This window comes from Myotis daubentonii, chromosome 9, assembly GCF_963259705.1.
Source record: "Myotis daubentonii chromosome 9, mMyoDau2.1, whole genome shotgun sequence".
Classification (NCBI taxonomy): Eukaryota; Metazoa; Chordata; class Mammalia; order Chiroptera; family Vespertilionidae; genus Myotis; species Myotis daubentonii.
This window is the reverse complement of record NC_081848.1, coordinates 83,616,968-83,886,855: the sequence shown is the minus strand read 5'-3', so window position 1 is coordinate 83,886,855 and position 269,888 is coordinate 83,616,968. Positions and strand designations below refer to the sequence as shown.

Genomic DNA, 269,888 nt, shown 5'->3' with positions numbered 1-269,888 from the left:
AGTGGAGTTTTGTTTTGTTTTTTTTTGCCGGGCTGAGCCTGGATCCGCTCCTCTTAGTCCCCCAAGCTTGCACACAGATGGAAGGGAAAAGTCTAGAATCGCCACCCTTGGTGGGGGACTGAGCCCAATGACCATCCCCGCTTACCCCAGTCCCGCAAAATTAGAAATAGATCCTGCAGCCTGTGCTCCTCCCTCACCTGCACAGCGCCCCACTCCCCCACCCCCTTTTCTTGACCTTGCTTTCGTGGGTAGGAAAGTAATCCCTTTTTGACCTTCCCACCCTGGGGCTCTCTTGGCCCGCTCTGCCCCTCTGTCAGCTCAGCTCAGTCCAAATCAGGGGAACCCTAGTTCCTCTTTCTCCGCAGAATTGGCGTTGGATTCTGTGGCAGAGAAGAAGGGGGCCCTTCTCCCAAGCGTTTGAAGGGCCTGGAGCCAAACCATTGGTGCTTTCAGGTATGGAGACCTCCTGCACACACCCACACACCTGTTCACCACCACCACCCCCCACACACACAACACACCTCCACACGGGAGAAACACACGCGAGTGTCACACAGCACAGCAGCGCCCCTCCCCCCCGCCATTGAAGGGGATCGGCAGGGAGGCGCAATCCTGGGCCCCGCAGCAGCCTGCTTCCCGCTCCACTGAGAATGCAGTTCACAGACAGCCAGGCTTCCCAGAGCCGAGGTGTCCTACTCCCGCCCTGAGAATCCACTTAACCGGTTTTATACTGCACGGCCCACACCCAGCTCACCTCCATCTTCCCACGGCCCAGCAGGCAGCCAGCACCCACAGGGACAAACCTTTGTCTCAAGTCTCCCCCAACACACACACACGCACACACACACACACGCACACACACACACACGCACACGCCCCTCCACCCACAGCTCTTCCGGCTGAGGAACAGACGAGGAAATCCCCCAAGCACCCCTCTGTGAAGATTGCTCCCGCAGAGACAGGTTTCCTTGGATGGAATGTTCTAATTAAACATGGAAGGAAAACCGGCATTTGTAGGTTCTAGCCCACAATTCCTCAGCGGCCATAAATCTCAGCCCCCGCCCCCTGGTTCAGGGCCATTACATTTCCTAAACCCACAGGCAGCCAGGAATCCAGGAGCGGTCCACGAACCCCTTTCTGGCAAACCTCAGAAAGCCAAGCCCACAGCCTGGGCCTCGGGGCTCAGGCTGGTTGCCGGGCTCTCCCCCAGCTGCCGCTCATTGTCCTGGCAAAGAGCAAAGAGTGCCACTTACCTCCCTGCCGCCCGTCCCCTCCCCCCACCATCTCCCCACCAATGGGCACCACACAGAAAGGTCCCCTGTTCAGGCACCTGCCCACCCATCAAACCGAGAGAGTCCAGAGAGGGGGGAGCTGAATTCACCGCTGCTGCTCAACAGATCTCTGTAAGCATCACGGAGTTTCTCAGAGGTGGCGAGGGAGTGGGCTTCTGAGAGGTGACCCAGGGCACCCCGCAGGTGGCAGAGGGGAAGGAACTGAGCCAGGGAGCTGAAGCCCCCCCCCCCCCAGCTGACTGCCCAGGGAGGGGCAAGAGCGCCAGGAGTAGAACCCTCGGTCCTGACCCCCAGCCTTTGCCAACAGCGCGGTTGAGATGTTGAGACTCAGGAGGAGACCCGTGGCTGCTCCCATCGGAGAGCTTACAGCCTGTTCCTTACAAACGTAAACCCCCCACCTCGTTCACCCCCAGCAGCCACCAGACAACCGTGGTTCCGGAACGTCAGAGCTGGAGTGTCCATCAGACATACCAGACACACCCCATGAGACTGTGCTGTGGAAACGGAGGCCCTGGGGCACAGCCTGCCTGTCTCACGGACACTCGAAAAGTTTGAAGACACCCTCTCTCGGGGCCTCGGTCACTTTGTCTAGAGCAGCGGTTCTCAACCTTCCTAATGCCGCGACCCTTTCATACAGTTCCTCATGATGTGGTGACCCCCCCAACTATAAAATTATTTTCGTTGCGACTTCATAACTGTAATTTTGCTACTGTAAACAATATGTAATTATATATGTGTTTTCCGATGGTCTTAGGCGACCCCTGTGAAAGGGTCGTTCGACCCCCAAAGGGGCCGCGACCCACAGGTTGAGAACCACTGGTCTAGAGGTGGCAGTCATTGGAAAGAGGAAAGAATGCAGGTTTGTGCAGTTCCGGCATTCACAGCTGACTTGACCCCTCTGGGCCTCTGTTTTCTCATCCATACAATGGGAATAATATCAGCACCATTTCCTTCCACTGTGATCAAGATGAAGCGAGGTGACAGTTAAAGCACTTGGAATGCGACACAGAGCACAGAACGTATTGCCGGATGTTGAATGCCATCGTTGTTGCTTCACCTTAAGCGAGACGCCACATGCTCCGCGTTTCCCTGTTTTGCCTGCCCAGGAAGTTCTTCCGGATGTCTAACCTCTGAGCCGTCCTGCTGCATGGGAAGGCGACTCTCTCCTGCTGGAGCATCAACGGGCGCCGTGAGCGCCTGCCCTCTGAGCACTCGTGGAGGACTGGGCACAGGCAGGAAACGAACCTGGAGCCGGAGTGAGCAGGTCCCCCAAGAAGGGAGATCAGAGGGTGTGACTCACCCCTGCCCTGCCCGCAGGCCCAGTCCCTGGCAGGCGAGGGCCAGGGCCTTTGGTGCTCGGCCTCCCCTCTCCTGTCCCCCTCTCACTCTGGGATGCTCTGGCCTCATGTCCTAGGTCCCCTGACGCGTTGGGCCGTGCTGGCAGCCACTGCGCCCTGTGGCCCCTCAGGCCTGTTTCCAATCTGGCGCTGCCATCAGGGCCCAGGTGCCCTGGGCCGGCTTCAGGAGAGACGTTCTGTCCCCCAGGAGCAGCTGCCAGGCCCGCACGCTCCTCCCGGGGCCCTTGAGGCCACCTGCTCTGTTGCTAGGCCACGGCTGGGAGGCAGGGCTCCTGGCTCCCGTCTGGCCTCTCCCTGTCATGGTCTCCATGCTGCTGTCCGCACGGCTCCGTCCCACGGCTCCCTGGCCCACCCCCGCGGCCGTGGCTGAATTATTCACACAAGTGCTGAGGCAGCTGTTTGTGCAGCTCACGGGACAGAGCAAACACACCTCTCTCCTTGCCACCATCCGTGTGGCAAGAGCCGCAGGCTGGGCATTTGCCTGACCCGGGAGGGACGGGCTCAGAGACCAGCCGAGGCCGCGGATGTGCCAGGCCGGGAGCGAGGACCTGCTCTGCCACCTTTCCCACCCCCAGTCTTCCCTTTCCTCCCCTGCAGAGGGCAAGAGTCTGGAGAAGGTAAAAGCATCTAATTCACCGACGTGGCCTCCCCAGAGAGGACGTGACCGCAATCTCCTAGCAGCCGCTGCCACCATCTCTGTGTCCACCTCGTCACAATGGCGACCGGATCAATGCTTGCTCGCCAATGACATCTCCTCTCCAGATCCAGTGGCCGCTGAACCTCGAGGCCCACCCAGCGTCCGCACAGGCCACACTTCCGCCGCCCTGCTGTGGAGGCCGATGCGAAAGCCGCAGGTCCGGCCCGCAGCATCCGGCAAGGAATCCTGGACTTGAACGCTGGTCCTGCTCTGCCACGAGCTGGCCGTTTGGCCTTGACTGGGTCCTTGACGTCTCTGGACCTCTGTTTTCTCATCCAAAATAGGGCTAAAGCCCGGCCGGCAGGGCTCAGTGATTGAACGTTGACCTATGAAGCAGGAGGTCACGGTTCAATTTCTGGTCAGGGCACAGGCCCGGGTTGCAGGCTCGATTCCCAGTGTGGGGCGTGCAGGAGGCAGCCGGTCCATGATTCTCTCTCATCATTGATGTTTCTTTCTCTCTCTCTCCTTCTCCCATCCCTTCTGAAATTATATATATATATATATATATAAAATAAAATAGGGCTAAATAATTGCACCACATAAGCCTGTGAGAATACACTGGGGAGAAGGCTAGGCAAAGGCTGAGGGTCTTTTCTGACTCCTTGTGGGGGGGGGGAACCCCAGGCTCCGAGCTGACCTTCCATAGCCCTGGGTCCCCATTCCTCGTCCTCAGGTCGGGTTGCAGGGCCAGAAGCATTCTCTTCCCAAAACACCTTCCCCAACCCCAGTCACCCCAGCTTTCTCCCTGTAACAACTCCCCAGCCAGATTCCGGCTCCGAGGCTCTCTGCATGGCCACCCTGATACCCCCATGTGCTTTGGCTCAGCCCCTCACACCCTTTGCACCCCAAAAGATAAAAATCCGGTCCCCCTTCTCCTGGCCAGCCCCTGCCTCAGTCAGAACCTTGGCCTCGGGCCTCTGTTGAGACACCCCCTGGGTGCACTGTGGAAGCGCCTGGGCTTGTCAATTACGAGCTGGGTGACCTGGGACAAATGGCTCAGTCCCTCAGACGACCAGTCTGCACCATAAGAATGTCGGTGTTTAATGTTTTGTCTTTTAAAAAAATATTTGTATTGATTTCAGACAGGAAGGGAGAGGGAGAGAGAGATGGAAACATCAATGATGAGAGAGAATCATTGATCGGCTGCCTCCTGCACATCCCCCACTGAGGATCAAGCCTGCAACCCAGGCATGTGCCCTTGACTGGAATCGAACCTGGGACCCTTTAGTCCGCAGGCGATGCTCTCTATCCACTGAGCCAAACCAGCGAGGGTTCGGTGTTTAATCTTGATTTGGCCTTGGACCCCTTTTGGAATCTAATGAACCCCGTGGACCTCTCCTCCCTAGAGAAATGTATATCCAAATATAGACACAGCACTCTGGCCATAATTGGGCGGGGAGTCTTACAGGCTCCCGATAAAATCCCCTGTCCTAGTCTAGCCCAGTTCTCTGCCCTCCTCACCCTTCACACCTTGATGCTTCCACCCTGGGGCAGGGGGTTGGGGGGAGGGGGACTTGTGGTTTATCCCCACATTCCTCCCTCCGGCCTCCAGGGCCCTTCCCCCAGCACACCCAGTGGTTGGACCAGCTTGCTGGCAGCTCAGACCAGCTCAGTCCCCCTCGGAGCCCATTGAACCAGCGTCACCTGCCTTTCAAGGTATTTAAAGGTTCTTTGACCAAATGCTTTTTGATCCTCGGCTGATGGGAACCAAGCCGAGCCCTTCCACCAGCAGCCCCTCTCCCTGCTGGATTAGCGACGAGGAGCTCTTTTGATATCGCAGAAACCTTCTGTGCATTGTTCAAAGCCCTGGCTCCTGCGGCCACATTTCCCGGACCCCACACGGCCAGCTCCAGCGGCCACTGCCCGCCTCCAGCCGTGGCCTAGTTAGTGGGGCCTCCTAGCGCTAGAAGGCTCCGCCTGCAGCGGCGGGACCCCAGGCCTGAGCCCGCTGGTGGAGGCTGCTGCAGTCAGGCCCAGTCCCGCCAGGGCGCCCCCACCTGGTCCGGGCAGGATGGGGTCTGAGTAAGTGTCCCCTGACTCTGGCGGGACACCCCTCTTCTTCCTGCCCAACTGGCCCACGATCCATTCACGATCCAGCGCCCAGCAAATGAGACCCTTCGCCTGAGGCTGAGAGGACACAGAGGCTTAGAGCAGACCCGGGTGCAGGCCTCGGTGGCTGAAGCACCCCTAAACTCACGACCTTCACCCATTCTGCCAGCCCCATCACGGCCGGTGCTACTCCCCAAGGGCTGGCAGAAGGCCTGGGGGGGCAGCTGCACAGTCCAGGGGGGTTGGGGGTCAGGGATGGGGGATCAGGCATTGGGCTCAGGGCCACCACAGCCCCATGACGGGTCCCCGTGCCTCCTTCCTTCTTGCCAACTTGGACCTACCCACCCAGAGCGCAGTCCCCAGTGGGGTCGGGCCCGGGCGGGAATGGGGGTGCACAGAGGGGGCGTCTGGGAGACCGTGCCCACGGGAGCTGGTGAATTCAGTGTGGAAAGAGGATCGGTCCACCTCCACGCCCGCCACACAGAAGCAGGTACTGGTGCCTCCGGCTGTGGGTATGACCCACCCCGAAAGGAGCCCCAACGCTGGGACCGAGGCCCCATCCCTGCGCCCCGGCTGGGGTTGAAGACCGCAGGGGGGTCCCCTTTCTCAGCAGGTGGAGGGCTATCGGCACTGAGAGAGCTGTGCCTGCCAGTTCCACGCGCTCTGCGCTCGGAGGACCACGGGAGGGGCCCTGGCACTCGGGGGCAGGGGGAGTTTAGGTCACCAGCCCCCCCTCGCTCAGGGATCTGGGGCTGTTGGACTCTTGGCCCAGCCAGACCCGGCGCCGGCATCCAACCCGCCCCTGTAATAACCGTAATGGCAGCAGCCACCCTTTATGGAGCTCTGAGGGCTGGCCAGGCCCAAGTGCCAAGCGCACAACACGCATTATCTCGCTAATAGTGGCAGCCGCCGCGGAAGAAGTTCAGCCGTGCTCCCCGGGGAAGGCGAGGCGAGGCGAGGAGGCTGTGGATCCGAGGTCACACAGCCAGAGGGGGTGAGCGAGAGGGGCAGCTGGGCATCCCACCAGCGCTGGCCGGCCTCGAGCTCAAGCGCTCAACCACTGGGCGTTGCTGCCTTTTACTGGGAACTTTCCTGAAGGTGAGCGGGCTCCAGGGCTGGCTCTTCAGCCCTGTTTACCGGGCTTCTGGATGCGGAGGCGGGGCAGCACTGGGAAAGAGGGAGGAGAGAGGGGACCACCCCCCTTTCCTCCTGCACCCCCTCTCTTCCTGCTCCCGCCCCTCGCCAGCTGTGGGCACTCCCCAAGGCTCTGTCCTTCGCCGCTACCTCCTTCCTCACCCCACACTCTCTCCTGCATGAGCTCATCCACTCCCACGGCCTCGCTTTTGCTTCAGCCCGACTCCTGGCTCTGTCCCTGGGGCCCTGACCTCCCGCCCAGGCCGGCATCTGCCTTCGTAATGCAGCATCTCCACGCGGGTGGGGTGAACTCATTCCATTCCCCGGGAGGCAGCCACCCGCCTGGGACCTCACCAGGCCTGTGAAGGGCCCATTACTCTCCCAAGCCCAGATCAGTTCCCCAAGCCAACCACTGCTCTCCCCCCACACCCAACCGCCTTCCAGATCCTTCAGGCCCGTCCCCGGTGGGGCCTCTCACAGCCTCATCACAACCTTGTCAGCTGCCTCCCTGAGTCGGACACCCACAGCCTTCTCACCTCTGCCTCGGCAACTGTCCTGGCCAGGCGGCTGCTTGCTCCATTCCAGTCCAGCGCCCTCTCTCACTGTGACTTCCTGGTGATCCGACCATGCTGCTCCCAGCAACACGCCCCCAGGCCTTCGGTGGCTCCCCACGGCTCCCGTGGAGCCAGATGTAAGAAACGTTGCCTGACACCGAGTCCTCCCTGGTATGAGGACCCCGCCCCTCCTCGTCATCTTGCCCAGTGCCCTACCTTCAGCTCAAAACGGCTCCTGAGTTTCTGCCATGTGTTCCCACCCTTCAAAGCCCATCTCAAAAGCCACCGCCTCCAGGGAGCCCTCCCTGATTCTCCTGGGTGAGTCTGAGCTCTCCTGCTCTGCGGCCCTGCGGCACTTCTTCAGCACAGCGCTGCTGGGATTGTCCACTTCAGGAGTATTTGTAGGCCTCTCCAATCCTGCTCCCTGCCCGCTCCCTCACCCATGCAATGGGTCAGAAGCTCTTTAACATCAAGAATCGTCCATTACTACCCATCTCAGTCTTCATTCATTTTCTAATTGACCATTCAGCAGACACAGAGTCCTTACTCTGGGCTCCTCCTCACAGTGGGACAGGTGCGCTATGGGGGGGGGGGGGGCGGGGGGATGCTCAGGGCACATTCAGGGGGTGAGTCTGTCCTGGGTAAGCCTTTCTCCCGGTTCCTGAATGCCTCGCCCTGGCCTAGGCCCTGTGGGGGGATGCCAGCTTGGGTAAGACCAAGCCCCGCCCTCCGGGGTTGTGGCCACACAGAATAGTATGTGCACCGGTGCGGTCTGAACAAAATGCCTGAAACCATGGAAGACAGCAAGGACTCTGGCCTTGGAGGAATCCAGAAGCTTCCCCACCGCCCAGTCCTCACAGCAGCGGGGGCTGCTTTCCTTCTTGCGGAAATGAGTGAGTTGGATGGAGAGGAAAGGGCACATGACAGAGGCGGAGGAGAGAAGGGGTGCCGTGGAGGCAGGGCAGTGACGGGGCCTCAGCACAGCATTGGCACGAGGCGGCCTGCTCCCCCCCCCAGCGCGGGGTCTGGTGGGTGGACGAGCGCACGGATGTGCAGGCCGCTTGGCTCTCAGGAAGAAGGGATATACATGCAGCCCGGCCCGCGGGGCTCAGGGGCTGAGCATCGACCTAGGCACCAGGAGGTCACAGTTCGATTCCCGGTCAGGGCACAGGCCTGGGCTGCGGGCTCGATCCCCAGTGGGGGACATGCAGGAGGCAGCAGATCAAAGATTCTCTCTCATCATTGATGTTTCTCTCTCTCTCTCTCTCTCTCTCTCTCTCTCCTTTCCTCTTAGAAATCAATAAAAAATATATTTAAAAAGGACATATATGCAATTATTAGTCTCCCATCGGACCAGTAAGCCCTTCTTTCCAGAGCCTGTCTCCCCCTGGGAAAACCGGCCGTACCCCATGACCTCGATCCTCTCTTGGGCCTCAGTTTCCCCGTCTGCAATATGAGGGTGTGGGATGAGCTGGTCCGGGCGTCTCTGGCTCTTCAGGGGAGATGCTCCGTGGGGCCCTCTGCCCTCTCCTGCCCCCTCGCCCCGGGCTGCGCTCAGGAGTCCCCGTGATGTCACACGGCCACGCCCTGTCCTGTTTGTCCTCTGGTCAAACAAGGCCATGCAGAAGGTGAGGCGTGTGTGGACTTTTCAGCCGGCAGTTTCCCCGTAAATTCTTGGGCACAGACTTCCGGCCTGTATTCTGTGTGGGCCCCTCCCTTGCACCCCAGGTCCAAGGCCTGGGCTCCCCCCGGAAGTCCTACCCTCCTCTGAGTCACAGTGGGCTTCTCCCTTTGTGGTCAGAAGTGTTGGGGCACAAGATACCCCCTGAAAGGGGATGGAGGCTGTAGGGGCCAAGAGGGAAGCTTCTCCCACAAGCCCCCTCCCCCTCTGACATGTGCCCCCCGCCCATTCCCTGCGCCTGGCTAGCGTGCCAGCCCTGCCCTGTCAATCAGACACATCCTGGCTGTGCCCGGCCTCTTTCCCTGCCCTCACCTTGAGCTGGTGCAGAGGCCTGGCCGTGCCCCTGCTCCTGTTCTCTCTCCCATCCTCAGCCTCCTCTGCCCCATGCACTGCCCCAGCCAGGTCCTCGCTTCTCCCGGCTTCCTCCCTGTGCCCCTGCGCCCGGTGGCTCCCCTTCCCTCCACGGTCCTGAGGGCATCAAAGCAGGTGTGACCACGTGGCTTTTCAGCTCAGAGCCCGTCCATGGGCCCCACTGCTTTTGGGGAGAAGCCCACTTCCTGTCTGACAAGCCGCCCCCTTCCTGACCTGACCAGAGAGGCAAAGGGCTCTTAGGGGGAGAAAGGACAGCGTGGGGGGCACATTTCAGAGGGAGGGGCGAGTGCCAAAGTGGGGAGATGGGCCGGAGCCCGGAGTGGGTGCCCAGGGGGTGTCAGACACACCTACTATGTGCCAGGCAGTCTGCTCATGCTGCACGTACAGCAGGGACCACACGAAGACCCCCCCCCGCCACCCTGCACTGTGGGAGCCGGCAGGGAGCAGGGGACAGCCATCAGCAACAGCAGTGAGTGTCCAGTGTGCTGGCAGGTGGTGAGGGTGGTGGAGGATGGAGGGGAGGGAGAAGAAGTGTTTTCTGGAACGCTGGGGACGGGCAGCATGAAGGCAGGCTGGTCCGGGTTGGCCTCACTGGGAAGGTGACATCTGAGCAAAAATGAGAGGGAGGGGTTTGGCCCTGCAGCTGCCTGGGTTCCGGTGCACCAGGGACAGTGGAGTGTGGAGGAGCAGCAAGGGGGCTTGTGGGGCTGGAGCAGAGGAAGGGAGGGAGGGAGGGAGGGTGGGCGGGAGGGAGGGAGGGAGGGAGGGGTAGCAGAGGAAGCCAGGGGAGGCAGGGGAGGCGAGGAGTCGCTGGGAGAAGTCTGGGAGCTGGGAGGCCTCTGGCGGGCTCTGTGAAGAGGAGGACATGAGCTGAGCTGCCGGATGGTGAAAGGATCACGCTGGCTGTCGAGGGAGCAGGAGCAGTTTGGGGGCTGCTGCAATAACCCAGGCAGGAGAGGGGGCGGCTCAGCCCGGGAGATACAGTGGGGGGGGGGGGGGGGAGTGGCTGGATCAGGGATCTGTTCTGAAGGGTTTCTAATGGACTGGAAGTGGGCTGTGAGGAAAAGGGAGGCGGCGCCATCGCCTCCAGGCTTTTGGCCGGAGCGATGGAGGGAGGCTGGCCACGGACCGAGTGGGACGTTCGAGTCAGAGCAGCATTTCTCTATCTTTTTTTCATTATCTCCCGCCCCCAAGGACACATTCTAGAATTTTTCCTCCAATCACTCCCCCAAGAACTTTAATGCCGCCGTGATAATGTGTGCATGCTGGTGCACTCCGGCCCTTCGGAGAGTCACAAACCGTTGCAATATCTAAGAATTGCTGCTTCCTCTCCAAGATCCCATCTTCACCCCCTTGGGGGAGAGGGCCCTCTGTTTGGGGGGGATGGGGGGGAGGGCAGGCGCAGGTTCGCGCAGCACAGATCCGAGCAGCCGTTCCAGGAGGCGGAGGCGCTGTGCAGGGCCCGCTGCCCGCCAGCTCCAGGCTGAGTGGGCCTGGGAGTCAGCGGCAAACATGCTGCTGAAAGCAGTGAGACCCGGAGAGGGGCCAGGGCAGCGTCTGGGGACAGACCAGGCACGGGACGGGCCACCCGGTGGCGAGAGGCACGAGGACAGCAGAGGAGACCCCGGGACTCGCCGAGAGGCGGGGAGAGCCAGGTGGCACAGCTTCGGGGAGGGCTGCGTGCGGACTGGCCGCGCTTCAGGCAGGACACGCACTGTGAGGCCGGGAGCTGGCCGCGGGGTTAGCTCTGCGGAGGCCACTGGAGAGGTTGCCTGGAGCATTATTATTATTATTATTATATATTTTTTTTTGGTTAATCCTCCCCCAAGGATATGTTTCCATGGATTCTTAGAGAGAGTGGAAGGGAGATGGAGAGACAGAGAGAGACACATCGACGTGAGAGAGACACATTGTTTGGTTGCCTCCCGCATGGCCTGACCAGGGCCTGGGAAGAGCCTGCAACCTAGGTACATGCCCTTGATCAGAATTGAACCCAGGACCCTTTAGTCCGAGGACTGATGCTCTATCCACTGAGCAACACCAGCTAGGGCTTGGCTGGGGCACTTCTGACGGAGGGTGGGGGTGGAAGCCAGATGGGAGTGGGTTTGGGAGAAACAGGAGGAGAGGAAGGATGGCAAGGGGAGACAACTTCCAGGAGTTTCCCCGCAGGGAGGGGGGGCGGAGCTGCGGGAACTCGGGGCCAGGCAGGTGTGCCTTAGGTGGGTGGGAGCCGGGGGTCTGTTCCCCGATGGGGGTGATCTGGTGGAGGGGCGCCAGGGATGATGCAAGGAGAGCGCGTGGGGGCCTTGCCTGCCGGCCTCGTCCTGGAGAGAGAGGAGGCGGGCTCTGTACCCAGGGGCTGGGCGTATGGGCGCCGTGACTGGCGGGATTGGGGGGGACGAGCAAGTGGGTGCAGGTGCCGGTGGGGGCAGGTGTGCCCACTAATGTGGAGGGACTCAATGGTGTTCTTTTTAAAAAAAAAATTTTGTTGATTTTTAGAGAGAGAGGAAAGGAGAGAGACACACAGAGAGAAACATCGATGAGAGAGAAACATCATCGACCGGCTGCCTCCTGCATGCCCCACACTGGGGATCGAGCCCGCAACCCGGGCCTGTGCCCTGACTGGGAATCGAACCCTGACCTCCTGGCTCCTGGGTCGATGCTCAGGCTGGCCCGGCAAACAGTGGGAAGCTAACCAGGCCAACAGCTGAGAATGAGGTGGGGAGGCCGGGGCAGGGAAAGGGTGATGAGGGGAGGGAACTTTGCTCCTGGCCCCTTCCCGCCAGGATGAGGAGCAGAGGGCTGGCGCCCCACCCCCTCTGAGGCTCAGTTCCCACCATGTGCTCTGGGGGCCCTGGCAAGGCTCTCAGGTGGGCATCAGCCGGCCGGGACTCACGCACCGGGGCAGCCCAGGACAGGCCCTAGCTCAGCCCACGGCCAGGCCCCTGGTCACCCCCTTAGGAGAGGACAGAAGGGCTGGAGTTGGCACCTCCTCCAGGCCCCACCCTGCGGACTTCCAGCACAGCCTGCCCTTCCTGTTTCCACTCCGGGCCCTGCAGGCCATTTCCTCCAGGGGTCAGTCAGGGCAGGGCCTCTCTCTCTCTCTCTCCCTCTCTCTCTCTCTGCAGGGCCCAGCGCTTTCTGGACTTGTGAGCTTCTAGATCTGGGCCTTTGGGACGCCCTAGAAAAGTGCCCACTGGCCAGCCCCTCCCCGGAGGCTGTGCGGCAGGGGCGTGTGCTGAGGCCGTGTCCTGTGTGTGTGTGTGTGTGTGTGTGTGTGTAGGGAGGGAATAGGAGGGTTTATGGGGGCAAGTGTGGCCTTGCCCTCGTCCAGGGGGCTGGCAACACACCACGGGGACTGCGGGATGGGAGCTGGCGCCTCGGGAGGGGCTCGGGGCCTGGCGGGACCCGCTTGGCCTGCCCGCTGGGGACCTGACTCCCGGAACCCACTCACCCCGCCACCCTGCAGCCCGAGGTGGCAAACAGCCTCCCTCACCAGGGCCTGCGGAGGCGCTAATGGCCGGAGCGGGCGCCCGGTCTGTGATGAGATCCGCAATGTTCCTGGCGGGTCCCAGAGGCTGGCGGGAGGGGCGGAGGCGGCCGCTGAGTGCCCGTCGGGTGAGAGTGGGGTGGGGGTGGGGGCCAGCGAAGTGCTCAGCAAGCTCGCCCCCTTAATGGCCCCGCCAGCATCCACCACCAGCCGGGCAGCCGCTGCTCACTCCTGTGTCCCGCGAGCAGGCGGCCTAAAGAGTGCAGGCCCCAGAGGGGGCCCCGTCAGTGCCCGCAGGCAGGGCCGTGGCACGGGGTCCTGGAGCCGCTCCTGGAGCGAGGGGACCTCAGTCGTCACTCAGCCATGCCCTCCCTGCGCTGCGGGAAGAAACGGGACAGAAAGGACAGGGACCTGCCTAGGGATGCATAGCGAGTCTTTCTAGGCTCGGGGCTGCCTCCTGTGCCACGGCCAGACGCCGCCCCGTCCCTTCCGGGACTATGGGGTTAAAGGTCAGCCTTCCTTCGCCCACTAGTGACGTGAAGGCAGAGGGAGGACAACTGCTCCCTTCACTGAGGGCGGACGGGGGTCAGGCGGCGGTCCGGGTGCCGGGAATACAGTGCTGAGTGAGGCCACGCCCACCGCCTGACCCCGCGGGCTCACGTTCTTGCATTAAATCCTGTAACACCCTATGCGGTCAGTATCGCCATCCCCACCTGACAGATGGAGAAACTGAGGCTCAGAGGGCCTAAGGAGCGAAGCGAGGTCCCCCGGGCAGTGCACGGAGAGGGGCTCAGCCCAGGTGTGGCAGGCTCCATCCAAGCCCGGCCCCTCAGCCACGCCTGTGCCAGGGCAGCCGGGACTGGCACCGAGGGCGTGCCGGGGCCACTCACGGGCTCTGGGCGTTGCCACAGTTTTCCCCTCCGGGCTCCGTTCTCTCACCGCAGCCTGGCTGGTGGGACAGGCGCCCAGCCCGCCCGGGGCAGGCCTCGGAGCACATGGAGGCACGGAGGCCGTGGCCAGGCTCGGACCCTGGCCCTGCAGCAGCCTGGCCTGAGGGTGGTCCCAGGGCTGGGACTGCACTCCGAAGGCCAAGTCCCAGTCCCAACCTGCCTCCTGTGACTCGCTGCGCCGCCTTGGGGAGCCCAGGCCTCTCTCTGGGCCTCCGTTTTCACCTTCATTGGGAGAGATCGTTTCTGATGTCCCCCCGACTCTGCCAATCTGATTCCATCAGCTTGTGGGGCCCAGCCCTTTCTGGGAAGTACACACTCAGCGTGTCTGCTAGTCTTGGACTCCATGCCGCCCACCCTCACCCCACCCTCTCCTGCCCCCCACCCCACCCCACCCTCTCCTGCCCCCACCCCCACCCCACCCTCCCTCTCCTCCCCCACCCCCACCCCCACCCTCCCTCTCCTCCCCCACCCCCACCCCACCCTCCCTCTCCTCCCCCACCCCCACCCCACCCTCTCCCTATAACACAGGAAGGGAAGTGACCTGTCTCAAGCTGGTCCTAGGGCTCCCCTTCACCCCTCTGCTCCCCTTGTCCCCACACCTCCAGGCTCTGAGGCCCCAGCCCCCTCTGTGGGATGCCTTCCCCACCCTCCTCCGTCAGTCCAAGGGCGGGGAAGACGGCGCAGGCAGCCGGGGACCCCGACAGGCAGGGCTGGTGGCAGCGGGAACGCCACGGAGACCACGCTCAGCAGAAATCATTTCTCATCGCGGGCCCGCCTGCCAGGCTGTGGGAGGACCGTTTCTTTTTTTTCCTTTTTTATCTCCATCCAAAGTGGCTGGGAGGGAGGGGGCCAGGAAGAGAGACTCCATGACGGGAGATGGGTCCTAGGCCTGGGCTCAGACTGCTGGGCACTGGCAGCCAGGGCCCCCCCACCCCACCCCTCGGGCCCATGCCCCAATCCGGGCTGCACTCCTGGCGCGCAGGGGCGGGCCTGGGCGGCTCCTCTCCTCCAGGTCTCTCATGATATTAACCACAGGGGTCTGAGGGCCCACCCATTTCACAGATGAGGCAACTGAGGCTCCGAGTGGAGAAGTGACCGGCAGATCAGGGGGGACAAGTGGCCAGTCTTCTGGGAGTTCCCGGCCTTTTCAGGCAGGGATGGGGTTTGGGAAACTGACCCTAAGGGAGGGAATGATTCCTTCTTTTATGAGAGGCGGGAAGGAGCCAGGCAGTCGGGAGGAGCAGAGACCAGCCCAACTACAGAGAGTTCCCAGAATCCCCTGTGCTTCCTCTACCCTCCAGGCCTCTCTTTCCAGACCTGTCCACCTGGCATACCGCTACTGACACTTACGGTCATAGTTTGGATGCTGCCTCCTCTGGGAAGCCCTCCCTGGTTTTCCGAGTCAGGCAGGCCTGTGCTCCTGCTGCTCCCGGCTTCCCCCACAGAGGACTCATCACCTGCTGCGTAGCTGTGTTTCTTGAGGGTAAGGCTGTGCCGAACTAGCCTCTGTTATCGGTATCCCACTGCCCAGCGTGGAGCGGGGCACACCGTTTGCCCCAGGAGCTGTCTGTTGAATGACTGAATGATTGAATGGTCATCTATCGAGACCAACTCTGTCCCGGGCCTGTGCAGGGGGTCCAGTGGCTAATAAGACCCAGCCCCAGCCCCATGGAGCACCCCCGTGCACAGCGGCCCCCCACACTGTCCAGAGGGAGGCTAGACAAGGTGTGCCCGGAGCTCAGGGAAGGAAGAAGTAGAAAGGATCCTAAGAAGCTCAGGCAAGAGGTGTGAGGGCCCGTAGTGACAAATAGTTTGGGTCAGGGGTGGGGGGGGGGTTAGGGGGGGCGGGAGGCTGGCTTAGTGACCAGGAATAGGTTGCTTTGTCCCAAGTCTGGGCCCGCGGCCAGGATCGGATTGGTGAAAGGGCGCCTGGACAAGACGTGGGGTCACATTATCGCCATTTCCAGGTGAGACCAGAGAGGGCAAGCATCGCGCTCCAGGTAACACAGTGGGAAGGGCCCCCGCCAGGGCTCTGCGCCGTCCGCAGCCCGGCGGCCTCCTGGCTCCCGGCAAACAGGCTGCCAGGCCCAGGCCCCGGAGGGAGGTGACGGTAGAAGCCTGTGGGCCAGCGCGTAGGAGGCAGCGCGAGCTCGGGGCTGAGTGATCTGCGTCTGGTGCTCACTTAGCGGAGCGCGGGCCTCTGGGACATCCGCGCCGTGGCCGACCCTGTGACGGCGGATGGTCCTCGCCTGGATGGAGCTGCTCTTCCTGGGCCCACGCCTGCGCCTGCGCTGCGAGGAGGTGGGTTCTCAGGCGCCAGACCAGCCTGGCGCCCGCTGGCTGCGCCCGGGGAGTAAGAAGCATCTTTTTTGGTCCAGGAGGGGCCGCTCAGCACAGACAGCCGCCCGCTCACAGATGGGGAGACGGAGGGGGCTGGTCATGGGGACCGACCGCTGAGCGCCCTCGGAGCCTGGCTTACCCAGGAGCCCCCTCGGCTGCTGTGTACCTGGGCCCCTGAGGCCCGCCCTCCCCCAAGGGGCAGAGGCGGGGGTCCTGCTCATCCAGCCCCCCCCCCCCGGGACTATGGCAATGAGGCCGCACGTGGACCACATGGGGGTCACCTCACTTCTGAGCCCGCATGTGAGGCCTTGGGGCTGGCCTCTGCCCCGTCTCCCTGTGCGATCTCAGGCCCTGCTGGGTCTCAGTCAAGACCCCACTCTCCTATGCCCCGGCCCTTCCCTTCCCCTGCTCCACCTTGCCTGTGCTCTGAGCGGAGGGCCTGCGTTTTGCTCCCCGGGATATCCCGGCGCCCGCCGTGCCTGTCACATAGCGCCTCTCAATCAATCGCCGTGGCCTTGAAACTCCCAGCAGGCGCCCCACCTCCCCTCTGCAGGCCCCCCACTGGTTCACCCCCGCTCAGCCCCCAGGTTCTGCTCTGTGCACGTGTCGATATGCAAATCGGAAGCCTGTTTCTAGTCCACCTTCTCCTTTCCACAGTGGGTGCGTGGGAGCCAGCGTCTCTTCTTTTAGATCCTCCGGCGCGGCCAGGACGCGTGCCAGGCCTCAGTGGCACCGCCAGTGCTCCGTGGAGGTGTTTACAGCCTGCCCCTGACTCACCCACCACAGCCTGCAGCAGGCTCTGCTCAGGCTGGGCCCGGGAGCAGGAAGCCAGGGCGCCCCTGGTGTGAAAAGCCCCCTGGGATCCTGGAATAAGTTGCGGGGAGGCCTCCCAGAATGGCCCAGGCCCAGGCGAGCGGGCACAGGGATTTGAGGGGCCAGGATTGAGCTTTGTTCGGCTGACCCTTCGGTTTGGTTTGTTAGTCCTCACCCGAGGATATTCTCCCATTGAACTTTACAGAGTGGACGGGAGGGGAGAGACAGAGAGAGAGAAACAGCGATATGAGAGAGACACATCGATTGGTTGCCTCCCGCACGCACCCCGACCTGGCGCCGGGGATTGAGCCTGCAACCCAGGTACATGCCCTGGACCAGCATCGGCCCCGGGACCCTTCGGTCCACGGGTTGACGCTCTATCCACTGAGCCACACTGGTCACGGCCTGGCTGGCACTTGCTCAGGGCCTCCCTCTGGGCGCCTGGGAGCTGGGGCTCGGAGGCGAATCAGCCCAGACCTTGACCTTCAGGGCCCCTGGTGTGAAGGAGGCGGGGTGTCATGGGCTCTAATGGGGGATCTGGGGGGACGTGGAGACGCAGGTGAGGTGGCCGCCCACCCAGTGGCTCTCCTGGCAAAGGGAACAGCACGTGTAGAGACGCAGAGGCCGCACTCGAACCCCAGCGCAGGGCCCTGCCCTCCTGCGTGTGACCTGGCCGCGCCCTCCTCTCTCGGGGGGTTTCACCTGTAAAAGTGGGGGGAGGGTGTTGCGTGGGTAGGCGCTCAGGGGTTGTCCTAAAAGTTGTCTCTGGGCCTCCCTCGCTGACAGAGACTCTGTAGGAGCGGGAGGGGAGGAGTCGCCCCAGGACAGGGGCCTGGGTGGCGGGAGGTCCTGGTGGCTGCAGGCAGGACAAACAGGCTGTCTGTTTAGGCAAGGAGGGGAGCGGGAGCGGACCCTGCCAGCCAATCCACGGCCTCTCCAGCCCAGTGTTTGCTGATGGAACAAGGCAGTCAGGTGTGTCAACAGAGGGGAGTGAGGTGGCCCTGAGCTGCACACACACGGGCCGTCCCTGGAGAGTCATGGAGACACCACGCAGGGCGCGGCTGGCGGGCGCCCTGGAGCCTGCTGCCCTGTCCGCCTGCTAATGGAGGTGCTCAGCGTGCATCCCGGCTGGGGCTCCAGTCCCCTCCCCGGCCTGGCTCAGCCTGAGGAGGGGCCCGCAGGGCGTGGCACCCTCCCTGGGAGGAGACAGCCGCTGACGTTCCGGCCCCTCCCCTGGGGAAGTCCCGCCATATGGATGCCAGGCTTGACTCCGCCACTAGCTGGGTGGGTGACCCCGTCAGTCCCGTGCTCGTCTCGACTTCAGTTTTACTCTCTGAAAGTGAGAGGCGGGGAGAGAAGCAGTTCCCCAAGGGGACCCCCCCCCCCCCCCCGCCCCTTCCCTTCAGCCAGAGCAGCTCAGCTCTAAGCAGTTTGCCTGGTGATTCCTTCGTGTGCCAAGCAGACGCCGGGCACCCACTCCACACCGGGTGGGTGTGAAGTCAGACGAGGCAGCCAGGTTTCCCAGCCCAGCCCTCCCTCTTTTATTTTTAAAATTAAATATATTTTTATTGATTTCAGAGAGGAAGGGAGCAGGAGAGAGAAACATAGAAACGCCAGTGATGAGAGAGAATCATCGATCGGCTGCCTCCTGCAGGCCCACACTGGGGATCGAGCCATGACCTCCTGGTTCCTAGGTCGATGCTCAACCACTGAGCCACACTGGCCAGGCAGAGAGCTCCCTGTTTAGAAGGGGAGCCCCCAGTCCCAGAGCCTGCACCGGGGCTGTCGCTGGACCGGTCTGGGCCCAGAGCTGGTCTGCCTTGGGCCCGCCGGTCATGTGTGGGTTCTTCACAACGCGAGTCCGGGTGATTTGGGGAGTTGGTTCATTAAAGCTGGGGACAGGGAAACAAAGGGGGGCTTGAGGTAGAAGAAACAGCAGGAGCAAGTCAGAGGAAAGGGGGCCTCGGAGTCAGGGTCAGGGGTTGGCCCCGCACGGGCTGCTGCTGCCCGCTGCTCCCCTGGTTGCCAGTCTCACGTGTCCCCTAAAAAACGCTCAGAGATGCCAGGCGCGGGTGCCCCAGCGAGAGCGCCCAGCAACCCCTTTGTCTGGAGGCTTCTTGTCTGGTCTCGGCCAGTGGGAGCCCTCAGGGAGGTCTCCGGGGAAGGTCTTACCGGAATATTCATTAGCTTTTCAGGCGTGTCCTTCAATATGTTGACTCATCCACGTGTGTGTACCGACGGGTCAGGGTTCTTTTCTGGCTGGCTTCATCCTTAAAGAGCATCGCGGAGACCCGGACCACGGCTGGTCTGCCCTGGGCGGCCCGGATATGGAGACCATGGCTCCCACGTGTCTTTGTTTAGGGAAGACAGAGCCTTATGACTCATTAGCGGCCTGTAAATTGCTTACATTGTTTGGCCTCGTCGAATTGTTTTGTCTCAGTTTCCCTGACTCCACGGGCGGCCCTGTGGCTCTGAGAGCCGGCTCCAGGTGGCTCAGCCCCGCATCTGTGCACTGGGTGGTAGGAGCACCACCCACCTGGCAGGCCTCCTGGCACACGGCCTTCAAAGGGGCCCGGTAGGTGCGCTGTGCGTCTCCGTTGCTGTTGTTCTTACCGGGATCCCGGGCGCTCCTCCCCGTTTTAGGAAGGGGCAGCCGTGGAGAAGAAACCCCCGCATCCAGGCAGGGGTAGGAGAGAGGGGCCGAGGACCCCCACATTGGCGGGCAGCCTGGGGTTGGGTGGAGCTACGAGGTGCAGGGAGGAAGTGCCTCTGACCCCCAGCCCTCTCGTTCACACCCCATCCACACCCCAAAGAAGCCAGCATTCAATCGTCCTCGGATGGACCCCAACACACACAGGCACCCCAAGCCTCCCGCTGGACAAGCACCTTCCTGCACTAACTAGGCCAGGTCGGCGGGGGGAGCAGGCAGTGAGCAGCCAGCCGTGGAGATGTCGAGGCTCAAGCGTCAGGAAAACGAGTCATTCAGTGTCCATCAGGGGCCAGGCAGAGCCCCCGGGCTCCTGAGTCCCCAGCCTGGACGCCTGCCACATCTGTGGGGGGCAGCGTGAGGCTCACAGCACCCTAACCCAGGCTCGCACCACCCCGCCCTTCCAGGGGGCCCAACCCCCATGGGTGCACCCGCTGGGGAGACCGACTCCCCAGGAGAAGCAGATGGTGCCGGGCCTGCCTGGGACTGGCTGTCCCGGAGCCCAGCTGTTGCACAGATGTTGGGGGGGAGGGTAGGATGGGTGAAAGGCAGGAACCCTCGCAGCTCGGGTCTGAGTCACCGGCAGCCCGAGTGGTAATGAGCTGATTACAGTCATTACAGGCGGATGACAGGAGCACACGGCTCACCCCAGCAACCGCCAGCAACGGGCGGATCCCACGCAACTGCCCCCGCTGCCCTCCCACCGACCGCAACTCCCAGGCAGCCTCGATGGCCTTTATACACCTCATTAGGGCCTCCTGGGTGTGCCTGCCGGCCTGCTGCCCAGACATCACCCTGTCCCTGGGCGTGGCAGCGGGCACTGGAGCCTGACTTGGAGCCTTGATAAGTGGGCACAGTGATGCCCACCCAGGGAAGCTGGTATGAAGACCCCTGTCCACCTGGAACTGGAGTAAGGACGGGGTGTGGCAGGGACCCCGCTACCAGGGCCTGTCCTTGCCCGTGTGGTCACCTACCAGGGGTCTGAAAAGAGAGGGGGCACCAAATCGGGCCCAGGACCACCTGGGCCTGTGCCGGGCAGCTCCGTTCCTGCTGGGCTCCATGTCTTCCCATCTGCTTCCCCTCCAAGCGCAGGCGCACAGAGCCCACGTGTCCCTCGGCTCAGGGCGGGGTCCCAGGTGGCAGTGACATAGCAGGTAGCTGAGACTTAGTGCTTCCATGTCTGACGGCATTGCTCTAAGTGCTGGGCGTGTCTTTTTAAAATATATATTTTATTGATTTCAGAGAGGAAGGGAGAGGGAGAGGGAGAGATAGAAACATCCATGATGAGAGAGGATCATGGATCCGCTGCCTCCTGCACACCCCCTACTGGGGACGGAGCCCGCAACCCGGGCCTGTGCCCTGACCAGGGTATTGAACCGTGACCCGCTGGTTCGTAGGTTGACGCCCAACCACGGAGCCACACCAGCTGGGCTGGACATGTCCTCCTTCACTTGGTTTCACGGCAGCCCGATGAGGTGGGCCGCCGCCATTCGATAGATGAGGGGACGGAAGCCCAGAGGGGCCCAGTCACTGGCCCGGGGTCACACAGCTGGTAAGCAGCGCAGCTGGGCCTCCGTCTCAGCACCCTTGTTCCAGAAGGCTCGCTCCAGCGGCCCGTCTGCCTGGCCCGCCCCTGCCCAGGGCCTCGCTGCCCTGGCTGGCGCCCGCCGCCCCTCTCCTCTGGAATCACCTCTGGGAAGACACTTCTCAGCATACTTGTCGCCTCGTCAGAAAACTCTGTAGTGCCCTGCTACTCCCTGGACAGGCCTCTGTCCAGCATTCGGACCCCATCCCTCCTGACCCGCCTTCCCGCCCCTCTATTCCTCGTGCTCCCACCCCCCACCCCAAGACTCAGCTCGGACCTCACACTTCCTGACCCCTTGCTGTGTGCTCCCACCTCCTAGCTCTTGCCTGGGCTGTGCCATCTGCCTGGAATGCTCGCTCCTGTAGGTTCTGCCCGCTCCATCGCCACCTGGCTGAGAGCTGAGCCAGGACACTCCCGCACCTCTGCCGGGAAGAGGTGGGGGTGCGGGGAGGCAGGGAAGCGACCAGGGACTTTGGGGGCAGGAATGTGACTTCAGGGCACTGCATCTCAGTGTCTGCAAAATGGGACTATTCGCTGAGCACCTCACGAGGTTTAGAGATGGTGCCTGGCACACAGTAGGTCAGCCGCACCTTTCGTGATAGGTGTAGGGAGACCCCTTCCCCACTCGTAAAGCCCAGCAAGGACCCTCTGGCGTTGGCAACATGGGGACAGCTGTCACCTGAGGCCTTTGTCCCTAGGGAGCCGCCTCTCCGAGGGCCTGAGGGCCCGTCTGCTCTGGTCGCCACTGAGGACAGGGCCAGGGCTGGGAGGGGTCTGTACGCCCTGCAGCCCCATGACGGTGACCGTCCTGGGAGGCCCTCCCCCTGCCCGGAGCCCAGCACCAGCTCCCCGCCCCGCTCCACTCGCTCCGGGAGGGAGTGGGTGGCACCCTCCCTCCTCCACATCTCTGCCGCCTGCCTCCGAGGGACTCCAGGGAGACCGTCTCCTGGCAGCGGAGCTCTGCTGCCCGCCCCGCCCGCATGGGCCTCTGGGGCGCTGCCGTGCCCGGGGCCTCAGGGCTGACTGGACCCTGGGAGTGGGCAGGGGCCTGGCCAGGGGTCAGGTGCCAGCATGGCACACGCCCAGGGAGTGTGGGAGGTGAGACGGTGGTCCCGGCTCCTCCGATCCTGCTCCTTCGTGCGGAAAGCACCTGGCACAGGTGCCCAGCAGGCACGCGGCGGGGAGCCTGCTCTGGGACCCGCACACGCGGTGCGAGAGGGCCGGACCCGGGGAGGAGGCATGTCACACCGGGTGGGAGGGCGCAGCACGCTCAATGCGTCCTCACATGAGGGCCGTGGGGACCTCAGCCAGGACCCTCTGCATCGTCACCCGCCCGCACTGCCCGTCGGTTGCTGCTCAAGCCAGAACCAGCAGGACGCGGGCAGGTGGCGACGGCAGACCTGCCTCGAGGCCTCCACACCGGTGGGGGGGCCAGGGTCGGGCAGGTGTCCACGCCGCTCTCTGTCCCACCCGTTTCCTGCCAGGGCCCAGGCCTGGCCCACCAGCACCTGAGGGTCCCACCTCACCGCCCAGACCCCTGAGCCCAGCTTCTGAGGTTCCCTAGTCGCCGTTCTCACCCCTGGGCACCCAGAGCCCAAGCACACCTGAAGTTCAAGCTCAGCCGGGGTCGGGGGCCGGGGGCGGCGCGGGGCCTAATGAAAAAACGGATATTTAAAAAATGTACAAAAAAGGAATTTTTAGAAAAGTACATCTACATTTTGAATGGGCGATGCACGCACATGATTCAAAACTCAAAACACTGCGTGACCGGCTCTGCTCTCCGCCCTGGCCAGCCAGCGCCCTCCCGGGAGAGGCGTGGGGCCGCGGGCCCTGCATGTCCTTCCAGTCCGCCGCCTTCACGCACGCTCTCATTTAAAACGCACACACATCCTCTCCACGCGGCTTCCTGCCCTTCGGACTACATGGTGCCTCTTGTTCTATGTCAGTCGAAAACGGCGCCTGGTTCTCGCTTCCGGCTGCGCCTTCGCTGTGTGGAGGGGCCGCCCCTTCCTCAGCGGCCCTGCTGCAGCGCACGGAGCTGGTTGCGGGTCTTGGTGATGACACGGAACGTGGCGATCAGCTCGCGGGCCCGCAGCGTGTTGTGTCGCTCCGCGCGCCCTGTCCATCTGATATCTGATATTGGAACGGCGGCGGCGTCAGTGTGGCTAGAAAGACTCAAACAGCCGCTACGTTGGTGACTGTCTGCTGAGCAGAAAGGCACCCGCCGGGCGCGTGTTCCACGTGACGTGATGCTCGTTTCCCGGCACGAACTCCTGGAAGCAGAGCGCAGTGGCCCCTGGACACGGGAGAAAGCCAGAGCCCGGGGGTGGGCACTTTTTTTTAAAAAAAAAATAATATATTTTTATTGATGTCGGAGAGGAAGGGAGAGGGGAGAGACAGCAGCAGCAATGAGAGAGAACCACCAATCGGCTGCCTCCCGCACGCCCCACACTGGGGATCAAGCCCGCAACCAGGCACGTGCCAGGACTGGGAATCGAACCGTGACCTCCTGGTTCATCGGTCGACGCTCAGCCACTGAGCCACCCAGCCGGGCGGTTGGGCACATGCTGAGTTCCCACAGCCTTGAAGAGGCAGAGGGGAGACCTGAACCCAGAGAGTCTGCCTGGTGCCCACGCTCCTTCTCTCTTTGTAAATTATGTCCGTACTGATTGGCGTTTAGAGAGAGAGGAAGGGCTCAAGGGAGCATCGACTTGCTGTTCCACTTACTGACGCGTTCACGGGCTGGTCCTTGCATGCGCCCTGACCGGGGATCGAACCCGCAACCTTGGCGTATTGGGCCCTCACACCGCTTCATTCCAGGCCGCCTTGCAGTGAAGAGCTGCAGAAGACCCCCAGGCCTGGGCCCACCCCCCTCCCCTCCCCAACGCCATCCGAGCTCTGCCCCCCCACCCCCCGGAATATTGCTTCCCAGGAGAAGGTGACAGATGAAGGCTGGGTCCCGAATAGGCTTTCCTGGGGGTGGGGCCTCCCTGAGGAGGACGCCCAGAGCCCCCATTCGCCCCCCAGGGCCGAAGCCCAGTGGGAGGTGGGCTCTGCTGGCCCCACGCGCCTGGAATTGGCATCCCTGAGGACAGAGCCGACACCAGCGCCCTTGGCACTCATGGGTGTTTGTTTCCTGGCAGCGATTTCCACGGGCTGCTCCCCCAGGCCTCTCCCTTTCCAGAACCCTCCCCTCCCCACCTCCCCCTCCTCCAGCAACCACAGCCCCCTGGCCTGTCCACAGCTAGTGCTGGGTCGCTCAGGCCTGACCCTCTGCCCTCGGAGCCCCAGCCCCCCAGGTCTCTCTGTCACAGCCGACACCCCGCTGAGGAATGTGTCCGGATCCCCCCTTGGCGCCCACCTCCCTGTGTGGCCCAGGGTCTGTCCACCTGCCTCCCAGGGCCTTGCTGAGCCCCGGCCCCCAGCACACTGAGGTCCTCCAACATCTGCCAGCTCGTCCAGGGCTGGTCTCCACCCGCTGCCAGGAGGCTGTTCCGTCCACCTGGCGACGGGAGGCCTCTGCTACGAAGGCCTTTTCCCTGCTCCCCTCCCCCAGGGCCCCCAAGGGCCCAACAACAGCTCTGAACTCTGATCCCAGCCTGTCGGGCACAGGCGGGGCGAGCTCTGTCAACAGCAGCAGAAACTGGTTCCCCGAATGTCAATAGGATTAAGGGCTTGGGGCCCAGTGGCCAGAAGCCAGCGAGAGGACGAGTGCGTTTGCAAACGAAGACAGAGCGCCCAGAAGCGCCTGCCTGAAGCCTCTGAGGGGGCCGTGGACGGCGTCCCGGGGACTCGAGCGACAGGGTGTCACTCAGGCAAGGACGGGCCCTGTCAAGCACCCACGGGGCGTCAAGTTCTATGCTGGTTGCCGGGGGCAAAGAGAGAGGAGACCGACTCAGCCGTGGGGTTTCCAGACGCATGGAGGAGGGGGCGGGGCAGGAAGATCCCTGACCCGTGTCCTGCGGTCACTGACGCGTCTGAGGCCCGATTGGCTGGGTGAGGGTCTCGAGGTCACTCAGCAAGGCAGGCGACGGTCTGGTCCTGAGCCCGGGCTTCCTGGCCCAGTGCTCACCGCACAGCACCCGCACTGCACAGCTGGATGGGACACACACACACACGCACACGCACACACACGCACGCACACGCATGCACACGCACACAGCCTCTCCGGCCTGGTGCCTGGTGCCGAGGACATCTGTCCAGCCTGCTAGGCTAAGTGACTCCAGGGAAGGTGGCCAGGATGGCGGGGGCTGAGGAAGATGGGAGCGCTGCTTCATGAGACACAGGTGATGACGGAGACGCGGGCGTGAGTCCCGGCTCCCTCACGCTGGGGCTGCGGTGCTGTCAGGGCCTTTCCTCCCTGCCCTCCGTTCCCTGCCCTCCGTTCCCTGCCCTGGGGCAGCAGCACGGCGCCGGCAGGGCTGTAGGAGGCTTCACGCAGAGCCCCCGGCTCGCAGCAGGATCCAGGTCTCCGTGTGGGATGGTCATAAAGTCTGAGGGATGGAGTCGGGCCTGGGAAGCATCCGGGCGAAGCCAGAAAAACTGACAAGAGGACTGGTTGGCGTCCATTACTCTCCCAATGCCGGGCCCCTGGGACGTCTCGGCCAGAGCTGAGGCCCCTCCCCCACGCACCCCAGGGCCCCCCGTGGGGGAGTGCCTGCAGAGTGGGGAGCCCCAGACTACCCAGCTCCGGACAAGGCCCCGGACGTGGGCTGTGCCCAGGCTGCCCAGGCTGCTGGCTGGCACCCAGGCAGGCAGGCCAGCGGGCACGGGGAGTGTAAATTCCACATTTGCATCCTGGATGCTCCCGGTCCCCCGGGCTGCTGACCTTTCCAGCGGCTGCCTCGGTCCTTCCCCTCCAGCCGCTGCGCTCGGCCGGCCGGCGCTGGCCATCGGATGCTGGGGCCTCGAGAACCACAGGAGGGCGGGGCCAGGCACCAGGGGCCACGGCAGGCGGCCGGGAGGGGGTCCTGGCGGAGACCAGTTGCCCTCCCCTCTTCACTCAGGCAGGGGAGCCCCGTCCCCTGACTCAGCATCAGTTCCCCCGTCAGGATCTCCTCGCCTCCCTCTGCCAGTCACTGCATGACACCCGGCAGCCTGGGCCCCAGCTTAACAGTGACAGCGGCAATCAGCACCCCGGCTGCCTCCGACGCCTCCCTGGGGAGCGCCCGTCTGCGCTGAGTGGCAGCAATGCTGAGCCCGCTGTCAGCGTTTCTGGGCTCAGCAGCCAGGCCTGCCCCTCTGAGGAGCGGAACCGGCCCAGTCCATCTGTATCGCCCCCCCCCCCCCCAGCCCAGGGGTGGCTTGGCCAGCAGGTTCCCCAAGATGCATCGAAATTAAAATCCACCTCCAGGCCTTTAGGAGAGCAGGCTCTGCCAGCGGCTCTGGGACACGAGATGGGGACACCGAGTCCTGCCCTTGGGGACTCACAATCACAGAGCCCCTTTATTCTCTTAAACCTTTTTTATTGATTGACTAGAGGCCCGGCGTGCGATTCAAATCATGCGAGGAGGCGCTCCGCCTTCCGCCATGCGAGGAGGCGCCCCACAGGCGGCCGGGACCCGCGCCTGACTCGCAGCGTCCCCCGGCCCCCCTGCCTGTGTCCGCTCCGGGGCCACGCCGGCTCGGGCAGGCCTCACCTGTCCGGTCGTGACCCATTATGGCGTCCCGGCCTAATTTGCATATTACCTCTTTATCTATGAGAGAGAGAGGAACACTGATTTGTTGTTCCCCTTATTTAGGCATTGATTGATTGATTCTTGTATGTGCCCTGACTGGGAATCAAACCCCCGGCCCTGGCGTATCGGGACGATGCTCTAACCAGCTTGTTGTCCACCCCATTGACGTCCCTTGGGCCAGGTGCTGGGCTGCGTTGATGAGTCTTTTGGGGTGAACTTGTCCGCTCTGGGGATATGCTAGTCTCACCCCCAGCACCCCAGAATATGACTTCATTTGGGAACAGGGCCGTTGCAGATGGAATCAGTGGTTCCGGACAGGGCCCATCGGTAAGGTGATGTCACACGGAAGTAGGTGGCCCTTCCTCCCGTACCACAGGTGTCCTGTGAGAAGGGAGAGGACAGCACGGGAAGACGCAGACAGGAGCAGAGAGCCCCGCGACGGCAGAGGGAGGGAGGGAGGGAGGGAGAGAGGGAGAGAGGGAGGGAGGGAGGGAGGGAGGAGCGGCTCTGAGTCCAGGAACACCCGGATGGCCGCCACCTCCCAAAGCTCAGAAGGAGCAAGTGGGGGGTCCCCCCCCAGGTTTCCGAGGGAGCAGGGCCCTGCAGACACCCTGATGTTAGACTTCCGGCCTCCAGAGCTGTGAGACCGTACACCTCTGTGGGGGTCCCCCAGTTTGGGGTGCTTTCTGTCAGCAGTTCTAGGAGACGATGCAGTGAGAGAGGGGCCAGGCTTCGGGCGCTGCAGACAGTGTAGCGGGGGGGGGGGGGTGGGGTGGGGAGGACCCGTGAAGCCAGTTAACACAGATGTGCACACTCACCAGGTCACCAGGCCTGGCCCGCGTTACAAGGCGTTTCTGCAGCTGGTTCGATCCCCATCCCCCTGCCCCCCACTGTGAAGTGGGTGCTCGTATGATAACCACCAGGAAACGGAGGGACAGAAATGGGGAGTAACTTGCCCAAGGCCACACAGCTGGGACGTGGGCGGGGCAGGATTTGAACTCCGGCCGTGGCTCTGGATCCCACTCCCCCACGACCCTTTGAAGAAGCAAAAGGAAAATAAAGAAGACGCGTAGGGGGTGAGGGGCCATTTAGAAAGGGAGCTAAGGGTGCTTTAAACACAGTGGGACCATGTTGCCCTCCTCCTGCTCAGACCTTCAGCCCCCGCCACCCCTGTTTATAAAGCCTGGGTCCCCGCCCACCCTCCCGGCTGCGGGAAGCCGGCCGTGTGCGCGCTGAGAGCACGGACTCGGGGCTTGAACCAGTTCTGCCGTTGCTGCCCTGTGGCTTCTGCGCCTCAGTCCCTTCACCTGTGAGATGGGGCTGGGAAGGGCCCCGTGGCTGCTGGAGGCTTTCATGCAACAGAGTAAGACGCGCCCGCTCACGGCCTCCGTGCCTCTCACCCCCGCGCCTCCCGCGGAATTCGCTGAAGTCGCTGGCGGGTCCTGCGGCCTCTGCTCACGCTGCCCCCTGGCCTGGGACGCCTCTCCCTCCCTTCTCTGCTTCCCAGACCCTGGCCCTCCTTCAAGGCCCAGTTAGAATCATCTCCTGCTCTGCCCTCCGCCCCCCACCTGGCGTTAGCGGTCCCCCCAGGACCTCGCACGGGCATCTCCTGGAGCCGGGAGACCCATCAGCAAGAGAAGTGCTGCTCCTTAGCTCGCTCTATACGGGGCAGGGGTCTCGCCTCAGTTTACCCACCTGACAGTGCTGTGGCACCGGCATCCTTGCTCTGCCCCGTCTCACTGTCTTCCCTCACTTGTCCATCCGCCTACCAGCTGGACCCCATCCCCCCTCCCTCACTGGCTGCCCAGCACACAGGCCCCCCCCGCCCCCCCCCGCCCCATCTGCCAAGCAGAGCCTCAGCAGGGGGTGGAGATGGTCTGCCCTCTGCCCAGCTGACAGGCAGATTAGCTGCCTGTCTCCCCCAGAGGAGAGTGGGTGACAAGGGTAATTGGCTGCCGGCCTGCGAGCCACCCGGGAGCGGGCGCTGCCCTGAGGGCCGGGGCGTAGGGAAGGCCTTCTCCCCCTCCCACCATGGCTGACGTCTTCCCTCCTCCTGAAGGATTCTGGTTGCTGGAGCCTCAGGGTTCCCCAACTCCCGAGACCTCTAGAGGGGTCTTGTCACCCGAGAACTCATCCCACGCTGCGGGCGGGAAGAATGCTGCCTGTGGCTTTGGGAGCTGGGGTTCAGCCCCCCGCTGCGTTGTGTGGGATCTTGAGCAAGTCCATCTCCCTGACCCCCAAGCCCGATCTACAAACGGAGGGGCGCACTCTGCGCTCCGTCCTGGTGGGACTGGGCAAACGGGGCTGGCTGCCCCCCAATACCACCGCCCCTGCCAGCCACACTCCAGGTCCATATGGGGACGCCCTGTCCCTCATCCTCACTGGACCAGGGCCAGTCTGAGCTAATCACGTCCCCACGCCCCCAGTCCCCACCTGCGTCCGTGGCTGGCCAAGGAGGCTGCACAGACGCTGACTGTGTGAGGTTTCAGGAGAGTGTTCCAGAAAGGGGGGCCGCAGGGGCGGAGGCCTGGCTGGCTCAGTGGAGAGTGCGGGGCAGCGGAGAGAGAGGGGAGGGAGTCGCTGGAGGTGGGGGGGGGCTGTGTGGAGGTGTGGGGTGCGGAGGGGCGGGCGATGGCCACCTGGCTCAGAATGCTCAGGCCAGAAGGGACAGGCGTGGGGCTGGGTGTGGGGCGTCCCTCATGTCCCTCTTGGCTTAACCGCCTGAGTCTGAGCCCATAGCTTTCAAAAGCTGTGCAATGCCCGGCCGGCGGGTTCCGTGGTTGAGCCTCGACCTATGAACCAGGACATCACGGTTCGATTCCCGGTCAGGGCACCTACCCCAGATTGCGGGCTCCATACCCAGTGTGGGGCCTACAGGAGGCAGTCGGTCAATGATTCTCTCTCATCATTGATATTTCTCTCTCTCGCTCTTCCTCTCTGAAATCAATAAAAATATATATTCAAAGTTGGGCGGGGAAAGCTGTGCAAAGCCTGCACCAAGCACCTGGCACTCCCCTGAGGGGTGACCCCAGGCAGGCCTGCAGTGTCCCCCAGTCCCTCAGACCGGGGCCGAGACTCCATTCTCTTGCTCTTCCTCACGTACTAACTCCTGGTTCCAGTGGTTCTTGTGAATGAATCCATAATGACGCTCACGGCCATTGACCTTGCAATGTTTTTTTTTTGTTTTGTTTTTATATATACCTTTTTTATTGATTTTTTACAGGGAAGAAGGGAAAGGGACAGAGAGTTAGAAACATCGATGAGAGAGAAACATCGATCAGCTGCCTCCTGCACACCCCCTACTGGGGATGTGCCCGCAACCAAGGTACATGCCCTTGACCGGAATCGAACCTGGGACCCTTCAGTCCCCAGGCCGTTGCTCTATCCACTGAGCCAAACCAGCCAGGGCCGCCTTGCGATGTCCAAACAATGCGTCTCGCTCCTCGGTCTGTGTGTGTAAGTCCAGGTGGAGCGTGCGCGAGCGTGCGCCGTGCTCTGCGCGACCCGCGCGTGGGCTGTGGACGCGACAATGGCCGATAGTGTTCTTCTGTCAAAAATGTTGCATAACGTTTCATTAAATGTTCAAAAAACTAATGGAGATTCAGATTTGATTTCAAATGGTGTACTAATTAGCACTTGTCCCCTGCCTCTTCATTTCAAGAAATGGTTATGAACATTTTTGATAAATACCTTCTTGAAAATTATTTTTAAAAAACTTGAATTACGATCGTCTATGCTTCTGATGAAAGCTGTATTTCTGCAGTCCTTTCAGATTACTCCTGTTCCTAGAACACAAATGAGGGACTTTGGGGGAAATGAAAGCATGGACGTTTTTACGGAATAAAACGATAATAATCTGAGGTTTGCATGTCTTTATTTTATCACTTGTCCAAACACAGCCGGTCCGTCAACAGAGCACCCAAACACGTCAGCTCTCACGCACCTAAAAGCCACCGTTTTACACGTACTTTTCAGTTTTGTCACCATGGAGGGGTATTTGTCAAGGTAAGAGAAGGGAGCATATTTTATTTAACAGCTTGTTTGCTTGATTTTGAAATATTTAGGCATATGGTCTGTGGGTCTCCATTTGTGCTCCTGCGACTATTCGAGGCAGATCTGTTTTAATAGCAGCTTTATTGGTATGGGATGCACACGCCATACGTCCACCCTTTTAAAGTAGAAAACTCAGCGATACACTTGCTTCTCCTCCCTAACTCCAGAACACTTGCGTCGCCCCAGAGAAACCCTGCTCTCACCTCCCACCTCCCACCTCCCACCTCCCCAGCCCCAGCTCCTGGGGGTCACCAATCTACTTCCCGTCTCTGCGAATTTGCTCACTCTGGCTACTTCATATAAATGGAATCACACAACACGTAGCCTTTCGTGCAGCACAATGTCTTCAAGGTCCCTCCACGTAGCCTGTGGGATGCTACGGCCCTTTTTAAGGCCGAATAATAACATTCCGTGGTCGCGATGGGCCGCATCCGGCTTACCCCCTCCGCTGATGGGCGTTTGGATTATCTGTGCTTTGCAGCTCTTATAAATAGTGCTGCGGCGCACATTCACATGCCGGCTTTTGTGCACGTGTGTGGTCGGTCGTCTTGGGTGTCTGCCTAGGAGTGGACTTGCTGGGCCACGGGGTGACCCCTCGTCCGACCTTTGGAGGAGCTGCCAGGCTGTTTCCCAACGCGCGTCCCCACCAGCCGCGCACAGAGGGCTCTGGTGACTTCACGCCCTTGTCGGCACTTGTGACTGTCTGTCTCTTGTTCTAGCCGCCCCGGTGGGTGTGAGGGGTTTCTCGTGGGGGTTTTGATTTGCTTCTCCCCCCCCCCACCCCCGTGATGAACAATGATGTCGAGCATCTTTCATGGGCCTCTCGGCCATTTGCATATCTTCTTTGGAGAAAGCTCCATGCAGATCCTCTGCCCAGTTTGCAATTGGTCGATGCAGGTTGGTTGTGATTCGTACAGGGATGCCCCACAGTCATCGGGGCCCCGGGACAGGAGCCTCCAGTGGCTGCGGCTCCAGGCGTGCCCTCGGCAGCGCTGCCTCACCTTTCAGTCTCCGTGGAGTCAGTTCTGACTGCCTCTCATGCTTCTCTCCTCGTGGCAAGGCCTCTTGGTGATTTTTCTCTGGCCGCAGAGGGATAACCTGCAGGTCTGGCTGCTGTGGACCGGAGTCAGCTGTCGCCGTGGCTAGGAACACGGGCTCTGCGGCCAGCCCGCCAGGTTCATGGCCGGCCTCCCCTGGCCTCAGCCGTGCAGACCGGAGCGGCTAATGGCTCGGCCTCCTCCTCAGGGAGATGCGGCTACAGAGGCCTTTCCTGTCGCTGCCGGAGGGACTTGCTGGGAGCCCACGCACCAGCCCCATTGCACACGCGCGTGGTCAGTGCTCCTGGATTCCCCCTGGGCCAGCCCTGCTAATGACAGGGCTGCCTTTCCGCCAGGAGGTCCCACTGATGGGTGGTGTGAACTGGAGGGCGCCCTTGGGGTGTTTGCCTGAAGATCACCTTCCTGTGATGCCCAGGACCCGGTTGGGGTGTCAGGGCAACAGGGGCCGGGGCCAGGCCCAGGCAGCCCTGCTCTGTGAGCCCTAGCGTCGGAGGTGAAGGCTGTGGGTTCCCCCACCCCCTCCCGCCCCAACTGTCCATCCACTCCTCCCCTCTGTGCCACCCACGCCTCCTCCCCCCGCCTGAGTGACTTGTGACTGCTCAGGGGACGTGAGAGGCAGCAGGAAAGTGATATAACACCCCTAATTACCCTTGTTGTTTCCAGATCCCAGCACCTAAATTTAGCCGGTGGAGCCTGGGCACGGGGGACCTGGCTCCTCCCACCCAGGGGCCCCACACCCTCGGCAGAGGCAGAAAAATGAGTCCCGAGACGGGGTGATGGGCACGGCGCCTGCTCCTCCCTGCCCGGGGGCCAGCCCGGGACTTCCCGAGAGGCCTGTGGGGGCCACGGGGCACCCCGGGACCCTGCCCACTGCAGCTGGCATCCGGGCCTGTGATCAGGGCAGAGCAGAATGCCACCTGCCACTCCCGCCCGTCAGTGACGGGAAGCCCGCGGGGAGGGTGGGAGGAAGTGGCCCGTGTTAGGGACACGGCCTCTGGAATCCGGCAGCCCTGGGTTCCAGCGTCCGCTCGGCCACCTGCCAGCTGTGTGACTTGGGGCGAGTGAGCAGGCCTCTCTGGGCGAGTGGGCAGGCCTCTTCCTCCTCTGGAAACTGGGGACAGCCGGGGACAGCACCTCCCACGTGAGGTCGCCCATGAAGTTTCAATGGGCCGATACGTGCGGAGCGTGGAGCATCCAGCCAGCGTCCACGGGGCTCAGCCACGGTTTGTGTCAAAGCTGCCAGGACCCTGGACCCACACTCTTCCTTCACCAGTGAGTCTTTAAACACAAGTTTAAATTGAGTTCGGAGAGGAAGGGAGAGGGAGAGAGAGGAAACATCCATGATGAGAGAGAATCATGGATCGGCTGCCTCCTGCCAGCCCCACACTGGGGAGGGAGCCCACAACCCGGGCCTGTGCCCTGATGGGATCGAGCGGTGACCTCCTGGTTCCTAGGTCAACGCTCAACCGCTGAGCCACGCCGGCCGGGCCATCGGTGACTCTTCCTGCCTCTGCGCAGTGAGGACACGAGGCAGAGAGAGGGTAATGGTCAGCCAAGGTCACCCACTAGCCAACTGCAAGGCCGAGAGTCAGGCCGGGGTCTGCAGACACCAGAGCTCTCATGGCATTTGTCCAGGACTCCCATAGAGAGCTGAGCACTAGAGGGTCTTCGTTAAACGGCAACTGTTATTATTATTATTATTATTATTATTATTATTATTTCATCACGGCAGAGAGAAGACCACACAACCCTGTGTATTGGGAAAGGGCTGAAAGGACCACCCAGGACTGCCGAGGGGATTAGCTAAAGTTTCTCTCTGTCTTTACTCCTCAGGCGGCGACGGCTCGCGGAGCACATGGGTCTCAGGCCGGGAGAGGAGGCCCTGAGCCCGGCATCCAGAGCAGGTGGTCTGGGGAGGGGCCTGGCGCGGGAACGCGCTCTCTCAGGACACTGCACGTTGTCCCCAACAAAGCCCCCGTGTGAGCGTCCTGCTGGGACCGCAGGAACAAAGGTGCTGGCCTGGGCCAGGGAGCGAGCATGATGCCTGGGAGGTCCCTGGAGCAGTGACACCTGGGAGGTCCCTGGAGAGGTGACACCTGGGAGGTCCCTGGAGCAGTGACACCTGGGGGGTCCCTGGAGCGGTGACGCCTGGGAGGTCCCTGGAGAGGTGATGCCTGGGAGGTCATTGGAGAGGTGACGCCTGGGAGGTCCCTTGAGCAGTGACACCTGGGAGGTCCCTGGAGCGGTGACGCCTGGGAGGTCCCTGGAGAGGTGACACCTGGGAGGTCCCTGGAGCGGTGACGCCTGGGAGGTCCCTGGAGAGGTGACACCTGGGAGGTCCCTGGAGCAGTGACACCTGGGGGGTCCCTGGAGCGGTGACGCCTGGGAGGTCCCTGGAGAGGTGATGCCTGGGAGGTCATTGGAGAGGTGACGCCTGGGAGGTCCCTTGAGCAGTGACACCTGGGAGGTCCCTGGAGCGGTGACACCTGGGGGGTCCCTGGAGAGGTGACGCCTGGGAGGTCCCTGGAGAGGTGACACCTGGGAGGTCCCTGGAGCGGTGACACCTGGGGGGTCCCTGGAGAGGTGACGCCTGGGAGGTCCCTGGAGAGGTGATGCCTGGGAGGTCATTGGAGCGGTGACGCCTGGGAGGTCCCTGGAGCAGTGACGCCTGGGAGGTCCCTGGAGAGGTGACGCCTGGGAGGTCCCTGGAGCAGTGATGCCTGGGAGGTCCCTGGAGAGGTGACGCCTGGGAGGTCCCTGGAGAGGTGACGCCTGGGAGGTCCCTGGAGAGGTGACGCCTGGGAGGTCATTGGAGAGGTGACGCCTGGGAGGTCCCTGGAGCGGTGACCTGGGAGGTCACTGGAGCGTCTCTGCTGTCACCACTGAGGAGGGGTAACGCCCGCGGGTTATCTTTTCTCGTTTTGCTTGTGGGCTTTTTTCAGCGGCAGGTCCGTTGGCTGTCAGGGCTCTGAGGCTCCCGTAGGACACGTGTGCTGTTTAGGATGACGCTCGGCCGAGGAAACTAGAAAAAAACAAAGAAGCAGCGTGTCAACAAGCACAGAAGCTCCTTCTCCTTCCTCGCAAGCAGCCCCGGGAGGGAGCTAGTCCAGGACTGAGGCGGCAGCTCCATCAGCACCGGGGCCCGCCACTTCCTGCCTTCCTGTCGCGTGGTCTCCCTGGACAGGTGGCATCTGCCCGTGATGCCAGGTGAGCGCCCGGCTCAGCGATCACAGGCACGTCCCAGCGGCAGAGGGAGGGGCACACAGGGTGTGCGTAACCCTCCTCCCACTGCCGGTGGCAGGCTCCTCACGGGCCTCGCTCACTGTCACCGAGGCCAGGCAGTGCCGTCTTCATTCCACGTGGGTTGTGACCAGCTGAAAACCAGGGGTTCTGCCCTGACCGGTTTGGCTCAGCGGATAGAGCATCGGCTTTTGGACTGAAAGGGTCCCGGGTACCGTTCTGGTCAAGGACACGTACCTCTGTCGCAGGCTCGATCCCTGGTCCTGGTCTGGACTCGTGCGGGAGGCAACCAATTGATGTGTCTCTTTCACATCGAAGTTTCTCTCTCTCTCTCCCTCTCTCCCCACCTCCCTTCCACTCTCTCTGAAAATCCATGGAAAAATATCCTCGGGTGAGGATTAACAAAAAATAAAATGAGGGCTTTTATAGCAAACAAGACAGGGAGAACAGAGACTGGGGACCAGTTAGCAGCCCGCCCCCCCCCCCCCATCCCACTGGGAAGGATGGCCGTGCACTTGCTGGCACAGTGCCCTGGGCGGCCGGGACTGCCCTTCACTTGCTCTTGTGTGTTGCTCTTAACTCCCCTTCACAAAACCAGGGCTACCCTGAGAGCCAGGCGTCCAAACCGTCTAGGGGGCCACCCAGCACAGCGCCCTTACCCTGGCATTCCAGGCCTTGGGCTTCTCGCCTGTCCTGACCCCGTGCCCCTTTGCCCAGCCACTCTGAGCCACCCGTCTGCTCCATTTCTTGCTTCCCCAGGTTGTCCCCTCTGCCTGTATGCCCCTCCCAGACCTCCTGGGCCAGGGGGACGCTGTGCGACCTGCAAGACCCACCATGGAAATGCTGCCGTCAGAGCGGCCTCCCGGGCCCTCCGGGGACAAGCAGCGTCCCTCTCTCCTGCCCCCCCTCGGTTTCCGGAGCTGCCGTCATCCCTCTATTTATAGCCCTTTCAAGTCAGGTGCCCCTGGACCGGCGGGGAGGGAGGGAGGGCAGGGCCGGGCTGGGCAGGCAGGTTCCGTACCTGCCTGGGGAAGGGCTGGGATTTTCCAGGAGGATGCCTCTGGCCCACAACCCCCCTCACTCAGTCTCCTGGGGGGACGGAGCCCCCACTCTCGCAGCAGCCTCCCCACTGGCTTCTCCTTGGCTTTGCCACGTGTCCTGGAGCCCGGCTGAGCTCACCTCCTCCCCGAACCCAGAGCCCGGCCCCGGGCCTGCCCCCACCTCCACCGCTGCAGAGTAACGGGTGGGGGAGGCAGTCTGTGCTGGGACAGGACCAAGGAGACAGGGCCTGCTGGGGGGGAAGGGCCTGCTGGGGGGGGGGGCTGCGGGGGGCGGGAACCTGCGGCCCCTCTGCTTCTGAGCCAGCGTGGCCTGGGGTCCTGCCCCACCCAGAGCCCTCAGCTCGCCCTCACCTCAACACCCACTGTCTGGTACAGATGCCAACACCAGTGCCAACCCCCCCCCCCCCCCCCCCGTCGGCTGAGCGCCTCCCAGGCCTGGTGGACCAAGCCCTGACCTTTGAGCAATGGCAGGGCCACTGAGGAAGGCCCCGCCCCCAGGACCCTCTTGTCACCAGGAGGCCCACAGGCCCAGGGACCAGGACCCTCCTGACTGTGGTGGCTGGTGTGACAGGCTGAGTCTGGGCATCCCCTGAACCAGGACTGGGCTCTGGCTTTTGGAATTAGACCGACCTGGCTGTGTGACCTCGAGCCAGTTACTCACCCTCTCTGATCTTTGTGGCTGACTCTAACCTGGCACATGGGGCTCACAGGGGACGTGAGGAGGGGACCTGTGGAGAGAGGGCAGGAGGCTGCTTCATGGGGGGGGGGGCGGTTGGAGGGGGAGGGAGGACCAGTGTGACATCCAACCTTGCCCCAGAGGCTGCCCCCAGCCCCACCTCCCTCGGACATCAACCAGGGGGACCACATGGCTGAGGATGAAGGTGCTGGTGCCAACAAGAAGAAACGGTCTGGAGCGCCCCTTAGTGGTCACCGGGGGAATGTCGGCCCTGGCGGTGGACCAGCGCATGGGGAGCTCTGGGCTTGGAGGAGGGTCCAGTACTGACCCACCGCCGCCAGCTGCAGGTAAGCACCTCCGCTCAGGACACCCCGGTCTCCTCAGCCTCCAGAGGGGACGGTAACAGCACCCCTGCACGGAGCGCAGCGAGGCCTCCCCCCGCCTCTCACGGCCGGGTCTGCCGAGGTCCGGAGAGGCAGGGCCGCAGCCGCTGGCGCGAGGAGCCAGGGTGGACTCCCTGTCCAGTGCTCTTCCCACTCCCGGGCGCTGTCGATGTGACTTGGACGCCCCAGGCCCGTGTCCCCCCCGCCCCCCCCCCCACCCCGCCGCGGTGCTGGGCTGTCAGATGCTGTAGCGCATTCGCACACCTGCCCCAGGAACACGCTTCCGACGGCATCCAATTCACCTTCCCGCCGGCGGCTGTGGGAGGCCAGCCCCTTGGCAGCGCTCGCCGCGGGGTCGCTCTGCTCCCGTCTCCCTCCAAAAGGCAGGAGCCGCACTGAGCCCCGAGGTGGCTGTGGGTCCCTCCAGCTGGGCCTCGCAACGCTGGCCCTGGGCTTGTGGCCCCGGATCCGCCGCCAGGGAGAGGCCGGCGGCTCAGCCAGCCCCCGGGTCGGGTGGGACCTGCTTCTGCCCCAGGCAGGGACCTGAGTGCGTGTGTGTGCGTGTGTGTGTGCGTGTCTGTGTGTGTGTGATGGGGACAGAGAAAGACGGGGGGGGGGGAAGGGGGATGCGAAAGGGGAGCCCCAGGCCCCAGGACCCGGTTATCTGATCCCTGAGAGCGGAGGAAGGGGCCTTCCTGAAAGGCATGCTGGGTAAGGGCCGCTCCAGACTCCTCTTCCTGGCTATGGAGCTGCGGGAGGGGAACGGCTCAGCCGGGGCTGTGGCTGCGGCGGGGTGGGGGTGGGGGTGGGACCCCAAACTCCTCTTACATCCTAGGAAGGTTCCTCACTCGTAAACCCATATGTGCTGAGCACCCCAGCGTGTAAGAGACACCCACAGACACACAGCCAGGCCACACAACCCTGAAGACACTCACACTCACACACGCACACACACACACACGCACACTCACATACACGCACACACACACTCACATACACGCACGCACATGCACACGCACACTCACACACACGCACATGCACAGGCGACAGGAGAGGAGCAGGGTCCACAGGACACACCAGGCCGGGGGAGCGGGCTGAGAGCTGGGGACGTGCTCGGGGAGTTGGGAAACCCTGGGGGTTCCGTGCACATGGAGCTACGCCCCTCCCAGCCAGGTCACCTTGCCCAGGCCCCACCCGTGTCCGTGTCCGAGTGTGCGGGCAGCGAGGACTCAGGCCTGAGGCTGGCGGCCAGAGCCTCAGGGGAGCGGATGGCTCCGGAGGTCAGGGTGGAGCAGCCTCCCACCGCCCACCCCAGCAGAAGGGGCCTTTACCTCTCCCTGGGAACGCTTCCCAAACCTCTGCCTAGTCTCACCTTTCACTGTTCCCTCAGCTCACTGCTGCCCTCCCCTCCCCTCCACTCCACTCCCCTCCCCTCCCCTCCCCTCCCCTCCCCTCCCCTCCCCGGCCCTGCCTGCCCTGCCCTGCCTGCCCTGGGGGCCCTCAGCCTGAGCCTGGTCCCCCTGCGCCCCTGCCCTTGCCTTCACCCCAGTCCTTGACAACTACCAGCTCAGCACCCGGCCCAGCGCAAGGCCTCCTTTTCAGAGACGCTGCCCTGCCACCCCTCCCTATGGCAGACTTGTTCTCTGTGTCCTGTGCCCGGGCGCCTGCCCAGGCCGGTGCCACCGCTCGGAAGCCTTCCTGCCTTCACGGTCTGTACACCCTTTCTCCCTGCCTATGGGGAGGCTGCCATTTTTTCTGTTTTGTTCCAAGGGCAACAGGAGGCCTGCGAGGGTTTTCATGGGGCTGTGCGAGCCTCGGGTTTGAGACGTAGAAAGGTCACGGGGCAGCTGTGAGGCAGAGGGAGGCTGGGGGAGTGGGGGTGGGGGGGAGGAGGGGGCACAGGCCTGGGAGCCCCAGGCGGGGGAAGTGGACAGATGGGGAGGTAGTCAGGGTGTAAGCTCTCCCCAACCCTGACTGTGCACAGGATCCGCCAGGGCAGTGGCTGAGATCTTTAGTGTGATCTTTGTGATGGGGTGGGGGCCACAACATCAGTAACAAAGAAACAGAATTTCCGGAGGAGGAGGCTCAGAAATCAGGATTTTAGAAAGATTCCCGGGTGATTCTAATGTGCAGCCCAGGTTGAGAACCGCTGCCGCAGGGAGATGTTTAAAAAGGTTTCTTTGCGGTTAATCCGCACCTGAGGATCTTTTCCCATTGATTGTTCGCGAGAGTGGAAGGGAGGGAGGGAGGCAGAGAGACCTCATGTGAGAGAGGAGCATCAGTTGCCTCCCACACCAGCCTGGACTGGGTTCAAACCCAGCCTCTGGGTATGTGTGCCGGCCAGGAACTGAGCTGACCTGGGATTGAACCGGTGACTTTTCCATGCACCAGACAACGCTCACACCAACTGAGCCACACCAGCCAGGGCCCCGGGAGATTTAAACATAGATCCCTAGCGCCCTCGTGGGTTTGGCTCAGTGGATAGAGCGTCGGCCTATGGACTGAAGGGTCCTGGGTTCGATTCCAGTCAAGGGCACGTGTCTGGGTTGCGGGCTTGATCCCCAGGAGGGGGCGTGCAGGAGGCAGCCGATCCATGATTCTCTCATCATGGATGTTTCTGTCTCTCCCTCCCTTTCCCTTCCTCTCGGAAATCAATAAAAAATAATATAAAAAAAAATAGATCTCTATGCTCTCCCCAGACAAACCTAAGTGGGATTCAGGGGCCAGGGCCCGAATCTGTATTTTTTAAATTGTGGTAAAAACCACCCACCCACATATCACATGCAGTTTGCCGCCGTGGCCTCGCCAAGTGGGTGCTGCTGCTGTACCACCTCCCGACTCTTCACCTGCCTCTCGCACAACTGACTCTTCAGTGGGAGAGGCCCAGCCCTCCCAGGACCCCTGAGAAGGCCACGGTCTCACCCACACGTGGCAGACGGGGAAACGAGTGAATGACGTGTGTGAGGCCCCATAACTAACGGGTGCCGGACTGGGGCTTGAGTCTGTCTGTAGGGTTTGAGTTCTCACCTGGATACCACCGTTCTTCTTCTTCTTCTTCTTTTTTTTAAAAAAATGTATTTTTATTGATTTCAGAGGGGAAGGGAGAGGGAGAGAGAAACATCAACGATGACAGAGAATCATTGATCAGCTGTCTCCTGCATGCTCCCTACTGGGGACCGAGCCCACAACCTGGGCATGTACCCCCACCTGGAATCGAACCCAGGAGCCTTCAGTCTGCCGGCTGATGCGCTACCCACTGAGCCAAACCAGCTGGGGCTGGGTATCTGATGTCTTTTCACGGACGAGGATGCTGCAATTCAGTTTGTGACCTGGCCAAGGTCCTATGGCTGCTAAGAGCTGGCCCTGGGCCTGCGCTCAGGCCGTGTGCGCCCAGACCCTGAATCCCATGGTGGCGGGCCTGCTTTCTTGGCCCCATGTTGCAGATGTGGGAGCTGAGGCTCAGAGGCTGAGCAAGTCAACCTGAGCAGATGAGTCTCAGAGCACTGGTCAGTCAGCTCCACTCCCAGCCGCCTGTGCTCCCACCAGCAGCGGCAGCCCCCTCTGCCTGGGCTGTCCTCTCGGTCATCACCAGCCCTGATGGACCGGGTCCCTGGAGCCGCCACTGCAGCCCGGGACACGCAGGGAGCTCAGCAGGTGGGGAGAAACAGAAGGTGACACCTCCGGGCCCCACGGCGCACTGGGCAGGGGAGCACTGGGCAGGGGAGCAGGCGGCACCTGGACACGGGGTGGCAGGCACAGCTACTGTTGTCCGACTGGGAGGCCGTGGGAATGGAAACGCCCCCCCCCAACAGGTGGAGCGGAGGGGGGCAGGTGGGTGCAGGCTCCCAGGCCCCCTGGCTGGCCAGGCAGGAGGGGAGGGCCTTTCGGGGACTCCCCACACCAGAGGGGCAACAAGCACGAGTTCAAATAGCCTGACCCATGACCCGCGCTGCAGCTGCGGGCAGACGCCTCCGCACAGCGTGCTCCACCCGGAGGCCTCCTCGCGGGCTGACCAGGTTCCCGGAGTCGGTTCACCGCTGGGAGGAGCGGGGCTACGATGCGCAGGAAAAGCCGGACGCGGCTCCGACGCCCGGGACGGGGCTCTGCGGGGAGAAGGGGCGCGGAGGGCGGACCCTGCCCATGGCTCACTCACTGATGCCAGGGGAGCGCAGAGGAGCCCGGGAGCAGCCATTTGGCGGAGCGCGGAGACCTCTAGTGGCCACACGGGGGACTGCACCCTCCCTAGTGTCCCTCACACCTGGAGGGGGGCTGCCCGAGGGCCCTGGGACGCAGCTCCCTGGCTCAGCAAACATTTCTCCAGCCCCGGCTCAGTGCCAGGCGTGGCCAGGTGCTGTGGAAGCAGGGAGGAGTGACGCCCACACCAGCCAGGCTGGGCCATCCCACTCCTACCCCCACATACGTCCCCAAAGGAAAAAACAACTTGGGGGTCAGTCAGGGGACCTAGGGCAAGACACCCCATTCCTGGTCTCGCTCTCTGCATCCGCCTTGTGGAAGCAATGCCTCACGGAGCCCCTGGAGTGTCAGCATTTTTAAATAACTGTGGTTATTGAAGGTACAAAAGGGCGGGTTCTGGAGGCAGGGCCATGCGCCCTAGCTGCCCTCCAGGTGCATTGGAAACCGCTAGACCAGTGGTTCTCAGCCTTGGCTGCACATTAGAATCACCTGGGAATCTTTCTAAAATCCTGATTTCCGGGCCTCATCCTCTGGGAATTATTTCTTTGTTATGGGGTGGGGGCCACAACATTGGTAACAAAGAAACAGAATTTCCGGAGGAGGAGGCCCAGAAATCAGGATTTTAGAAAGATTCCCAGGTGATTCTAATGTGCAGCCAAGGCTGAGAACCACTGCTCTAGACCAGGGGTGGGCAAACTTTTTGACACGAGGGCCACAATGGGTTCTTAAACTGGACCGGAGGGCCGGAACAAAAGCATGGATGGAGTGTTTGTGTGAACTAATACATGTTCACACTGCTGCTGGTGAAGGAGCGGAGGGGAGAGCAAGAGAACCCTCCGCTCTTTCGGCTCCGCGGGCCGATAGAACAGCCGAACGGGCCGGATCCGGCCCGCGGGCCGTAGTTTGCCCACGGCTGCTCTAGACACTTGTTTAAAGGAAGTGCGTGCGATGATCCAGCTGCTGGGAGAAGCCCTGTGCATGAGGTCCTCCCAATCCGAGGAACCGGTGCTGCCGGCCGCTGGGTGGGGAGCTGGTGCTCGAGGGGGCCCAGGGGAGCAGGTGGGGCCGGACTGTGCACGAGGCGATGAGTCTGCCCCGTGGGGCGGCAGCGAGGCCCCAGGTGCACTGGCTCCCCTCTCGGGCCCCCGAGCCCCTCTGGGCCAGGCCTCCCGTTTGCTTTGTGTTATTCGTTTGCGGCTGCTTTTTTAAGACCCTGTTTCTGGCCGCTGCAGCGGGTTCACTGAACTCACCTGGCCCGGGCGCAGCCTGGGCACGAGGACCTGAAGCCTCCCGGGTGATTCTAATGCGCACCGGGAGCTGGGGAGGACCCTGCAGGCCGTGGCACCGAGATTAAACTTCATTCTGCTGGGCATTAAGCCCCAGAGGCGCCCTCCCGCCCGCTGTGCCCAGTTCTCAGTTGCCTTTTGTTACAGATGTATTGGATCGAATTCCTCCCTTTAAAGCAGCGGTTCTCAACCTGTGGGTTGCAACCCCTTTGGCGGTCGAACGACCCTTTCACAGGGGTCGCCTAAGACCATCCTGCATATCAGATATTTACATGACGATTCATCACAGTAGCAACATGACAGTGATGAAGTAGCCACGGAAATAATTTTATGGTTGGGTCACAACATGAGGAACTGTATTTAAAGGGCCAGAAGGTTGAGAACCACTAGCCTCTATATTTTTGTCCCGAGTCTACATGTTGTCCTATGGGTAGAGTCGTGCATGGCTCATTATATACAGTGAAAGATTGGAGACAACCAAGACATGCATTTCATAGGGGACTGGGGAAACGAACTTCGGGAGGAATATGATACAGCTGTAAAAAATAGCAAGAAAGCACTCTACTCTGCTAGGGAAAGAGCATGGAGATATCTATATCTATAAAAGGCCAATATACAAGTGTCCCCTTGGGAGTTCAACCAGGAGGCCAGGAGTTTGATCACTTGCTATGACATGTGCTGACCACCAGGGGGCAGCGTGGAATGAAGGAAGGCCCCGATAGGCCCTGATCGCCAGCCAGGCCTCGGGACCCTACCCATGCACGAATTTCATGCACCAGGCCTCTAGTTTTTAAGGAAAAGACCAAGGCTCAGAACAGTGTATTTATACGGTTACTTCTGCAGAAGCCAGGAAGGGAGGACATAGGTGTTGTGTCTGCTCGTACTTTATCACAAAGGGCTGGGAGGCAGGCGATGAAAGACTTCCCAGCCAGTCCAGAGCAGATGATGAGCGGCCCAGCAGCCACTGCCCAAGGGAACCGGAAAGCGAAAGCTGTGGCTTCCTGTGGAGACGGGGAAACGGGGTGCCCAGGACAGGGGTGGGGGAGGCGCGCAGAGTGGAGGCTCGGTGACCGCGGTGGGTGGGCTCCGGGGGTCGGGGCAGCTGCCGTCCATCTCTGTCTGTCCGGTGCTTCCGCTCAGGGGTGAAGCCTTGGCCTGTCTCGGGGGGCATCACCCCCCCCCCCGTACTGGCCCAGGGGTGTAGACGACCTAAGTAAGCAGCAGGGGGGCCCTCCCCTTCTCAAAGGCCCCTCGAGCGTTCTGTTGGCGGCAAAGACCCCGGGGCCTCCTCAGCCACCCTGGCTTGGCACCGTGCCCAGCACATAGTAGGCCTTCCGTAAGCATTTATTTCATTAATGGCCCCCCTGCCGGCCGGATTATTTCCATCCTCGGGGTGGTAAGCCTCTTACCCACACAGATCTGTGCTGGTGGCTTAAGCCGGGAAGCTGCTGGTACACCGGGGCCGGAATACTTTAATCAGATAATGAGATTACTTCTTCCTTTGCATCTGGCGGAGACGGGGCATTACGGGGGAAATGAACGCCTGAAACATCCGTCCTGTTGGGCAGACGTTGATCAAGTGCCTGCCGTTGCCGGGCCCCAGGCTCAGGCTCTGCGAGGCAGCGTGCCCCGGGCTTCCTCTCCCAGGCAGCTCGCACTCTGCACCTGCTCTCCCCTCAGGGGTGAGCTTGGCGGCTGAGGGTTATGGCGCTCACACAGGTCAGGCTGCGCTGAGCACGGCAGGAGGCGCCTCTCCTGGCCCTCCGGGCAGCCGGGACAGGAGGCGCTTTCATTATCCGATGCCTGCAGGTGCAAGTGACACAACTTAGAGTCGCTGAAGCTCGAGGAGATGGTATGGGCGTGTGCGACTGAAGGTGGGTGGGCGTCAGGTACGGGGAGATCAAGGCTCTGGCCGAGCCTCTGCCTTCTTCTGCATCCCCTTTGTCCCCCGCTGGCTTCCCTCGTGGCTGCGAGATGGCCCTCGGGAGCAGCCCGGCCAGTCCGTCTCCAGTCCGTGTCCAGCAGGAGAGAGAGCGTGGGCCAGTGGTAGCACTGAGTGTATGAGGGTGATGGCCAGGCCTTCATCTGAGCACAGTGGCCACAGAACAGGTTATTCTGGAACCTGCTGGGCTTGAAACTCAACTCGACCACTGACATGCTGGGTGGCCTCGGACAGGTCGCCTAACCTCTCTGGGCCTCAGGTACCCCATCTGTGAAATGAGAGCGGCAATAACAGTGCAGATCAAACAAGTTAATTGGTGTGAAGTGCCTAGCGCGGAGCCCGGCACATAGCAAACACGAAATAAGCGTGGGCTCGCCCTGGCCGGTGTGGCTCAATGGATAGAGCGTCGGCCTGCGGACCGAAGGGTCCCGGGTTCAATTCCGGTCAAGGGCACAGGCCCAGGTTGTGGGTTTGGTCCCCGGCAGGGGGCGTGCCGGAGGCCGCTGGTATGAAGTACTCCGCGTGCATTTCATTCTCTCAACAAAGCGCGAGCCTTATCACTGTTCTGTGGGGGTCAAGAGAGGTCAAGAGACTCGTCCGAGGTTACACAACGGGTGAGTCACCGAGCCGAGGCATGAAAACAATTCCTTCTGGTTCCAAGCCGTCTTTTATCTCTGGGCCCCCCCCCCCATCGGTGCAGAGGGGCGCCAGCCGTCAGCATGACTGTCGGTGGAGGAATGAGCGGCCGGGCTGCTGGAAGGGGCTGGCCTGGGGCCAGACTCCTCGCCCAGGGCCCTCCTCACCTCGCGGGGCCTGCGGGTGGGCTGGGGACTGTGGGTGAGCGGGGCCCTCCCCAGGATGGTCTGGGGAGATGGGGTGCAACGGGAGGGGCCCTGGGCTGGGGAGCTGCGTCCGGCATTCAAGTCCTGGCTCTGCCACGTCTGAGCGTGTCCCAGAGCCGGCTGCTCTGCAAAGTCTCCAACAGCCCAACACTCCCAGCTCCAAGCAGGTGTCTGGGCCGGAGAGCCGGGAGCCTGGGCGGCACGGCCGGCCTCCCGAGCCCAGAGCCCCTCTGTCCTTCCTACCTGCCAAGGGCCCCATCACTGTCCGAGGAAAGGGGCCTGGGCCTCCCACCACAGGGCCCTGCGGCACCCCGAGTGGCAGGGAGGACGTTGAGGGCGGGGAGGGAGGCTGCGCACGGCCCGGAAGAAGGGTTGGCATGCGAGGCCAGGACGGTGAACTGAAGAAAACAGCGAATTGCAAGGCCACCAGGACACTATGACCTCGTTTGGGTTAAGATTATGACATGCACGAAAGGTTCTGGGAGGACAGGCAGCCTGCTGTTCGCTGTGACCTCCCGGACGCAGGGACGGCCTGGCTCCCGCGTCTTATTTTTGCTTATGGGGCTCCACCTTTCCCCAAGGTCTTTTTAAATGAGAGGAGCTCCCGGCACAGCCCCTGCTCTGCCCTCCCCTCCCGCCCCAGCCTCCTCCCCAGCTCCTGCCCCACCTGGCACCTGCCACCAACACAACTGGATGTGGTGTCTCCTCCCTTCCACCCCTCCCTCTCTTCCCCCTTCTTCTCTTCCTTCCCTCCCTCCTTCCCTCTTCCTCCCTCCTTCCCTCCCTCCCTCCCTCTTCCTCCCTCCTTCCCTCCCTCCCTCCTCCTCCCTCCTTCCCCCTCTCCCTCCCTCAGCCCTCCCTTCTCCCTCCCTCCCTCTCTTCTATCTTCTTCCCTCCCTCCCTCCTCCTCCCTCCTTCCCTCCCCCCTCCCTCCCTCCCTCCCTCCTCCTCCCTCCTCCTCCCTCTCTCCCTCACCCCTCCCTTCTTCTCTCAGCTCCTCCCCCTTCCTCCCTCTTTCCCCCTTCTCTCCCTTCCTCTGTCCCTCCCCCTCCCCCTCCCTCCCTCTCTCCACTGTCCCTCCCTCCTTCTCCCCTCCCTCCCATAATGCCTCTGTGTAGAGGGATGGCCACTGAATTACAGCAACTCTCCAGCTCTCTCTTGGCGCTCACTCCCTCCTGCTCCTGGCAGCGCAGTGACTTACCTGGTGGCCAAGTTGGGGAGGCTCTTGGGCCAGCCCCGCCCGGGCCCTTCTCTTCGGAAGCCCCTACTGTCTGCCCCGGCCTGTCAGTCAGGAGCCTCCCCCAGCCCGACTTGGGCCAGGAACTGGGACTGGGCGATCTCAGTGGGTGAATATCAAGTTCAAGGGAGGGCTAGTAGGCAACCCACAGGGCCACTGCTCTGAAGTCGCAGCCACAGGGAAATATTTTGATTCTGTCTGCCTGTCTGGCTGGCAGGATGTTGTGTGTCTCTCTTAGTAGGCTCCAAGCTCGGATGGGGAAGAGGCGTGTTCTTTTTATTTATTTCAGAGAGGAAGGAAGTGGGGGAGAGAGAGAAACATCTATGATGAGAGAGAATCGCTGATCGGCTGCCTCCCGCACGCCCCCCATCGGGGACTGAGTCCACAACCCGGGCCTGTGCCCTGACCGGGAATCGAACCGTGACCTCCTGGTTCCTAGGTCGACGCTCAGCCACTGAGCCACGCCGGCCGGGACAGAGGCGTGTTCTTTACTGGACCCTCTAAACCCAACGTCTCCCCCGCCGCCCCCCCCACCCCCCCCACCCCCAGCCACTGCTCCCTGCTCAGCTCCAGCGGGAGGACAGTGTCTTCTCACACAGCAGCACCGGCTGGAGGTGGAACCTCAGGACCGAGTTCCCACCGAAGAGGAGAAACACGGGAAGCTCCCGTCCCGCCAGCAGCCGGGTGCGGGTGGCAGGGGGGCCTGGGCGTCCAGACAGGAGCCGCAGGGGCAAAGTCCCGCAGCTGGATGCGAACGGGAGGGGAGGCGGGGCTGAGGCCGAGGCGAGGCTGGACCTGCAGGCTCAGGGCCCCGCGGGCCTGGCTGAGGGCCCGACGTGAGCCATGGCGGTGCGGGCCCACGCAGGGTCTCAGGCCCCGCTGGGGGCATCGCTCAGGGCCACTCTGCGGGGACAGATCGGGGAGGACGTGGCTGGGAGGCGGCGGCCAGGGGCAGGGGCAGAGCCGCTCCAACGCACAAGTGACGCCCGCAGCCTGCACGCTGGAGCGCGACCGTCCTTCCAGAAGCGGATCACCCCTGGGTGGCCCGAGCTCAGGCACGGTTTCTCCGCTCTGCCCAGGCGGCCCCTGAGCCCGGGCCACAGCCACCCCCTTCGCCACGCTGAGAGGAGATTCATCAAGAATCCCACAGACTAAAAGAAAATCAATGTAGCATCCCGGCCATAATATGAAGGAGGACCAAACGGAAAGTCATTTGTAATAAAAGAATAAAGACCGAACAAGGCCCGGCCGGCGTGGCTCAGGGGTGGAGCATGGACCTATGGACCCAGAGGTCACAGTTCGATTCCCGGGTCGGGACACAGGCCCGGGTTGTGGGCTCGATGCTCAGTGGGGGGCCTGCAGGAGGCAGCCGAGCCATGATTCTCTCTCATCATTGATGTTTCTCTCTCCCACTTCCTTCCTTTCTGAAATCAATACAAATATATTTTTTTAAAAAATAAAAGACTGAACACTACAAGCTGACGACAGCAGGAGACGGGTGGCTGGCCTGATCCTGGCTCCTAGAGGTGGGACCACCGCGAACAGGACGGCCGGGGGGGGGGGGGCGCGGATGGCTGGGGGGGCAGCCGGTGACTCAGCCCCGGAGAGCGTGTTGCTGCTGCTGACGCGAAATGGGCAACACGTCTTGGCCAAATTCCAAGCCCAACAAACTTGGTGAACATCACAGTCACGTTCCTGGAAAAGCGTGTGTGTGTTAAAAGCATGAAAAATTACTGTGTGGCCCTGGCTGGTTTGGCTCAGTGGGTAGAGCAATGGCCTGCAGACTGGAAGGTCCCAGGTTCGATTCCGGTCAAGGGCACATGCCTGGGTTGTGGGCTCGATCCCCAGTGGGGGGCATGCAGGAGGCAGCTAATGGATGTCTCTATCTCTCTCTCCCTCTCCCTTCTTCTCTGAAATCAATAAAAATAAAAAAATTACCGTGTGTTTATATGTAAATAGGTTACACACACACACACACACACATACACACACACACACACCATTGTGACAGGGAAAATGCCCTTGCAGGTTCCCCCGACTCTGTGTAAGGGGCCTCACTGAGCATCATTGTCCCGGAGCCTCTGGCATAAGGACAGCAATTGAGACCGAAATGTCGTTCCTGTGGTGGAGAGGAGGCTGGGAGGCTGTGGACCTGGGGGGCCGGTCCCAGCCCCAGGCAATGGCGTCAGGCCGGCCGGAGGCGACAGCTGGGATGGACGAGAGATGCTGGGCGTGGTGGGGTCCACGGTTCAGCTGCAAATTGTTCTGAGGCGGGGCTCTACCCTCTCCTCTGTCCCCAACCCCCCCCCCCCAGAATCCTGGGGATCCATCAAAATGATGGCTCATGGCCCCTCACGGCCACCACCTCGACTCATGTGACCTCACCAGCTTGAGGAGGAGGGGCCACGCTTGCCCTCATTTTTTAATGAGGAAACCGGAGCCCAGAGGGACAGTGAACCTTGCCCAGGGTCAGTCAGCTAGTCCGTCAGTGACAGCACTGGGCTTCGAACCTGGCAGCCCGGCTCACCCCGCGGCACAGGCCCCGGCTCACCCCGCGGCACAGGCCCCGGCTCACCCCGTGGCACAGGCCCCGGTTCACCCCGCGGCACAGGCCCCGGCTCACCCCGCCAGCAGCAGGCGGGGACCTGGGCGAGGAGCAAACTGGACGAAGGGGTCCCAGGAGGCTACATGCACCCACTGGCCATTCCCAGAGACAACCCGGTCCAAAGAGGGGATGCAGCCATTTCAACTGGACCTTCCAGAGAGGGGGTGGCAGGCAGGAGGAAGTCTCGAGGCACCCCCCCTCCCTCGTTTAGGGAACCCGAAAAGGCCACATCGGCTTCCACCCAGGACCCATCTGCAAGATGGTTTCTCAAATCTTACATTTCAACAGTTTGACCTGTTCCCGCCCATTTGTTAATAGCTGTGTGTGTGTGTGTGAGTGTGTGTGTGTGTGTGTGTGTGTCTGTGTGTATGTGAGTGTGTGTGTGTCTGTGTGTGTGTATGTGAGTGTCTGTGTGTATGTCTGTGTGTATGTGAGTGTGTGTCTGTGTGTGTGTCTGTGTGTATGTGAGTGTGTGTATGTGAGTGTGTGTGTGTCTGTGTGTATGTGAGTGTGTGTCTGTGTGTGTGTATGTGAGTGTGTGTGTGTCTGTGAGTATGTGAGTGTGTGTGTGTGTGTGTGTATGTGAGTGTGAGTGTGTGTGTGTGTATGTGTGTTTAATGTATTCATTGGCTGAGAAGATAACACAAAAGACTGCCATGGATTCGGTGAGTGTGAATGTTACTGATCACAAGGCATCCACACACACTGGGAAGCATCACCCATGAGGAGACCCGTGGGCACCATGCTTGGGGAGCCTACAGACAAGGCTGGGTCAAGGGCAGAGGTGGGAGCGAGGACAAGCACGGGGGCAGGTGCGGCCTCAGCGACACAACCCTCAGGCCCCAAATCGCCCCCCTGGGGAGGCCCAGGGGCCCACAGCAGCCGGATCCATGTCACCCCCTCCCTGTCGCTATAGCTTCAGAAGAAAGGTGTTGACTGGGTCCTCACGCCACACTAATTCTAATGTGTGTGTGGGGGGGGCGGCGCGGGGATCCCCATACCAACAAGCAGCCTCCCACACCGGCAGGGGGTCTGGGACACTATCTATCTGGAAGCAGAACCAGATCGCTCAGGCTGAGGGCTCAGTCCCCTAAGACCGCCCCCCGCTTCAGATGCCAGTCCCACGTCCAGGTTGTCCCCTGTGCTTCTGACCGCCTGGCTGTCCATTAGAGGTCCCCACCACCCCTCCTTGGGTTCAATCCATCTGCTAGAATCGCCCACAGAACCGGGGCGACCCATTTACTCACCCGATTACGGGTTTATTACAACGGATGTTAGAGAGGAGATGAGGCAGCGGCCACATGGAGACAGCCAGCAAGGTGCCCTGTGTCGAGCCGGCACAGCCAGGGGTGAGCCTGAGGGGGCGGTGAAGGATGGAGAAGACAGACAAGAGAAGAGAGCTGGGGCTGGGTGGGACGCTGCCCTCTGATGGAGAGCCAGCTCCCCAGCCTGCAAGCCGAGTCTTTATTTTATAGCAGATCCCACGAGGCAAAGCAAGGGCGTGGTCACAACATTCTCTCGGGTTTCGAATCCACTCAATCACATGCACCTTATCGAGCTTTGTTTACTCGCTGCCCCTCCCGCAGCCCACAGCACTCGGCCACCTGGGACCACAGGTTCGGACCATGAGGTCAAGCTCACAGCCACAGCTCCTTACCCCAGGCTGGAACCCGTCCAAACACTGTAGCCGCTCTCCACGGTGCCCAGCAAAGGAGCTCTGTCCGCGTGGGGCCTGGGACCTGGCCCTGCTCCGGGGAAGCCCTCCGCTCCCCAACGGGGGGGGCTGTCCCAACCCCGAGCTCCCAGACTTTTACGGAGGCCTCGTGACGCAGTAGACGGTAGATTAAACTGTTGGCCGTTGGTGACGGATTCAACCTCCAGTCCCTCTCCCTGGAAATCGGGGCGGGGGGCGGGGGGACTGAAAGTTCCAACCCTCTACCCACAGTCAGTTCCCCGGGCAACAGCGCCTACCTGTGGGTGCTTTCCAAAAGCCGCCTCATTACCATAAACCCCGCTGTGGCGCAAAGGGACTCGCTATGAGCAACGAGACGCACATTTCGCCTTCTGGGATCTGACGCATCTCAGGAACTGAGGACCAAAGCCGAGGACTGTAACACAGAAGCTCCCATCACTCTGATGGCAAAGGGATGCCAAGGCTTTGGGGGTTTGTAAGCCAGGAGCCCCGGACGAAGACCAGATAGCTGAGAAATAGTTCAGTCATCTGAATGACCAAAGATGCATTTCTTATGAGTCACCACACTGCACACTCATTATGGAGCGACTCCATGTGGGAGAGCTTCGACCAGCTGCCCCCTCCCCCAACCCCGGGGCAGTTACCTGACCGTCTGTGCAGCCCATAGAGAGGTGCCTGCAGACCGGGGGCCGGCCCAGAGCAGTCGGCTCTGTCCAATCGAGCCAGCGCCGTGGGTGGGGTTGGAATCGAGTTGGGGACGTAGCCTCGGAAGGTGGCTGGAAACTTGGCTAAAACGGAAAAGAATGACCACGCCAAATGTTGGCAAGGGTGTGGAGCCACCGGACCTCTCGTACCTGGTTAGTGGGAGTGTAAATTGGTAAAATACTTTGTAAAACGGGAAGAACCGACCACACCTCACATACATGGACCCTGAGACCCCGCAACTCTATCCCTAGGAATATACTCAACAGCAATGGGCACGGGCACACACTCACCAAGAAATCCATCGAAATGGCCATCTATAGAATGGATAAATATGAGGTCGAGCCTTAGGAAATGGTCTTTTTTTGGGGGGGGGGAGATAAAAAGGTTGAAATTAGCACTTTCATGTGATGAATCCTAGCAGATTGTGGTATATCCATGCGATGGAATACTACGCGGCCATGAAAAAGGAACGCGCTACTGCTCCGTGCCATGATAGGGACGAATCGCACACACGTAGCAGTGAGTGAACAAAGCCAATCACAAACACAAGCATCATCGAGGGCTCCACTTATTGGAAGTTCTAGAACAGGTAGCATTCTCCATGATGCTCCACGTCAGAATGGTGGTTTCCGCCGGGGAGCCCTGCTTGGGAGGGGGCACCAAAATGCTTCTGGGATGCTGGAATGTGCTAAATGTTCATCTGGATGGTGGCTACCCAGTGGATGAGTCAATGAATCCAGCTGGACACACTGAGGATCAGGAGGCAACCTTTGCCGCAACCAAAAAATTAAAACCTACTGGAAAGTGGCCGGTAAACACATGAAAAGATACTCCAGAGTGCTCATCTTCAGGGAATCCAAATCAAGACCGCGATGAGACACAACTTCGCACTCGTTAGGGCGAGTATTACAAACAATAAACAAACAGCACAAACTAGCCCGTCAGTCGGGAGCGGCCCGATCAGCGCCAGGTAGGCCCCCGGCCTGAGAGAGCCCTGAAGGAGTCACTGCGGGGCCCAGCCTGCTTCTTTGCTTAGTCTGACTCCCCCGTTCTCGCCTTCCTCTGCCGGTAAAAGTCCTCCACTCTGGGCAGCTCTTCTGAGCTCCTTTCTGTCTGCTACGTTGGGTGCTGTGTGATACGAAGAAAGTTTTTGCTTAAACCCTTTAACATGTTAATATGCCTCCGTTTATCTTTTAACAACATGGGTTAAATACCCCAAATAATTGAAAGCAGGGACTTGACAGCCCCGCCGGCGTGGCTCAGGGGTTGAGCATCAACCTATGAACCGGGAGGTCACAGTTCCATTCCCGGTCAGGGCACATGCCTGGGTTTGTGGGCTCAATCCCCAGTAGGGGGCGTGCAGAAGGCAGCCAATCCATGATTCTCTCTCATCACTGATGTTTCTATCTCTCTCTCCCGCTCCCTTCCTCTCTGAAATCAATAAAAATATATGTAAAATTAAAATTAAAAAAAAGAAAAAAGGGACTTGGTAAGTATTTGTACTCTCATATTCATAGCATTATTATTATTATTACTAGAGGCCTGGTGCACAAAAATTTGTGCACTTGGGGAGGAGTCCCTCAGCCCGGCCTATGCCCTCTTGCAGCGTGGGACTCCTTGGAGGATGTCCACCCCCAGTGAGGACCCTCACCCCATAGAGGTTTGGCCAGGCTGGGTGAGGGGCTGATGGCTGTTTTCAGGCTGGCCAAGCACCCTGGCAGTGTAAGCTCCCTGCCTCTTCTTTTTTTCTTTCTTTTTTTTATTCTGGGATTTATTTACCTTCTATAATTAAAACTTTGTTGCCTTTAGCGGAGGCCTGCGGAAAGCTTGGCTTCCTCCATCGCCAGGGGCAACCCACTCCTGCTCGCTCCAGCTCCGTGGCCACGGTTGGCTGAAAGCAGGTATCTGGGGTTTGTTTAGTTTCTATAATTGAAACTTTGTTGCTTTCAGTGGAGCTCAGAGCCGGGCTGCGGCAGGCGGAGAAGCTTGGCTTCCTCCATCACTGGAGCAAGCAAGCCTCCTGCTCGCTCCAGCTCCGTGGCTGCCGGCGGCTATCTTGGTTGGGTTAATTTGCATATAGTCGCTCTGATTGGCTGGTGGGTGTGGCTTAAGGCATAACGAAAGTACGGTCAATTTGCATGTTTGTCTTTTATTAGTATAGGATTATTGTCATCATTATCATCATTATTACCAAAGGTATAAACAACCCAAATGCCCACTGAAAGGTGAAATGTGGTGCATACGTAGAATGGAAAATTACTCAGCCTTAAAAATTGATGAAATTCTGACACACGCCGCACCAAGAGGAATCTTGCAGACAGCGTGCTAAGTGAGACGAGCTGGACGCAGAAGGACCAATAGTGTGCGATTCCACTGTGGTGAGGCAGAAAGCGTCCTCTCTCCTTGTAGGCTCTTCTGGATGGTCCATTCCTTAAACCTGCATGAGACATGTTAACAAGAGTAAATCCCCCCCCCCGTTACATACGTACGCATGGGAACCCTACATACGTGAGAGGTTCTGAGGTGTTTGTGGCATTCTGAGCCGAGGATGTGGTAAGCCGCCTTGTGGCTTCAGACGGGAGGAAGGTCTTTCACAGGCGATAAGAGCAGATGTTCAGTCACTGCCCTGCCCTGCAGACAGCTCACAAGGAGGTCACAGTTTGATTCCTGGTCAGGGCACATGCCCGGGTTGTGGGCTTGATCCCCAGTGGGAGGCGTGCAGGAGGCAGACAATCAGTGATTCTCATCATTGATGTTTCTCTCTTTCCTTCTCCCTCTGAAATCAATAAAAATATAAAAGCAAACAAACAAAAGTAGCCCAGGATAAGGCGCAGGGAAACACGTTGGCTGAGCACCTCCTATGTGCCAAGCGCCATGCCTAGAATCCCTGCCACTTCCCACCGGGGCAATATTTTCTGACCAGGAAACTGGGGCCTCAGAGAGGGTCTCACAGTCAGAAAAGCGGGGCGATTAGACTCGAGAACCGGCTCCACGTGACTCCGAATCCTCCCGGGACCTTTGGGGTCGTGACCGGCCCGGGAAGAGGCAGGCTGGTGGCAACGCAGTCCCTTCTCCCCGGTAAGAGGAGGCCCTGGCCGAGAGGGCAAAGTCCGCTCCTCCCAGCCATCAGAGCAGAAGTCCTGGCTCCCGCAGGCCCTGCCATCTATTTGCTGAGGAGGCTTCTGGCCGGAGGGACTGCCGGTGTCTGCACAGAAGATAGCTCTCCTGCCACCTTCGCCTGGTCCCCGCGCACAGCCAGGGTCACCCGGATCCTTCCAGAAAGTGAAGCTTTGGGAAGAGGGAGAGTGTCTGCAGGGCCAGGCGGGCGATCTCACACGGAAGAGAAGCTGATGGCTCACAACAAGGCTGAGGGATGGGGCAGCGGAAGCCGGGGGAACCCTGGTTTGGGAATCAGAACCGTGAGTTTCGGTGTGAACTCTGCCGCCACCCTGCTGTGCACCCGGGCAGGGCCCTTGCCCTCTCTGTGCCTCTGTTGCCTTCCCTGTGCGAGGAGGGGGGTGGGGGTGGGGCTGGAGTTCGGGATTGCTGCAGGGTGACCCACCGATGGCACAAGTATTCACTGAGCCCCTGCTGCAGACGCCAGCCACACTGTGGGGACCCAGAAGACAGACCCGCCTCTTGCCCTCCGGGGGCCGCGTCCAGTGGGGAAGAGCGGCACTGACACTGTGTGCGGGCGAGCAGAGGAGCGGGGGTACAGGTCCGGCCTGGCTCCAGGACTGGGCTCACGAAGCAACCTGCTTTCTGCCTGGCCTTGACCCTGACTGAGGGGGCTCCCCCCAGCCCTGCAGATGCCATCGCCTGTGGTCGGTCAGGACATGGGGGGCACGGGGATGCCGATAGGGACTCCGGCCTCTGCTTCCCTGCCGGCCTGGGGTAGACAGACACTGTTGTTGTCTGAATCTAAACTCAGAATTGATCAGAGAGGGCGGAGAGGGGCCGGGGCAGAGGGCCGGTGGCAGGGCGGTTTGCAAAAGGGAGTCTGGGAGGATCCAGGGCTTCCCAGGAGGCAAAGGCAGCAAAGAAGCGGGTCTCACCATGGATCTCAGCTGCAGGCTGGCATCCCCTGATGCCAGAGTCTAACCCCAGAGATGCCGCTGTGGCTGGCCTGGGGCGCAGCCTGGGCAGCTGATTCTAGTGAACTCAGCTGAGAAGCAGGGACCTGGCAGAGGCTGGGCCTGCTCAAGGCCAAGGAGGGTGATTGCTGGAGGCCAAGTAGGTCAGAGGGTGGCCCGCCCTGCCCAGGGGACAAACAGGCTGCGTTCCTAACAGCAGGAGGACCCGAGGCCAGAAAGGCCGCTTGGTGGTGAGGCATGAACACCTCCAGAAGGCCCTCCCACCCTCACCCCCACCTCCAGGATCGCCAGTTAAAATACAGGGGGCCCAGTTGTTTTGAATTTTAAAATGACTTAAATTCTAATGTAATTGGGCGTCCTGCTGCTGCTTTTTCATCTGCTAAATCTGGCAGCTCTGCTGTCCCAGAGCTGGGGGGGCAGCCAGAGCCCCAGTTCAGGTCCCAGCTCTGATTCTAACGCATCCCGGCACCTTAGGCAACTCACTACCCCTCCCTGAGTCTCGGTCACCTCAGGACGCACTACCCCTCCTGCCTTGGCCAGGCTGGCCGTCTCCAGGGCCGCGCATGACTCACAGGTCCCTGGAAAGGCATCGAGCGGCTGCGAAGGGAAGAGGGCCTCTCCCTCTCAGAGATCAGCATTTCCCTCCCGTGGGGCGATGCAGAGGAAGAGCTTTCAAGAGTCTCCTTGTCCTGGAGACGCTGGTGAATGAGACCAAAGCCGAGGGCAGGACCCGGGCCTGCTGAGCTCTAGGGTGTGTGCTGCTCACTCCTGTCTTCCTCGCCTCCTTCCCCGTCTCCCTCCTCTCCAACATCCTCGCTGCATCCAGACAACACCTCCCTCCCTACCCAGCAGAAAGAGCTTGTGTGACATTGAGCATGTGGGCCTACAATGGGCCAGGCAGGAGGGCTAAGTACTGAGGACACAATGGGGACCCAGTCCCCGCCCACATGGAGCTTCTAGTCTGGGAATGGGGTGCGGGTATAAGCAAACTCAAGCACTTGAGTGAATATGTTACGGCAAACCTTGGTAAGTATCCCAGGGGAAAAGACCCGAATGCGTGGGGAGCACACCAGTGATGGGGAACCTGACCTCCGTCCTTGAGGAAGTATCCTGGGAATTGATATGTAAACGTGGGTGGGGGGATCCAGCAGAGGAAGAGCACATACAAGGGAGACCTCTGAGGACAGTGTGTCTGGTGTGGCTGGAGGGTGGAAGGCAGAGCAGAGAGTGGCCTGAGATGGGGGTGGACATGTTGGACATGCTGGATGGTAGAGACTGTGAGAAGAATTTGAATCTTAAGCCCATCCAGTGTCCCAGCAATTCCGCTCCTAAGCATCTATCCAGGGAGTTCAGGAACAGACAAAACGAATCAATGGCATAGAAGTCCAAGTGCTGATGACTCCTGGGGGTGAGTGTTGACTCTGAAGGACACTGAGAACCGGAAATGTTCTGTGTCGTCATCTGGGTGTGGTCACAGGGATATACACATGTAGACATTCATCAAGCTGTATGTTTCTCTGTGTACATTACAAAAACATTTGGGTCTCTATCTTATTAAGAGCAATAAGAAACCCCTTAAGCAGCAAGGTTTTAAGCCATGACATGACATAATCTGTTGGGTGAAAAATAGCTGAGAAGTGAAGCAGTTGCCCTGAAGAGAAGAAAGGGTGCCCTGGACTTGGGTGGTACAGTTGAAAATGGTAAGAAGTGGGTGGTTTCAAAGATATTTTGGAGGAAGAATCAACAGGACATTATTTAGGATATATGTCGGGTAAATGGGTGGATGGATGGATGGAAGGGTTGATGGATAGATGGATGGATGGATGGATGGATGGATGGATGGATGGAAGAGTTGATGGATAGATAGGTGAATGGATGGATTGATAGATGGACAGATGAATGGATGGATGAATGGGATGGATGGATAGATGGACAGATGAATGGATGGATGGATGGATGGACGTGTGGATGGATGGATGGATGGATGGATGGATGGACGTGTGGATGAATGGGTGGATGGAGGAATGGTGGATGGATGGATGGGTGAGTGGATGGATGAATGGTGGATGGATGAATGGTGGATGGGAAGGTAGGTGGGTAATGGACAGACTGGGTGGAAGGTAGGTGGGTAATGGACAGACTGGGTGTGAGTGGCTGAATGAGTGGGTGAGTGAACGGGTGGGTGAAGAGGCAAGTGGGAGACTGAGTGGGTGGGTGAATGGATAGATAAGCACCCTTAGAGGGACAGACTCTCTGCTCTCGGTACTGGTGTCGGAAAGTGCAGATGAATTGCACCAGACCAGTGGTTCTCAACCTTGGCTGCACATTAGAATCACCTGGGAATCTTTTTTAAATCCTGATTTCTGGACCTCATCCTCCGGAAATTCTGTTTCTTTGTTACCAATGTTGTGGCCCCACCCCATAACAAAGAATTTCTGGAGGATGAGGCCCAGAAATCAGGATTTTAAAAAGATTCCCAGGTGATTCTAATGTGCAGCCAAGGTTGAGAACCACTGCCCTAGACAGTCACCACATGAGCTTCCCCTGAGACAGGTGCTTACACTTCCGCAGCTCCCCAGTGCCTGGAGGAGAAAAACTGGTTCCTACAATGCCCATCGGGGAGCAGACACTTACAAAGAGGCTCATTTAACGAGATGCAAGGATCCCCCCATCCTCTGGGCATCGCAGTGAAAGTCCTGGCGAGACCAGGTGAACGGAGGATGAGCCAGGAATGGGTACGCCTCTCAGAGCCTCCCCTTGGGAGCCACCCATCCTCATCCCATCCATGCCCGCCACCACCACCCAAACACCATCACTACCTGTGGAGAGCGGCCACAGCGTTTGGACAGGTTCAAGCCTCAGACTAATGAGAGGACATGTTCCTCTCATAGCAAAGCCACGTACGTGCAAGTCCCAGCACAATTCCAGCCAAAGGCTGTGGTTGTATGTGAGCTTGACCTGATGGTCAGAACCTGTGGTCCCAGGTGGCTGAGTGATGTGGGCTGTGGGAGGGGCAGCAAGTGCTGCCAAAACAAAGCTTGATAGAGTTCAGGGGCATGTAATTGAGCAGATTCGAAACCCGAGAGAACGTTGTAAACATCTTGACCACGCCCTTTCTTTGCCTCGTGGAATCTGCTATAAAATAAAGACTCGGCTTGCAGGCTGTGGCACTGTCTCTCCATCAGAGAGGGCAGTGTCCCACCTGGTCCTAACTGTATTCTCGTGTCTGTCTTCTTTAATCCTTCACTTCCCCCCCCTCAAGTTCACCCCTGGCTGCGCTGAGCACAACTACCACCACTCCCAGCGTCTCCACCGTGATCACCCACCACCATCCAGCTCTGCCGAGACCCAGGGAATGGTGCTCCATCAGGTGAAAGGGGTGAGCTTGTAGGCGGCCCTCTGGGGGAGGGAACAGCTTGCCTCTAGCACAGGCCTCAGCACCTCCCAGGGGCTGCTGCACAGCCATGCGGTCCGGCCCCCACTTCCAGGCTGTTGGTCCCTGTGACCCGCCCCTGCATCTCCTGGCAGGAGGAGCAAGGAGGCAGGGAGAGCAGCCGTTTCAGAGGGAAGAAGGGCTGCAATCCTGCCAGGGGTGCCCCTGGGGTCCAGAGCTGGCTCCAGGTGCCCCAGCCGGAGTCATATGCATTGCCTAGACCTCAGAAACTGCCTGGGTTCTGCCCGTGGGCGTCTGACAGCTCAGCCTCCAGAGCTTTCCTCCCGCCTCCCCACGCAGGCTGCAGGCTGCGTTTGTGCTGTTTGGGTAAGCAGCGTTCGCCGTGGTTGCCGGAGGCACACTTATTTACCTGGTGGGGAACTGAGGGGCTCCAGGACGCGGGGTGGGGGCCCACACCTGACAACCTCGGGGATGGGGACCCAGCCCACGGGTCTGGGCGGGGAGCTCACGGTGGCTGCAGGGAAAGTCACATTCGCCCAGGGGATTATAGCTGTGATTTCATCCAGTTATCGTATACCCTGCCACCAAGCTAAAATACAGCCATTGGATCTCCCGCGGCCATGAGCAGACACCTTATACTTTAAAGCCCTGCAGCTTCCAATCCCCCCCCCCACATCCCCCCACATCCCCCCCAGTCCTAAGTCAGTGGGCCATGCTGGCTCTCCCTCCCTCGAGCTGTCACTCAATCCCAGGACCGTGGGGCAATGCAGTCCTGGAGGGAGGGGTGGGAGTGCCCAGCTCAGGAATTCTGCAGTTGTCTTTTGGCAGCAGGCGTCACCCTGATGCAATCGCTGGCCGAACCCCGCCCCCCCCCATTCCGCAGCTGCCGGGAGCCCGGCGTCTGGGGCTGGGCACAGCTGTGCCAGCTGTCGGAGCCAGATTCCGCTGCGCAGCTCGGCCAGCCGTGACTCACATTCCAGGACCAGGGAAATGCTCAAAAGTTACGCGCTGCGTTGGGGGTGCCCGGAATCATCTTGGTTCGCTTTGCCAGATGTTCAGCTTGCAGAGCATGGGGCAGAGGAGGAAGGGGACGGGGAGGTGGCGAGGGGAGCAGATCTGCCTCCAGCCGACACTGTCTGTCACACACCCTCGGTCGCTCTAATAACAACACTCAGCAGTTAATCAGCGCCTGTGTGGCAGCGGACGCCGTCACACTCATTAATTAGTTAATCCACACCGCCCCCCTGGGAGGAGGGGCTATGTTATTAGCCCCACTGGGACCCAGAGGGAAACTGAGGCCAGGGTGGGCGTTTGGCACTGGGCTGAGGGATCATAGCCTGGCAGCGGGAACAGGACCAGCCCATGCTCGCCACCCGTTCTGCTGCCCTCACTCGTGTCCTCCGCCTCCGGTCTGCTCACAGTGCTGGTGGCCGTCCCCAAAGACACATGGCCGGACCCGTCAGAAGCACCCCGAGGGAAGGGCAGCATGGCCCCGGAGCACAGCGGGTGCCACGTGCTCTCAACCAGACCCCCGCGGTGTCTCCCAAAGTGTCTCAGAGCGCCTGCTGCCTGCTTCCCGGTCAGGCAACGCCAGCGGGTTTGATGGGTTTGGAACTGACGGGAGAAGCATGTCCACCAGGAGGCACCCCCGGATTCCACTGAATGGGGAACAGACGGCCACCTGGCCCGCGGGGACCCTCAGATCACAGGAGGGGTGGGACCAGGGTCCCCACGGAGCAGCTCCTACATGATCGCGCCCAGAGGAACTTTAGATGGACACCTGTTACGATGCTTTACGCCGGGATGCCCGACGGCTCAGGCCCTGAAGGATGAAGACTGAGGTCAGTCCTCAGGGCGAAGAATCCCGGCCAAGGGAGACGCAGGCGGGAGGCACGGGGAGCACGGACGACGGGGTTAGAGGAAGGAAGTCAGCAACACCTTTCACAAGTTCGTGACCAGTTGCGAAAGCAAAGAGGGCAGCCTCCACGTGTATTTCCTTGCTGGTCGCTGACGCTGCTAAAGAGGGAACAATGAGCCCCTCCCCCTTTGTGTTTTCTTTTAAAAATATTTTTTTATTGATTTTTAGAGAGAGAGGAAAGGAGAGGGAGGGAGGGAGAGAAACATCGATGTGAGAGTGTAACCTCAATCGCTGCCTCCTGCTCACCCCCTACCAGGAATCATGCCTGCAACCTGGGCAGATATCCAGCCTGGGACTCGAACTTGGCGCGTGGGACAACGCCGAGCCAACCGAGCCACGCCGGCCAGCGCTCCCCTTTCCCTTTTAAATAGGAATTATCACAGTTTAAAAGCACTTCTCATATTTCCCCTTTTTCTTTCCCCCAGTGCTTAGAATAGCACTGCTTCTCAAACTTTACTGAGCGTACCAATCGCCCGGGGTTCTGTTCATCTGCTGAGATTCTTAGGCCTGAGATTCTGCATTTTTTTGTTTGTTTCTCTCTTTTTTAATGATAACGCTCAGGGCCGTGCTCAGACATTTTTACTGGATTTATTGGCGTGACATCGGTTAATAAAATGATGTGTGTTTCAGGTGTGCAATTGTATCATGCATCATCCGTATGTTGTATTGTGTGTTCACCACCCCAAGTCAACGCCCTTCCGTCACCACGTATCGTCCCTCCACCCCCATCAACCGCCCTCGTTCGGTTCTGTGTTTTCAACAAGGTCCCAGAGGGTGCCACGGCCACCCTTGGAGCAGTGAGAGTTCAAAGGCCACCTCGTTGCTGGTTTAACTTACCCTTTCATTCGGTTGTGAAAGGCCCAGATGGGATCACCATAGAACCGGAGGAGACATGAACGTCCCCTCGAAGGTCTCGGCCCTGGATCTCGAACATGACATCAAGGTCAACGGGGACCCCTGGAACGCGTTTGGTGAGGACAGCATTGATTGAATAGAAGGAGGTGTGTGTGTGTGTGTGTGTGTGTGTGTGTGTGTGTGTGTGATGTGGGTGTTCTGTGAATTTGTGTGTACGGGGCAGCTAAGGGGAGGAATGGAGTAGACCATTTTTGGACTGGCTGTTCAACTCGCGATTCCCCCTTCCCTGAGAACTCCCCTCCCTCCTGCAGGAGGAGGTCGCCATGTACTACATGGCACCTCCTCCCCTGGCCCTAGCTGATTGACCACAGCCCAAGCTGGGCCATTAAGATTCTTTTTAAAAAATCTTTTATTGATTGATTGATTTTAGAGAGAGGGAGGAAACAAGAGAGAGATCAATTTGTTGTGTATGCATTCATTGGTTGCTTCCTGTATGTGCCCTTGAACCTGCAACCTTGGTGTTTCTGGCTGATGCTCTAACCAACTGAGCTACCCGGCCAGGGCCAAGGTTCTCTCTTCTGGGGACCTAGACCTTTGGACCAAGGGACATTGGGTTTGACAGTCTCGATTCTGATTAATTGCAATGATCTAGAAAGAAGGTCCCTAAACTGCTAACGGTACAGTCGGTCCTTAAAGCCTCGAGGAACCCCTGCCCTTCCCCAGGGGGGAGGGCTCAGCTCTGCCTTGAATCCCCTGAGGGGTTCCACCCAGTGTTTGTCTGGGCCCTCACCCCGTATTCTTTTTGTATGTAAGCGGCAGTTTGGCATTGGAATCACCACAGGTGACAGAACAGCTTCCAGAAGTAGCTCCCACGGCTTCCCCACCCGGCCTGGACCGGTGTGCAGGGAGCTCTCGGGCTGGGACCCCGGCCCAGTCCCTCTTGCACTCAGCCGCTCATGCGCCACGGTGGGTGGCTCCCGTTTGCACGGAGCTGGGTGCCCACAGGGCCCGTTTGCACGAGCTGGGTGCCCACAGGGCCCGTTTGCATGGAGCTGGGTGCCCACAGGGCCCAGAGAGCATTCCGTGGCACTTCCCCTGCAGACCCAGGCGACTCCCCTTTCTGCCTCTGACGAATTTCTCCTCCACCAGCTGGGTGGTCAGTGGGCTGATGAAGCGCCCTTCCTACCAGCACAAGCTCCCTCAGCGCCTCCCACAGGCGCCTGCCTTGTGATGGTCTTGCCCGTGGACTGAGCTCCTTGAGGGCAGGCTCAGGTCCTGCGGGTCGGTGTGCCCACCCCCTCCCCCACGCCCCCCCAGGGGGGAGCACATCCCACGTGGGGACCCCACGCAGCACTCCCTGCTCTGAGCGGCGCTCAGGGAAGGTGTAAGTGACTTGCAGCCGGAATGAATGGGCACGTGTGGAGAGGAACAGGACGGGCCATTTTCTGCATTTACCAGGAATCCCAAATTGACCCAGCGCCCCTTGCACCCTGCCGGGTCCCAGGGGGCGGGGTGGGTGGGGGAAGGACACAGTGGCCTGCTCCATCCCCTCCAGGAGCTCTCAGTCACCCGGGGAGGTGGAACCGGTCCCGTCCCCCCCACCCCGCCCCCGTGAACCAGCCCTCCAGCGATCCTACTTGCTTTTTTGCTTCTCCCACGCTAAGCCCGGTCACGCGGGGTCTGAAGGAGGGGGACCAAGGCGGCTCCCTTCCCCGCAGGCAGCGCAGCCCGTCCTGCCCCTCCCGGCCGCCCACGGAGCCCGGCCGGGGCGGGAGCCAGGCGCCCACCGCCCCCACGCGCAGGGCGGCGCAGGGGGAAGGCTGCACCGGCTCCGGCCGCGGCGCCGCTCCCCTCCCTGGCACAAGGGGGCGCTGCCACCCCGCGGTCGTCGCCATGGTCACCGCTGGCGGCGGAGTGGGTTTACGTAAAGGACGCGGTGTCCCCCGAGGGGCGGGCGGAGGCGGCCTCCGCGCCGGCGCCGGCGCCCTGCGGAAGCGGCGTTAGTGAATCGGGGCCTCGGGGAGCCCAGGATGGAGGTGGCGGCGGCGGCGGGCCGAGCTCTGCGGAGGGCGGGAGGTAAGGGGGGCCCCCCGGGCGCGGGCGCGGTGCGAGCGGCGTGGCCGGAGGCGCAGTGCCCGGGGCGCGCGGTGGCCGGCCCGACGGGTCCGCGGGCGGAGGCGCGGCTGCCACGCGCGCCCATGGCAGGTGTGGGCTCTGCGGAGCCCCTGGCGCCGGCGTGGGGATGGTGACACCCGTGGCACGGGCGTGGGCAGTGTGGGTCTGGCACAGGCAGCGTGGTTTTTCGGGCACAGCTGTCAGGAGACTCGCCGCCACCCTGTGCGATGGTGGCCGCCCCGGTGCGGGGCGGGCGCAGCGGGTGGTGGGCACAGCACTTGGACTGGTTTCCAGGCGCCGGTGGTGCCCCTGCCAGGGGATGAGGAAGTGCTGCATTGCTGGGGAGTGGATTGTTCTGGCCTTGGCACGGTCTGGAGAGATGGCACCTGGGGCTTGAAGCAGGGTGTCCCCAGCATGACAGGAGCTCTTGGCGACCGTGAGAAAGGGCCTGGCACAGCGCGGTGCTGGGGGCTGCCTGGCCCTGGGCGGGGAGAGTCCGCGGCCCTCAGCCCCAGGTGGATGGGAAGGGCACGTGCCTCTGCCACCAGCCCCCTTCATGCCTGCTGGGGACACTGGACTGGGGAAGGCAGACGCCTGGGCGAAGGCTGGTGTCCCTTCTAATGGACATAAAGGAGAGACAGCGGGACATGCGTCTACCACGAGGTCTCTGATACCAGGCCTGTCCAGGTCCCGGCATTACCCTGGGCTCATGAATCTGGATTCAGCTTCAGAGAAGAAGGGAGGTGGGGGTCTCAGCAGCGATCACCATCCATGGACAGTGGGAAACATACAGGGCCGAGAGGTGACCTGTGTCCATGGGCGGGGAGGGGCGTGGCACCCATCTGTCTGTAGTCGCTGGCCCAGCCTTCTCGGTTGATGGTTCATCCAGGGTGTCTGGGAGTTGCCTGTCTTCTTTGATGCTCAGAAGCCTTTGGGGCCAGAGCATCTCTGGGGCCACGTGTGAAAGATGCGTCTGTAGCCCTGGGAGTGTGCCGGCACCGTGCCTGTCCCCCCAGGCCTCCGGGAAGCTTCCGGGGAGGGTCTCACCTGGTTGTACTTCACAGAGGGGCAACTTGCAGCCTCCCCCCCCCCCGGAAGTCTTGGGGTGTGGAGGAAATCTTTAGGTCTCTGTGGGTCCCCGGGGGGAGTGGAATCGGGTAGAAGAAATGTAGTGTGCTTGGGCTGAGTCTGGGGGAGGCCTTGAGGAACCCAGGAAGGTGGTGTTGAGGGTATGGGGCACTAGGGTGGCAGGTGGCAGCTCACTGGTGAAGGTGGGTGCTTGGAGGTGCTGCTGAGGTTCCTTAAAGCTGGGGCACCGCCCAGTGAGTGCACTTGGAGCCAGAAAACTGGACTTCTCGTCTGGGCGGCGCGACCTTGAGCAGGCGACTTCACCTCCCAGGGTTGTGTCACAGGGTGGTCCTAGGGGCCGGAGGGGACGACGCACGTGAAAGCCCTTTGCAGCCTCGAATGCTGCACAGGGAGGGGTTCTCGCCAGGTAAAGAGCCCGGGTGGGAAATGGAGGCGTAGGATGTGACTGGGGAGGAAGCAGCCGGGAGGGCGAGAACTTGTCTTAGGGAATTAGAGGCCGGGAGGGTGCAGGCTCTGGTGGGGGAAAGGGGCGTCTGTGGACGGTGTGAGTCAGCAGCCGAGTCCCGAGCGTGGCGGCAGCCAGCGTGGGGTCCTGTGGGAGTGGCGGGAGCCAGAGGAGGTGCTCGCTCAGCCGCAGGCGTGCCGCCCCGGGTCCACGCAGGGCTGGAGGTGTCTGTGGCTGACAGATCTGGGGTACCTGTGTGGGAGGGGGGCTTGGAAACGAGCGTTTCCTCCGGAGAATTCCCTTGGGCTCTGGGTTCTGAGGGTGGGGGTGGGGAGCAGCCGAGTCAGCAGGTTTGAGACTGTGGCCTGAGGAACGCGAAGTGGGTCAGAGCCACCAGGTGGGCTCGGGCCGTGTGGGCCCGTGAGGGAGGCTGAGACCGGATGGCAGGGGGACTGGAGAGCCTGAGGGATGCCCTCCGACACGTGGGCCAGGAGAAGGGGCGAGGGGCACCCTCAGAGGGGTCCTCGAGGGCCGACAGGTGGGGCACGAGCTCCCGGCGTGGGCCCACTCCCATCGGAAGGGCCGTCCCGGGTCCGGAAGCTGAGGGGGGCGCCTCCTGCCAGCAGGGGCCTGGCCTGCCACTGGCGGCAGAGCCTGACCTCAGGCCTGCACAGCCAGCAGGCTCTGCCCTGGGCGCCTGTTCATCCTACCCCTGCTGAGCATCCCACGTGGTGTCTGCCTCGGCCAGCAGCCGTTTCCACAGCCTGCTCCCCGCGGCCGAGTGCCCGCTCAGTGGCCAGGCCGCAGTGCCCAGCCGTGGGGTAGAGGGAACACGGCCCCGCCAGGCTGGCTTTTCCACGCCGTGGGCCTCGCCCTGCCCAGTGGCTGCCGCCTGGGCCCCGCCTGGCCTTGCAAGGCTTCCTTGGCCATTGGTCCGGGTTTGGGCCGCGGGGCTGGGAGTTCTGCCCCGCACACACCCCGCAGCGCCTTTCTCTGCCTCCCCGGGAGCTGCCCGCACCTCCATCCCTGCCTGCACGGCTCTCCTGAGTGCAAGCCCCTTCCGAGGAAGCTTCAGCCCGCCCTGCAGGGAATGTCCGGGTCCACGCCCCTCAGCTCCCCTCCACACCGCCGCCTGTTTGTTTTGAGTTGTGCTCAGCCCGATGGTCTGGGGCTCCAGGACCCTCTGCAGCCACCCCTTGCCATCTGCCCGGGGTGCCGGGACCCCGCACCACAGAGCTGGGTGGCGGCTGCGGCCGCTCAGAGAGGGGGAGTTGGCCCTCTGTGCCCAAGAGCGGAGCAGAGCCTGTGTCCGAGTCCTGGGGCCTCGGCCGAGTGACTGCTCCCTGTCGTGTCCATGGGTGCCGGGTGGGGGTAGCACCACGGGGTGGACGTCGAGGGCCAGCAGCTCTCAAGCTGAGACTTTTTCCAGCTCTGGTCCTCTGTCCTGTTCCCAGTCCATGTTTCTCCAGAAGTTGCTTATCTCAGCTCCTGGCAGTCTTTCCTTCCTCGGCTCATAAGTCACGGTGCCCGGCTGCTCCGCCATAGCGGGCCGGGGAATCGGGCATCTCTGGACAGAGGCCTCGGGCCGGGAAATCGGGCATCTCCGGACAGAGGCCTGGGACCGGAGCTGAGAGCACCAGCCCGCCCGCCACGGCTGGAGGCTCGCCTGTCAGCGGAAGCCACTCCCCATCCTGCCCTCCTGCTGGGGCCAGAGGGGGACCTCAGGGCTTAATCACCTGTTGGCCGGGCGCCCCACCTGAGTTCCATTTCTTCCTGGAATAGCTCTGCGTTACACTCTCGTGGCCGGCAAGTCGCGCCGGGGGAGTGTCGGTGAGCGTGTGGTCAGCGGAAGAGGAATCTCGGAACCGCCAGCCCAGGACCTGGAGGATGTGGTTCCCTCCCCGGGGGCCGGGGCGATCTTTCTTGATTTTCTTCTTTCCTCTGAGATCCTGGCCTTGGCGGGCTGGACAGGGGCGGGCGTGTGCAGGCCGGAGGACCCAGGAAACTGATCCCGGGGACTTCTGGCCGCTGGGGTAGAGGGTGTGGGGGGCTGGCGTGGAGGGGGCTGTGTGGCCACAGGTGAGGGTGTTTGGCTTGAATGTCCAAGCCCCTGCCAGGTCGTGGCTGAGACGAGTAGGGGGGGCTGTCCCCCGCCAAAGGGCTGCCTGGGGATTGCAGGTGTGTGAAGCCACGTGTGCCCGTAAGTGTGTCTGTGGGAAGCGAGGGCTGAGGGGGCGTGGAGCGCTTGGCGGTGTGGGGACCGGTGGGCTTCTGTGTCTGGCCGGCCTGGTGTCGGTGGGTGTGCGGAGGGGGCGTGGCTGGGCCCGCAGAAGCAGGAGAGAACAGTGGGAGCGGAGGGCGGATTTCACGTCTCCCGTGTGATTCTTACAAGAGGGGCCTCTCTGGTTCCTCAGTAGCCTCAGAAGGAAGCCAGGCTGGAGGCGTGGCTCTCAAACACGGACACGTGTGCCTGCCCCACGCGCCTCCTCACGCCCCCCTGGAACTCAGCGGGCGACAGGCCCCCCTGGGCGACAGGCGGTAGCATTGGAGCCCACGGGCATTATGACGTGGGGTTCTGGCATCAAACAGACCCAGGTCTGAGTCCCGGGGCCTTTCTGCACCTCAGTTTCCTCACCTGTGAAATGGGGCAGTCAAACCTCCCACCAGGGTGGTGGCAGGAATGCCACGGCCTAACTAACGGCAGTGCCTGGCGAGTGCCGAGGTCCTGGGAAAGCAAGCGCACGCGGGACATGCCCTGCCCTCGCAGCCGGCGTCGGGTCCACAGGAAAGCAGCGACCTGGTGACCCGCGTCGTTACAGGGAGGATGCAGGCGGCCAGCCCCTTCTCGGTGTGAACTCCCCGCGCCTGCCCTCGGCACGGACGGAATCCTGCACATCCGTCAACAGAACCAGACGCAGAATAACGTCTTTGTCCCTGGGGAATGGTCCCACCCAGACACTGCTTTTTTAAAAAGGTGTTTTTATTGATTTTTTAGAGAGAGAGGAAGGGAGAGGAATAGAGAGATGGAAACATCCATGAGAGAGAAATACCGATTGGATGCCTCCTGCACGCCCCCCCTCCCCCTGGGGATTGAACTCACAACCGGGTATGTGCCCTGACTGGGAATCCAACCGGTGACCTCTTGGTTCATTGAGTCAACACTCAACCACTGAGCCACACCAGCCAGGAGGATACCTACTTTGTGAGCACCTGCTGAGGGTTGGTACCCGCGGGGCCGTGGCGACAAACTGGACATTCCCGAGCCGACCAGTGTGGCTCCTGCCCTCGAGGACCTCGCAGTCTGTGGAGACGATGGGAGGAGGACGCGAGGTCTGCGCTGCAGTTTCCAGAAGCAGAGCCACCGGAGGGGAGGTCCGAGGAGACGGAGTGACTGGGATGAGGGAGATCCGGGAGATGCGGGTGGTGATGCCTTCAGCCTGGGCTGTGCAGGTGACTGTGGAGGAGGCAGAACAATGGGGGTTGGGGGGAGAGGATGTCTGGGGAAGCCAGGCTCAACCGTTTGTGGTCTGGATTGAGCACTGGGTGCCGGAAATGGAAGCAATGAAAGCTAAGATTGCACAAGTGGGCTGGAGCTGGGTCCCCGAGAGCCATGACTGCAGGGCCATGGGGTGTGTGGAGAACATGGGCAGTCACTGAAGTGTCCTGGGGGCGAGGTGCCAGGAGGGGGGACCGGAGGGGGGGCCAGCTGGCGGCTAGGGCAGGTGCGGGTGCTGGGGCTTGACGCTGGGCAGTAGCCGCCCGGGGGAGGGAAGGGGAGAGACCAACTTGGATGGTTATGGGGGTGAGGGGGGAGCCATGAGATCTGTGGTTGGGTCGGTAAGAGGCGGGCGAGCAGCCGGCCCAGGAGGGAGGGCCGGAGCAGGGGCAGCAGCGCCTCGGAGCCCCACCCGGGATGCGCTGCCCACACTTGACTTTCAGCGGCTTGGCCTCCTCGCGTTCCAGGCCGGGAGGGGGAGGGGAGTGGGAGTGGGGGCTCTCCCACATCCCCAGGAGGCCGTTCGCGCTGCCCGCAAGGCCGTCCTCATCCCCGAGGACCTGCCCAGCGGTCCCCGAGTCCTCACACTCCTTCCAGGCGCTTGATCCTTTCCTCCCCAAATTACCCCTTGAAATGCCGCCTGCCTGAGTTCAGCCCAGGAGGCTGCTATTCTGGGAGGTTTGATCAGAACCCTCTCAGCACCTGGGCGTTCTCCGAGCTGTAGGGGGGCGTAGAGGGCAAGCTGGGGGGTGGGAGAGCTGGGGGCTGGGCGAGCTAGGGGGGTAGTGGGCAAGCTGGGGGTGGGCAAGCTGGGGATGGGAGAACTGTGGGGGTGGGCGAGCTGGGGGGTGGGTGAGCTGGGGGTGTGGGCGAGCTGGGGGTGTGGGTGAGCTGGGGGTAGTGGGCGAACTGGGGGTGTGGGCAAGCTGGGGGGGTAGTGGGCGAGCTGGGGGGGGTGGGCGAGCTGGGCGGTGGGCGGGAGAGCAGGGCCTGCCTCTACCGGGAGATGAGGGAGGGAGGGTGGGCCTGGGCTGTGTAAGGCGAGGCGTTCAACCTGAAGAGGCCCCTTGTCGCTGCCTCTTCTGGAGCCATTAATTAATTTATGATTGATGTTCCCGGACTTACTTGAGCTTAATCTATTATTGATGTCCCTTCATTATGTACCATCCACCCTGCACCTCCCAGCACACGGCTGCTCCCGCGGGGAGGCCGGCGAGGCGTGAGCTCTGCGGGCTGCCCCTCTGCCCGCCAACCGACCCCCCGGGACAGAGGCCTGCGCCTGGGCTTCTGCCAAACCCTTTCAGGTGTGGGGGGTCTGGGAAGGCCCCAACGTGCCTGTCTCCAGGAGGCTTCGCTCAGCCACACAACAGCGCAGGAGTAACAGCCGTTTCCGGGGAGAATGTGGAGGCACTAAACCAGCCCCGTCCAGAGGGGCTCATTCCACCTGCCCCAGGCCCGCTCCAGCCCCCGCCTGCAGGAGGCTCAGAGAGGCGAGCTCCCTGCCCCGGGACAGGCGGGTAGGTGGGGAGCCGGGGTGTGAACTCTCTTCTCCGCTCCTCCAGGCCCCACACAGCCCGCCTGTCCCATGATGCCCCTCTTCCCGCCGGACTGACTTCAGGACTGTCCTCTCCGACATGGTGGGGGTCACCGCACCCGCATCCCCGGGGGGGGGGCGGGGTGTGTTGTAACATGTCGGTGGCTCATTCCCCTCACTCATGCGCACCCTCACGGAAGACGAACAGTCACGGCAAAGCAGCGCTCACTGGGCAGCGAGGCCAGGCGCCGTGCACGCGTTCGCCCACCGAGTCCGCGTCGCCCACCGAGTCCGCGTCGCCCACCGAGTCCGCGTTCGCCCACCGAGTCCGCGTTCGCCCACCGAGTCCGCGTTCGCCCACCGAGTCCGCGTTCGCCCACCGAGTCCGCGTTCGCCCACCGAGTCCGCGTCGCCCACCGAGTCCGCGTTCGCCCACCGAGTCCGCGTCGCCACCCCGAGAGGCGGGACACACGCGCCCATTTTACGGACGAGGTTGAGAAACGAGCTCTAGGCGCTCGGCTGGGGGCGGCGGGGCCAGGCTTCGGAGCCCAGCAGCCGCGGGTGTGGGGTGCGGATCTGATTCTCCCTGCATCCCTTTCCCGCTCCGTCTCCTTGGGCCTGTGTAGTTCCCCAGCGTTCACCATTCTGGCCTGAAGAGCTGGTGTGCGCAGGGCCCCCTCCTTTGCTGCGGGGACCGGGTGTGCCCACTCACACAGGACGGCGATTTTAGGGAGACAACGAGGCAGGTGAGGGTGCTGGGCCCTGGCTCCGCTGGGCGACTTCAGATGAGTCGCTCAGCCTCTCTGCGCCTCGTCGGCCCTGTTTGTGTAACAGCAGCAATGATGCTTGCTCTCCCTCCTGCACGGACTGTCCCCGGGCTCCAGGGGACGGGCTGGGAGATGCTGGTAATAGAGGACTAGAGCTGCTTGTGTAGGAGACTCCAGAGCTGGCGCACAGGGTGAGATGCTCAGGCACCTGGACCCAGGCCCACTGAACCGCCCGGACAGGCCAGCGGGCCCGTGGCTTGCCAGGTGGCAAGGACGCACTCGAGGACCCTGTTGCACCCAGAGCTGGGCAGGAGGTCCCTCGAGTGAGTGCCCGGCCCCAGCCGTGTACCCTGTGGGCTGGCCAGCGCCTGGAGGCAGTCCCTCCTGCTCCGGGTCCTGGGGGGCGGGGGTAGTGCAAGGGCCGCCTGGGGTTGTGGGCCCCTCACCCCTCTCTCCCCCACTCGCCTGGGCAGCCTGACTAGGTGGGTCCAGGCTGGGTTTGGTGAGGAAGGACAGCTCACCACGCAGCCGCAGGGCATCCCCTCATCCCTCCGAACGCGGGAGCCTGGTGAAGGGTGAGCCGCGGCTGCTGTTCCGGAAAGCGGGGTGGGGGGGAGACTGGAGGCCGCTCCGTGGCTGGGTTCCCAGGGCGTCGGCTGGGGAGCCTCTGCTTTCTCATCAGCTTCACTCCAAGTGCGTTTCTGCGCGGAGCTGGGCCTGGGGGGCAGGATGCTTGCTGCTGGGGACCCCAGCCCCCAGCCCCCAGCCCCAGGCCCCAGGCCCCGGAGAAGAGGGTAGAGGTCGCCCTGCTGGTGGGGGCGAGGCCCGCCTGGCTTGGCTGCTGGAAATCTGTGGCCGGGCTGCTGTTTGGTGAGGTTTTGTTTCGCTTCCCAAGTTTCCGCCTTCTGCAGGCGGGATGACATCAGGCCCGCGGCACGCCCTGCAGCCGCTCCCACGGCCGCCCTGGCCCACGCTGCCTGGACAGCGGTCCCGCTGCAGATTCCGGCCGCCCTGGGCCCCTCAGCGGAGGGACTCCCCTGGCCTTTCCAGTCTCAGGGGCCAGTCACGCCCAGGGGCCACCTGCAGGCAGCACCTGCCCGCCCCCCCCACTCAGGGCTGTGCCTCCAGGACCAGGCCACTCGGGTCCCTTGGGTCACCCTCTTCTGATTCACTCTCCCGCTCTCTAAACCCAGCCTGGCAGGGCCTGCAGGCGTGGCCTGTAGCGGAGAGACGGAGCTTCGCGGAGCCCACGGCTACTTGGCAGGTCACTTCACCCCCCTGCGCCTCAGCCTCCTCATCTGTGAAGTGGGGGTGTAATGGGGTGTGGCATACTGGCCCTCGAGGGAGACGCCACCCCGGAAGCCCTGCCGGGTGCCGGGAGCGCGCAGGCTCTCGATACATGCTCCCTGCTGTTGTTAGTCCCGGGGTTGCTTCTGTGACTCTTCTCTGTAACCCCGGCCTGGCCGGTGCTCAGCTAAGAGCCCTCCCTTTCCGAACAAGGCCGCGTCTCCCCTGCAGCCAGGCAGGCCCTGCACCACGCCCACCGGCCAGGCCCGGGCCCCCCTCCCCTCCCCTCCAGCTTCTGGCCTCTCCTCAAGCTGGCAGTGCCCTCTGGCATCTTCCCCCTTCCTTCCTGCCCAGCCCTCCCTGAGGCCGGCCCCTGCCCCCAGCTCCTTTTGGTTTCCTTCCTTTGGCACTTCTTCCACTGGCTGCCTTCTCTTTGTCCGCCTTTTCCTCCCCTGAGGCCTTTGGGGGAAGCCGGGGTCTTTCCTCGGAGCCTCTCTGACCCTCCTGTGCCCGTGGGAAGATGGCCGGTGGGTCCGGTTGTGCATGGCCAGAGGGGTCAGGACGTGTGCTCACAGCCAGGAACCCCGGCATCCTTGGCGAATCCAGACCTCCCCCACGCCCCCCGCCCGTCCTCTCTGGTCCTCACCGGTCAGAGCAGCCGCTCCAGTGGCTGCAGAAGGCAGCCGGCCAGCGCTGCCAAGGGGGCCTGGCTGGCGGCCACGGGAACCCAGCCTGTGGGGCACAAAGCCCCAGCTGAGGCCTGAGGTCCCAGGTTCAAGGACATGCCGGAGGAGAGGCCAGAGGCGGCCCCAGCCCCAGGGCCAGGAACACAGCCACATCTGGAGGCGCCTTCCTCTGGAAGTCGAGGAGTTTTCTCCAGAGGTGGTTTGGGTGGCGGACCTTTGAAAGGACCCTTCCTTGGGCGGGGGCCCGACTGTGGAGAGAGGACGGCCTTGCCACGCACAGCCCCGGCCTCCTTCCCGGGGAGCTGGCCCGGCCCCGCTGGCCCTCAGCTCCGCGCCCGGGCTGGGAACAGTACAAGTTCCCACCTGGCCCTCAGGGAGTCCCCGGTGATGGCTGACAGGTGACAGACAGTGTACAAGGTAACAACAGCAACACCAGCAGGCTCTCCCTGGCATTCCTCTCTGCCAGGCTCGCCCTCAGCGCTCTGTGCGTAGTAACTCATCTAACGCAAGGAGTAGTGACAGCTCCTGCTCCGTGGGCACGCGCCGGGCTCCGGGCTCTGTGCCCAGGCGGTGCCCACCCACCCGCCGAGGGAGGCATGCGGGTTCTATAGCAGGAGACCGGCCAGGACCTCAGCTTCCCTGGAGAATGGAAGGAACCTGCTAGAAGGTTTCTTTATACTTGCGGCTGGCAGGCTGGGACGCTGGCCCCCACTGTCTGGCCCCTGCTCTCGGGCGGCTTCCTTCTCGGTCCCCCACCTGGTGTCGGGTCTGGAGACCCTGCAAATCACAGGAGAACAGGTTCCTCCGAAAGGAAGGGCCCTGCCACCGAGAGGCCTGTCACTCCCCACGCACAGGCCCGCCTGTGGCTTGTGGCCACCTCCTCAGACCCGCACCTGTCTGGCCGTGGCAGGTGGCTTTCGGGCACACACAGCTGGCTCCTCTCACCCCACATGCCCCCGCCAGACATGCCGGGCTGCAGGTTGTACCCCTGCTGCCAGCCTGCAGGTTGTCCCCTGCTGCCAGCCTGCGTGGCACAGCCTAATAGATGGCTCACGGCGGCCCGAGTGGGCCGCCTTTTCCGTCGCTTGGCCCTTAGAGAGCTGGCCCTCCCTCCCCAGGTGAACCCATTGAGCCGGCTTCCGCAGCGGTAACTAAGCCGGCACACAGCCCGCCATCTGCTCAGCACTTTGTAGAAGTTGGAGCCCGTGGGGTAATGCACTCCCATCATAAAGCAGCTGGAGCGGTGCGCCCTGGGATGTATAAATTATAGGCGCCTCTGAAGTCGTAATTGCACGTGGCAGCGGCTGGGCGGTTGGAAGGGGCGGCCCGGCCGGCTATTCCCCGCTTCCTTCCAGGAGGCACGCAGACCAGAGTCTGGCGGCGAGGAAAGAATGTCCTCAGACCAAACCCAGCTCCGGTTGCTCTGCCCGGCTCCCACTTCCCACTTCCTGCTCCCGGCTGCGTCCGCAGAGCCTGCGGGCTCCGGAGGCGCGACCCCCGGGCCCTGTGCCCTGTCTGTGCCCGGACGGGACGAGTGGGCCTGGGCCTGGGCCGGGGGTAGGGGGGGTGGGGGGGGTCACGGGCGTTTCCGGGGGAGCATCAGGGAGGTTGGCGGCCCCTGACTCCTGGGTCTCCTCGGTGAAGTGGCGCGTTGGAGCCCACCTGTAGGAGTGCTTTCGGGGAGCGTTGTGACTGGGGGTGCGGGGAGGGGTGGGGGGTGAGGTGCTCAGGCTCTGGGCTGGACCCACTGGCTTCCTGTGGTTTCAGTGCCCACCTGTGTCATCAGAGGAGTGGTTGAGCTGCTCTGGGAGCACCGGGGGTGGGGGATGGGGGGAAGAGGGGGGGAGGGCAGGGATGATGCGTGTCAAGGACGCAGCCTGGTGCTTCTTTAATGGGGACACAGGTCACCTGGGGACTTAACCAATGCCGATCCCGCTCAGGCAGGAGGCCCAGGTCAGCTCCTGGTGACGGGCTCACAGGCCACGCCTGGAGTGGCCGGGGCAGTCTTGAGGCATAGGAAGAGCTCACTCAGTTCTGGCTGATGACCCATCAAAGTGCCCCTCGCCCCGCCTGCCCACACCTGTCCGTGGTGCCCACGTGAGTGGAGTTCCACGCTCCCACTGTGGGCCATGAGCCAGCACAGCAGCGACACCTGAGAACGGGTTAGAGATGCAGAACCTCAGGGAGCCCCAGCCCGAATCAGAACCTCAGGGAGCCCCAGCCCGAATCAGAACCTCAGGGAGCGGAGCCCAGGAGCCTGCAGCTGGACCGCTGTGCTCACTCGGGTGGAAGCCCTGGGCCCGTCCTGAGCCTGGTCTCTCTGAGTGTGGGCGGTGTCCCCAGCATCAGGATCTCCTGGGATTGGCTGAGATGGGACTCGCTCAGAATACAGGTTCCTGGGCCCTACTCTGGACCCAGCCAGAATTTCTGGGCGGGGCCTAGGAATCTGCATTTATCCCTGTACTTCTGGGAGTCCGTCACTGCTTGAGAGCTGCGGGCAGGACCCATTCCATACACCCCCCCCCCGCCCCCCGCCTCAACTTCTGCATAAAACTTTGCCTCTGGGGGGGCAGATGGGCACGGGCCTCAGGAGCCCCAGGCTCCAGCACGGTGCTGCCTGGGGTCCCCCCAGCTGCTGGAATGTTCTCAGCGAGAAGAGGGCCCCCAGCAGGGAACTGTCGCGTAAGCTCACGCACATGGACAGCTCCAGTCATGAGGGAAGAGGGGGCTGGAAAAATGTTCAATGGAGAGAAGTGTTTACCTTCTCGAGCTCAGTGAAATGGAGCGGTAGGTGTGGGGTGACCCCGTGCTTGGACAGAGGAAAAGAAAGGCCGGACAGATGTGAACAGTTCTTCGTTTCCGGAGGGATCCTGGGCGTTTTCTATTTTCTTTCCCTTTCTCGCTCTCTCTCCCATCCCCCCCCCCCCGCCCCCGTGTCTATTTTCTAAGGAGAAATAAGAAGGAAAAAGCAGGCATAGCTGAGCGTGTCAGGTCACAGGGGCCCGTGGCAGGCCCAGCCTCCCAGACAGGCTCCTCTCGCTCCATCTGCCTGCTGGGGTGACCTTCCCCATGGTCTCCCCCCTACCCCCCCCCGGCTCTGCCTGCTGCTCCCCAGTCCCTCACACTGTTCCCCCCACTTGTCTCTCTGCATTGAGTTTTCCCTGGTGATAGCACGGGTACCTCCCCCCTTTAACAACAGAGGAAAGAGGGGGGGCGGGCAGCCGAAGGATGGGGAGCCCCCAAGCTCGCTAGCCTCTGGGGCGGAGTTCAGTTTCCATCAGGGCGTCCCCTAGGCACCTGAACCTACGTTCCAGAGTCTTCTAGCCTCAGAGGATGTGCTTGGAGGTGGTGGTTGAATGAATGAGGCTTTGAAAGCAGCCCCGGGCAGGGCAGGGCGGGCGGGGTGGGGCAGGGCCCATGGCTGTGTGACCTTGGGCATGTCAGCGTCCCTCTCTGGGCTTAGGGTCTTCATCTCTGAAATTCGGGGAGTCAGGGAGGCTTGAGCTCTGGGTCCCCCTGGGCCCTTCTAGCTTTAATGTCTGGGGCGTCACATACCTTCCCCCTCGGCCCCCGTTGCGGGAGGCCTAAGCTACTTGTGCTGTCCAGGAAGAGCCCGCCTGTCGGTCCCAGCTGCCTGGCGAGAGTGTATTCAGAGACAGCTGCTCAGGGCAGGGCCCTCCGAGCAAGGTGAAGGCGGAGCAGGAGCACCGGAGGCGCCAGGTGCAGGGAATGAAACTAAGCTGCCGGCAGTGGGGGGCTGGGGGCACCCGTCCCTCGGTCTGATCCTGGCCTCCCGTGACCTCTTGGCGCTGCCGGCGGTTGGGTGTCTGCTTTTCATCTTCTGCCCAGAGCTGCCTCTGTCGCAGGCCCCCCGCCTGGCTTTGTGGCTGAGACCCCATTTCCCTCAGCCTCAGCCGCCCTGAGCTGCAGCCCTTCGAGCTGCCGTTTTCCAAGGGGTGGCTCAGTGCGGGGAGGAGGGGGCGTCCGTTCAAGCCATTTGCTTTAAAGCCTTTTCCAGAAACCCATGGGATTTGTGTGGTCACGTCTTTTCAGTCCTCTTTCTTTTTTTTTTTTTTTTCAGTCCTCTTTCTAAGTAATGGATGGGCTTCTGGGTCTCTTCCCCAAACACCTTCCTTGCCTGAACCATAGAGAGGGAGTTTCAAACCTGAACCTGGAGGGGCTCTGGGTACCTGCCCGGGAACACCAAGCACGTGTCTACCTGTGGTGCCGGGGAAATAGCCAGACTGTGCACTCATGAGAGTGTATTTTCCTGGCCCGGGGGGCTCCACAGAAGCCAGCTTTCCTGCAACCCAGAGGCAGGAGCTGGGAGGGAATGATGGTGCTCAGCACAGAGCCCGAAAGGGCAGAGGTGAGGGGGCGGCCTCTGTGCTGGCCGGGATCAGGCCCATGCACAGGTGCGTCTGCCTCCGGGGTCCCGACAGGCCCATGCACAGGTGCGTCTGCCTCCGGGGTCCCGACAGGCCCATGCACAGGTGCGTCTGCCTCCGGGGTCCCGACAGGCCCATGCACAGGTGCGTCTGCCTCCGGGGTCCCGACAGGCCCATGCACAGGTGCGTCTGCCTCCGGGGTCCCGACAGGCCCATGCACAGGTGCGTCTGCCTCCGGGGTCCCGACAGGCCCATGCACAGGTGCGTCTGCCTCCGGGGTCCTGACAGGCCCATGCACAGGTGTGTCTGCTTTCAGGGTCCCGACAGGCCCATGCACAGGTGTGTCTGCTTTCAGGGCCCCGACAGGCCCATGCACAGGTGCGTCTGCCTCCAGGGTTCTGAGGGGCTTTTGTGTGGGGGTGGGAGGAGGAGGAAGAAAAGAACAAGTGAGCAGTGCTTTCTCCCCTCCTTCTGCCGGGTAGTCAACTCCTGCTCAGCCGTCAGCGCCCTAACGGCAGCCTTCTCCGCTGCCTGGGCCGAGCAGCTGTCGGGGCCGTGGGATCTGGCGTCACCGCTCTGCGCTCTGGCCCGAGGATGGGTCTCCCGGTCATTCTGTGCTGTGAGCGCTCCGGGATGGGCCGTGTCATCTTCACCGACATCCCCAGGAGGTCCTCCTTCCGATCCTGTGAGTGCGCCTGAAGCCTGGGCTGGAACTCCCAGTCCCGGGCCTGCTCTCCCCCTGGCCTTGGCGCCCACCCGGGGCAGTGGGTGAGGCGCGCCAGACACCCGCCCTCCCCTCCCTCTCCTCACCTGCACCTAGAAGGAGGTCCTACCTGGGCCCGAGTCAGGCTGGAAGGGATGGAGTCACGGGTGGTGGCACTCAGCAGGCCAGCGGTCCTCTGCCACCAGCGGGATCCCGCAGGCCCCCTCCCCACCCCGCAGGCAGCCCAGCCGCTGCAGTGAGGTGGCCGCTAACCGCTAACCGGTCTGGCGGGTTTGTGGGGACCTGGCTGGGTTTCTGGAGGGACAGGATATCCTGTTGGGAGCAGCCTTTGTGCCTGTCCTTTCTGTGCCCCTTGCAGGCTTTCAGGCCGGGCCCCTCCGGCCTGTGCCCCTCCTCCTCACAGGGAGGGCCTTCACCCAGCGCTTCCTGGGGTCCAGGGCAGCATGTAGTGGGGGTGCCTGGGCCGGAGACGGAGGGTGACGGAGGCCCAGGGGGCACGGAGGCCCTGGGGTGACGGTCACTGGGCAAGAGCCGGAAGCCGTGGTGAACATGCTCCCACCTCCCCCACTGACAGGGGTCAGGCCCAGAGGCCCAAAGCGGCCACAGAAGCAGGCGCAGGCCCTGCCGCAGCCTCTCTTCGGGCTCCTCCCACTCCCACTGCCAGGCCCCCTCGCAGGGAGCAGGAAATGGGGTGGGGGGGGCGGGTGTTCCTCTCACCCTCTGCTGGGAGGGCCCGGTGCCCCACTCCGTAGGTGTCAGCGGAACTGTCACCCAGCAGCGGTGCCGGGATTCCCCGCTGACTCACCGGCCTGGCTGCTTAGCGAGGCAGGGGTGGCTGTGAAGGTGTCTGGGTGGCGACAGGGCTCCCAGGGAGGGAGGCCCAGAGGCTGGGAGGGGGCTGGGGGGGCCAGGCTGGCTGGGCCCACAGAGCTTTTAGCCTCCCGACCCCTGCTGCCTCCCTCGCCCCCCCCCCCCCCCCCGCCAGACCTTCACTCGCCATCCAGCACAGCAACCGCTTCTCAACACGGGGCCTGAGCACCAAGGGCTGCTCCCTGTCCCCCCCCCCACAACCCCCGGGTGAAGTGCTTTCCCTCCAGAGAACAGAGAAGCCATTGATCCCCGGGTCCACAGACAGGGCCACGCTGTGGGGGGCCGCGAGCAGGAAGTGGGGCCCAGGACCCTGGGGAAAGGGGCAACTGTGGGCTCTGCCCTGGAGGATTCACACCCGCCTGTGCAGTTTGGGCGCCGGAGCCGGCAGCAGGGCGGAGGTGTGCATGCGGAGGGGGGCTGGGGGCGGACGGGCAGGCAGCAGGGTGGATGCAGCTGCAGGCAGGCCTGCGGAGGCGGAGCAGAGCTGTGTGGGCGCCCTGAGTTGGGGAGCGGTGGGGTGTACGGTTCTGGGTGGTCGCCCGAGCCCCTGCTTTCCTGTTGCCAGTGGGAGGGAGAGTCACCCTGACCCCTCCAGGCGGGAATAGCCAGGGCCGCAGCCCCCCGGGTGACACCGGGCCCTGGCATGGCTAGGTCTCTGCAGGCTGACGTCTCGGCCCCTCCCCACCCTCCTGGCCTGGCGAGACGCAGCGGTTTCTGGTGGCAGGGGCCCCGGGACAGCTCCTGGGTCTCTGATGAGGAGGCTGCCTGGCCCCCTGCAAGCATGTCGGCCCCACTGGCCACACTGGTCCCTCCAGGAGCAGGCGCAGGGCAGGGCAGCGCAGCTGGGGCAGGAATGCGGCCCGGGGCCCCGCCTCTGAGTGACGGCACTGGGGGCCCAGCCGAGAGGGCAGGCCCTCGCCCTCCGGCTCTCAGCGGGCCCACTGCAGCCGTCAGGACCGCTGAGGCTGACCGCTGGTCCTGAGTGGCAGCTCGAACAGGCGGCATGGGGGCGGGAGTCGCCCTCCTGGCAGGGCCCCCACGCCGCAGTCCTCCAGGCAGGACTGTCCCTAAGGGACAGAGGACAGCCCCGCGGGAGCTGCTGCGGCTGGGCCAGGTGTCTGCATCCTTGGCTTTCGCCTTCCGTCCTAAAGTGAGCGTGTGTGACTCCGTGGCCAGAAGGTCCCTTCCCACCCGGCCGTTCTCCTGGGGTTTACGAACCCCCCGGCTCTAGAGGACGGGGCGCGGAGGGGTGGGGCAGGCGGGGCAGCACCTTCTCCTGATGGGCCCCGGTGGCCAGCGCCTGTGCAGGGAGGGGCAGGGCCGCGTTCCCCCCTGCAGCCTGCTTCCTCCCCCCTCCTCCCTGGGCGATGAGGGGGCGGCCATGGCTGGAGTTCCTGGTACAGGGCCTCTGGCAGGTGGCGGGTGACCTTTATCATCCTTATGTGTCATCGTCATCATTGTGGAGTCGGCTCCTCAGAGCCTGTGGGGGGCCTCCTGGAAGAGGCGATGAGGCTCCTGGCCTAGGCTGGCATCCTGGCCCCAGGTCTGCTTGGGAAGCGGGGCACAGGGGTCTGGGTGGGCAGGAGGGCCCCGCCCCCCCCCCCCCGCCCCGCCCGGCTTGGCTGAGCCGCTGGCTCCCATCTGCAGAGGGGCGGCCCGCCCTCCGCGCGTTGGCTGGGAGACCTCAGAGCTGAGGAGCGCGTGTTCTGCAAACATCTTGTTCGCGCGACGCCCTTTCTCCCCGCAGTTCCGGTGGCACTTCCCTGTGCCCGCCCTCCTGTTCACTGTGGATCTGCCTTTGGAGATGGGGAGGCCGTGGGCCAGCCCCGGCGCCGCCTGGGCCTGGTGAGGCTGGGTGCTCAGGCCGTGGGCAGCGTGCAAAGGAGAGAAGACCTCAGCCCCACCTGCCTCGCCAGGGCAGCTCCGTCCTGCCCGGCTCCCACGCGCGTCTCTGTGGCCGGACGGGCCAGCCTCATGATCTCAGAAGAACAAGGGAGCCGGTCCCAGGGCCTGGGTGACATTTCTTGAGCAGCTGCGAGGCACCGGGCACTGTGCAGGCTTCCAACGACACGGGCAGGGGTGCCGCCCTGCCCTCGGGGGGCTCCCAGGCTAGCGGGGAGCCAGGGCTCCTGGGGCAGGAACGGAGGGTTGGCAGCTTTTGGAGGCTGAGGGGTTCCCCGGAGGGCAAGCGTTCGAAAGATTTTCTGTGCAGAGACCGCCCATGCAAAGGCACTGAGGCATGAAGAGCACTGGCCCTGCAGAGCACTCGACTGTGGCGTGAGGGGGAGCAGCTAGAGGCCACGCTGCCTCATCAGCTGGTCCCACCCCAGGGTGGGGTCTTCGAGGAAGAGACACCGCTCCGCTGGCTGCATGAGGGGCGAGGTCAGCCTGAAGCAGAAGCCCTGTATGGGGCCCATGGGGCGCAGGCCTTGCTCAGCTGGAGGGAATTCTAGGACTGGCTCCTGGCTGCCTTGGGTTTGGGGGCAGCTGGAGTAGCTCTTGCTGGTGGAGCAGCCTCTGCTGGTGCAGCTGCAGCTACAGCTCAGAAGTCTCCCCTGGGGGCCGGGGCCAGGGGAGCACAGAGCGGCTGAGTGAGCAGGCCCCGGCAGGGTGTGGTGCCGACTTCCACAGGGCTGCCCTGTGCTGTGGCCTGCCCCGGCGCCACCCCACATCTGTGTGACACTGGACAGAGCACCCATGTATGGAGACCGTCATCAGTGCCCAGCTCTGCGCCGTGTTCCCACACGGGCCTGTCCCACTTAACCTCTGCCAGGGCCGTCCGCGTGGGCATCCCTGGCACCAGGGTCCCTAGACTTGTTCAGAGTCGCCAGCCAGGATGTGGCCAAGCAGAGGCGCCGGGCCCAGGTTGGCCTGACCCTCCCAGCAGCCTCCGGCAGGGGCACATACCCTGTCCCCAGAGAAGCTCAGTGCAGGGGTGGGGGCGGCCCCCAAGCCTGGAAGCCTGGCGCCCTGAGGACTTAGGCCCCGCCTGTTCCCCCATGGCTGCCCCCCCTCCGCTCACTCTCAGGCTCCTCCCCGAGGGAGGAGGGAGTGGGGAAGGCCAAGTCATCCCCCCTGCCCCCGGGGGGGCCGTGACAGCTGCCGGAAAGGCCACCCAGCACCGAGTGCTGTCCTGCAGGGCAGCGGCCCAGCAGAGCGAGGCCCGTGTTTGCTTTTCTCAGCTCTGCGTTTGCTCTGCCGCCCGCCCGCCCGAGCCTGGCTCCTTGTTTGCTCAGGGACTTGCCCTCCAGGGAGATGGGTGGGGCTGGGCCAGGGTGGCAGGCAGGTGGTCCCCTGCTTTGGGGCTTCCAGCTTGTACGAAGGAGGGCCGGGCTGCCCGTAAGTGCCACGCCCCGTGGTCCCCCGAGCTGCCCCAGCAGTGCCGGGCTTCGCCCACGCAGGCCGTGTGACTGCAGCGCCGGGCCCGGCGTGCCTGGCATGCCAGAGCGGCAGTGGCAGCGGCAGCTGGATGGCCGGCAGGAGCCTGGAGTCCCCAGAGCCTGTGTTGAGCCCCGGCCCCGGGGCGTGGGGTGAGGGGCGGCATCAATGGGACGTTTGTGTGCAGGGGCAAGGCGCACATGGCCCCAGCCCCGGCTCCTCTGCTGCTTTCCTTCCTGGATCCGTCCGTGGCCCGCCCCTCCCAGCCAGGAGGGCTTGCCTGTCCAGCAGTCCTGCCTGCCCCTCCCGCCACCCCCTTTCAGATGAATCAGCCCCGGGCACTTGACCGTTTCTTCTCCGGCCCCTGGCCGCTCGGCCTGCCCTCCTGGGAGTGGCCTCCAGCATCCTCTCCCAGGTCCACGGAGCTCCCCGCTGCGGGGCCAGGCGCTAGCCAGGGAAGTGCTGCCAGCTCCCGGAGGACCAGGGCCTGGCCCTCAGGGCGGATGGGAGCTGATTAGGTGAACAGAGGCGGGCGGGGGGGGGGGGGGCCTGGTGTCCAGGGGAGAGGGAACCCGTGCCCCCCCACAGCTGGACGGGACGCTCAGGAAGAGGCCTGCGTTGGCTGGGCAGGGACCACAGCCCCCCTGCAGCGCCCCCCTGTGGTCAGTTAGCATCTCTGTGTGGCTCTGGGCTGGGAGGGCGAGGAGCCACAGCATTGCCGCCGTGTCCACCCTGATCTGCACCCTGGTCTTCAGCAAGCTCACTGCGCTGGCGTGGTCTCTCCTCCACTTGGTGGTTGTCAGACAAGCTGCGGGGACAAGCGGGCTGTCGCCAAGAGGCGGTGCCGTGCCCTCCAGGGGCACAGAGCTCTGTAAACAGAGGGCAGCCTGGAGCCTGTCATCGCTCAGGCCTGGGGCCGCTGCAGGAGCCTGCCTGGTCAGTCCCATGCTGGCCCTCGGGAGCCGGGAGCCGGCGGGGGCTGGCGAGGCAGCCTCTGGCTCCAGGTGGGGCCCAGGGCCCGCCACCACCTCCGGGGGAGCAGGACGGAGACGGAAGGAGGGAGAGCTGGTCTCCTGAGGACGGTCTCTGGTTCGAGCCCCTGTGGCCGCCGGGCCCCGGAGCCTCGGTCCTGCCGCCGGTCAGGGGTGGATGCGGAGCCGGGGCGGACCCGCGCCTGCAGGCCTGGGCAGCAGGGAGCCAGCCCGTGCTCGGCCTCCGGTCCCCGGCAGCGAGGGCACCCAGCGGTCACTCCGCACAGGGACGCCGTGGGGCCGGTGGCCTCAGCGTCCCCCTTTGCGGGGACGACGCTCCTGTTCGTGCCGCGCTTTAACCAGCGTCTCTGAGGTGTTACTAAACCCTTCACGGGAATGGGGCCCCGAGAGGCCGTGTCCCGTCCACACCTAGGAGTGGCCACGCCCGGTACAGACCTGGGTTCCCCGACACCGAGCCCCCCGCGCGCCCCGTCTGCCCCGCAGTAAACCGAGGCGCTGATGGATGAGCACGTTGATTCATCATCGTCGCCCGCGGCTCCCTCCCCTGTGCTCTCCGAGGAGCTCTGGTCCTTCCCAGACGTGATCTCATGTGTCCTCCGGCCCTGAGAGGAGGCCTGTGCCGAGGGCGATGGGAGGGCTGCCAGGGAGCGGGCCGTGGTCGAGAGCCCAGCCCCTCGCTGGCCAGCCCTTCCCAGCCCCCGGCCCCTGGTAGGAAGATGCTGGGGGTGGCAGGCCTCTGGGTGCCACCTGCTCCTGGCCCCTGGTTGTGCAGGTGGGAGCGGGAGGAGGAGGGAAGCTGGCGGATCTGGGCGAGGCCCCGGGGGCAGGAGGGTGGAAGCCCAGGCTCCCTCCTCAAGGGAAGTGATCTCACTGCTGAGGCTTTATCTCGTGCTTTCCTCCTGAGGAGCCTCCCGCACGTCTTGTTTGTTCTCCCCGCGTGCCTAGGAAGTTGGCAGAGAGCACATCAGGGTCATGGGAGGAAGGACCTGGGAGACAGGCCCTGACCAAGTAAGTGCCCCGCCCAGCAGCCCAGGAGGCAGCCGCTGGGCCCGTCTCCATCGTCCGGAGAGGAGCTGAGGCGCAGAGACTCCCACGGTCGTGGGCACGTCCGTGACGGGTTGGGTTTTGAACGTGGTTCAAGTCGGTGCCCTTAAGACACCGGCCATTTCCTGCCCGTCGCCTCCCGGGCGGCCGCGCGGTGTCGTCCGTGTCTCTGGGCCTCCGTGGGATGGTGACCCGAGGCAGAGGCTGGGGACCTCGCACGCTGGGCGTCCAGGGGGATAGAGAGTGAACCCCAGGGGACTGGACACCACTGGCCACACCCGTATCTTAGAGTGAAGACACTGAGGCTCTGATGGGAAGTCGCTTCCCCAGGCCCCTTCTTTTCTTCTTACTGACAGCCTGGCTGAACCTCGCTGAGGCCCCCTCAGGGCCCGGGCTGTGGGCTGTGGGCCCCACAGGGTGTCCTGGCACAGGGAGAGGCTGGAGGCTCCACAGGGCGCCCTGGTGCAGGGAGAGGCTGGAGGCCAGGCTGTGGGCCCCACAGGGCATCCTGGCACAGGGAGAGGCTGTGGGCCCCACAGGGCGCCCTGGTGCAGGGAGAGGCTGGAGGCCGGGCTGTGGGCCCCACGGGGTGCCCTGGCACAGGGAGAGGCTGTGGGCCCCACGGGGCGCCCTGGCGCAGGGAGAGGCTGGAGGCCGGGCTGTGGGCCCCACGGGGTGCCCTGGTGCAGGGAGAGGCTGTGGGCCCCACGGGGCGCCCTGGCGCAGGGAGAGGCTGGAGGCCGGGCTGTGGGCCCCACAGGGTGCCCTGGTGCAGGGAGAGGCTGGAGGCCCCACGGGGCGCCCTGGCGCAGGGAGAGGCTGGAGGCCGGGCTGTGGGCCCCACAGGGTGCCCTGGTGCAGGGAGAGGCTGGAGGCCCCACGGGGCGCCCTGGCGCAGGGAGAGGCTGGAGGCCGGGCTGTGGGCCCCACAGGGCGCCCTGGCGCAGGGAGAGGCTGGAGGCCGGGCTATACCTGGGAGCAGGGTCCCCTGTGCTCTCCCGGGGAGGGGCTCCCTCCCTGCAGCAGCGCACTTTCAGGAGGTGGACACAGGTTACCCTCCTACCGATGCGGGGAAGCCAGGGTGCGGGCCGGGGGGCGGGGGGGGGGGGAAGCTGTGGGTGAAACGGAGCCCCTCAGGCAGCAGGACCTCCCGGATAACTGGTCAGGGTCCGGGCTCCGTGGCTCACTGTCACCCCAGGCAAAGCACCCCACACCCCCTCCTGCCGCACTTTCCCCTCAGTGAGGTGGAGACACCCTCCTTCTCCCTGCCTCACCCACAGCATGGGTGGCAGTGCTGCAAGAGAGCAGTGCAGATGGGCACGAATGGGGCGTGGATGGGGCCCGGATGGGGCGTGGATAGGGTGTGGATGGGGTGTGGATGGGGCCCAGATGGGGTGTGGATGGGGCCCAGATGGGGTGTGGATGGGGCCCAGATGGGGTGTGGATGGGGCCCAGATGGGGTGTGGATGGGGCGTGGGTGGGGCGTGGATAGGGTGTGGATGAGGCCCAGATGGGGTGTGGATAGGGTGTGGATGGGGCCCAGATGGGGTGTGGATAGGGTGTGGGTGGGGTGTGGGTGGCGCGTGGATGGGGTGTGGGTGGGGCACAGATGGGGTGTGGATGGGGCGTGGGTGGGGCATGGATAGGGTGTGGATGGGGCGTGGGTGGGGTGTGGGTGGGGCGTGGGTGGGGTGTGGGTGGGGCGTGGATGGGGTGTGGATGGGGCCCGGATGGGGTGTGGGTGGGGCCCGGATGGGGTGTGGGTGGGGCGCGGGTGGGGAAAGGGCCCAGGACAGGAGTCAGGACGCCGGCGCCCAGGCTGTGCTCAGACATGGCTCCCCCTCAGACAGCAGGGACCCCGTGGGCACCTGACCTTCTGCTGGTCCTGAGACACAGCAGGGAAGAAGGCAGGTGGTGCGCGGGCAGCGTTGGCGAGGAGGCGGCTGGCCGCAGGGGTGATGTCAGTGCAGAGCACTCGGTGGCATGACCGGAAACGGGGAGGAGCTCCCCTCGGTCCCAGCTCCATCCCCTCCCGCGTGGGTTGCGTCGGCTCCGCGATCGCGGGGCTCGGGCCCCTGGGTGTGTTCAAGTTCGCAGTCAGAGCGGAGGAGTTCAGTGTTCAGGGGACTGCCTCCACCCCAAGCCCATTAGGGGGACCCCTCGGCTGTGGGAGCAGAGCCCAAGGGCCACCCCTGAACGGCGGCTGCCGGACGGACACCTGAGGGCAGGACTGGGCTGAACTGGAACTCGGGGAGCACGTTCTCACGGCGCCCCCCCCCCCCCGCCCCAGGATGGGGTGAGCCAGGGCCTGTCCCTTCTGCCCCGCCTGCAGGGGGCGCTCCAGGAGCCTGGGGGCACCAGGGCAGATGCCAGCGCGGCCCCTCGGCCTGTCCAGCCGCAGGGCCCTGGGTGCGGCGTCCTTGCCAGCGCCCTCTCCCTTGCTGCCTGCCCACCTGTCACCATCGCCTGCCGGCCTCCGTCTGGGCCCCCACTTCTCTCCTCCCTGGTGCCCGCCTTGGCCCGCGGTTTCCAGTTGTCCTCAGGGCGAAGCTCAGGCCCCGGACGCTCAGGCCCCACCAGCCTGTCCGCCTCGGCCCCTCTCTGCCCGCCGGCGGGTCTGCTCCTCGCTCCGTCCTCCGTCCTCCGTCCTCCGGGGCCTCCCCCGCCCTCCCGCTGAGGTGGCTCTTTACTCGCTTACCCTTCAGGTCTCAGCGCCTGCTCCCCTCCCCGCCCCACTCAGGCTCTGATGGGCCCCCCTGCCGAGCACACATCACAGAATTGTTCATTGTTGTCTGTGAAGATGAGCCCGAAGCCTCCATTCTCGGCCTCTGGGCTCCGTGAGGGCTGCCTCGTCTCTGTCCTTTATTGCCGAGACCCCGGTGCGCAGCGGGCGCTGTGCTTCTGTGTTGATGGCTGGAGAGCGGCTGCGGGCGCCAACGATGGTTAACTAGACCTCACCTGTGCTCACACCACCGGGTGCCCCCCCCTCATGTCCCCCCCCCCCCCCGCAGCTGTGTCCAGCGTTTCTCCTCTCAGACCCTGGCCCTGCCCTAAGTCAGAAGCCTGCACCCCAGCCTTGGCCGCAGGTGAGGGCTGGCGTCGCCACCCTGCAGGGCCAGGGTCACCTCCCAGGCCAGCCCAGCCCGAGCCGGGGGGCCTGGGGGCCTGGGCCTGTCCGGGTCCCCGGAGGAGGGGGCTCACTCGGCAGCCCGCACCCTGGCCGGCCCCTGTCTAAGTAGGGTATGTCCCAGGGAGGCTGTCGGTGATGGCGCGTTTGGAAACCAGGTCGCCTCTGGCGGGGACCATGGGCCTGAGAAGGCGGGAGGGAGGGAGGAGGAGCAGTGGCTTGGAGCTTCCCCTCCCTGGGGTAGAGCTGCAGGAGCTGGAGGAGGCAGCCCTGGGCCAAGGGTCCTCTGCAGGCGCCCGGCTGTGGCTGCCAGGGGCCCTGCGTCCCAGCACGTGCCCGCGCTGGTGGACGTGCCCGCGAGGAGATTCGGGGTCGGACCCACGTCTGCCTCGGTGCTGGGCCTCCCTGGCCAAGGCCGCGCGGCGTGTGTGTGTGTGTGTGTGTGTGTGTGTGTGTGTGTGTGTGTCGGGGGGGGGGGGGGTCTGGCAGGCGCGGGGGTGCTCGGTCAGGCAGGCTTGGTCTGACACCGGCAGGGAGGGGCACCCAGGGGGCCCCAGAGCCCACAATTCTAGGTCACCTCCTGCAGCTTCCAGACGCAGGCGTGGTATTTATAGCAGCCAGCGGCCAGCGAGGGGGGAGCAGCCAGCAGGAGCCGCGGCGTAGGCAGCCCCTCACCCCCCCCCCACTCTCCCGGCGCCCTCACCCCACTCCTGCGGAGACGGCAGGTGCCGTCACGCGGCCTCGCCAGGCCCCGGAGGAGACCAGGTGCCACCTTCTGCCTGGCAGGCGCCTCTGCCTTCGCCAGTCTGGCCAGGACCTTGTCTGTCTCCTCAGCCCCTGTGGGCATCCCATTAGCACTCGGCGCCCGGGCTGTGCCCTCTCTCGCGGCGCTGTCTGCTCTTGCTGAGAGGTTCATGCCCTGGAGCCGCAGGGGTGAGTGCAAGGCCTGCAGGCGCTTAATGGGGCCGCGGGGCACACTTAATGGGGCCGCGGGCACCTGCCCCAGGCTGGCTGGGAGGAGGTCCTGCCAAGAACCTGTTACCTCCCTGGAGTGCCACTCGGGCTGGAGGGCAGCGTCCCAGCCCGTGGTCCCCGGGACCGTGCGGGGCCTGTGGCCTCGGCTCCACCTTCTCCCACTCCCGGGAGCAGGCCGGGAAGCAGTGGCGGCATGACAGAGCCGGGCCCGAGCCCTGGGGGCGACCTCTGGGAAGGAAGGTGACGTCAGGCAAACGCGAGTCCAAGGTCGGCCTTTACCGACCAGACGCCGAGTGGGCCGAGGCATGAACAGGCAGAGGACGGCGTTCGCCAGGGGCCTGGTGGGCTTCCCCCATCGCGGAGGCCTGGGCCCCCCTCCTGGGCGCCCCGTTTTCAAGCCTCTGTTCCCAGGTCCTCCAGGCCCCCCCTCCCCCTTCTGAGCGGGAAGGAAGCAGGAGAGGCCAAGGCTTTCTCTGTGGGAGCCTCCATGCAGCAGAGCGTCTGAGGCAGGTGCACAGGAGGGCGCCCCGGAGTGGGCTGGAGGCTGAGGCCGTGCGGGAGGGGCCCCAGGTTCCCGGGGGGAGGGGCCCCTGAAGTGGGCGGGGCCCCTGGACGCGGGAGAGCTGCTGGGTGCCTGGCTGGTGAGCAGGCAGGAGGCCAGAGTGGGCTCGCCTGCTGCAGGGACCAGAGGGCAGGGGCGAGTGGAGCGCTTTGTCGCTAACGGTCAGAGCTTCCAACCTTATTTAAGGAGCATTTAGGAGCCATAACGAGCTCTCGAGGAGGGGGTTTATTCCATGACAAATGGAAAGCGTGTGTCCGCGTAACCGGCGCTACCAGCCCCCTCCGCGCGGGCACTTTGCAACTCGGAGCTCAGCGTCCTCAGGGCGGCCCCGCCGGGGGCGCCGTCCTCACATCCCGCTCAGAGACGGGGACGCGGTGGCCGGTCCGGCCTCGGAAGTGGCCTCTCCGCTGTCCTGTGACGGTCGCGTCCCGTCTGCCGAACAGGCACAGGCCTCTGAGCCCGCCTCCTCGGAGCCTGTGGTCGCTTGGCCCAGCTGGTCCTGTTCAGGGGCGGGAGGCACGGGGCGGTCCGAGGGACAGAGGCAGCCGCTGGCCGCCCGTCCCCCAGCTCCTGACTCTGTTCCCGTGACCCCTTTGCCTTGTGACTCGGGCCCGGAGACACCCTGAGCTAAAGCAGCAGGTGCAGCTCTCAGCGCCGGGCCAGAACGGACCTGGGAGGCCAGCCTGCCCAGCGCCTCTCAAACACGGTGACGTATGGAGACTGTGTAGTTAAACGCGATGTCACAGGGACCGCCAGTGAGCGCCACAGGTGACAGCGGCTCTGACCGACACCTGCCCGCCTCAGCTATGGCCGTCACCCCTCCCCTGGGGGGCCCCAGGGTTCCCAGGAACCCGCTTTGAGAAGCACAGCGAGGATGGCCACCAAGGGCGGGGCCGGGCCCGCACGCCCACCTCCACCCATGTCCGTGGGGACAGAGGATGATGGCCCTTCCCGTCACATACGGAACGGCAGACCTCCTCCCCGGGGAAGGAGCTCGTGTTACCAAGTCACTCGATCCCTCCCGGCTTCTGCGACGCCCAGGGGATGGTCAGGGTGAAACCCAATCGCCGGGGTGGCGGGCCTGTGCCCTAGATGGCCGTGCTGCCCGGCCAGGCGGCCCTCCGTGGAGCCGCGGCACATGCAGCCGGACCCCGAGGCCCAGCCAGCATCCCGGGAGGCGCAACAGGACAGGACCCTGATGGCACAGGGTACGCTGGGCGTGGGGGCGGGGCTTCCCCGAGGGGAGGCGCCAGGCCAGCTGTGCCCACGTAGCATCCTCATTAACGGCCTCGTTAGGGGCCCTAATGAAGTGGAAGGTGCCAGTTCCTCCAGGAGGTGTTGCCAGCACCGGACAGGGAGTCTCCTCTGGGGAAGCTGCGGGAACTGCAGGTGCACTGCCTGCTGGCGGGGGGGGTGGAAGGGGGGGCGTAGGAGGGGGGAGGGTGAGGCCTCTGCCCCTCGGAGCATGCAGCGGTTGGGCCGGGAAGGGGCCCGCATGGACACCCTGAAACTCAGAGACGCAGACAGATGCGGGGGGTGCTGGCAGGCGCACCGGCGTGGCCTCGGGCCCGAGCTCCGCGGTCTGGGCTGACCTGTGGCGGGTGATTCCCGTCTCACTGGTCGAGTGGTTTAAAGACGCAGGCAGGGCGGGCTCAGCCGGCCAGGGGGGCTCCTAGGAGATGACGCCATCCCTGCCCGAGAAGGTAGGTCAGGGCGTTGTGCAGGTCGGCCAGGGTGAGGGCAGGGTGAGGGCAGGCGTGGGTCAGCCTGGTCACTAGAGACAGACAGCGGGGCCTTTCTGTCGGGGAGCGCTGACCAGATCACAGAGGTCAGTGCCGCTGCCACACCTCTGGGCAGGGGCTCGGTGCGACGAGGAAAGGGCCTGCGCCCCCTCACCCAGGAGAGACGGTTAGTCAATAACAGTGATGCCGCTAATACTCTTCTAGGAGCTGAGTGTTCGCTGCGCATTGTTTCGTTTACTTCTCATGACCCCCTATGAAGTGGGTGCCGTCATTATCCCATTTTGCAGATGAGGAAACTGAGGCTCCGCGAAGGGAAGGTCACAGGCAACTAGAAGTCAGGGACCAAGGCGCGAACCCAGGGCCGCCCCACTCCAGGGCCGAGGAAAGGCAGCAGTGAGTGCCTTGGGCGGGCACCGCTTCCAGGCCTGAGAATGCAAGAGAGGAAGGGTTCCCGGGGAGATGGGGGTCGGCGTGTCAGGGCACGAGGGGGGGCAGGAGAGGACCACGGGCGGCACAGGGAGGACTCAGTCCGAAGAGACGCAAACGCGGGATGGGTGCCTGCCTGCGCCTGCCCATGCCAGGCAGGACGGAATGGTCCGGGGCTTGAGATTCAGGCGGCCGGGCATGCCCTCTGCGCTGCGCCAGGCACCTCTGCCCTCCAAAAACAGCGTGAGTGTGGGACAAGGCCCCTTCCTAGTTCAGGAAAATAGCCTCCAAGGGGAATTCAGAAACCAAGCCCGGCCTGGCGGGACCAGGGAACCCTTTCTGCTATCGGAAACGGGTCCATGCCAGCCCCACTGAGCGAGCCCGGCAGAACCCCCTGGACCAGGGGTGGGCAAACTTTTTGACTCGAGGGCCACAATGGGTTCTTAAACTGGACCGGAGGGCTGGAACAAAAGCATGGATGGAGTGTGTGTGTGAACCAATATAAATTCAAAGTAAACATCATTACATAAAAAGGTATGGTCTTTTTTTTTCAATAGTTTTATTCATTTCAAACGGGCCGTAGTTTGCCCACGGCTGCCCTGGACGGAGGCTCTGGGGCACGGGAGGGCCCAGCCTGGCTGCCAGGGCAGGTCCTGCCGCCCGCCCTCGGCCCTTCCTCCTCATTCCCGGCAGCCAGCCGCCCTCCTGGAACAAGCGGCAGGAAACAAAAGGCCCCGATTGATTCCTGGGGAGTTGGCCGGTGGCAGTGGCAGGGCCAGTGGCAGGTGGCGGGTTCTCCTCGTGGACGAGTGGAAAATACTTCGCGTGAGACTCGAAGCTGGAGCCTCTGAGAAGTGGTCGGTGGATGAGGGGCACAGGGGTCCCGCGGCCTGGCTCTGCTGCTCACTGGCTGAGTGCCCTTGGGCGGGTCACGTCGCTTCTCTGGGCCTTGGTTTTCCCATCAGTAAAAAGAATAGCACTTACCACGCAGGGTTGTTAGACTAAAGAAGGTGATATTCATGAGCTGCTTGCTACAGTGCCTGGTATGTAGTGACGCTATATAGGAATTAAAAAAAAAAAAAATAAGCAGGTGACAGATTAATTGCTGGAGCTGTTTCTGTGCTTCGCCCAGGGTGGCCGCAGGCATGGCCCCATGAGTTGGGGCTGCTCCCTTTCGTCCTCTCCTCGGGACTTGGTGCCCGGCCCCCGGCTTGCTCTTTTGTGGAGAGACCTGGCTTCGGAGCCTGACTTGGCCCTCACTCACTCGGTTATCTGACCTCTTGGAGCCTCAGTCTTCCCATCTGTGATATGGGCACAGCCACACCCCCGACAGGGTTGTCGTGAGGGACGCAGGAGGGGCCTCCCCGGGCTTCCAGGCCATCCTGGTGGGGGTTGTGGGGAAGCTGCTTGTGAATCCCAGACCCTGGGGGCAGCGGGGAGCGCATGGCAGTGGCGTCCCCTCCTGCCCGGGCCACACCAGGCCCACTGCTGCAGTCCCCGGCCAGGGTACGTGAGGACCCATCTGTAGCTGAAATCCGGCCCCGGCCGCGGGCAGGCTCGGCTCTGCCTTCTGCTGCGGCACAGCTGATGCGAGAAAAGCGACAGCTTTCGGCCCCTAACTTGGGCTGCACCCACCCGGGCACAGGCTGGTGGCACATGTGGCCCCGGCCCACGCCCGCTCTCTCTCTGCCGCCTCCCTCGCAGCCCTCTCCCTTCCTGTGACTTTTCGAGCCCAGCCTCTGAGTGGGGTGCGGGCCCGAGAGGGGAAGGGCGATCGGGGAGGAGGGACGGGTGGGCCTGGTCCGCACGTGTGGGCATGCAGCCGGCCTCACGGCAGAGTCTTTTCAAGTGAAGTCCCGGCTCTGCCTCGCCTTGGCCACGGGATCTCTGGGCAAACGTTGTGCCCGTCTGAGCCTCAGTTCCTTCCTCTGTGACGCCGGCGTAATAGCCCTCGGAGGGTTTCACTCCGTGCTCTCTCCCGGCTCCACGGCCCGTCACCCTGAGACACACCGTGGAAGTGCCCTGGGCTCAGTTCCCTCGGTGGCAGAATGGCACGACACCCACACTCGCCCTGAGGCCCTGCCTCCTCACCCCACGGGGCATGCTTGCAGCCGGGGCCAGGGCTCAGAGGCCGCATGCAGTGGCTAAGACACAGGCTCCGTCCGGCCAGGCTGTGTGACCGGGGCGGCCCCTGCACCCCGTCTGTGAAATAGGGTGCGAGCAGTGCCACCCACGAGTGGTTACAGGGACGGCGTGAGTTATGTCTGGGAAGGACTTAGCCACGGCCCAGGGCATGGTGGGTAACTGACCAATGCACGCATAGGTGGCACAAGGACAGGGTCCCCAACTTACAGGTGAGCTGAGCTGCCCCCACCCCCGTCACCCGGGGACCCCCGGCGTGAGATCCCCTTCCTCGGAGAGAGGTCACCAGCCCTGCGGCTAAGAAACGGAAGACAGGGGTCCGCCCCCAGCGAGACCGGCGCCCGGGACGCTGCTGAAGAGAGAGGAGCCATCTGCCCACCGTGGGGGCAAGCGGGCCGCCACTTGCCCAGCAAGCTGCCCGGGGCCCAGCTCACTGCGGTCAATCCCCCCTCCGTCAGATGCCCCCCCAGACTAGATGTGCTCCAGCACCCGGCACAGAAACACTCGGAATGAGACAGGCCGAGGGGGCGCGGCAGGCAGCAGGGCCTGCCCCTGTCACCGTTTGGGGAGCACCTTCGGCTTTCAAAGCACTTTCCGTGGAATCACATTCATCCCGGGGGTGGAGTCCTGGGCCCTCCCCTCAGGGCAGCAAGGCTCAGAACCCCCCCTACCCCCGCCCCTCCGCCTGTCCCAAGCTGAAAGAGCCCTGCAGACCCCCCAGTTTCCCTTTTCCCTTTGGCTGCCAGGAAGCCCGGAGTCTGATGAGAGTTTTAGGTGCGGTTATGGGGCCTTTCTGTCCGGCCCATCTGTAATGGGTTATAGTGGATCTCCCCAATCTTCTACCTTAATTGCTTAGTTTCTGTCCTGAGATGTATTGAATTTTAGATTTACACTCTGCCTTCTCATGGTTTGAGGTCTCACAAGGCGCACACAGCGTTTGCTGTGGACACAAACACTAACATTTGTTAACTGACGGTAGGACAAGCCTCCCGTCAGTCCCAGCGCCTCCTCCCTCAGAAGAGGAAACTGAGGCCAGGACAGGCGGCAACTCTCTGGCCTGGGGAGGCTGCTCTTGGTCAGGGACGGGCAGATCTAGGGCGTGGCTAGAGCCGGCTGGGTCACCGGCCTCAGCGGGCAGGGGCTGGGCAGGGGCTGGGCCCCCCACCCCCCGAAGGTGGACTGGGGCCTGCAGGCTGGGCCGCAGAGCAGTGGGGGGGGGGGGGGATGGGGGCGGCCTGCCTGGAGCGGGAGCCGCGCAGGTGGCTGAGACCGCCCAACGCGCTGCCTTCTTGCAGATTGATCGCCAGCCAGCGAGGGAGCGCGTGGATGCTGCCGGCCCGGCCCCGAGAGCCATGCGTCTTCGAGAGCGTGAGAGAGCGGATCCCAGCGCAGGCTCCCTGGGGTGACCCTGTTCATGGTGTGTCTCTCGGGAGTGGAGTGGGTGTGCGGGGGAGGAAGGCGGGGCCGGCGCGGGGCCTCGGGGACTCTCAGCAGGGAGAGCCGGGCCGCTGGGCCTCTCTGGCCTCGGTTTCCTCACATTCGAGGGGGTGGCTGGCGTTCCTGCGTTCGGGGTGGCATCCCGGTGCCGCCTGCTCAGCCCCCTGCTCCTCGGGAGCCTCTGGGCCTGGGTCCCCGCGCCCTCCAATAGCAGCCACATGACGAGCCGGCGTTGCTGAGCGCTGCCCGCGTGGCAGGTGCCGCCTGACGTGTGTGAGGCGTTGAACCCTCACGCCCCTGAGGCAGAGGCTGTCTTGGCCCCGTTTGGTAACAAGGCCCGAGGCACGGAGGCTACGGAATGTGTCGGCGGTCACGCGGCCGGTGCGTGGAGGGCCCGGACTCAGACGCGGTCTGTGTTTATGTCTTTATTTATTTACTAGAGGCCCAACGCACGCAGCCCTGGCTTCGTCCAGAAGGTCGTCTGGAAGGTCGTGTGGCTGTCCAGTCTAATTAGCATATTATGCTTTTATTATGATAGATTATTTTAATATATTTTTATTGATTTCAGAGAGGAGGGGGATGGGAGGGAAGGATAGAAACATCAATGATAAGAGAGAATCATTGATCAGCTGCCTCCTGCACGCCTCCTATTGGGGATGGAGCCCACAACCCGGGCACGTGCCCCGACCGGGAATCGAACCAGGACCCTTCCGTCCACAGGCCAACGCCCTATCGACGGAGCCACACGGGCGAGGGCCACAGTCTGTGTTTAGAGCGTGTGGTGTGAGAGTGACGCTGGCACCGCGTCGCTGCTGGGAGGATGGGAGGGCCCAGACCGGGAGGCTGGCGGCTGGTGTCAGACATCCCTGTGGCCTGCACCTGGCGGTCATCCCTTCAGACTCCACCTCCCGCCCCGCCCCGGGCCCAGGTGCGAAATGTCCTGGGCTGGCCTGGGAGCTGGAGAGGGCTCTGTTGGGGTCTCTCGCAGCACATCAGCCTGTCCCTGTGGGCACCAGGGACTGCGGGTGAGCCAGGGGACCTGCCATCTCCCCCGTCCCAGAACCTTGCACGGGGCCCCCTGGAGGGAGGACACAGCCATGTCCTCCGCCCTCCCCGGGACCCTCGGTTCCTGGGAACCGTTGCCAAGGGGCTTTTCTCCCTGAAACCTGTTCCCCGGGCCAAGCCCAAGGGGCCCCTGGGATGAGGGGACGAGGCCCAGTGTGGGGTGCTTGAGCCAGCAGCCCCCAAGTCCCTGGTGAGGGGTGTTACCCAGGCAGGACTTACATCTGCTCAGCCCAGGCCTCCCTCAGACAGAGCCAGTCACGGGCAGGGCAGCATCCGGTCACCGGTCGCCCTGCCAGGAAGTCTCGGGGTTCTGTTAAGTGACGTCACCACAAATAGAGGCTTGGGGTCTGCCAGGGCCAGTGCAAGCCCTCCAGGGGCGTCACTGCAGCCAGTTCTCCCTACAGCCTTCTGAGGGGGGGGGTCGCTCCACTCTGCAGAGGAAGACCGAAGCCCTCGGGGGGCTAGGGCAGCCAGAGGCGGCAGTGGTCCCCCTGAGCAGGCTGGGGAGGCATTGAGTGGCGTGTTTCCCAAGAGCCAAGGGTGTGAGCTAAAGGGGACCCTTATGCCAGGAAGGGAGTGCCTCAGGGTGTGTCAGGGCGAGGAGGGGGTGCGGGGCAGTGGAGGGAAGCGGTGCTGGCTGGGAGGGTGGATGTGTTCACACTCCAGGGGCCCGAGAGCAGGTGTGAGGATGAAGGACGTGCAAGGCCCTGGCCCCAGGGACTCCCGGCCGAGCTGGGCCAGGGATGGGCAGCAGGAATGGGCGAGTTTCCTGTAAGACAGTGAGTCCAGGGCTGCACTGGAGTGAGGGGCCCTGGGACCCCCTAGCGGGCATCCTGTTCAGCCGGGGGCTGTCAGGGAGGGTTTCAAAGTGGAGCTGACCCTTGGCGCGTCGCGTTGGGTTTTCCCTGGCAGGGGAACTGGGGTCAACAAAGCACAGAGCCCTCCAAAGAGGTGAGTGTAGGGAGCAGCAAGCTGGGGGGCAGCCGGAAAGGGGGGGGCGGCCGTGTGAGAGGGGCTGGAGCACCGCCCCAGCCAGGAACCCACTGGCCGAGGGCAGGACCTGTGCTGGGGTCTGTCCTACTGGTTGAGGGGTATTTTCCAGCCCCAGGACTCAGAGACGACAAGGCACCTGCCCGGCGTAGCACAGCCTGCCAGCGGGTGACGGGGCCCTTAGCCAGTGCCTGGGGCTTGCACTCGCCCCTGCAGGCCACGGGGCGGGCGGTTTGTAAAGTAGGGGGAGCTCATGTGCATTTTAAGAAGACTGCATTTGCAGGAAAAGGAACTCCCAGAGTGGCTCACACTTAACCCCGGGGCCTGAGTCCCCATCAGAGATTGGCCTTTGCGGATGGGGCCACTCCAGGCCTCGCACTCATACTTGCCTGGGCTGGGGGCTCAGCCAGGGGCACGGAGCGGGCGCCATGCCTGCCCTGGCAGTGCCACTGGCCTGGGGCTAGGAGAGGGAGGCTGAGTGCCTGCCGCCCATGGAGGTTGTTGGAGGGCAGCGACCCTGTGCCCCGGGCGGGCGAGGAGAGCCAGATGATGCAAGGCGGCCCCAGACCAGGAAGCGGCCTCTGTCCCCCCCTCCCCCCCCCCAGACATTTCCTCCAGATGAAATCACATCCCCATGGGGAACAGACCCGCATTGTGAAGCACAGGGGTATCCAGAGAAAGGACGCCTTTCAGGGCCTTAAAAATAGCAGCCCCGAGACGCACGGATCTGCAGGGGCTGGCCTCGTCCCCGCCTCCCCCGGCAGCGGCACAGGCCGGCACCCGCACCCAGACCACGGCCTGTGGGTGACCAGCTGGAGAGCCGCTGGCCCGGGCAGGGGAGGGGCAGCTGCCCAGCAGGGTTTCGCGCTCTCTCTCCCTCGGCCTCCCTCTCCCCTCCCCCTCCCCTGCCGAGACCCTGGGGCCTGCGCGGCATTTGCCAGCTTGGCCAGGGCCTCGGTGGACCGGCTCCCGTGTGGTCCTCACCAGAGCTTTTAGCAGGTGGCATAGCGACAGCTGAGGAAGCTGAGTCACAACTAGTAAGTGACACACGAGTGGGCGGTGGAGCCTGGGTTCAAGGCCCGGAGGCCTGTGCACGGGATTCTGCAGGCGTGGCCGTGCCCAGGTGCGGGCCAGAGGGGCCGGGCGTGGCCCCGGGTCTGTCACGGGGCACCCACGGGGCCCACGTGGTTCGGTGGGCCCTTCACAGACCTTCGGCCACCTGTGCAGGGCCAGGAGCCAGGCCGGCTCTGCTTCTCCCACCTGAGCCAGGGAGGCCGTGGCCGTGTGCACGCGTGGGGCTGCGTGTGAGTTCCAGGGGGATGCGAGGATGGCACGTGTGAGTTGAAGGAGTGTTCGTGGAGGGAGGGGGGCAGGCCATTGGGAAGGGTCCCCGGGGCACACCCGGGACAGGAAGTCTGGGCTGCTAGCAGGGGCCAGCCTCACCTTCAGCTGCTGGTGCTGCCGGGGCGGGGGCGGGGAGGGGTCCTCCCTCCACCCGAGGGCTGGTGCTCCCCTCCCTCCACCAGGGCCCTCCTGATGAGAGCAGGGGGCGGAGCTACAGCGCCTGCTGGGAGGCACCGGCTCAGCTCCCGGCTCCCGCTGGCCCCAGCCCTCCCAGTCATTCCTTTGGAGTGAGGGGGGCCCTGAGCCCCACCCCACACCCCCCCCGGAAACCAGGAGGGGCAGTGGAGAACTGGTGGCAGGACCCCAGCTGTGGGCAGCTGTGTCCGGCCCTGGCCTTGCTGCCACCCCCGGTCCCCTCCTTTCTAACCAAAGCCGGTGCTGCCGGCCACGTGTCACAGACACACCACCGGAGCCCTAGTCCCCGGCCCCCCCAGCCCCCCCACCTCGTGGCTCTGTGCTCCCCATCCTTCTCCCTGCTTCCCAGAATCCGTGCTCCGGCTCCTCCTTGTGAGAGTGGGATGATGTCACTTCCTGAGGGTGGGGGGAGGAGTAGGCACGACCCCAGCCGCGAGCCCGCCAGCCGGCCCGCCCGCCCGCTCGCCTGCAGCCGCTACATGAAGGGCTGCGCCGGGAGGGAGATGGGGACCTGCTGGGCCGGGCATGCAGCGGTCCCACTCCCCCTGGCCCCCCCCAGGGCTGTGTCCGTCCGCTGCGGGAGGCTTGCCCGCTTCCTTCCTGAGTGATGCTGGTCTCCGAGGACACACGTTTTCCCAGGAGCCGCCATGGGGAGAGGATCCGGTGCCATGTAAGCCTCTGCCGGCCGGGGCAGCTGTCCGCCCGCCAGCGGGGCACCGGCCCTCTGCAGCGGGGGTGGCCCTGCACAGTTGGACGCAGGCCCCCCCTGTAGTCCCTCTTCAGAGCCCCTGGACCAGCCCCCGTGGGAGCCTCCCAGCTGCTCCCCCACCCTGGCCCCCCTGCCCTAGGGATGGGGCCTGGATTGCTGGGTGCGCCTCCTGAGCTCCCCTCGGCTAATTTGAACCCCAACTTCAGAGTGAGGACCAGGCAGTAAAGGCTGCTTGGCTCAGGGTGGGCACGGGAGGGTGGGTCACCCTGCAGGGCTCACCCGCTGCCCCTCCCGCCGGGTGCCTCAGGCGTGCTCTTGACCCTGAATCTCAACCATGTCCTTCCCTACCAAGAGGGGTAGCTGAGGTTGGCAATTCTTCCCGGTGGGTACAAAACCAAGGCATGGAGCATGCTCCCAGGGCTCCGGCAAAGCAAGAAATTGAAGACCTAATTCAACATACGTTTACTGAGCACCTACTATGTGCTGGGCCCTCCCACCTCCATGCTTGCCACCTGCCCCGAGGCCTTCGGCCTTCTACCTGCCCTGCCCATCTCATGCTGGGGGACAGGCTCCTGCTTGGCCTGGGAAGCCCCCACCCCACCCCGGAACGGTGGGCACGGGGCCAGGTCAGGGCGGGGAGCTCCCTGATCTCCTGCAGGGGAGGCAGGGGGTGAGCCCAGGCCTTGCATGGGGCTGAGCAGTTACTGTTGGGGTCACCCCAGGGCAGAGCTGATCCCAAGGGGCAAGTGCCAGTCTCAGGGGCTGGAGGGCCCTCAGGAGTAGAGCAAAGCCCCTCTGGCTGCGGAGGGCCTTTCTGCTGGCTCTGGGGGTGGACGGGGCAGAGGGGGGTCCTGCCCAGAGGGGGGTCAGCACCTCTGGGGCCTGGAAGCCTCTGGACTCGGGGGGGAGTGGAAAAGAGGCCTGTGTCGCTGGGCACAGCTGGCCAGAGTGTGGTTTCCCTGGGTGCCGGGTGGCCCTGGGCGCCGGGTGGACCTGGATTCTGGGTGGACCTGGGTGCTGGGTGGCCCTGGGTGCCGGGTGGACCTGGATGCCGGGTGGCCCTGGGTGCCAGGTGGCCCTGGGTGCCACGGGGGCCGGGCAGCCACAGGGCCCTCTGCTCTCTTTCAGGAGGTGAGCGCCAGGCCTGCTGAGCCCCCGCAGAGCCGCCAGCCATGCCCGGGATCGTGGTGTTCCGGCGGCGCTGGTCTGTGGGCAGCGACGACCTCGTGCTGCCGGCCATCTTCCTCTTCCTCCTGCACACCACCTGGTGAGGCTCGGGCCTCGCCGTGCGGGGGGCGGGGGGCATAGAAAGAGGAGAAGGAGGCTTCCCGGCTCTCGGTGCTGACCTGCCAGGCTCCCAGCTCCCAACAGGAGGTGCTTGAGACATACACCCCTTGGGTGACAACCACGTGGGGCGTGGGGACCCCAACGGGCCACCTCCAGCGCTGAGCTCGGCACCGGGCAGGCGGCCGCCGTCTCCGGGGGCTGGCAGCCGGGCTGTCTCCCCTCTGTCCTCAGAGGCGCTCGGTGCCCGGTGGACAGGGGCCCTGCCACGCCGAGGCCAGGCTGGGCGGGGCCAGGGAGGCGTGCAGGCTGCCGGCCCCTCACACGCGTGTCCCCAGGTTTGTGATCCTCTCCGTGGTGCTCTTCGGCCTGGTCTACAACCCGCACGAGGCCTGCTCCCTGAACCTGGTGGACCACGGCCGCGGCTACCTGGGCATCCTGCTGAGCTGCATGATCGCCGAGATGGCCATCATCTGGCTGAGCATGCGCGGGGGCATCCTCTACACGGAGCCCCGCGAGTCCATGCAGTACGTGCTCTACGTGCGCCTGGGTAAGGGCCGCCCGCTCGGTGGGGGGCTGCTCCGGGCACCCCCGCCCGTGCGCCGTGTGCAGCCAGCGTCGGCTGGCACATGCAGGGGGCCCAGCAGACTTGCGGGGCTGACGCTACAGACCAGACCCCGGCCTGAGGGCCAAGTCCAGCCCGCTGCCTGTGCCGGCGAATAAAGTTTTATCGGAGCCCAGCCACGCTCATTCATTGATGTACCTCTCGTCTCCGGCTGCTTTTGGGTGACAGCAGCGGAGCGGAGGAGCTGCCATAGAGAGTGTGACCGCAACGTGTGGACTGTTTGCTCTCTGGCCTTACAGAGAGTTCCCCCGGCCTTCGTCTAGGCCAGTGGTCGGCAAACTGCGGCTCGCGAGCCACATGCGGCTCTTTGGCCCCTTGAGTGTGGCTCTTCCACAGAATACCGACTTCTGCGCATGGGCCACGAAGTTTCAATCTCACTGTATGTGCGCGCCCACACGTGGTATTTTGTGGAAGAGCCACACTCAAGGGGCCAAAGAGCCGCATGCGGCTCGCGAGCCGCAGTTTGCTGACCACTGGTCTAGGCTGTCTCTTCGGCGGCTTTGTGATCCTCCCCAAACACCCCGTCCTGGGAAGAGCCCTCGGGGGCCTGGACCAGCCAGTTCCCAAGAGCCCCCCCCCCCAGGCTCCCCCTTTGTCCCTGGTGAACGTTCTGTGAACTGCGGAGCCCTCCCCTCAGGTTCACGCCGGGAGGAGCTAGTGTTAGTCTCCTTTACAGACGAGGGGTCTGGGCCGGGGTGCACCCACTCCCGCAGGGGCCCCCCGCGTGTACACGGGTCAGAGCTGCGGTTGGACCCCAGGCTGTCTGGCCCCAGAGCCTGGGTGTAGCTGCCACACTGTGCTGCCTGTGGAGCTGGGGCTCCCAGTGCTCCCCGATCCACCCCCCACCCCCCTGCAGTCCCGTCTCAGTCAGGGCTCAACGCTCTGGCCCGAGCAGGGAGCCTCGAGTGGCGGCTGCCGGGCCTCCCCCTCCTGCCGCAGGCGCCAGCGGCCTCTTCCTGGGGAGATAGCAGCTTCCCTGCAGTGAACACTCATCTGGTTCTCACACAGCGAAGGAGTAGACCTGGTCACCCATTTCACAGATGAGGAAACAGAGGCTCAGAGAGACTAGGCGACGTGCCTGAGATTCGTCTGATTCCAGAGTCCATGGGAGTCATTCTAAAATCCCGAAAGGGCAGGGAGACGCCTCTTCGCCATCACCTTTCCAGTCCCCTTCTCAGGAGGGTCGAGGCCTGAGGCCGCCTTACCGCAGGGCGAGCGGAGGGGACAGCCTCGCTGCCTGGGTCCTCGTCCCCGTGAGGCGGCCGTGGGGCCTCCTGCCCCCGCTGCAGCGCTGGCCGAGGCCTGTGGGGGGAGGGCCGGGCGAGGTTCCTTCAGCCGGGGCCCTGCTGTCTTCCAGCCATCCTGGTGATCGAGTTCATCTACGCCATCGTGGGCATCGTCTGGCTCACCCAGTACTACACCTCCTGCAACGACCTCACGGCCAAGAACGTCACCCTCGGTACGTCGCCCGCCCCCCCCCCCCGCCGCCCCCCGCAGCAGAGGGACAGGTCTGAGAGGGAGCGGGAGCCCCCCGGGGCGGGGCCCTGTGAGGGGCGGGGCCTTCATCCTGTGACTGCCGCCGACCTGGGGGGCCCTGGTCTGGGGGCGGCAGCGATGGGCCCCTCAGCCGCCGCAGAGCCGCCTGCTCTGAGCCAAGGATGGGCCTCGGGGTCATGGCCCGGCGAGGGGACGGCCACCCCCTGAGCCGGGGCCTCGGAGCCTGGCTGCAGTGGGTGCCCAGCAGCGGGGGGGCAGGGGGGCTCCCGCGCCCTCTCTTTAGCGCTGGTGAGTCAGGGTGTCCCAGCGCCCCCGCCTCCCGCTTCTCCTGCCGCCCCGCAGGGATGGTCGTCTGCAACTGGGTGGTCATCCTCAGCGTCTGCATCACCGTCCTCTGCGTCTTCGACCCCACGGGCCGCACCTTCGTCAAGCTGAGAGCCACCAAGCGGAGGCAGCGCAACCTGCGGACCTACAACCTCCGGTGAGTGGCCCGGGCGGCGGGCAGGGCTGTCCCCACGGGGCCTCCCGAACGGCACCGCCGCCTCGGGCGGGGCCCGGGGCCGCCGGCTGTGAGCCCTGGGCTTGGCCCCCGTTTCCTGGTCCATAAAGTGGGACTCACGGTGGTCCCTGCCTCACGCAGCTGTCATGAGGCATGAACGAGATCACATGTACGAAGTGGTCACAGCGCTCACTCTGGCGCGTGCTCGGTCAGTGGTCGCGCTGTTATCGTTGTCCGCGTCTGCGGTGCCGCTGCCAGTGATAGCGGGAGGCGTGTGGAGGCCCAGCCAGTCGTACCGCTGAACTAACAGCAGCTCCAGGGGGGTGGCTGATACCATCACCCCCATAACACAGAGGAGGGAACTGGGCCCCGAGAGGGTAGGGGACTGGCCTGAGGTGACTCCGCGGGTAGTGATGGGGCTGGGACCAAGCCCAGGCAACCTGGTTTTGGAACCCTGGCTCTTTCCCGCGAGGCTGGGCTGCCTCTAGGATTGAGGGGCCGGAGGAGGCCCATCAAGGAAGGCTTCCTGGAGGGGGTGCGTTTTACACGGTGTTTCTGTGCCGTGGGAGAGAGAAGGGGGGCGGGCACCCAGGGCCACAGTCACTCTTATTTATTGAAAGGAAAAGAGAGGGGCTTCCAGGGTGGGTGCTGTTCATTGAGCTTCTGCCGAGAGGTAGGCCCTGCCTTCTCCACCGTCCGTCCTTCCACCAACCCTGGGGCAGCCGAGTCCCACTCTGCAGATGGGAGTAGAAGTCCCAGAGGCAGGTCCCTTGCCCAGGTCACGTGGGTGGGCACAGACTGGCGCTGCCCCTCCAGCCCCGGGCGGCGGGGTCGGAGCCCTCAGCCAGGGCGGCGGGTTGCCCCGGCACCGTGCTCGGCAGGAATCTTCCGCCCGACCCTCCTGCCTCCACGTTCCGCTCCCTCGGGCCTCCACGTCAGCTCGGCCCTGCAGCCAGAGGCACACCCAGGCCCGGGCGGCCACTTCCCAGCCCCAGATGCCAGGCCTTGGACAGGCCCCAGTGCAGCTGGCGACCAGCACCCGTCCCGTCCCGTCCCTTCCCGTCCCGTCTGTGTGCTCACTCTGAGCACACGCCCCCGCCTGACCTGGTTTCTGGGCTCCTGGGGCCCCAGATAAAAATCTCCTCTCTGAGGCTCGGTGTAATTGCCTGTGGGGCCCGGGAGGGCCGCGGTCTTTGCAGATGGGGGTTGGCAGTGGCTGGCGTTTTAGCCGGAAAGTCTCCCTGCGACCTCTGGGCCTGTGCGGCGAGTAGGAGGCCACGGAGCTCCTGGGCCCGGTCCTGCGGCGGTTTCTCCAGCCCTCGGTGGGGCTGGGCGGCAGGCCCTGGCGTGGCTGGTGTGCCCACCTCTCAGGCTGTCCCCTCGCCGCCCTCTGCTCTGAAACCGGCAGCTTTTCTAACAGGGACGGGGTCAAGCCCGCCGACCCTCCATCCTCGGTGCATGCAAGCTCAGGGGTGCACAGGAGCCCTGCTGTGCTCCCCGCAGGCTGAATTCAGCTTCCGGGGGTCAGGAAGCTGTTGGAGCCCCCGGCCTTTCTCCGTCCAGTGCCATCATGAGGGCCGGGAGGCGGGTGACTCCCCGAGTCTGGCCTCTGATCTTTGCTGAAGGAGTACAGGTCCTCCCTTCACGTTAGTGAGTCCCAGGGCAGAGGAGTGCTGGTCTGCGGACTTATTCTGTCCGGATTCCGTGTCTGTCTCACCCAGGTTGGTCTGCATTAGGCCACACTTGCCCCCGGCCCTGTCTGCCCCCTGGTGGACACAGACAGCACTGCAGCGCAGTGATGGCCAGCACTTGCTTCAGGCCAGAGACCCACCTAACAGGAGAGTCTCTTGGAAGCTTTGAAAACCCCGTTAGGCTAGAAAGAGTTAAAAACACACGCTGTCCTGGCAGCCAGCTTGGCAGCATGCTTTCCCTTTACCGAGCGCCTGGCAGGCGGGGCGCTGGTCTCGGGTGTAAGCCTGCCCCAGTCCCGTCGGGCTGGCAGGTCCCGGAGCCAGCAGCTCCCTGCACCCTTCCCCACCCCTGGAGGGCCCGAGGCTTCCCCTGGCCTGTGGGACCAGGGTTGGGAGCAGGGAGCGGAGCCAAGAGGCCGGGAAGGAGGGCCCCGGTCACTCCTGACCTCGGCTACGTGCCTTCATGCGTTCGGGGCCCACGCCTTCCCCGCTGGGCCACCTCCCAGCGGGCTCTGACGGGGCCAGCGGGAGGGCACACGTCACAAAAGCAGCCAGTCCCTTCTTGCTGGAGATTCACGTTTTTAATATCAGATCTGTTATCTTTATGCTCAAGACAGACTGACTTCCGGGCACCCAGCACTAGAAGGGCCCCCGTGGGTAACTGGCCGTCGCTCTGCCTTCGGATGCGGGCTCCTGGATGTCTGCCTCCCCATCCGAGCCGCCAGACCTGGGGGCTTGGGGGGGCGGGGGCGGGGGGCGGTGTGGCCCAGGCCAGCCGTGCCGGGAGGGCTGGCCCGCTCTCCTCTGCTGTAACACATTCAAGGGGCCGGGAAGTTCAGAGCCTCATTCAGCCCCTAGACTTCCCCCAAGTACAGAGAATGTATCCGGAACCCTTTTTGAAATTAAATTCAATTTTAAAAAATACATTTTTATTGATTTCAGAGAAGAAGGGAGAAGGAGAGATAGAAACATCAGTGATGAGAGTCATCAGATCAGCTGCCTCCCGCATGCCCCCGAGTGGGGATTGAGTCCACATCCCGGGCATGTGCCCTGACGGGGAACTGAACCGTGACCTCCTGGTTCATAGGTCGACCTTCAGCCACTGAGCCACGCCGGCCGGGCTGGAATCCTTTGGAGGGGAAGCAGCTCTGGGGGACAAGTTGGGGCTCCCAGCTCCGAAGCCCCCCAGGCAGGCGGCGTTCAGTCTGCCTGGACTGTGGGTACACCGCACCGCCTTAGGCCAGCGGGAGTCCCCCCAGGGGACAGCCAGGCCACTGGCCACCCAGCTTTGGCTGTCAGGGAGCCCTTTGGGGGGGGTCCTGGGCTCAGGCCGCCCTGTGTTCCCAATGTCTGGGCCCCGGGTCCGCCGGGCCAGCCCCGTGGCCTCACACACACTCTCCACCTTCGCAGGCACCGGTTAGAGGAGGGCCAGGCCACGAGCTGGTCGCGGCGGCTCAAAGTGTTCCTCTGCTGCACCCGGACGAAGGACTCGCAGTCAGTAAGTACCGGGAGGTGGCGGCCCGGGCGCCGCCTGCGCTGGCAGAGCGGGTGGGCAGGGCTGGCGGAAGGAGCTGGGTTTTGAGCCCGACTCCCGGGGCCATTCTGCTCCTGGGAGCCCCTCCGCGTGTGAACAGCTGGCCCCTTGCCCTGTCGAGGGAACAGAAAGACGCGAAGGTCTTTCACTGCCCCCCCCCCCCCCGGGAGCTGAGTCTAGTGCAGGAGAAGGCAGCCTCCAACAGCAGGCGACCGGAAGACAGGAAAGCAGCGCGAGCAGCTGCAGGCCCCTCGGAAGGCCCTCCCGCCGGAGCCGTGAGTGCTCGGCGCAGTCCAGGCGCGCAGTCAGCCTTCGCCCCTGCCAGCGGTGCTCGGAGGGGCGACCCGAGGGCAGCCCTGGTGCCGGGCCAGCGGGGGGCGGTCCTGAGGCCAAGCTCCTGGCTCTGGTGGGGCCCTTGGCGATCATCTCTTTCCACCCCCCGATTTGCAGATCGGACAGCTGAGAGGTGGGTGGCTTGCTCAGCTCCCACAGCCAGTTAGAGGCAGAGCCAGGGTCAGGAGGCACCTCCTCCCCGAGCAAAAGCAGGTGCGCCCCAAAAGCCTTGACAGGCTCCTTCCCGCCTGCAGGTCCTCAGGAGCTGCAACGTGAGGGATGAGGTGGAAGGAACCCCCCCTCCCCCCCCGAGGTTCTCTGATGGATGGGGAACACCCCCACGGGCCTAGGGGGTCGGAGGGTCACAGCCCAGCACCTGGTGCACAGCAAGCCATGCAGAGGGCAGGGAGCAGCCCCCTGGCAGATGGGGTGCAGCCTGCCAGGGCCCATGAGAGGCCCGTGTGGAGTCAGGGCTGGTGCTGGAGGCTGTGGAGAAGGCGGAACATGGCAGGGGCCCGGGGTCAGGTCCAGGGCAGGGTTTGCTGCATTGTTTTAAAGCTTGAATTGGCCGGGCTGGTGTGTGGCTCAGTGGTTGAGCATCAACCTGTGAGCCAGGAGGTCACGGTTCGATTCCCGGTCAGGGCACCTGCCCGGCTTGTGGGCTCCATCCCCAGTGGGGGTTGTGCAGGAGGCAGCCGATCCATGATGCTCTCTTGTCATTAAGGTTTCTATCTCTCCCTTCCTTTCCCTTCCTCTCTGAAATCAATGAACATATATTTTTTTGAAAAATAACAATTGCCCTAGCCAGTTTGGTTCAGTGGCTAGAGCGTCGGCCTGCGGACTGAAGGATCCCAGGTTCAATTCCGGCCAAGGGCATATGCCCAGGTTGTGGGCTCGATCCCCAGTAGGGGGTGTGCAGGAGGCAGCCAATCAATGATTCTCTCTCATCATTGATGCTTCTATCTCTCTCTTCCTCTCCTTTCCTCTCTAAAATCAGTAAAGATATATATTTTTTTAAAAAAAGAAAAATAACAATTAAAAAGAATAAGAACTTGAGCTGGATGCCAGCATGGAGAGCCAGGGGTGTGTAGGCAACGTCTGTGAGTCTGGGTCTGCAGGGCTGCTCGCTGGCGCCGAGTCGTAGCTGGAGCCCCGTTCCGCCCGTTCGGCGTTGGAGTTTGCAGTCCTTGTTTTTTCTTCTCTCGCGAGTGCCAGACACTCCAGGGTGAAACCCCACAAGAGAGAACCGGTTGCCACCCGTTGGCTCCCACCACAGCCTCTCGCAGGTCAGGGACGAGGTTCCGGACCCCAGCTCCGTGTGAGGCAGGAGGAGCCACCGGGCCGTCCCGCCCCAGGTCCCGGGACAGGAGCTTGGTGTTGGCCTCTCTGCTGGAGAGAACGGCCGGAGGAGGAGGCAGCGTGCAGGGCCCTGCAGGCCTTGGCGCCTGGCGTGTGGGGAGGGAGCGGAGATGCTCCAGCCGGCACCTGTGCGGGCGAGGCGTGAGGGCCCTCGGAGCCGGGCCAGGAGGGCCGGGCGTGGAGATGCAGAGGCCCCGGGGCTCCCATCAGAGGGCCGCAGGGGTCGGGGGTCGGGCCCAGCTGGCGCCACGGGGTGCCAGGGCGAACTGCGCAGGGCCCCCCCCCCCCCCCCCCCCGCAGACACCCAGCCCCGGGATTCACTCCCGTCTCGTGTCCTCTCTCCTGCTGCCCCGCCCCCGCCCCGCCCGCCCGGACCTGGTAGGACGCCTACTCGGAAATCGCCTACCTCTTCGCCGAGTTTTTCCGGGACCTGGACATCGTGCCCTCTGACATCATCGCCGGCCTGGTCCTGCTTCGGCAGCGACAGCGGGCCAAACGCAACGCCGTGCTGGACGAGGTGAGCGCCCCACCCTCCTCCAGGCGGCCTCCCGCGCCCCCCGCCGCCCCTGCTGCTGCCCCCCCTCCTCGGGGCCCCGGAGGTCACCCTCTGGGACTCGCACCCCCTTCCCCGACCCCTGCCTGCAGCCACCACTCACCACTCTGCTTGAGCCAACTCCCTCCGCTGGGCCATGTGGGCTGCCTCCCAGGCCGAGCTGCCAAGGGGACTTCCGACCTTGGGAGCTAATGACCGACACAGCCTGGCTTCACCTCTCCATTCCTCCCCTCCCCCCCACCCCCACCCCCCCGCAACACACCAGCCCCAGGGAGCGTCTCCCAGCATCTCCTACACTGCCGCCCCCCCCCCCCCCCCGGCCTGGGCTAGGCACTGGCCCCAGCGAGGGTCTCCCAGCATCTCCTGCACCGCCCCCCCCCACCCCTCCAGCCTGGGCTAGGCACCGGCCCCAGCGAGGGTCTCCCAGCATCTCCTGCACCGCCCCCCCACCCCTCCTGGGCTAGGCACGTTCCCAGGAAGAGGTGGGATGATGCTTAGATTGGAAGGGGAGCAGCTGGAGACAGGACAGGACCTGGGCTTTTGGAAGCCGGGCGGGGCCACGGGAGAGCGAGGAACCACGCACTCCTCGGGCTCTCGGGCCCTTGGGAAGCAGGCAGCGTGCGGAGCGGGGTGCCGGGCCCCCTTTCTCAGCGCTGGGCCCCGCAGCCGCCTTCACATGCCCGTCTTTCAGGCCAATAATGACATCCTGGCCTTCCTGTCGGGGATGCCAGTGACCAGAAACACCAAGTACCTCGACCTCAAGAACTCGGTGAGTCAGAACCTCCCCACCCCACGCTGTCCGGGTCCCCCTCTCCCTCTGCTGGAGGGACCCGAGCAGGCCACCTGCTCCAGCCTGCCCCTGAGCCCCCCGAGGACCCCTCCTCTCGGCCTCGCCCCCGTCCCCGTCCCCCGGAACCTCCCCCACGCTGGTTCTGCTGCGTCCACTTGCCCACACGCCAGATGCCCGGCCCTTCATGAGGGAGCGGCTACTAGTGTCGCTGTCATTGCTGTCATCATAAAAGGCAGCTGGCCTGGCCGGCGTGGCCCAGGGGCTGAGCGTCGACCTGTAAACCAGGAGGTCGCGGTTCGATTCCCGGTCAGGCACTTGCCCGGGTTGCGGGCTCGATCCCCAGTGTGGGGTGTGCAGGAGGCAGCCAATCCATGATTCTCTCTCATCATGGATGTTTCTCTCTCTCCCTTCCTCCCTGAAAGCAATAAAAATATATTTAAAAAATAAGTAAAATAAAAAGCAGCTGCCGTGGCCTTGGGTTTCCAGCTTCCAGTGGCAGAACCTCTGGTGGAAAGCCAGTCAGTGTGTGTGGCATAGGGAATGGGGCCGCCCCCAGTGCCATGACCTTAAGCGAGTCCCTGACCCCTGCGCCTGCTCCCACATGCATGGACGGCCTGGGCACCCCTTCTGCCCGGAGCTCTGGTGGCAGGGAAGTGAGCCATCTGAGACCGGCTCTCAGCACACAGTGGTGCCAGTTCGGACGCTGCCAGCAAGGATTCATCCTGGCATCTGAGCCCCTGGAAGAGCTCGGGTCTCCGTCTGCCCCACCCCCAAAGCAGGCCTGTACCCCCTGTGAGAGTGCTCAGCCCCAAGGGGCAGGGGCAGGGGCAGGCACGAGCCCTAGAGCTGGGGTCCCGCCTGCCCCCGGCAGAGGCCGCCGCCCGCCCCGCAGCCTGGGGCTCTGAGGCTGGAGGGTAATCAGCTGGCCCAGGCTCCTTCCCCCTCTGGGCCCTGACTCAGGGGCACCTTTCCCACCGCTCAGGGTGACTCATCCCCACTCACGCCGACAAGGCGACTGACTCCCTCTCCACGCAGGAGTCTCCCAGCCCCGGGCAGCCAGGACACTGGGGGCAGCTTTGCTCTGCGGGGACCCTGGTGCCTTCTGCCTCCTCCACCCTTGGGGTTGACAGCAACAGCCCTGGCCTTAGACATGGGTTTCCAACTGGCGCCTTTCTCTAGAGAGACCCCAGTCTGCCCAGAGAGGTGCCAGTCTGCCCAGAGAGGTGCCAGTCTGCCCAGAGAGATCCCAATCTCCCCACCTGCCCCTTTTAAGCCAGTGACTCAGTGCATCAAGTTAGGGAGTCGGCCACTTGTCTGATCACCTAGTCTCCAGGGCTGGCCCTGCTGCTCAAGGCCCGGACACCCCCAGCAGAGGGCCCGGGGCCTCTCGGGGCTAAGTTTCCCTTCCCAGGGCCAGGCACCAAGGGGGCTGATGGTCACTCCCTCTCCCCCTCCCCCTCTCTTCCCTCCAAGTGCTTCTCTGTCCCCAAAACATTCATTCTGAGGCTGGAGCAGCAGGACAGGTCCCGGGAGGATGCGTGCCCTGGTTGCGTGGAGATAATTAGGGAAATGCAATTATCATCTGGAGGAGCGGTCCCTCCTCCAAGGCGGGGGAGGGGGCGGGGGGGAGCGGCTGCCGGCCGCGGGCCCAGGCTGCCGCGTGAAGGTCGGGAGGTGACCGCTGCCCCCTCTCTTGCAGCAAGAGATGCTGCGCTACAAGGAGGTCTGCTACTACATGCTGTTCGCGCTGGCCGCCTACGGCTGGCCCATGTACCTGATGCGGAAGCCGGCCTGCGGCCTCTGCCAGCTGGCCAGGTCCTGCTCGTGAGTGCCCCGCCCCCGCGGCCGCGCCTGAGGGCCGGGCTGTGAAGCTGGGCCCCGGCCTGCCCCCCGAGGCTGCGCTGCTTCTCCTCCGGGCCCTCGCTGGGCCTCACCCCCCAGCTCAGCATGAGCCCTGGGCGGTGGGGGGGACACGTGGCTGTGGGACCCGACGGTTCCGGGTGTGAATCCGGGCTGTGGCCTGGCACGGGGTGTGGGGACTCTCGGGTGCGCTGAGGGGGTCACCCGTGGCTTCCGAGACTGGGCTGCACCCCGTTTTCTCGGCAAGGCCTCCCCGCCTTGGGAAGAGTGAAGACAAACGTTCTTACCGACATCAGCAGCGTTCGCTTCTTCATGAGACCGCAGCTGTCATCGCAGGCAGACAGCGGGCAGGCGCCGCCACGCGCTCATCTGCTGGGCGCTGGCGCCCTCTGGTGGCCAGAGGAGCCGCTGCACCCCGCTGGGTGCCTAGCTCCGCTGCTCACACCCTTCGTTTGGGGGGAGCCGGTGGGGCGTCCCGGCCCTGTTTGGGTGCCGGAGACAGAGCGAAGCCTAGTGGCCTGTGGGGGGTCAGACCACGCGCACGGGAAGCAGAGCCCGTTGGAGCAGATGAGCGGGAAGGCGGGGTGCTAGGGGAGGGGGCCGGGGTGGACGGCACCCTAAATAACATCGCAGCCGCGGCCCGAAGGAAGCGAGGTGTCCGGCCACACGGGGCCCAGGAGAGTGTCAGGCGGAGGGTGGGTGTGGGGACACTGAGGCAGGAACACGGCTGAGGGAGGCCAGGAGGCAGGTGGCCCGCGGGGAGAGGGAGGCAGCCGCCCAGAGAGCCAGGCCAGATCGGCAGTGCCCGGCCGCCGGAAGGGCCCGGCCCTACCCTGGGCAAGAAGGGCAGCGCTGGCCGGTTTGGGGTGAAGTGACCCTCGGCTGGTCCGAGTTGTATCGGAAAGGGTCGCTCTGGCTGCCGAGTTGAGAAGGAAGGTGGGGGCTGAGGGAGATGAGGGAGACCCGGCAGGCCAGGGGGACACCCCGAGGCAGAGGTCAGGGTGGCGGGGAGCAGGTGCAGGGGTGGAGGCGAGGGAGAGCAGGCAGAGTCCAGGTGGATCTGCAGGGGGAGTGAGCTGCTGTGCTGACCCCTGGACATGGGCTGTGAGGTGGGGAGGGGACCCCCGTGCCCCGAGCATGGGGCTGAGGGAGGAGCAGCAGGGCTGGGGGACAGCGGGGAGCCCTCGGGGCCTGGGACCTGGAGAGGCTGAGACCCCGTGAGCGGGGGATGGGAGCACCTGGGCGTTCGTGGGCACAGGTGGCACCGAAGCCCGAGACTGGGCGAGGCCCTGCCGGGGCTGGCGTGGCCAGAGGAGGGGAGGCCAGCCTGACCCTGGGCCTCGGTGAGGGGACGGCGAGGAGGCTGCGGCGAGGGCGATGGTCCCGGAGAGAGGGCACCCAGGGGCGGAGGAACTGCGGGTCACAGGTCACCTGCTGCCAGGGGCCAAGAGGGCAGCCTGGGACCCGGCCCCGTGGAACTTTGCAAGGAGCCTGGGAGGGTGGGGCTGTGAGAGCGGGTTCCAGGGGGGGTGACGGGGGAAACTGCTTGTCGGGGTCCCTGCCCTGAGCCCCTGGTACACCCCCAGGTGCTGCCTGTGCCCCTCTCGGCCCCGGTTCGCGCCTGGCGTCACCATCGAGGAAGACAACTGCTGCGGCTGCAACGCCATCGCCATCCGGCGCCACTTCCTGGACGAGAACCTGACGGCGGTGGACATCGTCTACACCTCCTGCCACGACGCGGTGAGCGGCCGGCGGGCTGGGCCAGGCCGGCGTCCGCTGCGGCGGCCGAGGGCCCGAGTGCCCACGCTGTCCCGGGCAGCAGGCCTCCCCTAGCTGGGCAGCACAGAGGTGGGCCTTCGCCCCACACCCCCGCTGGGGCTAGGAAGTGGACCCCCACCCCACACCCAGGGTTGGGGCTCCCCAGCCTCGGCCTTTGGGAGAAGGAATCCGGGAGGAAGCCGCGAGGCCCTGGGGAGGGCAGCCACCTCCCTGGACGCAGCCGGCAGGGGGCAGCACCTGGGCGGCCTGAGTGGGGAGCTGGGAGGCAGCTGGGCTGTGACCTGGGCCAGGAGGGATCTACCAGGACGGCTGGGGGCTGGGGGGCCGGTGGCTGGAGGAGATAGACTCCCTGGCAGGGAAGGCGTGTGCTGAGGGCCCCCGCTGCATCTGGCCCCGGCCCCGGGCTGCTCAGGCTCACGGCCGCCCTCCTCCCAGGTGTACGAAACCCCCTTCTACGTAGCGGTGGACCATGACAAGAAGAAGGTGGTAATCAGTATTCGGGGAACCCTGTCCCCCAAGGTAGGCTGCCCGCGGCCCCCTGCCCACCACGGGGACCCCTCACAGCCCCTGAGGGATGCCGCTTCCCTCTTCCTGTCCTCAGCCCGCCTCGCCTGTCCCCTCTCCCCAGGACGCCCTGACGGACCTGACGGGTGACGCCGAGCGCCTGCCCGTGGAGGGGCACCACGGCGCCTGGCTGGGACACAAGGTGCGCCTCGCGGGCCCCGGCCCCGCTTCCTCCCCTGCCAGCACGGGGACCTGTCCTGTGGGGGGTGGGGTCCTCCCTGCTGGCTGGGCTCACTGGTAGAGACTGGTCAGAGAGGTGTGGGCTGCTGAGAGGTCCACGGGGGCTCACTGGCCAGGACCCCATAGTCCTGCCTGGCCTGGATCCTGACCCAGAAGAGCCCGGGGAGGCAGCTGGGAAGAGATCCCACTGGTTTCTATAGACACACAACCCTCTGAGCCTCGGTTTTCTCATCTGTGAAATGGGAACGATGTCATAAAGTGCCCACCAGCCCAACAGCCAGGTTGTTATGAGGCCAAAAGGGGCAAGTGGGCAGGACAGGGCCGTGAGCTGCTGGTCACTGTGGTTTGGCTGGTCGCTGAGGGGCCCCCCTCCCCCAGCACCGACCTCTGTCCCCCCTCACCCAGGGCATGGTCCTCTCGGCCGAGTACATCAAGAAGAAGCTGGAGCAGGAGATGGTCCTGTCCCAGGCCTTCGGGAGAGACCTGGTGAGGCGCTTTCCGTGCAGCGCGCCCAGTGGCTGAGCGCCGGGTTGGGGCAGGGGACCCGGTGCTTCTAACGGGGTGCAGTCACCTCACCCAGAGGCCGTTCCCAGTGCAGATGCGACGTCTGGGGGAGGAGTCTCTCCCGGAGAGTCAGGAAGGGGTGACTTCTGAGCCAGGTTCCGAAGGAGGAGTGCGGGTTTGTTAGGACAGTCTCCCCAGACCTTGCTCTGTGGAGCTTGGCTCTCCCTGCCCCGGCGGCCGACGCACAGGCACCATCAGGCCCCGGGCAGGCGCCTCTGCCGGTGGTCCGAGCCCGACAGCGGGCCGGCTCTCAGTCTTCTCTCGGTCCCAGGGCCGCGGAACCAAGCACTACGGCCTGATCGTGGTGGGCCACTCCCTGGGCGCGGGCACCGCCGCCATCCTCTCCTTCCTCCTGCGCCCCCAGTACCCCACCCTCAAGTGCTTCGCCTACTCCCCGCCCGGGGGCCTGCTGAGGTGAGCTGCGGGCCGGGGATCTCGGGCTGGGGCTGGTGGGCCGTCGCTTCTGGTCCGTGGGGGCCTGGGAATGGCCTGGTAAGGGAGGGGGGCCTCTGTCAAGTGCCAGGGGCACCCGGATCTGCCTCGGGCAAAGCCCTGCTGGCAGGAAGGGCGGGGCAGGAGCAGACAGTGCGGCCTGGCCCCCGTGCACTCCCCAGGGGGCACTGAGACTAGAAACTGCCCCCCCCCTGAGCCCCCGCCCTCCTGACAGTCCTGCCCCTCCTGAAGGCCCCGCCCCACCTGAGCCCTCTGCTTCCCTGCAGTGAGGACGCCATGGAGTACTCCAAGGAATTTGTGACGGCCGTGGTTCTGGGCAAAGACCTTGTCCCCAGGCGAGTCGCTGCTTCCTCTCGCTCTCAGCCCCGCTGTTCCTCCCGCCTCCGGGCCTCCCTGGGCTCAGGGCTCCCTCACTCAGATGCCCGTCTCCCCAAGGGACAAGGGGCGCCAGAGCCCCTCCCGTGCCCTCGGGTGTCCCAGCCTGGAGGACCCGCCCTGCCTGGCCTCCCCTTCCCCGGCTCGGCCCTCTGCCCACCCTGGGACCCTGGCAGCCTGGCCTTCCTGTTCCAGGGCTGGCATGTGCCTGTCCCGCTGCCCTCGCTGCCCCCGCTGCCCCTCCCCCTGTGCCTCTCCCGGCCTCTGGCCCGTCCAGGCTGACGCCCCCTCGTTCTTCTCCCAGGATCGGCCTGTCGCAGCTGGAGGGTTTCCGCAGACAGCTCCTGGACGTCCTGCAGCGGAGCACCAAGCCCAAAGTGAGCCCTCCCGCCCCGCCCCTACCCCCCTGGTCTGCCGCGTGTGTGCCGCCTGTGCCCCCGCCCACAGCCCAGCGGCCCAGCCACGCGTGGCCAGGCTGGGGTGTGGTTGGTGCCAGGGCACCTCAGGTCATCAGAGCTCACCCCCCACCTGCCCTGGTACACGTGGGGAAACTGAGGCCACAAGCAGGCAAGGGTCCCGGCTCCTGCCCCACTCGGGGCTTTGTGTGGGACGGAAAGGCCTCTGCCAAAGCCGCCCGTGGCCCCCCGACTCCGGCAGGCAGGCGCTCCCCTGGGGTCGGTGCGGCTCGCTCCGATTTTCCACCGCGGCCCGAGCGAGGTGACCCGCCCCTCCTCACCCCTCCTCGGGTCTCAGAGGACCCTGTGGCCAGGCAGGGGCGGGAGTGCTGGGGCTGCGCCTAGAGGTGGGCAGGGGCGGCCTGGACCGGCGGGTCCTCTGTGCCCCCAGCCCTCATCCCATTTGCCGTCTCAGCCCAGGTTGGACTCTTCCCAGCCTCGGTGCCCCTGGCCCTCTGGCAGGCAAGACCGGGGCCAGGTGCTAGGTGCCAGGGTGGGCGGGGCAGTGAGGTCCCAGTGACCGTGTCTGCCTGGAGGAGCTTGTGGGGCTGGAGTGGGCTGTCCCTGTCAGACCCCGTCCTGGGCACTTGTCGGACCCGGAGTCGGGGCTGGGCACCAGCCCGAGGCAGCCAGGCCCCGCAGGTGCAAGTCCCTCCCCCTCGCCGGCCCGTTCCCCGCCCGCTAGATCAGGGGTGGCTGGTCTTCCAGGGCCTTCCCCACCCAGAACCTCAGCAATGGCTTACGTCTGCCCCTGAGGTCTTGGCGACCGTCACGGCTGCCGTCCAGCTCAGACACTGCCTCTGCAGGTGGGCACTGCCCTCCCCTCTGCCTGTGGCCACCCCAGCTCCCACCTGTCACCTGTGAGCCCTCCATCTGAGTTCCTCCGTCCCCGCCCACCCAACCATCCTGCCCAGCTGGCCCGTCTCCCCCTCCCCCTGCAGTGGCGAATCATCGTGGGAGCCACTAAGTGCATCCCCAAGTCAGAGCTGCCCGAGGAGGCGGAGGTGACCGCCATGGCCAACACGCGGCTCTGGACCCACCCCAGCGACCTGACCATCGCCCTGTCGGCCAGCACGCCCCTCTACCCGCCCGGTCGCATCATCCACGTGGTGCACAACCACCCCGCAGAGCAGTGCTGGTAGGTGGCGCCCAGACCCTCGGCGGGAGGTGGCGCCCAGACCCTCGGAGGGAGGTGGCACCCAGACCCTCCTAACCAGGCTGGGAGTTGGGGGCGGGGGGCGCTGAGGGCAAGACAAGAGCCAGGATCAAGGACGCAACCCTGCTGGCCAGGCGGACCTGAGGCCGCCAGGTCCACGCGCCCCTGCTAAGCCAGGGCAGAGAGCAGAGCCAGGGCAGGGGTCAAGGCCAGGCTGCCGCCCCCCTCAGCGTCTCCCTGGCCCCGTGCCCCTCAGCTGCTGCGAGCAGGAGGAGCCCACGTACTTCGCCATCTGGGGCGACAACAAGGCCTTCAACGAGGTGATCATCTCCCCGGCCATGCTGCACGAGCACCTCCCCTACGTGGTCATGGAGGGGCTCAACAAGGTGAGGCCGGGCGCCGGGCGGGCCCTCAGCCGCAGCGCCGCGAGCTGGGTCTGCGCCCCGACTGCAGGCGAGGGTGCGGGTGCTCAGAGGGGTAGCTGCACCCCCGGGAGGGCTGGGGGGGCCGAGAGCCGGCTCGTGTCCTGGTCTCTGCACCCTGCTCTGTCGCGTGGCCGTGTCGCCCGTGGTGAGCAGCTGCAGAGACGCCCAGGGCCTGTCCCTAAGGCAGCTGAGCTCCGAGGCCCTGGAGGCACCCAGCACTGACCGGTGCCAGCCAAGCAGGGGCAGTCCCAGCGCCACCGGCCACAGAGGCTGACCACAGGCTGACCTGAGGCGAGGCACGGTCGCAGGGCCAGGCCAGGCCTTCCTGGAGGGGGAGGACCGGGGGGGCAGGGAGTGGGGCCCGCTGGCCTCACACAGCCCTGAGAGGCCTGGCCTGCTGCCCACCCCACGTGTGACGGCCACCCGCCCACCACCACCAGCTTCCCGTCCTGCCGCAGGTGCTGGAGAACTACAACAAGGGGAAGACGGCCCTGCTCTCTGCAGCCAAGGTCATGGTGAGCCCCACCGAGGTGGACCTCACTCCCGAGCTCATCTTCCAGCAGCAGCCGCTGCCCACCGGGCCGCCCGTGCCCGCCGGCCTCGCCCTGGAGCTGCCCCCCGCAGACCACCGGAACAGCAGCGCCAGGTGATCCTCGCCCAGCCCTGGCCCGGGGGTGTGTGCAGAGCCCAGAGTGTGCTCTCAGGGCACGTGAGTTCCAGGGCACGTGTGTTCCAGGGCACATGTGCTCACAGGGCACGCGAGTTCCAGGGCATGTGAGTTCCAGGGCACATGTGTTCCAGGGCACGTGTGCTCTCAGGTCATGTGTGCTTCCAGGGCACATGTGTTCCAGGCATGTGTGTTCCAGGGCACGTGTGCTCTCAGGGCACGTGTGTTCTGGGTCACGCGTGCTCTCAGGGCACGTGTGCTTTCAGGGCACATGTGCTTCAAGGGCACATGTGCTTCAAGGGCACATGTGCTTACACATGTGTCCCGTGTACAAACCGAGCCTGCACGCTCACACAGCTCTGCACACACATGCCAGAAGGGGCGAATTTGTCCCCTCTGCTCAGTCTCTGCCTTGCTGCCACTGCCCCCAGCCTGCCATCTTGAAGCCCACACGGCTAGTGGGCATCTAAGATACATGGCCCCCTGGTCACAAACACATAGGTTCACTCAGACCCGTTTAGACCCAAACAGATGGACACCCAGGCGCTCACGTACACTCACCGTGTGTGGTTAAGTACATGCACTGAAGCTGACACGGGCAGCTCTAAGCGCACAGCTCCACGCAGACAGTCCCGTGTAGGACACACCAAGACAGAGGCCGAGACGCACACACGAGGACACGCTTGGACAGGCAGCCCTGCACGGGGATGACAGACTACGCCTGCACCCAGACCCAGTCACACAGACACGCATGGCGGGTGACACGTGGGCAGCTAGTGCATACACTGCACATACAAGCAGAGCATGCACACAGGCTCCCAGACACCCCCCGCAGCTACACACACTCTTTGGGGGGTCCGCCTGCCTCTCCGGGACCCTTTCTGCCCAGGGCGGCCCCGATGTGGCCAAGAGGCTGATGAGAAGGGTGATCCACTGATCCCCGGCCCCACGGGGTCCCTGGCACCTCTCCCCGCCTTCCGCGAATTTCCTGAGGCAGCGCATGCCCAGAGGAGGGGGCATGTGCATTCTCACAGCTAGAACTGCTGCACCCCCCTTCCCCACCTTCCCCCCCTTCCCCACCTTCCCCCCCTTCCCCCCTTCCCCCCCTTCCCCACCTTCGTTCACTCCCTGCAGCGCATTGGCCCAGAGGCTCCAGGGCCCTGCCCAGCAGAGGGTGAGGCAGGAGGGGGGAGGGATAGAGCTCTGGGAGGGGCACAGGGGGTCCCCCATGGTGCAGTGACAGAGCAGAGGTTCCAGGGACTCCAGCCAGCAGGGCGCCCGCCCTGGCTCAACCCAGTATCGGCCGTTTTTCTGTCTTGGGTTCTCGTGAGTTTTCTGTTGCTCTTTTTAAAGGGTCCCTGCCCCTAACGGTTCAACGGCGGCTAAATGAACTTGCCCCTCTGCCCCTCCCCAGGCTCCCTCCGGCCAGGGAGCTGAGGGTCAGCCTCTGCACCCCTCCTGAGTCTCGCCCCTCCCTGCCCTGCTCTCTGCAGAAGCAAGTCCCAGTCGGAGATGAGCCTGGAGGGCTTCTCGGAGGGGCGGCTGCTGTCCCCCGTGGCTGCGGCCGCGGCCGCCCGCCAGGACCCCGTGGAGCTGCTGCTGCTGTCCACGCAGGAGCGGCTGGCCGCCGAGCTGCAGGCGCGGCGGGCGCCGCTGGCCACCATGGAGAGCCTGTCGGACACGGAGTCCCTGTACAGCTTCGACTCGCGCCGCTCCTCCGGCTTCCGCAGCATCCGCGGCTCGCCCAGCCTGCACGCCGTGCTGGAGCGCGACGAGGGCCACCTCTTCTACATCGACCCCGCCATCCCCGAGGAGAACCCGTCGCTGAGCTCCCGCACCGAGCTGCTGGCCGCCGACTCCCTGTCCAAGCACTCCCAGGACACCCAGCCCCTGGAGGCCGCCCCGGGCAGCGGGGGCGCCACCCCCGAGCGGCCCCCCAGCGTGGGGGCCCACGAGCGGGGGGAGGAGGAGGGGGGCGGCGGGGGGGCGCCCCGCGGAGAGCTGGCGCTGCACAACGGGCGCCTGGGGGACTCGCCCAGCCCGCAGGTGCTGGAGTTCGCGGAGTTCATCGACAGCCTCTTCAACCTGGACAGCAAGAGCAGCTCCTTCCAGGACCTGTACTGCATGGTGGTGCCCGAGAGCCCCACCAGCGACTACGCCGAGGGCCCCAAGTCCCCCAGCCAGCAGGAGATCCTGCTCCGAGCCCAGTTCGAGCCCAACCTGGTGCCCAAGCCCCCGCGGCGCTTTGCGGGCTCGGCCGACCCCTCCTCGGGCATCTCGCTGTCGCCCTCCTTCCCGCTCAGCTCCTCGGGGGAGCTCATGGACCTGACGCCCACGAGCCTCAGCAGCCAGGACTGCCTGGACAAGATCCGGACTCCCAGCCCGCCCGGCGCGGCCAGCGCGCAGGAGGACCTGGCCATCTCGGCGCGCTAGCCCCGGAGCAACTGCGCCGGCGCCTGTGCCAGGGCCGGCGGCCCTCGGGCTCCAGGCGGCTCCCCCAGGGCTCCAGGCGGCTGCCCCAGGTCCTGGCAGCTTTGAGGAGAGGCCCCAGGGGCCAGTGCAGCCTCAGGCCTGGGCACAGCTGCTGAGCTGGGGGTCCGTGTCCCTACCTCAGCCTAGGACCCCCAGAGCCAAGGCAGCTGGCAGCTGGGCTCTCCAGACAGGCGAGGGGTGAGGAGTGGGGAAGAGCCCGGGGCCCTGCCACCTGCCCCCCAGGCTTCCTGGCACCCCTACTCCAGGACAGGCAGTGGCATCCTGACTCCCTTCACTGCCCTCTGGCTGCCCTTCCCCACATATTCTCATCTGTGGTCCAGGCTGGCATCCGTCCTGGCCACCCCCCAGATCTGGTGCCTGCTGGCCAGCCCCTGGGTGACCCCCGCGGGGGCCTGCAGTGCTGTGTATGTTTACAGAAGCTGCTGGGCGGGGCTCAGGGTGTGTCCTGGGCTTGTAAGCCCCCCCCTCCTCAGTCATGTGTTCAGTGGTCCCTCTGGGCAGGGCAGGGGCCTGGAGGAGGTGGGGTCAGGACCGCCCCTCCTCTACTCATGTCCCTCACGCTGACCCCTCTGTCGATGGGTCCTGGGCACCCAGGCCCGCCCGCCTGCTCCTTACCTCCCAGCTCGTCTCCACCCCGGGGGTCCTGGTCATTCGAAGGACGGAGGGCACAGCTGGGACCACCCGGGCTGCTGAGCTAGTGCCCTGGGGGGAAGGGGCACCCCCAACCCCTCTTCCTTTGAGGGCCCCATGCAGCCCCTCCACATCACTGCCCCCCAGGCCTCAGCAGCCAGGCCCTCGGATCTGAAACCAAACACTTCCACTCCCCTCGTCCCTCCTCACTGGCCCGTTGACGGAAAGTGGGACCAAGAGTGGGGCCCGGTGGCACCCGGCTCGCTGCTGGGTCAGGGGCTCTGGGGCTGGCCTGGCGTGGCCTGGGGCCTCCACAGCCCCCCACCCCCCTTGAGCGCATCCTCCCCTCGGGTTGAGGACGCAGGGGATTTGGAGACCAGGCCTTCTCCCAGCGGCTGAGTGGGGGGCTGCGCATGCTCGCGTGGGGCACGTGGGTGCATGTGCATGGGCGCGTGCCGTTCCTGAGGGAGGGGCCTCGGGGGTGCCCACCCGCCTGCCTGCCGCCCCTCCCCCACCTGCCAAGAAGGCAGCCAGTGACCGTGATGTGGCCGGGACACAGGGTGAGCTCAGTTTTGGACGTCACCTGTTCTCCTGGTCTCACCTGCCGCTCAGACCCCTGATTTGGAAAACATACGTGCCAAGGCAACGAGCATCGCTGTGCCTTCGTCTCCCCGGAGGCATAACCCTCCCGTGCACCCGACCCCGGCCCCACCGTGGCCTCCCGTCCGCTTGGCTCCCCATCCCATGATCACTGGTACCTTGGGCCTGTGCCATGACCCTGACCCCGCTCACAGCCGGGACTGGCCCCGACCCTGGCCGCCCTGACCGAGGGGCACAGAGACCTGGAGGGAGCTGGGCCTCCCTCACTCTGTGACTCCCACTCCTCGCCAGGCTCCCAGCCCCTGCCCCAGCCCCTGCCCTGCTGAAGGCCCGCTGCTGGCATAGCCTGGGCCCAGCGCAGAAGCAAGACGAATCAGTGGCCCTTCGAGTGCAAAAGCAGACCAATCAGAAATCAGAGGAACATTCCCACGAGCACCCTGGCCAATGGCAGGGAGCCTTTCGGTCTGGCCTTTCCGTTCCTCCTCCGCCGAGGTGGGCCTGAGACCTCTAAGGGGCGTGGCGCCCACCCGTGCCCAGGACTGAGCCATCAGGGACAGGCTCCCCACCCCAAGGCTGCAGCCACACAGGGTTACAGGCTTGGGGCCGGGGCAGACTTGGACTCAGCCCTGGACGTTCCGGGGCCAGCCCACCCCTACCCTGCCTGCCCCCCCCCCCACGGGTGGCCTGCCGCGTGTCTCTGCCCTCCTCCCACATCACACTGGGGGGTCTGAGCCACCCCCCTCAGCCCAGCTCGGCTCAGCTTGACCCCCACTCTGTCCCCCAGACCCGCAGCACAAGCTCTCCCGGCCCTGACCTCCCTCCGGGGGCGTTGTTGGCTGCTGACCTCCATATGCAATCGATAGCGAGCAGCCGCCCCTCCCCCCCCCCCCCCCCCCCCGCACACGCACTCTACGTGCCATTCTCCCGTGACTTTTTTGTACTTAATGTATGAAAGATCCAAACTAATATTGCTGTACAAAGGAAAGACGAATTAATATAGCCTATTCTATAAATATATCTGTATATACAGGGCTCTGTACATTGTATAGACTGTGTATAAACTGGATGTAGAAGCACGCTGGCTGCCTGCGTGACCTCTCTGCCTAGCAGGTGGGGGGGGGGGGGTTGGGGCTGAGGCCAGCGGCAGGGGGCGGGGAGGGGGGACATGTGGCCCTCGCTGCTGCCCAAGCCCTGACCCAGGACCGCACTGAGCGGCCGGCCGAGAGACCAGAGGGCTTGGAGCCCTGTTTGAAGGCGGGCCCTGGCCTGTGAGATGGTGCCGGCGGCCTGTCTGACCCCCTGGGAAGAGGGGTCTGGGGCCAGGCTGGTGCCACCCCCTCCCCCCAGGGCTGAGAGCTAGGGGAAGGGACGGGGACTCCACTTCCCCCACCCCCATCCAGGTAACGCAGGGGCCCCTGGAAGTCCTTTCTGATGGCTCCCCCGGGCGCGTGCAAAGTCCCTGGCTGGGTCCAGGGCACCGGCCATCCTGGCTGCGGGACAGGGGGACCTGGGGAGCAGCTGCAGGACCCGGAGGGGAGGCGCCTTGGCCTCCTGCCAGCCCCAGGTCCCGTCCTGCCCGCTCCACACACCAGGTGGCGCTGCTCCTCCAGGCGGTCCCACCTCCGGGGGCAGTTGGGCCCGGCACTGACCCAGTCAAGCTTTGACCCAACCTTGACCTCCTTTTCCGTACACTGTGCACCCTCCTACCCTGACCCTTGAGCCCAGAGTGACCCTACCTGGTGGTGGGGGCGGGGGCGGGGGTGGGCAGAGGGTAGAACAGTGCCCGTGTCACTCAAGCCCCCGAGCACAAGAGGAAACGAAGGCTAGAGAAGGGCAGAGACCCGCTCAAGGTCACTCAGGTGGTAAGGTCAGACCTGGACCCAGGACCCAGACCTCCCAGCCTAGGACGCTGGCCTCCACCCTCACCTAGTGGTTTTCAGAGGTTCTTCCCACCCCGTGGTCTCACTTGGTTTGTAAATGAGCCTCTTCCATTAGTGGGGCAGAAGCAACTGGGGGCCAGAGAGGTTCTGTGACTTGCCCTGGGTCACACAGCAGACTGTGGCATAGGGAGGGGTCTCCAGAGGGGCCATTCTGGGAGGGTCTGGAGGAGGCACGCTGCCTCCCAGTGCCCACTCCGGACACTCAAATGGTCTCACCTGGGAGGAAGGTGCACGAGAGCTTAAGGGCCCCAGACCCAGGTGTGCCCTCTCACCCTAGTTGAGGGAGGCCGTGCCCCTGGCCTCACTGGCTGTCTGTGTTCCAGCTCACCCCCTTTGGGCTTCCTCTGTCCAATGGTAGGAGGCCAGGGCTGCAGGGCCCACGGAGGCCAGGAGGCCTGTGGGAGGGAGGCCTGGCCAGTGGACTGAGCCCCACCCTCTCCTGGGCTGGCCTCCAGCTGGTTAGTCATTAACCCTTAAGTCCCCGCCTCCCTTTCCCAGGGCTGCCTTCCGTCGGCTGCCTCCTCCTGGCCCTACTGCCGGGGGCAGGCCAGCACTGGGTGCTGCAGCCGGACCTGGAATCGTCGAAAGTACCATTTATCGATCACCTCCCCGGTCCTTGGCCTGCACTGTGAGGCGGGAGTAAGGGGCTGGTTTACAGATGATCCTTACAACTCCTAAGGACCGGAAGGCAGGCCTTGGAGGATGGCGGAGCCTCGACTAAGTTCTGGGTCCCTCACTGTGGCTGGGTGGGGAGAGGGTGCAGGTGGGGACTCCTCTCCATGGATGGGCCCCTCATCCAGGCAAGGATGCAAGGCTCTCTCGGGTGCCCTCACGGGCCCCAGCCACTGGCCTGCCCCCCTTCCATGCCCCCCGCTCTGCCCCAGCTGGGTGAGTTGGGAGATGGTAGCTTTAACTCTTGACCGAGCCCTCAAATCTGAGTCATTCCAGCCACCCCTTTTCCCAAGCCCAGAGCTGAAATCCCTGGACAGTTGCTCAGTGGCCTCATGGAGTCGGGGGAGATGGCGGGGCCTGAACCCCTAGCCAGGCCAGCAGCCACGGGATTAACGGGAGGCTCCATCCTGCCCCATCCCACCTCAGGGCTACCCGAGACAGTAACCCAGCCTCAGCAGGTGGGTGCTGGGAACAAAACACAGGCGTCTCCCCGTACCCCGCCCCGATGACCAAGACAGCGGCCCGGCTCAGCTCAGGGGACGGCCCTTCGACGGACACGCGGGGCCACGCGGGATGGGACCGCAGGGCCTGGGGGTGGGGGCGGCTGATGAAGAGGCTGGTTTTCCGGTTGGTCCGGCAACTCCTAAAACAAGTTCATTTTTTAAAATCGCAGGGCGTAGCTGGGTGTCTACTTCGCCCGCAGGCCAGCCTGCCGGGTGGGGGAGAGCCTGGGGGAGAGGCAGAGCAGCGGAGAGTAACCATTGTCTTCAGGGAGGCTGCAGAGGGAGAGAGACCTCTGGGGGGGTGTATCAGCGGGCAAAGAATAGGCGCCTCAGTGTGGCCCTCCCCCCTCAGCCTGCCCTGCGGGGGGAGCACACACACAGCTGGGGCCGCCAGCAAACCCCCTTCTATATATGTAAGCGCAACAGCCTGCGCCCCCGGGACAAAACCTCATTGTGAGGCACCCGCCGCCTGGGCGCCCCTCCCCCAGCCCCAGAACTGTCATGGCATTGACCCTCCTCGGTGGCCACCAGGGGCCTGCTGACTGGGCCACATCTGGGGCTCAGGCACCGGCCGCCCCTCCCCCCTGGCTGGTCACTGAGGCAGGGGTGGGGGGTGGGGGTGGACGGTCAGCCTCGGTGGGAGCAGCTTCCAGGCTCTCACCCCAGCCCCTCCGGGCGGCCCAGCTCGTCCCCACTCTCCTGCTCTGGGGGCCACCGGCTGGCAGAGCCGAGAGCTCCAGGCTGGCTTGGCTGGCACCCTGACCTGCGCCAGGTCCTCCCAGCCTCGGGCCGCAGTTTCCGTCTCGCTGTGAGGCAGGGCGGTGAGGGGGGATGGTTTTCAGCTCGGACTTGCAGAGCCCAAGAGGCTGCGAGCTGAGCGGAGCCCTTCCACGGCGACATGATTCGCTGGCTCTGAGATTCAGGAGTCCCTGCTTCCGAGGCCCCGGGGGTCGAGGATTTCGAAGTTTGAAAATGCCGTTGTCCAGCCGGGCAGGCACGGTTGGTTCAGTGGCTGAGCGTCGACCTGTGAACCAGGAGGTCACGGTTCGATTCCCGGTCAGGGCACGGGCCCGGGTTGCAGGCTCGGTCCCGGGGGCGTGCAGGAGGCAGCCGATCCATGATTCTCTCTCATCGCTGATATGTCTGTCTCACTCTCCCTCCCCCTTCCTCTCTGAAATCAATAAAAATATATATTTTAAAAGAAAATGTCGTTGTTCATTCATTCAACACATATCTGTTGAGCACCTACTGTGTGCCAGGTATGTGCTTGGTGCCGAAGCTACAGCAACGATTAAGCCAGAACAATCCCTCCCCCTCACAGGGCTTCCGACCTAGAGCAAGAACAAACACTCGATAAAACTCTCACAGCGAGAAGGAAAGGCCTCGCCAGGGGCAACTGCTGGAGGCAGGGTGTCAGACGGGTGATGTGGGGGCTGAGACCTGACTGCTGAGAAAGAGCCAGCCATGTGGGGACAAGCATGATGGGGAGCTGGAACAGCATGTGCCCAGCCCCCGCGGCAGGTGTGAGTGTTGGCGAGGAGGCCTTGGCGGCCGTGACTTAGTGAGCACCGGAGAGAAAAGTAGGCGCCGAGGTCAGGGGTGCAGGCGGGGGCAGACCCGACGAGGCCTTGGGAAGCAGGGCGAGAGGGTTCGCTATTGCTCTGAGTGCAGAGGGAAACCACGGGTTTTGGCAAAGGAGTGACATGACCTGATTTACGTTTTTAAAAAGGTGATCTGGAGGGATTGTGGGGATCCGTGAGGAGGGGGGCTGTGCAGTAGGCAGGAGAGATGAGGCACCCAAAGGTGGAGGGAGGGGATGAGAGAGGCGGGTTTACCTAGGACTCCCCGGGAGGTAAACCCTCCGGCCGCACCCTACCACACGGGGCAGCAGTGACAGAGGGCAGCTCCCAGGGTCGCCAGGGTCCGGCTCTCAACGCTGGCGTTGACCTCATCACCCGGAAGCGCTTAGAGCAGTGGTCGGCAAACTCATTAGTCAACAGAGCCAAATATCAACAGGACAACGATTGAAATTTCTTTTGAGAGCCAAATTTTTTAAACTTAAACTATATAGGTAGGTACATTGTTATGAACTTAATTAGGGTGCTCCTAAGCTGGCCTTTGCTAAAAACATCCTCCATCTGATGGAGGTACGTTCGCCGAGGTCGACCCCTTCCAACTCTCCCATCCACACTCGTCTTGTACACTTGTTTCGTCTATCTCCTTTCCGAAAACCGACTTCTGCGCACGGGCCACGAGGTTTCAATCGCACTGTACGTGCGTGCCCTCAGTGGTATTTTGGGGAAGAGCCACACTCCAGGGGCCAAAGAGCCGCATGTGGCTCGCGAGCCGGGGTTTGCCGACCACTGGCTTAGACCGGTGCCACCCAATACTGCAGCCACTCAGGACTACTTAGACCTGAACCTGTTACAATGAAACAGAATAGAAAGGTCAGTTCCTCAGCCACCCAAGTAGCCACATCTCACGTGCCCAGTGGCCACATGTGGCTAGTGGCTACCACACCGGCCAGCACAGGGGACACTTCCATCATCACAGGGAATGGCACTCACGGCGCCCCCTCGCATGGGGCTTGCTGTCACTGCGCCTCGGTTTCTCATCTCTAAGGCGCACAGCACAGGGTCTGCTGGGCCGCGTACCCAGCTGAGGTCATTACTGCCGATCTGGGGTGAGGAGAGGAAATGGGGGGTGTTTCCGAGGTTTGGTTCTGAAAACCTGGTTCAGAATCCTGCGATCCCCGCCCCCCACCCCCCCACCCCCGCCCTCCGTCCGAGGGGAGGGCGAGGACTGCGGGGCAGGGAGCGGCCGCTGACACAGCCCCAGCCACGGCGACCCGAGCCCAGCCCGCGAGCCCTCCCGTTCCCCCGCGAGGCCAGGTCGCCCCGCCACCCCCTCCGGGGAAGGACCCCTCGGCCGCCGCCTGGGGAGCCGCGCGCGTCCCGTCCCGTCCCGTCCCGTCCCGGGAGCTGCGGCGCGGGCCGGCCGGCAGGGGGCGCAGAGCGCGGCGGGCGGGGCGCACGGGGCGCGCGGGGCGGGCGGGGGCCGGGCCAGGGCCGCGCGGGACGGGGGACGAGCGGGCAGCGGCCGGCGGGACCGCAGCGGCAGCGGGAGCCGAGCCGGGATGCCGCGCCCCCGGGCCGGGCTGTAGCGCGCGCGGGCGGCGGCCATGGAGGTGGTGGACGAGACGGAGGCGCTGCAGCGCTTCTTCGAAGGTGAGGGACCGGCACGGCGGGGCGCCCCACCTCGCGCTGGGAACCCCCTCGGACCTCCCCGGGACCGGGACCCCGGCTGTGCCTTCACCTCTGGGAACCCCGGACGCCTCATCCAGGCTGGGCCCCCTGCAGGTCACTGGCCACCTCCACTGAGCTGGGCTCCCGGCTCCCGGCCCCCCCCTCCCCAACACACAACTTCTTTGGAGTTTGGAGTTGTGTCCCCTTCCATGCTCGGTCCTCCTGCGTGCCTGCAGCACCCCCTAACCCCCCCAAATTCGGATACCTCCAACCCAGAGTCTGGGGACCCCCTACTGTGCTTCTCTGGAGCCTCCCCCAGGCCGGGACCCCCAGAACACTTGCTGGAATCTTCCATGTCTCAGGCTGGCACCCCAACCCCTAGCGTTCCCCCCAGAGGCCAGGACCACGGCCCAGAGATGCGCCCACTGGTGCGCCTTTCGGGTTGCCCCCCCCCCCACACACACACATCACCCCCGTGCCCAGACCCCAGGGACCTTCCCACCTCCTCCCTTGAGTCTGGGACCCCCTTCAAGACGGCCACCCCCTTCTGCAAGGATGCTCCCTCCCCCAGGGCTGCAGGTCCCCTCCAAGCAGCTCCCCCTCCGCTGTTTGGGGCGGGGACCCCTTCCCCAGCATCCGCAGTGGGCTGGGCCCCCCCCCAATGCCTTCCTTGGGCTGGGACCCCCTGAGTTGGTGTCCCTAATGCCAGCCCCTTCCACGCGGAGACCCTCCCAAAGCTGTGACCTGCATCCTGCCAGCCCCCCCCGCCCCCCAGGCTCCTCAGGACTCTGTTGCACCCCCCTCCTCCCTTGTCCCTGGAGCTTTGCCGCTCTGACCCCACCCCTCACCTTGACCCTGTCAGGACCCTACCAGGGCTGGGGTCTGCACACACCTTACAGTATTTCTCCTACCCCCGCCCCCACACAATGGCCCTGGAGGTCCATGGATCTGCCCCTCCCCCAGGGCTCTGCCCCTCCGGGGTGCTGGGTTCTAGAGGGATGGGGCCGATGGGTGGGGCGGCCGAGGTGCAGGCTGGCATGTCCCAGCCCACCCTGCGGCTCAGACCCTCACAGAGCATCTGGCCAGACCCTCTCTCCGGTCCCTAAGCCTACACCCTGCCCCTCCACGCATTCAGAACCCAGAACTCAGCGATCCAGAAACTTCCATGGGTGTGAACCTGCCCCCGGGAGGCAGGGGTGACCCAGGGGGCACTGTGCTGGGGCCACTAGGCCACTGGGCCACAGGGCCTGGAATCAGGACCCCAGTTTCAAGCCCAGTGCCCAGATCCCAGGCCCCACGAGGGAGAAAAGACGGCCCTTCTCTGCCTCCGTTGCTCCCTCTGGTGACTTGGGGGCGGCAGCCTCTGCCCCCTCCTGCTTGCTGAGCAGGCCAGGCAAGGGCACCCCAGGCCTCAGGCCTCCCCTGCGGGGATGCTGGGCTCTCCGACACCCCTGGCCCCCACGCCATCAGTTTCCCTGGAGAAATGGAGGCTCTGGGCCCTTGAGAGTCCTGGGCGGCCAGCCCCCCATCAGCCCCAGGGGTTCTCATTCTCCCCAGACACTGTTCACCCTTTAGGAGCCTTCGGGGGGCTCTATGGGGGTGGGGGTGCCTGGGGGCAGGGAGAGGAGACTAGTCCTGGCTTGGAGGGTACGCTTTTGGGGGTGCCCTGAGCCTGCTAGTGCCCGTGGGCCAAGCCCCCTTGCTGCCTGCAGATACCCCCACGCCCCGGGGCCCTGGCGGAGGGATGGGCCGGCTGGCCTGGCTCCCCGGCTCCTGAGCCAAACCTTCCCTCCTGGCTTTGGGTGGGGGGTGGGGGTGGGGGCTGACGCCACGGCTCAGCCATGCGGCTGCCTGGCGGGAGGCTGCGCTGCTCCCTCCAGAGAGATAAGAGGAGACTCAAGAATGTCTGTGGGGAGCAGGGTGGTGTGGGCTGCCCGTGGGGAGGGCCCAGGGAGCCGGGCTGGAGTGTTCCCAGAGGCCGAGGCGGGGAAGGTGGGGTGGGCGCTGAGGGCAGGGGCCTCCGGGGCCACGCGGGAGGGGACGGCCCTGCAGGGGCTCAGGTGGGCAGTGGTGTGTGGACGCAGCGTGGGTGTTAGGGAACTCCGGGGAGCGGCGGGGCCTGGGCATGCTCACGGGTGTACGGATGGAAGTGGGGGGGGGGGGGGAAGCTGTGCTTCTGCGCCTGTGCCGTGTTCTGAGTGTGTGGGAACAATGTGTGCCCGCACTCGGGACTGGGACACCTGAGTTCTCCCCGGTCCCCGCGCGGCCGTGGCCTCTCCCCTGGACAGTGGGTACAGGGGCAGGGTCTGTGCCTTCTGCTCTGGGGAGCATCGGGACCCCGCGTCGGGCATGGCCCACTGTCTAGGCACATCAGGCGTACGTCCTGGTCCTGCCCGTGTGGGTGGGCCAAGCTGTGCCCACCCGGGGGTGGTGGGCTGAGGGCTAAGGCGCTTTGGCCTCAGGTGGAAGGCTGGGGCAGGGCGGCCCCTCGAGGCTGGTACAGCTGGGCCCCCGTGACCACCCTGCTAATCCCCTGAGGGAGGCTGCAGTCGCCCACAGGCCGGCAGCGAGAGGACCCTCGGGGTGGGATGCACTGGCTCCCAGCAGGTAACAGGGCTGACCGGCCGGAGCCTTGAACTCCCAGAACCTGGTTAGGGACCGGGGCAAGGCAGCGCCGGAGACCCCAATAGGACCTTAGAGGTTCTGGTGAAGGCTCGGCCACCCAGCGCTGTGTGACCTTGTGCGGAACTCTCGCCCTCTCTGGGCCCCTTTCCCCACCTGCAGGACAGGAGGGGGTGGCACGGAGCTGATGGTACCTTCAGCTCTGATGGGCCTTGTCTCAGCCCAGGAAGGAGCGTGGGAGGGGGAGGGGCTGGCCATGACTTTAGGGGCGCGTGGGCTTGAGCCCCCCGAGAGCAGGCTGGTGTGGAGGAAGCCTTAGAGCCTCACAGGCTGGGGCCTCCACGCAGCCCCTGGAGGTGGGAGCTCAGTGCTTTCCCGCTTTGCAGACCCGCTGGGGCGCCTGGCCTGTGACTCCTCCTCCCAGGCCTCAGGTCCCCTCCTGGCGCGGGCAGGTGTGTCGGACCAGCGATGGGACTTCCCATGGGATTCTTTTTAGCCTCAAACAAAGACAGACTCTTTTTCTTTTTTTTTTTGCCTTTGTCCTCTTGATGAGATATCTAGACTGGAGACAGGGCCCCCCACCCTGCCCCCTCCGCAGTCCCCCAGAGCACCAGGATCCTGGTTGGAGAGCCACCCTTCACCCAGCCCTGGGGTGGGGGCTGGCACTGTCCCCCCTTTTCCAGGGGCCAACAGAAGGGGGGTGGCCAGTGTTAGGCAGAGCTGACACCGGCCCCTGCTCTCTCCCCTGCCGCCAGGGCCGTGGGTGGCCCTTCTACGGGGACCGGCACCTCTGCCTCCAGAGGGCAGGAGGCGGCCTCGGGGAGACCACCTGTGACCGCAGGAGAGGACCCCGCAGGACGGGAGGCTGGGGCTGAGCTGGGTGGGGGGTGATGGGTGGTACTGCAGTCCCAGGAGCAGGTGGAGAGGGAGGCAGCCAAACCCCTGACTCTTAAGGAGATGAGATGAGCTGCCTCCTAGGCCCATCCAGGGCCGGGGGCGGGGGGGGGGGGGGGGGAGACTCCTGTCCCAGCCCCACCTCCCTGGGTGCTGAGTGCAGCTGGAGGGGAAAGGGGGGGGCCTGACTCATCCCCTGTCCCCCACACCCAGCGCCACGGGGGGGGGGGGGGTGCGGGGGGGCAGGAAGTGTTCTCAGGGAAGCAACAATGGCTGTGTGAACAAAGGCGGGGTGGGGGCACCCCAGGAAGCAGCCCTCCAGGAGGGCCTAGGGGAGAGGAGCCGCCGTGCCCCCCTGCTGGCCCCGGCCCTCTCCGGAGTCTGGGGCCTGGCGGAGGGTCCCTGGTCTTAGACGGGGCCACGCAGGCTGTTTGGGAGAAAGACCGGCCGCTCTGGGCAGAATGGCCTCCTCCTGGGCACCTGGCCCCCACTCCCTGGCTCCCAAGGGCTTACAGGACTTGGGGGGCCCTGACAGCAGAGGCTGCTGGGTAACAGCCCAACGGGGCCCCTGATTGGCTGCTGCCCTTGGACTTTGCCCTCCCGATAAGGAGGAGCAGAAATCATTAACTGAATCATTAACGGGACGGCCCCGCCCCACCAGCCGCCTGCCCTTTCTTTCCACCTTCCTCCTCCTCACTCCCTCCTCTGGGCCTCAGTGCCCCCCCCCCAAGCCTGGTGTGTACAGGGGGGGCCTCCTCTCCCACCCCAAAGTCTCCAGCCCCTGCTGCCAGTGCGTGGGGGTAGCCCCTGGGTTGGGGCGGGGGTCGGATGAGGTAATGGTCTGAGCTCTCACTGGGCGTGCTGTGGGGTCTGCTCACCGTGGGCATATCTCTGCACCTCTTTGTGCCTCCATTTTCTCCTCTGTGAAATGGGAGTGCAGCTGTGGTCCCAGCGCCTGCCTCTCAGGGCTCTGATTGGGTAAACGGGGCCTGTGCAGGGCCTAGGACAGTGCCTGGCAGAGGAACGCTCCACAATGTCGGGCTGGATTGCGCGTGCGGTCCCACAGGCAGGCTCCCTTGGAGGATGTCTTGGTCCACAGGGTGGGCTGGGGCCTTTGGCGGGCGCTGTGTGCCTTGGGAAAGCCCCTTGCCCTCTCTGGGCTGCTTTTTCTAACGAGGAGGAGACGGTTCGGCCTTGTTGCCCGTGCTCCCGGATGGGTCTGGCCCTGCCTGGTCCTGGTGCCTGCTCCTGGCTCTTGGCTCCTGGCACCTCCAGCGAGGCCCACCGGACCCTTCACCTCAGAGATTTGGAACTTGGGGGTGGGCAGGCGGGCCAGGGGGAGGGGCTTGACAAGGGGCTGCGGATGGAGACTGCCCTTTGTCTTTACCTGCCCCACAGGCCCGAGGTTGTCACATGTTGTTTCCCGGGAACCCTGGAGCTCAGTGGAGGTGCTGGTGGGTCCCCTCATTTCCGAGAGGGTGGCTGAGGCAGAGAGAAAGGTGACGTGTCCGGCTCACGCGGGGTGGCCACCGCGGAGCTGGGACAGGCTCCTGGGTCTCCTGACCTGCAGCCACTCACAGTGGGTGCCAGCCTGGAGCAAGGCAGGGCGTGCCCGTGCCGAGGGTCCTGGTCAGCGCTGATGGCTGTGCTGGTGGCTTCTGCCTGCCCCTCACCCTCTGGGCCCCTCGCTCAGAAGGTCAAGGTTGTATGATATAAACAGTGAGACCCCAGGAGTGCCAAGGCCTGGAATAGGGAGGGAAGGAAGGGCAAAACCCGGGCCCGGGTCCCCACTGGCCTGGACTATGGGCCGGGGGCTCCAGGGAACCCTGTCCCCCTCCTCCAGGCCGCATCAGTGGGAAAGTTCCTCCATCCGACCGAGGTCCCCCTAGCCCCCACAATGCATCACCACAGCCTCCATCTCCCTGTGGAGTTTGAGGCCCGCCCTCCCTCCGGGGCCTTCGCTCCCTCCTCTCTTCATCTCTCAGGCCCCTGTCTCTTCTCCCTCTGCGGTCTCCCTCGTGGGGCCTGGGGCCTGGGGTGGGAGGAGGGCGATCCCCATCCCCTGCCCTGCCCTGCCAGCCTGCAGGGGCTGCCTTTGTCAGGGCACTTGGGGGTCTTGACACCGAGTTTGCTCATTTAGATCTGGCTCCAGCTGGACCCGATGGGGAGGTGTGTTGGCCTGGGCCTGCCTTTGGGTCCATGTGCACACGTGTGCACGCGTGTACACGCCTGTGCCGAGTGCTGAGATGTGAACATACACAAGCATGCTCGTGCCCCAGGGCCTTTGCACTGGCTCCCACACCTGGAATGCTCCTCCCAGATATCCCTGTGGCTCACCTCCTTTACATCTTTGCTCAGCGAGGCCTGCCCTGACCTTCCTACTTAGAACTACAGTTTCTCCCCGCTCTCTGGGCCCCAGCCCCTCTCCCGGCCTTGTTTTCTCGTAGCCTCTGTCACCTTCCAAAACGCTATGGACTTTGCTGACCTGTCATGTGGCTCTGCCTCCGGAATGTCAGCTCCACGTGGGCAGGTCTTGTTCATCTTGTTTACTGCTGTCCCTGGCACATGGCAGACGCTCAGTAAATAGTTGTTGGAATGAATGAGCACGTATGGAGCATGCTGGGGTGTGGACATGTGTGTGTCAGTGTGGGAGGGGTGTGCCACCGTGTATATGTGTGTGTTCATATGTACAAAGTCATGTGCGTGCCGGAGGATAACTGGCTGGGAGTACGCCCTTGTGCGCACACATGCGTGTGGGATACGGATAGAGACCTGCCCCTACCCCATGCTGCAGGGTCTCTATCCCACCTTTGTGGCCTGTCCGTCATGGTCCCTGTGGGAGAGGGCTGGGGGCCTCAGGCAGGAACTAACGCAGCCCTGGGGACTCCAAGGGCCCCTTGGGGCATCATGGGGCGCTAAGGGCTGGGGATCCCCAGAGCAGAGCAGGGGCCCCTGGGACTAAGGTGGGTTCCCTCAGAACAGGTGGCAGCGGTGGGCTCAGTTCCGTTGGACCTGGCTTGGGGGCATGTGGGGCTGTGAGTTCAGCCTGGCGTCCGTGTGGCGGCTGGGGGAGGGCACAGCTGAATCCCAGGGGTAGCCAGAGACTGCAGGTTCCCCGGAGGAGGCTGGCCTCTGCAGAATGCGGGAATCTTCTGCGTTTTTAACAAGAAGTGGAGAGGGAACAGAGACAACTGTGGCTTCGATTTAAGGACCTGCTGGCAGTGGCTCAGGAGCTATATCCTTGTCCTTCAGCCCCACGTTAACGGGATCTGCTGCAGGGATGCAAAGCCTGGCTTACAAGATCAAGGGTCTGACCTGAAGGCATGTTAAGTGAGAAAACTGGCCACAGGGGACAGCCAGCAGTTATCACAGTAATCGTAGATCGTATTAATAGAGATAGCAAACCCAAACCAAGGGAGGTGGGAGACCACTGTGCCCTGTATCGGTGTGAACTGGTTGGGGACAGGTTGATGAGCTCAGTCAATCCTGGGAGATGAGCCATAGCCCTGGGGGCCTCTGTAACTGGGGTGATTGGGGAGGGGTTGTGGGGGCAGGCAGGCTGACCCGTGGCGGGATGGCTAGCACCACGGCCTGGCGGTGGGACTGTCGTGCATACCAGCATGGCGCTGGCCAGGCCTCAGAGGGGCTCGGGAGAAGGGGCAGGGTCCCTCCGTGGCTCCTTGGAGCCAATTTGCAGCAAAGGGGAGCGGCATGGGGGACAGTGGGACAGCGGGGCAGGAAAGGAGATGGGGTCCCGAGAGAGATGGAGACAGCACTGCGCGCTGAGTGAGGAACGGCCTCCTGGGGTAGGCGCCCCCACCCTCTCCCTGAAGGCGCTGGGCCCTGCTGCTCTGATAGACAAGGAAGCCGGCCCAGGACAGGCGCTTGCTGAGGCCGCACAGCGGGGCGGGGGTGGGGGGCGCGGGGGGGTGCTACGTTGGCAGACGGGCCTCTCTGACCCCAGGGGCCCCGTAGGGCATCATGGGGTGCCCAGGTGGGCAGTCTCCTGTCCACTACCACCCTGACCTCCTGCCGCTGCTTGGGGCCAGGGTGCCCCTCAGACCCCAGCCCCGGGGCGGACACTCAGCACAGTGGGGGGACAGGCTTGGGCCCCGTGCCCTGTGGGCCAGGGGTTCAGGTGAGCTCGGCCTGGCCAGCGTCCTTAGGCCCTGGCCTGCCCTGCCCACAGCCACGTGGCTGACGGGATTTCCGCCATGTTTGGGGCATGAATTGACAAGTGCCCCATTGACGGGCAGGGGGGAGGGTGTGGGCAGGGCACAAGCCACCCACTGTGCCGGGTCCCCACCCTCCCTGTCCCCCAGGACAATGGCCGAGACTCAGCCAGTGGCCACAGCTGGTGGGGAGGGGGTGGGCATGAGCACGAGGAGGGGAGAAGGGAGGGGTCCAGGGCGGAGGACCACCTGGGCTCCAGCCGCCCTCATCCCGCACCTGGCTCATGGCCCTTCAAGTCCCCTTCTGCCCAGCTGAGTGGCCTTAAAGGAGGGAGGGGCGTGGAGGGAGGGGGCTCCTTCCCGCAGCCCGGGCCCAGCCTCCTGGGAAGGGGCAGTGTCTGGATCCTGTTAAAAGCAGGTAATAAAGGACCGAATTAATGAGAAGCATCTGGGGTGCACAGCTCGGCAGGGCAGAGACAGTACCTGGAGGGGCCCTGTCTAGCCCTGGCTTCTGACCACAGTGCGGCCTGCCGGGCGGAGGGCCCCAGACCCAGACAGGCCTGGCTCCGGGGTCCTGCTGGCCGCTGTGCTCGCCCGTCCCGGGCACGTTGATTGAGTGCTGCTGAAGGCTTAGCTACGTGGATCCAGACAGGACAGGCACCCTTCCTGGGTCTCCGTGTCCCCATCTGTAAAATGGAGCACAAGAAAACCACCTGAGAATGAAGGATGCGTCGTGTAAAGTGTGTGGTGGCGTTGGGCACGGTGGCCACGCCATGGGTGAGAGCTTTGGGAGCGGGCAGACCCGCCACCCGCCTGTGATGTCTGTGCCAGGCAGGAGAGCAAAGGGCCTGGTGAGCAAGGAGAGAGGGGGCACGGCTCAGGAGGATGGGAGAGGCAGAGCGGGCCTCCCGGAGGGACTGAGGTTTAAGCCCAGCCTGGAGAGCGCTAGGAGGGGGCTCCCTGGGGCTCGCGTAAGGGGCCTGATGTGCGGGGCAGGGGCGGGCGGGGATGTTTGTCCGGGTCAGAATGGGCAGGAACATGGAGGGCAGGACCATGGAGAGTTGCAGGGAGGAAGCTGGGCAGGAGTGGAGGCTGTGGGCAGGCAGGGGCCGAGCTAGCCAGGCCTTGGGCCGCGAGCATGGGCCGTGGCTGAGGTTGGAGAAGCGGGAGGCGGGGTGCTGCTGTGAGCTGGTGGTACCATGTTCTGGCCGTGGGACTGGGGCGGCCTCGGCCTCCCGGGGAGGTCCTGCAGATGAGCAGGACGCGCGGCTTCCTGCTGACAGGTATCTGCTGCTGGCTCAGCAATATTCCAGGGCTATTTTGGGAGCCGTGGGGGAGGGGACCCCCAAGAGTGCCCAGGGGCCCTGCCTTCCTCCTGGGTTCCTGGGGGCTCCGCCCCAGCCTCAGGAATCCCAACCCACCCCCCTCACCCCCCCCCACCCCTGTCCTCCTGGAATGTTTGGTTAGAAATTCACAATGTGGTTCGTGGGGAGGCTGGGGGCATCGCCTGGTAGCTGGACCCCTTAGGCCGGGCAGGCTGTGGGGGAGCAAACCAGGCAGGCCTCAGGGCTCCCAGCAAAGGAGACGATGTGGGGTCATTGTTCCAGAGGAGGCCCACCAGCCCCCAAACCTCAATCTTGTCTCCGACCCACGGGCCCACCCCCACCCCCACCCCCACCCCATCCTGCCCCAGGGGCTCCCTCCTCCCTCCTCCGTCCACCCGGCCCCTGGCACGGGAGGGTCTCTCCTCCCCACAACCACATCTGGTTCTCGTTAGGGTCCCAGGATGCCTCTGCCTGCGGCCCCCCTCTCCTGGGGGAGGTGGGCAGGAGGATTAGGGGTGATTAGGAACACTCCTGGCCAGGGGAGAAGGAGGAGGGAAAGAGGGGCCTGGCCTGTTATAAATAGCAACACCGTGACTCCATCACCCCATCATTCACTGTCGATTCCAAGTTCAGTCTCAAACCTGCAGCTTCAGCGGCCGGGACGGAGGGGGGGGGCGGGGGGGGGCGGGGGGGGTGCCCTGCTGTGCCCGCTCCCTCTCCATCTCCTGTGCTTGGTCCTCCCTCAGGAGCCCCCTCCCCCGCCCATCAGGTGGGGGTCCCAGGATGGCGGGGAGGTCTCCGTAAGCACCAACCACACCTTCCCCTCTAGTCAGGCCCCTGCACCTGGGCTTGCCTCCTCCTTGCTGGGTTGCCTTGGGCCGGGGCCTTGCCCTCTCTGGACGAAGGGGATGAAGCTAAGAACATCAAGTCTGCAGACTTGATTGGGAGGTAAACCCATAAAGCACGGAGAGCGGGGTGGGCCTGGCAGGCGGGCCGGTGAGCCATGGTGCCACCATCTATCACGTCACCATGGTCGGGAAGATGGTCGCGCGGCCATGAGCAGCCGTCGGGTGCTTGTATGTAATAAGCTCCTGTGATTGTTCATGTACTTGGCTCCAAACCGCCTGGCACACAGTAGGCGCTCAGTCAATGGGCCTTTGGTTAGTAGGGAAGGATGGGCGGAGAAGGGGTTCTGGAACCTCGGCGTGCAGACTGGTCATTTCCGGCTTGAGACGCTCCCCTTGCCCGGGCCACATGGGGCCCTGGACGGCCATTGGCTGAGCTCGGTGGGTGTCCCTGGTTCCTGGCTGGGTGAGCCAGGGGTGGGGGCAGCAGGAGGGCCTGTCCCAGGCAGCGCGTGACTCCCAGGAGGGCTTAGCCCTCATTAATCACCTAAGCGGAGCTCAGCATTCCTGAAATGCCGGCCAGGGCCGGGGAGGAGCCGGGCGGGGGGCTCCCGGGGACCCCCGGGCTCTGGGAACGGGCAGTGAGGTCAGCCACTCCGTCTGCGGAGCACCCGCTCTGTGCCAGGCGCCCTGCAGCCCTCAACTTGTTTCACCCTCAAAACGAGCCTGGAAAGTGTTCGCTGTTCCTGTCCGCACTTCACTCAGGAGGCTGAGGCCCAGAGAGGGTGCGTGGCCTGCCCAGGGCCGCCCAGCGGGGAGTAGGTGAGCCCGGCTTTGTTCCCGGGCCTGTCTGAGCTCCCCGGGCTCACCAGGGGGAACATGAGGTGCAGACCCCAGACGCAGCTCCCGGGGCCCGTGGGAGGTGCCGTCTGCCTCAGTGGGCTGCCCGCGCAGGCCAGCAGCGTGGGTGGGGCCGTCCTCCATTATCGGGGCTGACGCATCTCCCACGTCAGCCCCCTTATCACCCCTCCCTCGGCTCCCCCCGCAAGGTGACCCTGGGAGGGGAAGGCCAGCGCCGCCCTCTCCTCCCGCCATGGGCCGCCTTTTCTGTGCGTCCCTCCCGGCGGGAGGGGAGGGCCTGGCCCAACTGGGAAGGCCCTGGCGAGGGCGGGTGGAGAGCAGGCTCCATCCGCCATCATGTTGCCGCTACGAAGCCAGGGCGGGCCCTCACCTCTCTGGGCCTCTCGCTGTGCGAAACCGGCTACGCACCCCAGCCTGTCACGGGGTGACGGGCATGTGCAGTGGGAGTAAGCTGGGCACGCCGTTTCTGTCCCCGCTCCCTCTCCCGCTGGGCCGTGGGGTGCAGGAGGCTCCCCCGGCCCATGGCGCACGCCCCCCAGATGGTGGTCCACCTACTAGGCCTCCTGTCCCTCCCGGGCGCCCACAGGTGGGGCCGGCTGCTGGACACGGCAGGACAGGGCCCCAGGGCGGCCGGCGGCCACTGGGCTTCTCGTTCCTCAGCCCCGCGGGCAGGGGAGGGCAGGAAGCCGCTGTCCGTCGGGATCTGCGCTCTGGCCCCTCCCCTCCTGGCGGCCCTGTGGGCTGGGGTGGTCAGTGCCTCCCGGGAGGGGTGTCAGGCGGGGGACGATGAGGGACTCTGCCCCACAGGGGTGTGTGGGGAGCCGGCACGGCCATGGCATACTCAGGCCAGCTCAGCCTGGTTCAGTGACCCTGAGTGGGGGCGATGAAAGGCTTAGAAAAGACAGGCAAGAGAATGAAAGCTGGGTCTCGTGGGACGCTGCCCCTCTGATGGCCAGCGCCCACAAGCCGTGTCTTTATTTCATAGCAGATGCCACGAGGCAAAGTCAGGGCGTGGTCAAGATGTTTACAACATTCTCGTGGGTTTCCATCCTACTCAACTACATGCACCTGAACTCTACCAAGCCCACATCACTCAGCCACGTGGGGCCACGTGTTCGGACCACAGGTTCAAGCTCACAGCTGCAGCTGTTGGCTATGATTGTGCTGGGAAGGCCCTGCCCTCCAGCTGGGACTTGCACGTGGCCATGAGAGGACTCTGCCCTCTCCTCAGTCCGAGGCTTGAACCTGTCCAAACACTGTAGCTGTGCCCCACGGGGGTGTACATGGGTGGGGAGGAGACCCCGCCTGGGTGAGTTGGAGGGCTGGGCCCGGGGGCCCACGAGTCTTGGGGAGCTGCACCCACCGCTCCCGGCTCACGTCTGCCCCTCCCCGCAGGCCACGACCTCAGCGGGGCCCTGGAGCCCTCCAACATCGACACCAGCATCCTGGAGGAGTACATCAGCAAGGAGGACGCCTCGGACCTGTGAGTGCCCGGCCCGCCTCCCGCCCTGCCCTCCGGCCTCGCCTCTACCTAGGAGGTGACAGGCCCTGCCTGGGACAGGCCGACCCCGCAGTCTGCCTTGCGGGTGGGGCTCTGGGGTCCTGGCTGGCGCTGAGCTTCCCCCCTTCTCCGCAGCTGCTTCCCCGACATCTCTGCTCCAGCCAGTACCGCCTCCTACGCCCACGGGCAGCCGGCCATCCCGGGCTCCAGCGGGGTCCTCCACCTGAGCCCACCTGGGGGTGGACCCTCCCCGGGGCGCCATGGCCCCCTCCCTCCCCCGAGCTACAGCGCCCCGCTCAACTGCAACAACAACAATGGCATGGGCGCCGCTCCCAAGCCCTTCCTGGGGGGCTCTGGGCCCCCCATCAAGGCAGAGCCCAAGGCTCCCTATGCCCCAGGGTGAGTGAGGGCAGGGAGCGAGCGTGTGGGGGGTTAGAAGCAGGGCCCCGGGGCAGGCAGGGCGTCGGGCCAGTGACCGTGGGCCTGGGAGGAGCTGGCCAAGGCCTGGCCGTGGTGGTCGGGCTGCCCAGTGGGCAGGTAAGGTGGGTAGGACGAGGGCCAGGCTGAGGAGGGACTCGGGCCTCCTGCTGGGCCATGGGCGGCACGCAGGGCTCTGAGCAGAGGAGGGGCGAGGGCTGACGGAGAGCTGTGTGCAGAGTGGACAGGCGGGGGTGAGACCGGTGTTTACATTCACGGGACCACCTACACACATGTGCACACCTACACGTGTGTACGTACGCAGACACGCAAACTCCCCTCACTGCGCGGCCCCGTCCACTCAGCTGTGCGTTTCGCCATTTCCTGTGGCTGCAGGGAGCTGGCTGATGTGCAGATGTGGGACCCCATGCTCCACCCCAGCCGTCTCCTAGACCCTCCCGCCCATGTCAGAGGGACCCCAGCGACAGCCTGATTAGGGGTCAGCCTGGGTCTGGCTGTGACGGAGGCTCCCGGCGGCCACCAGCCCAGCCAGCCAGGCTCCAGGGCAGCCCCGGACACATGTCTGTGGGGAAGTCAGGGCGGGTGGGCTCTGCGGAGGGCCTGGGAGAAGGCTCTGGGTTCCCTAGCCGGGGACAGGGGCCCTGTCTTGGGGGGAATAACTGAGCACTCTGTGCCCGGCCCCACCCCTGGGTCAGCCCCAGGGTCTTCCCTGTAGAGTGGGCCCCAATGCTCCCCTCCAGGCGCTGTGGAAATGGGGAGCCATGCGGGGGGCACCGCCGCCGTCTCCCGGCTTACATGCTGGGCAGCAGGGCGAGCTGGGTGTCAGGGCTGAGCTGCTCGAGAGCTTGAGGCCCGGCCGCCATGGCCCAGCCACGGACCCGAAGGGAAGGGAGGCAGGGAGAGCGCTAACGTGTAAGCAGCGCCCGCTGCTGGATCCCATCCTCTGTGTGAGCTCGTCCACCGGCCCGGGAACTGCCCGGGAGGGAAGCTCTGCTGGTCCTCATGCGGGTTCTTTTTTAATATATTTTTATTGATTTCAGAGAGGAAGGGAGAGAGAGAGAAACATCAGTGATGAGAGAGAATCGCTGATTGGCTGCTTCCTGCACGCCGCCCACTGGGGATCGAGCCTGCAACCTGGGCAGGTGCCCTTAACCGGAATCGAACCTGGGACCCTTCAGTCTGCAGGCCGATGCTCTATCCCAGCGGTTCTCAACTTGTGGGTCGCGACTCCTTTGGGGGTTGAACGACCCTTTCACAGGGGTCGCCTAAGACCATCGGAAAACACATATATAATTACATATTGTTTTTGTGATGAATCACTATGCTTTCATTATGTTCAATTTTTAACAATGAAAATACATCCTGCATGTCAGATATTTACATGACGATTCATAACAGTAGCAACGAAGATAATGTTATGGTTGGGGGTCCCCACAACATGAGGAACTGTATGAAAGGGTCGCGGCCTTAGGAAGGTTGAGAACCACTGCTCTATCCACTGAGCCAAACCGGCTAGGGCATCACGCAGGTTCTAATGGGAGGGAAAGGCCTTGTCCAGAGCCACACGGGCCTCTGTGCCTGGGCCCTTCACTGCCCCGCCCCTGCCAGGCCCTGTTCTAGAAGGTAAACAAGACAGGCAGGGCCCGCCCGGCCGTGGAACCGCGGTCTCGGCGGGGAGGGCGTCCTCCATCCCTGAACCACCGTGTGGCGGGCTGAGAGCTCCTGGAGGAGCGGGAGGAAGGAGCACGAGGCGCTGTGGGGCCTCAGGGGCAGGGCTCGGAGGGCGCGAAAGGCCCTGACCCACTGGAGACACCCAAGGCCGCCGTCAGGGGATGCGGGGAGGCCGGCCGTGGGGCTGGAGAGGCCCGGTCAGCAGCGAGGGCCGCAGGGAGGGTCAGCCCCCGCCACTTAGCACTTTCCGGCCTCCTCACATGGCTGGGGGGGTGGGCAGGTGGCTTGTCCTGGAGCGTGGGCACTCTGGGGTCTACCCAGGCCGTGTCCATGTGGCTGGGCACAGCGGTGGCAGTCTCTCCCGACTGGGGACCGGGGATGGCCAGAGAGCGGCCCCCCGGGTGGCAGCGCAGGCCTCATGCAGGACGTGCTGACCTCTCGGGGTCGAGTTTGTTCTTTTGCTCGAACCGCTGATAACACCAAACCTGCAAGAAAAGAATACAGCCAGGCCCCGCCGAGCTGGCTCCCTGCCCGTCCACACCTGCCCCTGGTGGGACAGCCCCCCAGGCCCTCCCAGCCCCCCGAGGGCCCTGCGTTTCCAGGAAGTGGGGGCTTCAATGGGCAAAGGCGGGGGGGGGGGCAGGCTTGGGCCCTCGCCTGGGGACAGAGCCTTGAATGCCGATGCCATCATGAGGGACATTGGTGACGGGCCCCCAAGTGCCCAGTAGGTCTGAGGCAATGCTGGGCAAGAGCCCAAGACTCCCCCGCCCCCAATACCTGCCAGGCACCCCGAGGTGACTGGTGCAGAGCCATGCCCCGCGGGTGGGAGTGAGGAGACCTGGCTGCCTCCGCCCCGGGGTCTCTGGGCCCGGCCCCCGAGGAGCTGCACCCCGACACCCCTCCCTCTCCCGCAGCACGCTGCCTGACTCCCCCCCGGACTCGGGCTCGGAGGCCTACTCCCCCCAGCAGGTGAATGGTGAGTCCAGCGGGCACCGCCCTCCCCCCGGGGCTGGGGCAAGTGGTTGGGGCGGCCTTATCGGGAGGGAGGGAGCGCGGAGGGAGGGGGCCAGCGCTGCCCCACAGGCCACATTATCGCTGGTCAAATACTCGGGCGGGCGCTGCCCATTGTTTCCCCGCGGGCGGGTGGGGAGCCAGCCCTGCCCCGAGCGAGTGTCCCTCCGGCGATGCCACCGCCTGCCCGCCGGCGCCATCATGGATGCGCCCTTCGGCGGTAAGTGGACGGCTTGGGAAGGCCTCCCCAGCTCCAGGCCCACCTCGCCCTGGGGGTGCGCGGGGTGCCGTGGCCCCCAGGTGGCCAAAGGCAGAAGGATCACCGGCAGCAGTCTCCCCACGCCCAGAGAGGGGTCAAGAGTTCTGTTTATCTTACCAAACATCTCTGGAATGCCTCCCGGGGACAGAGGCAGCTGGCCTCCCCGCTCGGGCTGGGGGGCTGCCCGGGGCCTGGTGGGGGGCTGCCGGGAGGATGCTGCCACGGGCCTGCCCTGGGGGGTCTCGGGAGACTCCTTCCGGGGGCCGGGGAGGAGCTGGGGATGTGGGGCCTTCCCCAGGGAGCCGGTTCCCATCCGGGCCCAGGGGAAGGAGCTGGCTAAAGTGGGGTGAAAGGCCGCACACCCCCTGGGCCGGGGCCTGCCTCCCTGCCAGGCCTCTAGTGGCCAGCCTTGAGCTGCCCCGGCCTCCTCCCACATGGGCTTGGTGGGAGGGCAGCCCCAGGCTTGGCCCGGCAGGGGCGGGAATGGGGAGACCCAGGCCAGGGAGAGCTGGTGCCCCGGCAGGTGTCTGATGCCTGCCCCCTTCTCTCCGCAGACCCTCACCTCCTGCGCACCATCACCCCCGAGACCCTGTGCCACGTGGGAGGGCCCTCCCGCCTGGAGCACCTGCCCCCACCCCCAGCCCACCTGCCAGGCCCCCCACCGCCCCCGCCACCCCCACCTCACTACCCCGTCCTCCAGCGGGACCTGTACATGAAGGCAGAGCCCCCGATGCCCCCCTACGCTGCCATGGGGCAGGGGCTGGTGCCCGCCGACCTGCACCACACGCAGCAGTCCCAGATGCTGCACCAGCTGCTGCAGCAACATGGAGCTGAGTAAGACGGGGCTCCCCCTCCCCGGGTGGGAAGATGAGGTGGGGGGTCAGGGAGCAGCAGGCAGGACAGAGGTGGAGGTGGGCACGGGGCAAACCCAGGAAGGGCAGGAGGCTCAGACCCCAGGACACGGGGTCAGGGTATGTGTCCGCATGTGCCCAGCACGGTAGCAGGTATTCCAGCCACGGCCAAGTGCTCACGACTGCCTTGCTGGGCAGGCGTGGCCACCCCCGTTGTCCGCCTGGGACCTGGGCTCTAGGTCACGGAACTGGGAAGGACAGAGGGGAGATTTGCACCTGGGCTGTGCTGTTCCCAGCACCGGTGACTTCCCAGCCGCATGGAGCCCTCGGCTCTGAGGAGGTGCCGGGCGTGGACCCGAGCTCCCTGCTCTGCCTCCAACCTGCAGAATTGCCATTTTATGTTTTACACATTGAGATTTAAAAAATATGTATATATATATTGATTTCAAATAGGGAGAGGGAGAAAGAGACAGAAACATCAATGATCAGAGAGACTCATTGACCGGCTGCCTCCTGCACACCCCCTACTGGGGACCAAGCCTGCAACCCAGACATGTGCCCTGACCGGGAATCGAACCCTGACTGGGAATCAAACCCTGACCTCCTGGTTCATAGGTCGATGCTCAACCACTGAGCCACACTGGCCGGGCTACCCGTTGGTATCTCCTGAGAGATTTAGTTCAAGGAAAGATTCCGCTGCCAAACCTTTTTGTCAAACAGGAGAAGGGGTGCTGTGCAGCCCCCCACATTTCAGCCCCGTTCCAGGAAACGCTCCTTCCTGCCTCTGTGGCCCGTGGGGTGCTCTGCAGAGGCTCCCCTGGGGGTAACACGGGGTGACGTGGGTGACAGCGCAGGGGAGGACAGCCTCCTCACTCCCCAGTTCTGAGCCCTCCGTGTGCCAGGCCCCTTGCGGTGCGATAGGGACACATGGGCAAGTCCGGTGTGGCTCCTGCCGCCTGGCTTCCACAGTTCGGGGGTAGGGTGGGTGCGGAACCAGGGAATGCAGCACAGAGTGATGGGGAGCCCTGCGGAGGCCAAGCCGGGGGGCTTCTTGCAGGAGGTGTCCTCCAGGCTGCAGAAACGGTGGAGAGGGAGGCTGGGCACTGCCTGGGGGGAGGGGCTCAGGGGGAGCCAGCCCCCCATGGCGCACACCTCTGTCCCTTCAGGCTCCCCACACACCCCTCCAAGAAGAGGAAGCACTCGGAATCGCCCCCCAACACCCTCAATGCCCAGATGCTGAACGGAATGATCAAACAGGAGCCTGGGACCGTGACAGCCCTGCCCGCGCACCCCCCGCGAGCCCCCTCCCCGCCCTGGCCTCCCCAGGGCCCCCTCTCCCCAGGCCCTGGCTCCTTGCCTCTCAGCATCGCCCGGGTCCAGACACCGCCTTGGCACCCGCCAGGTGCCCCCTCGCCAGGTACGAGGCTGGCCTGCGGCGCCCTGCCGGGGGCGGCCCTTCAGGTTGGGGAGCGGGGCGCAGGGCCCACATAGCATTCCCCCCTCCAGGCCTCCTACAGGACAATGACAGCCTCAGTGGCTCCTACCTGGACCCCAACTACCAGTCCATCAAGTGGCAACCACATCAGCAGAACAAGTGGGCGACCCTGTACGACGCCAACTACAAGGAGCTGTGAGTGAGCTGCGCCCCCCCACCCTCCTGGCCACACGGCCATCTGGGGCCCACCCGCCTGGCGCCGGGGTCCCAGAGCAGGGCCTGGAGCACACTGGGGACCTGGGGGCCCACTTACAGGAGAGCAGGCGGCCGGGGCAGAGCTGGGACAGTGCTCAGGGTTCCTGAAGAAGGTGGTGCCTGCCAGGGAGGGGCCAGTCGGGGCGCCTCCTCCCCTCCCCCTCCCCCTCCTGCCGCATTCCAGGAAGGTAGCAGGAGGCTGAGTGTTAGGAGGCCCTTCCCCAGACCCTCCCGGGAGGAGCGGTAGGCCCAGGGTCCCCACTGGTCAGAGGCTGCCTGGATTCTTCGCCCTTCTTCAGCACCCACCCGGCTCAGCTCCCCGGCCTGGCCAGGAGCACTGGGACTCGCCCCTCGCTCCTGCGGGGTCCGGCGAAGGCTGAAAGTGTGGCCCCCGCAACTCGCTTGGACATGGCCAGGCCTGGGCAGGGTGGCTGGGCGTGGGCCCTGTCACAGCGGAGACCAGCCTCCTGGAGTCGGGCACCCGGGCTCTGTGGGACTCCTACCCGGAAGCCCTCGGGCCTAGGGGCTGTCCAGTTGCTCTGGTGGCTGAAGGGGCCCTTGAGACCCTGCCAGGGTTGAGGGGAGGTGTTTGGGGGTCCAGCCCCTATGGCCTGGTGCGGACCCCCACTCCTAGTTCTAGGCCAGCCCTGCCTCCCCAGGCCCCCAAGGCCAGGAAGCTGGCAGCCGGGGCTCCAGTGTGGCTGGGCACTTCCTGGGTGTTTCTCTGGCACAGTCAGGTGGGCGGGGCCCAGAGAGGGAGAAGCGAGGAGCCCTGGGCCTTCCCGTCAACATTACAGGCCCGGAGTCCTTTTCTGCCGCTTGGAGCCATTCTCCCTGCCCAGCTTCCTCCAGGCAGGCACCGGGCCTGGGGGGCACTGCTTGTGCCTGGCCACGCTGTAATCGCTCTCTTTCCTGCCACCTGGAGGTCCCCCAAAGGGTACAGACTTAGAACACTTTCTCAGCAACAGATGAGTAAACTGAGGCTGGGTCCAGCTGCCCAGAGTGCCCCCGCCCCCCCCCCCAGCATACAGGAGTCAGAATGAAGATGTTTAGGGGCTGGAGGGAGCCTGTGGGCAGGGGCTGGGCCAGCTCCTGGCGCCTGGTTCCACCGTTTCCATGGCTACCAGCTGTCAGCCCAGTGAGGCTCTGCAGACCATCCCCTCTAACCCCATCTCCCACGAGGGCGGGGGCTTCGGAAGTGTTACGGGGAGGAATCCAGTGTGGTGAGGGGCCCCCAAGCCCCCCCCCCCCGAAGTCCCCTCCCATCTGGTGGGCTCAGCTCTCTGGCCCTGTTTCCCTCCTCCCCAGCGTGGTTGGTCCCGGGCGCGTAGAGGAAAGAAGAGTGACCGAGGGGGTGGCAGGCCTGAGCCCAAATCCTCCCGGAACTCAGTTTCCATTTCTGAGAAGCGGGGGCAGCCCCGTGAGCTGGGGTTCGGGGTAGGAAATCGGCCCGCCGGTGTGGGGGGGACGGACGCTCCCGGCCCGGCCGGGGCCCCGCTGAGCGCCCGCCCTGCCCGCCCAGGCCCATGCTCACCTACCGCGTGGACGCCGACAAGGGCTTCAACTTCTCGGTGGGCGACGACGCGTTCGTGTGCCAGAAGAAGAACCACTTCCAGGTGACGGTATACATCGGCATGCTGGGCGAGCCCAAGTTCGTGAAGACGCCCGAGGGCCTCAAGCCCCTTGACTGCTTCTACCTGAAGCTGCACGGCGTGAAGGCAGGTGTGGGGCCGGAAGCCGGGGAGGAGCCCTCACGCCACGTCCGCCCCCGCCCCCGCCCCCGTCCTGCCCCGGTGGTGCCCCTGAACCTGAACCGTGGGGCTCCCGTGTCCTTCTCCACCCTGCCCCCCGGGTCTGTGCCCCCAGCCAAGACCCGCTCTCCTGACCGCGCCTGAAATGAACCCCCCCTTCCTCCGGGGCTCCCTTCTCAGGACGGGGGCTCAGGCCATAAAGCCGGGGCCCGCTTGCTCACACCTCGTCATGCACCAGACTCTGCTGCCCCCTCCCCCTGGACAAGGCCACCCCCACAGCAGCTTCCACTCTGGCTCCCAACTCGGGCTCCACCGGAGGCCCGGGCGGGCATGACCCTCCCCCTTCCTCCACAGCCCCCCACCCCCCCTTTGCCAGGACTTCTGAGCTCAGCCCACAAAGGCCTTCGGGTCTGGCCCTGCCATTGGCTGTGCCCGGGCCACTGTGCCCATTCACAGCCCCAGTGGCCTCCTTTCCCTGGGCCACCCTCCCAGTGCCCATCCCACCTCCTCTCCTGGCTGCCTGCTCCCTGGCCTCACCGTCCACTCTGCTGCCACCCTGTCCTAGGAGACTTGCCCTGAGGCCCGTCTTGACCTGGAGGCCACGCCCTAGGCCCCCTCCCCAGCACAACCCTAGTGAATTTGAGCCCATGAGCTCCCTGGGGGTGCGGGGGGGGGCAGGGTGTGCCTCCTTCAGTGTCATGGGGGGGCGGTCGAGGGAACATGGGAGGGGCTGGAGTGACGGGCTGGGTGTGAGTAGGTGTTTGTGGAGGCCGGTTTGGGGTGTGCTCAGGCTGGGAGCGTGTGGGCGCAGGCTGGGGGCTGTGAGGTGCCGTGTGCCGTGGAGTGTGTCTGCCCCAGCCTGCACAGAGGCGGGCAGGGGTGTGGGTGGGGGTCTGGGGGTGCGGCTGTGTAGAGAGGGACCTGAGTTTATGGGGAAGCCAGGCTGAGGGGAGGCGGTGCCTCTGTTTCCCCCTGAGCTCCAGCTGGGCCGGGCCGGGCTGAGAGGTGAAGGGGGCCCGGACGGGGTGGGGGTAGGGGGACCCCGGCCCTGAGGCCCACTGGCCCTGCTCCTCCCCAGCTAGAGGCCCTGAACCAATCCATCAACATCGAGCAGTCGCAGTCGGACCGAAGCAAGCGGCCCTTCCACCCTGTCACGTGAGTGGGGGACCTTGGGGGCGGCCCCTGGGAGGGCTGGACCCACAGCTGGCTTGGGCGCTGAGGGGGGGGCTAGGCGGGCACCCACGACGTCCACCCCCCACACCTGGGTGCCCCCCTGTGGCCTGGCTCTCCCCGCCCCCTGCCTGCCCCCTGAGTGTCCTGCCCTCCTCCGCAGGGTCAGCCTGCCCCCTGAGCAGGTCACGAAGGTGACTGTGGGGCGCTTGCACTTCAGCGAGACCACGGCTAACAACATGCGCAAGAAGGGCAAGCCCAACCCTGACCAGAGGTGAGCGGCCGGACCCCCGCCCCCCCCCCCGCCCCCGCCGCGCCCCCCATGGCTGGAGGCAGCCAGGAAGATGCCGCCCGTGTGGCATGCCAGGCACAGAGCCCCACACACCCACCCATCGTCCAGACGAGGAACCTGAAACTCAGCCCTTAACTGACTAAGGGTGGGGGCGCAGAAGCCTGGCTCCTGGGCTGGGAACCCGCTGCGCCGCCGCGCTGCGGGTCCTGGGGAAACGGTGCCCCCTAGTGGAGACTCCGGTTCCTCCTCTAGGATGGGATGTTCATGCCACTTTCTGGGGTGCCGGGAGCCTGTGGGGGGGGACGACTGAGCGGGTAGTGCCGTGCACTGTGCATCTGACAGGGGGGGAGAGGGGGGCGGGGCCGTGGGGCTGCCGAGACCGCGGTGGGGCCGCTGAGACTGCGGTGTGCGCAGGTACTTCATGCTGGTGGTGGCCCTCCAGGCCCACGCACAGAATCAGAACTACACGCTGGCCGCCCAGATCTCGGAGCGCATCATCGTGCGGGTGAGGGCACCTCCCCCAGGGGCTTGAGGGCCGCCCCCCCAGAGCTGGGAGAAAAGCACCCGGGGGGAATCCCGGGTCAGTGGGGAGTCAGAGTCCGCTGGGCCCTGGCGGTGTGGCCTCGGGCAAGGCTCCACCCTCTCCGGGCCTGGGTCTCCTAAAGGGAGGAAGTGGACAGGCCTGGGGGCTTCCCCAAGTCCCGCAGAAACTGAAAACTGCCGCAGCGGGAGGCACAGCTTAGGCAGAGTGGGGTGAGGAGCCCTGGCTGGAGCTGGAGGGGCGGGTGCCCCCTTTCCCAGGGGCCTGCAGGTCTCCCACCCCCCGGCACTGATCCATCCAACCCCAACGCGCCTAGGCCTCCAACCCAGGCCAGTTTGAGAGCGACAGTGACGTGCTGTGGCAGCGGGCACAGGTGCCCGACACGGTCTTCCACCACGGCCGCGTGGGCATCAACACGGACCGTCCCGATGAGGCGCTGGTCGTGCACGGCAACGTCAAGGTCATGGGCTCACTCATGCACCCGTCAGACCTTCGGGCCAAGGAGCATGTGCAGGAGGTGGGGCTGCGGCTGGGGGTGGGGACAGCTGAGCTCCCAGGGGCGAGGGGAGCGGGCGGGGGGGGGGTGAAGTGGGGGGGGCAGGGAGGCTGAGCCAGGATCTCAGGACCCAGGGATCCCGGAAGCAGGGTCTCCCCTCCACCCTGCAGCCTCTTGGTCTCGGGGCGCTCCCGGTGGCCAGGAGGGAGGGGTTCCGGCTCAGGCCCGGCTCCCGCAGGTGGACACCACGGAGCAGCTGAAGAGGATCTCCCGCATGCGCCTGGTGCACTACAGATACAAGCCCGAGTTCGCCGCCACCGCGGGCATCGAGGCCTCGGCGCCAGAGACGGGTAAGGCCCGCTGCGCGGCCTGAGGCTGGAGTCGGGGACCCAGGAACCCTGCCCCGTCCCCTGGTAGTGCTTCGCGGGTCTTCTAGAAACCTCCACCCGGGAACCCCTCTGGGAACCCTCCCCTGGACCCCTGGAACTCCCCCTCAGCCCCGGGGCCTCCGGCCTGGACACTGGAAGTCGGGGAATCGTGCCCAGGGATCCTCGCCCCTCTGCCCTGGATGAACCCTGCCTTCACCCCCCCGGGGTCCCTGCCCCCTCCCCTGGGATTCTGACTCCCAGGGACCCGCCCCTCCCCCAGCCAGGGGAGCCCCACACCTTGGCCCTGGAACTGCCACCCTGCGAACACGGGCTCGTGGCGCCCCTGCTTCGAGGCTCCTGGGAGCCCAGATCTCTAGCGCCCGGAACTGCGCCCGCCACCCCAGCCCCCTTCCACTAGGTCCCCCCACCCCTCAGCTCCACACACACCTGGCTCGTCCCTCCCCAGGGGTCATCGCCCAGGAAGTGAAGGAGGTGCTGCCGGAGGCCGTGAAGGACGCGGGCGCCGTGGTCTTTGCCAACGGGAAGACCATCGAGAACTTTCTGGTGGTGAACAAGGTGGGCAGCCAGGGGGAGCCTGGGGCGCCCGGGCAGAGGGGCGGGTCACCCCTCCAAGGAGGCTGGGCACCGGTGCAGAGGGAGCAGCCCAGCCCTCTCTCATCCCTCGGAGGGCGGAAGGGGAGCCTGGGCGGGAGGCTGGGCCACTCTGGCTGAGCGAGGGGCCAGAGGAGCCTGGCGGAGGGCTCCCTCCTCGGCGGCAGAGCGGCCAGAGCCGCGCGAGGACTCGCGGCTACTGCGAGGCCCCGACGCGCGGCTGATTGTGGTCTGTTGTCACTTCCCCGGCGAGGGCTGGGCTGCGAGGCGCAGGTGGCATGTTCTGGCCTCGGCTGCGCGGTGAAGTGGTGCAGTGTGAGGAGCCGGGCCGGGCCGGGGTGGGGAGGGCAGGGGGCGCCGGGCGGAGGCTGTGGGAGGCAGCACGGGCGCCCCCCACACTGGCCTGTTGCCTGCGCCAGGAGCGCATCTTCATGGAGAACGTGGGGGCCGTGAAGGAGCTGTGCAAGCTGACCGACAACCTGGAGACGCGCATCGACGAGCTGGAGCGCTGGAGCCACAAGCTGGCCCAGCTGCGGCGCCTGGACAGCTTCAAGTCCACGGGCAGCGCCGGCGCCTTCAGGTGGGGGCGCGGGGCGGGGGAGGGCAGACCCGCGCCCCAGGGCCACCTCTGACCCTGGCCCTCTTGCTGCAGCCACACAGGGAGCCAGTTCAGCCGGGCAGGCAGCGTCCCCCACAAGAAGAGGCCCCCCAAGGTGGCCAGCAAGGTAAGGTGGGCAGGCTGACCGGGGCCTCCCCTCCCCACGGCTTCCTTTCCTGCCGGCCGCTCTCCAGGCTCAGGGACCCGCTGGCCCGCCCAGCCCTGCTTTCCCTTCCTCTGCCTCTGCCCCCATGGGAATGAGCCCTCCTGGCACCCCTGCCTCCAGCAGCACCCCAGTGGGTAAGGCCATGGGCTCCCTAAGTCTGGCCTCTTCTGCTTCTTCCCTTTTCCTCAGCCGCCGTCTGTGGTCCCGGAGCAGGCCTGCGTCAGCCAGCGCTTCCTGCAGGGGACCATCATCGCCCTGGTGGTGGTCATGGCCTTCAGGTGACTTGTGCCGCAGGCTCCGGGCAGGGTGGCTGGCTGGGGGAGCTGGGCTGCCCACGGGCCCAGGCCTGGGGAAGGGGAAGGCAGGGCCTGGGAGAGTCCCTGAGGTCCTGGGGAAGGGGGTGGGCTGCCTCATTCTGTCCCGTCCCCCTGGGGCTGGGAGACCCGTTACAGGCATCCCCTGGGAGCCCAGGCCCTGCCCAGAGAGAGGGCCCCAGACTGTGGCTCAGCTCTAACCATGGCCCTTCCCCGTGGTCCCCAGCGTGGTGTCCATGTCCACGCTGTATGTGCTGAGCCTGCGCACCGAGGAGGACCTGGTAGAGACTGATGGGTATGTCCCTGGAGGCCTGGTGTCTGCTGAGCCGCCAGCTCAGGCGGGGCTGTGGTGGGCAGCCCGGGGTCAGGGGAGCCACGGAGGCTGTCCCCTCTAAGGGGTTCCAGCTTAGGCTCTCAGCCCGCGGGAGGCTGGTGCGGGGTGGGGGGGGCGTGGGGGGGGGGAGGGCCTCCCTGGAGGGGGACGGCTGTCTTCCAGTCCCTGCGGAAACCGGTGTTTCTCTCAGGCCTCCTACCCACTGCTCCTCCAGGTCGCCGGGCCTCTGAGAGTCCAGGGCATCGGCGGGGTCCAGGCCGGACTGGGGGTGGAGGGAAGGAGGGCCAGGGTGGGGCCTTGGGCTCTGTCTGCCCACTGTCACCCTCAGCCTCTGGGCCGTCTCTGACTGTGTCTTCTCTCTCTCCCCCTGCGCCTGGCCCCCGCTTTCCTCTCTGCTGTCCTTAGCTCCTTTGCCGTGTCCACTTCCTGTCTTCTGGCCCTGCTCCGGCCCCAGCATCCGGGGGGGAGTGAGGCCATGTGCCCATGGTACGTGTCCGGGTCAAGCCCCCTCCCTCCCGCCTCTGGCTCCGGCTGCCATCTTCCTCTCCACCCCCCGTCCACCTCCTCCCGCCCTTCCTGCTTCTCGGGGACTTCCAGCTCCCCGCCAGGCTCCAGTCCCTCTGAGCTCGGCCTCCCCTCCCCCAGCAGGTCCAGCCAGAGCTTTGGGACCACTCAGCTCCGACAGTCGCCTGTGACCACTGGGCTGCCAGGCACAGGGCCCGCTTTGCTGCTGGGTGCGTGCCTGGGGCGGGTCTGGACGGGTGGGAGGGGGGAGGGGGGGCGGTGAGGGGGCTCTGCTGCCCCCTCCGGCTCATACAGCCTCTGGCTTCCTCAGTTACCCCCGGCCTGACCCACTCAGCCCCAGGACCGGCCGTCCGCACCTTAGACCTGTGCTCCAGCCACCCCTGCCCCGTCGTCTGCTGCTCCTCGCCCACGCCAGGCCCTTCCACTCACCCTAGTGTTGGCCCCAGCTTTGACCCCAGCCATGGTCGCAGCCCCAGTCCCAGCCCCTCCGCTCACCACTCAGGTATGGCTACTGGGGCCAGGGCTGGGGTTGGGTTTGTTTTTATTTAACTGAGTCCAGAGGAAGACCCCACAGGCCCATTGGTGGGGGGGTGGGGGTCCCCTGGAGCCCAGAAGGAGGCTCTGGAAATGATTGGCGGGCCGCCTGGGGGGGCCAGGAGTCCGATGGGTTCACCCAGAGTCCAGGGGGGCTATAGAGACAGCTGGGCAGGAGGCAGCAGTCCCCTCTTCTCAGCCCGCCCCGGTTCTGTCCACAGACCCCAGCCAGATGGCCCTGCTGCCCGGCACCAACATCAGAGCCAAGTCCTGGGGCCTGGCAGCCAATGGCATCGGCCACTCCAAGCATTCAAAGAGCTTGGAGCCTGTGGCCAGTCCTTCAGTCCCCTTCCCGGGGGGGCAGGGCAAAACCAAGAACAGCCCCAGCCTCCGAATCCATGGCCGGGCCCGTCGAGGGGTCCCCCCGCCCACTCAGACCTGGGGCCAAGCAGGTACTTGCCCTGTCCCCCTGCACCTCTCAGCCCAGCCCAGCCCAGCAGGGCTCCCTGGCCAGGGCCCGTTTCAGCCCAGGCACCTGCGTGTCTGGGTGCACAGCTCCGTCAGCAGGCCTGTGCTGAGCGTTACAAGCAGCCAGGGTCTGGCAGGGAGCCTGCACCGATCGCCCATGTAATCTTCACAGCACTCCTGCAGGAAAGGGACTGTCCCCATTATTCAGATGAGGAAACAGGCACAGACAAGGGAAGTGGCTTGCCAGGAGCCATATAACCCGTCAGCGGCAGAGCTGGAACTGATCACAACCTGCCTGGCTCCAGGGCCTGGCTCTTCTGTTTTCCCGAACCTCAAATCCTTAGCCGGACAAAGCTGGGAACCCTCTCTTGCAGAGGTTTTCAAATGGGTTCCTCCCCGGTGTCCCCGGGCTGCCTTGCAGGGAGGCCAGGAGCCTTCCTGGCTTCAACCAGCCGGCTCTGCTCTGGGTACTGGGCCTCTCCCCATCGACTTGCATTTGACGGGTGTCGTGGCTTAAAGAAAAAAAAGTTGAGAAGCTGCGGCTTGCTGAGACTGAAGTTCAAAGTGACTGAGAAACCCCAAGGGGTAGATGCTCACCTCCTCCTCTCCTTGCAGACTCGGCGCCCGCCCTCACCTCCATCCAGCTGCTGGAGATCTCGATGCCCATCACCGCCCAGTACTGTGCTCCAGGGGGTGCCTGCAGGTGGGCTGGCTCCTCCCCCCACCCCGGGACGGGTTCCCTCAGGTGCTCCGAGCCCAGGCGGCCCACGTGGCCAGACCTTGTCCCACTGGGGAGGAACTCCCCCACCAGGCGGCGCAGACCCTGGCGAGGCCCCTGACGGGCTCCATGGAGACTGGGGGCTGAGGAGCCCAGGGGGTGAGGCTGTGGGTGTGGCCTGGGGCTGAGGAGCCCAGGGGGTGAGGCTGTGGGTGTGGCCTGGGGCTGAGGAGCCCAGGGGGTGAGGCTGTGGGTGTGGCCTGGGGCTGAGGAGCCCAGGGGGTGAGGCTGTGGGTGTGGCCTGGGGCCGAGGAGCCCAGGGGGTGAGGCTGTGGGTGTGGCCTGGGGCTGAGGAGCCAGCTTTGCCCTTTCAGGCCTGGGAACTTCACCTACCACATCCCTGTCAGCGGCAGCACCCCCCTGCACCTCAGCCTCACCCTGCAGATGAAGTGAGTGTGCGTGGGGAGGGGAGACCCGGGTCCCTGGCCCCGAACGGTCCCTGGGCCTCGGTTCCTCATCTGTAGAATGGGCTGCTGCCCGCAGGGGCCTTGAGGACCGAGCAGGATGGTGGGTGGGAGGGGTGGGGAGCCGTCTGGGACCTTGACTGTTAGCATCGTTTTCAGGCTGTGAGGATTCGGTGGCTGGGCCAGCGGGGCAGGGAGGTGGAGTGGAGGGCTGGCGGGGAGGAGGCTGGGCGGAGGCGCCGGGAACCCATTTCCCTGCTCCCTGGGCCTCCTCCAGCTCTTCGTTCCCCGTGTCCGTGGTGCTGTGCAGCCTGAGGTCGGAAGAGCCGTGCGAGGAGGGCGGCTTTCCACAGAGCCTCCACACCCACCAGGACACCCAGGTAGGGGGCCGCTGGGGGTCCCCGGAGCACAACGGGGCCCCCAAATGGGTGAGGAGAGGCAGCCGGGGTCAGGGTGCAGGCATTTCCACAGGGACACTTGGGGGCTGGGCGTCTGTGCCGGGGAGGGCGTGTGTGCACCACGCACGGGGGAGCCTCTCTGTCCCTTGCTCTGTCCCGTTCCTGCCTGGCAGAGCCCTGGGAAGAAAACGGTCCCACAAGAACTAACTTGGGTGCAGTGGTGGGGACAGGGACAGGGACAGGGACAGGGACAGGGACAGGGAGGGAGCCCTGGGAGCCCATGGCAGGGAGAGCTAACCCATCTGGCCTCAGGTGAGGACAGCCATTAAAAAAAGTCCTGTTGATTTAAGTGAGACCTGAAGGACAATCTGGGACAGTGTCCCAGGAGAGGGGAGCAGCAGGGGCACAGGTCTGGAGGGGGGGGGGGCGTGGCGTGTTGGTGGAGCTGGAACTGGCAGGGCTGTGAGGGGCGGGCGGGGGGGGGGCAGTGGGTTGGAAGCCGGGACCTCAAGCTCAGGCTGGGGCCGGGGCCCAGCTCCCTCGGGCTCCCTCCTGCTCTGGAAGCAAGTGGCCGGGACCCTGTGCCTCACTGGCCGTGGCCTGAAGCTGTGACTCAGCACAAGTTATGGGAGTTTCTCCTCAGCCTTCACAGACGCACTGGGACCCCATCGCAGGCCCTGTGTGGGGCCCCGTGGGAGACAGACGTGCAGAGAAACCTGAGTTGGGGGGGTGGGGGGCCCAGGAGGCCCCACGGAGCGGGCAGCACGAGAAGCTGGGCGAGAGCCCGGCACGGCGCTCAGGGGCCGCCTGGCTCAGGCCTGGGCACACGTCCCGCCGGGCAAAGCCAGAGCCTCGGGTGGGAGCTGGGCCCGCTGCCCGCGCCGGTCCACGCTGTCCTGCCAGGGAGAGCGCGTGACACAGCTGGGTTTGGGGTCCAGCTCTGCCGCGTGTCACGTGTGGTTTTAGGCAAATAACTTTCCTCACCTGTCAGCAGCGCCGCCTCCTTGGGCTGTAGGGAGGCGGGTAAGTGAGCTACTTCCATGTGCCCAGAGCCGGGGTCCTCGAACTCCGGCCCGCGGGCCACATGCAAATACAAATACTGTATTTGTGCCCGTTTTGTTTTTTTACTTCAAAATAAGATATGTGCAGTGTGCATAGGAATTTGTTCATAGTTTTTTTTTAAACTATAGTCCGGCCCTCCAACGGTCTGAGGGACAGTGAACTGGCCCCCTGTTTAAAAAGTTTGAGGACCCCTGGCTCAGAGCATCGTGGGCAGGAGGGAAGGTGGGCAGGGGGAGGGGGAGAGGCAGCTGCAGACTTGTGGGCACTTGGCTCAGTGAGTGGCTGCCATCAGGCCCAGAGCAGACCCTGCTCCCTCCCATCGCCTCAGATGTGTTTCCTCCTTAAACTTGCCCTAGAGCCCAGGGGCTCTCTGCGTTGGCCATGGAGCGGAGCGCTGGTGAGGATGGCGGCTGGGCCTGTCCTGACCCCTCTCCCCTCTCCCCAGGGCACTTCCCACCAGTGGCCAGTGACCATCCTGTCCTTCCGTGAATTCACCTACCACTTCCAGGTGGCGCTGCTGGTGAGCACAGGCCCCTGTCTCTGTGTGGGGCTTGGGGGAGAGACGGGGCTGGTGTGGGGGTGCGGGTGCAGAGCTCAGGGCAGGACTTGAGATGGTGTAAGGCCATGTCAGCGGCAAGGGGCGGGGGCGGGCTCCCCCCTTGCAACTCCCAAACCTCCTCATCCAGTCCCTCCGCCCTTCCACCCAGGGCCAGGCCAACTGCAGCGCGGAGGCCCCGGTCCCGCTGGCCACGGACTACTACTTCCGCTTCTACCGCCTGTGTGACTGAGCTGCCCTCCCGAGGCAGCCGCACGCCAGGGCCCGGGGCCCCGGGCGCCCCTCCACACTGGATGCAGTTGTTACACTGGAGCCTGTGCCGCCAGCTCTCCATCCGCGGGCATTGCCCCGGCTGAGCTGGGCCTGGCCTCCGAATGGGACACTGGAAGTCTCACACTGGAGCTGCTGCTCTCGCTGGTCACTCCTGGCTCCCACCCCGGGACCCTCTGTCCCGATGGCGGTGGGACGGCTGGCTCCAGGGCCCGGAGGCCACCCGCTCTGCCGCCCCATTGGAGACCGGGAGCTCCCTTTGGCCCTCAAGGACCTGCCTGCCTTTGAGCTGGGCGGGGGCTCGGGTGGAGCCTTGAGACTTGGCTGGGACCATGCACCAGTGGAGGGCAGACAGCCCTCACCCTCGAAGCTGCTCCCCAAGGGGTGGCCAGGAAGTGGACTTCTGGGGTGTGACTGTTACACTGGACTTGCACTTGGAAGCCTGAAGTGTGGCCCAGAGGTCTCTTCTCCCTGAGCTTGGCTCTGAGCACGCCCAGGGGCACTGCAGCAGCCCCGGATGGGAGAGCCTGACCATGTGCTAGGTACACGTCGTGCCTGGCCGAACCAGGGGTCAAGGGGGCCAGGAGGCCAGGTAAGCCTTGGAGCCTTGAAGCCTTGACCCTGAGTGCCCGGAAGGGAGTTCCTGTGAGCTCCCGGTGGTGCGGGCCAGGCTCACAGCGGTGTCGGGCCCATCGTTCTCTGGGCGGAGGAGCAGGAACCCTGGCGAGGCAGCAGCCGCCTTGGCGGGTGGGTGGATGCAGGTAGCTTTCGCTGTTATTAATACTAAACTGCACTTCAACCAGGACGGGTCGGGGGATGGTGATGGGAGCCCAGAGGGGCCAGACGCTGGGGTGACACTTGCAAAGACAGGACCCCGGCTCGGACCTGTCCCAGTGAGACACCCATCCCATTCCTGACCACCCCAAGACTGGCCGCTCCCCCCATTCTTAGTCTGCTGGGGGCCTCGTCTCCCCAGATTAAGGGCAGGGGCTTAGGTGAGGGCAGATGTCTTCTCTCAAGTGCGAGTTCATCTCCGTGGGCGCCTGCAATGCCGAGCCACACCTGGCTCCTGGAAGTGTGGGACTCATTTAGCCCTGACATGGTTCCGACATGGGGACGGGCCGCACGGCCTTGCTGTGATCGTCTGCCACCGTTTTGGGAACCAGGCCTTGCCACTTACCTCTCATTCTCAGCTCTGAATGGGAGGCCTTTCTGTGTGTGTGTGGGGGGGGGGGGGCGCTGTGGGGGGCCCCCTTCTGCTGTGATCTCAAAGCACTTGCCCTCAGGATGGGGAGACACCGGGGGTGGGGCTAGCGGGGATGCCGGGCCACGCGGCCCCTGCCGTGGCCCCACCGCTCATTCTGACACAGGAATGACGTGGCTCACACCGTGCGGGCCAGCCTCCTGGGACTACTCTTCTCTCGCCTCCCGTGGGGGAATCCCCCTAAATGCCTTAAACTGCTCCGCCTCGCTTGTCATGATTCTGGGGCTTCCTCTGTGGGGCTGTGCTCTTGGACTGCGGCCCCTCAGTCCTTAACTGGAAAGTGACCCTCCACTGCCCCCTGGAGCCCGTCTGGACAGCACAGCCCCAGTCCGGTTGCAGCTGGCTGTTTCCATGTCTGGGGTAGCGGATCCCCAGTGCAAGGGTTGGGGCCAAGCAGGGGCTCCGAGCTGCTAGAGGGGGGGGGGTCAACCTTGGACCAAAGTTGCCTTAAGCCCAGTCAAGTGAAAGGGCCTCAGGGGAAGGGAGCGGGCCGCCTGCTGGCAGCTGCTGGGCCGGTGCTGGTGAGTGGGTGCTGTGGCTCGGTGCCCTCCCTGGGGCCCAGCAGCCATCTCTCCCTTTCTCTCCCCTGTGGCCCTTATTCCTGTAGCCACTGGGCTAATCTCCAAACTTCAAGCTGTACATAGGGCTTCTCCATGCACAAGACCCCGGCCCTCATTTATCTCCCGTAAAAGCCTGCGTGTGCATAGAGCGCCCCCTCCCCGTAACCCCCCGTTCCTGCCCCTGAGCTTCGACTCATATTTATCGTGGACCAGCTCTGACTCGAGTGGGCAGAGGGAGGCAGCCCTGGGCCTGTATGCTTCCTGTCCCCTGAACAGTTCTTTCCTTCTGAAGTAAATGCACGTGTATAAATAAACGAATAAATGCGGTTTGTATCTGAGCTTGCCTCCCCGTCTCCCTGAGATTGTTCTGGCGGGAGGTGGGGTCGCCTCTGGGGCTGGGACTCCTGGATGGACTCTGGGGTCCCGCAGCCACATGCATGCTTTACAGCCCACTGTCCTTAGCGTCAAGCGAGGCTTGGACACAGGACTCAGCAGGCCCCTTCCCTGGCCACACTCCAGGGAACTGCCCGGCCTGGGCCAAAGGTAGGCACCCCAGGAAAAAGCCGTTTTAGGGGACACGCTGAGCCTTCCAGGGCTCCCAGCCCAGAGAAGAGTAGCTACACCTGGGGCAGGGGCTGGGCCCAGGGCAGACTTGACTGGTGCGGGTCCCTGGAGAACTGTGCTCTAGAACCCACGGGAGCGGTGGGCCTGCCCCTTCCTGTCCCCAGGGAAGCCTTCGATCACAAGGACAGCCTTCCCACACCCCTGGGCCCTCAGAGGGGGAGCAGGCACCCAGGAGCAGGAACCGTCGGACAGGCAGAGAGAAAAGGGGGGCTGGACGGGGGAAGTCTGGCAGGTCTGGGCACCAGCACCCACGCCACCTGCCGAAGGAGCACCAGACGAGATGGCACACATCTGCCTTTATTGTGAGCAGCAGGCGGGACACCTCCAGCAACAGTAAAAAATTAATGTACAAAAGCAGGGATTCAGTGCAGCTGCCTGGCTGGAACCTGAAAGAGGAGAGAGGTGTCACCGTGAGACCACAGATCCTCATTTCCACTCTCTCACCGAGCCCCGTGCTCCGGGGGCAAGGGCTGAGGGCACACGCCGTTGAGGCTGAGCCACCAGAGCCAATTCTCGTGACCTGTTTGGTGGATTATCCGCAGCACAGTTGTTTGACTTTCTTTCCTCACTTAATCAGGGTTTATTTCAGCGGCCGAAACAGGACTCCTGGCAGCAAGCTTTAAGTCCCAGACCCCGACCCGCTTCGGGGCCACTCCCCAGCAGTCCCTCCAAGGTACTGGTGTGTGAGTGTGAGAATGGAATGCACAGCCCTGGGCAGCCTGCGCCCACAGCCCCGTATAGTACACCCCAAAGCCAGATCGCGGCCCTGGGCAGTGTACAGAATCACAAAGCAGGTCACACTGGGCTCAGATCCCCATCAGGAGCAGGGAAAGGGGCACACGTGTCTGGTGTCCCTATCCATTCTGCTGAGCCCCCATGAACCCAGGGGGCGTGCAGGCCCGAGGACCCCCCTGATGTGGGCGTGGGGGTTTCTCCAGTGCCCCACCCTGTCGCCGCTCTTACCCGTGGGAGCTCATACGTAGATGCCAACCCAGAGCAGCAGGAAGAGGAACCCAAAGCCCATGAAGAGCGAGGCCACCAAGGAGATGAGCAGCTCCTTGTAGATGTCCCGCGTGTACTTGGTGGACGTGACCTCATAGCTGGCGAGACGGTTAAGGAGAAGCTCAGGCACGGCCTGCACGGAGCAGGGGGCACGGCCACTGCAATTCTGGGAGCAAGGCACGGGCTACGGATTTCTGGGAGGTTTGTCCGGCTTCGCGCAGCCAGGCAGAGGCCAAGAGAGACCTGGGCTGGTGCTCCATGCAACCCCTCTGCTACCCGGGAGGAGGAAAATGAGGCCCAGGGGGTTAGGTACTTTCCCAAATAAACGGTGGAGCTGGACTAGTCCTCCGACCCCTGGCACCAGAGGGCACCCCTTCATCTACTCCCGCATTTCCTCTAGTCCAGCCGGACCCTCTGCTCACTGTCCTAGGCATCTGAGGAGCAAACCGAACTCACCGGAACTTGAAAAATACGGCCACACCCTCACCTTGGAACAGCAAGGCCTTCTCTCAACCTCCCCTCCCCACACCAGGAAACACTGGCAGGGCGCGTGCACCAGCGTGGCTCCTGCCTCCGGCTCCCACATCACCAGCCCCGGCCCGCCCGCGGCTCAGCGGAAAGGATACACGAAGAACCAGGCGGTGAAGAACATGCCAATGGCCAGCAGCACCACCGTCAGATGGGGGAAGACGGCGGGGTTCACGGGGCTGGTGTACCTGCTCATGGCCTCAAGCTCCTAGGGGCACAGAGGAGATCAGAGCCAGGAAAGAATGCCCGGCTTCAGCCTGGGCCCCCCAGGCCGCTGTGACTGCTGCCAGCCTGCCGGCCTGGGGAAGGTGGGAATCCTGCACCAGGTGGTGCCGCTTGGGGGTGACAACTGCGTCTGAAACTGTGGTGGCCGGTGTCACCCGTGAATCAGAAGGGCGGCCGAGGGGAGGCTGGGACGCCGAAAGCGGCTAATGAGCTGTGGGTCAGTGAATGGCCCCTAACGTTTTCCGAGGCGACGGACCTCTATGGAAAAAAATGTCACGAAAGGTGTGAACTCCCCGCCTGAGATAAGCCACATGGAAGAAAAAGCTGGCCTTGGCCGGGTTGCTCCATGGGTTAGAGTCTTGTCCCGGTATGCCAAGGTTGCGGGTTCGATCTCAGGTCAAGGCACATAAAAGAACCAACCAACAGGGGCGGGGGGTGGGGGTGGGGTGGGCATGAATCACCAATGAATGTATAAATAAGTGGGACAGCAAACTGATGTTTCTCTCTTAAAAAAAGTTCTATGGACCCACATCTGTCTGTGGACACTGGACTGGTACCCAGATCCCAACCTCTCCTGCATTATCCTCACTCTGTTATCATGGAATCTCAGGGTGGTCTCAGCCTCTCCTTCTGCATTACCCTCACTCTGTTATTATGGAATCTCAGCCTCTCCTTCTACATTATCTTCATTCTATTATTATGGAATCTCAGGGTGATCCCAACCTCTCCTTCTGCATTATCCTCACTCTGTTATCATGGAATCTCAGGGTGGTCTCAGCCTCTCCTTCTGCATTACCCTCACTCTGTTATTATGGAATCTCAGCCTCTCCTCATGCATTATCCTCACTCTGTTACCATGGAATCTCAGGGTGATCTCAGCCTCTCCTTCTGCGTTATCCTCACTCTGTTATTATGGAATCTCAGCCTCTCCTCATGCATTATCTTCATTCTGTTATTATGGAATCTCAGGGTGATCCCAACCTCTCCTTCTGCGTTATCCTCACTCTGTTATCATGGAATCTCAGGGTGGTCTCAGCCTCTCCTTCTGCATTATCCTCACTCTGTTATCATGGAATCTCAGGGTGATCCCAACCTCTCCTTCTGCATTATCCTCACTCTGTTATCATGGAATCTCAGGGTGATCCCAACCTCTCCTTCTGCGTTATCCTCACTCTGTTATCATGGAATCTCAGGGTGGTCTCAGCGTCTCCTTCTGTGTTATCCTCACTCTGTTATCATGGAATCTCAGGGTGATCCCAACCTCTCCTTCTGCGTTATCCTCACTCTGTTATTATGGAATCTCAGGGTGGTCTCAGCCTCTCCTTCTGCGGTACCCTCACTCTGTTACCGTGGAGTCTCAGGGTCTATAGGCAGAAGACACCAGTTAAAATCCTGTCTCCACTGAACAGCACGCGCCTCCGTCGGGGCGTTACAGCATCTCACAGTGGGTCTGATTCAGGAAAGATGACAGATGTCCGAGCGCCCGGCTCCGGCCTGGCCTAGGGTAGTGGCTCCGCAGGTGTTTGTCCCCTTCCCCGCGATCAGGGGCGATGATGAGGTCCCGCCCGTCAGGGAGGGCTGTGAACACGCAGTCTGTGCGGCGCTGACCTCCACTGTCCCCCCCCCGCCCCCCCAGCCAGTGCTTCTAAATCCCTGAACAGAACGACTCCAGGGGAGCAGACCGACCCCGTTGTTCCAGGGGACACTGGAATTCAACTCGTAAACATTTACGCCCCCCCCCCCCCCCGTCCCCCAACACGACAAAGACAATGGCTGCCTTTTACGGGGCCTCCGTTGGCAGGCCCCGTGTTCGGCGCTGGGAGTACAAAGATGAATAGACGTCGTTTCAGGGCGGGAGGCCCGGCGGAGGGGGGTCGCGGGGAGGCGTGGCCGCGGGCAGCGGAGCCCAGGAGGGCGCGGCAAGGGGCCTGCACGGAGCCGGTGGGCGCCCCCGGGAAGGGCCGCCGGCCGGGGGTTCGCCAAGCTCCCCGGGAAGGCGACGTTCGCCCCCGTTCTTGTCGCATGAGACGCGCTCGGCCGGGGAGAGAACGGCTTGGTCACAAGTAAGAGGGATAACAGCGCCAAGATAATAAAACTGCACCTCGGGGCGGGGGTCCATGGGGAAAAGGGGGGACATATGTAATACTTTCACCAACAGAGATTTTTCTTTAAATGCACCTCACGCCCCCCGCCCCCCCTTTAAGACGGGCGAGATCAAAACGTCAGCCTAAGGAGTCCATGGCCCGCGCGGGAGGCTGTGGAGCCTGGATCCCGGGCCTCCGAGGCCTCCGCGAGAGAAAGGGGTGTGGGGCGGGCCCGAGGGCTCCTCACAGCCCTGTTCCTAACTCCCATCACCCTCCTCACCCCTCTCACCATTTTGCCGGGCTCTGGGTAACCTGCCACTCCGCCACCGGAAAAACACGTCGGCAGAAGCCGGCGCGCTGCGCGGCCGGAAGAGGAAGTGGCACTCCGCGCGCGGCATTGTGGGACGTGTAGTCCGGCTGTTTCGGGTGCAGCGGGAGCTGGGGCCAGCGAGGGCCTTGGGTGGAGTGAGGGCCAGCGGTGGAGCAGGGTGAGGAAGGGTCGCCGAGAGAGTGCGTTCACCTAGCCGGGGCTGTTTGCCGCGAGGGAAAGGCGGGCCGAGCGGTCGGGCCGGCACTACGCTTCCCAGGAGGCTGTGCGCAGCGGCGGGTCACGTGACGGGAGCGCGGGCTTTGGAAGGCGGCGGAGCGAGAGGGACCCGCGGGCGAGCGGAGGCGAGAGCGGGACGGAGGACTGTCCTGGGCGACGCCGCGCCAGCCGCTAGCTGCCGAGCCCTCGCGCCCCCAAGACCAGGTGAGACCCCCTGGGAGGCGTCCCCGAGAGCGGCGGGGCCTGCGGTGCGCTGGGCGCTGTCGGGGCCGGCTCCGCGCCGGGCGGGCGCGGGTGCTGTCCCGCCACTTGCCCGCTGTGGGACGGGAAGCTCTGAGCCTCTTTAGACCCTGATGAGAAGCAGTTTTAAACCTCCTCGTGGAGACCCCGCCGCTGGGTGCTGTGCAGGGTCGCAGGTCGCCGGGCACGGGCCTCCTGGGGGCCCCGGCGGCGGGGGGTTGGGAACCAGACGGTGTGGTGCCCGGCGAGGTGCTTGCATTTCACGAGAAGGGACGCCGCCGGGTCGCTGATCCTTTTCGAAAGGACCTGGGAGGGGAGAGGGGGGCCATTGGAAGGCCTGGTGTAATAGTTCGCCGGGTGTTGGACACAGGCCGCCGTGGGTACGTGATGACACACACAAAGCTCTTTTAAGTGGATGAAAGGACAGGTTTGGGTGGAAGGAGCAAAAATAATTATGAGAGTGGTGTGTTTTTTTTAAGGTGTGAAGGGGCCTGAACCACGGAAACGCAACCCAGGGCGGGGTGACTAGGTCAGGGCCTGGGGTGGGTGGGAGCCATGGAGTTCCCGTTGGGGACTCGGTGGTGGAGCCAGCAGACAAGGGGAAGACTTAGACCTCCTGGCAGCATCGAGGTAGGAGCAGCCATCACTCCCATTCTTAGGGGTGCTGTCTGCGTCCGGGTTCTCCGGAAAAAGAACAAATAGATGCATAGCACAGGGATCTGTAACCGGGGGATCCGTGGGTACGCGCCGCCTCCCACTGCTTGAACCATTTAAGCAGAGACGGGTTGAGTCATATATGAGCGTGTATTCCAATCCTGCCAGCGGTATGGGGAGAGCACAGCAGGTCAGCCACAAAGACCTGCTCTGCACCCCCCATAGGCCAGCTGCTTGCATTGGGTCCACGGTGGAGTAGCCAGCTGGGCGGGGAAGCAGGCTGGAGGTGTGCAAAGGCCTGCAGGTGTGCAGCAGGGCCAGGGTCTGCAAAGGGCGGGCGATTCTGGTTTCTGCAGCAAAGATGTTCATCTTTCCACCATGGGGAGGGCGGGCTGTGTTGCCTGGTGAGCGCCCAGGTTCCACGCGCTGCTGCCAGCCCGGTTAGAGTGCGCCGCCTTTACTCAGAATAAAGCAGTCACGGTGAACAGAGCACGATTAACATTTCGTACAATTCCAGCTGGCTCCCCAGCCTTCTGTTTCTGCCCCTATCGGAGTGACCTGAAGAGACTTATTTTAAGGAATTGGCTTAGGTCGTGGTCGGCAAACTGCGGCTCGAGAGCCACATGGGGCTCTTTGGCCCCTTGAGTGTGGCTCTTCCTAAGCCTTAGGAGCACCCTAATTAAGTTAATAACAACGTACCTACCGATATAGTTTAAGTTTAAAAAACTTGGCTCTCAAAAGAAATTTCGATCGTTGTCCTGTTGATATTTGGCTCTGTTGACTAGTGAGTTTGCCGACCACTGGTTAGGTGATTGGAGGGGCTGGCAAGTCCAAAATCGCAGGGCACGACCTCCGTTTGCTGCTAAGGTTGTTCAGACGAGCTGGATGAGACCCCTGCCACACGGAGAGCAATCTCTCTTATTTAAAGTCAACGGATTGCAAATGTGAGCCTCATCTACAAAAATGCCATCACGGCAACACCTGGATTTGTGTTTGGTTGTAGCCTAGCCAAGCAGACACGGAACGCTAACCGTCACGGCTGCTTAGGGGAGGAAGGCGGAGGGATGATTTGGGGAAGCATAAGTGTGGTTTGCACGTATGGCAAGAAGATGGGTAGTCATGTTTATCTCACCACTTTACACATTCAGCTGTGAATTGTGGTTGCTTTGGTAATTGTCTCATCTCACCTTTGCCTAACCAGTTTTTAGAGCGAGAAGAAAGGCAAGAGGGAGAAACATCTATTTGTTGTTCCACTTATTGATGCATTCGCTGGTTGAATCTTGTGTGTGCCCTGACCAGGGGTAGAACCTGCACTGCAGCCCTGGCTTATCTGGATGATGCTCTAACCGACTGAGCTACTCAGCCATGGCCCTGACCAGTATTTGCCTGTCCCGCGGGGCTCAGTTCTGCCCTTATGGTCCCTGGACTGCTCGAGTTGGGCCAGGCACACTCTGGATTTTGCATGATACGGATGCAGATGTCTGCTTAGCCCCTATGCTAGTCCTGTCGCTGCTTTAGGCACAAAATGGTAAGTCCCTTAAGGACCTCAACAGCGTCTTATTCCTCTTAGCACCCAGTTTAGTTCTACTCAAGAAGTTAGCACTGAATCGAGTTCCTTACCAGACTGTAAGTTTCTTGCCAATGGAAACCTTGTTTTCTTCATCTTTTCATCTTCTGCAGTGCTAACTTGGTTTCCTTTTTGTTGTGTTAAATTTGTTTAGCTAAAGGCATGACAAATTGGTGAGATAGCACCAATATAACATTATTATTATTATTTTTTCATCCTTCAAGTTCCTCCTTGTGTTACTTGCCTTTCTTTTTCAGCTGTCCCTCCTGCTATGGGCATTCAAGGCCTGGCCAAACTGATCGCGGATGTGGCCCCCAGTGCCATTCGGGAGAATGACATCAAGAGCTACTTTGGCCGCAAGGTGGCCATCGATGCCTCCATGAGCATCTATCAGTTCCTGATTGCTGTTCGCCAGGGTGGGGACGTGCTGCAGAATGAGGAGGGTGAGACCACCAGCCACCTGATGGGCATGTTCTACCGCACCATCCGCATGATAGAGAATGGCATCAAGCCCGTGTATGTCTTTGACGGCAAGCCGCCGCAGCTCAAGTCGGGGGAGCTGGCCAAACGCAGTGAGCGGCGGGCTGAGGCGGAGAAGCAGCTGCATGAGGCTCAGGCTGCCGGGGCCGAGGAGGAAGTGGAGAAGTTCACTAAGCGGCTGGTGAAGGTCACCAAGCAACACAATGATGAGTGCAAGCACCTCCTGAGCCTCATGGGCATCCCGTACCTCGATGCACCCAGTGAGGCAGAGGCCAGCTGTGCCGCCCTGGTGAAGGCTGGCAAAGTCTACGCTGCGGCCACGGAGGACATGGATTGCCTGACCTTCGGCAGCCCTGTGCTCATGCGGCACCTGACTGCCAGCGAGGCCAAGAAGCTGCCCATCCAGGAGTTTCACCTGAGCCGGATTCTGCAGGAGCTGGGCCTGAACCAGGAGCAGTTTGTGGACCTGTGCATCCTGCTGGGCAGCGACTACTGCGAGAGCATTCGGGGCATTGGGCCCAAGCGGGCCGTGGACCTCATCCAGAAGCACAAGAGCATCGAGGAGATTGTGCGTCGACTTGACCCCAACAAGTACCCTGTGCCAGAGAACTGGCTCCACAAGGAGGCCCAGCAGCTGTTCCTGGCGCCCGAGGTGCTGGACCCGGAGTCCGTGGAACTGAAGTGGAGTGAGCCGAAGGAAGAGGAGCTCGTCAAGTTCATGTGTGGCGAAAAGCAGTTCTCCGAGGAGCGGATCCGCAGCGGGGTCAAGCGGCTGAACAAGAGTCGCCAAGGCAGCACCCAGGGCCGCCTGGAAGACTTCTTCAAGGTCACCGGCTCGCTCTCCTCAGCCAAGCGCAAGGAGCCGGAACCCAAGGGATCCGCTAAGAAGAAGGCAAAGACTGGGGCAGCGGGGAAGTTCAAAAGGGGGAAATAAATGCGTTTCCCTTCGTTATACCTCCTTGACCCCGGGATACCTGCTTTGTACCCTCAGGAGCTAGTGCCAGAGAAACCTGCTTGGGCAGGGAGGGGATTGCGTTGCTCCTCCAGGACTGCCCTGCTCGGTAGTGCTTTTCCCTTTTCCCTTGATCTTATGGCAGGGAGACCCCAGAGGTACTCTGTTTTCTTCTATTTTAGCTCAGGAAAATATGCCAGGCTCACACCACCCTTCAGTCAACTTAATGAACTCTGAACCCACTGTTACATAAAAGTCATAGCAACAAGTGTTGAAGGAGGGAGAGGAAGATACATGCTGGAGACCAAGGACCGAATGGAGATGGTGTCCTCGCTGGCCAGCTGTTAGCCGGTGATGGTGGAGCCAGGCTGCACTTTTCTGTCTGGGTCAGCCTGGACCCACCCTGAAGGAGAGCCAGCAGGAAGATTCAGTCTAAACAGATAGGAAGGGCTACTGAGAAATGACAGGCGGCGAGCTAGAGTCCCTGGAATTCGAAATGTGGGTTTCATTACTGGCTGTGTTTCTCGGCTGGGCAGAAACTTGAACTTGCTATGTAACTTGAATCTTTAGTTAGTTATTCAGAGGCATAAGGTGGCTTAGTTCTCATGGCCTCTCTGAGGCAGTCAGCTGAGTTGAAACTTTGGGATAAGATGCTATTGTCATGTGCTATTTTTGTTTTAAATGTATGGAAAAAAAAGTCAATAAAAGTAGGCAGAATGTAGTGTTCTTTTCATTCCTAACCTAACATGCTGGAATTGTTGTACCCTACTAACAGGCGGTTTGAGCATGGCCACAAGATGGCGCTACGCCCCCATGGAATGGCTAAAGGAACTTGGGCGGTAGGTACTTCAGCCATTTGGAGGGTGCCAGTTTATCTTGCTAGGAACAGTTACCAGTTTTCCACCTACTGTGTGAGATGAGGGAACTCCTTTGAGAACTACTCACAATTTAGTCAAGGATGGGGACCCTTTTTCTGCCAAGGCCATTTGGATATTTGTAACATCATTCACAGACCATACAAAATTACCAACTTAAAAATTAGCCTGCCCTAGTCGGTTTGGCTCAGCGGCTAGAGCATTGGCCTGCGGACCAAAAGGTTCCGGGTTCGATTTCGGTCAAGGGCATTTACCTTGGTTGCAGGCACCTCCCCGGCCTGGGCCCTGGTCAGAGTCTTGTGCAGAAATCAACCAATCGATGTGTTTCTCTCACATCGTTTCTTTATTAAAAAAAAAAAAAAAATCAATGGAAAAATATTCTGAGGATTAACAAAAACAGCCTTGGTATAATTGGTCCAACACTTAATTCACCCCTAGTGCCTGGGCAGGACCAGATCAAATGATTTTGTGGGCTTATACGATCCCCACCCGACTAGATAAGCTGCTATTCTAGCATTGGAGCATTCACCATTTTGTAAATTGCAGAAGCTGCTTTAAACATCACTTCCTTGTTCCTTTGGGACCTCCAGTCCAGGTTGCTGTTTCTCATGGAGAGGGGATATTTCTGTACTTTGCAAGACTTGTAATCCTGATAGAACTTGGTGGGGAGCTGTCTTATCTGATTTTCTAATTTTGTAGTATTTATAAAAGTAGGCAGAATATAGTGTTCTTTTCACCCAGATAACATCTCTGTAGGTCGGGACAAACTTTTTTCGCATTTGAATTTTTTTTTCTCAGAAAAACAAAACAGTAGGTCTGCTCTTGTCCTGCAGTGACCCTTGGAAGCCCCAAGGCATTCACCTAGTCCCCAGCTCAGAACGGCTTGTGTGTCCATGCTCCCTTTTTATCGCCAAACCTCCAGCACCTGTGGAGTCTCTCTGTGCTGGGCTCCCATACACAGGTGCTGAGTTCGGTTATTTTTCTCTTGCTAATCTCATGTCCATTTGCACTCCTCCTTTCACCAAAGTGCTGAAATGGTGTCCCGTTCTAAGTCTGCTTTTATTAGTGAGGATATTGCTAAATATGTCAATGTAGTAAAGGTTTCCTTAAGTTTCTGAATATGTAACTTCATATACTTGCGATTCATCATTTTTTTTCCTAAACTGCTGTAAAATCAGCAAAAATGCCTTGGCAATTTTAGCATAGTTCCTAGGATATTGGCTGGCACTCAAAGGGTTAATTAGACCAGTGAGAAGTCTGCCCATTTTTATTTAGCATATTCTAATACGCTGGCTCACAGATTGCTGTTCCAGTAGGATGGCGGTTAGAAAAGCACTGCTTTGCAGCCCAGCTCTGAGGCATTGTGTCTGCAGAGGAAGATTTAGGCAGAAAGCAGACGAGACTAGAAATGAGTTCAGGGGTGAGGGCACTGCCTCACAGGAGGGTGCACGGAAAACCTAGTGTCTAGCGTTTGAACACGGGCGTCCTGGGAAGGGGCTGGCTTCTCCTTTCCTTGCCATAGTCCACCTGTGCTGCCCCCTGGGTTTCTGCCCAGGGGGCCTATGCAAAGGGCAGGCTGTGTGGGGGTTCACGTTCGAAACATGTTCAGAAAGAACTTAGACCCATAGACATACAGTGGCTTCCAGAACAGGCACAGGGGTCCTTTGGACATACACAGGGGAGCGCTGTGGGTTGTAAGCAAGGAGCCTTCATTTGGTCAAAATCCGCTTTATTTCTCAGCTTCCCCCGTCAGGATGTGGTAACACAGTTGGCGGGTACAAAAGGATAGCCATGCTTGGCCTGGTTACAGAAAATGCCTCTGGCCAAGTGGGAGGAAGACGAAAGGAACAAACGCAGACGGGAGTTGTTCAAAAGTGAGTTCAAATGTTAGTTCTGCCACAATCTGTGACTGGAGGCGACCTGTTCTGTCTCAGCCTGTCTGCTCAGCTGTCATGGGATTTGAGATCACTCGTTCCCCCTGTGACCGTCGGAGCCCTTGTCACCGGTGTGTCGGTTATTGGCCATGTGAGACCACACTGGCCCAGGCTAAGGAGGCCACATGTTTGAGGTGCTTTGAGGACCTGGACTTGGCTCAGGTAGCTTCTCTGGGTTTGCTCAGCCTGGGCCCAAAGCCAGAGCTTGGCAGCTGGTGACAGCACACCCACCTCAGGGAGCGGGGAGCTGGGGGGCGGGGGAGGGGGTCAGCACCCATTTTGGAGTGAGGAAGCCAGTGCTTCAATTGCCTAATTTAAACCAGGTTCTGCCCAAATGGAAGATCCGAACTCCTGTTACCTGTTCCACCCATTTCTGTTTTTTTTTACATTTTTGTTTTGACAACCTCTATAATCACAACACCCTTTCCACAGGTGGTGCCTCTAGTCCCCTCCCAACGTCCCCCAAAACTAACAGCCAACTCTCCAGGGGCCCCAAAGGCTCAATCTGCCTGGGGTGGGTGCTGAATGGCACGGGTGCAGGAGCAGAGAGGGTGTGAACGCTGTAAGTTCTGCAGTTAAGGCCAGACTCCTGGGGCACACTCCTGCTTGCTCTCTAGAGATGGGTTAAACTTTCTCTTTTAAAAAGCAGATTTAAAAAATGGCATCTCTGTATTAAACTAATGCGAGACCATCCTAAATTCCTAGCTGCTCAGCAGAGAGACCCTTGAACAGAGCTGACAGTGAGATGCGTAACGACAGCAACAGACGCTCCCATGACCACGAACTTCTGTGCGTGTACTCCCCGTTTCTGGTGGAGAGCTAGGAAGCGGTTACACTGAGCCCCGCTGCTCCTGCTCAGAGCGATGCTGGAGGTGACCCACGTGAAGGGATTCTGCCAGCCCCATCCTCTCTGCGCCCAGCCCTGGTCCCCTCCTGCCTGCTGGGTCGGTGTCTCCCCGCTTGGCCCCTTGTGCTCACGGACGCCGTTGTATTAAACTTGGCGTTACAGGGAGGGAAGCAAAGAGAACCCACTAGGCCCCCGTTTGTCTCTGAGGAGGAGAAAATCAAGGTGCCCGTCTGCTCACTTGCTGATGGAGCAGGAAGTGGACGCCCTGTCCTGGGAACGTCTCTCCCCTCAGGTGCTGGTCAGAGGAGGCGGAAAGCCGAAGGGAGTCTTAATGGCCAGTAGCTCTCTGCTGACATTTTGGCAGGACCGGGGGCCTAATGCTCCCTTGGGGCTCTGGGCGGAACGTGGGCCCAACATCAGCAGGATCCTTCGGGGCCAGATGCCCTCCATACCACAGCCCGCCTCTGCCCTGCGCCTCTGCCCTGCGTGCTTCTCAAAGTGGAGGAACCGCTTCTCCGGGAACCTGAGGCTCCTGGAGGCCACAGACTGAGGCTGGCCTCCAGTTCTAAGCACTGATGCTTCCTAAGTCTGGCTCCAAAGGTGCAGCTGCTCCCCCTCCCTCCACCCTGCGGACCTCAGGTTTGCAAAGGAGGGTGAAGTGGACCAGGAAGATGAGCTCACCCCTTTCTGGGTGGAATTTTACTGCTAAACTTCCTGATTTCTGGGCTCAGTTGGTCCTCCCTATTCTCACACCTTCCCGACTCCCTCTTGCTCACCAACCACCTACATCTGACACTAGAAAAAAGAAACAAACTCATCCCTGCCCTAAGAGCGCCACCCCTTCCTCCAGGGGCTGGCATGTTCCCCTCCCTCTCTGGGTCCTAAATCTGCCTAGAAGGTCAAGGGGAGGGGTTTGAACCCAAGCCTGGATCTCCTCAAACCGCCCCCCTCTGGATGTTAGGGTTGTAGTGGCCTGTCCCTGGGGCTTCCTTCTGCGCTGGCTCCGGAGGCTCCTCTTCCGGGAGGGGGGCTGCTGTTACTGGTGAAGGTAGGCATCCAGCCAGAGCTGCCCCGATTCCTTCAGGGAGCTGCAGGGAGAAGATGGGAGCAGGCGGTGAGGGGAGCAGGGCAGGGCCGAGCCCCAAAGCCAACCCACCCACCAGAAAGCTAGTGGGGACTCTCACAGTCTCACAGAGGTCTGGAAGCCGTGTCCATGGCTTGAGGCCCCCTCCCTTCCCCTCTGTCTGAGAAAGAGCTTGGGCCACGCGGAGCGCCCCGCTTTGGCCTCGGTGAGCGCCCCGCTTTGGCCTCGGTGAGCACCCTACTTTGACCTTGGTGAGCTCCATTCCACTGGGAAACCTTCCTATCGCTCCCGGCCCACACTTCGCCAGCCCTCCCCCCCCCCCCCCGGCCCTGCCCGCTTCCCTCCCCAACAGCCCCCCCCCAGGCTCGGATACTCACTGAACAATGTCCGCGAAGGCCGTGAGCAGGGGCTTGGACTGGTACTCGATGCCGTGCTTGGCACACAGGGAGCGCACCAGGGGAGCCACTTTGTGGTAATTGTGTCGTGGCATCGTGGGGAAAAGGCTTCGGGAAGAACGGGCAGTCAGGGCTTCTGCTCCTTGGCCCCCCACCCCCCGCACCCCTGGACCCTGCCCAAGGCCCTGCTTCCGGTGTCTACTTACTGGTGTTCAATCTGGAAGTTGAGGTGCCCACTGAACCAGTCATTGAAGGCCGACTTGTGCACGTTGCACGTTGCCTGGAGCTGGAGGAAGAGGGGAGAGGAGAGGAGGGGAGGGCACGGCTCTGAGTACCAGATGCAAAGGCCAGTCCAGCCCTTTCAGGCCACGCTGTCTGAGCGGCGGGGCTGTGGGACTGTCCCCGGTCACTCCCCTCCACGTGGTGGCTGGAGAAGCGTCAAGCTAATGAGGCGATGCTGCCGGAACTTGTGTTGTTACTGCTCCCCGGTCCCCTCCCCGCGTCTCTGCCCCCCCCCCCCCTTTTTCTTAGCTGTGTCAGGCCTCGTTCTTCCAGGTCACTGTCCCTTACCTGGGTGGAGACCCAGTCCCTGTTCTGGTCGTGGTCAATGTGCATGGGGATATGGTTCATCTGTGTCACCCACACAAACCAGTTGCTTTCCAGGAACCTGGTGGGTATGAGACAGGACAAGCAGAGCTCAGAGTCCTCTCCCGCAGGGACCTGCTCCAGCCTGGCCACCTTCCCGGGCCAATGCCCACACAGCCCCCGCCAGACTGGTTCCAACATCGCTTCTCCGCCACCCCCTGCCCCCGCCCGACACTACCTGACCACGAAGAAAAGGCCCAGGAGGCCCTGCACCCCCAGCAACGGCATGTAAGTGAGGGCGATGCGGACGTAGAACGTGATCATCCAGGCCAGGTCCTGCGGAGGGCAGAGCGTGAGGACGGGTACGCTCCCTCCTCTCCTCTCGCGTCACCTGGTGTGGCCCCTCCCTGGTCTCCAGACTGGGACACTCAGTGATTGTCGGCGTCCAGCGCCGCGGCTCCTCCCTCCCATTCCTAGTGGCACCCCAGCCCGCCTTGCCTGTCCCTTCATGGACGCCATGGCTACAGGGTCTCCTTGCCGCCTGCTCCTTCCAACCCAGCCACATCCTTCATCGTGCTGCTAGCGAGTCTCCCAGCATCGGGCTCGGGTCGTGCAGTGCCCGGTCTGATCTCCAATCGCTTTTCTACACCAGACTCCTCCCCCGACACTTGAGAATGCCAGCTGCTCGGCTCCAAGGCCGTCCCCACCCGCACCTACCTGTCCTCTAGAGGCAGCTGCACACGTGACGTGACAGAGCCTTTCTGACGCCTCTTGGAACCTCATCCCCGGTGTCAACCACACCCTCCACCTGCTCCGTCAGAAATTTCCTGGGAGCGGGCGCCGCCTCCCACTCGTCCTCCCCACTCCCCAGCCTGCCCCTGGCCACGCCCAGCCAAGGACCTCAGTAGAGACTGCTGAGTGGAACAGAGCGCTGGGGGGGAGTCCGAGTCACCCGCCGACAGATAAGGGAGACCTACACCTGGTTTTGCTCTACTTCAGGCCTGGAGTTGACCTCCGTGGGCTCCCCTGGAGGGCCCTTTCCCTCCCCCGGGGAACTGGGGACAAAGGGTCAGGAGACTCACCACCCACTTCTTCCGCTGGACAACGAAGTAGAAGATGTACCACTGGAAGTAGAGAGGCAGCAAGGCCGGGGGCCCGACTGTGGAGGAAATGGAGACCGGGGAGGTGTGAGCGGCACGAGGGTCACTAAAGGGCTGGCGGGTGCTGGAGGGATGGCCTCCTGCATCTCCGCCATCTCCTCCTGTCGCCCCTGCTGCCTTGGCACTCCCGGTCCACGGGAACCAGCAGGCACTGGAGGTGGGCATGAACGCAGGTCTGCAGAAGGCAGTCTCCCACGAGGATGCCAGCAGGGGACGGGGTGGGAGTGGCAACCTGCTCTGCTCCTGTGCCTTTCCAGGGGCTGGCTAACACTCCCCTGTGTCCTGGCGACAGCCCTGCCCCTGCCGGGCTTCTACTGACCCTGTGCCTGCCCTTGCCAGCAGCTGCCCTGCGTTCCTGGCTGCTCCACCATGTAGGTGAGGGGGCAGGAGCGTGTGCGTGTGTGTGTGTGTGTGTGTGTGTGTGTGTGTGTGGATGGGGGGCCCTCCTGCTCCCTCATGGACTAAAAGCTCACTCCCACCCAACCCAAAGCCCCGCGGTCAGCTGTGGAGGGGGGGGGAGGTGCCTCCCTTAACACTGGGAGCTGAAGAGGGGGACAGTGTCCAGTGTGCTGCCCCTTCTCTGCACAACCCCCCCATTACCACGCCTACCATGGCTCCCCGCCCCTGAGGGGGCATGCCTTCCAACATCCTTCCTTCTGGACGGTTCTGCGCTACCCGCTGCCGTCCCTCTCTCTCCAGTGGGGATGGCCGGCAGCAGGCAGCTGGGATAAATTCCTCCGAACTAAACTGGGACGATGGGACCCTCCCGCCCTTCCTGTAAAACTCCAGCTGGAGGAGTTGTAGAGCAGAGTTTTACAGCAGGGAGCATGTAGGTCTTCAGGAAGAGCATAAGACGACAGAAATGTTTCCTCCTCTTTCCAATAGCTCCTCCAATCCCTCCACAGCTACATCTTCAAGTCTCTGGGGTGGGACCACGCCCCACTGAGTCACCTTGACCCAGGTCACTGTTTGACAAGTTTCGAGGTGAGGTTTTAATTGGGATGCCCCCCGCCCCCCGCCCCGCCTTCAGTTCTCCGGCGGAAGCCAGGGTGGGACTGGAGGAACCTGACCCAACGTGAGGCTCAGGGCAGACTGCTCCCCCTCGGACCCCGGCAGACTCCGTTCCCCCTCACGTCCTTCGCCCCCGCCCGCACTCCCCCGGAGGGAGTCCCGGGTGGATGAGGACACTCACTCAGGAAGAAGTACTTGTGCTGGTGGTTGTACGGCATGTACTTTTTCTTCTGTTTCCCAAGCTGCGAAGAAAAGCAAACAAATCAACTCCCCCGGCCCAGTCACTACGCCCCTCCCCCTCTGACCTTGGCTGGGCTCAGGCCGACTCTAGCAGGCCCAGGCTTACCTCCAGCACCGGGCACGTGAAGCCAGGGGGCCACACCGAGTTGTGCAGCTCAGTGGCCCATGCCCACGCGAGATGCGTGCACAACAGTGTCCCCAGGTCCTCAGGACCCTCATGTCCATCCAAAGACCGCTTCGCCGTGGGGTTTCCAGTTCCCTCCCCCCTCCCCCTTCCTTTCTCCCCCTGGTACTGTGCTGGCACCAGAGTCTCCTACAGTCAGTAGTCCCTCTGCATCCGGCCCCTGGCATTTCCCATCACAATCTTATGGTCTCTTGACTTCAACGTGAACTTCTAAAACCCCTTGAAAGCTATGCAAAGTTTGGCAAATATTTACAGTCAGGGAACCAAGAACAACTTGGCAGTCTGAAGATGCGGAAACGTTCTTCCCGGCGGGTGGGGGTGTTTTGCCAGCCTAGCTGCTGAAGAGGGAGGCCGGGCCGCCAGGTCAGCCAACCAGCGTGGCACCCCTCGCAGCAAAGCCCTGATGTCTCACTTGGTGGCTCCTCGGCTCCTGCTGCCCCACTTGGTTATGGCAACCAGACAACCACGGCAGGAGGAGCTGCATCCAGAGCAAAACGCCTGTTCGCTCTTCTCCCCACCGTGTGACAGGTCATCTATCGAGTCTACTCTCCGCAAGGACCTTCTGCTAAAGGAAGCGCTCTTTTCCTATCGAGGGTTTCATTCACTCAACAAGTATTTACTGAGCACCTACTCTGTGCCAGGCACTGTTCTGGGTGCTGGGGATACAGAGGTGAACCGTACAAAAGCCCTACCCTTGTGGAATTTGTAATCTGCCAGGAAGCTGGTGATAAATCTGTAGTTATAGATTAAAAACAAGAAAACGTAACAGAAAGTGAGGGAGGCAGTGTTTTGGTGGTGGTGGTGGGGGGGGGGGGGCGGGTCAGAAATGGCCTCCCTGAACTGAGAAACGAGAAGGGGCCAGCAATGTGAAGATTCAGGGGGAAAGCACTGATAGCTGAGAGAACAGCCAGGACAAAGGCTTAGGATAATCCAGGGACAGAAAGGTCAGGGTGACGGGGAACAGGGAGCAGCAGGGGAGAATGGTTAGAAGGCTCGAGAACGGGATGGGTGGCCAAATCACGCCGGACCTTAGGAAGCCTGGGTGGGCAGGAGGTTGGCTTTTATTCCAACGGTGATGGGGAGTCGCTGGGGGCTTTCGATGGGTGAGGCAAGAGCGGCTTTGTGTTTTACAAGGAAGGCTCCCTGGCTGGCTGGGAGCTCGCCCTGTCTGTAGGGGGCAGGTGTGGTCACAGGGAGACCAGCGAGGAGCCTACAGCAATAATCTAGCCCAGTGATGGCGACCCTATGACACGCGAACTCATTTTTTTTGGTTGATTTTTCTTCGTTAAATGGCATTTAAATATATAAAATAAATATCAAAAATATAAGTCTTTGTTTTACTATGGTTGCAAATATCAAAAAACTTCTCTATGTGACACGGCACCAGAGTTAAGTTGGGGCTTTTCAAAACGCTGCCACGCCGAGCTCAAAAGGTTCGCCATCACTGATCTAGACCCTGGATGACCAGACCTGGGGAGGGGAAGCAATGGAGCTGGAGAAGTCAGTATAGATTTGAGGCTTGTTTTGGAAGCAGTATTAACAAGGCTTGCTGAGCCCCGCTGGTGTGGCTCAGTGGTTGAGTGTCGACCTATGAACCGGGAGGTCACAGTTCGGTTCCTGGTTAGGGCACCTGCCCAGGTTGCGGGCTCGATCCCCAGGGTGGGGCGTGCAGGAGGCAGCCGATCCATGATTCTCTCTCATCATTCATGTTTCTCTCTCTCTCTCTCCCCCTTCCTCTCTAAAATCAATAAAAATCTATTTAGAAAGAAAAGAAAAAACAAGGCTTGCTGATATGGGTCATCCCACCCCAAGCAGCATTAACTGAGAGGGGAAACTGGGAGGAGCATGTGCCATTGGCTGGGTGGTGGGCAGAGCTCTGGCCTCCTCCTGGGACAGTCATGGAGGGGAGCCCTGCCCATATGACCCTAGTAACTGCCCCCTTGTGCTTTGACCCTGAGAAGGGAAAGGGTTTTCTTTAGGGTGGAGGGTTCTCTGTACCCCTTGTCCTCCAGGAGAGCTGGGGGGCAAAGGCGGGTCGGCCCAGGGATCCATGCCCAGGTAAGCCACAGCCAGCGAGGGTGGCCATGCCCAAGCTGCCGGAGCTGGCCATTTACTGACATACCGACAGGCAGCCTGTCGCCAACCTCAGAACCAGGCCAAAAAAAGAGGGGGGGGAGGGAGGGGTTGGGGCTGCCAAAGGCTTTCCACAGAGCAGAGCGGAGAGCCAGGCCACGCTGGACTCATGCCGGGGACTGAGCGCGTTAAGCCGTTTGATTCCTGGCAGGCTCGGAGCTCTGGCTGCAGCCGGGAGCCTTGGGGCAGAGGGTTTTATATTCACTGGTTTTAAATCCTCACTCAACTGATTTTTAGAGAGGAATGGAGAAACATCGATCGCTTGCCTCCCATACACACCCCAATTGGGGATCGAACACCCGCACCTCTTGATGTATAGGACAATGCTCCACCCAATGAGCCACCCAGCCAGGGCCACAGTAACTTTTTAAAGAACTCCGCTGGCCATGCAAAGCCTCCTACTAACACTCCAGGTCTCCGCCTGCTTCCTTTAGCAGCTGTGGTTTTTGCTCACAACCTCAGATGACAACTGAAACCCAACACTGCCCACCCTGGAAGTGAGGCGGGTCAGGTGGGTGGGAGGATGGACTTGGTGAGTGAATGTTCCAAGCATTGACGGGGAAGTCTGTGACACAGTAGGATATCAGGTGTAAGAGCAGAATAGAGTGAGGGGCCGAGGGGAGGGCTGCTGCCTGGGGTCGGGCTGTCAGGAAAACACCCGACGAGGGCCATCTGTCACCTTCAAGGACAGGGGGGTGTTTGCACAGCTGTCTCCTGGTTACCCTTTGGGTCCTCAGCAGCTTGGGGCACTTTACACAGTATCTGTTCTGCCATCTGAACTCACTCGCTTGGAGAACAGGTGACTCTGCCCTGGGCAGCCCGTTGCCTCCCACAACTTCCGGGCAGCCGGGCAGCCAGCCCAGAGTCTTCCCTCCCTCCCCTGGCGGCGCTGTGAGCGCCCCGAGCCCTCTGTGCGGGCAGGTCTCCACTCTCCCAGGCCTCCCTGCCCACGCCCCGGCTCACCTCCACAGAGAGGATCTTCCCCAGGGCGAAGAAGAAGGGGTGCATGTTGATGTCTGGGTCTTTGCGGAAGCAGTTGGGCTTGGCGTGGTGCTGGAAGTGCATGTGGTTCCACCAACTGGCGGGGGCCCCCTACGGGAAAGCGGGGGCATGAGTGTGAAAGCCTAGGCCGCTCCCCCCCAGGTAGTCCTGTGTTAGCCAGAGTTTCAGAAAGCCCCGCCCCGAGCCACTGACCTTCAGGTGGCCGATCACGAAATGATGTAGCAGGTGGTTCCACCTAGAGGTGCCGAAGACAGACAGGTGCCCGAAGTCGTGCTGCAGCCAGCCAGCCTGGGCCTGTGCGAGAGAGGTCAGTGCTGAGAGCCGCTCCCCGGCCCCGCGTCCCTCCCATCGACCTGCAGCCTCTCGGCCTCACCCGCCGAGGCCGGCGATGCTGCAGGCCCCTAACTGAGCTCAGCAGGAGGAGCTGGCCAGCCCGGCCCTCCCGCTGGCTGTGGCACGAACAGGAAAGCTGGACCCAAGCACATTCCCTTCCCTGCCCGTCCGTTCCCCGCCTGAGACCTGTGACTGACAACGGGCTGAACGTCCGGACCACAGGGAAGGACAGAGTGGCACACTCAGGCCTGGCAGATACATCCACGCGTGCATCATCAGCACGTGGGGTGGCCTTGTGCCGGGAGGAAGCCAAGCTTTGCCGATAAACCAGATCTTGGTTCTTGGCACCCCGGGGCTGTGGCAGAAATGCCCCAGGAAGCGGGGAGCCCTGGGAGAAGCTGGAGGGGCAGGGGGAGGACTGAAGGCGCACGGCGACCAAGGGGCAGGCGAAAGCCACAGACGCTCTGCCCGCCTGCGGGGAGGAGTTTCCCCTGGGGACGCTGGGCATGGCCGGGCTCTTTTTTAAAAAAATATGTGTATTGATTTCAGAGAGGGAGAGGGAAAGAAACATCACTGATCGGCTGCCTCCTGCAAGCCCCCTACTAGGGACCCAGCCCACAACCTGGGCTCGTGCCCTTGACAGAAATCGAACCAGGACCCTGGGGTCCCCAGGGCGACGGCTCTATCCGCTGAGCCAAACTGGCCAGGGCCGGCCGTGCTCGTGCCAAGCCGGGGGCGCTCACCTGCACTGCACTGAGCAGCACCGCACTGAGCACGAAGGGCACGAAGGACGTCCCAAAGGCCCACAGCGTGAGCCAGGCGGCCGCGTCCATCAGCAGGATGTGCAGCAGGTACAGCAGGAAGAAGGCGTGGTTGGCCTTCATGAGCCCCATCTGCTCCACGGCCGCCCGCAGCTCCCGAAACTCATCGGTCAGCTCTTTCTGAGGAAGAGAGAAGCGGGGGAAGCTGTTATTCTCCCCAGTGGCACCGCGACCCTGCTTGGTGACCTGGGGCCTCTGAGGCCAGTGGTTCTCAACCTTCTGGCCCTTTCAATACAGTTCCTCATGTGGTGACCCAACCATACAATTATTTCCATTGCTACTTCATCACTGTCACGTTGCTACTGTGATGAATCGTCATGTAAATATCTGATATGCAGGATGGTCTGAGGCGACCCCTGTGAAAGGGTCGTTTGACCGCCAAAGGGGTCGCGACCCACAGGTTGAGAAGCGCTGTCTTAGGCTCAAGTACCCCCCCCCCCCCCACCTAGGTAGCAGGTGCAGTCTTCCATAAACACACCACAAGCCCGAGGGGGGATGGGGGGAGGAGGGGCTATGGGATCCCGCCAAAGAGCAGGTGGTCACTGGGACTTCAAGTCCCGGTGCTGCCATTTACCGGCAGTGTGACCCTCGGCCACGTGGCTTAACTTATCTGAGCCTCAGTCTTCTCACCTGTAAGCGCTTAAGGGTGATAGGAGCTTAGGATGTTATGCTTGGCACCGAGTAGGTGCTCAACATTGGTTTCCTGTTGATGATCATGGTCGTGGTGGTGGCCTTGTGGGAACCATGGGTCCCAGAGACCCCGCTCCCTTGGGCCTGTGACCCACTGACTCAGCAGAAGAATCGGGGAGCCCCAGGAAGTACTGGCTGCAGGTACCCAGGGCCCCGTCTAACCCCCCCCCCCCCCCCCCCCCCCCCGCGCAAGCACAGGGTCTCCAGGCAGCAAGACTCACATTCTTCGTGGGCTCGAAGCTGGGCTGCTCCGGAGCCAGCTCTCCAATCAGGAGCGAGTTCATGTACTTCCTCACCAGGCCCTTGTTGATGTGGAATGCCACAAAGGGGTCCTGCAAAGGTGGGGCGAAGGCAGGACCGTGAGGAAGCCAGCCTGGTCCCCTGGACTCTGGGAGGGCTCCCACCCAAGGTCAGCAAGGAGGCTGGGCAGAAGGTCAGACACCACCTCCCCCCGCCGCTGCCCTGAGGGTGCTCAGACCTTGTCTAGGTGTCCGCAGCCCGGATCACCCAGCACCTGTAGTCCAGTAAGAAAGGCACCCCACCAACCAAGGGGGGGGCGGGCACAGAAAGCCCTCCCTGGGCTGGCCTTTCCTGCGGTGTCTCCAAGGACAGCTTTTACCGGGACTGTAGGTGTTGGTGAGTGTTGGTGAGAAACGAAGGGATGGTGGGGCTGGGACACTTCCCGGTGGGACTTAAGCCCTCTCCCTGCCAGCGTTCTCAGGAAAATGAGCCGAGGCTCCCAGATCGGACCTGGGGAACTTGTGCATGTCCCCTCCTTCCTTCCATCGGCTTCCTTAGCGCTTTAATCACACCCTGCGGCTAATTTGGTTATTGGAGCCGGGGCTAATTTGGTTATTGGAGCCGGGAGTTCCTGGGTGATAAGATCCACGTCCTCAGGTCGGGAAGCCCCAAGGCTGCGGGGGGGAATCCACTGGAGAGGCGGGAACCAGGGCGGGGCGGCGGTGGCGCCACGCAGCCGGACCAATCGCCAGCCCGGCGAGGCAGCTGGAGCCCCAAATCCCCCCGCGGGACCGGCGGTACTGCCCGCTCCTACGCATGCGCCGGCTCAGCCTCGGCCTGCGGCCACGGTCTGGGCTCCACGGGGACAAGCGCAGACTCTGGCCTGGTCCCCCGGGCGGGCTGGGAGGGAAGGTGGGCCCTCGCCTGGGAGCGCCGGTGCTCCGCTTGGACAAAACAGAAGCCCTGATGGCAAGGGCGGAGGGGGAGACAGCAATGGGCAAGCCGCTGGGCGAGGGAGGGGAGAAGGATGTAGGGGAGGGGACAAAGCAAAGCGCACGTCCAACCTCTGGGTCCCCAAGGGTGAACCCCAGCGCTTGAACCCAGCGGGAGGCGCCCGGTGCCTGAGCGCTGGGTGGTCTAGAAGGGGAAGCGGAAGGGGCGGGCCGGGCGCACTGACCCCGCTGGGTAGCAACACGGGACTGCAGCTGGGGGTGCAAAACGCCGTCCGGCTGCGGCCGAGCGGCACAGGGTTCGCGGGCCGTTACGGGGTCCTCGCCAAATAAATGTTGATGCACCCCCACACACACCCCCAGTGCACAGGCAGTCGCTAGCACTCTCCGGCGGTGCGGCCCCATCCCCACCCACCCTCCCTCCCGCCTTCACCCTTTGAGGGGCTCCCAAGACAGCGGGCGCCGGTGGTTCCGGCCTGGGTCTTACCCCCGCGAGTGGTTCCCTCCCCGGCGCCCGCTCGCGGGGGTGGCCCCGCACACTCAGCACCGCTGACAGCCGGCCGCGATCCCGCCCTCCCTCCCTGGGCCTCGGCCGCCCCGCCGTCCCGGCGCCCGGCAGCCTCCCTCAGCCCCCGCCGAGCCCCGCTCAGGGCCGGCCGCGCCTCTAGACGGCGGACTCGCGGCCACAGGCAGGGCGCACGCAGGGCCGGCGGCCGCCATCCCCACTCGCGTTCGCAGCCTCTCCTCCGCTTGCACCCCGTGCGCACAGACGCCCAATCCCTGGGCAGCAGGTCCGCTCGGCCCCGCCGGCTCCCCCCCAATCAGTCGGTGCTCAGGTCTGGAAGCCAAGCTTCCTGTCCCGCGCACGGAACCTCGGGCAGCGGCCGCGGGCCCCGCCTCCTCCCGCTCCCGGTCGGCGGCGCTCACCGTGGCATCCTGCCCCGCGTAGTGGCTCATCACCCGGGAGCCTCCGGGGTGCCGGCGGACGAACTCGCTGACGTTGTACACCTTCCGATCGATCACCAGCCACCGCTCCTGGCCGCGCCCGCAGCGCTGCGCCACCTCGTCCCAGGTGAAGTAGCGCGGGGCCGGGGCCGGGGCCGGGGCCGGCGTCTCGGGGGCCATGGGTCTGGCGGCTTCGCGCCGGCTGAGCCGGAGGGACGGGGCGCGCGCTCGGGGCCCGCGGATGGCGCGTCGGACTCGCGCGCTCGGAGGACGGGTTCGCGGTGCGCCCCGAGCCTGCTCCCCGGGCGCCGCGCCGGGTTTTCAGCTCCCGCGGCCCGACCGCCGGCCCGCTGCGCGCGCTCCTATTGGCCGAGCCGCGTGACGCGGAGCGAGCCCCCGCCTCGCCTCGGGGCGCAGGTCGCCGGCCCAGACGCGCGCCCCCTGGCGGGCTCGGGACGGGGGAGGAGGGCGGGCCGCGGGATCCACTGCCCAACGCGCGGCTAGGCCCCCAGGAGGCGCCGCGGGCGGGGTTCCGGTGCAGGCTCCTGGGACGGGACGGCCCTGGGCTCCGGGGCAGGAGTGGGTTCCGCCGGCGGCCAGAGGCGGGGCGGGAGGGAGGCCGATAGGCAGGCCCCCGGGGGCTTGGGGAGGTGGGTGGAGAGGAGCTGCCCCTGCGGCCATGGTTGTCCAGGGGCCGTGAACGCCCTCTCCAGTGTCGAGTGCTCGGTGGTGCTTGCTGGGAGCGAGGAGAGCATGGCTGTTCCGTTTCTTTGGGCGTGTTTACCACGCACATCTTCAAGACCAGCGAGCCCAGTGCGGGGCGTGCAGGAGGCAGCGGATCAATGATTCTCATCATTGATGTTTCTCTCTCGCCCTTTCTCTGAAATCAATCCAATATTTTTTTAAAAAAGAATGTACACAGTGAAGTAGGTTGTTCCTGAGTGGACAGAATAAGCATATTTTTAAAATATATTTTTTGTTGATTTCAGAGTGATTGGTGGTACCAGAGGTGGGGAGGATGGGAGAGTAGGTGACGTTAGTCAAAGGATACAGACTTCTGGTTATAAGATTAATATCCAATGTACAGATGGTGACTATAGTTAACAATACTATCCTGTATATTTGGAAGTTCCTAAGAGAATAGATCTGAAATGTTCTCATCATACATGCATAAAAAGGTAACAAAGTGAGGTGATGGATATGCTAACTAACCTTATTGTGGTCATAATTTTACAATATATTATACCAAATTGTCAGGTTGTACATCTTAAATCAGTGGTTCTCAACCTTCTGGCCCTTTAAATATAGTTCCTCATGTTGTGACCCAACCATAAAATTATTCTCGTTGCTACTTCATAACTGTCATGTTGCTACCGTTACAAATCATCATGTGAATATCTGATATGCAGGATGGTCTTAGGCGACCCCTGTGAAAGGGTCGTTCGACCGCCAAAGGGGTCGCGACGCACAGGTTGAGAACCGCTGCCTTAAGTGTCTACAATGTCATATGTCAAATATATCAACAACGCAAGGAAGAATAAGAACACGAACGACTTGATTAAAACATGGGCCAAAGACTTCAAGAGACAGAGAAGATACACAGATCGCCAGCCAGCGTACGAACAGGAGCTCGACGTCACATGTCGCCGGGGAACTGACCATTAAAACAACCGTGGCAAGAGTCCAAGACACCGACGGTACCCGATGCTGGCAAGGATGTGAGCAACAGGAATTCCCATGCGTGGCTGGAGGTAACGGAAAGTGGTACGGTCACCTACCAGGCGCGTTGGCAGTTGCTGACGAAGTTCAACATCGTCTCACCACAGCCGAGCTCCTGCGTATCTGCCCAGTTGAATTGAAAACTTACGTCCACTCACAAATCTGCCACCAGCGTTCACACTGTGAGAACCAGTGTTTGGCTTTATTCACAAGCACCGACAACTGTGAAGAGCAACCAAGGTGTTCTTCACAGGTGAATGGACAAACAGACTCGTAGATCCAGGCAACACTTTTTTCAGTGCTGAAAGGAATGAGCTATCAAGCCTCAGGGAGGACCCCTAAATGCATACCGCTAAGTGAAAGAAGCCATGTGGGCCGCCGTGGCGGTACCATCGACGGGGTAGCTTGTGAACAACAGAAATGTGTTCCTCCTAGTTCTGGGGGCCGGGAAGTCTGAGATCAAGGCGCTGGCAGGGTGGGTGTCTGCTGAGAGGGTCCACTTCCCAGGCGGCTGTCTTCTCTCTGAACCTCGCCTGTGAGGAAGGCGGGGGATCTCTGTGGGGTTTCTTTTCTAAGGACACTAATCACCCTCATGACCTAATCGCCCCCAAAGCCCACATCTAAACACCATCACGTTGGGGATTAGGTCCGTCAGAGCAGGGCGCCTTCTTGGGGTACTTACTCCTAAATCCTGCTTACAGTGCTAATTGTGAGAGCAAATTCCCCCTTGAGCCCTGCTCGCTGCACTAGTGGTGGAAGCATTCACTGCTCCGTCCTGCCTACAGGTCCAGGTGTGGGAGCACAGGTCCTGATCCTGCTGACTTCGCCAACCGTGGGGTCCGCGCCCCTCTGCCAGGGCCTGGACCTCCTGGGACCCCGGGTATTCGAGGATGGAGAAGAAGCCATGAGAGGTCGTGGATATGTGAGGGAGTCTTTCTCGCAGGAGCTAGTGGCCATGTAGCCATTGCTAACTAGGAGCCGTTAGACAAAGCAGTTCTCCAAAGTAAAGTCCCATACAGTAGGTAGCCGCACACTGGCTAGTTAACAATACGTCTTTCCCACAAAGGCGCTCTGTGTCCACAGCCATTGTCTGAACAGCCACACACACACTGCTCCGGACCCACAGCCTCTCAGAGCAGCTGCAGCTGAGCTCACGCGCTTCAGCAGCCTCAGTAACTAATGCTATGTAGACGAAAGAGGCTTTCCGCCAAATGCTACCATCAATCATCTGAGTTATGGAAGGGCACGCTTGCGCGGTGTATGGTGAGATTGCCGTGTCCTTGCACCTGTATACAGTCCTTGGACACCCTGTTTAAGACTCCCATGCTCAGAGTGGCCTTGGACATCCGGCGTACTCTGGCATGGTTCCCATAAGGTCTCAACATATGAAGTTTAGGGGAGACACACATATTCAGGACATAGTATACTGTATGATTCTAATTATATGACATTCTGGAAAAGGCAAAAAAAAACTATGGAGACAGTAAAAAAAATCAGTGGTTTGCCAGGGCTTAATAGAGCGGGAGGGATGAACAGGTGGGACACAGGGCATTTTTAGGGCAGTGAGGCTGTTCTGTATGATGCTGTGGTGGTGGATGCATGCCATTGCACATGTGTCAGAACCCATAGAGTGTACAGCGCTAAGAGTGAACTCTAATGTAAACGATGGGTAATGTTGACGAGTCAATATAGGCTCATCAGGAATAACAAATGTGCCACCAGTGGGGGATGTTGAGGGGGGGGGGGGCTGTGTGTGTGTTGGGCGGGGGGGACTTTTTGTTCAATTTTGCTGTGGACCTAAAACCGCTCTAAGGAATAAAGTATGATACAAACAATAATGGGATTACTTGAGAGCTATCCCCCGGCCGCAGCTGATTGACTGGGGCGCGGGCCTGATCCCAGGAGGGAGGGCCTGCCAGGGCCCTTCCCCCTGTGCCTGAGTTGACCGCTCCAGAGATGAGAAGGTGTCAGATGCCGTTACAACCAGAATTCGCATCGAAGACAGCCGTTCTCAGCCGTCTGTCCACCCGGCTGGTCTGCAGAGAGAGAACCAGAGGCAGGAGGGCCTGGCAGCCTTCAGGATCCATTTGTTCCCCGGGCCCTTCGTCCCCCCCTTCCGTGGTGAGATGATCCCACTTTTCCGGGAACTTAGTGAGGCCACAAGCCCCTCCTTTCCCTGGGCCAGCGCAAGTGTTTATCACAGTCAGACCGGAGCAGCTCAGAGCCCAGCGCTCTCATGCTCTTCAACAGCCAGGAGGGAGCCAGCCCCGTATTCTGGCGGAGAGAATGCGGGCTTCGGGGTGAGGTCCCTGTTAGGCGGCCCAGAAAGTGGCGTCAAGAACAAAGAGAACCGAACGGTTAAAGAGGAGGGAAGGAGAGAGAGTTTAATGCTGCGTCCCCCGGCGACCCACGAACCCCAAAGACAGGGCCCGTGGATTCGCGCCCACAGGGAGGGGGCGCTTTGTTTCATATTGCGGTTGGGTGAGGGGCGGGGGCATGAGCTGGGGAAGTCCCCGCCACAGGGGGTCGGCAGGGTGTTCAGGAAGGAGTCAGTATCTGGGTGGGGGTCGTGTGGATTCCAGGGAGAGGCCGGTATCTGTGTCTGGCAGGCTGATCTGTTTGAAATTCCAGGGAGGGTGCCTTATCTCCTCACGCATCTGCATGCATCTGATCCTGGACTCTCTCCGACAGTCCCAACCGACCATATATGGACAAAACAATTCTCATGGCTTCAGAAAGGGCCGGAAGCACTTCAGTGAGGCCACAGCAGAGGGAACAAGGGGCTGAGCTGGTGTCTCAGACACCAGCCACAGGACGGGCTGTTCCTGGGCGGCGGACACAGAGCTCGGATCTGTCTGAGGAAGGGAACCCAGCGGCCACCCCTATCTGTCCATTTCCAGCTCGGTCACTCTCGAAGTAAGAACAAAAAGCACCCCTTACGAACCGGAACTCTCTTCTCCACTAACTGTAACATTTTACCGTCGCATTTCCTCTTTTAGAACATGTTATGGACGCGCATCTGGTTCCAAATGCAAAGGGTCCAAAAGGCATACAGTCCAATTCTCCCCCTCATCCGCGCCCTGAGCCAGTCCTCCCCGCCCTCCCCCCCGCCCCCCTGCAACCAGGGACCCCCGCCGGAGTCTGCCATCCATGCTCTCTGCGTGTTTATATCGGCCTTTGCTGCTCGACAAGTCACTCCAACACTTAGTGGCTGCAAGCAACCAGCACTTGGGCGGTTTTGTTTTTGTTTTTTTGGTTTTGTTTTGTTAATCCTCACCCGAGGGTGCTTTTCCATTGATTTTTTAGAGAGAGTGGAAGGGAGAGGGAGAGTCGGAGAGAAACAGGGATGTGAGAGAAACACATCAATTGGTTGCCTCCGGCACATGCCCCGACCAGAGCCAGGGCCAGGGCCAGGGCCAGGGAGGAGGCTGCAAATGAAAGGGCGAGGACTACGCCCTCCACCTTGCCCCAGGGTAAGGGCTACGCCCTCCATCTTACCATTGGCCATGTGCTCAGCAAGCTTCTTCCCGGAAGATAGTCAAGGGAAGTGCACGCCATCACTATGACCACATCCTGTGTAATGAGACACGGACTGGCGCCTGGCCAATCGGCGGGGCCCACAGTCCTTTCTCCTCCCCTTGCCCCAGCCCCCTATAAAGCCTCTCTCCACACAGAGTTCTCTCTCTCGGCCACTGGAGCTTACCGTTGCATCGGTGAGTGTGGCAGGGGAGCCAAACCTAGGTTTGAAATGAATGACTCTTTGCTTTTGCATCGGACTCGCTGGCTCCCTGTGGGTTCTTGGGAATCATGAAATCTGGGCACAACACAACCAAGATACGTGCCCTTGGCTGGAATCAAACACAGGACCCTTTGGCCTGTAGGCTGATGCTCTATCCGCTGAGCCAGACTGGCTAAGGAAAAACAACCAGCATTTTTTTTTTAATATATTTTATTTATTTATTTTTTTACAGAGAAGAAGGGAGAGGGATAGAGAGTTAGAAACATCGATGAGAGAGAAACATCAATCAGCTGCCTCCTGCACACTCCCTACTGGGGATGTGCCCACAACCAAGGTACATGCCCTTGACCGGAATCAAACCTGGAACCCTTGAGTCCACAGGCCGACGGTCCATCCACGGAGCCAAACCGGTTAGGGCACAACCAGCATCTGTGTTTGCTCAAGATTCCAGGGGCCAGCTGGACAGTTTAGCCTGAGCGTGTTCAGCGGGCTGGGCGGCCTAGAGTGGCCTCAGCCACAAGACTGGCAGTTGGCAGGCTCTTTGGGCTGGGAGTCCTCACCTATGGGGAAGTTGACCCCGTGCCAGCTGGCGTGGCAGCCACACCTCCCATTGTGCAGCGGCCAGGCTGGCCCAACCTCGCTCATGTGATGAGGACGAGATTTGCCAGAAGCGAACAAGGGTCCAATGCACAAGCACCTTTCACGTTTCTGCCTTCATCACATTTGCTCATGAACCTTTGGCCAAAGCAAAATTAATCAAAGCAAATGGCACCGTCCGGATTCAAGGGGTCTGGAGAAACAGATGACTTCACTTCTTTTTTTTTGTTTTAATCCCAAGAAAAACGATTTTATCTACACCAATAAAAGAGAAAAATGGTAATTGGCGTACGACGATACCCTTTTCATTGGCTAATCAGGGCTATATGCAGATTAACTGCCAACTAAGATTGGCAGTTAACTGCCAACTAAGATTGGCAGTTAACTGCCAACTAAGATTGGCAGTTAACTGCCAACTAAGATTGGCAGTTAACTGCCAACTAAGATTGGCAGTTTACTGCCAACTAAGATTGGCAGTTAACTGCCAACAAGATGGCGGTTAATTTGCATATGTAGGCACAATGCAGGGAGGCGAAAGGGAAAGCAGGAAGAAGTCCCCTGCCACTGACAGTGATCGGAAACCCAAGGGGGAGCTGAGAGCTGGGGGGCAGGGCAAAGACGGCCCTGGGGCCGCCTTTGCCCTGCCCCCCAGCCATGATCGGAGAATCAGGTGCCTTTTCCGCCCTGGCCAGTGATAACAGGAAGTAGGGGTGGAGCCAGCGATGGGAGCTGGGCATGGTCAAAGCTGGCAGTCCCAGGAGCTAGGGGTCCCTTGCCTGGGACTAAAGCGGAGCCCACGATTGCGGGGCCGCTGCAGCTGTGGGTCCCCGCTGTCCGGGCCGGACGCCTCAACCAGAGGCATCCTGCAGGGGCAGGGGCGGAGCCCACGCGATCGCGGCGCCCCCCGCTGCCACTGCAGGTCCCCGCTGCCCGGGCCGGATGCCTAGGCCAGAGGCGTCAGGCCTGGGCAAGGGGCCGATCCTGCGATTGGAGGGTGATGGGGGTCAACGCCTGAGGGCTCCCAGTATGTGAGAGGGGGCAGGCTGGGCTGAGGGACACTCCCCCCCCCACACACACACCCAGTGCACGAATTTCGTGCACCGGGCCCCTAGTATATAATAATGTTACATGCAGTAAATACCAATTATTCAAGAAAAACGATCTTAAATATAATAATCCTAGAGGCCTGGTACACGGGATTCGTGCACTGGTGGGGGGCGTGGCCTCTGGGGATCAGCCCACTGTGGGAGCACTGCTTATCCTGGTCAGCCAGGCTGTGCTCCCCCTGTGGGAGCACACTGACCACCAGGGGACAGCTCCCGCATAGAGCGTCTGCCCACTGGTGGTCAGTGCGCATCATAGCGACTGGTCGACCGGTCCTTCTGGTCGTTGCACCGTTTAGTCACTGGGCTTTTATTAAATAGGATTACATGCAATAAGCATTAATATTTCAAGAAAAAAAGGATTTTAAGTATAATAATATTACCAAAACTGTACTAACATAGTATGATTTTTTTTTTTTTTACAACTTCACTTCTTGGTGGCAAGAGGCTGTGAAGTCACATTGCAAAGGGGCATCCACGCAGGGGTGAGGAGATTTTGTGGACTTTTTCACAGCCCACCACAGCATACGTTTGTGAATGTGAGTGTATGTGTGGGTGTGTGTGGGGTGGCTGTGTTTCCTTGCTCCTGTTTCTTACATAAAGGGTAGTATTACTTTTATGGCTCCTATAAATATGTAAGACCTGTTTTATACGCCTTGATGCCTATCATTTCCCCGCTGCCTCGTTTCTGTTTCCCCCTCGCTTCTCGGACATATGGAGCACATGGATGACGGCTCCTTCAGAACCTTCTCTGCCGGTTCCGTTCTCTCTCTCCGGACCGGGTCTGTTCCTGGCCATCGGTTTTCTCCCAGGACGTGGGCCATCCTCGCTGCTGGTGGTCAGGTCACCCTGCTGGTGACGGACTGTCGCAGTCATGTCAGTAGTCTCGGCCTTGGTCCTGGCCTGCCGTTAGCTGCTTGGAACCAGTCTGATCCGTCGGAGGCTTGCCCTTACGCTTTGTTAGGGTGTGCCCATCGCAGCCTTTCATCTCGGCTACTTTATGGCGGCTGCTGAGGTGCTGCCTGGTGCTGGGCGGTCTCCCCTGGCTGCTGGAGCCGTTCCCAGCCTCCCGTGCCCTCCAGGGGTTCTGTTGCTTCCTGGCGGTTCTCCCCCGGGACTCAGGCGGTTTCTTCTCACACGTGTTCCGGTCACGGCCGGGGCAGAGGCCGAGGCAGGTCTCCGGCCCCGTTCACCTGCAGCGCCTCCTGCCCGGTGTGGACTTGCGTGTGCCTCGGGCAGGGCGCGATGGGGACGGGGACGGGGTGGGGGCTCCCTTCCCGGCTCAGAGGCCTGGCTGCCCCTGGGCCTCTGCACATTCTCTTTCCAGCAGACGGTGCGGCTTCCGGGAGCGGGACGGTGGCTGATGAAAGTTTTCAAACCGAATGATGCCGCTGGCGCCGAGGGTCTCAGCGCTGCGCCGCCACGACTTTTAAAACGCGCGACTGGGGTATTGAGGCGGGGACGCTGACCTCTTTTCCTTAGCTGGTCACCGAAAACAATGGCCGCAGCCAACACAATGAGGAAATCAAGATTATACCCGTTTTCTGTCAGATCGGCAAAAAAATATTTGTGTTTTGTTATGTTAATCCTCACCCCAGGATACTTTCCCATTGGTTTTTAGAGAGAGTGGAAAGAAAGGAGGAGGAGAAGAAAGAGAGAAAGAAAGAGACAGGCAGACAGACATGTGAGATGTTTGAGAGAGAGAGATATCGATTGGTTGCCTCCTACACCCACCCTGACTGGGGCTGGGATCAGACATGCAACTGAGGTACGTGCCCTTGACTGGGAATCGAACCCCCGACCCTTCAGTGGGCGGGCAGATGCTCTTAACCACTGAGCCGCACCAACCAGGGCCTTTATGTCTTTATGTTTAACTAGAGGCCCGGTGCATGAATTGGTACATGGGTGGGGACCGACCCACCAGCCCCGATGGGGGTGTAGGGGGCCGATCGGGGGCGGGGCCAGCCAGGGGGAGGGGCTGTGGGTGGTTGGCTGCCAGCCCTGCCCCCTGGTCGAACTCCCGGTTGAGGGGACAATTTGCATATTAGCCTTTTATTATATAGGATTGGAGGAGCATGGACATGACATAAACTCAACCACTTTAAAGGGTTAAAGTCAGCATTTAGGACATTCACGATGTCGTGCGACCACCACCTCCTCTAGTTCCAGGACGTTTCCTTCGACGCGACAGGAACCCCTGGACCCAGCAGGCAGCCCTCCGCACCCCTCCCGAGAGAAGCCCTTTCTTGCACACGGTTTCTGAGCGCCAGGCTTGGCACCAAGGGGGTGTTTTTCTCACGGGCTTTGGCACTGTGACGAAAGAGCATGCGTGGATTTTACGGTCCGACAGGGCCAGGGTCGGTAACAGTGGTCGGCAAACTCATTAGTCAACAGAGCCAAATATCAACAGTACGACGGCTGAAATTTCTTTTGAGAGCCAAATTTTTTAAACGTAAACTATACAGGTAGGTACATTGTTATTAACTTAATTAGGGTCCTCCTAAGCCGGCCTTTGCTAAAAGCGTCCTCCATCTGAGGCGTCGACCTCAGCGAACGTACCCCCACTTCTTCTAACCCCACTTCCTCAAAATAGACTCGCCCAGGCCGAAAACCGGCTTCCGCGCGCGGGCCACGACGCTTCAGTCGCCCTGCACGTGGCATTTTGTGGAAGAGCCGCACTCAAGGGGCCAAAGAGCCGCCTGTGGCTTCCGAGCCGTGGTTTGCCGACCACTGGCCTATACCAGCTTTGTTGCTTATCCGTTAGGCCCTGAACTAGTTGTGTCATCTCTCCGAGCCTCACATTGGGCGTAGAATCTGTACGGCAGCCAGTGCTGACATGTCTGGAGGGAGGTGTTTCATAAGCACTGAAAGGCAGGCGCGTGGCTGCTGTCCTCGGGTCAGGGTCGGAGGGCAGGTCTCTGTTCTCAGGGCCGCGGGGGGGCGGGGGGGGGGCTCCGGGGCGCTTGCACTTGGTCCTGATGCCCCTCCCTTGGCCTCAGCAGCAGGGAGGGCTTGGGAACTTGTATTCCAGAACATTCCGGCACCAGCCTCTGCTTCCGTACTTAACACTGTGCCTGGCTCACAGGCCCTCGGGAATGAATGAGCGCGGGAGGCAGGCCGTTCTGGAGAGGTGCTGGGAGTTGAGTCTGGGTGTTTCCTGATTCTGGGTCATAACTATAGTTCTGTGGGTTCCCTGGCCCCCAGAAGGGCAGGTGACAGTACCCCTCTAGGGTTAGCGAGCAGCATCCCCCCTTCGGAGTTCTCTGCCGCTCACACTCTCCCGCTGGAAGCTCACCCTGAGATGGGCCTCATTTACCCAGCCCGGCGTGCCCCCAAGGTCCTGGCCCCCCCCATGTAAGAGGCACAGATATGGGCTAGCTAGTCACTGGGCTCCCCACCCTTCCCCGACGCACAGGAAAACTCCCTCCCATGTTCTCAGGACACTCAGATGGGCCTTTGTCCATAAAGATCATCATTTCCCGCCCTGGCCTGTGTGGCTCAGTGGACAGAGCGTTGGCCCCCCGGACTGAAGGGTCCCGGGTTCGATTCCAGTCAAGGGCACATTGGCTGCAGGTTCCCTGGCCCTGGTTGGGGTACAGGCAGGAGGCAGCCAATCGATGTGTCTCTCTCACATCGACGTTTCTCTCTGTCCTTTCCTCTCCCTTCCACTCTCTCTAAAAATCAATGGAATATTATCCTTGGGTGAGGATTAACCACCAACAACAACAACAAAATCATCGTTTCCAGTCCCAGTGGTCAGGCATAGCCGGCCTGCTGAGCAAGTCCTGACCCGGGGAGAGCGGGCGGGAGCGGGGCGAACTGGGGCCTGTTTCTCTAACGTGGCTGACGGCCCGGGAATGGAGCTGTGGGGCCAGGGAGAGCCCTAGGGTGAGCCCCGGGGGCAGCCGTGCGGTGACCCTCAGAAGACACGGTTTGCCGGGCTGGAGGGGTTCAGGGAGGACAGGCCCGGGTTCCGCAGGGGGGTGGGTAATGGGCTCCTTCAGCCACTTGTGCCCTCGGGGCCCGGCCGACACACCATCGCCCCCAGGGAGGGGCCCACACGATGGGCAGTTCTAGCCACGTGGGTATTTGCTGGCCCCTGGGCGGTCACTCCATCCCTGCCAGGAACCAGAGCGTGCCAGGAGCTGGTGCCCAAATGCTTGGCTGCAGACGGCATCACCTGTCTCAGGGCTCGGGGGCGTTCTGGCGCGACTCCCCCGTGGGATTGGACGTAGACGCCACCAGCTTTTCAGAGCCCAGACATGTCTCTCCGGTTGTGGTGGTGAGGGCTCTGCTGCGCCTCGAGCCCAACCCAGCGGCAAGGCCCCTTGAACGTCAACCTGGACCTCCCGGGGGCACGTCCCCTCCGCGGACCCCGTCCCCGCGAGCGCCCGTCCTTGTCCCGCGGGAAGCGGTCAGGTGGCATTCCCACGGACAGACTGCGGCTGCCAGGACCTGCCGGGCCCTGCAGGCATCACGCCTCCTTCTTAGTGGGGAGAGGAACATGTGCTCTCCACTTGGAAAAGGCTGTTCTGGAACCGCTAGGGCCCTAACATGGCCCCACCAGCTGGGCCTTCGACTCTCCTTGTTAACAATAGACTTCATGTTTTAGCGAAGGTTTAGGTTTACGGCAAAACTGAGCAGAAGTGACAGATTTTTCACACACCCCTGCCCCCCCTCACTCAGCCTCCCGTTATCACCACCCCCCACAGAGTGGTACCACCGGTGACTCTGTATTGACTCGTCCCTCGTTCAGGCTGGGGTCCGCTCCTGGTGCTGGGCCTTGGTGGCTTTGGACAGATGCGTAAGGACACATACCCACCATGATAATACCAGGCGGGGTGTCCCGCCGCCTAACAATGCTCTGTGCTCTGCCTGCTCCCCTCTTTACACACCCGCCCCCCCAAGCCCTGGCAGCCACGGCCACGGGCACTTTCACCGCCTCCATAGTTTTGCCTTTTCCAGAACGTCACCGAGGCGGAAGCGGATGTCGTTGGCCTGTCCAGGTTGGCACCGGTCACTTAGTCCAGCGGTTCTCAACCTGTGGGTCGCGACCCCTTTGGGGGTCGAACGGCCCTTTCACAGGGGTCGCCTAAGACCATCGGAAAACACATAGAATGACATGACGATTCCATAACAGTAGCAACATGACAGTGATGAAGTAGCAACGAAAATAATTTTATGGTTGGGTCACCACACCATGAGGAACTGAATGAAAGGGCCGCGGCCTCAGGAAGGTGGAGAACCGCCGGCCTAGTTGGGTGCACTGGGCTCCCTCCGCACCCCCCGGGGCCGGGGGCGCTCTGCTTTAGCCCAGTGGCCTCCCCCTGGGGGCGCTGGCTATTCCTTCACCTGCTGAAGGACATCCTGGCTGCGTTCCAGTCTCGGCAGCTGCGTGAAGCTGCTCTGCAGCTCGCCGGGCAGGTCTGTATGTGGAGCTCAGTTGTCCTCCCGGCCTTTGCGTCTGCCTAGGGTTTCTCTCCCAACCTGAGAAACGAGCGTGTCCTGCCGGGGCCTCCCGGAGGCTTCCTACTTCTGTCCGTGGCCGTGGCGGGTCAGTGAGGCACCCGCTGCAGCAGGTCCCGGGGGCCCAGATCTTCCCGCTGATGGCGGAGGGAAGAGCGAGCGTATCTTGTGAATGTGACCGGCTTCCGGTCCTCCCTCCAGCGAGGGAGAGAACAGAGCGCATCCCCCAGATCACGGCTGCTCCCCACGGACCTGAGCAGCCTTCAGGCCAAGGTCTCGCCGCCTCAGCCAGCCCCTGGGTTCAGGCTGCCCCGGGGCGGGCGGCCCTGGGGTGAGGCAGCCCCCTCAGCGCGGGGCAGTTCCTGGGGAAGGTCCCGTGGTGAGCCGCTGGGGGAGGGAGTGCCCGCCCATGAAGGGGGTCTGGGCTGCGTGCCACGGCACCCACTGCAGGCGTTCGTCAGCCACGTGGGCAGGTGGCTCAGGGAGTCTGGAGTCGGGAGAGATGCCCAGGGCTGGGAGCAGGAAGTGAGTCTGTCATGCAAATGTCACCTAAAGCCGCAGAGAGACTGGGGGAGGTCATCAAGAGAGTGAATGTAGATTAAAGTGAGAGAGAGAGCCAGAGGACGAGAGAGAGAGAGAGAGAGAGAGAGAGAGAGAGAGAGAGAGAGAGAGAGCCAGAGGACCTGGGCTAGAAGGAGCCTGCAACCAAGTACGTGCTCTTGCTTGGAATTGAACCTGGGACCCTTGCGTCCACAGGCCGACGCTCTATCCATGGAGCCCAGCCGGCCAGGGCCAGGAGCTTTGCCGACACAGAATCCCCTCTGCCCTTTCCAAGCAGCCCCCGCCCTCACGGGGGTCCCTGTTCTGACTTGTACCGCGTCTGCCCCGCCTGCTCTGACCTTCGTCTGCAGGGGTCACACAGCGTGTGGTCCTTGCCGGCTGCCACTTTGCTCATCGTTTTGTCTGTGAGGTTCCTCCACGTGGCTGCCCGTGGCGGCAGCGTGTGCCTGTTCGCCGCCGAGTGGCGTGTGGTTGTAAGGCTGGGTCACAGTTTGTTTAGTTTCACCGGCGGCGGGGCCCGGGGCAGCTCCCAGTGCGGGGCTGCGATGCCTGGAGCTGCCCTGACCCTTCTAGCTCCTGGTTTTGGTGGACACGCACTCATTTCGCTTGCAGATCTACCCCGGAATGGAGTTGTGGCTCATGACGTGTTTCTTAAGGAAACTTCCGGAAGGATTGGCAGGGCTTTGCCCTGGCCACGAATGCCGAGGCCACAGAGGAGCTGTGAGCGTATTTGCGAATGCTGAGAGGCGCTCGTCCCTCTTAGTGGGGGTGGGGGGGAGGGCAGCAGCTGACGGGGGTTGGGGGGAGGCACAGCGATGGAGCGGGATCCGTGAACTCCGGGCAGCGGGGACCTTGAGTTATTGTGACTCGGAGCCAGGAAGTGTGATAATACCCGTCACTCACAGAACATTCGCGCCAGAGGGACTTGGTACATGATATCTAATTCAACCTCTTCGTTGTGTTATTGGGGAAACTGAGGCCCAGATGGGGTGGAGGGGTGTCTGCGAGGCGCACCGAGTGCGGGGTGAGACCGGGCTGGACTCAGCCCTGGGCAGCTCATCCCGGGCTGCTTTCGCTCCCGGCCCCGTAACTCCCTGGCATCTCACTCCACCGGGCAGGACCGGCCCACATGCAGCTGCTGAGAAACAGATGTCGTCCGACTGTGAACGTCGCGTGCTCCTACTGAGACCCGCCTTGGTCGTGGGCACGTCAGATGCCCAAGCTGAGTCCACACACGAGCCTCTCATCACAGACCCTAAGGCAGTGATGGTGAACCTTCTGAGCTCGGCGTGTCAGAGTTTTGAAAAACCCTAACTTAACTCTGGTGCCGTGTCACATAGAGAAATTTTTTGATATTTGCAACCATAGTAAAACCAAGATTTATATTTTTGATATTTATTTTATATATTTAAATGCCATTTAACAAAGAAAAATCAACCAAAAAATGAGTTCGCGTGTCACCTCTGACACGCGTGTCATAGGTTCGCCATCACTGCCCTAGAGCGCCGTCTGGCCCGACCAGGCACCTCGGTGGCTTTCCCGGTCATCCCCTTGGCACTTTGGGTCGCGCTGCGTATCGTCTCCGCGGTAAGATGGAAGTGACAGCTGCTGCACAGGCGCGGTCTCATCCGGGAGGTGCACCCAGCCTCGCTCTGGGGCGCTCGCTGGATACGCTTCCGAGTCCCTTCTCCTGAACAGTGCGGAGACAGGGGGTTGGCTGGTTATGGCATGAGGTTGGCTGGATCAGGGAGAACAAAGACATAAGTTCCTTAAGAACAGACGATCACTGATGTAGCCCGGCCGGTGTGGCTCAGTGGTTGAGCATCGACCTATGAACCAGGAGGTCACGGTTCGATTCCCGGTCAGGGCGCATGCCCGGGTTGTGGGCTCATCCCCAGTGTGGGGCGTGCAGGAGGCACCGATTAGTGCTTCTCTCTCATTGATGTTTCTCTCTCTCTCTCCCTCTCCCTTCCTCTCTGAAATCAATAAAAATACATTTAAAAAGAAAAAAAAAGGCCTTTTCACCCTTCAGTCTCAGACCTCTCTCTCAGTCCTGCTCTGCCCATCAGATCTTCCTCCTTCACACAAAACATACCCCTAACACCTCTGATTCTGAATCTGCTTTTGACCCCGCAGACCACCGACCTCCACCCCCTTACGCGCCCCCTCCCTCACCTGCAGCAGATTTCCCCGGCCCAGACCCTCCTAACCAGCGACCACCCTCTCCCCCAGCGCCTGAGAGCCCAACTCCCGAGAGCCCGAGCCCCAACGCAGACTTTTCCCACCTCACACTCGCTCTCGGCCACCCAAAGGCCACCCCCCTCAACAGCCTCTTGTGTCCCCCCCCCCATCCCTGAGGGAGGCGGCAGGACCAAGGGCAGAGCCCGAGTCCACGGCCCGTTTTCCACGTCCGACCGCACACAGACTGAGAGGCGCCTCCGGTCTTTTTCCGCTGACCTGCCCGCCTTCACTGAGGAACTTGAGAGCCTGACCCTGTCCTATGACCTGACCTGGCACGACATCCAGTCCTCCCGTCCTCCTCTCTCGCCCGCGGAGAAGGAGCGTGTCTGGCCAGCAGCTCTGGACCGTGCCGTGCCCTCCGTGGGCAGGACACGCGAGCATAACCCGGTGGGTGCTGACGCGGTCCCCGAGCGGACCCGAGATGGGCCCATCAGGTCAGTGCTCCAGGCGCCGGCGCCGTAGCCATATGATCACCTGTGTCATTGCCGGACACTGATGGCTGTCCATAAGGCGGTAACGATGACAAACGTAATGAGATCGCTCAGGGCCCTGACGGAAACCCAGCTCTCCTCCTCTCCTGCCTCACGGAGGCCTCACGGAAATCTACCACTGTAGACCCCCTGCCCAGAGGGAGCCCGGCTTCTGAACACCCTTTTATATCCCAGTCAGCCCCCCACGTACGCCCCAAACTCCGCAAAAATAGACACAGGTCCACCGCCCCTCAAAAAGACCTCGTTAACCTGGCCTTTAAGGTTGTTGATGATAGAGACGAGGAGACTCAAACCCGAAAGCAGGCCAAGGCGAGGCCCAGAGGAGGCCTTCCAGCTCCTAGCCACCGCTCTCACGAACCCCAAGCGAAGTGCCCGCCCAAGGGTCAGTCAGGGGCTAAGCCTCCTCCGGGCCCTGCTTCACAGGCAACAAGGAAGGACACGGCCAAGTCCTGCCCAAACTCGAGACCCCCGCCTGGGGCCCTGCCCAAGGTGCGGGGGGGAGGCCACTGGAAACCAGGCTGTAGTCTGGCCCCTCCAGGTCGGACCTCGGCACTGCCGCCCTCTGGGTCCGGCTCGGAGCTCCCAGGCCTCCTGGGACTGGCCACGGAAGAAGCTGCCCAGGCCCCGACAAGGGCCCACAGACTTACACACCAGGCAGAGCCTCGGGTGACGACTGTGATGTCAGGTAAACCCATCCCCTTCTCAATTCACACTGAAGCTGCTCATTCTTTTTTTTTTTTGTTGTTAATATGTATTTTATTGATTTTTTACAGAGAGGAAGGGAGAGAGATAGAGAGTTAGAAACATCGATGAGAGAGAAACATCGATCAGCTGCCTCCTGCACATCTCCTACTGGGGATATGCCCGCAACCCAGGTACATGCCCTTGACCAGAATCGAACCTGGGACCTTTCAGTCCGCAGGCCGACGCTCTATCCACTGAGCCAAACCGGTTTCGGCTGAAGCTGCTCATTCTGCCCTCCCCAAATTCTCCGGGACCCTTGTCCACTCCTCAGTCTGTTATGGGGGTTTGAAGTGCGGTAGCCATCATCTCAGGTAGAAACTGTAGTTTAACTTTAACCCTGCTATTTGGCTTCTGTACTTACTTGCTTTGTTTAACAATAGAAAAGTTATTTCGATTTTCTGAAATATACAAATCACCCCATTCGATTGCATACCCTATTGACTGTCCTGTGGATCTCCCATGGGCTGTGGTCACACTGGTCTTAGGAAGCCCATTCTCCTTCACCTGGGAAGGACAGCACGGTTATCCCAAGGTCAGAGGGCTCCAGTTAACGTGTCCCTGTTGACTCAGTGTTCCCGAGACCCAAAAACTGTAATTTAGATCAAACCAGGTTCCTCATTCCAGACCCAGGGCTCTAGATAATGTGTTTCTGTCCATTCTGTGATCCGGAGACCCAAAAACTATAATTTACATAACATGCTGCTTGGCTTCTATAAACTGCTTCTTTGCAAATCAGGTTCCTCATTCCAAACCCTGGGATGTAATCAATACCTTTGTGATCTTTGCCTGTCTAAATCTGGTGTTTCGGCCATCTTATCACTGTGAGATCTGGGAGAGCGAAATGCCCCCTCATAGTCCCGGATTTGCAATAAATGTGACTCTTTAATTCGACTTCTGGAGGCGTCCTTGTGTGATTCGCGGGGTGCGTTACAGCAGGTCGACGGACTAGTCTCACAGCCGTTAGCCGCCTCCCCTCCGCCCTGCATCTTATAGACACCGTCTTTATCCTCTTTTCCCGTGGTGCCTCGCTGCCCGGCCGGGGCTGCCTCGCATCCCTCCCAAAGCCCAGCTGCCCCGAACCTCAGTCACCTGCCTGGGTTCACCCTCACCTCACAAAGTGGAGCCATGACCCTGGACTGGAAATGCCTGATCTCCCCCATGTCTGCCCCTCCTTGAGGCAAGAAACGCTCTCCTCTCTCGGGCTCGCTGGGTACCCTCGCCTCCCGGTTCCCAACATCAGTCTCTCAAAGCCCCTCTCTGACGGGGTGAAGGGACCCCTCACTGAGCCTTTAGAGCCCCAAGGCAATTCTCACCCCTTTAATGCTCTGAAAACAGCTCTCACCTCAGCACCTGCTCACGCCCCACTCCTTCCCAACGAATACCTTTCTTTACTACAAAACTCCAAACACTTACCAACAGTCCGGCTGCTATCAGAAGCTGAGCTCGTTATCACCCACACCTTAGCATGTTATCTCTAAGGAACCACGTGGCAGTTTTCAATCCAAGCGGCTGGAGGCCTGGGAACAGACTGCTGGGCCTGCTCCGCCCCCCCTCCCCCCCCTTTTCTCCAGCCTCATGTGCCTATACATAATTTTCCAAAGTCTTTGATAACTTAGACTTTGGAGCACTGCTGGGTTAAAAGAGAAGCATCTAAATAATTGTGACGTAACATAAAATACTGAAGCATGGATTGCTAGACACGTCTTAAATTTGCCTGCGCTTAGCTTTCAGTACGGAGGGCCCCTCGTGCTTTGTGGAAGGCGTATGTTCTTGAAAGTCAGAGTGTGTTTAACGTGTGTTCGTAAGTGTCAATCTAAGAAAAGCTGGTTGTTTTCTTTGGGGCGAAAGCTGGTTATTTGTGAATGGGTAGAAACGCTTGTGAAAGGTCGAGAGAAGTTGGTCCATGGAGTCAGGGCCTGGTCACCCCCGACGCCCACAGGGACGCCTTCTCTCCTCGGAAGCTGAAGCAGCCCCGCCCAGGCGCGCTCCTGCTGCTTACGTCTTAGGTTGAAGCCTAGACTTTCTTTATTCCACTGCTCATCTGTGGTCCTTGACACGATCACGGAAAGCCTCACAGGTCTTCCTGCTTGGCGTTCGGGAACCTCTCTCCCCTCTTCCAGCCTCTTAAAGGTCATGCGCTGCAAAGGACACCGAGTCGGGAAAGATCTCGCAACAGGGAGACAACAAGGCAGACAGGAGGCCGAGGCCGCGGCTCCGGGGAAGCCTCGTCTCCCCAGCTCTCAGCTCTGCCCCATATCGCACCCGCACACTCTCCAGGGGAGCTTAGTCCCTAGCAGCTCTTGGGGCCACTCAGGAAGATCCATGGTTAACATTTCAGGGAAAACATATTCTTCCCTAGGGACAGGCCCACCATAGCCTATGGGCTACTCACAGTCCCCTAAGTATAGGATACAGACCGTTTCTACCACCCCTAACCCCCATCCCATGTCCTGGCCTCGCCTCCCTGCTGCGAGATATCCCCAAACCCGTTCCACTCAGCGTCTCCCCCAGGACAGGGCAGACCTCCTGCTTCCCCCCTCATCAGCGAGGGGCCCAGTCCCTGGACAAGACGGGCTGCCTGCACTCACACGTCTCCTATTAAAACCCAAGTATCGCTGCCCTCACAGGCACCTGCTCAGGCTGGGCAGACGCATCCCCCACCGCGTCCAACCCACCTCAGCCATCAGGGAACGGACCTGCTTTCATACCGCACATGACTCAACAGGTCTCCACTCTGAACGTCCAGTGGAACTCCCCCACCCCACCCCCCGCCCGCCCCCCGACCCAGCCCCAACCTTCAACAGGTAGAACAGGCGAATTCCTTAATTCAGCCTCACCTAACAAAATTAACTCTCGAAACTAAAGAACCTTAAACTACTCTCCTGCCTGTAGCCCTCATGCACATCAGGGCAGCCCCCCCGCCCCGTCCCCCTCCTTCCTGAGTCCTTTTGAACTCACGTACGGAAGACCCTTCTTATTAGGAAACGTTCCTTCCACAGGGACCCCTCTAGGAGACTGTGTCCCCGTTTTAAATCTCGTCCAACAATTACCGAGAGAACATGCTGAGCAGGTCCCCCCTCAACCTTTTACAGGAGACACCCCCCTACCCCTCTACAGCCAGGGGACCGGGTCCTCCTGAAGGAAATCCATCCATCGAATAATTTCTAGCCCCGATGGCCAGGCCCTCATCGGGTACTCTTAACCGCCCCACTGCAGCTAACCTGCCGGGACAACCCCACGGTGCCACCTTCCCAGACTAAAACCCGTCCCAGGAGCACCTCCATCACGTGAGCGGGAGTCCCCTAAGTATCACAGCCACCACATCGGGTCCCCCAGACCCCACCTTGCCCGTGTCCCAGGGGAGGACGAACGAGTGAGCACCCCGGCACGTGCCCCCTGTGTACTGACCCTGCCAGCCCTGCCTTCCCGGAAAGCCCCCTCCTCTCCCAACACACACCCTCCAGGTCCTCCGACTGCCCCCTCTCCCCTCGCATCAGGACTCTCGCCTTCCTATGGGACTCCCTTCTCCGAGGGACTTGGCTTACCCGTGGGGTGAGATTTCCCTCCTTCTAGGTCCCCAACATACCCTTCCCCCTTGGGACCATCCCTGGCCTGGAAGTGGGGCTGAGCTCTCCTCACCCGATCCCAGCCCTCCTCTCCTCCACCCATAGGGAGCCTTCCCACCTCCACTCGTGTCCTAACCTCGCCCATTCCCTCCTAAGCCAGACCAATCCAGCCTTCGCCAGGGCTGCTGGCTCTGCCTTTCCCGCTCCTCTCCGGCGTCCACCACCATCCCTACCCCAATCCAGAGACGGAATCAGGCAAAAAATCACTCCAGTTCATAAACAGGAAAAGGGAACTAGATTTCTCCAAAAGGCAGACACCCTTCTAGGTAATTACCCTGCAGCCCGGGCACATCACGCCTCCCTTCTCTCCTGTTCTCATATGTAATCTCTTGCTAAGGCAGCTCCTTCCTCCCTCCGGGTCCCAGGTCCTATCGCCCCAGCCCCTCCATGCTTTACGGGGTCACAAGACGATAGAACCATGGGCCGCCTCCCATCGTCCGCCTGCAGCCACCCTCCCAGGCGGAAGGCTTCCCCTGCTCTTTCCTTCCCTCTCGCTTCCCCTCTGGTGTCCTGCTCCATAGCGCCTCCCAAAACTCATGCAAATCCTAGTGTTCCTGCCCGCGTCCAGCTGGCACCTCTTATTGGCACAGCCACGGCGACTACCCTCTGGGCTTGGAGCCCGGAACCGGAAAAGGAGCCTCATACCCCTGAGTCCACCTCCTCGCTCTGTACCGTCCAGCTGGTCCCCAGGATCAGGGATTCCTCTTCCTCTGGGGGAAGATGACACGCATCTGCCTCCGACCAACTGGGCAGGAACCTGTCCTCCCATCTCTCACCCAATGTCAGTGTCGCCCCCGATATTCAGTCTTCACCTGTCCCTGTACCCCGTCATACCCGACACCAAAGGGCAGAACCGATAAACCCTCTCCTTGTAACCCTCGTGTCTCAGCAGGTGCGGGACTGGCATAGGGGCCTAACCCCTGCTCTGTCGTAATCCTGCCGCAGGACCCACAGGAAAGCTGTGCTGCCCAGCAAAGGGCAAAACTAGGAAAACAAGAACCTCGCCCCCAGGGTAACCTCTCCTCCCTTTCCCAGCCCTCATCAGGCAACGTAGACCCCTGCCCTTTCATCCCTAAAGATAGCATCTAGGCCTCCCTTGTATTTCAGCCCCAGGCCCAGGAAAGCGGCAAAACCAGACAAGTGATGCTGTGACCGCCCCAGGACCAGCTTTTACTGCCCAGGTCCCGCAACAGGACCGCTCTCAGCCCTCACCAGCCAGCCCTGGCTCCACCCATGAGGCATCGACACAGTGTTCCAGACACAGTGTTCCAGCCGCGGGCTGTCAGAGTCCATCCCCCTATAATCGCGTGGACCCTGCTCAGCAGGAAGTAACTATGGGAGATAGGACCTTCGTCCCTGTTCCGTGCAACGAAAAGGCTGGGATGTTCGGTCTGATCACATAATTGAATCGGTGCCCCCTGCCCTGGGAACTGGCCTTTAGTCCACTTCACAATGGCCATTCCACTTGCTACGGCCATTATCTCTCCCCTCGGACTTTCCCAGGATCCAGAGCTGCACAGAGAATACTCCCCCCAGGAAAAGTCCGCCTGGAGTCCTTTAAAACCTCTGACTCCCCGGCCCTGGGTGCGGGCGCCCTTTGGGGGCTCAGCCCATCTGGTCTCCAGATGACCTAATAAATTCATGATCCCTCACCACTCCGGCCTCGTGCATCCCTCCTGCGGTGACCCTAACTGATAGATCCTCCCTTCCCCCACCTGGGGGGCGGAGTATGACATAACCTGCAGCCTGGAAATACCTGAGTGACTAACCATGTACCTTAGATGGACTAGACAACGGACCACCAATCCACACCTGCCAAATCCCCTCAGCCCTTGTCCTATATGGACCAGCAATACGCCCCCACCCCTCCCCATTCCGCCCCCCAAAAGGCGTGCGCCCCCTGCACGTGCTGCTGTGCCCCGCTGCGAGACAGCCCGCAGGTCCTGCTCCTCCAATAAAGCCTGGAGTCCTGGTTTCGGCCTCTGTCTGATCTTTCAGTTTTGGTGACTTCTTACTAACACCCCCCGGTGGAGTACCAATAAGTTCTGTGGATGACGAGGCGCGTGATGCCCCCACGTTCGCTCGGAGCCTGGAGAACACTGGGCAGCCCTCCCTGGCCTCAGTGCCTCTCGGCACCTACCTGCCCGCAGTGTGGACCCGGACAGCAGGGCCGGGCCGGGCCGTGGCGTGGAGGCCCCGCGGGGCCAGCCCCCAGCTCCTGGACCGTGTGCACAGTCACACCAGCCGCTTCTCCCAGCACCGCATTCCCGCCCTGCATGGGCTCGCTCCCTCCACAGGCACTGCCCCTGCTGACCGTGGGTGGGCACGCGGCTCAGCTCGGGGTAGAGTAGTGGGCAAATGGACCCTGCCCTCAGGAATTTCTAGTCTGTGTGGGAGGAAGACAATAAATAAACCAGGGAACAGTGTGACAACTGCTAGGCAGGAAACAAAGGGTTGGCAGGGAATGAGGGGTGGAGGGGGGTTGGGGTGGGGGGACTCTGAGGGTGGCTGCAGGGCTGGGCCTGGGCAGGGGAGAGGAGGCATATTTTAGGCAAAGCCAGCAGTGAGGGCCAAGGCCAGGGCACAGGCAAGAACTTGACTTCAAAACCAGAAAGCAGTCCGGAGTAGAGGCGTTTGGACGACGCTAAGCACAGTGGGAAAGGTTTTCAGCTGGTCAGTGGAGACCGTTCCAATGGATGTGTTCCCACCCCTCGCTCTAGCTGAATGGGGCCGGGCAAGAGTGGGACAGGGAGGCGGCAGGAGGCTCCTGGGGGGGTGGGGGGGGTGTCAGGAGGCTTGGAGGTGCTGCTGACCCAGACAGGCTCACTGGGGGGTGGGGGGGGGAGGGGAGCTCCCGGATCTGCTGACTGTAGGAACAGCCCCAGGCTAGCAGCTCTGCCCTGGAAGCTGAGAGAAGAGAAAGGGAAGGGGGGGGGGGGGGTTCTTCTTGTTTTGTGTTTGTTGTTTTAGCTGGCAGCTTCTTAAGACAGCCTGGAGGTGACAGTGAGCCAAGGGGCGGCAAGTGGACAGGCCAGGACGTTGGAAGAGCCCAGCCTGGCGCTGGGGAATGGCAGATGAGGGGGGGGCTGGAGGCTCCTGGGGTGCCCTGGTTTGCAGGCTGCTCAGGAGTTTGGGGGGTGGGGGGGGTGGTTACTAGGGATGCAGCCTGGGCAAGGGGGTCAGTGCATTTCACTGGCTTCTTGCATCTTGTACATTACGGTAGGACTTAGACCCTCCAGGTCAGTGTGTCCGAACCTTTTTCCTTCTCCCGCCCTCTCTTTTTTATTTTGTTTTTATTTCATGTTTTTTCTTTCTTTCTTTCTCTCTCTCTCTCTTTTTTTTTTTTTTTTTTTTGAGAGGACGTTTATCAAGCCAGGGGCAGTGAAACAAAGAAGGGCCCAGGCAGGAAGTGAGCCTCGTCTGGCCGCTTGGCTCATGGGAAGTCAGAGAAAAGGGGGCTTGAGCACAGCTGGGGGTGGGGAGTGGGGGGGGGGTGGGGGGGTTAGCCTGGAGGAGCTGCCGCTGCCGCTGCTCCCTGGCTGCCAGCTGGTGGGGACCCTTTGGGGTTCAGAGGTGCTCACCCTGGGGGGAGGGGAAGGCGTGAGTGCGCTCCTGGGAGGGAGAGCACACATCTTTGTGGGGTTTTTTAAATAAGGTTCCAAGTTATATTGTCTTGAGTCATTGCGTTCGCATGTAATTACACCTTTTTCTCTTCTAAACACATAATTCTTTTTTATTCTTTTTTTAGTTCAGCTTTGTACTGAACGTGTCACCGAAGCGGTTTCGTGAGAGACCGGGGCCCCTGTCACCCCGGCCTCGTCAGATTCTCCTTTCTTTGCTGCCTTCCCAGAGGCGGGGTGGGCAGCTGGGGCGCAGGGCGGGGCCTCCCGGTGCAGTGCCCGCTGCGCCAGCTGCGGGGCAGGTCCACCAGGGCCTACACGGCAGGTGAGGCTCCTGGTGTTGACATTGGCCTAGGCCAGGGGTGGGCAAACTTTTTGACTCGAGGGCCACAATGGGTTCTTAACCTGGACCGGAGGCCGGAACAAAAGCATGGATGGAGTGTTTGTGTGAACTCATATAAGTTCAAAGTAAACATCATTACATCAAAAGGTACGGTCTTCTTTTTTTTCAGTTTTATTCATTTCAAATCGGGCGGTAGTTTGCCCACGGCTGGCCTAGAGGCTGGCGTTTCCGGCAGCCGCTTTAATGAGGGCATTGATCGTGCCCCCCATCAGTCACCTCTCCTCCTGGCTGTGCAGGATGGGGGCTGAGATGTAGGTGAGCTCCCAGACGGGGCCGTGGTGTGGGGGAGGCCTGAGTGAGCACTGTGGGGGCTGGGGCGGGGCGGGGGGGGGGGAGACATGGTGCTGGTGGCCAGATGAAGTGAGGTGTCACCCCAACACAAGGCCACCGCTTCCTTGGGACAGAGCACCCCATCGGCAGCTGGGGAGAGGCATCCCATAATTTAAAGAATGACGCAGCTGAGAGAGATTTAGGAAGACTTTTCCAGGAAGCGCTGAATTTAAATCATCCTCCAAACACTACATTCTGTCCTCTTTTCATTGTAATGTTTTACCTGAAGGTCCACCAAAACGAACCAATTGCTTTGTTTTTGTGACGGTGAAGCAGGAACTCCACTGCAGGAAGGAACCTATCTTTGCTTTTAAAACATTAAGATACACTCACTGATGCCCGGCCCGTGAGGCACAGTTGGAGCATCATCACGCACACTGAACCAAAGGTCTTGGGGTTGATTCCCGGTCACAGTGCATAAGGGAGGCAACTGACCGACTCTCTCTCTCACATCAATGTTTCTCTCCCTCTCCCTCTCCCTTCCTCTCTCTCTCTCTAAAATCAATGAAAATATATTCTTGGGCGAGGATTAAAAAAATGCAAACATAGCCCTAGCTGGTGTGGCTCAGTGGATAGAGTGTCAGCCTGTGGATTGAAGGGTCCCAGGTTCGATTCCCGTCAAGGGCACTTACTTCGGTTGCAGGCTCCTCCCCAGCCCGGGCCCTGGTGGGGGCTCGTGTAGGAGGCAACGGTCGATGTATTCCTCTCACATGGATGCTTCTCTCTGTCTTTCCCTCTCTCTTTTCCAGTCTCTCTAAAAATCAATGGAAAAATATCCTTGGGTGAGGATTTTAAAAAAACACAAAAAAAACCCTACAAACATAAAGTCATTTGTAAAGATACTAGCAATTGAGACTTTCTTACACTTATGACTAATCCATTATAAACAATTGCCAGTCTTAAAAACACAATTCCAGAATTAGTGCGGTTATACTGGGTACCGTTAAGTAAATACAAGGAACTCCTTAGCTGTGCTATGCCAAACTGACGAAAAATAAAACTGGTTTTATACTGTAGATCTCTACAAAGAAATAAATGAAATCCTATCTTTTTTCTCCTGCATGTGTGCTTAGATTCCTTGTACAAATAACACTCCATTCTAGTCACTTCAGTCAGATAAACTCATTAGGCCCAGCCGGTGTGGCTCAGTGGTTGAGCGTCGACCTTTGAACTAGGAGTTCATGGTTCGATTCCCGGCAGGGGCACATGCCTGGGTTTCGGGCTTGATCCCCAGTAGGGGGTGTGCAGGAGGCAGCTGATCCGATGATTCTGATCATTGATGTTTCTTTCACTCCCTCTCCTTTACTCTCTGAAATCAATAAAATATATATATATATATATATTTAAAAAATTGATAAACTCACCCTAACCGGTTTGGCTCAATGGATAGAGCGTTGGCCTGCGGACTGAAGGGTCCCAGGTTCGATTCCGGTCAAGGGCATGTACCTTGGTTGGGGGCACATCCCCAGTAGTGGGTGTGCAGGAGGCAGCTGATTGATGTTTCTCCCTCATTGATGTTTCTAACTCTCTATCCCTCTCCATCTCCCTTCCTCTCGTAAAAAATCAATAAAATACATTTTAAAAAAACAACAAAACAAACGGAGAGAAACTCTTTAGAAGACTGAAAAGTTCGGGTAATTACCGCCCCATTTTATGCCTGTGCTTCCGACTTCTGTCCACGTCCTGACATTGATCAGAGGCAAGAACATCTTTAAAGTCAACCGAGCCATTGACGACTCGAGGAAAAAGCCAAGAAAAGACACGCGTCCCAAAGAACTCCGGCAAGTCCCATGCCCCCGTGTTGCTCTGGTTTCCCGTCTCTTCTCTGCTCCAAACCCCCATGCAAGCGCCTTTTCTCCTAGCAGCCCTTGAACTTTCACTTCCGTTTCGGCTTCTGCGAAGTCATGGCAGGCGATCGCCCTGGCAGTTTTTACACCAACCTCTCCGGTGGCCGCTGGTCGCCGAGTTCCTCAGCCTTCTCCATATTCCACTCTCCCACGGCCTGGCTCTCCCAGCCTGGTCTATGCTTTCTGCAAGGCCTGACTTCTCCATTTGTTTCTTTAAGAAATTGTTGAGTGATTGATGATTGATTGATTGATTTTAGAGAGAGAGAGAGACATGGATTCATTGTTCCACTTACTGATGCATTCGTTGGCTGAGTCTTGTACGTGCCCTGACTGGGGATCAAACCGGCAACCTTAGCGTCTCGGGGCCCATCGCTCTAACCAACTGAGCTACCCAGCGGGGGAAGCGAAGGTTTTCTGTTTAGAGTGTTTTCTATGCAATTCTTTTTTTAAAAAATATATTTTATTGATTTTTTTACAGAGAGGAAGGGAGAGGGGATAGAGAGTTAGAAACATTGATGAGAGAGAAACTTTGATCAGCTGCCTCCGGCACACTCCCTACTGGGGATGTGCCCGCAACCAAGGTACATGCCCTTGACCTGAATCAAACCTGGGACCCTTCAGTCTGCAGGCCGACGCTCTATCCACTGAGCCAAACCGGTTAGGACTATATGCAATTCTTGACATTTATTCCACACATGTAAGAGGACACTCGCATGCGCATGTGCATGTGCCTCTGCTTCAGTCCTGGCCCATGTGTGGGGAGGTCTGCGCTCCGTGTTTCTGGAACGGCCCCATCCTCCTTACCTTCCTGTAAGCTGAGTCCAGAGCTCGCCAACGTGTCTTCATTTTCAGAATTCAGCATCGGGTCACGTGGGCCAGGAGGGAGCAGCCACGCCACAGCTCTTCTTCCATCAGCAGCCCTGCACCCCCAGCCATCCTCACACCCCACCCCAAACCTTTCCTTCTTTACTCAACCCCTACGAAGCCGTTTTAGACCTTTCTCCCCAAACCGTAACCCCTCTCAGCGTATTAACGCTCCAGATGGCTGTCCGTGCACTGTGTGCGCATCTCTGTTGATAGGAAGAAAGAGAAAGACTTCGTTTTTGAGTGTTTGTCTCTTTGGGGGTGACCCTGCCCCCGTGGGAATGCATCTCATCTGTCTCATCAACATGTCCACTCTTGCTTCCTAAAGGAACCCGCCTTGCTGCCCAGCTTCACCCCTGCTCCAGAGCGCCCTGTGCTCCCAAGGCCACCTTCCCACGCTGCCCAAGGAGCAGCAGCCTGAGGAGCTGACTGCACCGGGTCCCCTGCAGACCTCGCCGCTCCAACCCTGCTGGTGTCCTGTGCCGCGCCAGCACGGCCGTGGGTGAACCTGAGAGGGGAGGTGAAGGATTAGAAAAGACAGACGAGAGAATAGACTGGGGCTGCGTGGGATGCTGCCCTCTGATTAGAGAGCCAGCGCCCCGGCCTGCAAGCTGAGTCTTTATTTTATAGCAGATTCCACGAGGCAGAGTAAGGGCGGGTCAAGATGTTTACAAGGTTCGCTCTAGGTTCAAATCTACTCAATTACACGCACCTGAACTCTATCAAGCCCGCATCACTCAGCCTCCTGGGACCACAGGTTCGGACCATGAGGTCAAGCTCACAGCTGCAGCCTTTGGCTGGAACTGTGCTGGGACTTGCACCTGGCTTTGCCACGAGAGGACCGTGCCCTCTCATTAGCCCCAGGCTTGAACCTGCCCAAACGCCGTGACCGCTCTCCACAGTGTCCCCCAGGAAGGAGGCACATGCCTTACCCTCTGTGTAAGCTGGTCTCTGGCGGAGGCAGCGTGCATGCCCTTATTTATTGTCAGAGACCTCATGCCGGCGCTCCTTCAGCTGAGGCCGGCCTTGAGACTGGCCTTGAGGCCCGCGGAGCAGACACCAGGACTCCGGAAAGATGGTTCTGGGGGATCCCGCTTAACAACTACAGATCAGCAGCCACCGCCGAATCCCAGCTCGGGCTCAGCTGGTCTCCCCAGACAGTGGGGCGTTGACAGTATACCCTCAACTCGCCAAGGCACCGTCTGCTCTAAGAACAGGCCATTTCACAGATGGGAGTCCCGAGACCCGAGAGGTTCGGAGTTGAAGCCGATCAGAGTGAGCGGTCAAGGCCTCTTCTCTTCGCAGCCTCCACGGCGGTGCCTGCGCCTCCGGGAGCTGGGCCCCCTCGCACAGTGCGGTCCCCACAGCACCCTGGCCACAGGCGGCCTGGCCTGGCCACGCCCAGGTAAGCGCAGGGATTGGGAGTGAGCGTTCAGAAGTGTTTATAGCAGCGGTTCTCAACCTGTGGGTCGCGACCCCTTTGGGGTCGAAGGACCCTTTCACAGGGGATGCCTAAGACCATTGGAAAACACATAATTACATATTGTTTTTGTGATGAATCACTATGCTTTAATGATGTTCAATGTGTAACAATGACATTGGGGGTCCCCACAACATGGGGAACTGTATTAAAGGGTGGCGGCGTGAGGAAGGTTGAGAACCGCTGGGGAGCGTTTATGCCCGCTGCCTCTAGTACCAACAGCTCCAGCCTCGGACGCTGGTTTTCGTGCCTTTTTGGCTTCAGTTTTCTGATTCGTTTTCATTGTATTTTACAAAAGTACCGACCTGCGATGGGTTGGATTTTTTTAAGCCCGTCCTTTATCACTGATAGTTTGTGGAGGCCGCATGCCCGCCCCCCTCACACAGCTGGAAGGTCTGTGACCTCAGGACTAAAGAAAGAAAAATAACACGTTGGAGGTTGTTTGGCTGATCGAACGGGTAGACGTGGACGGAGCTCAAAGGTCTGCCGCCCAGGCTGACGCAGCCTCAAGGTCCTGGAAGCCTGGCTCCCCGGGAGGGCGGGGGGGGGGGGGGTCTCCCAGCCCCAGGGCGTGACTTCCTTCTGGAGAGGACCCCGCTGCTCAGCCCAGCAATGGGGTCACGAGGCAGGACACCTCACCGTCGGTGTGAGGGCCCCTGCTCAGCCCCATCCTTTCCTCCCGCTCTCCCTGGGGTTTCTGCGCATGTTTTCTGAGCACAGCCCGGGCCCCAATTGAGGGCTGCGCTCTGAGAGTCAGCTCTCCCCTCAGCAGCCTGCGGGCTGGCGCTGGAGGGCGGGGCAGGAGTGGTTTGGGAGCACAGAGGAAGCAACTTGAAAACTGAATTTTTTTTTAAAATATATTTTTATTGATTTCAGAGAGGAAGGGAGAGGGAGAGAGAGATAGAAACATCAATGATGAGAGAGAATCATTGATTGGCTGCCTCCTGCACGCCCCCCACTGGGGATCAAGCCCGCAACCCGGGCATATGCCCTGACCGGGAATTGAACTGGTGACCTCTTGGTTCCTAGGTCGACGCTCTACCGCTGAGCTACACCGGCTGGGCTGAAAACTGAATCTTAAGGCCCAGTAGGCGTTGCAGGCAGACAAGGCAGGCAGGGCCTCTGGCCAGGAGATGAGCTCAGATCAAAGCCAGGAGGACTGAGGCACACGCTCCCTCCTGGGAGCACCCCCTGCCTTTCCCCCCCCCTCTCCTCCCCCCACAGGCATGCATCTCCTAAATCCTAAGGGTCCCCAGGAGGCTTGCAACCAGGGGAGCCATGGGCAGAGGTGGCTCATCCCAGGGTCACCCTCTGCCCCTGTCCCCAAGTGAGCTGACAGCAGCCCCGCCCGGGCTCACCTGTCACCGTGACTTCTCTCTCCGTGAGCTGACAGCAGCCCCACCCCGGCTCACCTGTTGCTTCTCCTGTGCTAAGCTCATCCTTGTCCCGCTGCCCAGCTTTAATGAACATGTTCTCAAAGTAACCATAAAGCCAGGAGGCCGGAGCGTCAGGGCCACGCCGGGGGACACGGAGCGCTTCCGTGTGGCTGCCATAGGACAGCAAGGGGAGGGACAAGCAGGAAAGTCGGTGGGCGATGGGTTGTGTAGGGTCTTCCATGCAGGACCCTGGCAGGAAGACGAAGATGAAGGACTCGATAAGCCGTGGGGGGGGGGGGCAGGAAATGCACTTCAGAGACAATGAGAGGCAGAGCTCAGCTGGAAGACCCATGGGAGCTCTTTGAGGGCGTGAGAGGTATGGGTGAGAGGAGGCATGAGAGGTGTGGGTTTGAACTCGGGGGCTCATCACAGCTTCTGCCTGAGTCACACCCGCTGTCAGGGCCAAGGGCAGGAGGTGAGGAGAGGCAAGGCCAACGTGGCAGCCTCCTGTGCGTCAGGGCGGACCTCTCCCGCGGTCATGAGGCCCTTCGCGTTTGCCAAACTGCTGGTGCCAGTCCAGACAGGGCTCCCCGAGGCCTCTGAAGCCTGGTAGGCCAGGCGATCACTCCCAGCAGCCAGCTCCTGGGCCGGCCGGCCCCGCTCATGCAGCCGGACTGCCCCTCCGCCCGGCTGGCTGGAAGCAGGGGAGGCGGCGCCTTTAACTGGAATCAACCGGTTGCTCCTGGGAAAGTAGACTCACAGGTTAGGAGGGAATTAGGAGATTATCTGCTCAAAAGCCTTTTCTATATAAGAAAGGAGAGAGCCAAGAGGTGCAAAGTGAGGACAACGAACTTGGGCCTTGTGGCCCCCGTCTGGTGTTTGTGCAGCACCCTCGTCACCTGGTTGTCCCCTGCTCTGCTTGGCCTCCAGCTGGAGATGGCTGAGGTCATTACATGGCAGTGCCAGGGCAGGTGGCACCACCCCAGAGCGGGACCCAGAGAACAGGGTCATTGGAATAAGAACAGGCCGTCCGAGGCCTGAGCAGCCTTTGGGGGGAATTGGTGGCAGCTGCATTCCAGCGATACTGTCCATACTTTATCCGGGGCTTTTAGTTAATTTCCATGAGAGCACAGGACTAGGTGCCTAGACCACCCAGTTAGAAACAGGGTCTCTCGGGTTCCTAACTGTTGGGTGCTCTTTGGACAAGCCAACCCCTGGGTCTCCGTGTCCCCGTCTTAAAGGGAAGACAATTCATCAGCTAGCTCTCCTGCACTTCCTGTCCTCTGCTATCTTGGCTATTCCTTGGGCTGTGCATGCCGACCAGGCCCCTGCCCCGAGTCCCTGGGCTGCGCTCCTGCTGTGGTCAGCTCTGCCCGTGGCCACCTGCAGCTCCTTTCCTGGCAGCGCCTCTCAAAGTCGGCCATGCACAGACTGGACTCCGAGGACCTGACCGTGAGGGTGGGAGGGAGCCCCGGGAGCGAGGCGGCCACTTCCTGCCCGGCTCTGCTGCCTCCCGGAGGCCCCGCCAAGGAAAGATCCCCGATCAGACGGCAAAAGGCATCGCCCACTCAGCCACCACACAGGCGATCGGGTGATTGGCTCAGAGGCCAGATTGCCTCCGGCCTTGCGTGAGTGGCACCTCTGTGGACGGCGTCTCCGTGGCCTGGCCTGCATGGCTAACCATTTGAACGCGCTTTCCTCCCGTTGTGTCAGGTGACTGCCGCGCAGCCCTGGACGTGAGCAGGTGTGTGTCCCTCCTTCCGCCCGCGGGAGCTGAGCATAGGAGGGCCGCCTGAGCCGCCGGAGTGATGCTAGTTTGGAAAGAGCTTTGACTGAAAGTCAAAGTCCACTTGTGCCAATTACATAATTTGACTAAGCTTTGATTTCCCAGCTGTACAGCAGGACAGCAAGTTCACATCCGCTTCTCAGCGAGTTCCCTCCTTGTCACCCCAGGTTTGAGACCTAGCGGTGCGAGCCAGCCGCATGGTGAGCCAAAGGCTGGGGGGCCCCAGACGAGCCTGGCAGCGCCCCGCAAGTCCCTTCCCCAAGTGCGCTGCAGCCTCCTCACCCCGGGGTCTCCAGGGTGAGGAGAGAGGGCCCAGCACAGGCGAGGGCGAGGGCGAGGGCAGGAGGAGCCTTCGGTCCAGGCTTTTCGGAGCTCTTACACGCCACGGGCGTCCCGCTCCAGCACACGTGCCTGTCCTGTGGTGTGGGACCAGGTCCTGCCATCTGTATGTGTCGTGGTCATTGCCAATGAGTAGGTCATGGATGAACGAGCGCAGACCTTTAAGTCGGACAACCAGAATGTCTGGTTCTTGTCCGGCCACTCACTGGCTCCGTGGCCGGGTCACGCCCCTCATCCTTGCTGGGCTCAGCCACCTGGTTGGTGCAATGGGGCCCTCGGCATCGGGAGGTGAGCGCGTGCACGTAGCAAACTCAAAACAGAACCGCGGGTCTGCAGGGCAGCTCTTCCTCCCAGCGGGGACCGTCCCGTCCACGGGCATTGCCTGCCGCGTCCCCTCGGAGCCTGGCCTGAGTGGACCTCGCCGGATAGCTGCTGCATGAATGAATGAATGAGTGAATGGCTTTAGGTTTTCCCATTTAATATGGAGGCTACACTCATCAAGGCACTGCGATTTGGTGGAAAGGGCATGGGCTACAGGGTCAGACACGTTGTGTCTCTGCTTGTAACCTGTGGGGCTGTGAGCAGACCACTTACCTCTCTGGGCCAGAGCGCCCTCCGTGGTCCTTGCAGGGTTGTTATGAAGATTAAAACAGATCATGGATTTAAAAGACTAAACACTGTGCTTAGGGCATAGTAAATGCTCAAGAAATGGTCATTATCAGTACTGATTGCCTAGAAGCAAACACTGGCAGGGACACCAATGATAATAACAATAATAATAATAATAATAGATCCGACAGCAGCAATAATAACAGATTGGGTGTAGTACTTCATACACTGTCAAGTATTTCTAGTTTTTATTGTATTTGTCTGGTTTTGTCTTTATAATCCTGTAAGGGAGGTATTACCTCCATTTCACAGGTGAGGAGACCGAGGCTCAGAGAAATACAGTGACCTGGTCAGGAAGGTCACAAACCCCCCAGCCTGGGTTCCCCGATGCCCTGGAGCAGCTGCTGCGGCCCTTCTTGCCCTGGTCCCCCCTCGACAGCCGCCTTCTCTTTGGAGGTGTGCCGGAAGCCGGTCCATCCTTGCTGCTTGACACAGTCGCTGCAGGAAAGAAACATCTGCACAGCATATGTTTCAAGGGACCTGGCGTATATAGCATACTGTTTTTTTTTTTTATTATTGCTTAAAGTATTACAAAGGGTATTACATATGTGTCCATTTTATCCCCCCGCCCTAGACAGTCCCCTAGCCTCCCCTATCCCCCAGTGTCTTATGTCCATTGGTTATATAGCATACTGTTCTTAATATGTTTGCTCCCCTTAGCGCTGTGTGTTTTAACCAAGGTCACCTCTCCGAGAAAGGTTGTTTCCCCAGGTAGGGATTTTTCCCTGAAGTCAGGGAGGGGATAAAACTCCTTAACTAAGTGCCAGGCGGGTAGTTAATCACTTTAGCTACAAACAATCACGCTTAAGCTACCTAACCTTTACTCCCTGGAATGGAGATAAGAAATGCCCTAACCTTTGCAATAGAAATTGACAGGATTAAAATCAACTGGTATAAATAGGGATGTAACAAGACAATAAACACCAGAACTTCCCTGGAGATCCAGACCAGAACTTGGCTGGAGATCCTGGCTAGGCTGCTGATCAACTGAACGTTGTCTCCGTGTCATTCCTTCTTCGCCGACTCCGTCTACATCTTTGGGAACCCCTGGACCTGCTGGGGTTGGACCCCAACAGAGGTGCTGCGGCGTTCGTCCTCACAGGAGCTCCCTGTGGTGGCCTAGGATTGAGCAGGCCCGTCCGGTCCTCTGATTTCCCCTTCGCTCGATTATTTCTTGTTCCCCTTTCAGGCTGCAGACTCACGAGAAGCGTCCTTTTGCAATAAGACATACGTCTCCTCAGTCATTAGTTGATTTCATGATCAGAATTACAGGACTGTGTCGTTTCCCCCAGCATCCTCTCTGATGACCGCCTACATATTTTTAGCCATTTGGGTTGGGCCTTACGGCGAGGCCAGAGTCATCAGGGAACATTATCAGTGTTTACGTGCTTCCCTCCCTCTCCCCGTCCAGCTCAATTCACCCGGCAAGAGGAACCACGGGCAGGAAAGTCCAATAGGGGCTGGGCTCAGCAAATGGCATCGCGGCAGTGAGTGCGATGGTTGAGCGTGAGGACCCTGAGCCAGAGCAGTAGTGGCGAGTGGCAGCAACGGAATAACGGGAGCCGATGGGAAACGCGGTTGGAGGTAGAATCCATGGAACACAACACCTTTCTTGCAAGGGTGGGAGACAGGAGGCGTAAAAGACGTCCTGAAATGCTGCGACTGCGTTGAAGAAAGGAGAGGGAAGCCATCAGTAGGAAGGAAGGTCACGGGAAGGGCTGGATTTGGAAGGGAAGATGACAAATTCCCGTTAGCACCCAAACAGTGACGCTTAGACCTGCGTGGACCCAAGGGGCACACTGGCTGAGACCTGCGCCCTGAGTCGGGGACGTGAGGTTGACCGGCCTGAGCGTGCTCCTGGGACGTCCAGCTTTGCCTGAGTACGAGGTGCGTGGACGTAGATGCAAGATACGGAGTCCTCCCAAGTGTGGTCCCAAAAGGAGAAGCTGCTGAGTGAGGCAAGGACAGGAACATTTAGGGGGAGGAGGAGGAAGAGAAACAAACGGAAGGAACACAAAAGGGGTTGCCCAGCCGTAGACCCGGACCGTGCGCTGTCCGAGGACCAAGGGAGCATGGGATTGCGCGAGGGAAGGGATATTGGCTGGCCGGGTGCCTCTAAGATAGTGGCTCTCTGTGCCGCGCCAGCACGGCCAAGGGTGATCCTGAGTGGGGGCGATGAAAGGATTGAGAAAAGACAGACAAGAGAATGGAAGCTGGGTCTCAGTGGGACGCTGCTCCTTGATGAGGAGACAGCGCCAGCGCCCACAAGCCGTGTCTTTATTTTATAGCAGATGCCACGAGGCAAAGTAGGGGCGTGGTCACGTTGTTTACAGCATTCTCGTGAGTTCCAACCCAACTCAACTACATGCACCTGAACTCCAGCACAAGGCATGTGGGGCCATGTGTTCGGACCATGGGTTCAAGCTTACAGCTATAGCTGTTGGCTATGATTGTGCTGGGAAGGCTCTGCCCTTCAGCTGGGACTTGCACGTGGCCATGAGAGGACTGTGCCCTCTCGTCAGTCCGAGGCTTGAACCTGCCCAAACGCTGTAGCCGCGCCGCATAGTTCTCAACCTTCTGGCCCTTTCAATACAGTTCCTCATGTGGTGACCCAACCGTAAAATTATTTTCGTTGCTACTTCATCACTGTCATGTTGCTACTGTGATGAATCGTCATGTAAATACCTGATATGCAGGATGGTCTTAGGCGACCCCTGTTGAAAGGGTCGTTCGACTGCCAAAGGGGTTGCGACCCACGGGTTGAGAACCGCTGCTCTAAGAGGTCTTGGACTTGCTAGTGACCTTTCAGAGAGGGTTCTAGAAGGCATCATGGGAGCAGGGTCTGGCGTTTGCGTCCTAGAACCCAGGCTTTCTGCTGCTTGAGGGCTAGACCTGTTCTCTCCCTTTGTCCTTGATGTGAAGGGTGAGCTCAGGAGTTGGCCACCTGCCGAGTCCTCGTTCCGTACCAGGCATTGCCGCTCTCTGAGTCCTCTCCCCACCCTCGCCCATCAGAATTGGAGAAGACTGTGATGGTCAAAGAAAGGCCGGGAGGCAGAAAGCAGGCCAGACAGGCTTGCCTACTCATTCACCAAACAGGCCGTGACTTGAGAAGAGGTCAGCTTAGACGATTTTTTTTTTAAAGGTTAGGGGCCACTTGGCTGTATCTATCCAGCGGGGAAAGGCAGGGCGGTCTTCGCCGGCCAGCTGGTCCCGCCGGTGTGGGGCTGTGTCCCCGTCATGTTCCCTCTTTGGGTGCCTTCCGCTTTCACTTTCTCTTCCTCTGCTGACCTGTCCTGACCCTGCCCACCTCCCAGCAGACATCAGAGGCTGCCGGTGAGGGAGGGTGGGAAGCCCCTCGCTGGCTCTTTGGGGACTGGAGGCGTGGGCTGCGCTCTGCCAGGCCCTGACTGTCCACTCTGCCAGCCTTTCACCCACTGGGCTGAGAGGACATGGGCTCCAAGCCACGCAGGCTGGCCTCTTTGATTCTGATAAAGTGCAGTGATGTTAACGAATTCCTGGCAAGTTCCCCGGAAGCTGCAGTCCTTGGTACCACTGGAGGCCGTGGGGCGGGATTCTGTGCGCCAGGAGGCAGCCGGGCGAACCTCACCTCTCCGAGATCACCCCTTTTCCTGAGTGACCAGGGCCAGCTGGAGACTATGGGCTTCTCTCCCCGGGAACAGTCTTATCGGTCCATCCAGGTAGTGAGAGCAATAAATAATAGAGTAGGAAGAGAGCAGCTGGGGCGAGGCAATAGTGTCTGCTGTGGGCTCCAGCCTTCAGTTCTCTCGTAGTTCAGGCCCCTCTTCCTCTCTCGCCCGAGTGCCGCAGTGGCCCCTGAACTGATCCTGGTGTCCCCGGGGTCTCTGCCCTACGTCCCACCCCCCCACCCCCAGCCTGCCTCCTGCGATCTGTCCACACCATAGACCTTGCCATAGCACATTCCTGCTAATGCATTCCCCACTCCTCCAGGCTCAAGTCCTCCATCCGTACCAAAGCACTCAAGGCTTTTCCCAATTTGTACCCTGCTGACGGTCTCTCAGAACCCCCACCCGAGCCATGCCTCGCTGTCTTTTCATTCATTCATTCATTCATTCATTCATGTCTTCAGCCATTGTTTTTCAGGGCCTGCTCTGGGTAGTATTGTGCTAGGATCTGCTGGGAACCCCAAACCCTGGCCGGTTCATACTTCTTGTCCACCCCAAACACCCTGGCTGCCTTTCAGGGCCTGGTGCCTTCTCACACACCCTGTTCTCAGCCTGCGAGCCCCCGCCATGAGCTAGTCCCTGGGTCTCCCTTTCATTTTTAAAAATACATATTTTTATTGATTTCAGAGAGGAAGGAAGACGGAGAGATAGAAACATCAATGATGAGAGAGCCCACAACCCGGGCATGTGGCCTGGCCGGGAATCGAACCGTGACCTCCTGGTTCACAGGTTGACGCCCAACCACGGAGCCACGCCGCTGGGCACCCTGAGTTCCCTTCCAGGTTGCAAATTTTCCTCTGAGCTCCACGACCTTTGGCTTTTATTTTTTTCATTAAAGTTATGTGTTGTGCTAATCCTCCTCCTGAAAAATCGCAATCTCGGTTCCTGTTTCAGTAAACCTTTAAGAGGCATAGAAGTCAGTGTCCCTAGCACTTGCTTCATCTTCTCATCCTGTGAGCGAGAGGCCTTGCTGTCTTCCTGCCTGGAGTTTGGGGCTGAAGGAAGGCCTCTCGGGCGGACACCAGCATGCCATGGCGGTGCCATAGAGGAGGCAGCCCCAGCGGGAATGGCATGACAGGGTCCGAGGGGCCCCCACAGCCCTGGCCCCCACCAGTGGGCCAGAGTGTGCTTCCCTGCTAACCCTGCCTCAGGGTGCAACCCAGCCAAGTCCGTGCAGTGGTTCCTGTCCACTGAGCGCCCTGGGAATGCCGGGCGGGCGTGTGAGTGAGGCCTGGGCCCGGCCCAGCAGGGCCCTCCTGTATTTGGCCAGGTCATCCTTCCTAGGCCTGCCCCTCCGTGTTTGCACATAACAAGAGGGGCCTGGTCACCCCCAGGGCTGGAGTGAGGAGCTGCCAGGAGAGTGGGCTACCTCCCAGGGACCTGGAAACCATGCCACTGAAATCTGAGGGCCCCTCATTAACTCCCGGTTCCCAAGGCCTTACACACACACCACTCCCTCCGTTCACCCTGACTTCCCCCTCATCCTCAGCCAGCCTTCTGCGTCCTGGGCTCCTTGCCAGCCCTTTGGAGGGGGGGGGGGGGGGGGACGGGTGGGCACTGAGCTAAGCAGCGCCATCCGGCTGGGGCCTGGGGCCTGGCCCTCCACCTTTCAACGCCCCCATCTTTACTTCCCGGCGCCTGGACCACAGAGCTACCCAGTGAGCCGTGTGTGGTCCCGTGAGCTTCCAAGTCCATCTCCCGACTGGGCTGTGAGCTTCGGAGTCCAGAGCACGGAGCCTGCCCTGTGCATGGCCGCGTCCCGCTGCCCCGCGGCGCTCAGCACACGAGGCTGCGCACAGGTTCCGCGATCCCTTTCTCAGACCGCAGGGCACGGGTTCAGGGTCCGGCACGAGTCCCCCGGAGGCTGCAGGAAGGGGCCCGTGAAAAGCGCAGACGATTGGAGTCTCCATTCCAGCGCGCTGGGGAGGGGAGTCCCCGGGCCAAGCCAGTCCCAGGCGCCGCCCGCCCCCCCACCCCCCGCCCCCCCACCCCCCCCAACCCCCCCCTCCCCAGGACCCAGCCGTCTTTGTGCAGCATCAGGTGCAAACCGTGCACGGGCGTGTGTGTGCGCGCACGCGCGCCCCCGAGCGCCCCGAGCCTGGCGGCGGCTTCCGCTCGCCCACGGGCCCCCTCTGGCTTCTCCTCCGGCGCCCGGGCGGGCGAGGGCAGGGGGAGGGAGGACGTGGGACACGTCGCGCCCGCTGCAGGGCCGGCCCGGCGGGGCGGGCGGGGGAGCCGGACCGCTCCAGGCCGCTGGCCTTCGAAAGATCCTCCGGGGCCAATGGCAGGCGGGGCGCGGCGCGCGGATTGGTGCAGGCGCTCAGCTGATCGCTGTGGAAACCCGGCGGCGGGGGGCGCTGGAGGATGCGGAGCCCCGGGCGGGGGGGACCCCGGGGGCGGGCGCGGGAGGCGGCGAGGCCCTGAGCACCGAGATCTTACTGGTGGCAAAAATCCAGCGCGGGCTGGCGGGCGGAGGAGGGGACAGCTCGGGGCACCGGGGAGCCGGGGATCTTCCGAGGGACACTGGGCAGCGCGCTCCCAGCAACGTCGAGGAAGTGGGGGAGGGGCGCGGTGGGGGGAGGAGGAGGAGGAGGAGGAGGAGGAGAAGACAAAAGCCGAAGGCGCGGAGGGCTGGGCCACACTCTCTGGCAGCCGGCACCGGGCTGCTACTGTGCGCGGGGCATTCCGATCTGCAGGCACCATGGGGAAGGGGGGGAACCAGGGCGAGGGGGCCCCCGATCGCGAGGCGCCGATGCCCACCTTCAGCTGGGAGGAGATTCAGAAGCACAACCTGCGCACCGACAAGTGGCTCGTCATCGACCGCAAGGTCTACAACATCACCCAGTGGTCCAGCCGGCACCCGGGGGGCCACCGGGTGATCGGGCACTACGCGGGGGAAGACGCCACGGTAAGGGTCTGGGGCCTCCCGCCCCCCCTCTCTCTGCTGAAGGCGGGAGTCTGAGGCCACGGTTCCCAGGGCGCTAGCCCTCCGCTGCTGCACGGAGCTTGGGGCGCCCCGGAGGGAAAGAGTGTGCGCTCGCCTCCTGCTCGGAATCTTTGTCCCGCGGGACAGAGGGGCCCCGGCTGTGGGGGTCGGACTGGGACCCCGGGAGGGCGGGGGAGCCCGGAGCGTGCGGGATCTACCTGGCGCCCTGGCACCCACGCGGCCGCTTCTTCCGCGGGGTTCGCGGGAACCAGGGACGCCCCAAAGAGGGCGCTCGGGCCCCAGAGCTCTGGCGCCCCGGCGTGGAAGATGGCCGCCCCGGGCGCTGCGGGCAGGAGCCAGGTGTAGGACCCGGGAGCGGGCCTCGCTCTCCGGCCCGACGCGGGGCGGGGAAGGAAGGCCCGGCCGGTCGGTCTGCAGAGCTGCCTGGAGTCTGGTGCGAGGAGAGGCCATGGCTGCCGCGGGGAGGCGGCCGGAGTTCCTGCTCCCGCGCTCAGACTCCCAGGACCCACCTCGCCCGGGATCGGCCTTCTTGGGGGCGAGGGTGGGGACTCGGCAGAAAGGAGAAACGGCTGGAGTCTGCACAGCCCGGGCGGAGAGGCGCGGGGGGCCGCGTGGACTCGGCAGCCCCAGGCGGGCTTGGCAACAGGTCCAGCGGCCTCGAGGTTACTCTGGGGCGTTCAACTCAATGGCCCTCTGTTTCCAATCCCGCCAGGAATGCCCTGCGCCCTCGGCTGGCACAATCCCGACCCCAGGAGCCTCCTTCCTTCTCCGATCGGGCTTGCAGGGCATGAAATGTGAAACGTACTCACTGGGCATATAGTTGAGTATGTGAAGTGACCACCTGGATAGTCATTCATTCTCTCCCCCCGGCCCCCAACATGGGAAGTCTGGGAAGGGGACTGGAGAGAGAGGTTAGGAACCGCTTGGGATCGAGGGTTTTGTTTTTAAGCTGTTGGGCAGGTGCTTTGTCCCTTGGGGCCGTGGACTGACTGCTGCCTCAGAGTTTGGGGAGCGGTGTTATGGGCCATGCGAGTTTGGGGAGAGACTGACCAGCAGGCAGGCCGCACCCCTGCAGCCCTGGATGCACTGTTAGGTCTCAGAGGCTGAAGGTCAGGGAAGCTCTTTTGGGGACAGTCGGGGTCCCAATGGGGCGTTTCCCCGCTTCCCCAGAAGAGACCTCAGGACCCAGCACCTCCGCTTCCCGGGAAAGATGGGCCGGCCGGGCCGGCGGGCCTCCTTTGGGAGGTAGAACCCTTGGCCTGCCAGGGGAAAAGCTGCTTCACTGTTACAGCTTCCACATCACGTTCCCACCTGTTACCTCTCTCACCGAGCCTGGGGTCAGCCCTGCACACAACGCTGATTGCTCATTGCCTCAGGGTTAAAAACCGGCTCAAGCCCTGGTCGGTAGCTCTGTTGGTTGGAGTGTCATCCGGATACACCAAGGTTTTGGGTTTGGTTCCCCGGCCCCTGGGCCTAAACATGGGACCTGCCATCACTGAGTCCTCCCTCCCTCCCCCTCTCCCTCCCTATCTCCCTCCCTCCCCCTCCCCCTCCCTCCCCCTCTCTCCCTCCCTCCCCCTCTCCCTCCCTATCTCCCTCCCTCCCCCTCTCCCTCCCCCTCTCTCCCTCCCTCCCCCTCTCCCTCCCCCTCTCTCCCTCCCTCCCCCTCTCCCTCCCCCTCTCTCCCTCCCTCCCCCTCTCCCTCCCTATCTCCCTCCCTCCCCCTCTCCCCCCTCCCTCCCCTCCCCCTCCCTCCCCCTCCCTCCCTCTCCCCCTCCCCCCTCCCTCCCCATCCCCTCCCCCTCCCTCTCTTCCTTACTTCACCTCTGATCTCCCTCTGGTCCTCTGGCACTCTGCTCTGCGCAAGTATATATTTGATTTCAGGGAGGAAAGAGAGAGAAACATCAATGATGAGAGAGAATCGTGGATCGGCTGCCTCCTACACGCCCCACGCTGGGGATCGAGCCCACAACCCGGGCAAGTGCCCTGACTGGGAATCGAACTGTGACCTGCTGGTTCCCAGGTCGACGCTCAGACACTGAGCCACACACCGGCTGGGCTCTGCCCGTTGCTTTGCTGTGGCCAGAAGGACCCTCATCCCTGTCGCAAGGTGTCTGTTCTTTTCTTGGCAGGGACCAGTGACGGCGAACCTTCTGAGCGCGGCGCATCAGCGTTTGGAAAAGCCCTAACTTAACTCTGGTGCCGTGTCACACAGAGAAATTTTTCGATATGTGCAACCATAGTAAAACAAAGACTTATATTTCTGATATTTATTTTATATATTTAAATGCCATTTAACAAAGAAAAATCAACCCAAAAAATGAGTTTGGGTGTCACCTTCGCCATCACTGGCCTAGGCCCGCCTCTGCAGAGCTCTCTCCACGGGGGACTCATCTCCAGCTACAATTCCCTCCTGGAACATTCAGAGCTGGGCCCGGGGCAAAGATGAGTCACTGAGGAATCCAGTTTCCCTCCTTCCTCTCCCGCTGGGGCTGGAATGGGGATTCTCTGCCTCTCATACCTGCTCCCTCCACCCCCCTTGTCCAGCCGCTTCCTGCCTGTCCCTTCTTAGGACCCAGGGAGGGAGAGAAGGGGTCAGGACTCGTTCTACCTCTTAACCTGCGCCCAGCTGTCCTTGTGAAAAGGCCGCAGGTTGAAAGTGGGTGGCTTTCGGACCTCCTTTGGACGGGACGGGGTGGGGGGTGGGGGTGGGGTGGGGGTGGGGGTGGGGTCACAGTAGAGGAGAACACCTCGGTGTGAATTCCTAGGCAGACACTTCCCTCCAACTTTCCTCCCGGTCTGTGATGCAGGAAGGTTATCACGCGAGTGGGCCCTGCGTGAGGTCATTGCTGACTCCTGAGCGCAGGTGGGAAGGATCGCCACTGTGTACATGTTCCCGGCACACGGAGGGGGGCTCAGGACATAGGAAAAGGGGTGTGAAGAAGGGGTACCTGAGTGTCCCCACTTTTACCGAAGGAAGAGGCGTTTAGTGAAATCGAAATTCTTCCCCTGGTTGTGCCTGGACGGCAGCTCAGCTCCCTCAACTGGTTCCGGGGAGGAGGGAAGACCCCAGGCCCAGCCCAGAGTTCCCGGCTCTTTAGGCAGATTCGAGAGGTGCACAGTCCTGTCCCCCCCGCTGTGACCCCATCAGCCCCGGGCTGCCAGCGCGGGACCTGCTCCTGGGTAGCCCTGCCCTTCCCGCATCAGCAGGGACACTCACTACGGGTTCTTGGGGCACAGCACTGCCCCCCCAGCCTCCGTGGCTTCTTCCGTGGAGGGGACGCGGACAGGGGCTTCCTGCTCCGCCTGCACCTCTCTGCTTGGGGAGGAAGTCAGCAACCCTGCCTCCAGCTGAGGACCCAGGTCCCTCCTCAGCTTCTCCCTCTCCTCTCACCACGTGTCCCAGACCCGATTCCCAGGGCTGCCGGTTCCCAGGGCTGCTGCCCGCAGCGCCGTCTGCCAGGAGTTGGCTCCTCCCGCACTTCTGAGTCCCGTGCTCCGGGCCCAGCTCGGTGCCCTGATGTGTGAAGCTGAATTAGAGACCAGCATCGCTCTGCAGAGGAGGGGGACACGCCAGAAACAGCATGGCGCAGGGCGCTCAGGGCCTGGAGGGGGGCTGGGGCAGGGGTCATGGCTTCTGGCAGAAGTTGGCCGGACTTGGAGCGGGTGATGACAGGAGCAGGAACTGTGACGGCCGGGGCGTGTGACACACACACGTCTTCCATTTGGGAGTCGGAGCTCTGGGTCTGGCCTCCTCCTGCAGCCTGACCTCCTTACGGAGCGGCTGTCGGAAACCTGCAGGTGTGTGCGCCACGGTGACACTGGAAGGGGAGGGAAGGAGGGACCTTCCTGGGGAGGAGGAAGCGCAGTTTGAGGCCTTTCTATGAACCGCGGAAACCTCGTTAGGCACATGCGGATGGGGCCGGGGCGAGGAGCGCGTCTCCCCGTCTCTCCTCATCTCTGAAATGGGGCCTGTCCCAGAGTTTGGCAAAGATCGGTGGCTCGCCCTCCACAGCCGCCAGCGAGGAAGGGGGGAGGGGAGGGTCCTGGCGTTCCAGGCTGTGCAGAACGGCGGGGGAGTCTGAACACGACTGCAGTGGGAAGGTCTCCTGGGGTTAGGGGTGCACACTGTGGGGTCCTGGGTCCCCACCTTTGCTCGTGAGCCCTCCTGTGAGGCTCTGGCAGGTCCTGGCGCAGCGCTTACTGGTGGGAGGCAGTAAGGAAGTGAGCACAGACGTCCCGGGCTGACGATGGTTTGAGGGGATTCTTGGACTTTCCAACCTTGCGAAAGTGATTGCGTAAGTTGCACGAGATACTGGACGCTTTATGGTCAAATAGGCCTTGTGTTCGGTGGTTTTGCCAACGGCGGGCTCCTGTGTGTTCTGAGCATGTGCAGGGCGGGCTGGGCTGAGCTCTGACCGGTGGGCTCGGTGCCGTAAATGCACTTTCTCCTTTGGGGTGTCACCTAGTGGAAGTCGGGGAGCATCTGTTCAGAATAGAGCCTGTGATTTTTTTAAAAAGAATATTTTTATTGATTTCAGAGAGGAAGGGAGAGGGAGGGAGAGAGAGAAACATCAATGATGAGAGAGAATCATGGACCGGCTGCCTCCTGCACGCCCCCCACTGGGGATCCAGCCTGCAACCCGGGCCTGTGCCCTGACCGGGAATCGAACCGTGACCTCCTGGTTCATAAGTCGATGCTCAACCCCTGAGCCAGGCCAGCGGGGCTAGAGCCTCTGGTCTTGATCGCTGCCCGAGAAGGTAAGCATGTCTCAGAGAAAGTGTGGGCTGGCAGGTGGCAACTACAGGAAGGCGGCTGGGAAAAGCCTCTTTGAGGTGCAGCCCAAGTGGACCGGCCCCGGACACGTGGGCGCAGGACTCCGGGTAGCGGGGAAGAGCCGTGCAAAGGCCCTGGTGTGGGACCGAGCTCCCCAGGCTCAGTGGCAGATCCCCCCAGGCCCGCTCAGAAAACCGCCGCCTCTACCAGGGACCAGGCACGGGAGACAGCCCGCAGCGCTCGGCTTTCGCAGCTGGCAGGCGGCGTCCGGGGTGTGGGAGGCACCCCGGTGGCGGGGGAACTGGGTTCCATCCTGGCTCTGCCCCGGGGAGCACGGGAGGCCACGGCCTGAGCTCCAGCGTCTTCGTTGTCAACGACGCTCTGGCTCCTGCCGGCTACTGCCCTCCCTTCCCGGGAGGTGAGGCCCCTGCGCTCAGGTCCCCAGCCCAGGCGAGGAAGGGCCTGGAGCCATGGCCGCCGGACCTGGGGGGGAGGGAGCTGGGGGGCGGGGGGGAAGGGGTGCCCTTGCGGACAGACCCCTGTGCGGAGTCCTTCCTCTGTGAAAAGTGGAGGCGCTGTTAGTTGTCAGGCGAGGCGGTTCCTGGGGAAGCTGCCTTCAGTGAGGACGTCCTGTTACATCTCAGAAGCTGTGGTCTGATGTGAGCACAGTGAAAGGCTATGATGGGCCCTGACGGGGAGGCAGCTCTGCTCGCCACGGCACCACCACCATCGCCGCCACAGCACCACCAGCATCGCCGCCACGGCACCACCACCATTGCCGCCACGGCACCACCACCATCGCTGCCACGGCACCAGCTGGCGTGGGAAGCAGCGGGGGCCTTTCCCGGGGCCTGGGACCGGCAGCTGGGAGGCCCCCCTTTGCAGAGGAGGCTGAGGCCTGGGGGGGGGGGGGGGGTTGACGGCTGGTCCAGAGTGGGCACGGCTGGTCCAGACCGGACCACAGCCTCCTCACCGCCCGCCCGGGGCCCCTGGGAGAGCATCCGGCTCCCCTCTGAACATGTGCAGCGTCGGATCTCCGCCGCCTCCCTTTGCCGTTCAGCCAGGGCGAGCACAGACCTTTTTACAAGCTCCGGGCCCGTTTCCCTCTGCACACAGTGCTGCTTTGTGAGTCTGTTCTAGACTCAAATAGAACAAAGACCAGGCAGCAGGACTGGGCGCCAGGGGTGCCGGGGGAATGGGAGGAGACAGGCAATGGCCACGGGGGGACACCAGTGGGTTGGCGAGGGAAAACCAACAAGGTCATGTCTTGTCGGCATTTTCCCCATTTTTCTTAATTTGAAAATTTCTAAACCTACAGAGAAGTTGAAGGAATAAGTGAACAGGAGGTTCGCGGATTTAGCTTTGGGCACGGGGCTTTCTTTCTCCCTCCCGACGCCTGTGCGATTCCTTTTGGCGAGTCCCAGGGGAATAAGTTGTGCGGTGTGCCTCGCCACCGTCTTCTAAGACCTGGGACAGTCTCTAACACACTCACAGTGCCGTTGCCACATTTAAGAAAGTTAATAATTCTTTCATACAATCAGGTATCCCGTCCGTGTTCATATTTTCTTATTCAGCCCAAAAAGTGGCTTCTGTAACTGCTGGGTCCTCCCCTCTCCCTCTTGCATTGCAGTTTTTAAAAAATTATTATTATTTTACTAGAGGCTCGGTGCACAAAATTTGTGCACCGGGTGGGGGGGGGAGGGCACTCCCTCAGCCTGGCCTGTGCCCTCTTGCAGTCCAGGAGCCCTTGGGAGATGTCTGACTGATGGCTTAGGCCCATGGGGAGCGGGCCTAAGCCAGAAGTCGGACATCCTTAGTGCTGCCACAGAGGTGGGAGAGGCTCCCACCGCCGCTGCTGTGCTCACCAGCCATGAGACCAGCTTCTGGTTGAGCGGTGCTCCCCCTGTGGGAGGGCACTGGCCACTAGGGGGCAGCTCCTGCATTGAGCGTCTGTCCCCTGGTGGTCAGTGCGCATCATAGCGACCTGTCATTCTGCATTTGGTCGATTTGCTTATTAGCCTTTTGTTATATAGGATTGAGGGAGAGAGAGAAACATCAATTTGTTGTTCCACTTATTGATGCATTTGTTGGTTGCTTCTTATATGTGCCAACTGAGCTGCCCGGCCAGGGCAAGCATTGCAGTTTTTATTTTTTTTTTTGAGTCTCTTTTAATCTAGACATCCACCACCACCACCACCCACACAGACACACTGTCTCTCACTTTTTCTCTCGCTGCCTTGATTTCCCCGATCGCTTCTCGTGGTGTCGCTGGACTTGCTCCTGCCCCGGCAATGCCGCAGGGCTGGTGCCATGCGGTGACTGTGGTTACCACTGGGACTTCACACTCAGCCCATCGGGGGGCCTGGGGGCACTCGTCTCCACGGCAGATGCTACGTTTGTCGGGAGCCAAGTTATGAAATGGACGTAGCGTGTGGAGAAAACCCTGGAAGGAAACGTGCTAGCCGCCACCGCGGCCACCCATTGGATGGCATTCTCCTCTCGGTTCTGTCCTTTTTCTAAATTTGCCAAAATTATGCAATTTTTACTTTACAATGGAGAAAAACATTAAAACGCATAACACTATTTTAATTGTAAAAGCAACATAGCGGTGTTCGAGAAAGCCTGGGAAGTAATGAAAAGAAAGCCAGCCCTAATGCCATCGCTTCCGTCAAAATCCCTCTCGTGCTTAAGTTATGCCTTTGCAAACGATGAGAAAGCTTTTGTCAGCGTGCGCGTACCGCGTCTGCACTGGCTTCTGGTTTCCCGTCGTCTCCTGGCACCTTTTCCTCGCCGAGCCGTCTCCACCTTGCTCCTCTCACTGGTGGTCACGTGGGGGGTTGTGGGTGGCCCACTTCACGGGGTACCAGGCACCCCGCAGAGGAGCCCGAGGCCACGTCCTTCCCCGGCCCTGCCCAGCCCGGTGACCGCTCCCTGCATGTCCCTGGAGGGCCATGCCCAGGGGGACATCCTGGGTGAGCTCAGCGGCCCCTCGGCCGGGCAGAGGCCCAGGTGGCACCGTTGGGGGAGCCGGGCACTGAGGGATCTGCCCTGGATGTGGCCTGAGGGCACTTTTGGGGCCAGTTCGTGGGAGGCACACAGGGTTGCTGGTGAGTCCTGCCCTCCCGGGTAGGGGTGCAGGCTGAGGTTGGGGTCCCCACTTACCACTCACCCCTTGTTTACCAGGATGCCTTCCAAGCCTTCCACCGTGACCTTGGTTTTGTGCGCAAGTTCTTGAAGCCCCTGCTGATTGGCGAGCTGGCGCCGGAGGAACCCAGCCAGGACCGCGGCAAGAACGTGAGTCAGGCAGACCACGGAAGGAGGGGGGTTTGGGGAGACGGGGACCCCACCCCAGGTGGAGGGTGCTGGTGTGGGGCAGGGAAGCCTTGTGCCAGCCCTGGGGGAGCCACCGCCCAGCCCTTGGGGTGCAGGAGCCCCTCCCCCGCCCAGCCTTGCTGACCCCCACGTGGAGGAATTCATTCCCAGCCTCTCGATCTCCCGGGCAGTGGGCCCTGGCTGGGCAGAGGGTGGTCCCCTTCTGTCCGTGTGTCCTCCGAGGTCAGCCCCACCTCCCACTGACCTCCATGCTTGCGCCTCCTCTCCTTGAGGCCGATGAGGAGGCTGCCTCCACCCTCCGCAGCCGAGCTGGGTCCCACCCGGCTGATCCCACAGGCCCCCTTCCTGACCTGCTGCTCTGGCTCCCGCCCTTCCCCCGTCATTGCTGCCTAAGAGGTCGCCCCAGATACTCTTCCGATTCTTCACTTGCCTCGCAGGCGCCCGGATCTGGCCCACGGCCCCCTGTCTGCCTTTCCCTGGGGGAGTCCCTGCGGACACCTCCACACCTGCTCTCCCCGCCTCCCCCCTGCCCTGCCCTGCCTCCCAGGATGCCCACACTTCCTCAGAGCCGTCCGGGCTCTGCCTCCATCACCCCTCACCCACCGGTTCCCTCCTGCCTCCCTCCCAGCCCTGGGGGGCAGGGATTGGTCATGTGTCTCCCCCACCTTCACCTCCTCAAGGCCCAGCAGGTACCCAGGACAAGTTGGGGGCAGGGCCAGGCAGATAGAAGGTAGAGTGCGCCCTGGTCGCCATTCCCGGGTGCAGTTCAGGGGTTTGGAGCCCTGGCACTGTGTTCGCCCAGCACCAGCATCCCCCGCCCCCCGCCGTGGCCGGCACTGCTCTCCCTCCTGTCCCGGCGCCTCAGAGAGCGGACCCATCCAGCGTGTGTCCGTTTGCGTCTGGCTTGATCGCACTGAGCCCAGTGTCTTCAAGGCTCAGCCACGTTGTAGCACATGAGGAAATTCCCTTCCTTTTTAAAAAAAACATGTTTACTGATTTCAGAGAGGGAGGGAGAGGGAGAGGGAGATAGGAACACCCGTGATGAGAGAGGATCATGGATCGGCCGCCTCCTGCACGCCCCGCACTGGGGATGCATGTGCCCTGACCGGGAATTGAACGGTGACCTCCTGGCTCACAGGTCAACGCTCAACACTGAGCTGCCCGGCTGGCCCTTCCCTTTTTAAGGCTGGAGAACACTCGTTCTGTTCAGCCCTTCCTCCGCCGAAGGCGCCCGCTTTGTCTCCGCCTTCTGCCTGTTGTGAACGCTGCTGCCCTGAGCAGGGTGTGCGCGCGCAAGCTTTTGAGTTGACTCCTTTCTCTGCCCCTTAACGGGCGGGGGACGAACTCACAGCCCCCAGGGCTGGGCCTGGCCCCGGCAGGCGCGTGGCGAGGGCGTGGCGGCGACGGCAGGTGCACTGACGCCTCCCCGCGCCCCCCTCCGCAGTCCCAGATCACCGAGGACTTCCGCGCCCTGAGGAAGACGGCCGAGGACATGAACCTGTTCAAGAGCAACCACCTGTTCTTCCTCCTCCTGCTGGCCCACATCATCGTCATGGAGAGCCTCGCCTGGTTCACCGTCTTCTACTTCGGCAACGGCTGGATCCCGACCATCATCACGGCCTTTGTCCTCGCTACCTCGCAGGTGAGGCGTGACCCCCTCCCCTGTCGCTGGAGGCCGGCCTCCCCCAGCTCTGGAGGCCGGGCCCGGCCGCAGGTGCCTGTGCCCCCGCTGGGAAAGCACCCGTGGCCTCTCCCCGCAGGCCCAGGCCGGCTGGCTGCAGCACGACTACGGCCACCTCTCTGTCTACAAGAAGTCCATGTGGAACCACATCGTCCACAAGTTTATCATCGGCCACTTGAAGGTAAATGCGGGGCCCCGGGCGTGCGGCCCCTCCGTGCGCAGTGGGTGGAGCGCTGCTGCTCCGAGACCAGGCCCCAGCTGAGAGGCCCCCCCCCCCCCCGTCCCGGGACCAGGCCCCAGCTGAGAGGCCCCCCCCCCCCCCCGTCCCGGGACCAGGCCCCAGCTGAGAGGCCCCCCCCCCGTCCCGGGACCAGGCCCCAGCTGAGAGGGCCCCCCCCCCCCCGTCCCGGGACCAGGCCCCAGCTGAGAGGCCCCCCCCCCCCCCGTCCCGGGACCAGGCCCCAGCTGAGAGGCCCCCCCCCCTCCCGGGACCAGGCCCCAGCTGTGAGGGCCACCGCCCCCCACCCCCGTCCTGGGACCAGGCCCCAGCTGAGAGGCCCCCCCCCCCCCCGTCCCGAGACCAGGCCTCAGCTGAGAGGCTCCCCCCCTCTCCCCCCCCGTCCTGGGACCAGGCCTCAGCTGAGAGGCCCCCCCCCCCCGTCCTGGGACCAGGCCCCAGCTGAGAGGCCCCCCCCCTGCCCTCGTTCACCTTCATCTTAGTCATGTTGTTACGAGGATTTGAGTCATGTTGTTACGAGGAGTCCTTGGCCATGGGCCAACCTTGGCATATGGGGACGACCCTCTGACCACCCGAGCGGCCCCGCCAGGGCTCAAAATATCAACATTTTTTAAAATAAAGATCAGGACTGGGATGTGAGGGCGATCTGGCTGCGACATCTGTCACCCCATTGATCGCCAGGGTTGATTCGGCTGATCTGGCTGGCTAGGCGGGTGTCCCCCTCCTCCCTCACCGATCCATGTGCGTCCCTCCGAAGCTGCGCGCTCGGTCGAAGAGGACGACCTTCCCCCCCGAGGAGAGGACCGGTCTTCGGTCAAGGGTATACGAGTAGCTGCGCTCCCCTGCTAGAACCTCCAAACAAGCTCTCAAGATCAGGACTGGGCTGAGCCGTATTGGAACCTGAGGTGCTAGGTCCCAGGAGCTGGTCGTGAGCAGGGCCCGTCGCCAGCGAGCTCAGCCCTCCCGGCGGACGGCACCCCTCACTCCGCCTCCCCCCACAGGGTGCCTCCGCCAACTGGTGGAACCATCGCCACTTCCAGCATCACGCCAAGCCCAACATCTTCAATAAGGACCCGGACGTGAACATGCTGCACGTGTTCGTGCTGGGCGAGTGGCAGCCCATTGAGGTAGGGCAGACGGGAGGTGTGTGTGTGTGTGGAGGGGGGGACGTGTGTGTGGATGGGAAGGCAGTGTGGGCAGAGGGTGTGGACGGAGGGGGGTGGTGAACAGGGGGCGGTGTGGACGGGGTGCAGTGTAGACGGAGGCACAGTGTGGACGGAGGCGCAGTGTGGACGGGGGTGTGTGAACAGGGGGGCGGTGTGGGTAGAGGGGTAGTGTGGATGGGGGGGTGTGGACCGAGGGGCGGTGTGGAGGGGGGTGGTGTGGACGGGGAGTGTTTGGCCTGAGTGGGGATGGGGAGGAATTCCTAGGGGAATATTCAGCCAGACCTGCTGTTGGAGGGGACCGACTCCTGGGCGCCCTGAATTCTCCCCGCTGGAGCCCTGTGGAAGGGCTTTGTGCTCAGTGGACACGGCTCTCTGTCTCAGTGGGTGTTGGTTAGCTGCCCCCCACCCCCCACCCTCCAGGGAAGAGCATTTCTGGGCTCGCTCCCTGGGGAGGGGCCCTGCCCTCCGTGTGCAGGAAGACACATTCCAGGGCTCGAGCTCAGGGAAGGCTGGTGTGCGAGTCCCAGGCCTGGACGCCGGAGGGCCAGGCGGGGTCTGGCCACCTCCTCCACCAGCGGGAGGGGCAGTCCAGGGTCACACGGGGGCAGAGGGAGGCCCAGACCTGACAGCTCGCCCTTTCCTTCCCCTCTTGTCTCGCGGCCTCATTTGAACATCAGTGCATTTTTTATCTACACTAATAAAAGAGAAAAATGGTAATTGGCGTATGACGATACCCTTTTCTTTTTTTATATATATATTTTATTGATTTTTTACAGAGAGGAAGGGAGAGGGATAGAGAGTTAGAAACATCGATGAGAGAGAAACATCGATCAGCTGCCTCCTGCACACCCCCCACTGGGGATGTGCCCGCAACCCAGGCACATGCCCCTGACCGGAATCGAACCTGGGACCCTTCAGTCCACAAGCCGACGCTCTATCCACTGAGCCAAACCGGTTTCGGCAACGACGATACCCTTTTCATTGGCTAATCAGGGCTATATGCAAATTAACTGCCAACTAAGATTGACAGTTAACTGCCAACTAAGATTGGCAGTTAACTGCCAACTAAGATTGGCAGTTAACTGCCAACTAAGATTGGCAGTTAACTGCCAACAAGATGGCAGTTAATTTGCGTACGTAGGCACAATGCAGGGAGGCGAAAGGGAAAGCAGGAAGAAGCCCCCTGCCACTGACAGTGATCGGAAACCCAGGGGGGAGCTAAGAACTGTGGGGCAGGGCAAAGGCGGCCCTGGGGCCGCCTTTGCCCTGCCCCCCAGCCATGATCGGAGAATCAGGCGCCTTTTTCGCCCTGGCCAGTGATAGCAGGAAGTAGGGGTGGAGCCAGCGATGGGAGCTGGGCACGGTCGAAGCTGGCAGTCCCAGGAGCTAGGGGCCCCTTGCCTGGGCCTAAAGCGGAGCCCACGATCGCGGGGCCGCTGCAGCTGTGGGTCCCCGCTGCCCAGGCCGGACGCCTCAGCCAGAGGCATCAGGCCTGGGCTGGGGGCAGAACCAGTGATGGGGGGAAATGAGGGTCCCCTGCCCAGGCCTGACGCCTCTGTCAGAGGCGTCAGGCCTGGGCAAGGGGCCAATCCTGCGATTGGAGGGTGATGGGGGTCAACACCTGAGGGCTCCCAGTATGTGAGAGGGGGCAGGCTGGGCTGAGGGACACTCCCCCAACACACACACCCAGTGCACGAATTTCGTGCACCGGGCCCCTAGTTATAAATATAGGACATGCCCATTATAAGCATTCAGGTGGCACAAAAGCATACAAAATGGAAAAGTGAGTTTCCTGTGGTCTCCACCACCCCCTTTGCCCCAAATGCCATGTGCCTGGGTGACCCGTGACCGTGCTGTGTGAACACGCACACCTGCTTTTCAGAAGCAAAGGTTGAGACGGTGGCTCTGTCTGCAGCTCACACCTCACCCAGCGGCCTCCTCCGGGGGCCCCAGCCCGGCGGCCCCGCCGGGGCTGTCCAGGGCGCTGCTCCGTTTCTCCTCCGTGATTTCCCCGCTTTGTCATAACTATGCTATAATTTCCTTTTCACAAGACACCCCGATTTCTTTAAGCAATGTCCGCATTTAACGCATTTTTTAAGGAAGCGGAGCCCCTCTGTGCCGGCCTGTGTTATGGTTCAGTTTCCCCCCAAAAAAGAAATGGACCCACGTGTGATGGGGGAACCACTGCTGATGCCTGATAGCGTGTCCTATGCCACCCCCACCCCCACCCCCTTATCTCCCCGCGCCATAAACCAGCCAGCTGGGCCAGGCCTCAAAGGGCCACCCGCAGGCAGGGGTGTCAGCAGGCACCTTTCGGTCTTTATGTTATGACTTTGTTGTGGGTTATGTAGGAAGTCCCCCCTCCCCCAGGTCCTTTCGCTTCTTTTATGCGTAGACGGTTCCTCAGACTCACTACTTTCAAGGGTTTATAGTTTCACTTCTGGAAGTTTCACCTCTGCCCAGTGGGTTTGGGCTGAGCTGGTGTCCTACTTGCACCTCTCCCCGGCTCCCGCAGTGGGTGGCACTTCTCGGCCCGTCCCTGCGGCACAGGGGGCGCTCCTGAGCCCCGGCGCTGGGCCGGGCTGGGCTGCCTGTCCTTGCGAGGACCCCGTCTGGGTGACTTGGCACCTAGTAACTCACTGGAGTGGCCGCCTTCCCTCTTCTAGAAAGCATCTACACCTTTGGCCCTCGCTGGTGTGGCTCAGTGGATAGAGCGCCAGCCTATGGACTGAGGGGTCCCGGGTTCGATTCCGGTCAAGGGCACATGCCCAGGTTGTGGGCTCGATCCCCAGTGGGGGGCGTGCAGGAGGCAGCCGGTCCATGATTCTCTCTCATCATTGATATTTCTAGCTCTCTCTTCTTCTCCCTTCCTCTCTGAGATCAATACAAATATTTATTTATTTTTTTTAAAGAGAGAAAGTAGTGAAAATGTAGCCCCTTCCTTTCTCATGGCGCCACACTGTTGATTTTGCTTTGGGTTTATGACCTCCCTGAGCTTCCAGAACACGATGAAACATCCTGGTTTTGGGCCAGGTCTTCAAGGCCATTGTCGCGGGCACTGAGCGTTTCTGCCTCTCTGCCCAGACCCTGCCTCTCCACCCGCCGGGGACGCCCCCGCCCCCCACTGACCCGCGCTTCCTGGGTTGGGCAGCCCCGGGTGAGCAGGCAAGCGGCCAGTCCTCCCTGGGAATGACCGGGCCCTCCTGGCGGGGCCGTAGGCTGGGTTTGGGGTCTTGCTGATCTGAGTATGCCCGGGCAGGGTTGGGGGGTGGGGTGGGGCTGTCGGTCATTCTCTCTGTGGGAGTTTGCAGGTTCCCAGAGGCTGGTGCTGGTCTTTGCGGCAGCTCCCCTCCCCCACCCGGGGACAGACAAGGAGGGCCTTGTCCTTCCTCAGACATTTTGTTCCAACGCTAAACAGTCCCCTGTACACGCCCCTGGCATCCAAGCCCACAGTCCAAGCCCGGCCTTGTGGTCCGCAGAGGGGCTGAGCGCAGGAGGGCCAGCGGCCGGGCAAAGGGCAGTGGAACTCCGGGAAGCCAGGCCACCCGCGGGCAGTGCTCCCCACCCTGGGCCCCTGGCCCGCGTCCCCGGTCAGCCTCCGCCTGGGAACGCGGCAGAGCGAGCCTTGTGCGTCACCATCTCCTTCCTGGGGTCTGGGCACGGGGAACACCCATTGCCTCCCTGGGTGAAAGCTCTCTCTGTCCCCCCTCCGACGGCCCCACCACCCCAAGCCCTCTCCCTGTGGGGTGAGGGCTGTCCTGGAGGAGAGGAGGTGTGGGGGCCCAGTGGGGAGGGGGGCGTGTCCACCGAGCAAGTCCAGGGCCGGTCCTGAGCTGAGTGCTGCATGCAGGTCATCACTTCAGCCTTGCTTAACCCTGAGGCGGGAGCGCTCAACAAACCCATTTTGTAGATGGAACAACTGAGTCCGAGAGATGGAGTAACTCGCTCAAGGTTACAGCTAGAGAAAGCAGCACCGCCATCCAAACCCCTGCGCCTGCTCTAAGCCAGGGCTCTGGGTCCTGTGGGGCCTTGTCGGGACCACCACCTCGTGGACGTTAAGGGAAATGTGTTTGTTGGATCCCTCCAGCTTCCGTGTGTGTGTGTGTGTGTGTGTGTGTGTGTGTGTGTGTGTATTTAATGTATTTTTATTGATTTCACAGAGGAAGGGAGAGGGAGCGAGAGAGAGAGAAACATCACTGATGAGAGAGAATCCCTGATTGGCTGCCTCCTGCATGCCCCCCACTGGGGACTGAGCCCGTTGTGTGGCCCGTAGGCCTCAGACCCCTGGCAGCTGCATTTTCCCTCCCTGAATGGCCACTCGGGGTTCCCCTCCCCCCCAAGTTTCTGGCCCCTCCACCCACCTCTGAGACCTCCCTGGCTGGGGCCCCTCTAAGGCTAGCCTCAGCCCTGGCCTTAGTGACCGTCTTGGAGCAAATGGACACACTTTCTTGGTGTGAGGGGGCCCCTGCCGGAGGCCGCACGGAGCCGAGGGGTTGGCGCTGTGACAGGGCCTGGCGCCAGGAGGCGAGGCCTGGGACGGGGGGGGGCTCTGTTCCCGGGGGCCCTCCGTGCAGGAGCCCACAGACCCCTGTGGTTTTGATAATCACTGTGCTCTGTCCTCACCTGGGGAGCCGGGGGCGTTGGCCTGGACGGCCCCCGCGCCTCCACCCCTTGCTTTGATTTCCCGCAGTAAGTGGGAATGGACACATTGGAGGCGGCGGCTCTGGCCCTCGGACCCAGGGAAGGGCTGCCCAGGAGCAGTGTCCCCGGGGTCAGCACCTGGCACATCGGTGTGAGAGCGAGACATTGACGGGCTGCCCCCTGCACGGCCCCTACCAGGGATCCAGCCTGCAGCCCAGGCATGTGTCTGACTGGGATTGAACCGGCGACTTCTTTTTTTTTTTTTTTTTTTTTTAATTCTCACCCGAGGATATTTTTCCATTGATTTTTAGGGAGAATGGAAGAGAGAGGGAAAGACAGAAAGAAACATCGATGTGAGAGAGACACATCGACTGGTTGCCCCCTGCATGAGCCCAATCGGCCTGGGCCAGGGAGGTGCCTGCAACCAAAGTGAGTGCCCTTGATCGGAATCGAACCCAGGTCCACAGGCCGACACTCTATCCACGGAGCCACACTGGCCAGGGCCGAATCAGCAACCGTTTGGTGCACGGGCCAGTGCTCAACCAACTGAGCCACACCGACCAGGGCTCCTTGGCTTTTATTTTTTAAAATAATTTTATTGATTGCAGAGAGGAAGGGAGAGGGAGAGAGAGAGAACCATCCATGATGAGAGAGAATCATGGAGCAGCTGCCTCCTGCACGCCCCACACTGGGATTGAACCCACAACCCGGGCCTGTGCCCTGACCGGGAATCCAACTGTGACCTCCTGGTCCTAGGTCGACCTTCAGCCACCGAGCCACGCTGGCCAGACTCCTTGGTTTGTTTTTAACAACCAGGGATATGGATGCCAAATGGGACTCAAGGGGCTGAGTGACCTGGGTGGGGTCTCGCCCTGGCCTGGCTCCCCCCACAGACCCCAGCATGACGAGCAAAGCAGGTGCCCTCTGCACGCAGCATCTGAGGTCTCAGCCTCGACGCAGCAGCGGGGGCTGGTCCCCAGGGGCCCGAGCTTTGGGATTAAAGGGCCACGGGGACCCTGAGGTGCCGTGGCTCTCCCACTGGCTGGCGCTCAGAGGGGCCCCATGGGGAGGGCGCTGGGCCCGGGAGCAGGGCTTGGCCTTGACAGTGCGGGCGGCTCCAAGCCCCAGATGCTCCCAGCCGGGGACGGGAAACCCCAGGCCCTCCCCTGGTCCTTGCAGCTGCTCACCTGGGCTCGGGGAGCTCCCCAGGGGGCCCGGCAGCTTTCCTCACTCCCAGGGGGTGCAGACAGCCCAGGCTCCCTCTGGGACTGTGCCTGTGTGAGCTGCTGGGCTGTGCATTCACCCAGCAACAGTTACTCAGTGCCTGCCCGTGGGCGCCGAGTCAGCGTTCTCAGTGCCGGTCCCGCGGGCCCTGTGGCCTTGGGCAGGGCCCTGACCCTGACCCTGAGCCTTAGCCTCAGCAGTGCCGGCTCCTGGGCTCCCGGCTGGCAAGGAGCGGGAGCTGAGGCTGCGCAGGGGACGCACTGAGCCGGCTGCGGACGTGCTGGCCGGTTAGCCCGGGGCCAGCCCGAGGGCCGGAGGGGGCAGATTGACAGGCGAGGGACACAGGCCCCCTGGGCAGGAGGGACAGTGGTGGCTGCAGAGCAGGTGGGGAGGAGGGCACAGGAGGCTGGGCGCCCGGGTGCAGGGGCCGGCACTCACGGTCTCTCTCCTGTCTCTCTCCTCTGTCTCTCTCTCCTGTCTCTCTCCTCTGTCTCTCTCTCCTCTGTCTCTCCTCTGTCTCTCCTCTGTCTCTCTCTCCTGTCTCTCTCTCTTCTCTGTCTCTCTCTCTGTCTCTCCTGTCTCTTCTGTCTCTCCTCTGTCTCTCTCTCTGTCTCTCCTCTGTCTCTCTCTCTGTCTCTCCTCTGTCTCTCTCTCCTCTGTCTCTCTCCTCTGTCTCTCTCTCCTCTGTCTCTCTCTCTGTCTCTCTCTCTGTCTCTCTCTCTGTCTCTCCTCTGTCTCTCTCTCCTCTGTCTCTCTCCTCTGTCTCTCTCTCCTCTGTCTCTCTCTCTGTCTCTCCTCTGTCTCTCTCTCCTCTGTCTCTCTCCTCTGTCTCTCTCTCTGTCTCTCTCTCTGTCTCTCCTCTGTCTCTCTCTCCTCTGTCTCTCCTCTGTCTCTCTCTCCTCTGTCTCTCCTCTGTCTCTCTCTCCTGTCTCTCTCTCTCTCTCTCTCTCTCTCTCTCTCTCTCTCTCTCTCTCTCTCTCTCTCCTCTGTCTCTCTCTCTGTCTCTCCTCTGTCTCTCTCTCCTGTCTCTCTCTCTCTCTCTCTCTCCTCTGTCTCTCTCTCCTCAGTACGGCAAGAAGAAGCTGAAATACCTGCCCTACAACCACCAGCACGAGTACTTCTTCCTGAGTGAGTGCGGGGCGCCGTAGCCTCACCCCTCACCCCTGACCCCTCGCCCCTGACCCCTCGCCCCTCATCCTCTGTTCTTCTCCCACCGACACCCTTTGCAGACTCAGAAAGTGATGCTAACCCTGTCAGGAAAGGGGCCCACGGCAGCCACCCCTGCAGAGCCCTCCTGGGCCTTCAGACAGACGGCCCCAAGGCCAGCGGGGCCCTTGCTCCGTGATCCCGGGGGGGGGGGGGGGGGGGGGGGGGTGGGGGTGGGGATACTGTCTGCTCCCGGCCGCCTCTGCGTGAGCTGCAGGCCTGTGTGCTGGCCGCGGCCCCTCCTGCTCTTCCAGCTGGGACGGGGGCTGGACGGGACGGGGGCAGGGCGGCCCGGGGGGGACAGGACGCCCCTGAGCACCTCTGCACCGCTCTCCCCGCAGTTGGGCCGCCGCTGCTCATCCCCATGTACTTCCAGCACCAGATCATCAGGACCATGATCGTCCGCAAAGACTGGGTGGTGAGCCGAAGGGCGCCGGGGGCCGGGGCGTGCGGAGGGGGTCTGGGCGGCGGACGCCGGGGGCCGGGGCGTGCGGAGGGGGTCTGGGCGGTGGACGCCGGGGGCCGGGGCGTGCGGAGGGGGTCTGGGCGGTGGACGCCGGGGGCCGGGGCGTGCGGAGGGGGTCTGGGCGGTGGACGCCGGGGGCCGGGGCGTGCGGAGGGGGTCTGGGCGGTGGACGCCGGGGGCCAGGGTGTGCGGAGGGGGTCTGGGCGGTGGACCCCGGGGGCCGGGGCGTGCGGAGGGGGTCTGGGCGGCGGACGCCGGGGGCCGGGGCGTGCGGAGGGGGTCTGGGCGGTGGACGCCGGGGGCCGGGGCGTGCGGAGGGGGTCTGGGCGGCGGACCCCCGGGCTGCGCTGTGCCCTCCTGCCTCTGGCGGGGGCGGGGGCGGGGGGAGCGGCCCAGACGTTTCCTTTTGGGGCAGCTGCCTTATTTCTCAGGATGGACCTGCTCTGGGGCTGGCAGGCCCTGCACCCGCCCCGCAGGGCCCCACGCACAGGGGAGCCCCTGGGAGCCAGTGCCTTGCAGAGCCCTCAGAAAGTTCCTGAAGGCAATGAGGCCAGAGCCGCAGGCGGCCCTCCACCCCAGCTCTGCGCCAGCAGGGCCTCCTGTGTCCGCGTGTCCCCGAGACCCACGGGCGGGTCCCACGTTGGTCAGGGAGAGCCGGGTGTGCGAGTGGCCGAGGCTGCACGTGGAAGCGCCACAGGCCGCGTGGCAGGTCTGTGAGCAGCAGAACCGTATGGGCTCACGTCCCCAGCCAGTGATGGCGAACCTTTCGAGCTCGGCGTGTCAGCATTTTGGAAAACCCTAACTTAGCTCTGGTGCCGTGTCACATAGAGACATTCTTTGATCTTTGCAACCATAGTAAAACCAAGACTTATATTTTTGATATTTATTTCATATATTTAAATGCCATTTAACAAAGAAAAATCAACCAAAAAAATGAGTTCGCGTGTCGCCTCTGACACGCTTGTCATAGGTTCGCCATCACCGTCCTAGGTGGTGAGGAAGGAGCTGGTCGGGCCGGCGCCACCTTCTCCGCGCGCCTCCTCACTTGGTCTGCCCCGTGCGTGGGTCTGCATCTGTGCCCAGCGTCCCCTCCGAAGGGCGCCGTCCATGGGGCCTCAGGGCCTCCCACCAGCCTGGCTTTGTGCAGCGTGTGGGCATGATTCCTCCCGAGAGGACAGCGTGCCCACGTGGCGTGACCTGGACGGAGTGGTCAGCTGGGCAGCGCGGGTTCCAGTGGGTCAGGGACAGGGCCCTGCTCTCCATAGTCACTGGCGTGGGTACTGCTGGTCTCTCTTAATTTTTTTTTTTAACTCGGTTTCATAAATGAAAATAGTGAGACTCTGAGAGTTTGGGACTTCCCCGAGGTGACACCAAGGGGTGGGGGGGCTCTAGAACCCAGGCCTTCACCGCCACGTCCGAGGCCTCCCCACACTCGCGCCACCAGCCTCTGGAGTGACGGGGCCTGTGTCCGGATCGCATCTGAAGGGCCGCGAAGCACTTGGTCATGCGTCCTCTCATGGGAAGTACAGGTCGGCCGTGGCTGCTGATTCTTGTTTTTTTGTGTGTGTTTGTTTTTTTGTTTTTTGTAATATTTTTTTATTGATTTCAGAGAGGAAGGGAGAGGGAGTGAGACAGAGAAACATCAATGGGGAGAGAGAAGAGTGAGACAGAGAAACATCAATGGGGAGAGAGAACCGTGGATCTGCTGCCTCCCGTACGTCCCCTACTGGGGATCGAGCCGCAACCCGGGCACATGCTCTGACCGGGAATCCAACCGTGACCTCCGGGTTCAACCACGGCGCCCCACAGGCCTGCCCGTGGCTGCTGATTCTGCTAAGAGATCCAGACTGGCCTCCGGCGACGGCTGGTGGCTGGGGAGGAGGCGTGACTCTGCCCGTGCTGGTAGAACGTGCCCCACTCACCTCCAAGTTTCGCTCTTTCCCCCAAAGTTTCGTTAGTACTGACGGTCTTCTAGAACAGTCCAGCTCTGACGCCTACGTTGTGTCGTTTAACCCTGTTTGCCCGCAAGGCCGGAAGGGGCTGGAGCAGGGGTCCTCAAACTTTTTAAACAGGGGGCCAGTTCACTGTCCCTCAGACCATTGGAGGGCCGGACTATAGTTTAAAAAAAAAACTATGAACAAATTCCTATGCACACTGCACATATCTTATTTTGAAGTAAAAAAAAAAAACAAAACAAAAACGGGAACAAATACAATATTTGTATTTGCATGTGGCCCGCGGGCCGTAGTTTGAGGACCCCTGGACTGGAGGATGGAAGTTCTGGATCCGTTAAGTGATGGGAACTTGAACCCAGGTCCGCGCCTACGTGACCGCCGTCTGCCCAGGTTCACTGGGCCCGGTGGCCGCGTGCCAAGCAGGAGTGTGAGCCGTGGCGCTGGGCGGGGCGATGCTGCTGGGTATTTTAATCTGCTCTCATGCAGGTGATAGGAACATTTAATCTCTTTTTTTTAAAAATTGTTCGTTCCCTACAGAACAAAGCAATGAAATAGGGGCAGCAGGAAAGGCGATCCGACAGCGCACCTGAGCAGGCTCAGAGGGCAGGCCCGGGAACCCGATAGGCCCTCGGCCTTTGCAGGGCCTGCCCTCGCCCTGCCCTGCCAGGAAATGGGGTGCATCCGGGCCGGAGGGCTGGGCCTCCCCACCGCTCCCAACTTTGTGCTTGAGACTCACGGGGCCCAGGCTCAGGCCCCCCTCCTGGTGGAGGCTGCTTCTAAACACCAGGGAGGCCCCGGGACCCAGGTCTCGGTTCCCCGGGACCACCACTCCCCTCCATGGGGTGTTGAAGGGACCTCTCTAGCCTGTCCTTGGAGGCCCGGGCTCTGAATGACCTTTGCCCCCAGCACCCCACTTAGCCTCTGACACAGAGAAGGCACTCGCTGGATGTGGTGGAGCTGACCTGAGCAGAGCTGCCTCGCAGGGTGAGCTGCTGAGCAGATGAGGGAAGCAGCTGCCACCGGGTGGACGCGGCCTGGACACAGCACGTCCAGGCCCGGCGCACGTGGGCCCGGAGATGGGCCGCGGGCACGTGGGCCCGGAGGTGGGCTGCGGGCCAGGCCAGGCCAGGGGCAGGTGTGGGAAGATCTCGTGTGTCCTCCCCAGAGGCTGGATCTGGCCCATGGCCCCTGGCGGGGAGCGAGGCCGCGACGCGCTGAGCATGGCAGTGCGTGATCCGGGTTGCGGGGCGGAAGCGCTCCGGGTGGCAGCGTGGTGCCGGGGGCCGGCTGAGTGTCAGAGCTCAGATGCAGCCACGCTCAGTACACACGTTCACGCCACGCGGAGCCCCCGTGGGAGCTCTCCCCGGCCTGCAGGCGGGGGCACCGAGGCACAGCTGAGGGAGCACCCACAGCCACACGAAGCGGGCGGCGGCGGCGCTGGAATGAGCACCCTTGGGGAGGACTGTGATGGGGGACCGGCTGCCGCGCCGCATTCCTGGCCGAGGAAACAGTCCTGCAAAGGCCCTGAGGTGGCTGAGGAGAGGGCGCCTGCTCCCTCCTGACACTGTGGGCTCCTCTGGGCGGGGGGAGGGTGGCAGAGAGATGGGTGCTCGGTGTTAGGAAGGCCACTGTTCGCTGCGCGCTGGTGGTGCAGGTGGATGCACAGGAGGCCGAGTGCCCGCCTGCGAGGCCCTGAGGCGGGCGGCCGTGACTCTGTCCTCCTCCCCCTCCCCCTCCCGTGTGCGGGGTGAGCTGGAGGAAGGGGTCCCAGGTGGATGAGTCCGGACAGGACCCCAGCCCAGGGCTGTTCGTGTGGGGTGCACGGTCGACTCCCCGGTGCACAAAGGGGCTGCTGACCTCCGGCCCCTCCCTGTGGACGCCCCTCACTCGTCCCCTGGTCCCCACCCTCTTTCTATCCCTGAGAGCAGGGCACGCAGCTCCCTTCCTGCTGCAGAGACTCCCAGCGTTTCCCTGGAAACGAGCGGGTCTGCGCTGGGTGGGGCCGCCGCCCACCTTCCGAGACGCCCGTGGGAGCCCCTGGGCGCCTTTGCCCGGGCTCGGACGCAGTGCCGGGCCGGGCCCTCCCGGCTCATCGCGCTTCTCCCGGCAGGACTTGGCCTGGGCCGTCAGCTACTACGCCCGCTTCTTCGCCACCTACATCCCTTTCTACGGCGTCCTGGGAGCCATCCTCTTCCTCAACTTCATCAGGTGCCTGGCTTTCCGGCTCCTCCCCGGCCCACACTGGGGCTGACGGTCGCTTTGAAGAGAGGGACCCCTGGGCCGCATGTCCTGGCACCTCAGCTCACCCCCTCTGCCCGCCTGGGCGGCCTGGGGTGGGGGAGGAGCTGTTCCCCCCGTGGCTGGGCCGGGAGAGCAGGCGCTGAGCGACACCCTCCCCCCCTCCCCGCCACCCCAGGTTCCTGGAGAGCCACTGGTTTGTGTGGGTCACGCAGATGAATCACATCGTCATGGAGATTGACCGAGAGCCCTACCGGGACTGGTTCAGCAGCCAGGTGGGGTCACAGGGCCCTTCGTCCAGGGCCGGGGCTGCCCGGCGGACCCAGGGCTGTGCTGGCTCCCGGGGCTGCCACTGTCCCGCTGCTGGGCGCGGGGCTAAGCGGGGAAGGTGGCGGGCTCCTCCGAGGGTCCGGCGGGGACTCAGCGGGAAGAGGGCTCCGGGCAGAGCGGTGTGACATGGAGGGGCGGCCCTGAGACCTGGGCGAGGCTGGGCCTTGTGGGAAGGAGAGGAGGCGCCTCATCTTCACCCCCGGCCCCCCCGCCCCTCCCCGCACAGCTGGCAGCCACCTGCAACGTGGAGCAGTCCTTCTTCAACGACTGGTTCAGTGGGCACCTCAACTTCCAGATCGAGCACCAGTGAGTGCGGGCAGGCGGGGCCGGGGGCCACAGACCGTGGGAGGGAGCGGCCAACAGCCCCATCTGGGCAGAGGGCAGTGTTTGGGGGCTCCCTCTCTCCCCCACTTGGGGAGATCCCCCACCTCCACAACCAGCCCCGCTGAGGCCGGGAGGGGCGCCCTGTGCCCCCCCCCCCTCCGTCATCGGGACAGCCACCCCGTGTGGCTGGAGCTTCACAGTCACAGAGAGCTCACACCTGTGCCTCCCCTGGTCCGTGAGCCCCACGGGACAGGCAGGGCGATCCTCCCACTCTATTGACAGGGAAACTGAGGCCCAGCGAGGTTAGGTAGCTTGCCCGGAACTGAGATGCCAGGGGCTTCCCCCCAAAGGCCCCCATCCCTGCTGCCCCTCATCCTCGTCTGCCGTCATGTCCTTTTCCTCTCACCCCTCCAGGTCATTCATTTCCTTTTTATTTTTTCACTTTTAAAATATATTTTTATTTCAATTTTTTAAAAAATAGATTTTTATTGATTTGAGAGAGTAAGGGAGAGAGAGAGAGAGAGACATCAATGATGAGAAACATCGATCGCTGCCTCCCGCACGCCCCCTATGGGGACTGAGCCCACCACCGGGGCACGCGCCCTGGCTGGGAACGGGACCGTGACCTCCTGGTTCATAGGTCGACGCTCAACCCCTGAGCCACACCGGCCGGGCTGCTGGCTTCCTTTTCGGAAAAGCTTGGTGTCTGTCCTCTAGCCTTCACATTAACTTCCGGCCCCCAGAGCACACACACAGCCGCCCACAAGCAGCCCCACCCACGTGCCGGCCGCCCCAGTGGGCGCGGGGAGAGCTGCAGACGGGCCTCCCTGGCCCTGCCCGCTCACCCTCGCCCCTCCCCCAGCCTCTTCCCCACGATGCCCCGGCACAACTTCCACAAGGTGGCCCCGCTGGTGAGGTCGCTGTGCGCCAAGCACGGCATCGAGTACCAGGAGAAGCCGCTGCTGAGGGCCCTGCAGGACATCGTCCGGTGAGGGGGCATGGGTGCCGGGGGGGCGGGCACCCAGGGGGGAGACCGTGCACCCACAGAAGAGAGGGGCCGAGCGGGCTTCTTTCTGGCTGGCTGGGGGCCTTTCCTTTCTTCCTCGGGGCCCCGGGGAGCCCTGCGCTGCAGCCCCTGCTGACAGCTGAGAGGAGGCACCTGCACCCCCAGCGAGGCCACCCCCGCCCCCCCTCCCTCGGGCTGCCCTCGTCTCCTGGCCCCTGACTGCCCCCCTCTTTCTCCCCAGGTCCCTGAAGAAGTCCGGGGAGCTGTGGCTGGACGCCTACCTCCACAAATGACACCACAGCCCGCGGGCGCTGTGGGAGGGGGAGCAGGTGGGGTGACGGCCGAAGGGCGGGTGGGGTTTTGTTCTGAGGGGTGTCCCTGAGGCCGGGGTACATGCTGGTCACAGACCCCATTTTTGGTCTTGCTCCTGGTTTCCTCTCCTCTTTCCCTCCACTGCGCCCTCAGCACCCTCCCTCGGGGCCCCTCAGTCAGTCCTGGGGAGCAGAGAGAGGTGGCCCCCCCACCTGTTCCCCCCCTGTCCCCCCCCGACACACACACACCTGCTGACCAGAGGCCCAGCTGCCCAGACCCTGCAGCCTGGCTCCCTGACCCTGCGGCTGGGCTCCTCCCTCTGGGGCCCACAGTCTGCCTTTTTTAGGGAGAGGCTGGCTCTGACCAGGCTGGGGCACTTCCATCCGGTGTCTCCCCCCCCCCCCCCCCTTCCATCCTCCTCCCTCCTCCAGAGCCTGTGAGCTGGGCCCAGGGGGCAGCCACGCAGAGTTCAGGGGCCTGTAGGCTCAGCCTCACCCCCACCCCGTCCGGATGTTTGTCCTAGTTGGGCCGCCTTAGATTCTGGAGCCTTCGAACCCTCTCCAAGGGCTCTGTCTTCCGCTGGCTCGCATCTTCTGCTGCCTTAACCTTTGCTGCAGGATGCATTCTGACGGGGTGGCCCTGGGGCTGTTGTGGTGACAATCTACCCCTGGCCACCTGCCCCTGGCCAGTGGGCTGAGCCAGGCTCACTCCCCGAGGCCACGGTGGCGGGACTGTCACTGTTGGGAGCCACCACTGGGGGTGGGGGCGGGCAGTGGGGCAGAGGAGGAGGGAACCCAGGAGGTGATAGGAGGTGGCCAGAGGAGCTGGGAGGTTGGAGGCCTGATGAGGGCCACGTGGACGTGCGAGTGGGAGGAGTTTGGGGCTGGAGGCCAGGAGCTGCCGATGGAGAGGGAGGGGAGCCCGCCCCCTGGGGGACCCAGAGCCGCTGCCTTTGGAAACCTAACCCACTAACCAATTTTTAGCTGTGGGGCCATGGCCAGCTCCAGCCCGGAGGGACCAGTATCCGGTGCGACAGGCCCCCCGGTTGCCGTGGCAATGTGGCCGGAGGAGCTGCTGTCCCTCCCAGGCCGATGGATCCGTAGGGAACTGGTCTTAGTTTTTATCCTGTTGCTCCCCCGCCCTACACTTTTTGGAAATAAAGAGGTAATTTTATTCTCACTTCCTTGAGAGCTCAGTTAATGCTGCTGATGCTGGGGGTCGGGGAGGGCAGTAGCCAGAGCCAGGGCACTGGCAGCCCTTCTGTCCCCTGCCCTGTGGCCCCTGCCCCCACCCACCGCCCCCTCCCTGACGTGCGCTCCAGGCCAGCGGCTTCGGGCAAAGGATCCAGACAAAGGGTCCGCCTCCCTCTGGGCACCCAGCAAACCCAGCTCCAGCCCGGAGCCACCCAGGCCTCCGGAAGGTGTTTGGAGGACAGCGAGGAGGGGCTGGTGCAGGCCGCCGCCCCGCTGTCATTCCCATCCGCTCATCCGCGACCCGCTGTGCGCCCACAGCCTCTGCCGCCTGTTGCCCGCTTCCTGGCCAACACACATCCCCGGGGGCAGAGAGCGGGGGGCAGAGAGCGTCTCCGCGGCGGCCCGTGCCCTGCAGTGGCTCATTGGGGCCCCACAGCCCTCGCAGCCCCAGCCTCGCCTCGCTCACCAGCTCGGGCAGCGTCATGGAGACGGGTCCTGCCGGTGGACGCAATGCGCTGGGCGCTCGTACGGCTGGGCCCCGCTGGCCCCCGCGCCGCTCCCCGACCACCTGCCTCTGGGCTGGCTCGGGGGCAAGTCCAGCTGGACAAGCCAGGGAAGGGCCAGAGGGCCAGGGTAGTCCACCGAGGGGCGCCCCACCTGGCCTGGCCTGCCCCCCATCTCCACAGTAGACCCTCGTCCCCCGCTTGTGTGGCCTGTGGCCTCAGTTAGCCGGCAGTGTCCGCCGGGTGACTCGGGAGGGCATGTGTGGCTCCCCAGTGGGCGCAGGGCTCAGGTCGGACCCGGGAGCAGCAGCAGCCTGAGCTGGGGACAGGGACCGCCCCCGGCTCACCCAGTGGCTTTGGGCAAGTCCTTTGCCTTCCTTGACCCTCTGGGCGATGGCTCCAAGGATGTCATCTCAACCACGGATCCAGGGGGACTGACAGGCTAGGGGGACGCCGCGGGCGGCTGAGGGCACCAGGTGGCTCTCGGCTCGGGTCGATGGGCTCGTGGGTCTGTGACTTCTTCCCCCAGCCTTGCCCTTGGGTCAGGAAGCTGGGGGCGCCCATCCCTGCTGTCCCCGCACTTCCCGGAGGCTCTTGGTGAAGGCAGGATCGTGGGTTTCTGACCCCCAACCCCCGTCGAAGTTGTGCCACCTTAACACGCAAGGCCCCGAGGGAGCCCAAGACCCGGAGCTGCCATCCTCCGGAGGCCGAGCTCCAGCGCTTGGCTGACCTTCTCCTTCGCTTTCCACAAGGGAAGGGCTGTTTCCCAGCCCAACACTCACCCCCTCATCCCGTCAAATGTCAGCTCTCCCAGGAGGCCCAGGGGCTGGCCAGACGGCGTGGAGCCTGGAGGGGGCAAGAGCTCCCCCACAGAGAACTGAGGTGGCTACCCCCATGAAAGGGCATCACTTGGGGGGGGGGGCACGGGCAGGGTGCCAGGGGCAGAGGAGGGGCTGGCAGAACAGCCTGGGCTGCGTGTGGACCTGGCGCCCCCGAGGCGGCCAGTGGCCTGGCCAGTTCCTCGGGCGTCAGCAGGACACTCAGAGGAGGCCTCTGAGAAGGGGCAGGACAGAAGGGCTGCCCTCAGGAGTGACCGGCCATGCTCAGGTGACAGAGCCTTGGGCCAATCCAGGCCCCTCAGCTGTCCCAGGTGCACCTCCCCCGTCAAGGCCCGCCCCTCCGGACAGGAAGTGAGAAGCTGTGGGTCCCAGAGGCCTCGCAACCATCTATGAGGACGTGGAGGCCGGAGGGGAGGCGGCCGGTCAGGGACTCGGTGCTCTTGTGGCTGGACTTTTTGTCGTTGATGTTTTGGGGGGAGGTCTTGTTTCTAACCGATCCGGCCACACATAAGCAGAGCAGGTGGCCCCGTAGCATGCTTGTCCTCCGCCATTATGAATGTTCCTTCTTAAAATTACTTTTAATTAGTTAATTAACTAAATTTTTAATTAGTTAATTGATTTTTTAAATTGATTTCGGATAGAGGAAGGGAGAAGGAGAGGGAGCTAGAAACATCAATGATGAGAGAGAATCATCCATCGGCTGCCTCCTGCACGCCCCCTACCAGGGATCCAGGATCCAGCCCACAACCCAGGCATGTGCCCTGACCAAGAATCAAACCCTGACCTCCTGGTTCAGGTGTTGATGCTCAACCACCGAGCCGCACTGGCAGGGCATGAATGCTGCATTTTTGAAGGCATTTAGAAGCAGGTGTCCTGGAGGGTTAGTGACAGGCCCAGAGGTTCTGGGCAGCCCAGTGCCCCCGACATGTGGGGGGGCGGGGAGGGGTGCGGGGAAGACCAGGGAGAGCCAGGACCTGTCCGTCACAGAGCTTGTCACCCCTACCAGCCCCTTGGGACACGACGGGCAGGGACCCAGGGACCGGTTCTGTGACTCCTTTGCCACCACCCGCCCAGGGCAGCCCACGGGGGGTCCCGGGGCACAGTCAGGCCACGAAGCAGGGACACGGGGTTCCTTAGAGGCCCCACCCAGGACCCTCGGTCCCCCCTTTCACAAACCCCGCACATGCGCCCCCAGTTCTTGCTCCGCGGCTGCCTAAGAAACCTGAGAAGGGAGCGCTCCACTCACAAGAAGGGCGGTGCCTGTTCCCAGGGGCTGTAGCATGGGGAACAGTGGGAGGAGGGCAGGGATGACCGATGACCGGTCCCAGGCCATAAGGAGGGATCTGCAGGGAGCTGGGAGGGGGGCGGCTTCCCCAGGGGCCTGTAAGCGAGTTCCTAGGCAACTACCCACGGGCTGTTGAGGGCGCACTCCCCATGGCTACCACCAGGGGCAGCAGGGAGCATGGCCTGCCCGACGGTGGTGCAGTTACTCCGGGCGCCCCTGGGTGGCGCTGCAGGCTCAGCGTCCGCGCTGCCTGTTGTTTTTAAGTACCACTGCTTTTTAATTTTTTTAAAAGATTTTCTTTATTGATATTTAGGGAGAGAGGAAGGGAGGGAGAGAGGACATCGATGTGATAGCGAAACATCAATGGGCTAGCCTCCTGCACACTCCTCTCCCGGTATCGAACCCACAACCCAGGCGTGTGCCCTGGCCGGCATCGAGCCGGCAACCTTCCGGTGCACAGGGCGACGCCCAACCAACTGAGCCACGCCAGCCAGGCCCGGGTGTTAATCTCTCCCTGGTAAAGGCATCAGCCACCGCAGGAAACGCACTGGCCCGTCTGCCCAGGCAGGGGGCAGGGGGAATGCCACCCACGGGCACCCTTGGCCCCAGGAGCCAGCAGGGTTTCCAGGGCTTTCCCCGCAGGAAGGGGACTCCTGGCAGAGGAAACGGCCCATGCAGGGCCCCGAGTGTGGGCCTGGCCCAGACGGAAGGAATTTGCCTTCAAGGCGGAATGCCTTTCAAGGCGTAAACAGGCTCAGAGATGACCGACCGGGAAGTGTCCCGAGTCAGAGTACGCGGTGGCCCCACGGCGCTGAATCGCAGGCACAAAACTCGTAAACAAACTTCTCAGCTCAGTTGCTGGGCCCTCTGCCAAGAGCCTTGCACAACATCTTTTATCTTCCACCAGCCCAGGAAGTCATACTAGCCTCAGAGAGGTTGAATAACTTCCCCCAGGTCACGCAGCCTTGAGTCCTGACCCCAGGTCAGAGGGGACCCTGTGGGACGGACCAGGGTGGGGCTCAGTGACCCCAGGGAGGACCGAGCAGGGACTGAAGTATTGTGCCCCTCTGCTTCCTGAGGGAGCCCAGTCCAGGGCAGTGGGGGACAGGCCTGCAGCTGGTGGGGAGACTCCGGCCCTCCCCCCAGAAAGGCCCTCCGATATTCTAGCTCAGCATTTTAATATTTTTTAAAAATGGCTGACATTCTTCAAATGGAGCCTTCAGCCCTAGCCAGCTTGGCTCCATGGATAGAGTGTCGGCCTGCTGACAGGGGTCCCAGGTTGGATTCCGGTCAAGGGCACATGCCCGGGTTGCGGGTGGGCTCGATCCCCAGTGGGGGGCATGCAGGAGGCAGCTGATCAATGACTCTGTCATTATTAATGTTTCTATCTCTCTCTCGCTCTCTGAAATCAATAAAAATATATATATAAAAAATGAAAACACACAAAAGGAACCTTCACCTCAGCTTAGAGCTCCAGCGGCCCAGCTCTCCCTTCCTCCCACCTTCAGGAAGCCCCAAGGGCCAACTCTAAGCCCTCCACAGAGTGTCGAACACCCCAGGCCCATGGCCAACCGCACCCATTTCTCAGATGAGGAGCCTGAGGCTCAGTGAAGGGCAGTGGCTGCCTAAGGATACGGCAAGCGGGGTGAGCTCACACGCTGCTCTCAGACTCCAGGGATGAAACGGCAGCGTTTCTGGGGCCCAGCCATCCCTGAAGCAGCTGCAGCGAAGCCCACAGCGCCAGGCGGCCTGGGAGAGCCGGCACCCCCTGTGTGGGGGCTGAGCACAGTCAGGCCGCACCCCCACCGGTGCGGTGACATGTGTGGTACTGAGATGGGCAGGTGGCCCCCCCCCCCGCACATGCTCTCTGAGGCCCCTCATCAGAGGCTCCGGGAAGAGGCAGTGCCGGTCCGGGATGTACTGGTGTCCCCATCCTGCGTGGGGCCACCTGCCCAGTGGCCCTCAGCCCTCGGCCCTTGTCCGCTGGGCCAGCCCCTGCCCCGCTCTGCCCAGGAGTAAAGTGAGGGGAGCCCATGTGACCCCCAAGGTTGCTGGTGAGTGGGTGAAGAACAGGAAGGAACCAGGCCCTTAGGCCATGTAAGCCCCACGCAGGGGGAAGCTCCGAAAGCACCATCCCCCCATCCTCCCGCCCCCAGCACCCCGATGGCCCTCAACGCTTCTTGGGGATCTTGGCAGAATCCAGCTCCAAAATTCATGCAAGTTCAATACTTTATTCCATCATAGATCTGGGTTTGTCTTTATATAAAAATAACAGTCTGCCTAAATTTTTGCTCCAGGAAAACGTGTCACGCTCACCTTGTGGCTTCATGTCCCATCCCCCTCGCCCCTGTCCTGTTGGGCCCAGAGCTGTGGCCTTAGGGTGGCAAGAGGGCGGAGGGGAAGGTGGCAGGACCGGGAGGAGGCGGGTGGAGCCTGCCTGAGCTGGCTGTGGTGGGGCCCTGGGTGCCACCTTCACTGCTGGAGGTAAGCTTTCAGCCAGATGTTGCCAGACTTCTTCAGGGACCTGGGAGGCAGGGGTGGGGTGGGTGTTGGGGACTCAACTGCAAGATACCAACCCCGCCCCCCAAGATGATGCGTATGCTCAGAGGTGTCCCCATCCCCCCCTACCCCCTGGGGCAGGCCGCTGGGTGGCGGTGCAGGGGGGGACTGAGAAGTGAGGCCAGTTCTCAGGAACTGGAGTGGAATCTAGACCTGGCGTGGGAGCGGGGGAGCGGGGGGGTAGAGCAAGGCCAAGTCCAGGCAGGAGCCTGTCCCTCCTCCCCCAGCTCTGTCTGTTGCTTCCGGCTGGGCCCTGCAGCCCAGGGATTGGTGCGGCCCAGCCCCTGTCCATCACTAGAGGAGCCCGAGATATCAATGACTCGCGGGAAAGGCCGTGCCAGGTGTCCTAACGGGGCCAGGCGGCGAGGCCGGGGCCCGAGGAGGAGGCTGGGAAGGGCCATGAAGGAGGAGCAGGGGTTCAAACACCGGCTGAAGGAAGGGCATCCAGGCACAGGTGGGAGGGCCCTGGCTGGGGGGTCCGGCCCCCGCTCCCCACCGCCCAGGCTCCCGCCGCCCAGCCCACCCGCCTGTCTGCTTCCCCTCTCGCCCTTCCGCGCATTCTCGCAGCCAGAGCATCTTCCCAGAATCCACTTCCTGCGTGTCCCTCCCCCGGGCCCCGCTCAGCGGCTCCCACACACCAGCTCCTGCCTCAGGCTTTTGCACTGCTGTTCCTTGTCCAGAATGTTCCTCCCCAGACGTCTCCATGGCCCGCCCTCTCCCCTCCTGCCTGTCTGCTCACTTGTTGCCTCAATGCCAGCCACCTGTCGCCCCTGCCTGGCGCTCCCGCCCCTCTCCTGCCTCCACCCATGGGTTTCGTAGTCTCGTTTTAGTTGCCAAAGCACCACTCCCTTCCTCACGTTTTCTGTAATTTACTTATTTTAGGCGCTTGCTTTCTGGGTCCCCTGCTGGGATGTCAGGCCTAGAAGCCAGGGATCTGGAGCCTCGGACGGGGCCTGGGCCCAGGGCAGGGGGCCCGCGAGTGAAGGCTGGGCAGGGAGGCTGCAGGCTGAGGACGGACAGGCCTCACAGGTCAGCTCCCAGAGGGCCTGGGGCGCTGAGAGGGGCTGTGGGGGACCAGGCGGACAGGCCCCGGGGAGCCACCAGGAGCCCCTACCTGACGATGTCCACGAGGGCGGTGAGGAATGGCTTCACCTCGTACGTGAGGCCGTGCTTGGCACACAGCGCCTTGACCAGCGGCGCGATCCTGTGGTAGTTGTGCCTGGGCATCGTGGGGAAGAGGCTGGGGGGGGCGGGGGAGGGCATGTGCTGGCACCTGAGGTGGGGGGTGCCAGAGGGACCGCCCCCCCCACCCCAGGCCCTGCTCACCACCCTCCCAGGCCCCAGGGAGCCCGGCCCGCCCGTGGGAAGACTCACGCCCACCCCGCGGGGCCCTGGGCCGCGCTCACTGGTGCTCGATCTGGAAGTTGAGGTGCCCGCTGAACCAGTCGATGAAGGGTGACGACTCCACGTTGCAGGTGGCTGCCAGCTGCCGGGGCGGGTGGGGGCTCAGGTGAGGGAGGCTGGCACGAAGCCCTGAGCCCACGGCGTGCCCTGGACCGGGCAGCCCCCTCAGGGCCCCCTCCCGGCCCACCGCTGCCCACCTGCGAGCTGGCCCAGTCGCGGTGCTTCTCGTGGCCAATCTCCTTGGGGATGTGGTTCATCTGCGTGATCCACACGAACCAGTGGCTCTCCAGGACCCTGCGCGCGGGGAAGGCTCAGCACCGCCCCTGTCCAGCTCACACGCACGCAGACCCGGCCTCAGCTTCCTCCTCTGTACAGTGGGGCTGCGTGACCCGCCCCCGTGGTGTGTGGCGCGGCTGCGAGGAGCAGGCTCCGTGCCGGCTGAGCCCAGAGCAGCCCTGCCCGAGAGGTGAACATCCACGGGGCCGCTTCCCCTCGACCAGCGGTCGGCAAACTGCGGCTCGGCAAACCGCGGCTCGCGAGCCACATGCGGCTCTTTGGCCCCTTGAGTGTGGCTCTTCCACAAAATACCACGTGCGGGTGCGCACGTATAGTGCGATGGAAACTCCGTGGCCCATGCGCAGAAGTCGGTATTCTGTGGAAGAGCCACACTCAAGGGGCCAAAGTGCCGCATGTGGCTCGCGAGCCGCGGTTTGCCGACCACGGGCCTAGACCCACTGTCCCGGGGAGCCCACCACTCTCGTGTCACGCGATTCTTCCACACCCGGGGAGGCAGCCTTGCTGTCCCGTCCCGCAGATGGGGAAGTGGAGGCGCTGAGGGCGGGGGGCCGTGGTCAGGGTCGCCTGCTGCCGGTGTGTGAAGCGCCGTACCTGACAGCCACGAAGAGGAGCAGGGCCCCGGAGACGCTGTAGAAGGGGATGTAGGACCAGAAGAAGCGGCAGTAGAAGCTGGCGGCCCAGAGCAGGTCCTGCAGAGGGCGGAGGACAGAGGTCGAGAAGCAGCCGCAGGGGCCGACGTCACCCACCCTTCCCGCTAGGTGTGCCTCGGAGTCCTGGACGGGTCACGCCCCTCTCAGCCAGGTGGAGGGAGGGGTCCCTGCCCTGCCCACTGAGCATGGGAGTGAGGGTGCCATGGAGGGGCTGAGGTGGGGAACCCCTCCTGGGAGACAAATGCGGGTGGAGTTAACCCGGCGGGTCCCCACCCCCCGGGAGGACACCCCGCCACCGGCCCCACGCCATGCCCTCAGCGCACACCGGCCGGCCCCCGCGCACAGGTGCCACACGGCTGCATGCGCACGCACGCCTGTTTGCATTCGTGGACGGGGCTGGCCCGGGCCCCTCCCGCCGCCACTCACCTGCCACTGCAGGCACACCAGCATGTAGGCCAGGTTCTCCACCTCGAAGTTCACCAGCGTGAGCAGCGGCGGGCCGACTGCAAAGTCAGAGGCTCAGGACAGGGCGGCGCCCGCTGGCCGAGGGGGGCGGCTACTCCGGGACGCCCGGGGACGCGGTGCTGGGCCCAGCCAGGGATGACCCCATCACCCACAAGGCCTGGTCCCCACTCTTCCCGCCGCGGCCGAGCCTCCTCAGGCTGACCCTTGCCTCACCGCCTCCTTGTCCCTCCTGCAGGTCAGGGCCAGCCTTTCATGGCCACAGCCTGAGTCCTCATCCCGTGCACCCCAACAAGTGCTCTAACCCTCCAGGGCTCTGGACCGCCCTGACGTGAGGGCTGGAAGGAATTCCGAAAACTCTGGGCAGGGCTGTGACGACCTCTGGCAGAGGGCACCCAGGAGGGGGCCCAGCAGGCTTGGCAGTGGGGCAGTCAGCACAGGCTGCGGGCAGAGGTGGCCGAGCGGGGGCTGGGAGAGGCTGGGAGGCGCCGTGATGCGGATGGCTCACAAGTGCCCCTTCCCCGAGGGGCGGCTGGCAGCTGCCCAGCAGGCAGAAGCGGACAGCGCAGGCTCAGGCGTGGTGCCCCGGCCGTGCCCCGCCCTCGGGGGCACACAGGGACTCACTGAGGAAGAAGTACAGGTGCTGGTGGTTGTAGGGCAGGTATCTGCGCTTCTTCCTGCCGTACTGTGGAGACAGGCGGCGGCTGGGGGGGCAGCTCTCCGGGGCCCCCTCCTCCCGGGCGGGGGCCGGGGGCTGGCGGGGGCCACCGGGCAACGACAACTCTAGATTCTAGCAACTGCGCCCATCGTCGCAGCAGGCTGGGCGGTGGGGAGGGGGTCTCTGGGGTAGGGGCTAGCCTGGAACTAGAGTGGGGGGCTTGGTCAGGGGCCAGTCCCCCTCAGCAGCAGGCCCAGCCAGTGTGTGTCCACGTCCTCCCCACGAACCTCAACAGACGACTCCCCCAAGAGGAAGATGGGCGCCAAGGTCACATCCGGGTCTTTGTGGGAGACGTTGGGCTTGGCGTGGTGCTGGAAGTGGCGGAAGTTCCACCAATGGGCGGAGAAGCCCTGCAGGGGAGAGGGGGCTCAGGGGGGGCCAGGCCACGCCCACCACACGTGCCCGCACGCTTGGCGCCCCAGCTCAGCCCCTGCTTGCCCAGCACATGCCCCACCCTCACCTTCAGCTGTCCCATCACAAACTGCTGGGCCACGTGGTTCCACCGGGGTTTCCGGAAAACGGACGTGTGGCCCAGGTCGTGCTGCAAATACCAGCTCTGGGCCTGGGGAGAGAGGCAGGCTCAGGGGACCCGGCCCCTGACTCCGGCCCTGGGGGAGGGTGCTGGCTGCCTGGGGGCCCAGCCCTGGAGCCCCAGTGAGCGCCCCCCCAGCTCAGGGGGCTCACCCACAGCTAACAGTCCTTTCAGGACCCGGTCTACCAGCTTCCTCTTTTTACAGAACACTGAGTTCCGGGCGGTCTCGGGGCCTGCACGTCACGGGGCTGGGGTAGAGCCCTCTGGCTCCCTGCCCTGTGCACACTCAGGGCTAAGGAAGGAGCTTCCTCAGCTCATTTCAAATGCAGCTTGAGGCCTGGCCGGTGGCTCCGTGGTTAGAGTGCCGGCCCAAGGTCGCCGATTTGATTCCCCGGTCAAGGTCACGGATCTCGGACCTCGGTTGCAGGTTCCCCAGCCCCAGTGGGAAGCGTGCGGGAGGCAACCAATCGATGTATCCCTCTCAGGTAGATACTCCTCTCTCTCCTCCCTCTTCCCCCCTTCCCTCCCTCCCTTCCACTCTCTCTAGAAATCCAGGGGAAAAGCTCCTCAGCTGAGGCTTAAAATAATTAATTAGTTAATTAAATAAAACGCAGCTTGGCCCTCAGATACACACCTTATGGGGTCTCTAGTTGGTCGTTCACTCATTCACTCGTCTGTTCATTCATTCATTCATTCATTCATTCACTCACTCAGCACATGAGTCTAGAATGTCCACGTGTGTCTGTTGGACAGGTGAGGGGCTGCGAGACAGCGGGGTCACCTGGGAGACGGTCAGGATGAGGGCGGTGAGGGTGCTGGGCAGCCAGCCGGGGCCCAGGAGGTAGACGATGAGCCAGGCGAGCAGCTCCATGGCGAGGATGTGGCCCAGCAGGAGCGTGAAGAAAGCCGGCTGGGCCTCAAACAGCTTCATGTCCTCGGCCGCCTGGCGCAGGGCGCGGAAGTCCTCGACCAGCTGGACCTGCCGCGGCGAGTGGCCCATCAGGGGAGGAAGCCAAGTCCCAGGTGTCCCCAGAAACGCCCACAGCCAGTCCTCCCAGGCCAGGCCCAAGGGGTGTGGCCAAAGGGGTCCGAGGGACAAGCGCGCCAGGCGTGGGGTGTGACCTGGATTGCTGCCTGGAGGCAGAGGCTCCCCTGAAAAAAGTGGGGTCTGCGAGAAGCAGAAACAGCCAGCGTGGGCTGAGCCCTTCCAGCTCAGCTCGTCAGAAAGCTCGTTGTCGCCGGGGATGCGGGCCCACAGCAGGCGTCCCTCAGCTCATCCCCAACCACCTGCCGCGGAGGGGCTGGCAGACAGCCGTGGCCCCGTGCCCCCTGGGGGTGCTGCCGCTGGAGCTGCTATGGCCGTGCCCCCCCCCCCCGTGCCCCCCGGATGGCTCGGCCTCCACCAGGCCCTGCTCACGTTCTGGGCTCCGTCCTGGCCAGGCTCCTCAGGGGCCAGCTCCCCGATCAGCAGGGGCTGCAGGAACTTGCGCACGAAGCTGAGGTCCTGGTGGAAGGCATGGAAGGCGTCCTGAGGGAGAGCAGACAGTCAGGGGTCAGACAGACAGACAGACCGCGGAGCAGCACCTGAGGCCGAAGGCGAGCCGAGGACGGCTGAGGGGAGGGCAGGGCAGACGAGACAGTTGGGCGAGAATCAGCAGGCTGCTCAGTGGCCACAGGACTAGCCCAGGGGTCAGCCTTGCCCAGGACCCGCCCTGGTCCTCCCCGGCCCTGGGGCCCTGCCAGCCGGGCCCAGCTGCTCCGACCGCACGCGGGCTCTCTCCAAACCTACTGGGTGCATAAAACTCTGGATCTGCTAGCAGCTAGGAGGTCTCCTTGAAAGACTCATGATTCCTTTTATGATAGTTTTCAACTTAAAAAAAAAAAAATCTCCGGAAAGCTTTCTGGAAATCACATGCTTTTCTGCGGCATCGAAAATAAGGCCTGGGTCACAGGCGTCGCCTTCGGCCACAGGGGGGGCGGGGAGGGGGGAGCGGGGGGGTGCTCCCTGGAGGGCCATGCGGGCCGAGTTCTTGAGGGTTTGCAGGGAAGACACTCAACAGTGAAACCCGTTTGATTTTAAAAGCAGGCGCAAAAGATATGTCTTTCAAAGAGTAAATGAAATAGGTCTGACCTTCTCTGTAAATGAGCAGGGCGGCTGGGAGCAGTGCAGGCGCGGGGGTCAGAGGAGAGACGAGGAGGCAGATAAAGGCCAAGGCACTGGCCAGGGAGGGGCCTGGGCACTGCTGAGTGCGGTGACCTTGGCCGTCACCCCGGGCACTCAGCCTCCCCGATCCAGTCGTGGTGTGAGGGGCTCACGGCTGCTCACAGCTCTTCAGCTGCCTGTCCCCGCGGCTCTCAGAGGCTCTCGGGGGAGGGGCCGGCCACAGCCACACGGCCACCGAGCTGAGGAGGCAGGGACCCACGGTGCTGTCCCACGGGCCTGGGGGAGGTGACCGGGCTGCGGAGGAGGTGCCTCTGAAGCAGGGGACTGGACGGGGCGGCCACCTGTCCGCCCACTAGTGAGCCTACCGGCTTCTGGTGAGTGTGGAACAGAAGTGGCAGCCGGGCCTGTCTTTACCGCCAGGCGTCCCGCAGTCCCGGGGGGGCGGGCGGGGAGCAGCTTGGGAACCCCCCCCCCACTACCACCCCCCTCCCCAGCTCCTCAGGGGCCACACCTGCAGGAGGCCTGCGGGGTGGTGGTGGGGTGGGGGAGCTGGGAAGGTGAAGCTTCTGGAATAACCTAGGCCGGCGGGAAGGGAAGAGGGGCTGTGTGAACTGTGGCGCGCAGACCCTCCCCTGGAAGAAGCTTGAGGGAGGGCACACGGCCGGGAGGGAGGCTGGCCCCCAGGACCCTGCCCAGCGATGGAGGGGGCGGGGAGGGGCTCAGCGGACCCTCACTGTGGCCTCGAGCGAGTCCGTTCTGCCTGGAACTCAGCAAATCCAGGGGCAAGACTCCAGGGCCATCCTGACTCGGGACTGCTAAGGTTTTTTCCCTTAATTACAAAACTATGTATGTTCTTATTGATTTTAGAGAGAGGAGGGGAGAGGGAGAGAGAGAGACACATTGACCAGCTGCCTGAGGATCGAGCCCGCACCCTCCGGGGCACGGGACGGCGCTCAACCGCCTGAGCGGGGGCCGGGGCTCCGTACCCGCAGCCGAGCGGCATGACACGCGCCTGTTAACCGTTTCGAAGACACAGCTCAGGCACGAAGTATATTCACTTTGCTGGGCAACCACCACCACCATCACCTTCAGGACTTTTCCATCCTCCCAAACTCAACGCTGCCCATGAAAGGCGACACCCCGCCCCCCCCCCCAGCCCGCGGCACCCACAGTTCTGCTGTCCCTCCCTCCACATGCATGTGACAGCCTAGGGACCTCACAGAAGAGAGATGACACAACATTTGTCCCTTTGTGGCTGACTTGCCACTTAGCATCCTGTCTGCAAGGCGCGTCTCTGTTGTAACCTGTGTCAGAGCTTCCTTCCTTTCTAAGGCCAAGACTCTGATTCCCTCTGAACCTCCCCTGGCAGCACACAGGGGCACACGCACAGGGGCACACGCACAGGGGCACACGCACAGGGGCACAGGCACAGGGGCACACGCACAGGGGCACACGCACAGGGGCACAGGCACAGGGGCACACGCACAGGGGCACACGCACAGAGGCACACACACAGGGGCACACGCACAGGGGCACACGCACAGAGGCACACGCACAGGGGCGCACACACAGAGGCACACGCACAGAGGCACAAACACAGAGGCACACGCACAGGGGCACACGCACAGGGGCACACGCACAGGGGCACACGCACAGGGGCACACGCACAGAGGCACACGCACAGAGGCACACACACAGGGGCACACGCACAGGGGCACACGCACAGAGGCACACGCACAGGGGCGCACACACAGAGGCACACGCACAGAGGCACAAACACAGAGGCACACGCACAGGGGCACACGCACAGGGGCACAAACACAGAGGCACACGCACAGGGGCACACACACAGGGGCACACGCACAGAGGCACAAACACAGAGGCACACACACAGGGGCACACGCACAGGGGCACACGCACAGAGGCACACGCACAGAGGCACACGCACAGGGGCACACACACAGGGGCACACGCACAGGGGCACACGCACAGAGGCACACACACAGAGGCACAGGCACAGGGGCACACGCACCGGGGCACACACACAGGGGCACACGCACAGGGGCATACACACAGAGGCACACGCACAGGGGCACACGCACAGGGGCACACGCACAGAGGCACACGCACAGAGGCATACACACAGAGGCACACGCACAGGGGCACACGCACAGAGGCACACGCACAGGGGCACACGCACAGGGGCATACACACAGAGGCACACGCACAGGGGCACACGCACAGAGGCACACACACAGGGGCACACGCACAGGGGCACACGCACAGGGGCACACGCACAGGGGCATACACACAGAGGCACACGCACAGGGGCACACGCACAGGGGCACACGCACAGAGGCACACGCACAGGGGCACACGCACAGAGGCACACACACAGGGGCACACGCACAGGGGCACACGCACAGGGGCACACGCACAGGGGCATACACACAGAGGCACACGCACAGGGGCACACGCACAGAGGCACACACACAGGGGCACACGCACAGGGGCACACGCACAGAGGCACAAACACAGAGGCACACGCACAGGGGCACAAACACATGGCACACGCACAGGGGCACACACACAGGGGCACACGCACAGAGGCACAAACACAGAGGCACACACACAGAGGCACAGGCACAGGGGCACACGCACCGGGGCACACGCACAGAGGCACACGCACAGGGGCACACACACAGGGGCACACGCACAGGGGCACACGCACAGGGGCACACGCACAGAGGCACACGCACAGGGGCACACGCACAGGGGCACATGCACAGGGGCATACACACAGAGGCACACGCACAGAGGCACAAACACAGAGGCACACGCACAGGGGCACACGCACAGGGGCACACGCACAGAGGCACACACACAGGGGCACACGCACAGGGGCACACGCACAGAGGCACACGCACAGGGGCGCACACACAGAGGCACACGCACAGAGGCACAAACACAGAGGCACACGCACAGGGGCACACGCACAGGGGCACACGCACAGAGGCACACACACAGGGGCACACGCACAGGGGCACACGCACAGGGGCACACGCGCAGAGGCACACGCACAGGGGCACACGCACAGGGGCACATGCACAGGGGCACACACACAGAGGCACACACACAGGGGCACACGCACAGGGGCACACGCACAGAGGCACACGCACAGGGGCACACGCACAGGGGCACACGCACAGAGGCACAGCAGGTCCTTGGAGAGCAGGGCGGCTGGGCGGGGCGGCCCTTGCCCTGGCCTTCCCGCATGGTGGTCCCTGGCCGCCGAGCACACCCTGATGCGCCCGCGAACAGCTTTCCTGGCGCCTGGCTGCCGGGGCCTGTGAGCCCGTCCTCCGGGGCCGCTGCCGAAGGCTCAGCAAGGCTAAGCGCTGTCCAGCTCCCTCTGATGGAGGCCGGCTCAGAACCCGGTCCCACTGGACAGCTGTGCTCGGGCCACTCGGCAGCAGCCCTATAGGTGTGTGTGGGGTCCTCACCATGAGGCTGGCCACCATCCCAAGCAGCCAAGGGCCTGCTGCCCTGGGCCTGGGTGGTGGGGACAGGAGGGTGTCCTGGCATTTCCCGGCCACTCTGACCGAGTTTGAGGAAACAGCAGGGGGCACCCCCGCCGTCCACCCTGGGGCACTCAGAAGTGTCCTTCCAGGGACGCGGGTGCAAAGCCCAGGCCCCTCCCACCTGACAAGTCGAAGGTGGCACTCCAGGTCTCTCACCGGGTCTTGGGACAAAACTGGGGTGACACTGCACCCCTCAACACACGCTGCTGGTGCAGGACAGGCCCTGCCCACAGCGCTGCCCGGGGCAGGGCTGGGAGGAGGGGTGAGAAGTGGACGAGAGCCGGCCCTGCACCGCCCGGAGGCACATGCACTGGAGGCAGGTGAGGGAACGGAGGCGCCGAGGGCAGCGGGACGAAACCCGGGTCCATCCTGTGCTGTCCCCCCTCCCGGCACAGCTCCCACCCAGCCCCGCCTCGGCCCCGGGGCCTGGGAGTGGCTCCAGCCCTGCCCAGCCCCGAGCTCCCTGAGCGGCTGGCTAAGGGGCAGGAGTGGGAGGGCGCTGGAGCCGGCCTGCCGGGCGTGGAACGTGAGCTGCCGTTTCTGAGCTGGGCATGGAGTGACCAACATCACCCCCTCCACTCTGTTTCCTCATCGGGAACCACAAATGCCCCGCCCGTGGGCCCCGGGGAGGACTCAGCCAGCGCAGGTGGAGCACTCAGAAGGGGCCTGGCGCCCGGCAGGCGCTCCCAGCCGCGCTCTGACCTGAGTCCACTCCGATTTGGAGCCCTCGGAGGCTGGGTCGCAGGGGTGACACGCCAGGACAGGCTGTGTGTCCGGCACGGTCAAGTCCCAGCCAACTTGAGGGGGGCATCCCTCCACCCCAGAGACACAGTGCGGGCAAGGGAGCATTTCTGGCCACTCTCCAAAGATTCTGGAATATTCCAGATCAGACAGAGGGTGGAGCCCTGGCCGGTTTGGCTCAGTGGGTAGAGCACAGGCCCATGAACTAAAGGGTCCCGGGTTCCATTCCGGTCAAGGGCACAAACCTCAGTTACAGGCTCGATCCCCAGCCCCGGTGGGGCACGTGCGGGGGGCAACCAATCAACGTGTCTCTCTCACATCCATGTGTCTCTCCGTCTCTCCCCCTCCCTTCCACTCTCTCTAAAGATCAATGGAAACATATCCTCAGGTGAGGAGTGACAACAAATAAAAAAAAAGAAAGAAAGGGGGTGGCGCAGGGCAGGTGGGGTGACCTGGGCCTGCGCCTGAAGGAGGCAGTGGCTGTGGAGATGGGGTGCCCGCCCTCCCTCCCTCTCCCGGCGAAGACAGCACAGGAACGCGTGCCCCGCGCTCAGACGCTCCTCCGGGCCGCTCCCTGGCCCTCCCCACAGACGGCCAACAGGCAAGCGCAATCGGTATCCCGTTTGCAGATGTGAAAACCGAGGCACTAGAGGCCGAAGGGCACACAGCTCTGAACATGGCACATCCGACTCCCGCCCATACGGCAGAGCCCAGCTCAAGGACAGAGCCCCCCGAGGCCGCCCTGTCTCCCAGCTCGGCTGGTGGCCCTGTGACAGGCTGGCCCACCTTTCAGGGACTCGGCCACCCAGCACCCTGGGCCTCGCCAGTGTCCCTGGCCCAGCGGTGACCCCCAGCGGCCAGGCACGCTGGCTGTTGGGCCTCTGTCCGCCGCTTGGCTCTGGCCCTCCTCGGCTGTTCCATGAGAAGCCCATGGCAGCGTGGGACCCTTGGAAGACACGAGGAGGGCCACCAGCACCCACTCTGCCCACTGCGTTCCTGGGAAGGGGCTGGGGGGGCAGGGACTGCAGAAAATGCCCACGGAGCCCGAGAGGTCACATGTCATTAGGCAGCAGGGCGTTCACGGCAGCCAGTGTGGTGGGTGGAAGCAGAGTGTGAGCTCCCGAGCCAGGTCCTCCGAGTTCATGACCCGTCCTCCCTGCACCCACCCTCACTCAAGGCTCAGGATGGGCCCTGCCTCTCCCCAACTCCCACCAGACACAACCCCACCCTCCAAGCCCCGGGAGGAAGGCCCTGCTGTTCAAGGGCCCCAAGAAGGTCCTTTTCCATCACCCATATTCAGCCTCAGTCTCCCCATCTGCAAAATGGGCCGACACTAGTGCCTGCCTCAGCTCAGAGAGGCACTGAGCTATTTCCCGACGGCTCCCCTGGTGCGCCTGCACCACAGCAGCTCCTGCCCTGGCCACACTGCCCTTTGGGACCCGTCATCTCGTCCCTTAGCCCCCCTGCCCTTTTCTTGGGAGGCCCTGCCTTCCCCCTCCCCATTAGGGGTCATTTTAAATCTGCATCAGATTCCCCTGGCTTCCCTGCTGTGCCCTGCAAGGCCCCTTAGGATAAAACCAAAGTCCTGCTTCCCAGGACACAGAAGCCAGCAGGAGCGGCGCCTGCTACCCTTGGACCCACCCACCTGCCCCGCTCCCCACTGCTCGGCGCCAGCCCTGCAGCCTGCCTTGCTGGCCCCTGAATGCAGAGTAGGTCCCCCCTCGGAGCCTCTGCTCCAGCCGGTCCGCTGCCAGGGGGCTCCCTCCCCAGGGGTTCCCACAGCCCGCTCCTCAGGTGAGGACTGACACTCAGGGTATGCTCACCGGCCATCGACTGACGGGCACAGTGATTCAATAACTGAAAACCAGCGAATGAATGAATGGAATAAACAGCTAAGTCCCAGTGTAGCATGTGGCAAAGAGCACGGGCTGTGGGTTCAAAACCCAGACCTAACTTTATTTAAATCAAATTTAAATATATATATATATATACATACACACACACACACACACACATATATTATTTCAGAGAGGAAGGGAGAGGGAGAGAGAGATAGAAACATCAATGGTAAGAGAGAATCATTGATCGGCTGCCTCCTGCACGCCCCACACTGGGGACCGAGCCCACAACCCGAACACGTTTCCTGACTGGGAATCAAACCATGACTTCCTGGTTCATAGGTCGACGCTTAGCCACCGAGCCACGCCGCAGATCTAACCTTTAATTTCAAGCCACTTTGCCTGTCCGAGCCCCCGTTTCCTCGTCGTAAAGCGGGAATAATCACAATGGGGCCTGAGGGCGAAGACAGAGTATCTGTAAATCTGACTTCAGAGCCACGGTGGGAGCTCGGCGCCCGGCCCAGGCGTACCCCTGGCCATAGGGTCCCGGGAGCTCCTGGGATAGGACGCAGTCTCTTGTGCAACAGCCAGGCCTTGCCTCTCCCGGCGGGCTCTGCTCCCTGCAGGCTGCCTCTGACTCTTAGACAAACCTGGCGCAGGGCCCGGAGCGCTCTCCCCGGGGTACCGCTCTGTATCCCAGGATGGCCACAGGCTGACTTAATGGCCCAGGAACTCTGGGAATTTCCTGGCAGGGAGGCTCCTGCTGCCTGGACATGAGAACAGCTGATGGACGGCCCTGGCAAGACAGCTGCCCCACCCCCACCTGGTCTCCAGGACCTGGGATTGGAAGCCTGGGGTCTGGGCTTGACCACGCAGGGCGGGCACTGGGCTGGTCCAATCCCTGGTCTGTCTGGTGGGCCCATATGGACAAAGACGGGGTCCCCCAACCTCAGCCACCTCATAACCCTTTTGGCCTAAACAGACCAGGTGTTCCTGGCAACTCCCACCCAGTGTTCGGGGCCTTGAGGAAGCTAAGAGGTGGCCTAATGCAACTCTTTCCTGTGACAGACGTGGCGGAACCAGACACGGTCACCCAGCAAGGGGTGATTATGCCATGGCTGTCCCCACACACTATGCAGTCTGCGGGGCCCACCCACACTCGTCAGACAGAAACATATACTGACCAGGAGCAATGACGTGGCGGCCCTGTGGCCACGGAGTTGCGAAGGCCCAGTCCTGCCCTCGGCCGCTTGCTGTCTGGCCCCACTCTCCCCATTGTACAGATAAGGAAACTGAGGCTCAGAGGAATGACATGCCTGGTTCAAGGTCACTCAGGGCCTCCAATGGCTGAGCCATGACCCAGCCTCAGGGAACAGATTTTTTTTTTTTTTTTAAACAAGAAACTGACTTCATTGGTGATGAATCAATAAGAAAACCATCAGATGGAGGTCTCAGGGTCAAGGGCTAACTGTATGCTGGGGTCCCCACACCACATGGGAGGGTCCCCCGCACAGGTCTGGGCGGCAAGGAGGAAAATGCAGTTACTGAAAGCTCTCCGTCGAATTCGCACCTGCTCCCATCCTGCCCTTCGGATCCGAGGTTGGAAAAGGCCAGAACAAGCATCCACAGGGTCCGTGAGGGGCGGCCAGGGCCCACCCGGCCGAGAGGGGCGGCTGTGGCGCCTGGTACCCCCATACCTCGACAGGAACGCACACACGTGCAGCGTTCTCACACATGCAGGTCTGCACGTGGCCACACACTTACTGGCCGTGGTCAGCTTCACCTCCGTGGCCACCACCCGGCCTCTCGGCCGGAAGGACGAGCGAGGCTTTCTGCCCGTTTCGGGAGGTTTAGGAGGCTGCTGGCCCGCACCCCTCAGCCTCCGGGGTGGAAGCGGGGAACGAGGACCTCTTTCCTCAAAAACAGCCTTTTCCCATTGGTGTGCTGCGGTGGGTGCGCCGTGTGCTGAAGAAAGTTTAAAACATGCAATACCTGCCCTGGCCGGTTCGGCTCAGTGGATAGAGCGTCGGCCTGCAGACCGAAGGTTCCGGGTTCGATTCCGGTCACGGTTGCAGGCTCCTCCCCGGCTTGGGCCCTGGTTGGGGCGCGTGCAGGAGGCAACCAATTGATGTGTTTCTCTCACATCCATGTTTCTCTCTGTCTTTCCCTCTCTTTTCCACTCCCTCTAAAAATCAATGGAAAAATATCCTCGGGTGAGGATTAAATAATAATAATAATAATAATAATAATAATAATAATAATAAAACATGCAATTCCTGACTATTTGGTCAGGGGCACTGACCTCTTTGCCTTCGATTGTCAAAATTTTAAAAAATGACAATAGCTATATGTTTGTGTGTGTGTGTGTGTGTGTGTGTGTTTTTGGTCAGAGGGGAAACACTATGATCTTTGGTGTGTCGCAGAACGGTGTTAGCTCGTGTGCTGTGCA

General features: G+C 62.5%; 7 protein-coding genes across 18 annotated transcripts in view; 4 read left to right on the top strand and 3 right to left on the bottom strand.

Moving 5' to 3' along the window:
* The first annotated feature begins 63,866 nt into the window (after window positions 1–63,866).
* Window positions 63,867–122,908, top strand: DAGLA (diacylglycerol lipase alpha). 3 transcript variants are annotated; one of them, XM_059710465.1, is made up of 21 exons: window positions 63,867–64,012; window positions 95,021–95,142; window positions 100,594–100,732; window positions 101,088–101,299; window positions 102,732–102,833; window positions 103,214–103,352; window positions 106,472–106,559; window positions 108,670–108,804; window positions 109,532–109,609; window positions 111,330–111,454; window positions 113,077–113,230; window positions 113,705–113,788; window positions 113,898–113,975; window positions 114,419–114,499; window positions 114,849–114,991; window positions 115,297–115,365; window positions 115,710–115,782; window positions 116,802–116,998; window positions 117,273–117,402; window positions 117,900–118,087; window positions 119,602–122,908. In XM_059710465.1, the coding sequence occupies exons 3-21, from the start codon at window positions 100,638–100,640 to the stop codon at window positions 120,539–120,541; spliced, it is 3,111 nt and encodes a 1,036-aa protein (XP_059566448.1). In that variant the 5' UTR covers window positions 63,867–64,012; window positions 95,021–95,142; window positions 100,594–100,637; the 3' UTR covers window positions 120,542–122,908. The 3 variants fall into 3 exon arrangements, with proteins under 3 accessions (XP_059566448.1, XP_059566449.1, XP_059566451.1); XM_059710466.1 differs by lacking the exon at window positions 95,021–95,142 and having other exon boundaries at window positions 63,882–64,012; XM_059710468.1 differs by lacking the exons at window positions 63,867–64,012; window positions 95,021–95,142 and adding an exon at window positions 99,258–99,426.
* A 5,100-nt stretch (window positions 122,909–128,008) lies between these two features.
* Window positions 128,009–159,108, top strand: MYRF (myelin regulatory factor). 7 transcript variants are annotated; one of them, XM_059710460.1, is made up of 27 exons: window positions 128,009–128,173; window positions 140,306–140,393; window positions 140,547–140,810; window positions 143,435–143,489; window positions 144,491–144,624; window positions 145,808–146,058; window positions 146,148–146,271; window positions 147,854–148,053; window positions 149,165–149,237; window positions 149,416–149,526; window positions 149,959–150,049; window positions 150,402–150,602; window positions 150,820–150,931; window positions 151,416–151,525; window positions 151,981–152,141; window positions 152,214–152,286; window positions 152,515–152,603; window positions 152,866–152,934; window positions 153,379–153,459; window positions 153,622–153,707; window positions 153,809–154,000; window positions 154,254–154,484; window positions 155,116–155,203; window positions 155,593–155,667; window positions 155,960–156,062; window positions 157,588–157,662; window positions 157,850–159,108. In XM_059710460.1, the coding sequence occupies exons 1-27, from the start codon at window positions 128,128–128,130 to the stop codon at window positions 157,928–157,930; spliced, it is 3,264 nt and encodes a 1,087-aa protein (XP_059566443.1). In that variant the 5' UTR covers window positions 128,009–128,127; the 3' UTR covers window positions 157,931–159,108. The 7 variants fall into 7 exon arrangements, with proteins under 7 accessions (XP_059566443.1, XP_059566441.1, XP_059566442.1 ...); XM_059710458.1 differs by having other exon boundaries at window positions 143,435–143,496; window positions 144,345–144,624; window positions 147,854–148,049; window positions 149,161–149,237; XM_059710459.1 differs by lacking the exon at window positions 153,379–153,459 and having other exon boundaries at window positions 143,435–143,496; window positions 144,345–144,624; window positions 147,854–148,049; window positions 149,161–149,237; window positions 153,619–153,707.
* Window positions 159,109–160,697: 1,589 nt separating this feature from the next.
* Window positions 160,698–164,666, bottom strand: TMEM258 (transmembrane protein 258). The gene is made up of 4 exons (XM_059710457.1): window positions 164,545–164,666; window positions 162,045–162,154; window positions 161,380–161,516; window positions 160,698–160,802 (listed from the first exon to the last, which is right to left on the bottom strand). Exons 1-3 carry the CDS (start codon window positions 164,545–164,547, stop codon window positions 161,390–161,392), a joined length of 240 nt encoding a protein of 79 aa, XP_059566440.1. The 5' UTR covers window positions 164,548–164,666; the 3' UTR covers window positions 160,698–160,802; window positions 161,380–161,389.
* Window positions 164,667–164,802: 136 nt separating this feature from the next.
* Window positions 164,803–169,412, top strand: FEN1 (flap structure-specific endonuclease 1). Of its 2 annotated transcripts, none has more exons than XM_059710455.1 (2): window positions 164,803–165,006; window positions 167,521–169,412. In XM_059710455.1, exon 2 carries the CDS (start codon window positions 167,535–167,537, stop codon window positions 168,675–168,677), a length of 1,143 nt encoding a protein of 380 aa, XP_059566438.1. In that variant the 5' UTR covers window positions 164,803–165,006; window positions 167,521–167,534; the 3' UTR covers window positions 168,678–169,412. The 2 variants fall into 2 exon arrangements, with proteins under 2 accessions (XP_059566438.1, XP_059566439.1); XM_059710456.1 differs by having other exon boundaries at window positions 167,488–169,412.
* A 3,482-nt stretch (window positions 169,413–172,894) lies between these two features.
* On the bottom strand, window positions 172,895–184,492 carry FADS1 (fatty acid desaturase 1). Of its 2 annotated transcripts, none has more exons than XM_059710478.1 (12): window positions 184,107–184,492; window positions 182,211–182,321; window positions 181,222–181,419; window positions 180,338–180,439; window positions 180,107–180,235; window positions 176,768–176,828; window positions 175,498–175,574; window positions 174,654–174,751; window positions 174,401–174,497; window positions 174,037–174,116; window positions 173,813–173,938; window positions 172,895–173,439 (listed from the first exon to the last, which is right to left on the bottom strand). In XM_059710478.1, exons 1-12 carry the CDS (start codon window positions 184,302–184,304, stop codon window positions 173,388–173,390), a joined length of 1,329 nt encoding a protein of 442 aa, XP_059566461.1. In that variant the 5' UTR covers window positions 184,305–184,492; the 3' UTR covers window positions 172,895–173,387. The 2 variants fall into 2 exon arrangements, with proteins under 2 accessions (XP_059566461.1, XP_059566462.1); XM_059710479.1 differs by lacking the exon at window positions 184,107–184,492 and adding an exon at window positions 182,740–182,790 and having other exon boundaries at window positions 172,899–173,439.
* Window positions 184,493–223,415: 38,923 nt separating this feature from the next.
* Window positions 223,416–249,852, top strand: FADS2 (fatty acid desaturase 2). Its single transcript, XM_059710475.1, has 12 exons — window positions 223,416–223,737; window positions 231,737–231,847; window positions 233,331–233,528; window positions 233,647–233,748; window positions 234,807–234,932; window positions 241,904–241,964; window positions 242,384–242,460; window positions 246,574–246,671; window positions 246,880–246,976; window positions 247,258–247,337; window positions 248,218–248,343; window positions 248,603–249,852. Exons 1-12 carry the CDS (start codon window positions 223,531–223,533, stop codon window positions 248,652–248,654), a joined length of 1,335 nt encoding a protein of 444 aa, XP_059566458.1. The 5' UTR covers window positions 223,416–223,530; the 3' UTR covers window positions 248,655–249,852.
* A 4,852-nt stretch (window positions 249,853–254,704) lies between these two features.
* The window catches only part of FADS3 (fatty acid desaturase 3), a 16,563-nt gene continuing 1,379 nt past the window's right edge, over window positions 254,705–269,888 (bottom strand). The window contains exons 2-13 of one of the 2 annotated variants that reach the window (XM_059710476.1): window positions 260,533–260,643; window positions 259,897–260,094; window positions 259,044–259,145; window positions 258,811–258,933; window positions 258,490–258,550; window positions 257,830–257,906; window positions 257,345–257,442; window positions 256,654–256,750; window positions 256,459–256,538; window positions 256,167–256,292; window positions 255,926–256,058; window positions 254,705–255,017 (exon numbers count right to left, since the gene is read on the bottom strand). In XM_059710476.1, coding sequence (XP_059566459.1) covers window positions 255,926–256,058; window positions 256,167–256,292; window positions 256,459–256,538; window positions 256,654–256,750; window positions 257,345–257,442; window positions 257,830–257,906; window positions 258,490–258,550; window positions 258,811–258,933; window positions 259,044–259,145; window positions 259,897–260,094; window positions 260,533–260,643 — 1,206 coding nt within the window. In that variant the 3' untranslated portion in view covers window positions 254,705–255,017. The remainder of the gene's footprint in view (window positions 255,018–255,925; window positions 256,059–256,166; window positions 256,293–256,458; window positions 256,539–256,653; window positions 256,751–257,344; window positions 257,443–257,829; window positions 257,907–258,489; window positions 258,551–258,810; window positions 258,934–259,043; window positions 259,146–259,896; window positions 260,095–260,532; window positions 260,644–269,888) is intronic. The other variant, XM_059710477.1, reaches the window with a different exon arrangement.

What these genes read in the sequence shown, in the direction of transcription:
- DAGLA (XM_059710465.1), top strand. Translation starts at nt 100,638, where the DNA reads ATGCCCGGGATCGTGGTGTTCCGGCGGCGCTGGTCTGTGGGCAGCGAC. An exon ending in GGCCAAGAACGTCACCCTCG is followed by an intron (nt 102,834 to 103,213) that starts GTACGTCGCCCG and finishes GCCGCCCCGCAG; the next exon opens with GGATGGTCGTCTGCAACTGG. An exon ending in CCGCCCGGGGGCCTGCTGAG is followed by an intron (nt 114,992 to 115,296) that starts GTGAGCTGCGGG and finishes GCTTCCCTGCAG; the next exon opens with TGAGGACGCCATGGAGTACT.
- MYRF (XM_059710458.1), top strand. Translation starts at nt 128,128, where the DNA reads ATGGAGGTGGTGGACGAGACGGAGGCGCTGCAGCGCTTCTTCGAAG. An exon ending in ACTTTCTGGTGGTGAACAAG is followed by an intron (nt 151,526 to 151,980) that starts GTGGGCAGCCAG and finishes TGCCTGCGCCAG; the next exon opens with GAGCGCATCTTCATGGAGAA. An exon ending in AGGGCCCGCTTTGCTGCTGG is followed by an intron (nt 153,708 to 153,808) that starts GTGCGTGCCTGG and finishes TGGCTTCCTCAG; the next exon opens with TTACCCCCGGCCTGACCCAC.
- TMEM258 (XM_059710457.1), bottom strand. An exon ending in TTCACCGCCTGGTTCTTCGT is followed by an intron (nt 161,517 to 162,044) that starts GTATCCTTTCCG and finishes CCGTCTCGCCAG; the next exon opens with CTATGAGGTCACGTCCACCA.
- FEN1 (XM_059710455.1), top strand. Translation starts at nt 167,535, where the DNA reads ATGGGCATTCAAGGCCTGGCCAAACTGATCGCGGATGTGGCCCCCAGT.
- FADS1 (XM_059710478.1), bottom strand. Translation starts at nt 184,304, where the DNA reads ATGGCCCCCGAGACGCCGGCCCCGGCCCCGGCCCCGGCCCCGCGCTAC. An exon ending in GCTTCGAGCCCACGAAGAAT is followed by an intron (nt 181,420 to 182,210) that starts GTGAGTCTTGCT and finishes TCTCTTCCTCAG; the next exon opens with AAAGAGCTGACCGATGAGTT. An exon ending in GCACAAGTACTTCTTCCTGA is followed by an intron (nt 175,575 to 176,767) that starts GTGAGTGTCCTC and finishes TTTCCTCCACAG; the next exon opens with TCGGGCCCCCGGCCTTGCTG.
- FADS2 (XM_059710475.1), top strand. Translation starts at nt 223,531, where the DNA reads ATGGGGAAGGGGGGGAACCAGGGCGAGGGGGCCCCCGATCGCGAGGCG. An exon ending in CTCTTCCTCAACTTCATCAG is followed by an intron (nt 246,672 to 246,879) that starts GTGCCTGGCTTT and finishes CCGCCACCCCAG; the next exon opens with GTTCCTGGAGAGCCACTGGT. An exon ending in GGGACTGGTTCAGCAGCCAG is followed by an intron (nt 246,977 to 247,257) that starts GTGGGGTCACAG and finishes CTCCCCGCACAG; the next exon opens with CTGGCAGCCACCTGCAACGT.